This window comes from Megalops cyprinoides, chromosome 14, assembly GCF_013368585.1.
Source record: "Megalops cyprinoides isolate fMegCyp1 chromosome 14, fMegCyp1.pri, whole genome shotgun sequence".
NCBI lineage: Eukaryota > Metazoa > Chordata > Actinopteri > Elopiformes > Megalopidae > Megalops > Megalops cyprinoides.
This window is the reverse complement of record NC_050596.1, coordinates 17,849,396-18,099,263: the sequence shown is the minus strand read 5'-3', so window position 1 is coordinate 18,099,263 and position 249,868 is coordinate 17,849,396. Positions and strand designations below refer to the sequence as shown.

The following is a 249,868-nucleotide window of genomic DNA, read 5'->3' as shown; positions in this document are numbered from 1 at the left end:
ACTTCTCTGAACTGCATGATTACATGAATTGTTTGCCTAGCTAGCACTACACTTTCTTTTACAACTTCACATTTCAAGATCATAAACATCATATAAGTTTAAAGGTGGGAAATGAATGACAGGTATCTTGGAAAAGGAGGAGCAGCAATAGAAAAATGAGGCACGGCAGAATGAAAGTGAAGTGAGATAAAGCTAAAGATAGATTTGATCTGGGGCAGCATGGTTCAACAACCTTTCCCCAGAGATTATTGTCCACACTTTCTTACGAAACACTCCTGTCTGCCTCAGCTGCACATATTGATCCTGTGAGTGTGACAGCTTGTCAAAGGTCATTCTCTCAGGCCAGCACTGTAAAGGCTGAGCCTTCCTCCGGCTTGTTAACCTGTGAACCATGCCCTGCTCTTCACCGGTTTGCCACAGAGACACTTGAACCAAGGCCCACCTCCACTCATCAGAAAGGAAAAATTCCAGGTGAAACCCAACAGAACCAGGCCGGGTTTGCCGATGGATGGACATATTTTGCTCTGAGATCAGAGATCATAGAGACACAATTACAGAGTCAGCGCACCCCAGTGAGCTTGTCCTCTTCTCTTGAAGGGACATAAATAAAGACAGAGCTCCCTGCAGGGCTGTGTGTTGGACTTGGCTGTTGACAATGCCTCAGAAGTGGTCAGATCCAGTAAGAAATCCCTCCTGCCCTCAAGAAAAAGGACGATGTCTTTTAAAGGCAGCTAGTCAGACCAGAGGCTCCTCTCCGTCAGCCCGTGGATGGCAGTGGTTCAGACACCAGCCCAGGCCCTTTTAGCAGAAAGCCATTGATGTTGCGGAGTTATTAATTTGCCCTGTGAAATAAGAGGACACCAGGCCAAGACAGAGAGATGGGTGCCTTTCAAAAGATGCCAGCCGAGAGTCATCTTTCATCTGCCGACCATGGGGCAAGCTGACTGGGTCTTCACATGGGCACCAGGGCTGCCCACGGGCCTAACCAACAAAGGGTGTGCAGGAGGAGAGTGGGAGTGGAAGAGAGAGCGCATGGTCTGTTGATGTTCTCCTATTATTAGCTGGTAAACAACTCTGTTTTTAGTTGTATTTGTTTTCTGGAGAGGGGGCTGTGGTGGGGTCGGTGTTTGAGCCGCTGTTTGCAGCCCTCCAGGTGCTAACAGTCATTTCCTGCTGCTTCCTGCTCATGGACTGCCGCCTGTTGCCTCCAGAACCCTCACACGCACCCAAGGGGTCCGGTGGCAGGCCTGTTTACGCACAGGTTCAGTTTATTCCAGTTCGGTTTGGTTTCCCAGGTCGGCCGATCATTTCCCTCACACACCTCTTTGAGGAGCCTCCTTCACGTCCACGCCGGGAACCAGAGGAGGGCGACCCCCTTTGGCGGTTTGGCTCAGTCAACAGAAGCGAAGCCCGGTCACTGTCGGCGTTAATGACTCAAATGACCGCCACACTCCAGCCTAGCGGCGAGCCGGCAGCACAGGCCTGAGGCGGGCCCGAGCGGAAGCAGGAGGGGAAGGAAAATAATATCGAACAGAAGAAAAAACAGGAGCTAAAAGTGGCCCGAGCTAGCCGCCTGCTAAGAAAACAAAACGCTGCCCAGGGCCGAGCGCGCAGGCCCGGGCAGCGCGGAGAGCGCTCGCCGCAGCCCCGTCTCCCCACCTCCGTCACGCTGCCAAGCAGCTGTAATTGAGGCCTGTCGGCCGAGGCCCTGAATAACTCCACAAACACCACAGCAATGACAGCCCTCACAGCCTGCCCCCTCTCTCTCTCGCTCCCGCTCCCTAATCCCCCCCCTCACCCTCACCCTCTACCTCTGTTACTCTCTCTATCTTTCACATTTCCCCCTCCATCCCACCCTTTATCTTTCTTTCCCACCAGCCCTCTCTGTATCCCTCTCTCCATCCCTCTGCCCTAGTACTCAGTGAGACATATCTCAATGTAATTATTAAGTAGTATCTGACAGTATTCGTTGAGAGGTATTTCACTATTTATAAAACAGCGTCTAGGAAAATTCTGACTGAATGTCTGAATTTAATAAGCACTATTTGACTGTACCCTGTGGAAAGTGTATGACTGTATTCAGTGAGTTTCTTGCAATTTCATAAGCCTTACCTGCCTTTTATGTGCGGCATATAGAATGTGTCAATCAGAAAATGGTTCTGTTTATGGCTGTAATGGCCTAATGTTTGGTTTTAATGGCCTAATGCACTTGCTAACTTTACCTGCTAGCTGGTACCTCGCCTGGCCGACCTTTGGAACTTTGTCATGCAGTACTTCTAATATTGTTGACTCTGTATGTTTCTTTGCTTGTATTGTATTGTACCTCACTTGTAAGTAGCTTTGGATGAAATGAATAAATGTAAATGTAATGTAATTGTTTATACATTCAGCAGAGAGAAGAAAAATGTAGGGAACTGGACTGTGTATCAGCCTGAAAATTTGGACTGACACATGGAGTGGACAAACACACGCAGCAGGTGAAGTCTCACGTATGTCGCCTCAAAAAAAGTCATTCACTTTACATTCACTCACAAGCCTGTTCATCTATCTCGGGTTAGAGCTCTCCATGTCTTCTTTATTATGTCCTCTCCACGTCCTCATGTCCCTCTTCTTTCATCTCCTCCTGTAGAGACAATCCCAAGCCAAGAGGACTGCTGGAGGGGGAACTGTGAATATGCGTGACCAAATGCGACAGTGTCCCCCCTGTATAAACCCAGAATCTGCTCTGCTCAGATGGACATCAACCCACGTTCTGATCTGAATCGTGAATCACCGAATCACTGAATCACTGTCAGATCAGTCATAAAACAAAGAGATGGTGATGAAGCAAAAATCTGTGTACACTGTATTATGAGATACTGACATTAAGAGTAATGATTCTGTATTGCTGCTGGTTCCTTGCTGCAGCTGTAATGCTCTCTCTCCCTCTCTCACTCTCCCTCTCTCTCTCTCCTTCTCTCCCTTTCTCCCTCTCTCTCTCTCTCTCTCTCTCTCTCTCTCTCTCCATCTCCCTCCCTCTTTCTCTCCCTCTCACTGTTTCAGAAATCAGAGGCCTGTTTCTCCTCGCACCCGTGCCACAGCTGCGGTCACTGCGGTGATGTTTCACTGCTCAGAATGGATTCACCAGCTAAAATACTTTCTTATTATATTTTTATTTTACTACACCGCTTCTGGTCCTGCCAGCCGTGCACTGGATAACAGCCCGCTTCCTTTAAATAGGCCATGACAATACGATAAGACACTGCAAACAAATAATACATCAACATGGATGCCGCACAGCTGTTACAGGGACCCCTAGAAAACAAATCTGAGCATCTTCTAAATGAACCACAGGTAGAGAACAGGGAGAGAGAGGTGTGAATGAGTGAGTGAGTGAGCAACTGAATAAGTGAATGAATGAGTGTGTTAGAGCAATAGAGCACAAGTGACTGGATAAGTGAGAGAGAGTGAATGAGTGAGAGGGGGGTCAGGGGAGCAGATGACTGGGAGCGGACAGGGAGTGGCAGGGAGGGGATGGTGTGGTGTGGTGGAGAATCAGCCTGCTTCCATGGGAGTGCTCCCCACAGAGCTGAGAATACAGACAGGGGCCCTCATTTCAGCAGCCGACCAGAACAAATCCGCACGAACAAAGATCCTGCATGCTCCGTTGTACTGCAGTGATACACTGGCAGAAAGTCATCCTGCAGTCCCTGATTTGGTGACTGACCACTACCTCTAAATATGGTAAAAACAGGAGGAAGTACAGGGGGCCGGCCTTGGGGAGGCTCGAACAGGGAAGAACGGCGGATATGTCACACTTGCAGCAGGCGCCCACTACAGAACAGGAAGCTCTGGCCTCCACTGTCTATACTTTGCCATCTCTCTTCCTGTCTCTCCCTCCAACTTCCAGCCTTCAGTCCCAGCCCAGAGCAGGAGGATGGGGTGGGAGAATGACACAACTCGTGTTGACAAGTATAAAAAGTAGGGAGAGAGAGAGTGAGAGAGAGAGACAGAGAGAGCGAGAGAGAGAGAGGCCTGCGTCTTTCTGCTCCACTTGTTCCATCTGTTTGCGTTGTTGTCTCGTGATCCCTTGCGGGACGCCACACTCGCCCCGGCTGTGGTGTGCTGCTGTGGTGCTGCTGCGGTGCTGCTGCAGGCTTCAAAGGATGCAGGGCCTCGGCCACAGCCGTAATTAGAGGGTCCAAGGCCCGGAGCTGGGGACAGGCAAGTGGAAATTGTGTGCAAGTGCACTCTGCACCACAGAAACGGCAGAGGGAGGGAACGGAGGGAGCGGAGGGCAGAAGAATCAGAGATGAACCTCTGTCTCTTCCCTGTCTGTCTTTTTTCCTGATCTGCGTGGCGAGGGGCAAAGTCTCCACGATGGGTATTAGCGCGTTACACAGCTATCAGCTAGGCGTGATGACTGCAGCCCAGAGCTTGGAGCTCAATTACAGCATGGAGCCTGGAGAGTGAACTCCTACCACTGCCTCAATGCCTGACATCTTAGCAAGGCTGGGACTGGAGGAGGCGGAGAGACAGGTAAATACCTCTCCCTGCTGGCTTATGGTCCTCCCACTGCTTACCTGGTTCTTGTTGTGCATCATCATCTGCTTGCAAAAAAAAATACATGACCAAAGTCTAGAGATATGTTTCATACTGAGACTCATGGTTTGAGCGTCCAGACTGTGTCCAGACAAAACCAACAGTTCATCACATATTGAATCATTCAGAGCATCAATGTCCACACCTCTCTCGGGATAAGCTGAATGGTATTTTGATGGCACAATATTTTAAATATGTATTTCCCATTTGACCAAAGTGTCCCTCTATGAATTCAGTAAAGCTGTACCCACGCTAGCATCGAGGTGCATACATCTGTCCAGTGCCAAGCACAAGCTCCTGACTTGAATCCAGACCAAAAGTCTCCAAAAACCAAGTCTCTAGACCTGTACCTAGCTTGAAACCAGTCCCACACACTTGTGCCTACCTTGAGCCCAGGCCTACAGAACTGTCATGTGATAAACATGTTTATTTCTACAGGCAGCTGTAGAAGGACTGCAGTATCTTTGATGTATATATATATATATATATATATATATATATATATATATATATATATATATATATATATATATATATATATATATATATATATTATGCATGTGCAGCATTCTTAAACAACTCCAGGTAGGACCATCTTGGTAATAATACTCAATGCCATCCTGTTTTTACACTTCACTGGTATAGGTGGCACAACTTTCTTTGTATTACTTGAGGAATTTTTGAGTTTTTGAGTGCAATCAGACAGCAAGTCTACAACTCAGCCATTTTGTGAGCATATTAAGAAAAGAGGCATAAGTACAAGTGCAGTCTATTTTTGGGGCATGTCAGCGTGTTTAGCCCATCAAGCTTTGCTTGTATTTTGATGTCCCATCTTTATTCCTGTATATATTTTAGGAATGAGCATAAAAACAGGACATAGTTAAAAATGTGCCCTTGCTGTGAGAGGGGTGGAGCAGGGTGGAGGCCCATCTTTTTGTAATTATTTTGCATTGTTTAAGATAACCATTGGAAAGTTATATTCTGAGCTTTCATGTGCTCCACAATGTTCAGTCTGTAGTTATGAGTGGGCAAGAACTTCAAGGGGTCAGAGGGGAGATGTGGTGGGCAGGCCAATTATCAGTGTTATGATGACATGTGCTGGTCTCCATTTTGGCTCTGACAGTGTGTTGGGAAACAAAATATAAGATTTCACAACAAAGGAGAAACTAATTAGTAGATTAGTAGCTTGCATTTAATATGTATATTGCCAGGATTTTTTAATTCTCAATGGATACAATTACCATTTTTGGTTTGTCATATATTTTAGAATACATTTATATTTTAGATTTTTTGTTTTCAAGGATATCACACAACTGCAACTATTTGGAAATGGAAAACAAAGGAAAACCACACAAGTATTTTGAGGAAAAACTATAAATTAACTATTTATAAAGCAACCACAAAGCATTCATGATCATATATAACAGGAGCACCCAATTACTGATCATGCAAGTTCGCTATCTACTGTTGTAGCAAATTGTTGAAGCCTGCAGTTAACTTCCAAGCTGACATACAGAATGCTGAACTATCCCACTTGCAGTGACATGAGGGAATTCTGTCTGACACTTCTCCGGACAAAATGGGTAAATACAATCCCTTATGTCACTGCAACTGGTAGCGCCACATTGGACATTGACTGGGATTTATTTTTCTAGTAGTCCAAAATGTCAGTATCCCCTGTACTTATTTAACCCCCTGTTGCCTAACTGCTTGTATTTTAGCAAATATGATAGACGTTCTGTTCACTGATATGTAAATATCCGCAAAGAATTCAGATTTCATGAGTCTAGCTGTCTGTGTAGTTCATGCAGTGCACATCTCTTTTCAGTTTCACAACATAAACACCAGCAGAACATCAGCAATTTTAAGCATGTTACTAATGGTCATTGTTCCTATATTTTGCTTTTGTCAGTCTGTTGACAATAAAACAACTTACAATAAAATGTTTCCAATGGGTGTTTTCAAATGGTTCTTTTTTATTATTATGCAAAAGTTAAATAAGGCTGATATTCCCTGGTTTCCCACTGCTGACTGAGTATGCTTGTCCCCACTGAAAGTCTATGACCTTTTCTCTCCCTTGCTTTTAAGAGTGCTTACTTTTGCATTTGACCGTTTGTCTTGTATTCCCATTACATCTGTTCGCTGCACATGTATTCAGAAATTGTCAAAAGCAAAAGTAAAAACTTTTAAAAAGCAAAGGAGAGAAAAGGTATTAGAAACTCGTTCGGGACAGCCCTGTGTTGTTCTGAGGGATGAGGAAGAAAGGAAGCAGAATGAATGGGACTGATCAGTTGTAATGTGAAAAAGCTTTGCAGTTCCTGGGCATTGCCGAGCTCTCAAACCCATGCGCACATTTCCACATCCCAGGGACCACTTGAAACGAGCGGGAGAGCCAGCCTGGTACACCACTCCCTGCTGCAACAGAGCCTTTTGAAAAATATAGATCTATAAATTCATTACACATTTTTATATGTATTTATATAATGTGTGCATGCTGCTGCTTGTATTTTTAGCCCTGGGTTACACTGAAGTTCTGGGCAGTGGTGGGCCAGCTGTGTGAATGCACTCTGGTCCAGTTGAGACAAAGTATATTCTAGATAATCCTGGTCCATCTGAGACAGAGAATACTGTGAGGAATCCCAAGTCCAGCAGAAAGAAAGATGTCTGTGCAGTTCTTGGGTCAAGCTGAAAAAAGGAAATCTTGTGCAGTGTGGCAGGCGAACATGGCATGCTGGTCCATGTATAGCATGATGAGGGTCATGTGACAGTAGCCTGAGGTCATAATTCTGGAACACGGTTCTGAATGGATCCATTTAGGCTCACTCACACTGATTTACATCAGCCTTGTGGAGCCACTGACAAAGGTGTTAAAGTTTTTCTTGCCCACATTTTTACGATAGCATCATCACTAAATTCTGATCACTCCTGCACTGAGCATAGAAGTAAACTTCCGCTCAACAGGCAATCCAATCCTAAAGGTGTTTATAAGCACACTGAAGGAGCAACTGTTGTTGGACAACCTCACCACTAGAAGATGCTGTTTGACACACTGGACAGAATGAACTTGAATCTGAACCGCACAGGTGCTCCCTTATCAATCCCTGGGTTTTACAGGGGTTAGAGTGCCTCACCGAATGGCATACCTCACAGCTTCAATTATCAGATACACCAACCATGCTCTTGAGAACTGTCAGCCTGTCAAGGCTGTTTAGCATCAACAGATCAGACTAAGAAAGAGAAAACTCTTTGCTTCTTTTTCTGTTGCGGTACAGGGTCGACAAGGTGTACTTACAGCCGCATGAGCGATGGGTTCAGGGCGCTATGAGTACTGTTGCTACAATTCTCATAGTGTTTAATTAAGATATCACTGGCACACATTCCTTCCTATCTGCCTGGCGCCGCGCCCTCTCTCCTTTAACACCTCTAATAGCACAGGGCATAAATTCCTCATGTCTGCAGGGAAAGGTCTCCTCATGCTTGCTCACGAGTGGCTGTAAATGTTTTACAGTACCTGCTGTTCAAGGGTTAGAGAACATACCACAGAATCAGCACTCTCCCAGTCTCGGCTCTCTCGGGCCTCACTCATGGATTTCTGTGCATTCCCAAGACTTCAGAATGTTACTATAACATTATTATAACAGCCATGTAACAGTAACAACAATATTATAATGACTTATTACTGAGCTTATGGCTGTGTGGAATAGTTGTTAAGGGCCTGGTTTTGTTTTTAACCTGTTCTGAAATATTAAGTACCAGCTAGGTGGCAATTTCTAGCACAAAATGATTTGCTTTATTTCTCTTTAGAATTTGTCCAGAACCAACACAGGTGCCTCCAAAACCCTCAATATGTGCTATTGTTTTGTACACACTAGTCATGCTATTTGATATGAACATTTTCATGCCATTCAATACAACAGTTACATAGTGAACAACATACATGTATTGGCCTTCTAAATGATAGCAGTTAGCCAGATAAACAGTTAGCCGGTTATTACATGGTCAGCATTATAACCTAGAAAACTATCAACAATCATATGTATGGCTGACTAACTGCTAACTGACTCATCTTAAAGATACAAATATCATAAATATTTTAGATAGCAGTAAAATAATCCCAGCACGAATAATCCACTTCAGTAAAAGAATAACTATGATGATGTTATATGACTAAATATGAATTATTAACAGATAAGGCATTCAATATGCATGACAGCTGATTGGCTGCTGAGGAAGTGAAATGTCTATGTGATGTCTGTGATCAGTGGCACTTAGTTTGTGGACTATGTAACATCAGCAGTTTGCAGGTATGGCACAATCATGGGCATTTAAGATGCCACTGTAACCTATGTAAGTCGCTTTGGATAAAAGCGTCTGCCAAATGAATAAATGTAAATGTAAATGTAATTATTTAGCATAGAAAAAAATAAATAAAAAAGTTGTATTGGAGCAAACATCTGGTGTGCTTGTAAATAAAAAAATATGGTTTGATTATTAGATGGGGCATTGCTGTTTCTTCAGTAAATATCAAGGAATGTAAATGTTTAATCAATGTCATTAGTGTTAGTTCTATTCTGTGTTGTTTACCTTAGATGTTTCCTCGAATACAGCCTAGCAACTAGACACTCCTACAGCACAGTACCCTTTGATCATATGCAAATTCAGCGCTTCTGTGGACTTTGTCCATGAGACCAAAATATCTTTACAAGAACGCTACGGCTTTCTCGGGTTAAGCTGGTTCACGGTTAGGCGGACCAACAGAATGCTTGGGTGGATCCATACCCTCAGCTGTGACATCACTTCCTGGGCTGAGCCCTTCCTGTAGTTGTTGTGCAGCCCTTTCAATTGATGCTCTTATCTGCACTTTCTAACAGACAGGGGACCGGTTATCAGTGTGGCCCCCTGCTGTTGGGACCTCCATGCTGTCCCGCTGTTTAGACTGTAATGAGTCACAATACACAATGCAGGCCCGTCCAGGCCCAGGCAGAGTGAGTGGGCAGTGTGGAGTCAGTCTCTCTCACTCAGCTGGTGTAAAACAATGAAAAGAACCCAGCGGTTAATACCCACCATTGTATTTCACTCGCAAAGACCCACAAAACCCCCTCAGTCTCATTCTATGAAGGCGTCATCAGATTAATAATCAGATTAATAATCATAAAAATAACAAATACCACGAGTAAAAAAAGTACCAGCAGTGCCTTACAAGCATAATACAGAATTTCTACACAAATACGTCTGCATACATTATGGCACTGTCAGTGAATTCATAACTTCTGAGGGGGAATAAAATGATCTGTTATCTTGGGCTTCCAATCTCCCTTTCTCTATTATTATGATTGTGATTATGACCTCAGTCACATCAGAAATTCCTCAGTGGCGGCCAAACTCGGAAATTAATATAACTTACTGGAAATGTAGTAAGAATGACAAAACAGACTGGGAATCTCTTCACACATCGTTTCAGAAAAAAATTATATCAAGTCACCTCATCACATCCATAATTTCTAAACTTTAGGTAATTTCAAGTAATTTCATCAAAATTCTCACATGCATGCATATGCAATAGATTTATAGTAGACGTATATGCCTTTTTCGTGTTGTTCCGCTGTTTACATTTCTACTGTGTTCCAGGAGTCTCCGGATCTCCTTTTCCCAGGGTCAGTGAATAATTTTCCACTTTTTTCCAAATTGGCTCTGGGTTTTCTGAGTTTTCAACTCCTTCTGGAAAATTTACTATGCTCTCTGCTCAGGATTTTGTGACAATTTTCACTGTAAAAACACAATATAACATATAACACAACATAACATAAATCTGACATCCATGTCATTTTTCACAATCTCAATATAAATCTTCAAAGCATGGAGGAGTGGCTCTCCTAAAACATTCATCCATCAATATTTTATTACTTATAATATTTCTAATATTTCTTAAAAATTCTTTAAAATTTCCTTAAACAAGAGTGTGCATGTCATCTCATTCCTGTCTGCCTCCAGTTCCCACAATGCACTCTGAGGTTGGTCATCCCCCTCTACCCCTGAAGTGAAGGGTAAGGTAAAGTAAGGTAAGTAAGGTATAAACCAGCTTACCTTGAAAATGCCTGACTACATCTACTATATATCTGAAATATTTATACAGTAGAATTTAGTGACCACAAATGCAAATTGAGTGACAGTATAATTTGTAAGTGTAATTTATGAGCATCCACAGATGAAGAAGATGTATTGAAGCATTGCATTCTGGGCTTTGCATGAGGTTCAGATTTCTGGGAGGTCACAATGGTTACAAAAATTGTCTCTTGCTCTTAATTCTTAAAATAAACTAAAAGCTTTTCAAGTTGGACACCCATAAAAGGTCAGGAAAAACATAATATTATGATGTTTTACAGTGAGGGTGGCCCTTATCACTGGAAAACCTATGTGACTCCTCGTGTTCTTATACCTCATATCATCATCATTAGAGTAATTCCCCTTTATACCTCCCCTGAAACACTTCCACCAACCCCCCCACACCCCTCACTCCTAGTCACTTCCATGTCGCATATATGTAAATAAACTATCCCACAGTTTAGCTTCCTCACCCCATACCTTGATAATGTACGTTCCATGTCACTCACTCAAATATATAATTACAATATACTTTTTCTTTTGTTTGTTTGTATTGCAATATATACATTTGTATTGTTTTTCTATTGCATCATTTTTTTTTAAATGTGGTTGGTTGTGTGTGTGTGTGCACATGTCTGTGTGCATAAATATGTGAGTGTGTAAGTTTCTCCAGGGGCAGACATGTAGAGATTGCACTGCAGTGGCAGACGGAGGTTCACACCACCGTGTCAGTTCGCTCTCCTGCAGCTGTGTCTTTTTCCCATGTGATTTGCCCTGCACTCTGAAGTTTGATGTTTTTCCTGGCGGTGAGAGCCAGGCCCATGGCCGACACGACGAGGAAATGATAAAGGACAGCGGTCAGAAAGGCACTAGCTGTCAGAGTTGTTTAGAGAAATGTCGTGCACTTCCTCCGCTCTTTTTCCCTCCCCTCTCTCTGTCTTTGACCACGTTCTTTTTTCTGGAAGCCTCAGACGTTGCGCTGCAGGGGTGTAATGAGGCCTTTGGGTTGGTGAGCTTGTATTTTTGTTGTGCATTGCCCCCTGTTCCCGATAGCAGAAAGAGCCTGAGGCACTTTTACTGTTTCCTACAGCAGTCAGTGCAACTGGAGCAGCCACATATATGTGTGTGAGTGTGTATGGGGAGGCGGTGGGGGGTGGCTTATAGACAAAAGTCACTTTCATACCAGAAATGCAGGCAAAATGGCAGAAATGAAATGCTGGAATTTCCTACAGACCCGTTTAACTCTGGTGACATATTGTACGGTGCAAAATTGCTGGTATGGGTCTTTCTGCGTTGCACCAGGAAAAAGCTGTGATCTGGATGTGATACCTCATCCATCCACAAGTCACATTAGTAGAAATAATATTTCACTATAACAAGAAAATCTGACCCAACTGCAATGAATTTTAAGAGTTATTTGTGAAAAGGCACTGCATAACACGACAGGGAAGCAGAGTTTTGGCTTGACTTGGAGTCCAGTCCTCCAAGCATGCAAGCACATCAGCACAGCCACAGGACAATGCTGAGATCCCCCACCTTTGCACCTTCTGGAGCAGAAGAGGCCAGTTCTGGACAAGAGACAAGGATGGCAGAACCCTGGATCCAACAGGGGAGAGGGTCAAAGCCAGGTAGCAGGCCCTTGAACATTGGCTGGGACAGAGACCTGCAGGTGGGAGGAGAGGAGCAAAAGGCAGAAAGAGACCGGTGGAGGTGGGATTCGAAGACAGCTGATGCAACAGGAAAGAGAGGTTAGTAGGTGGTATATATCCAACATTTGCTGTTTTGGATTGGTTAGAGGAGAGTAAGCATGGATATAGGAATTTCCTGTCCTCCTGAACTTCATTTATTAAACCTGAGGGGAAATAATGGGGGGATAAAAGTTTATGTTTTGATCATATTCATATTTTGAAAATATCTGGTTTTAATTAAAGTAGCTGCTGTAGCAGAAATGTAACAAAGGGAAAGAGAAAGTTTTCTTCACCTTGCAGACCTTGTCTAGATTTACTGTACTATTTAATCTGACTGGTGTAGGTGTTGCATGTTTGTTGCCCAACAACACAGAAAGTTTAAAAATCCCAGCTGAGTGCCATCAGTTTTCTACCCCCATCTTTCTGGGCTTGCTGAAAGTTGGTGTAAAATTGCTAGGGAAAAAAATGTCAGAAAAATGTTTGCATTGGTTTTAGAATCCAAAGTGAAACAGGGAGGAGAATCACACACTGAGTGAACTCAATTGGGACAAAACTTGAGTACAACTACACATCTGACCAATCAAGGGCAGAGACATTTAAAGTAATACATCACTGATTGTGTTTTGCATTCATTTTCAGACAGCGCTGGATAAATGCTGGCCTCCTCCTGGAAGATGATGCTCCTCCTCTCACTATATGGTCTGGAGTTTCAGGAGCTCATCTGTCTGGAGGTCTGAGCTCCTTCCTCACCTGTGCAAAGGGCACCAGAGCGTTCTCCCCACTGCATGCACACCGGGTTCATGTTTTCATCGGCAGTGAGACTGCCCCCCTGCTCAGGGAAGCAGGGGTGGAGAGGGGGGAGGTGTGAGAGAGTGAACGGTGCCGTCCAAGCGCCAGGGTGACGCAGCCGGCCGCAAAAGAAGGCTTATAAAATGTGAATCATCTGGCACCCTGCTTTTAACCAAACCATGAAATGCTGGGAATGAGAGGGCACTTAATTTAGACTCCCTCTTTTTTCACTTTCCTGTGGCTGGCAAACCATGCATGGCAGACCAGAATTGGGGAGTGGGGGGGGAGAGAAGTGTATGGGCACTGCCCAGCCAGGGGGGCGGCACCATGCCAAAGACTCCACTCCTGTGCCCACCAGACATCTAAAAGGAGAAAGAAGTGGAGGAGAGGAGTCAGCTGATTGGAGGAGAGACACAGGAGCGTTCAGAGAGTATGGCAGCAGGTGACAGTTGCGTGACCTCACCGTGTGGCTGAGTTAGGGTCAAGGTCCTACCCTCTCCTGTCAGTCATCCCTGTGACCTGTGCCAGCAGGGGCACATCCACACTGCTGCTCACAGAAAATAACCCTAACCATTTAATCCTCTGTCGGCGATCATCAAGTCTAAACAGAAGGCAAATGATGCATCTTCAATGAGTTCTGTGCTGTATGGCAGTAAGTTATGATGCACCTGGGATGGTGAGTCGTACCAACCTGTGCGTGGTTATGCAGCATGATGTACTGAAGGAGCTGGCACATGGAAGCAGAGCTGTTAGTATGCAGTGGTTGTGTAATTAAGAGAGAGGGCTGGCTGAGAACATGACTGGCCATCCAGGTTCCACAGTAGTAGGAAAGGACAGGGTCTGGTTTTGATACAGCATCGGATATTCTGAAAGGTAGTCAAATTACCTGTCAATTTAGGTTTAATTTATGTAATTAGAAAAAGTCTTAACTTTCTGTAACAGTACAATAATATAATAGGATTTAATTGGCCATTAGGAAGTATCTTTTCCTTGGCCCTTTAAAGAAAATAAGGCAACATATTTAATTCATGGTAAATTTATGAACATAACAGAGAATTATCTACACACACATACAAGGGCCTAGTGATAAAAAGTGCACACATAATACCAGTACGTAAAACAATTTAAAAGATTTTCAAGAAATTTTTAAATGATCCTCAAAAAAATCTATTACACCGTCTCCTGGCAAAAATAGTCACTGTTTTGCTTGTTTCTTGTTTGCTTTTTTGCTTGTTTTTATCTTCAGCAAATTCTCCTGTTCCAAAGGACATTTGGTCAGAGTGGATGACGGCTGTCAGGATTCATTTAATTTTATTGCACGCAAGTAACTGATATAAGATGCCAACTGGCTCCTGATAATTGCCCGTGGTCTTCCCATCTTGTTTGACCAAATTCTACCATTTGAGATGGTCTTGGGAGTGCTTCCAAAAACACAGATAAGACAGAATGCAAGAATGCTTTGTAGCGCAGATCACTGAAACATTTCTAAAACTCAGCAGAATTATTATGACCCTGGTCTGAGGTTTCTTACACTTGTGGTATAATGCATGGGATTGGCCTGGTTTGGGGCAGTTTTTGTCCTCTCTTGAGAAGCTTCTATTTTAGTGGAGGACAGAAATTCTGAAAAGACCCAATGGATAAGGTGGGCTGGACTGACCCAGCAGAGCCTGGCATGGTCTGTCACAGACAGTATGAATGTGCCAAATGAATAAAATAATGTCTGGAGAAGGGGAGGAAACAGAAGCTGGGGGGTGGAGGGGGCATTGTGCTTCCTGTTGAACCCAGTCGCTTATTGTCTGAAAGTTAAACAGATTTAACCCTTAAACGGGAGCACATCCTGCAACGGGAACCTAAGCTTTCACCCCTTCGGCCGACTGTGGCTTCCAGCAGAGCTACCTATGCCTACCTCTGGACTCTTTTCAATGACCTCTGTAGGAGAAATGGACAAAAAAATAAGAAAGTGGGAGAAAAAGACAGAGCCTGGGGTTGACAGCAAGGGGAGAGAGGCAAAAGAAAAGACTTAAAGGAAGGTTGTGTAGGGGAGATATTAGAATGACAGGAAGAGGAGAAAGGGCAGTTACAGAGGGAGAGGGGAAAGTGAGATCCCTCTGTCACAGTGGACAGTGTTCGGAGAGATTCTCTGAGAGAGACTGTGTGCATTCTCAGCCACTGTCTAGGGTGAGCAAAGCCTAGAACACACAACTATACAGGGCATAGCTTTTTACGCTCTCCTCATAGCAGCCTGTATGAGGTTGATACGACGATTCAGAAATTCAGAATAGAATCGCATGTCGGCTCATCAGCAGCGGTTGCTGCTCTTGCAGGCACCTACCGTATGAGCTGTGAGTCACGTCTAGAACACACAGTGCAATTCTTGTAAATCGTGCAAGAATACTTGTAAAAACATAGCAGCGTCCTGAGGTTGTGACGCATGCTATGACTCCATGATTTCTGAACTTGTATGGCATATAAGTCCTGACTCCAACGTTTCTGCAATGGCCAACCTGTATCAGTGCAGCAGGTACACTCATAGTTTATTGGTTTACAATATTCTAAAACCATCTCCTAAGGCCTACGATGCTCTCAGGTAGAAGTAGAAGCAGTGGTCCCAGCTTTCTCAGTTTAAATGAGCATAACATTTTGCTGACATGTTGTTCCACAAGGAAACATGCAACACATCCCACCATTACACTTCATAAGTGAGCTTTAGCTGCACTGAATTGAAACCAAGGCAGTGACAATGTGAACATTTTCATAATACTATAAGGGATTAGTTGCCTTGAAATGAAATAAGTCTAATAAATTTTGCTTTTTAAAATACACCAAAAAATAAAAATTATTTGTTGTAAATTAAAAGACTTTAGCTCTCTTTATATATGACTCCAAATCTTCAGCTTCTTTCATTTATCCTGTTATCTTTTATGACTTGTGCTGTTAGGCTGTGGAGACTGAAGAGAGTTACAGAGGGCCTGTATGTTGCAATTTTGGATGTGTCTGTACAGAACATGCATCAGGGGTATAAATACTATCTCTGTCAACAGAGACCAGCAGCCAGGGGGTGTGAACGGAGCCCCTGTAGTGTTTAGAGGTGGAGGGCGATCCAGGGCCCATGGGCCGATCTCTGTGGTGAGAAAGGTGTTTACTCTGTGCTAGTCCATTCAGATTCCTCATGGCTGGGATGCAGGGTTTTGTGAGGATATGTACACGCATCTGTGTACGGCTTCACCTGGATCATAACGAGAGAGCTCCCCTCTCTCCTACACCCCCTTCCTTTCTCCTTCCCGCCACCTTAACACAGATGGTGTCGCAACATAAAGACATGTCAGTTCAATTTGGAGTTTGCTGCAATGGCTGCTGCATTCTTCGCGCACACAGAAACACGCATACGCACACTCTCGGGGTATAATTAGCGCTGTCCCTGCCATGCGGTTTGTGCTGCCCGAAGTGCAGTCGTGGGGAAACCACTTGAAAAGGCCCTCGGTATTAAAGGACAAGTCTTGGTTGGGAGGGATTCTGTCATGCAACGAGACTGTGTTTTTCACTTTTTTCCCTCCTTTTCAGAGAAAATCAGCTGCTGCTGTATTAGGGACAGCGACCACGCACTGCTCTAAGTTTAATGGCTCTGACCACTGGAATGTGCTCTGGGAGAAGGGGGGGGGCTGGCAAGGCCAAGGATCCAATTAAGAGTAAATTAAAGCAAGACACAGAGGGAGTTTTAAGGTGACTTTATTGATTACCACAAAATACTTGATGGCGTTTCCACAACATATATCTCAGAGGGCTGAGGCAAGAAACCATAGCATGGCCCAAAACACAGGTTGTTTACAACCAAATCAGTGCACACAGTTGTCTGATCAACAGGCTTGCAATGTGTACTAAATCTCCTCAAAAACACTTCCAGCATATAAGCATGCCAAGTTACTAATAAGGACAAAGTAGTTATTCTGTGTAAGTCAGTAAAAACACTGGCAAAAATAGGACTGCCATTAAAATCATGATATAAAAATGAACACCAGTTCACTCCAAACAATTTAGGTCACATTACCATACACAAACTGAACAAGCACTGTTCCGAAGCAGTGCTACCTTGTGTTTCTTACATTCTTTTGTGTAATTTGGCCGTATGCTTTTACACCTTATATTTCAAAGAGAATATGGTCATGTGTCAAATGCTGGAAAGAGTTAGAGAGAAAAAAAATTAGCTAGCTGTGTCAACCTTATTAACTAGACAGCTATGGTAAGTTGCAAACAAACTTTTTAATGCAGACATGAGAGGTTGCAGCAGAACAAGAATAGATGGAAGCTAGATGGAAGGTCTTCAGGCCTGTGTTGGGATTCCCAAGTAAAAAATATCAGGAAATGTATTTGTGTATTTGTTTCTATAGCTAGCCATATAAAGATTTTTTGGCTGTAAACTAATGTCTGTGATGAACTGTGTCTGCTATTGGATGAATCCAGATAACAGGGGAAAGCACACTAAGGTGTACTAGAGGGTTTGCAATCATGTAAAGCGAATGGAAAATTAAGATGAAAATGAAGTTGTTTAAATGAGGACAGACAGTGTAGAGGTAAATGTTTATAAGGAGAAATACCTCAGGTTAAATATGACTGATAAACCCTAAGACGTGTCTGACTCATGGTGCTGCATGGGTTTGTAGTATACCCAACAACCTGCATGTTACTGCTTGGCACATCTGCCATGTCAATGTAGTGCACTTACTAAGCAAACGCTCTTTGCCATTTACAGAGATTTATCGCCTTTTTGAAATTCATTTTTCATTATTGGTCAATTGGTCATTCCTTAACTTAAAAATGTTGAATATTATGTGTTGACAGTGGAACACATCCTGAGAAACCTAAAAAAAATCTCATATTTCAAGTTCAATTTTTTTGTTTGAAACTAAATAGCAAAGCCATTTTCACGTACGGTAATCATCGGAATGGGAAATTAATTTAAGATTTTAAGTGAATGGATGAACAAGTTTTTAAAAGACCAGGGTCGTTCAGTGTGTTTATGGAGTGTGTCACACACGGATGATGCACATGTGATTTGTGTGAACATACGGATATGTATATGTGAATTTATGTTTGTGTATTTGCATACATGTGCAGGTGCATGTGCATGTGTGCAGCTGAGCGTGTCCATGTAGGTGTGTGTGTGTGTGTGTGTTTGTGTGTGTGTGCACGCATGTGCACGTGTGCGCATGTGTGATCAGCCTCAAGTTCTCACTTGGGGTGTGGAATGTCTCAGCTGCTCTTCCCCTGGCTCTGCTGTGGAGCTGGGTTCAGGTGCTTGTGGGCAGGCTGGTATTTCAAGACAGCCTGTAGAATGTAGAGGCTGATCTCTCTTCCGAATGTGGCAGACACACACAAAGGCTGGGCTATAAACCCATCCTGTGATAGAAATCACGTCCTCTAATATTTTCCTTGCTTCTTATGTCTAAGTGTCTTTTTTTCCCTATGTATTGAATGGTTAGCTCATGCTAGCCAGGTCAGGTGATCTACCTCTATGGGTTGTTCAGCTGGTAAGGTATGATCAGTCCTTTTTCTCTTGCCCAGTGAAGGGTGGTTATTTGACAGCCATTCAACTAACATCTTCCATCTCTGACAGCTGGATCTCCCTATCCACAACCTGCTCCCAGCCCTCCTCAACAGATGAGAATGAGACAGAAGTGCATTAATCTGACAAGAGAGGAAAGGAGGCCATTATTACAGAGAATCCCAGAATAGAGCTCTTTTATTACAAGCCGGTCCGGTGGTGGTGGTGAGGTAATTACAGAGAAAGCTTCTCGCACATAAAAAAGGTTGCGTTGCCGAAACCAGGAACCTCAATAAAGGCTGGATTAGAAAATCCATCGCTTTTGCCCTTTTTTTTCATTTTTTTGTACATTTTTTTCTCTCGAATTTTGTTTTATGTTGGCTTGCAGCAGGCTGTTTGGTGGCTGGCTTCTCAACCCTGCGGTCGGAAAATACGTTCTCTTGTGGGAAACCCGGGATACCACTCCTGGACTTTACATCTGCTGAGAGAGAGATGGAGAGAAGGAGAGAGGGAGAGAAACTCGGAGGGAAAAAAAAAGCTGTTTATCTCCGGCTCAGATTTTCAGTTTCACGTCATTGCCCGTAAAAAGAAACAGAAAGTACAAAGCGGTCAGAGACAAGATGGAATGTGGCCACCTCTTCTTTGAAAAGCGTTAAAGATTAAAGTGGATATTCTGCTCTTGCCGACCTGGTAAATTCAACAGCTACGTGACGGGACACAAATGCGTAAAATAAAATCAGAATAAATGGCGCTTAGAAATTTCACATGGGCGCATCAAATGAACATCGCAGGCTCCTGAAAGCCTGAGGTCAGTCAGCGAGATTTCCTGAGAGGGGAAACGAGACGGATGGGCACCATGTAGGCTGAGGTGGGAAAGGAGGTGGCAGTTCCATGCATGGTGCCACCCCCCACCCCCCCACCCCCCCTTCCTTGATGCTGCGAAGTGTTAGTAATTAGTGCAGTGATATAGCATGGCGGTTGCCTCCTCAGGGTGATTACAGACGGTCAGCGCTCGAAGGGAAATGGGGGTTTGGGGACAGGAGTAATTCTCTGTGATTTGGGTGTCTCTGCATTTTTACGGGATGTGTGAGGTGGGTGTTGTTGTTTTGATGCCGACGCCGCGGTCGGAACGTCAGGCGCCCCTCGGCGAGTAAACAACGCGTCCCTCTGACGGGGTGGCTTTCTCGGAGACGTCCTGTTTTTCCGCTCCTGTCTGAGTCTTCCTCCGAATTTGCGGCGTCCGCGGCTTTCCCTGGGTACGGCCAGCCCAGCAGCCTCGCATACGCTTGCAGTGTGTCACCCTCCCTGAATGCACTGAGCGGCCTACACATCGACCCGGCTCCCGCAGCCCACATGTCCACATGCCCAACCCTAACCTAGACCCACACCCTGCTCTGCCAGCACAGGGGGGCATGTACAGGGCCCGGACGGGTTCATTACTCAACACCCCTTGCTTGGACATCCTTTTAGAACTTGACAGGTGTAACCCAGAAAGACTCACTTACATACAGTCCCAGTACTCTTCCTCCATCCATGGACTGAAAGAACGATTCTTATGGATTTCAAACTTACCAGAATATACATGAGCATATTTACATTTCTATTTTGTGGTGTCCTGTGTATGTGTGTGCGTATTGTTTATTTTCCCACAGGCCTGAGGGCCACTGAGAAGGCTGACCCACCGATGATAATGCTACTTTCACCTTCCCAGACCTCAGTAAACACACCGGCTACCTTTAGTGGGAAACGTTACTCAATGGTACTGGAATTTTCGTCGTTGAAAGATGTTTTTATCTATGGATGAAAAAAAAATAAAATGAAACATTCACCTTCAAAGCCAAGCGTGATATATTTTTAGGGGATAATTTTCCTAAAATGAAAGATAGAAAGGGGAGTCTTGTTCGCCAATGTTTGCCGTGGTCGGTTCTGTCCTCTGGTGAGACAGAACCAGACAACCCCCTCCCCATCCAGACCCCCCCCCACACCTTCCTCCCACTCCCCCTGCCCACTCTCGTCCCAGTGATGTCAGGCAGGGAGACCCAAGGGGTGCGCAGGGAGAGAGGGAGGCAGACGGAGAAACAGGCCCAGGAGAACGAGAGGAAGAGGCACGGCGAGGAGAGAGAAGAGGGCATGCAGGGGCGCAGGTATAAGGAGAGAGAAGGAGGGAAAGAGCGAGGGAGGGAGCAAGGGAGGGAGCGTACATCCTGTGCTAACTTTTGCCCTGACGGTGACAACCACACTCCTGGGCAGCTGCACACAGCCCACCCACCACAGGTCAATATTGACCCCGGGGGTAATTATAACGCGCAGTGTCACAGCCGCGCACACATTGCTGACCTTTGCAGCGCTTTTTCATTTCTGTATGCTTTTCCAATTTTTGCAGATATGATTCATCCTTTATATTTCTCCCTATTTGTTTGTGAGTTTACTTGTGTGGCTTTATTGGGGGGGAGGTGGGGGAGGGGGCACACCACAGGAAACAAACTCTAAAAATGAACTGAACACATGATGGATGTCTCTGCCTCTTATGTTGACACATTTCCTTTTAAAATGTTCTTCATAAACTATTATTTTTTGTATTAATATTTGTCTTATTATTATTACGGAAAAAATCTTAAAATACACCGAGAACATACAGTATTGTGCAACACTATAATATCCGAGCCGTTTCCCATCAAACAGAGGCCAGGTTAGAAAGCAGCACCAGGTGCGTGCGCTCTTTCACCTGGCCTGTGAATTTCCACACTTGTTCTCACAGGAAGGCAGTGTTCCGGGCAGCAGAGGGCGAGATGCAGTCTGTTCCTTCATGCCCTGTCAATCAGTAGGGGAAAAGTAGTTAAATTACTCTGTTAGCCATACATGTAATTACAGCTTGCCAAAATGTTACTAAATCTGCCTCCTCTGGGTTTCTGGTTTTGTTTTTTCCTCCCCTTTCGTCTTTTGAAGGAGCTCTAATTGGGGGAGGCAGTGTGTCAGGATTAGAGGCACTGAGCCTTAAACCCCAACACTCCCCCTTCCCACACACCCCCTCCAGTCCCTCCGAGCGCTGCTGCAGTCTGGGAGGAACGAGGAGAGCTGCGGACTCCCTGTCCCTCTGGGCCGTCTCTGCTCTGAGAGCGGGAGCACATGCAGCACGCTGTCAAACAGGTGTGTAGCCTTCAGGGCGCTGCGCTGTGATGCTGATGATCATGGGCTTGAATACTGGGTGAGCCACCACTGTTGTATTTCTCATTAACGTACTTCACCTATTATGTTTCAATCTAAATTTTAAATGTATTACAGGTGAAAAATCATCAGTTGCCTTTAGATAGGGGTGTCTTGTCAGCAAACCACATAATGTTTCAGCTTTTATAATGGAATAATTCAGAGGCGGTACCAGCCCCTCACTGCAGTTTATCCCCCTTTGCCGATCCTACGCCCACTTCCTGCAAGGCCCATAATTGGGCACCACGTCCACCACCTCATGACCTCACCTTGGCTCCTGAGTTTGTTTTTGTCCGCTGACACACACCAATGACACACAGCTTGGTTTTTCAGGGAGGGAGAGAGAAAAAAAAGAAGCTTACATGGATGTTTGAACGGGTCTGAGAGGGAGTATTAGGGTCAACGGTGTGGAGCGGCTTTCTGTGGTCAACCTCAGGTCGGGGTGGGCGTTACGTTAAACTCCCTGGCGCAAAACGCGGAAATAGCTTGGCAAAGGGGGGAGGGTGAGAGGTTGCTTTAACCCCCCCACCCCCACCCCCTGAGACCGAGGGATAACATTTACGCTTGATATTACCCTGGCTCTTATTGCCCAGTGCAGTGCTTGGGGGGGAAGGGGAGGTTTGCTGGGTTGCAATCAATCAGAAGCTTTCAGCACCTCCTCTCTCTTGTGTTCCGCACTCTGCAGCTGGGAAAGAGAGAGGCTGCCCTTCTTCCTCCTTCCAACACTCTGGTGCAGGAGCTGCTCTCACCGTGCAGGTGAAGATGATCGTTTTTGCGTCGCTCATCTGTAAAGCACCCCCATGAAGCATCTCCCTTGACTTCCATGCAGTTGATTGACATATATTGACGTCAATTAATCCATCAATGAAAATGCCAAATGTGGCATATGGCATAAAAGTGCTCACCACCAACACTTGTGTTCCAACCTCCACCTGCCCCACATCTGCCCCAAGGTTGCCTCAAATTGTCACTCTGCCCCCTTGATTGCTGCTGTACAGACAAGCTATGCTTTCCTTCGCGGAAACTGCACGGCAGGTTCTAGTTAGCGGTGGTAAGCAGTGTAAAGGTTACATGGTCTTTGTCAATCTTTTGTTTCTCCAGCTATATATCAGCATTCAGAAATGGAGACAAAGATGATGTAGCCTGGGTCAATCCAAATAAAGCACTTCCTCTCCTATATCCAAGAGAGCTAGTGTATGAGCATGGGAACTTTCTTCAGCAATACAAAATGCCTCTGTGTCCTCTCAGACAGGAGAGACAAACCCTCCATATGAGAGAGGATGCTTATCACCTTCTGTACATCCTCATTGTCTGAGATGGACACCTACCTTACATCCTAGCCAGAAAGGGTAAAAGACAGAGCTGGAAGAAGGAGGAAGAAGTAGATATGAATGGCCATTTCCAGTTTATCGAGAAGTAACAGGAACATTGCTCCAGGAAGTAACAATGTCCGGATAGACCAGTGCTCCATGAGCACGTGACTCGGAACATGATTCACAGGATTCTAGTCACATCAGCAGGCCCAGGCAGAATCCATTTGGATACATTTTCATTGAATGTAATCCATTCTCTGCAGCAAAAACGGTAACAAAAATGTTGTTTCTTGGCAAACAGTAACGATAATCCCCGGGGACTGGAGAATGTAGCTGTCCCTTTGACAAATAAACAGGAGAACAATCACAGAACATATTTTTATTTCCTAAACGTAAATATTTCTCTGACTATGTCCTCCACTGAGCCCTGGGGTTGACCCTGGAGAGAACTGTCCAAGCCAGGAGGATGGCCAGCAGAGCGAGAAGCACAATGCCGAACGCCAATGCGCATACACAACAAACGGGTGCACACACATAAGCAGACACACACACATCCATGCACACACACAAACACATGTATGTGTGTGAATAAACACACAAATACCCACACACACAGAACGAAGCGTTTCCACTGTGCTACGCTGCCCCCTCTGGCTAACCTAACACAAATTTACATATACACCATAACAGACAAAAGATTTATTCAACCTTAAGCGACAGCCCTGTCAGAAATAATAACTTGCATGTCTGTGAACAATCTTCTGACTACAATTTTAACAAAAGTCAAACGGTGTGTGCATCTCTGATTAAAACATACAGACTCACACTTCACACAAGAAGGTCACATGACCACACACACACAGACATACACATACACACACACACACAGCATGCACACTGCACCCATACATCACTGTTCCGGCTTCCAGCGCGTTCAAGTGGGTAATTACTGAGGACTCCGAGTTCAGTTCACCTGGGATTAAACACAAAGAGCACACCTTCACTTTCATAGTATGTGACAGCCATAGGTCTAAATCAGGGCAGGCACAGGGGCGTGACGTGGAATTTGGACGCTTGAGACGACTTGAGTAACAAAGAGATGGAAAATTCCTGGTTATCGGAGTAACTGCCACCAGGACAAAGGACACAGAGGAGGGCGAAAGGAAGGGGTTGGAAAAACAAGGAAGAGGTTGTAGAGTGCCTTGCACTAGTGTTCCACCAAGACTATGGGCTCAGAGTGTGTGTGCGTGTAGGAGTAGCAGTACCACTCACCGTCTCTGTTCATCATTGTTCACTTTGTAGTCCTGAAATTCTGCATCCTATTTGGCAAGCAAATCCCCTGTATTCAACATCTCTCTCTCTGTAATACCTGTAGGCTGCCAGCAGAGGACATACCGGCTCATTTGTACACGGTGCCACTGATCAACTGATCCGATCTATGCATGGTTACGCAGCCATTCACTGACCCATGTGCTTACTTTCACAGACATGCATGCACGCACCCACACACACATACAAAAAAAAGACATACACATGCACACAGAGCTGGCACCTGAAGCTCTGCAAAATTAGGAACATGTGTGTGACTCCACATAGATCCTTCTCTCACATGCACACGCTCTCGATGAACACATCCGCGCACAGACCCACGCGCTCTCGATGATCGCAGCCGCGCACAGACCCACACGCTCTGGCACACGCTCCAATGTCAGAGGAAGACATCCTGACCAGGCAGTGAGAAGAGTGGGCGTGGTCAGCCTGAGGTCTGGAGCAAGAATGGGAAGTATGCTGCTGCCGTGGTGCTGGTGGAACTGTGGGCATCTCGTTTCCGAACCGCCGCTGCCCAGACCACATCTCTCCATCTCTCTCATTCTCTCTGCTTCTCTCTCCTTAACCGTTTCAACTATAAAATGCTGCCTAAGTCCTGCTCCACCCAACACTTTAACTGCGTATATTAAAGAACACCCTCACTACAACCACACTACAGTACACACGACAACTACAGAGGCCATTTAACCCTCTTTCTCAAGCACCAGGAACAAACCATTATCCATTTTATTGATTCAATGTTCTCAGCAATTAAATGTGCCACTTTCCGAAAGAGCTGGAGACAGAGACAAGAAGAAGAGAAGTAATAAAGAGCCAGAAAAGATGATTGGTAGGAAAATGAAAAGAGAGAAATTCATCCTCAAGACTGTCTTTATCCCCTATGTCCTTGCTGCACTACAACAAAATGAGTTCAGTCCTGAGCGCCAGACAAGACAAAATAATTAGGTGCACTTCTCAATGTTATTTGCGGGTGCAATGTTATTTGGAGAACCTTTCTAAAGGCTGCGCTAAGTGCTGTCATTACAGTTTTTACGATATGCTTTGGATTCTGACAGCTACTGTAAAAGGGCAATGTAAATGTTACAAAACAATTTATGCACCCTACAGTTACATAAAACATCATGTCCCTCATAGACAGGCCAAAAAGACAAACAAACCAATAAATAAACAGGATTTTCACCATCAGACAGCTGAAACCCCCAGTTAGGCCAAAACACAGCGACTTGCACATGCAAAAGACATAGATGAAGGTTGAGTGTCCAGGTTTTCTTTTTTTTTTAATGAGGGGAGACAGTGAGATATAGAATCCTACTGCTGTGGTATTTATATGTGACCCATACTTTTGCCCCAGAGTGGGAGTGCTTCAGAATGTTCTAAAGGACATGAAATTGGACAGAGTCAATTGGTCTCTGAGTCCCAGAAAAGACATCCAAGCTGCACCTCTATTAATGTAATAAGACATAGTCTCCTGCTCCCCCAAACTCTACTTGGGCCACACTGCTGTAGTTAAAGGGAGTTTCTGCAGTCCTCTCTGTGCCCCTTTAGTTCAATATCACAGCATGTAATTGTTCACTGAGGTACTCCTTTTAGACTAACTGCTAGAGCAGCTAACCCGATAATGATATTCCTCTCTGTCCGTGTGTCCCCTTAGGTCATGGACGTAGAACAACCAAAAACAAAAGGTGTCAAAATTTATCTGACCTATTCAAACTTTTTTCCAAACTCAGATCTGTAACTTGCTTGTAAGCAAGTCCAATAATTGTGAGCAAAAAGAAACTCCAGTTGTTCTATAAGTTATCCACTAGAGGGCCTGCTTCCCTCACAAATTCCCTAAGGAAGGCAAAACCCATGAGAGGACAGCGGTAACGTGAGTTCGTCTTCTGTTGAATCGAGAACCTAACCCGTGTACAGAGCAGGATTCAGGGGAGTGAATCACAGACAAACTGTGTGTGTGTGCCTACTGAGACGTGGGAATGAAGTAAGTCTGAGAGAGCATCTTCTGCGATCGTTATTGACCCACTAAAATGATATAAGCCTAAATTCAGTTGATCAGTGACCTTGGTTATGCATCATGCTGCACAGCGTTGTAGCTCTTTTCTAGTGATGGGAAATTGAGTCTTCTTGAACTCTAAAACGATTAGAGCTCAGTGATAAAAGTCACTCGCTGATCTGAACTCATGATTCTGTTTTACTGCGAAAAGCAGGTTTTTTATTCATTTGTAAATGTGTTATTCAAAAATCAGTTCGACAACTTTAAACGATACACAATGACTAAGGATGTAAGTATACAACAGTAAAAGAGTAAATGCACAACATAAACTTTACATGATTCCAGTCTTCCTTCTCATCCCCCACACCCTTTCCAATGAACAAATGCACTGCAAGCATGCTTCACACTCCCATCACATATTCACATCATCCCAACGGTTCGTCCCATTCACCTCCGCACAGTAATGCCAGATATATTTCTCAGATACAAAAGTCCCTACGTGATGACGACATAAAAGCTATCGTTCTGCGTTTTATTTGTCTGAACATGCTTTCTGTATTTGTTTGCGATATTAAAGCTTTACAAAGCCAAATTTAATTTAAAAAATAACTTTGATTATGAAACTACAGCTGGCTCTTACTAAATGCGTCACTGACATTGCTCAATTGTCTGCCTTTGATGACGTGTTATACTTGTCATCTTCCCCAGCCCCAACGCTTTCATTTGTCTTTTGTTTCTCTTTCTGACATGACAGGATCACGTGCACTGTTGGATCGATGTAACTGAAGAATTTTCTGAAAGGTATGTGTATTTTTATATAGCCAGAATCATATTTGGGTAGTCTTTTTTGGGTGGCTGTGACGAACACAATAAGGTAAAATATAACCTTAATTGGCAACGGGATTAAAAGGCTGGATGGACCAACCTCTCTTGCTTAAGCGGATATGATGGTTGTCAGACGGATGCATTTTAAATTAGGCTATCGTTACTCTATCACAGCGCTGGTATTTTAAGCAAATCTCTCGTTCTGTGTCCGATTAGGTAACGTTAGGTATGTCGCTTGCTAGTTATAAATGTATGGGTTCTTGACCAAATGCGTTCACAGGTTGAGGTTACAAGAATTCGCTAGCTACTAGCTACAGCTGATTGCTACTGCTTCATATTGGTGTGGACAGCGCGTTTGTTACTACGCTAGTTTGTTTACATCGCAGGCAGTTGCAGCGATGTCTTGCGAGCTGGTTATCCAGGCTATCAAAGATACGCCATGGTCTTTGTTTAAAGCTAGCTGTATTTTGAATTAAACGGAGGTCGGTGATTTGAGATTGTCTGACCTTGCACTTAGGCGTGCAGTAGTTATTTATCACTATTACTAAAAATCGGATTCATAAAAACTTGATATTTCGATTTTCCTTTCAACGTAGATATGTTCTTGTCCAAACAAAGATCATCCGTTCTGGCCAATGTTGGCACATTGTTGGGGGAAACTCGGTATGTATTCATTCCGTGTGGAGAAAATGCGGGAAGATTTTGTATGGGAGGAAGAAAATTACAATGGGGGATATATTAAAATGCGAGGATTTGATGGACGTCATAATCGCAGAGTCGGGCGCTGATCTTTTGCCTTTTGTTCTGTAATAATGGGTTAAACAAATGTCTTGAGTATCCTACGCTACACAAATCATCGGTCGGCAAGGGAACTTAATGGGTCTGGAAATCTTAGATGTTTGAATGGATCCTCAATAACAGGTTGCCAGTGGTTCTCACCACTGTAATCAAAATCGGTGCACTCCCATCTTTTGTCTGCCAAAATGCTCAACAATTAACAGATTTTTAAAGTACTCCGAAAACTCACTGAGGCTTTTAAACGGGGTTTGCAACCTTTGTCCTTGGGGTTTACTAGAGTTTCGGTCCAGCTGAGCTCTCGTTAGGTTGATTGACGTAGTTGAATGCATGAAATGGCATCGCTCATGAAGTATCTGCTTTCGGTTCATTACAGATGAGGATTGTTTAAAATGTGTGTATTCCAATGCTACAGAATAGATGGCTACCACGGACGGTAACAAGCTGAAAAAAAGCAGATTTTGATTAAATGTAAATCACCTTTTAAAAATATTTAAGAAATATAATAACCTAACGTTTAATTGTCCGCTATAACGGTCATTCTTATCAAAATAATCTAACATTAAAAAATGGGTGAGGTCAGTTGATTTTATGTAATCGAGGGGAGTACTGCTTTAAAGCAGCGAGATGATCCGGTATTGCAGGCTTGTTATTGGCGTTCGGCAGCTGTCATGAGCCCGGTGCCAAACAAGAGCCCAAGTACTGACTCAGAGGCCTCTCCGGCTGTCACGTGTGGAACTGTGCTAATTTCATTTTAAACGGCTGATTGGAGTCCGTCTGCTGTGAATCAAACTGGGATGACTGAGGCGTTGCAGAAAGGCCTGCTTTCTGGGGCGGTTATCTGGGCCATAGGTCTGGGAGATAATGGGTTGGATGTGGTCATTTTGTCATGGTATGCTACCTGACCCACATTCCATCTTGATAGATTAAGAATAAAGTGACATGATAAGAACCAAGACTCACAGCACAGTGTAGCGCCATAGCAGTGTCTAAGTAGAGGAGTGTTTCATGTACTACACCAATTGAAAATTTGTTCATGGATGGGTTTAGAGGTTGATCAGATCAAAAGTTTGGGCAATAGAATACAAACAAGTTTAAGAACGCAGCACCAGGGTTGGATCTCTAGGAGTGTACTTTCTTACTGTGTTTTGTCCACAGTTTTACAGACCAGTCACTGTAAACAACGACAGAAGGCTTTTTAAAGGCACCATCTAACATGGTGGAGGCTAGTGCTGTGATGTCATGCACAGTAATATCAAGGGTTTCACTGGAGAGAGGGAATGAGATGCCGTGTGTAGTATCAGCAATGATTATCTTGGTGTATGTTGATGGTTCAGTCTTTTTTAACAATCAAACTGTCATTGGATTATATTTTCTCTGCTCTTCCAGTTGAAAGCTGTGAAGTGAAAGTATATTTTCACCCTTGCTGTAATCACCAGTGTGGTAAATCTCAGCATTTCAGACTCTCCGCCCTCACACTCATGTCTCTCATATGTTGTTGTTGTTGTGGTGACTGCCCAGGACGGGCCTCACCAGAAGTACAGGTCTGGCATCCTATGGGATCCTGCTCCTTTCAGGCTCCACATTGTCTCAAGGGTACAGCACACAAAGGACAATGAGTGTAGGTGTGAACGGGCAGCTGAGCAGCTTTTATATTCAAAGTGCTGAATTAAACCTCTCAAGTGCTGAAGCTGCAGGTTTTCTGTCCCCACAGTTGTCTGAGGAAAACAGAATGTGATTGAAATATTTTGCACATTCAGTGCAGGAAAAAGCCAAACTCATCTGATGTATGATGTATTGTATTGATGTATCATGGGTCATTTCTGTGGATTTTATCAAATGAATATCATTTCAGCACCTTGAATTTTTCTGTACACAACAGGAAATGTTATTGCAGTGGTGTTGGTGTGATGGCACACCCTATAAATAACATGCATAAAATGCATATATGCTGATTGAGATTACATGTGCGTGCATGTGTGAAAGCATGGTGTATCGATGCATTTGTTAGTTCTAAGTGCTATTGCAGGTACTGGTTTTTTTATGAAAAGTATGCAGTGCGATGTGGAAGGTTTTCTTAGAGGAATGCATTTTGAATCTGTCAGGTTTCAGGGAGAGTTAGAGCGAGAGGAAGGAGAGAAGGAGCGAGAATGTGCAGCGAGCCGTCGACACAGATCCACCCCGCTGCGCTGCGCGGCTGCAGGGAGATTAACTGCACTGCTGCATTCACACACTCACACAGATGAGGAGAGACTCGGGTGCGTTAGCAAATTTCAAAGCATCATTCATTCTGCGTTCGGTCCGTGCCGCCATTCTCACTTCAAAGTGAAAGTGAAAGGGTTGTCAAACTTGGTTCTTGCTTTGGTAAGATTTTCTTCTTATAATATGTATTTTTACTTATCTGCATTTTGTTGTCTTTACGATTGCATGCTTATGTAAGCAAGTGAATTGTGTTAAATTGAACAGGCCGACAAAGCGATACTGCAACTGGACAGAGAAAGAGAGAGAGAGGCTTTGGCTAAGGGGCAGAGGAGGCTTGGAGAGGGAAGGGGTTTGATTGGCTGTGACATTTCCAGGACATTCTCAGGCTCAGTTGTAAGTGTCTCTCTGAGTGGTATGGTGATCGGCCTCCTCCTGTGATGCCACGTACTCATAGGCGTTCAGCGCTTTCTGCTCATTGCAGTGAAGTTGCCGGCAGCAGGAACCAGATGCTACCGACAGCCTGGCTCTCTGCTGGATTTCTGTAACTGCTGCGCTGTGAAGATGTCCAGCTCTCCCTCATTTTGGTTATTGTCTTTATATTCTGTTCTGTCATATCTCATCTGTCCCATTCCTGCTCTTTTTTCAGCTTGCCTTTACATGGTTCTGTGTGTGTGTGTGTTGCAGGTAGCCAAGGGTGTGTGTGCAGGACAGCGTGTGACCCAGCGTCCAGCAGCCCAGGCTTTAACACACACCTCTGAGTCTCCCCTGGCCCCCACCAGGTGCTCCCGCCTGGCAGGACAGGATGTGAGGACATTTCGGCTCCCCCCCCGCCTCCTCCTCCTCCCCCACTCCGGGTCAGGGAACCAGCTGGGAGCCCTGTGTGCCGAGTGTGGGCAGGGAAATGTTTGAAGTCAAACCCATGAGTGTGGAGAAGAAGGAGCCCGTTTCCGGCCCCGGTGAGTCTCTCTTAGCTTCCACCCCGGCCACTCCAACCACCCGTCTCTTCGGTTTAACCTTCACTGCGGATGAAAGGCACTCACATTTACAGGAAAATAAGAGCATTTATGTAATTCGTAGATCACAGACAGATATAACCTCCATGTTGAGTGCATGGGGAGAGAGAGAGAGGGCAGCAGTTTAGGATCCTCAACCGTCCTCTCTTTGCCAGTGTCATAAGGAGCTTGTGCTGAGAATGGCTGGAGGCTCCCACAATATAGTCTCTGTCCCACTGAACCATATGAGCATCCATCTGGAATAATGCGCATCACGGAGTGCTCGAGCAGACAGCGTCTTTTCACTGCCCCCTCTGTAGACACACACACACACATACACACACATACACAGCTCTCTGCGATCCCTCAAGTTCTGTTAAGATGTGTCAGATTTTGACTCACTGAGTCGTGTGGATTTGTTGTCTTATGTAAGGATGAAGTTTTTTCCCTTGTTAAGCACAAGGACTTAAGAGCACAATGTCGAACTTGAAATGCATACATACGCGCGCACACACACACACACACACACACACAGTCATTGTCACACACTCACAGACACACACATCACAAAGACAAAATGTCATTGTATGCGGCAGTCCATTATGTAAGCTATGCCGTTGTGCTCTCACGTGGAATCTTTAGGTTCTTCACCAGTGGAATGCAGTAATCCTGTACTGTGCCTCTAGATGATAAACTGACTCTTCAGAGGATTTGTTTTTCTGTATCTGATATGCTCTGTCTCTTCGTCCCCAGATGAAGGCCGGAAGGAGTGCGGGTCGGGCCCGGCCCAGTTTGGGCTGTGCGGGACAGACTGCGAGTCCCTGTATCTTTACGACAGCCAGGACTGGGTGGTGTCCCCCAGCTGTTCCCCCGAGGAGCCCAGTGCCATCTCGCCCATGCTGGCAGAGGAGACCTTCCGCTACATGAGTGAGTCACGGGGGTAGAGACTGCATGGCTTTGTGTGAACATGTGTGCAGGGCAAAGAGCGGGCTTATTTCTGTGTAATTGCTGTAATTGATATTTGTTTAGTGGTGGCAGCACAGTGCCAATGACAAGCCACTTCATTAGGGGTTGGGCACCGGGAAAGATTGAGCGGAGCTGAAGTTAAAGGCTGGCTTCCAGCGTTGCTCCTCCTAGCCTCTGGGGTCTAAGGGGTCACAGGTGGTGCGGTTTGAGTGTGAGGTCAGAGGAACGCGCCTACCCCCCAAATTACAGAACAAGGGGACCAGGAAGGAGCTCTGCCCTTGGACAAAGGAGCCGGTTGTGCTGCACTGACACCACCACCATCTCATCAATGTCCGTTTGTCAGGGAGCCGGGGGGGGGAGGAGGAGGGAGGGGGAGAGGGGGAGCCTGGACCGCTTCCAAAATAACTACTGTAGCCTATTTATACTGCGGCTTATTTGGAAACTGTCAACAAACCAAAAATGAAAAGCAAGATTCCCTGTCCTTCTGGGTTTACATTAACCATGCTCATATTTTGACAGTGTGTCCACTCATATCTATTCATACATGAGCTGCACTGCCGTGCCCCTTGTCCATCTAACGAAGGCCGTTCGTTAAAGATCCCATTCACACTTTCCCGCTCCCTCCCTTCACGGGCACTCCTCCGATTGGCCACCGCAGGCTGGGTTGTGGCGCTGAATTATACAGGATATCGAATGCACAGAGGGTTGTGTGCGTGTGTTCTCCCTGTGTCTGCAGGTGTGCATCTGCAGTGCTATGTGCACGCAGCGTTTTGTGTTCATATGTTTGCACACAAAAGGTTATAGAGAAAAGGTTTGTGTGTGTGTGTGTGTGTGTGTGTCCATGCATGCACACCGGCGCAGTAGCTGGCAGGGGGTTGGTGCTCTCAGTCAGCCGGTCTGTAAGTGCCAGTGCAGCAGTAGAGGGCAGAGTGAGGACTAACGTCAGAGGGCAGGGAGCGACGGAGAGGGAGATTAGAGAGAGAGAGGGAGACGGGCAGAGGCGCAGAGGAACAGACGGAGGGTGGAAAATGCAGGACAAAAGAGCGCGGTCGTAGGAACAGCCATGCCGCTGTGCGGGGCCGCCTTCAGCAGCGGCGACGACGCGTGCGAGAGCTTCTCCGTGGAAGGTGAGCGGGCAGCGGGGGCTCGGAGCGCCGAAATCGAGCCGTTCCTCGCCGCGCGCGAGCGCGTTTGCCGGTGCGAGTGTGCAGGCCCGCGTGAGCGCGTCAGGGCGGCTGCAGAGAGCGCTGGAGCGACGGTGCCCCTGCAAGGTCATTCAGGGCGCTGAGGCAGCGGCGTGCGTTCAGGCACAGAGTACGGGCTGATCCGCGTGGGGGGGGCGGGGGAGAGGCATGCGGTCGCTGAGCTTTGGTGATGTCACGCAGAGCCGTCCGGCAGCCTCTGCGAGGAGACGTGCGTGCGGCTCTCTCCCGCCTGACAGACGGAGCCTCGTCCGTTTCCTAACTCCGGCTCGCTGCAGTAGCGGAGTGGGCTCGGTTCCCGCGCTCGCATTGTTGAGTCTCGCAGCGGAGTGTGAGGAACAATGGATCGCGTGCTCCACTTCTGCTTGATAAATTAAGACCACTGTGCTATAAATACCCACGTGGTTCAGGCAGAGTCAGGGAGAGCGCTGTGAGACTCCGACTTCACCGCTGTGACTCGCACCCCTCTATGTGTAGACCAAGCAGCCAGCCAGCAGGGTAGGGCAGCCAGAGACAGCTGGTTTCATCACGTTAAATATAGATATTCTAATATTGTACAGTATTACTGTGACAAATGCCGGGCCGAAACAAATCACTGTAGCCTTCGCAGACGAGGAGTCATCTCTCTTTTTTCTGTTTGCCAGCGTTAACAGGCGTTCCCGGGTGTCGGTTAGAAAAGCCTCGGGTGAAGTTTTGTGGTTGACGTGACTGATGAGTTGCCAGTCTGAAACAATTATCAAATTAAAATGCCGAAGTGATTCAGAGGCTTCACACATAACCGGAATGTAACATTGTCACACAGTTTTGGTTCCCTGAAAATAAGATTCAGCAAAACGGCCCATTCATCAGTGTATATTAATGTTATAATTTTTGTAACACTTGTCAGAGTATGTTCACGCAGTGCTAACTTGAGCTATGCACTATTTCAGAATTTGCATTTTAACACCACGTCCTGGTATGCGATAGAAGTGATATCAGGAATTAATTCAGATATTTGATGTTGATTTCTTTGACTACCCGCTGGATGCTTATACTCAGGAGAAAATGTAGCTTGATTTATGTGAATTTATTTATGTTTCTGATTTATATGTTTCTGAGTCAGCCTCTGCAGTCTCTGTCATTGGATCTGGTCACAAACGCAGTGCTTTTAAGAGAAAGGTCATGAAAACCAGAGCGTCTTCCGTTAGGTTATGTTAGCGCTTTCCTGTGGAGGGGACAGTAGGCAGCTTTCTGCCGGCGCAGACCGCAGTAAACAGCGGAGGGAGGGCGCTCTCGGCGGCTCGTTCGGCCGCGGCGGTCCGAGGCCGAGGTGCCGGGCACCGCTGTCCCAAAGGAGGAGCTGGCGCCGGATGAGTCTGGAGCTCCTGGGTATTTTTAGCTCTGGCTCTGATTCTGACGGGGGGGGGGGGGGGGGGGGGTAATGGGACAGGCTGCCAAGCCCTAGGTCATGGCACAGATTACTTGAAGGCCTGAGCTGAATAATCACGTAGGCTTCTCATTATAACTGTGCCTAATAGACGTTGCTAGCAACTTGAGCGACAGGGTGGAGCGAAAGCGGGTTGGGCAAAAATTCATAAAACAACATATTACTCAACTTATGGTGAAATATACCTTATGTAAGCTGCAGTATAGTAGCTGCGGTTTCTGTACTTTATGAAGTAGCCCTCTTTTTACCATGTTGCAACCAAGATCTTGACTCATTATGTGGATTGCAGGGCACTGAGTAGTCTTACACAGCTCTACACTGCATCTTTATGAACCATTTTGGGTTTCGTTGTCATTACCCTGCCAGTGACTGGTGCATTGAAGACCTTAGGTTCTGCGTTTTGATGGACTATTGATAGAACATGTCAAAACTATTGCGAGAGTGTGTCAGTTACGCAGGGCAAAGTGAACACATTCCTCTGTGAACAAATTGATCAATTTTAGCAATTAAACTGGCAGCCAAATCCATGTGACTAATGACATTCATTGCAGACCAGGAGTGGTGTGGACTGTTTCATGAGCTTTTGAAAAAATGACATAATCATTGTCATAATCACTATAGCAAAAATTAAAACCATCCACAAGAACAATGATTTGCGTGCCTATAGTCTTGGGCCCCTTATAAATAAAAATGATATCCATAGTCATTGTAGAAACGATGATGACAATGATTGTAAGTTTGCATCATACTGGGGCAAAGAGTGTGGTATCAGACAGGAGACTAATGAAGGGACTGTTCCTCTCCTTCATCCAGGTGCCCTCACTGAGAGAGGGGGCCACAGCTGCAGGGTGGGGTGAAATATCAGGTGGTAAAGCTTCCCAAAGCCACTGTCATTCACTCAAATTAAGATTTTCCTGCTTCCTTTCTCTCTCTCTCTCTCTCTCTCTCTCTCTGTCTCTCTCTCTCTCTCTCTCTTCCTCTCTCTCATTTCCCGCTGTCTTGCTTTCCTATAACTCTTTTATTTTCCCTTCTTCCTGATCTCTCTCTCTCTCCAGCCTTCCTTGCTTTGGAACCCTCCTCCTTCTCCCACCCTGGCTCCAACTGCCTCTCCCAAGGTAACGTGTGCCTGTCTGTTTCTCTCCCTTGTCTTTCTCTGCAATCACTATGAATCTGCCTTTGTCTGTCTCTCTCCCCCTCACCCTGTCTCTGTTAGCGTCTTGCTCGCTACCTCTAGAGCATGCTGGGAAACTCCAGCCCTCCAGTTGGCTCCGGCAGGTTTGTCTGTCACTCAGTGATGGAATGACCTGCCTTCCCCATTGGGAGTCTCTCACAGGGCAGGCTGTAGGCGCTGGAATGCTGGAGTTGACCTCCCCAGTTGTAGTGCAGGTGCCAGAGGAGAGCTACTCAGGCCTGCTTACACTGTAGTGATGAGCTGTTCGCCTGTAGTGTCCCAGAACGAAGAGTCCAGTGTGCGTTTGTGTGTGTGGATGTGTGTGTGTGTGTTACAAGCAGCTCTGTGCTGAGCATTTCTCTCTCTTCCTCTTGCAGTCCTTAGTGCCGACAGGGTGGAGCAGATGAGAAAGACCTACAATGACATCGACGTGGTGACACATCTGCTGGCTGAGGTAGGGACGGGGAGTTCAGCTCTATCTTAATGATCACGATTGAGGCGTGCGGTTGCATGCCACAGTTGTTTGCTCGGGGAATACTTGCAACGTTTGTTGATTGGATGCGGTTTTGTGTGAATGCAGAGGGACCGGGACCTGGAGTTGGCTGCACGGATAGGCCAGTCACTGCTGCAGAGAAACCACCTCCTGCAGGAGCGCAATGAGGCTGTGGAGGAGCAGCTGGCGGAGGCCCTGGACCAGGTGAGGAGGCTGCCTCACAGCACACACAGTAAAACACACACACACACACACACACACAGTACCAGCCAAAAAATTTGGACACACTTGATTAAGATAATGGGAAACTTGTACTCAAAGACGTTTTGATCTAAAGACTTATGCTTAAATGCTTGAAATTTGTTTCTTAGGCATCAACTTCACTATTTACATTTGTCTATGTATGAATTTCTTTCCAAAATTTTTTTTTTGCCTATTTTGAGGAATCTGAGATAATTTGTGTAACACATTTTTGTCAACTGCATAATTCTATCTGTGTTATTTCATAGTTTTGTGTTTTCATGTCTTTATTATTATTCTAAAATATGGAAAACAGTAAAAATAAAGAAAAACCCTTCTATGTGCAGGTCTGTCCAAACTTTTTACTGGTACTGTGTACACACACACACACACACTCACACACCTCTCTCCCCGGCCCAGGTGCACCAGCTCCAGCACGAGCTGGGGAAGAAGGACGAGCTCCTCCGCATGGTGGCCAGCGCCTCGGAGGAGAGCGAGACCGACTCCAGCTGCTCCACGCCGCTGCGCCACAGCCAGCCCCTGGGCGCCTCGCTCGCCCTCAGCCAGCTGGAGGCGCTGCAGAGCAAGCTGCAGGAGCTGGAGGAGGAGAACCTGGCGCTGCGCTCCGAGGTACGCCCCCCCGCATCGTCCTGCCTGTCACCCCCCAGACCGCGTCACCGCAGCGCAGCACGTCACCGCACTGCGGCGCGTCTCTGACCTCTCGCTGCTGTGCCCGCAGGCGAGTCACCTGAAGACGGAGACGATGACGTACGAGGAGAAGGAGCAGCAGCTGGTCAGCGACTGTGTGAAGGAGCTGCGTGAGTCATGCACGTGCTTTTCTCTTACTTTATGTTAGACTCGTAGACGTCCGAGCGGGTCTCAGTCACGTAGGGGTCAACAGCGGGGGGAGAAGGACTTCCGGGTGTCTCTTTGTCTCTTCAAACCCGACGTTATTAAATGGGCTTTGCCTTTGCGTTGATGCTGCTGGGGTCCCTCCCTGCCCCTAGGGGCGGGGGGGGCGTGTTTTTTTGGCAAGGGGTCGGTGCGCGCTTCTGACGCAGGGTCCTTCTGTCACAGGGGAGACTAACAGCCAGATGGTGAGTCTGACGGACGAGCTGGCGAAGAAGAACGAGGAGCTGCTGCGGCACCAGGAGGAGATGGCCCAGCTGCTGTCCCAGATCGTGGACCTGCAGCAGCGCGTGAAGGAGGTGGGAGCAGGGGAGGGCAGGAGCTCCGTTACATCACATTACATCACATAGCATTCATTTAGCAGATGTTCTTATCCAGAGTGACTTTCAGCACAAAAGAGCAGAAGTGTTCACATTGAATGAGCTACAGTGTCAGACCAGGTTAGAGACACTCCCAGACTAATGAGTGTGAGCATAACACTGCTCAAGCCTTAGCACAAGGTCACTTGTGCAACCTGACTGGACAGGGGAAGCCAAGTATACTACCATATATTAGTCACTAGATCACAGAATCCAAAACTGTTGAGTACATGTAAATTAAAATGCACGTAATACAAGTGGCAGGTGTTAGGGGGTGGGGTTTGAGGTGGAACCGAGGTGCAGTCTGAGGAGGTAGGTCTTCGGTCCGCGTTGAAATGGGGCGTGATTGCCCAGTTGTAGTGCAGCGTGGCTGAATCCCGCCACTCTGTTTGTGACATCCGTATGTGTGTGTGTGTGACTCTGTGCAGCTGGCCCTGGAGAAGGAGGAGCTGAGGATCCACCTGCAGGCCTCCAAAGACGCCCAGCGACAGCTCACTGCAGAGGTGCGTCTCCCCGTCTCCCGCCCTGTCTGAGCCCACTGTCCACTGCTGTACTAATGACAACGAGCTACTGTAGCTATAGCCTGGTGGGTTTGTGGCCCAAGACAGCATGAGTGCCTGGTCCACTGGTGGCGCAGGTGGGATGTAAGTCCGGTATGACTTAAAGCAAGTGGGTGAGTGTGTGGTCAGCTTCTGCAGCGCAGGGTCTGCCTTGGTGTGTGCAGAAACATAGATATTACAGAAACGCAGCATGACATATGCAGTGTACAGCCGTGTAAATGTGCCCGTGTCGATCGTGTGCCCCAGCTGAACGAGCTGCAGGACAGGAACACGGAGTGCGTGGGGATGCTGCAGGAGTCGCAGGAGGAGATCAGGGAGCTGCGCAACAAGAGCACGCCCTCTGCTGGCCTGCGCAGGCACCTGCCCTACGGCCTGTTTCCCATGGTGAGCGACTGACCCCCCCCTCCAATCCCATCCCTGTCCCTGTCCCTGTCCCTGTCCCTGTCTCCGTCCCTGTCCCCCATTCTGGCTCATCCCTCTGAGTGACCAGAGGCCATCTTTTTCCCAAGCAGCCATTGCTAATTGGCTAATAGGTTGAGCCCAAGCCTGCAGTTCAAGGTCTGAAATTTATTTTCATAGTAGGGGGCCTATACATTCAGTGCTATTTCCAGCCCCTGTATTGCTTATCTTTGCTGAGCAGCTACAGTGTTTAACTGCATATTGGGTTAACCTAATGAGCATGTGTGTGTGTGTGTGTGTCTCAGGACTCTCTGGCAGCTGAGATCGAGGGCACGATGAGGAGAGAGCTGAGCTTGGAGGAGGAGAGCGCCTACCAGGACCAAAGGTGAGATGTACCACCATAATACCCCCACTTTACACCACACTCTATACAACTGTACACAGCCAAACAGCACTCTCCCACTCTATACAGTACGCTATGTACAATGCTTTATACAACTGTACACACCCATATTACATTCCCTCCATACAATATTCTATGCAGCATTCTTTACAATTGTGCATGACCATGCAACACTCCCTCCACTCTATACAATGCTCTATACAGAATTCCCTATACAACTGTACACAGCCATAAACATGTCTACAGTCTACACAATACTTTATACAGCTTTACATTGTTATATACTTGCCCACATTGTACACAAAATCCACAACCGCCCCAATGCTCCAGACAGTCCCTACAGCACTCTCCTGGACACCCATCTATTACTAATGGCAATACCCCCCAGGACCTCTTCACCCCGCCGAATATGCTGCACCGCTGCAGAAACTGCGTTAGACCCTGCTTAACAAACACCCCTGCTTTTCCCAGGACTTCACAGAAGCGCGTGTTCCAGACGGTGCGCTCAATCAACGAGTCTGTGCGCGCCAACCCGTGCCCCCGCCCCATCCCCGGCTCCGCCCGCAGCAGCGTGGTGATGACTGCGCAGCCCTTCCAGTCCGGCCTGCCGTCTGCGCAGGCGCCCTGCGAGGAGGAGCCCGCCCAGACCGGCAGCAAGTGAGGCTTTACCCGCACGCCTTGTAGCCGCCGTGAAACGGACGGCTGTTTTGACGCTCCCGCGAACGGGGGCGTCTGCTAAGCAAACACAGGAAATGCCTGACGGCGCTCGTGTCCGTGTCCGACAGGGAGGAGGCGCGGCTGGGTCAGCCCGGCTCGCCGGGAGGAAGCGACCTCGTCTCGGCGCTGCACCGCCTCTCGCTGCGGCGGCAGAACTTCCTGTGCGAGCGGCAGTTCTTCCAGGCGGAGCGGGACAGGAAGCTGCAGGCGCTGAGCGGGGACGGGGCAGAGGGGGACGCCGAGGGCAGCGGCTACAGTTCGCCCGGCGGCAGCGTCTTCTCCTCCGTCTCCAACATGTCCGACCTCTCCTCCGCCAGCTGCTTCAAGACCTTCCTGCCGGAGAAGCTGCAGATCGTCAAGCCGCTGGAAGGTACGGCGCAGCGCTGTGTGGCGTGGCGGGGCACCGTGTCACACCTGCGTCAGTGCGGACAAAACAACACTACAGCACAGCATGGAACAGATACGATATGCAACACTGAGCTGCAGATGATGGTCAGCGCTTTCTGTGCTGATTTCTGATTGAATTTTATTGCTTTCACCAATCTTGGATCGAACAGTTCTGACATATGATTGGGTGAACCCTGACCTCTTGCCCCTGCTTGCAGGATCCCTGACGTTGCATCACTGGCAGCAGCTGGCCCAGCCCCACCTGGCCACCATCCTGGACCCCCACCCGGGCGTGGTCACCAAAGGGTTCCGCCCCCTGCCGCAAGACGCCGTGTACCACCTGGCCGACCTGGAGGAGGACGAGGAGGAAGGGCTTCTGAGGGAGAAGGGCGCGTGCGAAAGGGCGGGGGCGGAGGAGGAAGAGGAGGATGGGGGTATCACCTTCCAGGTGCAGTGCGCCTCCACCCCGGAGGAGAGGAAGGAGAGAAAGAGTGAGTGGAGACCTGTCCAGCCTCTGACACCGCCCCGCCACGCCTCTCCCACTCCGCCTACAGTTTCAGGCCCCCTTCATCCCCCCTCTGCCCCCCCTGCTTCTGCTGCACCCCTCCCGCCCAGCAGCCAAATCCTCAGCACACCAGCACCCTCTTCAGGTAGGCCACAGCGATGCAGGTACAGTGTAGTGTGATGATACAAGAGCATTTATGCTATGTTATGTGTACTGAAACAGTGATAAATTATGATACAAGTTGTAGCTTATGACACAAGTGTAGTCATACTACCATTCTTATAATGACTCATAATGAACTGAAATAGCTAGGCTGGACAGTAACAGAGTTCATTTAAAGATTGAGGATTCATATCTAGATTTTGGGTGTTACTGTGAGTGCATGCACAACAATAATCTGTGCAGGTGATCTGTACAATGGTAAACGTGACCCAGTAGGGTGTAAATACAATGTGTGTTTAAAGGGTTCATGCAGGTGTAATATTTGTGTGGACGTTTGGGTGCAGCATGTCTGCATGCAGTTTTACTGCGTAAGCAGTGTAAAATGTGTATAGAGGCGCTATGTATATGTGTCAGGGTGTGCTCCATGCATGTGGATGTATAATCACCTCTCTCTCCGTGTCTACAGCTCAGAACCCTGGGAAATGTCTGAGCTCCACGTTCTCTACATATACCTTCACTACCTGCCGAATACTACACCCCTGTGATGTCACCCAGGTCACGCCAAGGTATAGCTGTGAACTCACCCCAACCTCTCACCCCTTAGCAGAAAAGAAAGTCAGTAGTAAAGGAAAAAGATGGAGAACCTCTTCTGTTTATTTCATACTCTCTCATACTGTTTTATTCATACCAGTTGCCCTCTACATCATATTAACTTCATTACATGTAGTTTATTACAATGGGGATGAAAATTAATCTCCAGCTACATTTGTTCTTGGTTAGCAGTGTTGTCAAAGTAATTGCTGCCTCACCCTGTCTGTCAACATTTACACTGAGAATGTATATTTGCTTTTGGTATTCAAAGTCAGCACCACATACAGCCTTACTTTCATCTATATTGATTTATTATCAGCAATACAAATTACCGAAGTGATCAAGCTTAATTTAGTTTATTTTTTTGCATAGCTGAAGCTACATTCATTGATTTGTGATTGCATTACGTGAAGAAGCACTAAGCTGTAGGAATCCGTTGTAATACCTCCTCCCTCTCTCTCTCTCTCTCTGTTTCTCTCTTTCTCAGCTCTCTTTGCCGCCCGTCGGTGTCCGTGTCTGAGAACACGCCCAGCTCCTTGCGCACAGGCCCCAGTACGCCCGTCACGCCCTGTCGGCTCAGCCTGGGCGACTCCTTCCCGCCCCACCGCTCTGCTGCTCCTCGCGGGTTAGCCAGGCTGCTGCTGGAGAAGGGTATCTCTGCCCAGGTCTCCACCAAGAGCAACGCCCCGAAACCCGGCCGCCGTCTGCTCCCCAGCACCCCGCCCAACTCGCCCTCCTGCTCCCCCGCACCCTCGCCGGTGCCTTTCGAGACGCGCCCCGCGTCCTCGGACAATTTCCTGGCCTCTCGCCCCGCCGAGCTCTTCCTCCAGGAGGTGTACGGCCTGAAGCTGGGCCGAGGGCGGCCTGACCTGCCCAGTCCGACCCAGCCACCCCCGTCATCCCAGAAACAGAACCGGGTCAATGTTAACCTCGTGGAGAAGGTGTGCCAGCTGGGCTTCGCCAAGGCGCTACAGGGGGCGGAGACGGACGGGCTGCGGCGCCAGGATTCCGCCACCTTCCTGGCAACGGGCGGCGGGAGCCTCCTGGACGGCCTGCGCAGGAACCAGAGTCTCCCCGCCATGGTCGGGGGGAGGGGTCCGCCAGTCCGCAGCCCCTCCCACCCAGCCCCGACCCCGACCCCGGCCCGGACCCCAGCCCGCGGCCCTCATCCCACCTCTCTCACCCTCCCCATTCCATCCTGGGGAAACCTGAAGGACCCAAAAGCGGGCCGCACCCCCACCTCCCCCTCGCAAGTCCAGCACCCGCCACACAAGGTCTAAGGGCCATGGCTGGAGCGAGGCTGGAGGAGGGGGTGATGGGAAAATTCAACGCTCTGAGAATTGACTACTTTAAGAGCTGACCCTTTGAACACTCTCTCTTTGCCACACCCCCAGAAACTAGTGGAAGAAGTTGAGAAGTGTACTGAAAGTACTTGACAGAAGGGAAAGGAATCACTAAAATCTTTTATTTCTTTTAAGCACAATTATCAAAATGTAAATAATTTTACCAGGGGTTTCCATCAAAGTGCCAAGATCTTGGTAACATGTACAGAGGGGCTTTTACTGTCTACGTGAACTAACTCGCAGCAATTCAACCATCCTTCCTTAATCAGGAAATTTTGATTCTGTCTTCAGGATCTTGTTTTTTTTTTTCTTTGTTTTCTGTGAGACTCTGAGCGGTGAGCGATGAAGAAGGGAAAGAGAAAGTTGATGAAGGTAAGAGAAAGTCAGAAAAAGAGGGTTAGAGGGTAGTGTAGAGATGGTGGAGGTTTCGTCCAGGAGACAGTTTCCGTTGGAAGATGGGAAGAAGAGGATTGGAGGGAAGTGGAGAACGAGATGGAGGAACAGTGAATTTTTTATGGAGCTGACCAGTCTCGCGGGACAGAGAGACAGAGGGTGATGATTGTAGTACAGGCAGAGCTCCAGCACGCTTAGCTGTACTTAGCAGGTGTAGTGAGATAGCATGTAAAGCAGTGGGGTACTTTGTTCTGTAAATACCTGACAGCTTGTTGCTTTCCTGTGGAAAAAAAGGTCTGCTACCCACTGCTTACTGCATTATGTGAGGTTGGACCTCCAGTAAAGCATTTCAGTATTATTATAGTTTTCAGTGAAGCTGAGGTTAGTCATCGCTTCGCTGTCGTCAGGTGGCATCGGTTTGGATTGTGCAATAATAGTCCCGGACCTACAGGTGCTCTCAGCGAGGCCTCTGACATTTACACAGCTGGGTACCTGATCTCCCAGTGGCTGGCGTGGTGGGATGGGACTACCCTGAGGCCGTCTGTATGAGAGGTGGCTGCAGGCGTGCGGTGGTACAGCGGGAAGGGGTTTCAGGCTGAAGACAGAGCCCAGTGTTGTTCGTGTTTATGAACGTGTACTTGTGCATATTAAAACGAAGTGTGAATTTAGACACACCGTGCGCACGGAGAGCGGTAGGACAGGAGATGGGAGGCACACCGTGAGAAGAGTGAAGCTCCCTGGACTAGAATTAGACTCCATTTACCACTGCAGTCAGGTGGACCTGCGGTGCCCGCCCAAAGACAGCATGGCAGTCAGGTCCATTTTGTGCCCACATTGGTCCAAATCAGACTTGCAGTGCTGTAATTTGTTGTAGGACATGTATGGTTCTGTATTGGCCAGGATAGGCCAGGTTGGGTTGGAGGGGGTGGTGGCGGTTTGCTGCAGTGAGTGTGTTTCACTTCTGTGGTTGCTGATTTTTTTTTTGAGGCTTGAGTCAGGCAGCTTTGCATTACAGCTAGTTGGTAGCCCATCTAAGCAAAGATCTCACTGGGAGTAGAGACTAAGCTGATGTGATATATTTGAAATCAAAAAGGGAGAGAGTGATTGCCTGTGTGTGACCTCTGACCCTGGAGTGACCCCTATGTGAACCCATGTGTGATGAACGGGTGTTAAGTATCGCCTCTCCGTCCATTTTCTCTCTAACGGCACTTTTTTCCACTAATATCTTTGTTAGAACAGATTGTTCAGTATCTACATATAATATAAAACTAGATTAGCATTAAAGAGACCATTGTTTAGAGGTTGTAAGAAATAACATAGTGTTTCATTTATTGCTGAGAATTTTAATATATATGTATGGTTTTGTTTTTGTTCTATTGTACAAATTGATGGATAAGGGAAGATAAGATGAAATATTTTGAACCTATGTCAGTGAAAACCAAAACAGTCCCTTTGGAAATATGAATTTTGGAATATGCCATGCCATCTGTTATCAGAAAAAGAGCATGTGACTGGGCATTCTAAATTGATGGGCCAGAGGTGGCCGTTAAGAAAGGGATGTCAAACTCTGTTCCTGGAAAGCAAACTATATAATGAGACTTTTCATTATCTGTATTCTGTATTAATATAAGTCTATTTTCTCCTTAGGCTGCAGGGTTTTTTTGCAGTTCTGAAAATGATAAACCATAGCTGATTGTACCTGTGCCCTAGATCCAAGAAGAGTTTTCCTTACAATTTAGAAAATCCGTAGGTATAAATGTAAATGGCTGCTTAATTCGTTAGACCAGATAAGCCATGGAAACGAGTTGGAACAAAAACGCACAGGACTCCAAGAATTGAGTTTGATGCCCATGCGTTTGATAGAGGTGATCCCAGAGTAAGAGACACTCTGAGCAGAGAATGCAGTCCTGTCCGTTAGAACTGAGGTGATGAGTGCTAAAGTGGCAGACAGGACTGCCAGTCTCTCCAGCACATCACCCTGCAGAGAGCCACAGCACTCGCCACCTCTGAGCCAGACAGAGCGTGCGTGCTAAGCACAGGATACCCTTTTATTGGGACGTCACCAAAAGTTCATTTATCTCTTATCCAAATGTGGGCCGTGCTCGTGGGTGCTGTGCTCTCTGTCAGCAGGGACTCAGGGGTGATGGTGTGTCTTGTCACTCTTTGTGCTGGTGGAAGTGTTACAAAAAGACTGTTGTAAACCCCTCTGTGCCTACCCCCATCAGATATCAGTGTTAGTAATTCTGGTGTCCTTTTTTAAATAAAGCAAAGAAAAAAAAAGAACAACAGTTTTCAATGATTTACTTGGAAGAAAACAGCATTTGCAGTTGCTTATCTGTAGCTTGCCAAATCTGATTATAATCATCGTCTAGGTAAGCCAGCCATGGGGTCATTATGCTTTTAATGAATGTTTTAATGAGTATTTAGGGCAACAACAAAATTGTTTAAAATGTGATCAGTAGTATCTACAACATTTCTTTCTCTACTCGAGCACAATATTTTAACAATTAATTTGTCACACGAAACAAATTACAAAAGCAACTCAGAATCTGTACAAAGTAAATTGAAACTGATTCTTTGATTATTAGACAAACTTGCAGAGTACCTGTGTACTATTATGACCACTTACAAAGGCCATTCAACTCTTAAAGGAAGCCCATACATCATTTTCCTCTGAGCTAAGTATTTTTCAGTAATAATTCAGTATCTTTAAATTATTATTTTTAAGTTGAATGTCTTGTTTCTAAGTTACAGTGGCACTCCAGCATCAGTTTGTACAGTATGATTCACAAGTTTGATGAATGAATCAACTAAGGGTATTTTGTGCAAAGCAAAATTGTGTTAAACTCATCATTCCTTTGGAGTCAGAGTACTGCTCAAGTTTTTGTAAGTGAGGCCTCACATCATTTATCACTAGCATATTGAAAAACGTATCTGCATGCTTTTGCTAAAAACCTGCAGCACAGTATAACAAATAGCTACATAAAAAGCAAAAGAGGTGAGGCCATCTGTTGGTGTAGTCACCACACCGCATGTACCCGCTTCCACAGCACAGCTGAATAATTTAACCTTTAGCTTTGACTTTGATGAGGGACACCACAGAGCAAAGGTCATCCTTGTGGCCATTCCTTCACCCGATCTGAACCGTGCACTCCATGCCCGCGCCACAGTGCACACCTACACTTGCCACTCCAGTACATATATGTGTTTGTTGTTAAGTGATCCTGTCGCCGTTTTAACTTAACAAGGGGAATCGGCTCTAGGTAACAGAGAGGCCAGATGACCGACAGGTGTGGATTGCAGTAGGAGCAGTACTGCTCAGCTGAGATAAGGATAAGGAGGCGAGAGATAAAGAGCTTTAATGAAGGGTCAATGTCCTTGACCCCAGCTGTGTGTGAAGCCTATGTGCACACACACTGCACTTATTCACTCTCATAGAATCAGCCAGAGTTACGCAGTACTGACAGGCTGGGTTCACTGCTAATGTCAGTCACTGGATGGTGAAATAACATTATATAATTTCTGTTATTCATCATTCACAAGACAATGGGCAAAACTATTGTATTTTCATGAATGAAAAGTATATTGAAAATTATACTAGAAGAGTAATTATTTAGTGTAAAGTCAGTGTTCAGTTAACGTGACTGAGGACACTAATGAAACTTGATCATTTAAAGTATTTGTCTGAATTTAACATTGAAATTAGGGCCAGTGTTTAGCAGTACTGACGGGCCCAGAAAGGCTCAAATAGGACAGATCTTGATACTGTCAGAAAGCGAGCTGAACTGACCGAGGGCAAAGTCCAGGCCAACACCGACGCCGCTGCCCACCCCGAACGCGGGGAAGAGGGGCTCCACGAAGCTGCCCTGGAAGGTGTGCAGGGGCGCCATGTTGTCTGACACACTGTAGAAGGCCAGCGTCCCGGCCCTCCGGTCCAGGAAGACTCCCACGCGCGGGGTGTAGCCCACAGCAATGTCGTGCTTCTCATTGTGGTGCATGGCGCAGCAGCAGGTGTCTGATAGCTCCAGGCTCCAAGACAGCGCGTTGTAGCCTAGCCCCGCGCGGGCGTCCCCTCCTTTTCGCGCGATGGCCGAGTAGGCCACGCCCACCGAGGAGCCCCGCCCGCGCCACTCCACCTCCCAGTAGCAGCGGTCACCCGGCAGGGCGTCCCGGCACAGCACCTGGGTCCAGCTGTCGAACCGCTGTGGAAGGTCCGGGCAGGGCTGCGTGGTGCCCTGCAGGGTGGCCTTGGTGTTGCCCTCAGACAGGCAGAGGCGGCGATGTGCGGTGTCGGGGTCCAGGGTCAGCCTGCAGGCGTCTGGGCAGGAGGAGAAAGGAGAGAGTTTTCAGAGGATGCAGCCTCTCTGGTGGAAAGGCCCAATGGATCATGGGATGTGTATTTAGAGCCTGCCCACTTCTTTAATCCTCCCATATAAGCTTAGATTCCCGGGGCTCTTTGTCAGCGTGCAGACTTTTATTTCTTCATTATTCAGTCTAGCCCCGCACCTACCATCAGTGTAAGGGTGCGCACATGATTATTGGTCATGTAGCGATAAACTCACATTGTAAAAACTCTGCTCTGCTCTTGGGCGCTGGAGCTTGCAGGCTCTGGATGGGGATTTCTCTCACTGTGGAGGAGACGGAGAGAGAGAGATGTCAGAGGGAAAGAGAAACCGGGAAGGAAACTGAAAGGAAATGCAGGAAAGATGCTCACGTGCTGGGAATGCATGGGTCGGCAGGGCCTCAGACGGAGAGTCCAGGAAGAGACTGGGATTGGGCACCCCTTGGAATGGAGAGAGATACCATCAGCTGACCACATTGTGCTATAGCTATCATATGGCTACTCTCTCTCAACTTGTCTCTGTCTAGTATGTTTGCCTGCACTCTTGATTGTTTCTTTCAATAGGCAGGACTTATTTAGTCTTTAGAACATATTTACTCTGCTGTTGCAACATGCTATGATAAACCCTGGATCTATACCTTGTTCCACCAAGGCAGCTGTTGCAGCCATCCCTGCGCCAGCACCCCCTGCAGAGACACACAGCCTCTCTCAGTCTGTGTTTACCAATCACCACACACTTCAAAACACATTGTAACACAGTCTCAACACTACAATCTTCACGGTTCGCTACACACGACCGCACAATCTTCACACCCATTACAACCCAGTGTGCAGAAACACTGTCACAGAATGTAAAGTTTTTAGAGGGGGGCTGGAGTCAGGGCAGAACTGAGGAGGAACTGAACTTACATGTGTTGAGTCCTGCTGTATTGCCAATTTGTGTGGGCTGAGCCTGGAGGAAGAGGTTTCCTGCAACCACTACAAAAAGACAAACCATTTGAGAAAAAAACCCAAAAGAGCTGCAGTGCTGTGCACACAAATGAAAGCAAAATCCATGCAAATTTGTCCTACTGATAGTGATTGTAAACTGTTTGGAATGAAATTTTGTTTGCACTGAGGCTTTCCAACAGATTATTTTGACCAAGATCATCATCAATCTGGAGGCCATAGCACCAGCAGGTTGCTTTTAATGAGCAATCCTACCCCGTGTCTGCGTTTGGTTTCCCCTAAACAACACTTAACCCTCAAACCCAGCACTCACTTCCCTGAAGTCCCACAACGTCTCCTGCCACAGCATCAGCTGCAGGGGGGGTAGGGGAGGGGTTAGCTCTCCTCCGAGGTTCCATCTCACCCTGCTGGCTGGACACCACATCTCTTGCTGTGGAGGAAAACAAATCTATCAATGAGTGTGCGTGTGTGTGTGTGTGTGTGTGTGTATCAGTATGGATGCCTAAATGTCTGTGTCTGTCTATTTGTGTGTACTCATTTGCACGTCTCTCCGTCTGTGCGTGCATGTGTACATGTGTAGCTGTCTGTAAGTGTGTGTGTCTGTGTCTGTCTTCAAACTCACCTTGGACTCTCCTTCCCACGTCTCGAGTACCACCCGAGCCTCTTTCTGCTGAAGGACAGACGCATGAAGTGTTTTGACAGGTACACACCCGCATCCATAATGCACACTCACACGTCACTGAAGAACCTCACCTCGTGGCTCCTCCCTGCTCCTGACATCCTGGCTGCGCACACCGGACACTGCAACAAAGAGACACATTTTTTTTCTCTGCCTTTCAGTAGTTTCCATGCATTGTTCTGCATCTTAAGGCTCGGATGAAGTGAAATTTTGAAATAGACATGGACACACGTATGACCCCATTGCAGGAAACATGAAAACTTAAACAAATGCTTGTCAGTCAGACAAACCTTAAATTTTAATGGTCAATGTTTACTATGTATAGACTACAGGAGTGAACTGCATGCTGCTCTTGATAACTGGGTCATGTTATCTCAATTTCAAACATCGCTGTAACCAGGCACCAGGCCTGAGGAAAGTTACTAGTCTGATACACTGTTGATTTTGAAACACAGAAACACAGACACCCTGATATGCTAGTGATGGAGAAACACTTGATTCTCTGATACGCTAGGAATGCTGAAACAGTGATGCTCATTGTAGAGGTGATGACTAGTGTGTGATGAACATGGACATATTGAAGGTGCTTCAGACTGTCGCTGAATGCACTGGCAGAATGGTGGTGGCATAGGTGAGAGACCCACCTGGTCCTCGTCTTTCAGCGCTTCGGACCCCTACAGAGGGAGCTGCAGGTGCTACAAGACAGACAAAATCAGGCATGCACACATACATACACACAGAGACAGGGAGAAGCAGACTGAAACTAGTATTGCATGTAATCACAGCTTTTCGTTTTGACAATGAATGAGGCCCTCATTTTCTCAACAATGTGAGAAAGGGATTTAAACCTGTATTTCAATTGTTATCCTCCGGGTGTCACTGTAGGCACTCAATTATCAGTAGGGTTTAACTTTAAACGATCTGAATAGTCACCTGACTAAATATAAAATTAGAGACTAATTGTAACATTTAAAAAATCAGTTGGCCTAGGGGGAGATGAAAGGAAAGGAGCCATGGAAGGACTGTCAAGAATATCCACAACAAATGAAAAAGTGAAAACAGTATCTGCTCTCATTCATAATTTGACAGCATTCCTACCTACCTCTCCCATGATTTCCTTTAACCCACAATTACCCCTCATTTAGGCCTAGGAAAATTTTGAAAGCTTGGACAGAAAATGTTTAATCCCATTTGTACATCCTGACAGACTAGAATACTAGGCCCTTCAAAGGTTTTGCATTGGTCCTCTGTTCAAGCTCACCCTTTTGTTTATATCACAGCAACCACTGAAAATGCCTCAAAGCCTCTACTTGAAATCAAATACTACATATCTGCAGTTAAAAATGTCTATCATTATTATGATCAGTCCACAACACTGACCAACAGGTTACAAAAACTCCAGGGTATGGATGACAATGACTTTATAAACTTACAACAGCCTGTGACAGATTCAATACATTAAACACTGAATAGCAGCAAAACTTTGTTAATGTGACTGCTATCATGCACAACAGCACAAATGATGTCATTTCATCGACTTTCCAAATGAATTTTGTGCGTTAAAAAGCTAAAACAAATGAATGGGCCAGTTTTGACTTAATTTGTTGTTGTTGAAGTATTTATTATTTCAAAGCTGTGATGACATCCTGAGAATCTTGTTGCCAAAATGCCCCTGCACAACAGGTCTAAGATCTGAACATCACGGTCATTTGAGGTTAATTGTTGGTAATTAAGACATCAACTTAGATGTTTGGTGTGGAGCAATCAAATAATAGTTTGTCCCTTTAAAAAACTTGTATCTACCTCTTGGTATCAGAGGACTGAAGTGCATGCAAGAGAAAGTGGATAAAAACTGATGGCTCTAACTATGAATTTTAGATGAGTGTAGGACTTACCTGGGTCGCGTTTCTCTGCGGTCTTGGAGCCCAGTCCTGAAAATACTACAGCACATACATAAAATCAGCAGAGAGGAACCACAGCACAAATTTACAATGAAAGCATTAAAGGGTCAAGTTAGCAGCGCCCAATTGCTCTGTTACATCAACTTGTCATGGAACTTGCTGTATTTAAAATTCTGAGACACCAAGACAGAGAAAAAAGAAACTCACTTTTTAAGAACTCAAACTTGAACCTTGGGGCAGCATTCTTATTGGCTGCAAAAAGGAAGAAAGAAGGAGGCAAGTTGAACTCAGCTTGTGTATCACAGTTAACCTCACAGAAATGTAAGCCAAATAAGTGAGAGAAACTGTAGGGTGGTCTTACCTTTGTTGTCTACCAGGGTGAAAGCCACCAAGTCATTCACTGCAAGAAAGGAGCCATGCAGATTTTAAACAATGGACCTATGACTGATACTTTAGCAAACATGCTTAAGAGGGGTGCATTTGTGAGTTCCCAAACCCTGATCTGACAATGTCAGAATAGAGATGCGTAATGAAATTTCAGAGGAGGGTGTCTTTATTTGAATATGTCTGCAAAGAGGCAGTGATAGGTATCTGCAGGTGAGTGCATCAATAGCAAAGAGTGTTTGAAAGAGTGAGACAGTCTGTAGGACCACGAGTGGCTTACCTGTCTTGGTGGCCTGGCTCAGCTCCTGGTTGCAAAGGTCCTCCACTTTATCCCGCAGATCCAGCATGGCCGTGCGCACGGGTTCAAAGGAGGCATCGGGATTGGCTGTCACAGTGGGCAGCTCCCCCGCCTCCGGGGGGCTGCAGAGAGACTTGCAGTTCTGCAGGAGTGGAAACAGTGGCAGGCATAGGCGAGAAATATGGGAGAGAAAGGTGAGTCATGAGGGGCTTTATACATTATTTTTTCCACCTACAGAACGTCCAGATGGACATACTGATAGATTGCATGAATTGCATGTATGGACCTGAGTCAGGATGTATAACACAGAAGAATGTGTTGCTGGGACATATTATAGAGATTGTCCTGTATTTTAGAAAAGTGAGCTGTGCCTACTGTCCAGAAAGGCAATACCTGCAGAAAATGGATGTTATCCTCGCAAGTGATTAGATCCTTCATTTCTGAGTCCTTCCTTTTCAGCTCCCTAATTTCGGCCTCCAGTTTCTCCACAACCTCCTGGGCCTCCCTTAATTTTTCCTGCCCAATGGAGTCCATCACCTCCTCCACCAGCTCCTGCAGCCGCTCCACCGAGCGCTGCAGCTCGGTCAGAACGAGCTCAGTGTCGGCGTGCACCCTGTCTGCTGAGCGCTGGGGAAACAACAAACACCCTTGAAGTGAACTGACCCAGCTGATCAACCCAGCCCAACAGATAGCCAGTGAGGACATGTGCTGAGTAGTGAGGCTTACTTTACAAGGAAATGTTCATTTTAATTCATTTTCTCTCTATGCTTGAGGTGACTACTTTGAATCAGGATTGGATACTCCTGTATATTTGGACTGATTCCTTTAAAACAGGGCCTGGTATTTCTGGATGTTTGGAAATCAGGAACTTGTAAAGACATACCTTGAGTGACTCCACAACTTTCTTCATTTCCTTCAGCTCCTTCTCTCTTTCCTGCAGCTTCACCTGAGTCTCTGTCTGCACGTCACCCAATTCCTTCTGTAGTATGTCACACAGTCAAAAGCACAAAGAGAAAGAAGCCATGGCAGGTAAGACAGAGAGCAGGTAGCAGTTGGAAAGGAATGTAGATAAGCATGTTCTCTGTAGTGTTTTTCAGCCACCAGACCAGTTGTAGATACAGCCATCTCATCCTGTACACCCACACCTACTGCAAAAATAACCCCACATGATAATAGCAAGCAAATGAGCACTGAACAAACTTATTCTATATATAAATATCATCACCATAATTGTAAATCAATGTCCAGATTTGTGTGGGATTTGACAAGTGCAAATATCTGGGAGCAACTAGTACCTTCTGATTTTTTAAACACATTCCGCAAAGATGTTCGGCAAAGGTCCCGGGTTCTTACCTGCCGTTCAACCCGAACAGCCTGCGTGGAGGCGGTCTCGTGGTCCTTGTGCTGGTTGCTGGTGCATAGCCAGCAGATGAAGGCCTGGCAGCGGCGGCAGTAGAACTCCTGCAGGTACTTGTGCTGGGCGCAGATCTTCTGCGTCAGCTGCCCTGTGGGGCTGATGAGCTCGTGCCTCTTGAGCGCGGGCGCCTGGCAGTGGGGCTTCAGGTGGGTCTCACAGTAAGACGCCAGGCACACCAGGCAAGTCTTCACCGCAGGGTGCGGGTCTCCCTGGCACACGTCGCAGGGGACGAACGTGGAGGAGGAGGAGGAGCGGGGAGCCGAAGAGGAGCCGGAGGAGTTCTGAGCGGCACGGGGCCTGCGGATGCTCGTGATCGAGGCCCGAGAGGCTCCGCGCCGCAGCTGCTCCACTGCCTCCGCCAGCATGGTGTTCCTGGACAGCGAGGGTTTGGGGCAAAAGGTCTGCCGGCACTGGGGACAGCTGTAGATCCCGATGTGGTCATCCTTGCCCCAGTAGTCCTTGATGCACTCCATGCAGTAGCTGTGGCCACAGGGGATGGTGACCGGGTCATGGGGCAGGTCCAGACACACTGGGCAGTTAAACTGCTCCTCAGTCCAAAGCCTGGCGCTCATTCTAAACCCAAAATAGAAAGACACGGAGCAGAAATGAAGTGAAGAAACCGGTAGGCACAGGCGACACAAAGAATCATACAGAGAGACAAAATGTCACAGGGGGCAGGGAGCAATCCGCTCATCTGATGGGGACCGTCCTGCTCCCAGCTGAAAAGGAAGAGCTGCAGCGGGCGGAGCCAGAGTGACGGAGCAGGTTTGGGGGGAAGAACAGGAGTGGAAGTACGGGAGACATACGCTGAAGTTGCTCAGATTGGCAAAGCAACATTCTTCTTGCAAAGCTTTTGAGTATGACTCAGAAGTACATACAAGAACAAGGATACACAATAACTCACACACACTCACACATCATACACAAAAGCAATATATTGTAAGGTTTACAGTTCAGTGACAAAGGTCTCACCCTTGAGTCCTCACCTGGGGAGTGGTTCACACTTAATGTCAGAGAGCAATTGAGAGGAGTGTGGAGAGGTAGAAAGGTAGTGCTGGGTGGGATACTTTCAAAAACTGCCCTACATGCTTTGGCAATGCAAATGTCCTACTTGACATGTCAATAAAGCCATTTCAATTGTGAATTGTGACTGAGGACAGGGTGCAACAGAAAGCCTGTGTGTAGGCGAAACTGAGAAAAGATAGGTGTTAAGAGTGGAAGGATTTTTTGTGCGTCCGCCATTTCATTTCAATTCATTGTCCACTGTATTTGTAACCAGTCAATGTATTTCAAGTCACAGAGGTTATTGATTGACTTTGTGGATGGTCACTGTGACATCAAAAATCATGAACTTGTTGTGACAAAAATTAAATTCCAGACAGTAATTTCAATAATCAATAAAAGAGAGGTGCTTTGGATTTGCTCTGCTTGGACCAGCCCGGTTTACTGTATGTGATTTGAAACATATGCAATAAACCTAATTACATCAAACTCTGTGGTTTTTACTTGTTTTATTGAAGAAGTACTGAAAAGTGTGTAGGGAACCCTCAGCCCAACTGGCCCGGACTGAGGCTAGTTTTTCACCACATTACGTTCTTGTTATACGTAAATATTTTTCATAGTCTTCACTGTCATAAAAATGCAGGCCCCTTTACACATAAGACAACTCTACATCGCTAAAAAAAAAAACAGCACTACTCCATCAGATGATTGGTTTAGGACAGGGGTCGGCAACCTTTACTATATAAAGAGCAATTTTTGGCCAGAAACAAAAAAAATATCTGTCCGGACCTGCAATAAATATTTGAGCCTTTTAAATGCAGGTACCATAGCCTATTAGTCTAAATTAGCCTATCAACATTACTACATTACTAATAGGTCTAAATGAGCATTCATTCATGTTTTACCACAAGGTGGCTGCGGTAGGCTATTTATGACTATTTGGTACTTTAACTTTGCATTTCCATTACAATAATGCAATGTTTTGGTGCATTTATTAAATTATAGAACTACTACAGTAAGGAAAACAGTTGACACCTTTGTTGTTTTTATTGGGGGATGCTATTTCCAACAAAACACAAAACTGCAAACGCAGTGTGCTTGTTCTGGAAATGTCTTTCAACATTACATTTTTTGTTGTTTGCTAACTTCTCGCCGCAGATAAAACATTGCGGCAAAGCAGTAGTGCTGGTGAAAGCAAACGAATCTGTCCACGCACTATTAAATTCTCTGTTAAAGTCTTTTTTTTATACAAAGCTAGGATGCCGTTAGTGAGGGGCTAAAGTCTAGAGCCGCATGCGGCTTGGGAGGCGTCAGAGCGGTAGAAAAAACAACGTGCCTGCCTGCGCCGCGAGTGCTACTAGTGACGCTGCGGCCCCTTGACTTTAGGACATGCCCGAGCAAACACCGAAACATGCCCAACGGAGGCACGTAAAAACAGCCAATAGCCACAGTCCCTCTGTAAGCCCGCCTCCTGGCTATTTAAGCATTGAAAGAGGAAGTAAAAAGGGTAAGGCAGTGAACAGCGGTCAAGTTCAGCCCGGGGAAAGGGGGATATTCGTGTATATTTCAACTGTATTGTTTTATTTTAATCAAACTTTTATGTCCGAGTAAAGTCAACGCGATGTTTCCCAATAGAACTTGTTTATGAACACGAGTAAGTGACTATGGTATTTATTTCCGCAATTCTGAGAACTTCAACTACCCGGCGCCGGGGAGATAGCTTTAGCTGTCTAGGAACATTTGGCTTGAAGTTTGGTCTAACTTTTTTTCGGTGACCGTTTATTGTCGTTTTGACAGTGGCCTCTAGTAAAGTAATTAACTAGTTATCCAGCAAAGAAAATAGCTATCTGTGATCAGAAATGTCTCTATTCGAAAAGCGCAGGCTTAGCCAACGTTAGCTAGCATTCCGATGAAGCGCCGGGGCTGCCTACCACTTGTGTAGTAGCGTTCAGTCAAGAACGACCTGTTTGATTTTTCTCAGGAGATGTTAAAGAGGGTCGACTATTCAGTCCATTGTGGTCTCCTATGCAGCTGTTATGTGATATTAAATGTGTATTAGACAAGGTATTGGATGTAGATAATATTTTGACATAATCCCCTATTGATGTTGGTATAGTAAATACAGGGTTGTTTTGGTCGTGAAATGGTGGAGGTGGTACAGTTGTCATGCTTTTTGTTTATTATTCTGTAAGAACCCTTTTCTGCTTTTTGGTCAGTTGTATAAACAGAATCAATGCAGGTGTAACGGAGTCGCTCTGTAATTCACTATTAAGAGAGAGACGTAGAACATTTACAGTATTGCGCCGCTCTATAAATTGTGTGTATCCCTGCTGTAATGAATCCTATACAGTGAAATGAATGAGGGGCAGGTACCTGATCAGCTGTCAGTCACTATCAGTCGCATAATCAGCAGGTCTGTCCTGAGGGGTAGTGTTTATATATACCGGGGATCTTATGATCAGAGCTCTTAAGAGGTGCTTGTGTTATCACTACGTGAGATGTCCATCGTCATTGTGAATGTGCATGTCCTTGCTTACGCTGCTCCTCCAGGCCGTGGCACCAGGGAAATGGATGTCAACGTGCTGCACACGATCGACTCGGAGCTGGAGTCAGAAAACGTGGCAGCGCTAAAGTTTCTCTGCAGCGACATCGTCCCGCGGAAACAGCTGCAGAAGGTGCGGGACGGACGGGACCTCTTCTTGAAACTGGAGGAGCGGGGGCTGCTGGGAGACGACTGTCTCATAGTGGCGGAGCTCCTGATCACAATCCAGCGCTTTGACCTGCTGCGCCACCTGAGACTCACTCGTGTCGAGGCAGAGCGATCTCTCAGCAGCCGAAGAGGCTCTTATACCGGGATCTCGCCTTACCGGTGAGCAGAGACCCTTTTGTGTTGAATGGGTGATTAAATTGCACTGAGACGGATATTAATGCTTTTCTAACCCCTCAGTAAAATACTGTACAACCTGGCGGAAGATGTGACAGAGGACAATCTCCGCACCATTAAGCACCTACTACAATTACCCCGGGGCAAACTGGAGCCCAGCGTGGTGAGTACCCACCCACCTAAGCCACCCCTGAAAACCCACTAGGAGCAGAGACTGTCATACAGAACCAAAAATGTTAGTCGGTGCCATGCTGTGGAACAGGTTGGGAGGGGGAGGGGGAGGGGGAGTGGGGGGCAACCGAAAACAGGCAGTGTTATTAAGGAATTGAAAATACTACAGAAATGCACCTAACATGGCACTTAGCAGAACGGGGTAAGCTGTGTAATGTCACCTATTCTTGTCTGAGGCACTGATGATTTGGTATCTGCATGATTTGATCTCTGGTTGTAGCCTAACCTTTTTGTATGCACTTTCCTAATGTAAATGGTAACTGCTTTCAGTTGTGAATATGAATGTGAAATAAGCATTCAGATAATTGTCATAAAGCTCAGTAGAACCTGCAAGTAAATGTGGAAAAATCTACAGAGTGTAAATAGATGGCATGTAAATCAGGTTTTCTTTCCCTCTCAGTGTACCTTTTGTAAACAAATGAGTATCCCAAGCACTCTGTGCAGAAGAAAGCAAACGTAATCAGTGTAAAGTGAAACCTCATACCAGCCGTCTCACAGAACATTTATTAATTTTCACCTTTCCATTGAACATTACATGAGAAAGTTAGAGCTTCCGATGAATTGAAACACCACTAGATCCACACAGGTACAGTGAGTTGGAATTATCAGACAGTTAAGAAAAGACACTTAAGAAAGGTGCACACCTGCTTGAGCTTCTACGTAGACAATCCAGTGTATCCCATGTAGCCACTAACGCCTCCTAATCTATTAGAAAGGATGTGATCCAAGACATGTGGAATTAAAGACAAATCCTGTGTCATTTTCAGCACAGTTTTGACAGCTTTCACATTTTTTTTCCTGAGTGTTATATAAATTGCAGAAGTGCAGTCTGAGAATTGCTCTTGAGCAAGCACGTCGTAGAAGCCACAAAATCAGTGTTCCCTGAGTCCACAGTCTGCTTACTGCACACTTGGTGGTTATAATGTAGAAGGTGACACGTGACAGTGCTTTGTTCTGGAGTGTGATCGCACACGAGCTGTGCGTTTCGTGGGCTGTGCGTTGCAGAGCTTCCTGGACCTGCTGGTGGAGATGGAGAAGCAGGGGCTGCTGGGGGAGGACCACCTGGAGGAGTTGGAGCGAGTGCTTGACCATGTGGACAAGCGGCTGGCCGCGAGACTGCAGAGCTACGCAGCGCAGAGAGCAGGTGAGGGGAAAGGTGTGCTGAAATGCACGGTGCCCCCCTCCCAACCTCTCCCACTGTGACTCACTCTTATACCTGTTCCTTTCAGCAGGGGGCGGTATTGCACACCGTTTCCCAGACCAGGAATCCTCTGTAAACCCATTCATGGAAAGCAGCAGTTACATAAGCTCTCCCTCTGAAGAAACTGGAGCACACGTGGGTTCTATAATAACTAAGTAGAGTTTGTATTTATTTGATGTTCAGTTTATATTGGCTAAATAATACATTTGTTTATATATGGATGTTACTCTGTGGAATTTATTTTCATGACAGTACCCTATGGAATTTGTTTTGAAGGAACCCATTCATCTACACCAGCCCCAAAATCCATCTGTCCCAGAGTCCAGTGGCAGCTGTAAGTTTGGTTGACATCTGTTTGACCTTACCACTTCCCATGGTAAACTGAGCTGGCAGCTGCATGACAACACACAGACAATCTGTAACATTTACCTTCTTGGTGACCAGATGAATTCATTCTCAGATAGCCTATCTCTCTCACCTCTTCCTGACGTACACTCATTCTGTCATAGTTTCCCCAGGTGCACCTGTTCACTCTCACTTATCCGTGGATGCTGGGCCAGTACACTCATTTTCAATACCTGAGGTAAAACCTTATAAAGAATTGCAGTAATGACGATTTAGATACCTTTTACTTTATACAGCACCTGCAATATTAAAACAAATCTCAAAGAACTGTAGTAATATAGCATATCATTAATGCCGGTGTACAGGTACACATGTGAGTTACATGTGGCTACACATGTGGATACAGATGTTTAAAGAGGTTTTGTAATAGTCCAGCTTGTTCCGCTATATGAGTGTGCCCCTTGCTGATCTCTCAAAGCCACAGCATGTATATAGCATGGCGCGGCGGCCTTGCGGGCACTGTGTCATCATCAACAACCACCACTTTGGGGAGGCCAGGAAGAACAGGAACCTGAAAGTAACACTGGCAGACCGTGAGGGGACAGACATAGATGCACGTGAGGACCATCTCTATTGTATTCCCACCTTAGCGTTCAGGTTCTGGAGGTGTATTGTTTCTCTGCTACAGGTGCAACAGGCCTCTGACCCACCCTCCTTCTCCGTCTGTCCCTTTCTTCAGGGGCACTGACCAGTATCTTCTCCCGGCTGCACTTCACCGTGCACCAGCGAAATGACGTGACCGGGGTGGGGCTGCAGGAGGTGGCAAACGAGTTCGGGGCGATGGGGCACGGCGCGCTGGACGCCTTCGTGTGCTGCGTGCTCTCCCACGGCAAGAAGGGCGCCGTGTACGGCACGGATGGCGAGGCGGTCCCCATACGCGGCATCACCCTGCCCTTCACCAGCAGCCGCTGTCCCTCGCTGGCCAAGAAGCCCAAGCTCTTCTTCATCCAGGCGTGCCAGGCGCAGGAGGATGAGGAGGATGGGGGGGCGCCGCGCGTCCAGGGCGACGGAGAGGGGGGCTGGTACGACTCGGACGCCGGGCGCTGCGTGCCGGACACCATCCCCAACGACTCCGACTTCCTGCTGGGCATGGCCACGGTGGAGGACCACAAGTCCTTCCGCCACACCGTCGAGGGCTCCGCCTTCATCCAGGAGCTCTGCCGCCAGCTAGAGAGTGGCTGTCGGAGGTGAGGGGGCGGGGCGGCAAAGGGGCGGGGTTTATCGCCGTGTGTGAAATGCGATTGGCAGGAAGGTGATGTGCCTTTGCACAGATCTGCAGCAGCTCCTTGATTGTGAAAACCAGTGCAGTGAATGCTTTCTCTCTGTGGCAGGAACCAAGACATCCTGACGATCATGACCAATGTGAACCGAGAGGTGAGCGGGAGAAGCTTCGGGAGAAAAAGACAGATGCCGGAGCCCAGGTACACGCTGACCAAGAAGCTGATTCTGCCCCTGGACTGAGAGACACAAAGCCCCCATCATCGGCATCTCAGAGACACTCAACAGTGCCTAATCAACTCACCCAGAAGGGAAACCCATTTACTCATGACACGGTCAGCCATCTCATTTGTGTGCTTTCTGAAGGTCCAGGTGGATTTTACCATTCTTTGTCTGAAGTGCCACAAAGTCAACAGGAAATAAATTTTTATATTTAGTGGCACCCTTCTGGACTGTGTGAATCAGAGCAACAGTATTCCCTGGTACTGGCTTGCTCACTGCATTACTGACTTTGCAACAAGTTTTTTCATCGGTTACCAGCAACTGAGCTCTACCTGGTTTAGGTGTTTACGATGTCAGTATTCATGATTTTCATCCTTTTGTGTTTTTTAAGAAGAAATGAAGACATCATGGACTACCTTTTGAGTGTAGAAACATTGCACATTTCCTCATTGGACATCTGAAGAAGTACAATGTGCAAGTACATAATAAAGATGCTCTAAGTGGGGAAAAAAGGCTAAATATTGAGGTAAAGCACTTGTTTGGTGAATATGAACAAATCACCAGTATTTCCTAGCATGTTATGACATGTCATGTACGGGTATAGTATTCTCATTCTCTTGATTCTCTTTTTAGGTAGTGAACTACAGGGCTTTTACAAGCGATGTATTTTGTCCAATTGCTAAAGGCCGTGTTCAGACCTGCTCTGCGTTCTTTGATTCCGTAGTCTGTAAATCATTCGGTTTCTGTCCGGTGTTGTCACACCCTTGTTTTTTTAAAGCTGTTTCCCCCCAACTCTTCCTTAATGTTTAAGATGGCTGCATTCATCCTGCATGATCAAACTCCCATGCAGCTACGTGACAGCACTGTATCCTCACCAGGAGCTGTTGGGAAATAAAGACCCATTATGTTGCACTGATACAGAGCAGCTAATATTAGAGCTGTTGAATTTATATAGCTAAATAGAACTGCTGGGTAGTAATTAAAACATCCCCAGCGAAGTGTGCAATATCAGATATTTCGGGTAAGCTTGAAGAATGTAGATATTGCTGTAGGACTGTGTTCAAAGTGACATAAAAGACACGTTCGGTGATTTCAAATACAGATGTTTAATTACTTGCTGAAAATGCATATATAAAATTGAGAAAGTAAAAATATATTTTCAGTTCTTACATAATGCATGAGTGTTTTAATTTTTAAAAAATGTTTTGTAGTTAGAGATTCATTGTTTCTATTCTACTTTAAATAATGCTATATTAAAATATTTTGAAAATATTCTGAAATGTAAAACATCACTGATGTAAACAGGAGGAGACAGCTGGCGCTGTTTGAGGTCTGGAGTGTGGGGATGGTGCCTCTGTGTGGCACGTCAGGGGTGTCCCTTTAGGTCCTGTGCCATGATCTGCCCTTGGGCCCCTGGCGGCGGAAGCTTGGGTATCGGGAAGACGACCTTCTTCCGAAGCGAGTACACAGGCTGAGGCATCTGCTTCCTGAAGCCAGCTTTGTCCGACTTGCCTCCGACATCGCAGTTGACCTTCGTCAGGATGGAAAGCAGGTCGACCCCTCTGTCCGCACCGGAAATGCAGAGTAACACAGACTGGATCTGAGAGGGATGGATGGCACCTATACAAGCGGTGCATGTTCCGCGAATCCCTCATTCGCAGCTCAGAGCACATAACAGTGTACCCTTCATACTGTTTGTACACCCTGCTTGATCATGTTGAAGATGGTAGACTCTGATTAACTCTGATTAACACTCCATGGCCTCTGAAATGACTGCCTATGACTCCAAACCTTGAGTTCCGGAGGCAGTAATAAATAAATGCCCTAATTCAGTCTCCTCAGTGGGTTAAATACCGTTCACAGATGTGAATTTGACATGTCTTCTGTCTTTCATCTTTTTTTATCTTGACAATTATCTCTCAATGAAATGTGTTATTGAGGGGTGTTTTTATACCAATAAAAATGAGCCAAGTTTTTTTTTCAGCTTGTTTTCATTCATTTTGACCTATGAATACATTAGTAACACAATTCTTATTCACTTGTATATACACTGAGGTTAGTTTGAAATCAAGACACATACTGATTTGGACCCCATGATCAGGGCTGATTTAAATTATGCGGAGATGCAGCCGTTTACCATGGATAAGTCCTTTAAAAAAAGTAAACTGCTTCTGGAGAATCTGAGCTCCTACAGATTCAACCAGTGCATACCTTGAGCCTGCATTAATTTATGGGCTTTCTTCCATAACAGCTAAACCACAAAAGATCAAGAACTTAAGTGTAAGAGCCAATGATGTCAATAGGGACTGGACAAGCAGTGTTAGTTCTGAGAGGGGAATGTGGCATTCCTGGGCCCAAAAAAGTCATGTCCCATTTAGTATTATTGCAAAACTATTACATTAGACTTAAAAACATACTGATAATGTTCAATACATCATTCTGGTAATACATTATAAGACTAAGAAATGTTTTTTTTTTTACTTAAGCACACCACGATAATATCTTAGTGAGCTACATTTAGTGAATTGATAATTAAATAATAGCGAATTCTACCTATAATACAAGTTGAGGTTACAATGAAAACTTATGAACACAGACTGTCAGTTGGAGACGGAGGTTTATATGGAAAATGTCAATACCTGTATGAAAGGAAAAAGATACTAGGCTAATGCCAGATAATTCTTATTTCAAAGTAATGTTTCCTACCACTCCTGCAAGTTTCTTTTCCCTTTGGTCTTTCAGTGCTCAGGGGAACCAACCAATTATCGGCCACTTCCTCAAACTACATTACAGAGCTCCACAGAAAAAAAGTATTCGATCATTGAAAGAAGAGCAAAGTTCATTCAGTGTTAGAAATTTCATATGTATTACTTGAGTGGTCAAGTTTTTTGGCCCACGTGGCAGCCATAACAGTGGTGCCAAGTAGGCCAATGAGGACTCCTCTTTGCCAGTTTCCAGTATCGCTCAGGCATCAGGTCAGAGAGGGGGCCTGAAGCCATTCTAATGGCACAGCAACAACAGTTGTTCAACATCAAATTGCTAAAATCCTTTTTTTGTTTGTTTCTCGACGCTGCATTGAGCATTTATCCTTGACACTGGAACTGGACATTCCTTGCAATGATCTGATTCACTTATAATGTCCAAACCCTTGGGAAGATCTAGCTGTTTTTGAACTTTGAAAACAAAAAAACGTTTTACAACATTTTCGACTCTGGGAAGGACAAAAGGGACACAAACACTCCTTGTTTACATACCTGGGTACCAGCAGCTTCAGGTTCTCACACAAAGACTGAATGTACCAGGAGCCCTGCTTCCGATCTCTGAAGGACACAAACTCTGGCGTGGTGGCCATGCCCAGCAGGAAGTCGGCGCTCTCCGGGATGGAATCTCTGGGCAGGAACGCGTCGCTGGCGAGCTCAGTGCGGGCGGAGCCCGGGACGGGACTGTCGGACTCGACGAAGACGGCCCGCTGCTCCTTCTTGCCCTGGCACGCCTGGATGAAGAACAGCTTGGGCTTTCCCTTCAGCGATGCACACCTGTTTCCCGAGAAATGCTCTGTGATCTCTCTGAGGGGCACCTCGGCCCCGTCCACGCCGTACACCATCCCCTCCAGGCCGTGGCTCAGCACGCAGCAGACCAGGCAGTCCGTGGCGCTGTGGTCCTCTCTGCACAGGGCTTCCAGCAGGCAGAGCATGCTCTTCCTGCTGCAGTCTCGCTCCGTGCGTGTCTCAAAGCCCAGCCACTCAAAGACTTCCTTCAAGCTCTCTGAGAACGCACGGGATTATTACATTTATATCTTACAGCTATATCTTATAGCACTTATCGGTTCACCTTTCTGTCTGCATTGTCTTGCTTTCTCCCTGACAGCTCCCTTAGCACTTCGCGCCTACTACAAGGCCTCCTTTCATACTGTAGCTTGAATGTATTCCTTGTATTGTAAGTCGCTTCGGATAAAAGCGTCTGCTAAATGAATAAATGTAAATGTAAATGTAAATTTATAAACTGGCACACTTTGGAAGTTTAACCGCTCCGCTTAACTTCCTGTGAAGTGTTTGTTTGGCACTTACCCTCATCTAAGTGCGTTCCCTCTCGGTTGCCTAATGACTGTGACTTTGAGAAGTCGAAGTTGTTTATGATCAAACAGAATCCTCTCCTCTCACCTTTCATCTCATAAGCTTCTAGTTCCTGCATGACACAAAATATAAAGCAAATACGAATTAAAAACAGCAAAGATTGTGATCTTGTGCTTGTGTGTTTGTGTGTATGAGAGAGAGAGAGAGAGAGAGAGAGAGAGAGAGCGAGAGAGAGGCAGCAGGTGCAGGTCCAAAGAGATTCTTACTGGGTTTTCACCTAGAGGAGGCTCTGTAGCACTAAGGTTCTTTTCTTCATATGAGGAGGAGTATGCAACATGGAGGCTTTGCTCTGAAAGAAAAAAGAAAGATAAAAATGAGGCAAACAGGGCATTCTGTAGGGGCAGGAGAAGTAAAGAGGGGCTGGAAAGGAAAGGAATACTAGTACAGGGAGAGGGCACAGGTAGGGAACAGAGGGATAGAGCAGAGGGTAGAGGAAGGAGATATTGGGAAGAGGGGAATAGTGGCTATTAACCAACCTGAGGAGCAACTCATGTTTGTGTCCTCACTGCTGCTAAACTGGCTAAACCTGAGCGATAATCCCTCCAGACTGTTGTCCTGAGTTTCTGCAACACATCCAGTACTGCAGGTGAGAACGCTATACAGCAACAGACCATTACAGCTAAACACTGTGTTTACTGTATTACAGCGTAAGAGGGAAAAGACAAATGCAGAGAGAAAATTAGGTAACTCACCAAATAATCCAGCAGAGGAATGTTCAAAGAAGTTCACATTGTAGGGTCCCTGAGAGACATGAGAGTCCATCTTTACTTTGCTTATTTCAATTCATATGCACACATCAGTGATAGATCCAGGGCATGGAGGGTGTGGCTTTTCTGGAGCATGCTAGTTGTGTGTGTGTGTGTGTGTGTGTGTGTGTATGTGTGTGTCTATCTGTCCATCTTGGGGAGGTTCCAGAGGGACTAACCTGAACTTGGGAGCGTGGCAGTGATGTGAAGCAGGATGGGGGTAAGAGCACCTCACTGCTCGCGCACCTCAACGGCTCCCACAAGCTCCGAGCTGCGCCCTCTGGAAAACTTCCTGAGGAGCAGAGGTGAACAATCACAGAATGGATGAAAGAGAGTGCTAGGATTTGTTATTTGTTTTTTTCAACATCCATCTTAACATCTACATATGCATTTATACAGCTGGATATTTTACCGAGTCCATTCAGTTTAAGCACCTTGCCCAAGGGTACAACAGCCGAAACTGAACCCAAAACCTTGGGTTACTGGTCCAACTCGTTAGGCAGCACTCCACACTGCTGCCCAGTAAATCAGAAAAACACAGTCACCCCTACTCACCCTCTTTTGAAAAGTCTAATTATAGTTCAAATAAAAGAAATAAAAACAAGTTAAACACACCCATGGAAGCAGGTCTGGCATGTGAGAATGAAGCCTGCAGAAAAACACAGTGAAATGAAAGTCCAGTAATTGTCAAAGGATGGACAAATGAACAACAAATGAGCCGCTTTCTGCAAGGTTAAGAATAAATGTCTGAGAATCAGAAGAATCTCTCTAAATTGTCAGAGATCACTGCATTATCTGAGCTTTATATACAGTACTTTATTCAAAACAATAACCAAGGAGAGACAGACACAGTGCTGGGCTCTACCTGATCTCCAGTAGATACAGTTGGAATCTTCTCAGACAAATGCCTCCTCATGGTCACCCCTGCGGTCCCTGTCTCCTGGGTGACTGGCCCTGCTAACACTAACACAAACACATGAACAACAATACACATAAACGCATGCATATACATTCAATTACATTAGCTTAGTAGATACTCTTATCCAGAGTGACTTACATCGCTTACATGGTATCCATTTATACAGTTGCATAGTTACTGAGGCAACTGAGTAGCTTGTCCAGGGGTACAACAGCAGTACCCCACGTGGCAAGTAAACCAGCAACCTTTGGGGTACCTTACCAGTACACCTCACTATTGCCAAATCACAGATCACATGGTAGGCCAGATATTGCAGAATATACAAGTCTCTGTGATCTAGTAGAAGAAAGGCCTGTGTGACTGGACATTGATGAGGTTCACCAGGCTTTAGATATTCTTCTACCATCTGGGAGGAGGGATAAATTCTAGTGGTGACATAGAGGTGCAATGTCTTTGGCGACAGAGCCTTCACTGACACTCACCATTTTCTGTCTTATACCGGCTGATTCTTTTTTTTAAACTGGGACAGACTTTTCCAATGATATTCTCCAGTGTGTCCAGGTTAGTATCGCTCAGATGATCCTCCTTTTCCAACTCCCACAGAAGTTTCAGCATTGTCTGGAAAGAGAAAATGACCCCTGTGATTGGCTGTCATAGTAGATACCCTATAAGCTCAACGGGAAGCAGATTTGCAGAGGCCGGGCCATGCGAGAGAGCAGACAGAGCAATGCACAGCAGGGAAACTAAAGCAGAATATATGGCCTTTGCACAAGAATCCAGGCTAAGAGGATTGGTCTAGATTGGATGGAACAGGAGAGAGGTCTGGGCCCTGGTCAGGGTCAGGAAGTGCAGAGCTGGACAGTGCGGTTCTCATGTTTAGAGTGTGACATAATGTCTGCGGTCTCACCACGCTGTCCTCCAGCTTTCTGCGGGGCAATATGTCCTGAAGCAGGAACTTAATGCCCTTCAGGTCATCTTCCGTGATGTTCTCTGACAGGTCAAACAGCAGCTTTCTGCCAATATATCAGAATAAAACTGTATGACATGTATTATTACTAGGTTATATATCTGCATCCTAATTGTTTTGAGATTCTGTAACTCCTTGTTCCCCTGGTAGAACTCCTAGAGTTTTACCAAGTGGTCTTGCTTGTAAATACACGTGACATGTTTTTTGCTCCTTTTTTGAGTTTGACCATGAATTCAGTTCTCCGGGAAGCACAGACATACAGTACACTGTATGTCACGGTGATGTGCATGACAACCTAAATCAATACAATTCAAGTAACAAGGCAGAAAGAACTGAAATGAATTGTGGTTAATGTTTAATTGGTTCATCTTCACCCTCACCCCGAGGGTATTGCATTTGGCTCAGCATGTATATGTACATGTATGGGAGGTTTTACAAGCTTAATCATAGGCATTGCTCTCTGACCCCTGCACTTTGTGCCGATAAAGGAAAAATACACTGAAGCCGTTCTGCACACCCAACTGAAGGTAAAGTTGTTTCCTACACTCACCTGTAGGGGGAGACAACGCTTTTTGAAGGTGACTGAAGATCCAACCGCCGAAGTAAGCCGTTCTTTTTAGAGATGCAGAGCAGCTCCGCGAGAAGCTCGGGGCTCTCTGCGGTCAGGAGATCAGAGTCCGCCAGGAGAGAAAACAGGTCTTTAGCACTCACGCAGTTCAGGTCTTTGTCGATCAGGTCTGAGCAAAGAAACGCCAGCGCCTGCACTTCCTCCTTGTTCAGATTTTTCTCGACAAGCAACAACTTAAACTGGAACTCCATCACCTGCAGGCAGAGAGAGATGAAGTCTGTAAGATAAACGTTGGCCTATAGAGAAGACAAAAAGACACATTCACGATCAGGATTCAAGTTGGATTTTCTTTTTCTTAAATTGTAAATTTCTATTTACTCCTTAATTGGACATAATTTGTGGGGGTAACTTAAGGAGAAAAAAAAACATGGTGATCACGTCACACAACTTTCGGTTTCACTTTCGACCATAGGAACCATTATCAACAGGCCTATTTATTTAAATAGACAACATGAGAATACATAATTTAACACGCTATGTAAGGATCTTAGTTGCGCTCATCACCATTACGCCAAACACAAATAGAATAGCAAAGATTCACAAAGAATTCGTCGAAACCAATATTTTACGCTAACTATATCCCCGTAGACAGGCGTACATCACCTTCAGATTTCTGCTCGATTCAAAGATCTCTAAGTCTTTATGTTGACCATAACTCCACTATCGCGGTTAGTTGTGTTCCACCTGTTTCTGGACCCTTGACGAACGAGACCGACAGCGCAGCAACGCTCCCTGATGAAACCGTGTTTATCTGTTCTTCACTCCTTTCCACTTCCGGGAAAGACAGCCAAGGAGTCATGAACTTGCATGGTCGTAAAGTTGTCAGCGTGTGGATGTACTGTTTATCACAGATTGTCACATTTAAGTATGGTTTATTTTATTAATCTCAATTGTGGTGTAATTACTGTGAGTACCAAAAGCTGCCAGCATTCATCAAAAAATTCTATTTCTAATATTTTGTTATTATTCAGTGGCAAACATATAGACACCATTCCTCTTTTTGCCCCTTGAAGAAACCTAATCTCTGTCATTACTGCATACACAATCATACAATATAAATATACATTAAACAGAGTGACCAGCCATGTTGTGTTTGTACATTGACTGATTGTCATCTGTGGAGGATTTGATTTAGGATCTGCATAGTCAGGGGGTAATCCAGCATCAGGGGCTGGATGTTCAGATTCAGTGGTTCAGATATGAGAAGACCAAAATAGGTTCCTTACAGAGGAAATCACTTCAAGGGGCAGTAGGATATGTGACTACAGTTAACCAACATCACACAAATTTTCTGGACTTGTAAGCATCTGTTTTCCATATATTAAACAGGTTCCAGCGGATCCACTGAAATATTTTACTGTTAAGATGATTCATTCACACATTTTAACGGTACTGAGAAGAAATCAAAGCCAAAGGAGTTTTAGGCTGGAGTAAAAGCACTATTCTTCTGAATTCTATCTTAATGTGATCTAATAGCAGAGTTTGATTTCATCTGTCAAAACTGTCATTATTCATATGCTGAGTAGAACCCACCGACCACTGACACCACCCTGTTTTTGTTAATGCACAAGGTCCCTCACCAAATCCACATTTTTGTTTGCTAGTTTATGATGGACAAATAAACCTGTCATAGTTATACTTTTGTTACTCCTGCTTTGCATAAACCACTCAAAGAGTGTCTACTGGGGGCCCAGATTAATTGACTTAAACATATCAACAGGCTGACGGAGGTAGTTGTACTCTGTACTGGAAAGACATGGTGGAGCAGAAACTACAATTACAACCCAGATTCTATGCCATACACCTGACTCTAAGCCATAAACAGCACAGGAAACAAAGAATATGTTCTGCATTTTTTATTAAACACATAAAAAGTAGAAAAAGTGAGAAGGCTAGCCATGGCTAAAGAGCTACATGCTGGAGGTCCTCTTGATGTCCGTGGCTAGAGCGTTGCGTCCTAAGTGGTCAGATCTGACCCGGTGAACATGGATTCTGATCCAGTCCTGGGTGAACTCCTTCAGCTTGGCGATGTTGCTATGTGAACCTTTAACATAGGACTCTGCAGGAATACACAAAGATAAATATGATGACTCCCTGACGCCAGGATGGAAGGAAATCAAGAAATCTGTGCCTGTCGAGTGGACACCAATGTCCAAGTGTGTGACCAACACTGAAATTGCATCTAATCAACAGCATTATTCTACAACAGGCAATGCACAAATCAAAAACAGGCAACCACCAGACATGACTTTTAAGATTAGTTCCTTGATGATGTGTAGTCCCAAATACACTGCATAGATTTGAAACTGAATGTAAATACATTTTTCTACTAAAGTAATTACTTAATTACTTTGCACATTCAATGGTTTCATAAAAAAACTGACTTCTTGCTGAAAAAATGATTTCTAATAAATGTGATGTTGCTAATTATTTAATAAAGGAGCTGTTGTAAAAATTGAAATGATTTATAATCATGAAAGCTAATAAACTTTAATGGAATGAAAGGAGATACTTTTAACATCTGAAAATAAACACTAGAGAAACAAATTGTTTTTCTCATAGCTGAGAGTGAGAAAAGGGAAAAGGGTTGTCCTATGCTGTGCTGTGTGAACGGAGATGAGAGAGTGAGAGAATGGGAGCAAGAAAACACACAGACTAACGAACAGACAGTGCTGGAGAAAGTGGTACTGACTGTTAGTGATGAGCGAGTGCATTACAGCGACTGGGCTTTTGGGGCGAGTCAGCTGGCGCCGGCCCAGCCCGTGAGTCCGGGAGAGAACACAGTCTACATAGATGTCCCAGAAGAGCTGCGCCAGATCCCAGAAGAGAGCGCCGTGCTTCAGGTTGTCGGAGGACTTCAGGAAGATCATCAGGTCCCAAAAAGCCGGCACATTGTCTGCAATGCGTGGGGTGCGCAGCTCCAGCAAAAGGGCTGAGGAGGATTCCCAGCATTGTGGGTCAACCCGTTTCAGTGCCAGAGGGTCAACCTGACCTGGGCCCTGGCCTTGAAGGGGAACCACACACACACAGCCCAGTAGCAGGACCCCTGCCAGACGCACACTGAACCTAAACCCCTCCATCTGCAGGATAGTGACAGACTCAGGCTGATACTGTCGAACACACACACACACAGTGCAATGTACTGTCCACAATGCATTTAATTTGTTTACATATATACATATATTCACATTGTACTTTACTACAAATCTTTTAATCCTAACTAATCTTAACACTCCAGCTCCCCATCTGATTTTTCAAGTTTGTCACATACACGGTGAAGAACTCAGTCCTTTTTAGAAGTTGTAATAATTTGAAATGGTGTATTATTTATCCCAGTATTGGAATATTCTAGTAATGGAAGCACTAAATTACCACTAAATTATTTGAGTCCGTTCTCTTCCTATGCAGCTTGCTCAGGAAGACGCATTTTTCTGTAAATAATGTGTTGAATTAATTCTGGGTTATTGTAAGCGTTTGTCATGTGCTACTAGTGTTAAAAATAATTCCTGGAAATTAAACTTATTGATGCTGTTACAGAACATTCTTCGTATTGCTGTGTTTGCATCGAAGTATAATTAACGGTACATATTTTTATACATAAACTCCTTGGAATACAACTTCACCTAAATTGCAAAATATTTCTACAGACAGCTGAAGCAACTACATAATTTCAAAAGGAGTACAAGTGGTGCAAAATTAGCCTCCCTAAATAATTCTTAAACACGGAGAGTAGCCTACATTATAATCATAATGCATCCAAATATAATACTGAATCAGTTGTGCTCAGTATTATAAATCAACACATCAACACCCTGCAAACATTATTTGTGTTAATTATATCCTTTCAGAAATAATTGCATTTTTTTCCGTTGAGAAATTAAGAAATTGGAGTTTTTGCTGCAGCAAGACAACCATTAACGCAAATCTTACCTCGAGTTTTCGGGTGCTGGTGTCGCGTGCCGGTGATCGCGGTCGGCGTTGTGTGGTGCGCGGAGAAGGAGGCGGCTGTCAGGTTAACGACGCGGCATCTCCCATTGGCTGACGGCTCAGCCGCGCCGTGCTCCACGTGCCGCAATTACCTGGCAGCTTTGACACCACTCCGAACACATTACTAATAAACAACTAATAACTAATAAACAACTAATAAACGAATTAAGCCGTGCAAAACCGATTTTGTATTGTTTCCGATGGTATCTCTCCAATGACTTTCTCCATGCGTTTATTGTTCCTAGATTAGTTTTTGAGGCAACACGATAATTTACAGTAATTCGGTTGTTACGAATTAAACTTTTAACATATTTTTTTCCGAGTGAAATGTAAAGCTTTATTGTGCGTTTTAACTTGATCTAGTTTGTTACTTCTTAATATATGCAATTTGCATAGCATGTCCCCTCGGATAAGGTGGTAATTGACTTCGTATTTGCTGCAGTCAAAGTTTTCTTCTCTCTGTCCAAACAGTTTAGTTATTGACTTGACCTTAGGTTTTAATTTGCTAATCCATTATACTGCATGCGTTCAAACCGTCTAACTTCATCTTCTCAGTGCCTTGTAAAACATCAAGTAGTTCGCCTAATTGCTATTATTTACAGTTTTGTTTATGGAAATTGGGTATGGATTTGGTATGGACTCCATGGAAATTAAAGTACGACTGGCAGTACTACATAATGCAACAAACTCGTGATGCAGCCCTTGTGCAAATGTGCTTGTAAGTCTTGCAGTAGCACTGCTCTCATGGTATTTCTGTGGAAGGGGTAGGCAACACTAATTCTGATTTTTGTTCCATCCAAACTCTTATTCACGTAACTTGATTAATTATTTTGTTCAGTTAAGTCAGGTGATTATATGCTCAAGGTCCTGATAATGTCATCATTCACCTGGATTCATTTAGTGTAACTGAGTTATCCCCACTCCATCCCTATAGTTGGTTGAAATGACTTACTACAACCTGTTGCTGTGGTTCAAGTATGCACTACAAATAAGAGCCTTCACATGGAAGTTGTGGGCGACAGTGTAGCGTAGTGGTAAGGTGCAGGACTCATAACCCAAAGGATGCCAGTTCGATTCCCCACTGCTGGGGCACTGCTGCTGTACCCTTAGGCAAGGTACTTACCCGACAACTGCCTCAGTAAATATCCAGCTATATAAATGGACATGTAAAAATTGTAACATATGTAAGTTGCTCTGGATAAGAGTGTCTGCTAAATGGCAATAATGCAATGTAATAATGGAAGTTGTTGGAAGTGCAGGTTCTAGGATTTGGTGCAGAACAGACACACTGTACTGTATTTGCAACAGCTATGCACGCTGTGTGCTGAAGCTTTTAGTGAAATGCCACATGAGTCAGGGGCTCAGAGTTAATTGCAGCTTCAGGCAGAAGGCATGGTTAAGTGTGTGCTGCCCCACACACTGAGCTGTCAGCCCTCGAGTTATCCCTTTAATGGTTCATAAAGAGGAGAATGGTGACTGAAGTTCATTCTTTCACGTCAAAGATGTTTAAACTACGTAAAGCATCTCAGGTTTTCTGTTGGAAAGTGCAACCTCCTGCTCCTCCTCACGAAAGAGAGGAATATTTAAAAGGCAAATTATATTGCTAAAATGAATATGCACAGGAAGTAGACAATATATCATTCACAAAGATGTTGCAAACATGCCAATAAATAGCCCAATACTGAGATGTGTCATAAAATTTTGGCCAGCACCATTATAAAAGAAGTTCACATGCTAAACTTTACATTTACATGCAAAGTTTGCATTGCATACTATAGGGGGGTCATTGGGACATTGACTTTGAAGGAGACTTGTGTTGACCTGACTGACATCAGTATTGGTAAGGTAGAAGGATGAGAATCCTCACACTACCCATTTTCTCTGTACCAGTTAGGAGCCAAAACTGGGAAACAGTACCAGTCTATCACCATGGAGAGTATGCCTCCTCCCAGAAGCTCTGATCCTGTCTCTTTCCCAGCAACAGTGGTTGGGTTTTGGTTGGGTTCACTCCAACTCTGCCCTGCATCTAGTGTTTAGAACAGTGCTGTCCACTCATGGACTTGGAAGACTGAATAGCCTGAGGTTTCTGACAACAGTGATTCAACAAATTCCTATACAACCAGACCTGAACTGGGACAGAGACCCAAAAACCACAGATTTTCCATTAGATGCAATCTGTCAGGCAGAACTTCAATCTATGTGCTTACAGGAAAACAGGTTGGTCTGTGAAAAAAAAAAATGTAGGAATAGAGGTGGATATACACAGCTTTCTGGAATAAGAGACGAGTGAGAATTCAAAAATTCAGGAGGACGCATTCTTCTCTTCACCATGCGTTTTAGGCTCAGACAAGCAAAATACAAAACAGAGCAAGGTCCCAGAGTAAAATAGTTCAGTCGTTTATTTATCAATGTCTTCCATCTGATCATGAAGCAGTGCGGAAGGACACGCGATGGGAATTCACACAGTCGACACCAGGTGACTGCTGTCGCAGCACATGGAACACACAATCTATCAGCTTTGCTGTAGAGCCTGAAAAAGTCAACTTTTTCTACCACAGTGGAAAAGTTACATAAGAAAAGTCACCCTAGCTTTGTTAACAAGTGCAAAAACCATGTTTTCATCTCTGCTCCACACAGAAGTAAATGACTTTGTCTCTTCAGTTAGGACATATTAATTCCATTATGCTTTTTACATATTTTTTCAATGACATAAAATGACAGATGTGTGAGTGACCAAGCATATAAAAGATGTCCTAACCGGTAGAAGTTTTGTATTTTCATATTATAATTGTTTGTTAATACTATATTTATCAACCCATAAGTTGGCGCAATACCTTTCTTTGCATAGTAAATAAAAGTTAAATTGTACTGTTGACATGCACCTATCTCTCGTACCATATTCTTGCAGATTTGGGACTCCCTTGTAGAGTTGCAACCCCATTGTAGGTATAACTGTTCATGCAGCGTATCAGTAGAGCCTTAACTTGCTTCCTAGTAAGAATTCATGAGTACACAAGGCCAAGCCTGTATAGTGGGTGTTAATGAAGATCGTTACTGAGATCTGACATACAGGCCTAAGGTACTGGTGACTGCTATCCTACCTCCTGTGTCTAAAGTCGGTAGGTAGAATGCAGGGAGAGTGCTCTGTGTAAAATTATATCCATACATTTTCTTGGTTAATTCTTTGGCTTTGTGTCACTGCATTCTCAGACCCTGTGACATAACTCAAAGACTGTACCTAACACCATATTTGATCCTTGACCTCTGTACCTGACATTTGTCTCTGATCCTTCAATATCACTTGTACCCCTGGACATCTGACCTCTGAACCTCCACTCCACCAGCTGACCCCAATCTCCTTGTTTTCTGAAAGTAAAGTACATCTCGGTAGGTGTGACCATACTGTCGAACAACAGCAGGTTACACAGTTCATGGCTGTGTGAACCATCATTGCTTAGCCAAAACAATAATTGCTATTCATTATAATAGCCAAAAGCATCTGCTGTAGGCTACAACATGCTAAACAGTACAACCATGATTTTTCTTTGTCCAAAATAACAATTGCTTTTTGTTTTTCATTAACATAGTCAAAAACACCCGCTATACGACATGCTAAAAAATAAAGAGCTATTTATGTCGGTGTAAAATGATATGTCAAATTCATTAACTATTTGTCCATTGTTATGTACAGTCCTGTCTATATTTCTATATGGTCTGCGTGACAAGCAGTCAGGCCCCACCCTGTAACATCTCCAGGTGGGGGGATCTGAGGCCAAGGAGTGGAGATGTCGCTGTAGCGTTTTTTTTTCTGAGGCTTCCTCCTGCTTTTTGATACATCCATGTTTTTAAAATGGCTTTGTGCTCTCAGCTGTCACAGCCATGCAGGGTCTGTCAGCAAGGGCTCTTCATGCCAGGGGCAGTGCTCTGTACAGGAAGTCATGCCTGGTGAGAAGATGGTGTAGGTAAACCCCCCTCCAAACACATCTACACTGGGGCTTGTAAAAGGGACGTTCTGTTGCCGGAGAAAGCACGGTAAGGGTTTGGTGGAAATTCATGGAGCTGGTAAAGGGGAGAGAGGCATGGAGGCCGCCTTATATTTGGCTAAGATGGAAGTTGTTCATTTCGTTAAAATACCTTTTTTTCAAGTAAAACGAAGGCCAAAAACAGCAGCAGAAAGTTCAGTCCAGCTGTAGATTACTAATGAAACAAAAGACACTCCTCCCCTTGATAGCCTTCTTGATTCCTCCTTTAAATAGCACTGGCATTGGGATCGTACCTTCTCTTCTTCACATTTCTTGCCACCGCAGGTGAAATGAGGAAACAGAGGACACAGGAGTTAGTGCAAGTCAGAATTTCTGAAACCGTATACTGTACCACAGAGATGATGCCACCCATGCCCCCTGCACCCCAGCTGTGAGTACCTCTCCCCCTGAAGGGTACTAAAACACACCCCCCTCATCAGCTGGCTGAACTGCAGTGCTCAGTGATGAGGTCCACTCAGTAAGAGAGGGCTCTCATCCAGAAGCGACTTTCTAGAAACCAGTCCCTATCCCACTTTCTGGTAGTCTGTTATAATCTGGTTTCACCTCTTAAATGTATGATTTAATAATATCATTTAGCGCAACCTGCCTAAGTGTAGGAGTCTCAATGGCCCATAAATTAAGTGGAAATCCAAAATCACATCCTGGTTCCCAAAGACCATTATCCTAAACCTATTCTTCCTTACTCGCCCCCAATTGTATCACAGTTACAACACATTCATTAGGTCTGGGCTGGCTTGGGCAGGAGCAGCACTAACCCCTGTGCATGTGTACTTTCCAACAAGGAGGTGGAAGGGGCATTTCACTTTGATTAGTATGTTTACGCATATCCAGATGTAAAAAAAAAAAAAAAAAAAAACCGTATGGAGAAAATACTAAACCCCCGAGAGTGGAAAAAAACAACACAAAACAGGAAATGTAGTCCATAAAAGAAGGGCAACATTGCACATCAACACCAACAACAACAACACCAACAACAGGGATCTGGCACAACCTCCCCGTAATGTGGCCTGATGTGGGGCATCCAGCAGTCTGTCATGCACCTGTTCCAATAGTGGGCGAGCGAAAGAGAGAGACCACTATTGCTGTCGCCGTGTGTGGGGCATGCAGTGCAGCGCACTGTGTCTGTACCAGGTCTGTGAAGCAGGCAGCAATGGCAGCTGGCGGGAGGCTCCAGGAGTCCTGCTCTGAGCTAGGGCGGAGCTCGGCCATCCAGGTGGGCGTGGTGACCAGCCATGGCACAAAGGCTGCAGCCAACAAACTGGGCGTGGCTTCTCTCACCACTCCGCATAAACTCTCGTCCTCTAACAGTATCGGACTGAGAAAAAGATCATGGCAATGATAGCAGTAAGTAAGCCAACCCAGTATTGTTCCTCCAAGAGCGCGGCCCAGCCTTTGTGCAATGCACCGATCTGTGTCTATTTAGTCCCAGCTTGGTCCAGTCAACATGCAGAAGTTATCATTGGTGTGAATCATGATGCTATGCTGCGCTGGCCAACATGCTCTACTAACAGAAGTAGAATTTAACCTTTATAACAAGTTTGTAACTTTTCCCCCATTCATAAAAAGCCACGCAACAATGAGTCAAAGCATTTTTTCTTAAGGCTACACTGAGTTTATGATTCATGCACCAATTTGCTTTCATTCTGCATAAAGGCCATTTGGAAGCTACTTTAAGATTCCCTTCATGTTTAGATCTACTGTGTGCTACTGATGAGAGACGGAGAGTTTATGAACCCCAAAGTGGGTGGAGTGATCATCAGTCACTCCCTGAGTTGAACCAATCATAGCCTTTTGTGATTGGACAGCATTATTTTAATTGGTTCATACAAGTCTGTGACTGAAAGCAAATGGTTGTTCCACAGCTCCATTATGGGATTCATGAAGCTGCACTGTCCCATCACTTCTGTGCACTGCAATATTCTGCCAAACCAACACTGATGGAGGTTCAGTGTGTCAAACTGGCCATTGGCAACAGTGTTGTAAGAAAAAAACAGTAATTCAGGCTTAGATCTTTGCTCTTCGCTGACTCTTTGTAGCTGAGCATTGACATAACAGTGAATTGATATGAGGGAGCAGAAGGTGAAAAGCAAAGCTGCCACATACAGCTTCAGAGTCCTACAGTATGTCACCTCTTGTAGGCCAACACCACCCCTCTTTTAGCCACGTTCTGACCACAGGCCTTCCAACTGCCAATCCTTCTAGCTGTACAAAATTTTCTCCTCACATCTACTGTCCACCTTTGTCTCTACCTGTCCAAAGTTCTCTGCAAAATGTCCAGCTGAATTAAACACATTTCCTATAAGACCTTCAAGGTCTTATGCTCCAATGCAGAATTTTTTGCCAGGCCTTCAAAGCAGTTAGATTTAAAATTTAAAAAGAGCTTGTATTATGTTCTGAGATAAAAATCAGTTTCAGATTTTTAATAGTAACCTAACCCACTGTCAAACTGAGTATTTACCCACAATGCATTATATTCATATCCCATAAAACGTATTGTATGAGTATCAGGATTTTAGTCTAGTTGTCACCTTAAGACAACCTGCCCTCCTCCTACTAACTTGTAGTTACTCTGTTTAGCTTATGCAGGTTATTAATATTTCCCAACTTGATGAGGAAATTATTTAAAACACATGCACATCAAGCTTTGAGCTGGGCCAGCCCAGATATTTGAGGTTCTGCTACAGGTTCACAGCATTTCATTGGAAGCTTGCTAATGAAAAATGTTTCGTTTTCCTTCCCTCTCACTTCCTAATTTCTTTACATTCAACCAGCTGGCTCTCCCTGAACTCTCATTTCTCAGGTGTGTGGCCTCACCTGGCTTCCAGCCCTGCACTATCATTTCACTGTGTTTAAGTTCTATTCTGTCTGTATGTGGAGCGTGTGTGCTAGATCTGTGTTCTCTGTAAGTGCAGAGTGCGTGCAGATTGTGTTTTCTTTCCGTAGAGAATATGTAGGGTGTATAGTTTCTGTCTGTCTGTCTGTCAAGACGCTGTTCTCTGCAGCAGGAACTCAAATCCTGGTGTCTTTAAAGCAGGAGAGATGCCAGTCATGGATGCGAGGACATGCAGCGTGTTGCTTACTTAAAGCCCCATCCTGTCCCCCCCAGCACAATGGCAGCCACCAAGATGGCCCCCGCGATGGAGCCGATTATAAGATTGGTGGCACTAGGACCTGTGAAGGGTTATGGGGGAGAAAGACTGTGACACGCAGGTTCTCTTCACATGAAATATCATACACAAATACTTAATGTGAAAACAAAAGGATGGCAACTATAAAATGAATTATTTACTGCATTTTCATAGGTTGACCTCTGGGAATATTTGTAACTTCACAGGATATGTCTGACGCTACAAAAAAGCACTTTTCTCTGCCATGGGTCTGGTTTTAAACCTGAATGGATTTTTTAGGTTGCCTCTCACTGTGCAGGTATGTCTGTCCTTCACAGTGAAATGCCACCTGCTCATGGCACTGCTGCCCTACATGGGGGTAACCTGGCTGGGGTACTCATGTCCTTCGGTGAATGAAAGTGGTTGCCACACCTATGACACTCAGGATTTTGATGTGATACAGAATACTGGATTTGTACATCACAACAGAAAACACTGTATGTATCCACCTCAGAGGCAGAGAGGGGCGGAGCAGTGAGCGTGGCTGATGCAAATGTTTGTCCACACAGAGCTGAGGAACCGCCTCTACCAAAAATCCAGCAAGACGGGAGACAGACAGAGGGAACGGTGGGGGCAAAGGTTCCCACAGACAGGAAGGTCCGCCACACAGCACACCTCGGGATGAATAACCTTTGGCAGTGACCTTAGCTCGGACTTCCTGTCCTTGATTAGCTTGTCACAGTGTGTGCATTTGACAGCGTTCCCCATCATCTACACTACTTGTGACAGAGTGCCTGGTGATGAGCCCACCGACAGACAGATGGGGTCACCTCTGTTCAACACTCTGTCCCTGTTTTCGGTGGATATGCCCCACATGCCCCAGAAAGGAGAGGGTTAGACACTTCATCACAAGTAAGAAGAAGAAGAAGTAGTGAAACAGATTTATGAATCCATCAATTCATCACACGACACTGACACATCCAATCACATGACATTGATACGGTCACCACACGGGACAAGGCCACGGACACACAGGGCACAGGCTGGGTCGTGCGACCCCCCCCTCAACACTGAGGCATCACTACAAGAGGAAGAGCTGTGAAAGGGAGAAGATGCTTACTCTATTCCCCACCCTGTGCCTCCAAAAATCACCCCCAGGGCCAGAATGGTCCCTGCTACTGCCCCTATCAGCCTGTTAGTGGCCATGCTCACTGCACAGAAGGAAAAGGGTCATTCAGCACAGGACATCATCACCACCTTACAGATACGAATACTGTTGCTGTTTTATGGGATCTGTGTACTTGGTCCCACTGACAGCCGTCAATCATATTCCCCACCCTGAACCCCTCCCTCTTTACCCCACCCATCTAAAGCCCTTCTGAGGAATACATACTCCTTGCTGTCTTCCCCCCAATTCCTGTGAATCATCACTGGAAATCCATGTAAAAAAGAATGCATCATCATATTAATGTAGGCTAGAGAATTCATTCTGTTCCAGCTGTGTGAGCATAGCATAGTAAGTGTTATAGGCTGGAGCAGTATACTATGAGTGGATTGAACTGTGTCTGTAACATGCAGATGCCCGAGACTGCTGAGCTCCAAGAGGAAGCAGAACTTATCGGAGCTGCTGCAGGAATGAGCTGTCAGGACATGTAAATGTCATCTCACAGTGCAAATACACAAAGTTTCCTGCAATCCTGAACACTGCAACCTGCAAGATTGTTACTGATGGTTACTGATTCCTTTGCTGTGTCAGGGACACGTGTTAAACATCTGAAGAGCTAGTATTTAGGGCAATGTTATTGTGGGTCTAGACCCTACGAAGTGAATGTGAAACGAAAATGTGAGCAGCTCATAACAGGTGTGATTGGCTGTGTCTATGGATCTGAGCACAGGTTGAAACAAAGGTGACAAACCCTTGGGGCCTTCGTCCTCGCTGGGAGCAGGCTCCTTGGGAGGGTCAGGCATGCTACAGTCCGTCCCTGCCCAGGTAGCATCGCAGGTGCACGTTGCCTCATTATTGCACACCTAGCAAGGGGGAAGGGGAAGTAAAAAAAGAGAAGTAACTTTACATCATTGTCATTTAACAGACACTCTTCTCCAGAATTACATAGGTTACAATTCTTGCATGTGTACATGCTGGATACTAAGGCAATTGTGGGTTAAGAACCTTGCCTAAGGGTACAAAAGCAGCACCCCAGCAGGGAACTGAACCAGCAACCTTTTGATTACAAGCTCTGCTCCTTACCACAACACCACACTGCTGCCCAGTTTGCTAAGTGACCCCAACAGTAGGAAACATAGCCCAAATCTGTGCACACATCATGGGCAAGAACACAGGTTCATTCAGTGGGCAGGGTGCTTTTGCACCCAGGCGACGGGTGGGACACTTTGACTCACCCCATGGGCAGAGCACACCTGGCCGTTGGAGCCTCGGGGGCAGGCGCTCATGTTGAGGGACTGGATGGGCAGACACTTGCGGTCAAGGCACATCATGGACGGCCCACATGGCGTCCCGTCCTCCACGTAGCCCAGGTCAGTCTCGTCATCCAGGAGCACGTGCCCGCCGCTGCGGCCGGGAGAGAGGGGACGAGACAAGGGGGAAAGAGGAGGAGGGTGAGGGCAATAGGAGGAAGTGTGTGTCCGAATGGTCGTTTCTTACGTGTGTTTCTCTGCTCAGAAAGGCAAGCAGCAGCGTCCTCTTCCTCTCACCTGCAGTCCACCAGCCTGCCCTGGTGGTTGAAGGTGGTGGGTGTGATGTCACCTTTCATCAGACCGATGCGAGGGGTTCGTCCAACGTTGGTGCAAAGTAGATACCCGCAAAACACGTCACTGCAGAGCAAGAGAGACACAGAGACAGAGCGTATACTCCTCCCAAATGGACGACTGTCCATAATACAGAATGACAATTGAGTGATTTCTTTCAAACTTTCCTACGAGTGTACATTTGTGAGAACATGCGTTGTTTGTGTTTGCATGTTCGAGTGTGTGAAACTGTGATATTGAAGTAAGACCCAACATGGACGGGGGATGATGAACTGGGAGTTGTTTCGCCATGGGCTCCGTCTGGGAGGAAGTGGGTAGGTAAATCTGAAGAGGGATTGGCGGGACACTTCAGCTGGACTGGGAGGGTGGGGGTCAGCTGCTTACGTTGCTGTGGGGATACAGGTGCAGGGTGACTATGTGCTGCAGTCATCAAAGACAGACGTATGCTTATTAAGAGACTATTATAACTGCTTTTATTGGAAATAACTTGAGACTGGAGAGCTGCTTCAAAGCAGTGAGCGGTGATACGTCCCCCCCAAAGTCCAATCCAACACTGCTGAGGACCCTCCAGATAAATGGTGCACAATCACAAAGCTTCCTCTCTTTTGCTCTGTCTCCATCAACCTCTCAACAGTCACACCTCCTTAACGCTTGACCTTTTAAGTAATTGCATATACTGCAATTTCATAGCAATTTCAAATCAGTGGAGTGCTTGGCTTGAAAATGGCTCTGTACAAACTGATTACTTCAAATCTGATTCTACTTCCAGGAACTCCAGCTCAATGAAAACAAGGTAGACCAAGCCAGCTGGCCCTGCAGGAGAGGTTTTACTGTGGGTCTTGTGCTGTGTGGAAGGTGAGGTCATGTGACCATAGTTCTGTGTGGAGGGTGGGGTCATGGGGATTCCAGGCTCTACAGAAGGTGAGATCATGTGGATTCAGCGCTCTATAGAAGGTGAGGTCATGTGAACACTGTGCTGTGTGGAACATGGGGCTATAGGGATGTTATTAAGCAGGTGCATATTAGATCATAAACTCACTGCTTGCTGCACTGGATCCACTTGTCTCCATCCTTCCCACAGTTGCCCTTCTCTGTTCCCTCCGTGTTGAGCTTCTCATAGCAGAACTTCTCCGAGCCTCCAGCCTCTGCTCAGCAACAGGCAAGAAGGGCAGACAAAGGGAAATTTATATTATATTACATTACATTACATTAAATTACATTACATTCATTTAGCAGGCACTCTTATCCAGAGCGACTTCCAGCACAATAGAACATAGGTGTATCCATTCAAGTTGAATGAGCAATAGTGTCAGACCAGGCTAACAAAGCTCCCAGACCAGTGAGTGTGAGCATAACACTATTCAAGCCCTACCCTAAGTTAACTTATGCAAACTGACTAGACATGGGAAGCCAAGGATACATCCAAACATCAGTCACTAGATCACAGAATCCAAAAACACATCACGATATTACACGCAAAATTGACAGAAAATACTACGAGTAGCAGGTGTTGGGGGCAGGGATTGAGGTGGAACTGACATACAGTCTGAAGAGGTGGGTCTCCACTCTGCATCGGATCACCAATCTCCTCAGGTCCACGGGCTAGCATGTACCCTGATGACAGACTCTCACTACCACTGTAAGCTCTCCTGAAAGCACTGCTCTGGGTTAGCCCATCAGTCCCTGTCCCCTGTGGTACGGCTCTCCGGCAGGGGTCTACTCACTTGGGCCCCAGATGTATTTGCACTGGTTCTCTCTGGTCTTGCACTCGCCGCCATAGCAGCGTCCCTATAACAGCAACAGAACAAGCAATAAACTCAGTCACTTCCATTCACAGGCATGCTGACCTTCGACCTCAGTCTGACTCTATACTGTTCTGTACTCAATCATTTTGAACTGGATTCATGTGTGTTCATGTGTGCTCCTACAGTGTACATGCTCACCTGATTGAGGTTACAGGAATAGCCATCCTGCTTGTGCAGGTTGGGAGGGCACTAAAGAAAGCAAATACAAAAAACATATTAGTCTTAACATTCACAGGGCAAACCTCCAGAAGAGAGAGAGACAAAGAGAGAGAGAGGAAAATGACCTGGAGGACCTCTAACGTCTGACCCACCTGCCCCGAGTCGCCTGAGCATGTCTCCGAAATGTCACAGTCATTCACCGCATAGCGACAGCTGTAGCCTCGTGGGTAGAACTGAGAGAGAGGGAGAGTGAGGGAGAGATCACTCAGCCTGGTACTAATGATACATAGACTGTACTGGAACATAAAGCACCAATCAAAAGTTTGGACACACCGGATAAGGATAATGGGAAACATACATTCAGACATTTTGGTCTAAAGGCTTATGTTTAAATGCTTAAAATTGTTTTTTTAGACAAATAAAAATATTACAGTTGATGCCTATGTGTGAATTTCTTTCCAAAACAAAAATTTAGTTTTAAAAAATATTTTTGGCTACTTTGAAGAATCTAAAATATAAGGTAGTTTTAATTTATTTAACACTTTTTGGTTACTCCATAGTTCCATTTGTCCATTTGTATTATTTCATGGTTTTATTATCTTTACTATTATTCTAAAATTTGGAAAATAGTAAAGATAAAGAAAAACCCTCCTGTGAGTAGGTGTGTCCAAGCTATTGACTGGCACTGTATACTGATACAGTGTTAACTGTTGAACCGACAACTGCATACACAAACACACACACGTACACACGCGAACACTGACATAGCAGAAGAACTTTTACCAAGCAGGTACTGTTGCAGCAAGGTCCATGGCTGCAGTGAGCCCCGTTCGACAAAGAGCACTTCTTACAGCACTCCTTGTAGCACTCCTGAAACAAGCACACACACACATACACGGGTGTTAGAAGGTCTCTCAGCTCTCCAGCAGACCTTGTGTCAATTAGAAATCAGGACAGTATGATACAGCAGCTCACCACTTTGGCACCGCAGTCACACTCCTCCCCGACCTCCACGTACCCGTTCCCGCACTCCGTCACCTCGAACAGCTGTCAGCAAGAGACAAGCAATGCATTAACTGCAGTGTTCAGGAGCGGCGGCCAGTGTGCGCAGCTACTGCAAGCAGCGCAGAGACTCACCTTGGACGGTCTGTTAAAAAGACAAGACCCTCCGCCCTTCAGCAGGAACTCCTTGTAGTCAGAGATGCTGCACCGGGAGAACTTGCGTGGGTGTTGAACTCTAGGAGAGAGGGGCAAACACAGAGTGTTACAATGTGCAGCTACTCAGAGCTGAAATAGAGGGCAGTTACACACAGCAGTAACACAGGGCAATTACACAGAATAGTAACACAGCACAATTACACAGAACAGCAACACAGGGAAATTACACAGAATAGTAACACAGGGAAATTACATAGAATAGCAACACAGGGCAATTACATAGAAGTTATAAGACAGGATAATGAAACTTGGCATAAAAACAGAGGAGTTCTCAGGGCTTTACAGAATAAAGACCTCCTGCATGTAGGAAGAATAAATTCATAATGTTTCTGTTTACATTTCCCTACAGGGCTTGCTGCAGCAGTGCAACAGATGATCAGAATAACGTCATAACTACTTTCATGCAAATCAGGGTTATGGCCCTTCAGTAAAACAGCTGCCACTTACAGTTCAAGCCATACACACCCTGTTATTACTGCTGGGGGGGGGGGGCACATCTCCTGTTATCACAGTGGGGGGTCACTCATACAGCTGCAGCTCTCTCTCACATTCTCGCCACAAAGCAAACGGAGCTCCAACACACTCTGCCTCATCCTACCCTGCCTATTCAGCTGCAGTTTTAATATGTCCGTGTGTGAGTGTGTGTTTGTGTGTGCATGCACGCATGTGTGAGTGAGAGTGTGTGTGTGTGTGTGTGTGTGTGGGCATGCATGTGTATGAGAGAGAGAGCGTGGTTATGAATGAGCATGTGTGTGTGTGTGTGCACGTGCATGTGTTTGCATGCAGGAAAAAAGCATTACCCAGTGTCCTCCATAATGCACCCACTCCATGACGAATCCATACAGCTGCACTCCTCTGTTAGGAAGACAACAATCAAATAAACACATTTAGAAACAAATGCCCACATTCTCTACCACTACAGCCAAACACAGTGTATAAACACCTGCATGCTCATCGTCCCTATATATGAATGCATTACATGAATTTTACATCACAGAAAGATGTGTGTGCGTGCAGTTATTTCTGCCAGTGTTGTGCTGGGGGGGGGGGGGGGGGGGGGGGAGTTTCTAGTTCTTATAAGTACGAAGTAACCAAAGCTAGAGTGCTACAGACCCCTTCCACTACATTACTGAATTTGGTTTTCCAGAGAGCATGATACTCCCATGTTTTTTATTCAAACTGTTCCCTTTAAAAGAGCATAGCAATAGTATCTCTGAAAAATAACTGACAAAATAATACTCAAAATGTTTTATGCTGATTTCCTTACAAAAACACAGATAAAATGTTTTGTTGTATGCACCAAGCATGTCGCAAGGGTCATGGACTTAGTAAATGGTGAGAATGTAGAACTGAAAACTATACCGGGGGTTATGTTCAAATGCTTACAGACTAAAACAATAAATATTCAAGATCCAACTCAACATACATGTTAGATGGCAGCTGTATATAAATTACTTCACATTTTCACAGAAAAGCTTTGTGTTACTTATAAGTCTCTACAGGTGTGCCTTGATCAGAAACAAAGGTCTCCAGACATGAACAATGAACTATGTGCGCATAGGTGCGTATAGTAAAAAAGTAGTAATGCATAACTATGTACTGGTGTGTGCATGTGCAAATAGGTGTGCATATGTGAATATGTGTGTGCAGATATGCTCTTGTGTGTGTAGATGTGAGCAGGTCTTCATAGGTGTGTTCAGATGTGAGTGATTTGGTCCAATGTATATACTGTGTACCCTGTACTGCAGGTATGTTCAGGTGTGTGTAGATGTGGATCGGTGTGCATAGGTGTGCTCAGGTGAGTACTTCTCTTCGATGCCGGATCCCACTGGACGCCCAGGTTCTGCGCCAGGCTCTGCGAAACGGACGCCGCCATCGTCCATGTGGAGCCGTACTGTGCGGGGCAGAGGGAGATCGCGCGTAATTGACTGTTTCCGTGATAAACAGGCGTGTACGAAGCTGACAGAGCCTCACCTCATTCACCCCGACTCCGCGACTCACAGAGCAGACCCCCCCGAAGTATGCCACGCTGCTCCTGCGATAGTGGAACATCACATTGCTGCAAGAAAAAGCAGAGGACCACAGTTAGCCCCCTCACACGGCTCTGTTCCTTGGAAAGAGGCAAAACCTAAAACAAATACAGAACGTGGACGCCCACGTGGGTGTAGGTAGGATGTTGGCATGTAACACCTGAGTGTAGCCTGACAGGGGAGTGAAGGAAGCCGACAGAGCTGATAAGATTGGGACCTTACGAGAAGAGGTGCACCACGTCGGCGTGCTGCTTGATGCTGCGCTGGCGGTACTTGGAGAAGTCCCGCAGCATGTCCAGGGGATTCACGGTGATGGGGATGCGGTCCTTGTCCGTCCAGATCTCCACGGCAACCAGAACCACGCGCGTGTACAGCTGCTCCTTAAAAATCTTGCATCAAAGGGAACAGGAGGGAAGCGTCACACAAAGACAGAGAGAGGAGAGAGAACAGAGGCAGGAGACATGCACAGACAGAGAGATACACAGACAGAGGGGAGACAACACAGACAGAGAAATACACAGACAGAGGGGAGACAACACAGACAGGAGGCAAACACAGGAAAAGAGACACACAGAGAGAGGGTGGATAGTCAAACACAGGTCCCAGTTAACACAGTGGGGGCAGGGATGTACAGGGACCTGTTTTTGGACAGACGTGACAAATTCACATTGACAAGTGATCAGAAAAGAGGTCAGTACCGGCAAGGATAAACAGGGGTATGAGTCACTGCAGTAGGTACAGAGAGGGATGGCCACTGCTTTTGCCAGAGTAGTGACAAACAAAATCAGCACACTCCTGTATGGGGGTGCAGCTGGGGTGGTACACCCCTCACAGATGCGCAGACAGGACACAGAAGGGCTACTCACAGCATCCACCAGGTTGACTACCGACTTGGCAAAGTTCTTGGTGTGCTGCTTGGTCTTGTGTCGCTTATACTGCAGGGCCAAGAAAACACAGCAGAGGATCATTAGCACAGATGGTCCAGGAATCACCAGGATTCACCACAGTACTGCAGTGCTTCAAGATAATGACTAAGTGGAAAAAGTCACTCTCTCTTTTAGACACAGCTCCTCAAACCACAAAATACATTACATAAATATATACATACACATAACCATATACACATGCACAAACTCACTATATTTCATTGTAACTACAAAGTAAATTAGATGAGCCTTTCTCTTAAATCCCTGGTATTTTTGCTACAGATCCTGCTGAAAAACAGTTAATAATCAGCACAAAATGAAATGACATGAAATGTGATGCTTAATGTGAAGAAAGCAGTAGTAAGTATATTTGCCACATTTTCCCAGCACACATAGCTGTATAGCGCTCTCTAGTGGGAATTGCTGTCTCTACATCATCGGGCTGGGATGGAGAGCAGTATGGAGAGGACACAGCACCCTGTGTGTGTGGATGTAAAACTGAGCTGGATCACAGCTCATAAAAGGTTTTGTGTTTCAGGTTTCAGCAAACTATTATGACCACAATGTTGTCAGATGAGAAAGTGCGGTTTGTCCACATCTTCCTCTGAGTATTCTCAGTGTAGCTCCACTGATTCAGAAGCGCTCACCCACCATGCTGTGATCACTGACAATCATGATCTCCAAATACTTCATCTCTTCAAACACATTTCGTGGCATCTGTAAAGGGAGAAAGACAAAGATAGAAAATGTCAGAGAGGCATAACAGTGGAATAACGGAGTCTGCCAGTTTTGGAGGACAGTGTAGAAACATAATGTTTGAGAAAAGCACTTTTCAGTCTATGGAGAACAACATATTTGGATACAAAACTAAACAACAGGGACAGTTTTGGGTGAGGGTTTGTGGGGTATGTTCACTTATCAGGGACTGCAGTGACAAGCAAGGTTAATTTGGGGTCAGAGTCAGAGAGCATGGTTACTTAGAAGAGACAGAGGTAGAGAACACAGTCATTTTAAGGGGAATAATGGTGAAGAGAAAGGTCAGTCTGGGGGACAGCACTGGAGAACAGGGTCAGCTGAGGGGCTCAGTGTTGAGTCTGATACTCACAGCTCGTTTTTTCCTGCGCCGCAGCCATGACATGTTTGCCAGCCTAGAGAACATCTGCTCCTCCTCTGCTGCACACATATAAGGAAAGAAAGGACAGCGTGTACGAGTATCATAATAGACTAGCCCTCAATACACAGTGTGAAACAAGGTATCCTGGGACGTGAGTTCTGATCAAGACAGTGCAGAGATAAAGTAACTCGGAGGTAAGACACTAAGAGAATAAGAATGTGGGAGTGTGGGGGTTAGACGGTTAAGTGGTAAGGTACTGTGGGGGTACGACAATGGGATTGAGAGGGGGTAATACAGAATAGGGGTAAGTGTGTGGGGGGTAAGAGAGAAGAGAAAAGGAGTGAAAGACAGTGGGGGGTAGAATGGTGTGGATCTGCCAGACAGAAAACAGATCAGCATTTACCCAGGTCTTCCGTTTCGTCCGTCCACTGCAGAGAGGGTGTCCTCCGCAGGCTGTGGGGCCGTGCAGCCGAGTCCTGAGGGCCAGAGGTCACAGATCAATACAAAGGAGGCAGATGAGTGGGGTCAGCCAATGAGGATCAATTAAGACCTTTTCAAAGAGCATGATTTGTCTTAACGTAAGACAGAAAATCAATGAAAGCATATATACTGGAAGCATGCTTCCGGTAAACAGTGTGCTGTCAAATGCTCTTAATAAGTCTTGGTCCTGACATCCTTACACATTTAAAACATAAAACAAATGCAATGATTCACTTATTCATTTTTTATATTACTTTTCTTCATTCCATGTTGTATTCTTGGCTGATAAACCAACACGCCATACACTTCACTTCAGTGGCTACAAGTTGTTTTCTTGTTTTATTGCAGTACAGTATGTACAATAAATTGTTTCAAACAATGTTGATGTTAGTTGATGTTTCTGTTCTGATGTTTCTCTACTGCTATGAGCTGAAACAAAGACTAGAAATGTGTGGAATGCAATACATTTCCATTCTCTTAACAAGGGCTTTTCTTCTTAAAAATAAGAGTGATCAGACCTTCAGTCTGCATACATACTGTACATAATCTCAGCTACTGTTAAGCTCGCAGTTAACTCTGTTTCCTGTTTCAGGAAGTGCAGCGACAGAAGAAGACTTAGGCCAATTAATCAGACTGGTCAGTCATTTGGGAACCTCGAGAGGAAGTAATTAAGATACCATACATTGTGCTATGCCAGACCGATAAGGCTGGGGTCAGATTAAGGCGGCATACTGAGTCTGTGTGGGGTAACTGAGTATGAAAAGCCAGAGGGTAAATTAAAGCTGATACTAAATGTAATGACCTATAAAGACTGAACACATGGCTTAGGTATTCTATGAAAATGAAAAAAAATGTGCTCCAGTGCTAGTGCAATTAGACTTTATTATTAAATTATATGAAAAACTATGTAAGCATCTAGTACTGCTTCACTGAAATAAAAATGATAAGTGTTAATTATTTTTTCTGTTGTTATTCTCATCATCATTTTTACACACTGCAAATGTCATAAAGCCCTGTCACTGAGAGCTAGGAAGTGGAATGACGTTAACCCCAATCTGAACTCATGTGTTTGTAGCCCTGCTGCTCCTGGCTGGTCTAACGAGCAGATCGTTAGGTGTGTCACGGTCAAACAATGCATGACTACATCCATCCTCCTCCATGAGAGGAGACAAAGCTTAACCGTACGAGTACATATTACCATTCAATTATCATCCTAAACTCCACTATGACCATTTGGTAAAAAAAAGAATCTCGAAAAAAACTCGACAGGATACTCAGAAGCACTTACCATAGAGTGAGTCTGTTGCAAAGGCTCAATTAGGTACACATAGTGTCCATCATCGAACATCCCACTGTCAGAGCAAGAGAGGGATAAATCATGTGAGAAAGGGAGTGAGAGAGGATAGAGAGAGAGAGGTAGAGAGAGGAGGAAGAGAAACTGGGAGGGGAGAGATGGAGAAAGCACTGTGGGAAAAGCTACAAATCAGACATCAAATCCATCCACATCCTCTCTTCGCAATGACTGCAGGACATGCTGAGAAACTGCCATCACTCCCATGTCAGACTGAAATGATACAGATGAAGCACAGGGCATAAATATTGTGCTTGCAATGGGAGACACATGTACAGACCACATGTAACCTGACCCTAGAGAATACACAACCCTCAAGCCCCCTGCACTGAACACTAGCACAGGGCAATAGTGCTCGAGGAAATCTCCTTTTCTCTTCAGCACTGACTCCTGTCCATGTTCTTGTGGGCACACACTACACACACACACACACGCGCGCGCACACACACACATACACACACGCACACACACACACCAACACATTCACACCCACACCCATACACAAACACACACACACGCCCACAAACACACACACATACGCGCACACACACACACACACACACAGAAAGCAGTACTTACTGGAGTCCGTTGCAGGTGGACAGGGCCACATATGAGTCCTCATCCCCCCTGACCTGCCCATGGTAGTAGCAATGTTCCCCACCCTGCACATAGAGGGAGAGCTAGTGCTTAGAATCCACAAGCCACAGGACTAAGCAGCGTAGGAATGTGAACAACATGAATGTGTGTTGTTAAATAGATCTGACCTTCATTCCCTTTAACATCACTACACAACGGCCCCAACAGTCCCTTCACACGGTTCCCACAAAAAAAGGAGAGAATAACCTGAATGGTGCCGTTTACTATTCCAGAGTGTGAATTTTGTTTACTGCAGTATATATGCTCAAAAAAGCATGTAGATTGCACTGACTGCTATGTGTGCAGATTGTGTGTAAGTACTGTGTGCTGTGTGTTCAGTAAGTGATGTGTTTGTTGAAATGTGTGTGGACTGCTTTTTTTGTCTGTTTTCTACATAAATGTAGTGTTCACTGTGCTGTGCACATGTTGGGTATGTGATGTATCTATATTGTGCTTATTGCACATTTTGCATCCTGACTTTCTTACTGTGTTCTGTGTTAACTGCGTGTTAATTTTACTACACACTGCACTTTGTGGCTCTTGTAATTAATGAACACTGTAAATCAGTTATCAGCATTTGTACGTTGTGTTCACTCTGCACCGCAGGGCCAAAACACACCGGAGCCCCATGCCCCATGCTCCACGCTGACTCCAGGTGAACAGAGAAAGCTCTGGCTCTGACTCCCAGTACCCCCCTCATACTGCACTGCTGCTGCTGCAGAGGAAAGCTTTCTCCCGCGTCATGTGACCCGCGTCCCGGGAAGGGGCTGCAGGAGCAGGCTGAAGCGCTGCTGCGTCAGCGGCTCCCCCCCATCACTGCCCCCCCTTTCCTGAATCAGCAACTGCAGCGAGAGGCCAGAGCCCAGCCCTTCCCCCCCACCTCTCTCCGGCTCGCATCACGCAGCCAATTAACACTGCCTGCTGTCTTACCACTGGGTCTGTTACTGAAAACAATTACTCTCTGCCTCACAGACACCGGCAAGGACAAGCTAGCCATATGTTACATTGGTATAAAACACAGAACATTCTGTTATGTAGAGGTAAAGAGGTCACTGTCATTACTAAATAAAAAACAAGAGCCAAAGTCATAAGTCACTAGAACACGGTGATATAAAAGTTAAAATGCCTGTCATATTTGAAGTGATGTTGCTGTGTGAATGATGCAGTAATCCATTTCAGTGAATGCCATGTTCTAAAGAGTCCACTCTGAGACCACACCAGCCAGGACAGAGCTGCCTGGTCTCTGTGGTAGGGGACTGTGTGCCACTGCACATTAAGCTGTCCTGATGCTTTTTATGCAGTGGCTCCTCATTGGCTGGCTCCTGAAGATTCTGGACAGGTCAAGATGTTCCGCTCCCCCTGCTTTACCCTTGTAACTGCTCTTGGTGTTCATATACAATTCTGGTGTAGAGAGACTAAACTACGCAGTGCAGCATAAATTTCCTGAGGAACTCTTCTTTATTGTGCTGCAGACACTCAGGGACAGAGACCCTAGGAAAATGACAGAAAGATCTCCATCCAGGGAAGTGGGGCAAAAGCTCCCATTGGAATGACGAGCTTCTCGTTCTGGATAACATCACTGACATACTCTGGTTTATGCTCCAAGCACTTAACAAAACCGGCCAATCACAAAACAGGCCAATTGCCAGAGGACTCCGCCCATGACTCCACAGAGACAACCAAGCAACATGTAGGGACAGGAGGTCTTACCTTTGAAAGCACTGGTTTGCCTTCCTCATAGTGGATTTCCACATAATCAGAGGACAACAAGTCACTGGAAGAGAGAAATAAAAACAGACAAGCACCTCCTTTAAATATTGTGACATTTACTTGCGAGGGCCTGTGGTTTTCTGGCTGTCGGCCCAGCCCTAGTGTGACTCTAAGAGACTAGAGCCCCCCCACTGAACACACTTACAGCATTCGGCAACACCCAGGTTACACCTCACGAACACCATTCTGACCTTCTCACAACGCCCCCCAACACCATTCCCACCATCTCTAGCTCCTGCCTGGCCTGAGTGGGTAAGATGTGGGGAATGGGGGGTGGGGAGGCATGGGTGTTAGAGAGAGCACAGGGAGATGGAGAGCAAGAAGAAGACAGAAATAGAACCACTGCATCTCTCCTGTGAGATAAATCTCAATGAAGAGGGGAAGAAAAGGGAGAGGGAAGAGGTAGAGGCAGGATAAAAATAGAGCCGAGGCACACATGCGTTCGAGTGAAGGGGTGTGGACTCAAACGCCTGGCGGAGGGAGAAAGGAAGAATGCTTTAAGTCGTGTACATGCAACATTCGTATAAATCAGCTTTCACTTATGATATAAACACAAAATAGCTTGCCGCCAGCAAACAACGCCTCCGCCTCTCATAAAGTGCCGTGATGTGGTAGGCTGAAATGATGAATTCTTTCCTGCAGCCTCGTCCTCCGGGCTGCCCTCCAGAGAGCTCGCTGACTGACTCAGCGGTCCGTAAAAACGCCCTCCTCCCCCCAGTGCTGCCCCGCACTCTCCATTTGCTGGCTGGGAAGTGAGTTCTGGAAACAGCCCTTTCTGCTACTACTGCAAAGTTTTATATCTAACCGTATAGATCAAATTTACCGCACCCTTCTGCTGTAATCGTCCGGTACACAGGGTTCAATCCTGCCTTGATGAAACAGAAAGATACCCATTTGTGAAGACATACATCAGTGTGGAGGTTGGGGACGGTGTTGACGGTGTTGAACACTACATGTTTGAGCAGCAGGGCAGGGTCTCTGAGAGGTTTCAGAGAGAGGGACTATTTTTAGACAGACAGATGAGGCTGAGGGGGGAGAGAGTGATGTGTGTGTGTGTGTGTGTGTGCGTGTGTGTGTGTGTGTGTGTGTGTGTATGTTTGTGTATATGTGTGTATGTGTGTGTGTGTGTGTGTGTGTGTGTGCGTGCGCGCTTGTGTGTGTGTGGAAATGCATGCATGTGTATGAGAGAGAGAGTGTGTGTGTTTGTATGTGGAGATATTGCCCTTGTCTGACTGAGCTCACAAGAGACTAAATAACTCTTGCGCAATGGATCTTAGAGGGAGAGGACTTAGCACCACACGAGCAACTGCAGGAGGTTTTTGAGCCTGGACATGAACCAAATAAATACAAAATCCTTCCACTGGCACAAGCACACACAGCAAATGAAAATAATAGCTCTGTTCCATGTTACACTGAAACACTGGGACCTCAAGACAGGATCTTAAAGGTATGATACACACCAAGACTCACAGAAGGACAGGGACAGAGTGCGAGCACAGGGGCTCACAAAGCCTCAGAAATAAACTCACAGACTCACAGAGACATTGGTGTAGGATCTCTGTACAATTGCTGTCATTCAATTGATCATTTCAGGAGCACAGGATCTGAGCATAAAGTTTGACACTGAGAATAATGGAGAGAACTAAGACTGAAACACATTGAATGAGTAGAAATTAAACACATTGGTTCAAAGCATGAAGTTGGTCCTATTTTTTCACCCAGAAAACCATGTTTTGGTGTGAGTATTCATGACTCCTTTGCAATCTGATAAGGTCCTAGAGGCAAAATGTAGTGTTTAACTGTATGTAAACATTTATTAGCATCATCAGGACAGAGGCTAACAAGAAGAAAATCTGCAGGGCAGTGATGTTGTCCACACTGCAGGAAACATATGGTCTACTTCCCCATTGTCCTGTGCTCTGTGTTTGCCTGTGTGTGTGCATGTGCATGTGTGTGTGTGTCTGTGTGTGTATTGATACCTATACTGCTCTGATTTTCTTTCAGCTGTAGAGCCTCTATTACATTGTGATTAATGCTCAAATGCTTTGTCTGGGGTTATAGTGTCAAGTGAACTTGATCAGTGGCGCAAATCACAGTGTGTCCCTACAGGGGATCACTCATGCGCTCACTTTGTTTCCCTCTACGCAGGAGACTACAGCCCCTATGGCCCGCAAACCCACACGCACACGCACACACCCACACTCTTACACACACAAACTGCATGTGCACACACAAACATATGCATGCATGCACGCCTGCAAATTCAGTATATGAGGCAACAATCGTAATCTTCACCGCTTCCTGCACACTGGAGTGCAGAGCCATGTTCCTGTCATCCCAGGGCAACACTGCAAACACCTAGCCCCAGGCTGATGATTTTACAGAATATCACAGAAACACACAAAACACTTCCTCTCAGATCTCGTGGTATAACAGGAGGGGGGCAGAGAGTGTACAAGGTCTTCCCATGCTCCCCCTTGGCAACCCAATTAACTCACTCCTCACACGATTCTGAATTTCACAATTCCTATGATGTCATAGCTGATGATCAGCATTTCATAATCTCTACAATATGTGGATGTCGGCAGTGACAAGAGCCCTGCGGCATCTGAATTCTGAACATTTCGTTCCCTCACACTCCAGCAAATAAACACAGGAAACATGATGAATAGCGAGAATAGCAAGAGTGGACCAAGTTGCCCACTTTTCCTGCAAACATCAGTGAAGTCCTCACTGATAGCACAAAACCAGACTGGCTCTTCAATGCAGGCCTGTTCAGTCAGCATACTGCAGACTCTCTTAACCATAAGAATACCGTCAGGTTGTCTGCAAACATCTAGATCACAGAGTTTACACAAGACAAAGTCATACAGAACACCATCTACACAAACAGCAAGTTCGCCCAGAAATCCCTGTGTTGCTCTGACATTCAGAACACCCCATATACTGTACTGTACAAGTGTATACTGTTATTTTAACAGTAGTTTAATATTAATAACTTTGATTACAATTTAAATGTTTTCAGCACTCCCTATCTAATTTTGCAATCTGTGCAGTATATGATATTTGTCAGATATGACTGTGATCCTGGAAACCGCCCAATGAACAAAACTGATGAGAGACACTTTGCCAAATGATGAGAGAGCCTGGCATCCGACACTGCGCAGATCATTATCAGCTGGCTCTAGGGTGAGCAACAATACTCTTCCGCATGTAACAGACCTCTTGTTGAACCATACCTGCAAACTATATTCTAAACATCAAAGGCTCAAGAAAATCAATCAATCAATCAATCAACCAAAAAAAAGTTCAGAAACACATGCTAATATGCATAAATTCTGGTTGTAAGTTTGGCTTTTGCAGCAGGGGGAGAGGTAATGGAGGTGGTACTTACTTGTTTAATGTCAGGTCCAATGTGAATGTGGAGCCAAACGCCTCCAGCTGGAAGCTGACTTGGGCAAGGTGGATCACCTGAAGGAGAAAGGAAAGGCTGAACAGAATCCTGCTCTCCACAATACACTCCTCATCTCTGGAGACCAAAGTGGCAGTTTGATTCATAAGAATTAATCTGCAGGAGGTAGATGAAAATGATGGGTTTTCTTTTAACATGTTTTAACACAGCACACATCAATTGGTTATTTTATCATATGGCCAGAAAATACATGGCCATTGTGCAGCAATGCCTTTGTCTTTATTCTGTATGACGATGTAAACTTTTTCTCTCTACAAAACCACTGCAACCCATAGTTAACTTTTTCTTTCTAATCCAAACTCCCCCTAAAACGTTTTCCCTTGTTAGATACAACACAACACTGTGAAATTGGAGTACAAAATAGTGACATCATATTACCATTGCTGTATTGTTCTGAGAGCCGGCATATTTGCCCGGAATGACTTTCTAAGTTTCTTTTGATATACTTCCCACTGTACTCAGCAATTCAAGTTGCTAATCAGTACAAGACCACACCGAGGATTTTAACTGGTAAACTTCTAGTTACACGTCGTCACCAAACATCTCCACCAATTGTCCCAACTCAGTTATGCCGCTCCACACATTCATCTGCCTCTAAACAAATTTGCTTTTTTTCTTTTTACTTTGAGATAGAAATAAATAGTAGACAACATATTAATATAGCTACATGATGCCTTATGCCTGTTTTGTGCTTGGGTCTAGTAAAGAGGGAGTTTAGGGTGCAGGAAAGACAGTGGAGGGTATTTAGCAGAAAACAGAAAGCTACTGGGTTTAGGTATGTGTCTCCACAGGCCATGCAGTGCAGACCACCTGGCATACAGTACATTGCACCATTATAACAGTAACAGAGAGCTCGTGAGGACAGAAGGGGGTGCAGTGTCTATTTCACAGCTGAGTCCTTCTCTTACAGCTTCACTGTATTGACTCAGACCACCAAAACTTGCACACGCACACACAGGCACTCGCTCTAAGTGAATCTACTGCGCTCGCAGTAGTACCGCTAACTCACTTGGCTCTCTGTGAGCTGGTTCCGTGTCCGAGTGTCCAGGTCATGGTAGGTGCTCTCTGAATCTTCGTTAAGGTAGTAGATGAGCCGAGAGGGATAAGTGATTTGGTGCTCAACCGCGTGGTGCGTCGTGTTGTCGCTGTCCGGTGCTGAAGCTGCATCGAGCCCCAGTGCCGCCGCCGACACTGCCTCTCTGATAGCCTCATTCTTTACTGCCGAGAACAAGACAGGAAATACCCCCGTCCAGAGTGTTACTGACCACAGTTCCTTCACGAAAATATTATAGTGAATTGCAGATGAATGCATAAAACTGTACCAACAAATGCAGTGCCTGTTACCGCATAACACGAATGTGAATTGCGCATACCCCTCCGTGCCATATTAGCAAACAGCAGTGTTTGAGGTGTAACGGAGCTGCAATAGTCACACACACACACACACACACACACACACACACACACACACACACACACACATACACATACGCGCGTATATATGACATACATAATACGACAATTACATCTGAATGGGCCTGCATACATTATTGTAAAAAAATGGATGAATGACATTGACGGCAAACCGCTCTTAACTTAACAAAGGAAATCAAACGGGCTCTTATTAGCTTATTAAACTGACTCCTTTATGTCTTGTATTATATAGTGTTATTATATGGTGGAATTTTCTACCTATAGCCTATGTATTGGTACAATAATTTTTTAAAATGCACAGATATACAATCAATTATTTACTGCACACAGGACCCGTTCTGGACTCTCCGTACACTACTCCTAGGTTTATATTCATCTGTTTGATCAGGATCAGTTTGCAGTGTTATCAATCCGATCCCGGGATTTAATACAAGGTAATCTGGTATCAATACTCACGTTTAGACCTGCTGTCGAAGCACCGACATTTTGAATATGTAAACATTACCAAGCAAAAGCACACAGACTGTCCAACTTATTAAAATTATTCACTGTAAGAACAAAAGATTCTGAAGTGTTCGGTTGAAGAACCCCTGCATAAAATAATAAAGAGAAGACAGATGTTTTCTCACAAAATACAGCGATACAAAATAAGTAACAGCAACAACAAGACACCTCAATTTCTCAGTCAATGCATGACACAACTGCACGAACGAACTTGGAGATGTTGGTTAGGCTATCAAAGAGACCGATTTAATATGATACAAACCAGTTGATGCTAAACCGGGTGGATTCAGGCAGGACAAAAGGATGCTTGCGAGCAGATTTGGAAGAAATATCAGATGCATGATTCATATTTGTAGGTTATAAAAAAGCTTGATGTTAAGACGTCAGCGCAGTGGAGAGGCCCATTGTTGTGGGGAAGCTGCTGTTGATATGAAAATCTTCATGAAGCCTGCGGGAGTGGGGACTCCTGCAGCAGCGGGCGGAGGGAGGACGGAAGGCGGGGCCCCGCCATACGAGATCAACGAGTCAGCTGCAAATGTCTGCTGCTACAGCCCGCTACAATGCTGTACTGCTCGCTTTGCCACACTACCCACAACCCCTCCGCCCTGTCTCTCTCACAACCGCCCCCCCCCCCCTCCCACCACTCACACCTTCACCACCGACGGCTGTAGTCATGTGCAATGGGAGTCGGTCCCCCAAAGAACGTGAGACGCGTCCTCTCCACCGCCATCACTTTAGGTCCCCTGTCATTCGACTTATGTCATCGCTGCGCTAACAAAGTTGCATATATGCCTATAGGAGTGCAAGCATTTGAGGATGAAGCAATATCACCTTTTCCCAGAGAACAAGATGTGTGTGTTTGTTGGGGTGTGCTTATGAGGATGTTTGGACATGTAAGCATATCTCTAAGCTGTTGGGTTCCAGCTGTCCTTTAGATAGTAATAGGAGTTACACTAGGGTTTTTTTTCGTTCATGTTTGAGCATCTTTTAATGTCATGCGGCTTTATTATAGGCTACACGTTCAATAGTGTCATTTAGATTATCAGGAGGTCATAAAGGTAAGGGATATAATTAGGTATATTTTAGTACACTACATGCTCAAATATACTACAAATGGTGCGCTTTATAGCCTACCTGAGGGTGGGAGCCACCTTTAGTGGACCACAGTGCTTATTGCAGGTGTGTGTATTGGTTAATATTAGGTGATATCACATGGATTTTTGTTATGTTCAATATGTAAACACAAATTAATTGAACTGAATTAAATAGAATAATTGCAAGGATGGATATGATTGTTATACATTTTATGGAATGTTTTTGTGGAATATTTTTTCCAATTAGGGGCACAACAGCACTCCACCTCATTCCTGTGCCATGCAATCCTGCATAATAGTCACTTATGAGTTCTATGTGGGTCAATCTGAAAATGGCTCTGCGAGTATTGCTTTAGGGTGCCGATATAGAACTCGCATGAAATGGCTTTTGGTGAAAAAATATAGGTGTCTTGAGAGTCCAGGTTGCAGCAATATACGTACATAACACGAGTATATTGTATATAAATGTGCCCATTTATATATCACTTTATCATCATTTGTTGAAAGACATCAGATTTAAATGTTTTACAACATACAAGTTGCTTAAGAAAAAGATTCATGGTTTTGTGGAACGTCTCAATGACAGAGATAGTATTCGTATCTAATGAGAGTGACTTCTTCTTTACTTCTCACCTGATCAAAACACACATCGCCACGTAGGTGGGAGCAGGAATGAATGCATCAGCCCTTTCATACAGGGGTAGCACCATGGCTGAGTCTCTGATGAGTTAGACATGCTCCGCTCATCATCAGGAAACTGTTACTGATTAATATGCATGAGGGATTTGATTTGCTCCAAAAATAGCACAGCATATTAGGCCAGGGACTAGGAGGTTTTGTAGGTCTGGAATGTGAGAGGCTCAGAAATGTGGGTTAATTTGAGAGGATGCAGTCAGAGATTAAATGAAAACGAGAATGTATGCACACCCGGAGATATCTACAGGTGCTGAATAGCCTACTAAATTTACTTGCAACAGAAATGAAAGTACCTGCACAATGTTATAATGCTTCCAAGCAAGTGCTGTACTAACAGTCAGGACACGTTTTGACCAGAGAGGTCTTCATCAGGTTAGCACAGTTTAACATAAAGACTTGTATATATAAAACACATCAACGTGACTGTTGGCATCGATTAGTGAAAATACAATCCTTCACTGACAGTCATTCTCCAAATGAGAACCTTGACATGTTTTCACACAAATGAACTGTATTACAGGATCTGTCTGTCCTGTCTATCCTTACCTGTACTGTGAATACACCAGAGAGAATGAATCTCAGATGCCACCAAGAAGAAACATAGAGACATCAAGACTGTGAAATATAAGTGCCACATATAATATACAATACTAACTGTGCAATAGGCAATTGCTGTTACTGTTAGATAACAATAATCCCAATTAGCATTAAGATGATAACACATTTAGACTTGACAGGAGTGAAATATAGATTAACCGGAAGCCAGAATAAAGATATCTGTCAAAATGAACTGGACTGGACTGGAACTGGATGTTCGGAGTAGGTCAGAGGACTTAATAAAGAGTGACACTAAATCATTTATTTAACATATTTAACACATTCTATTAATTACTTTAGCCTGGTCTGGACTATAATCTACAGTGCCCTCCATAAGTACTGGGGAAAAAGGTCACATACTTAGCTGTATGCTCAAGAAATTTGGGCATTCAAAAAGTTGAATATGAGACAGAACCCCTCCCCCCCGCATTTCCTATGTTCGTAAGTATCGAGACAGATGAACACAAAGCTGTGAGGGTCTAGAGTTGGTTGTGGTGTTTTGAAATTACTTTTGGAGTCTTGGAGTCTTTACAAACTCGAGCCTGTTTGTAAAAACCAAAATACCAGAGAAATATCTATGACAGAAAAGAAGGCCACTTTGAGGATGAGAGGAAAGTAAACTGCCGTCAGAGAAACTGGTAAGACTCTTGGTATTGCCATATAAACAATCTGGAAAAAAAAAAAATGCCTGACCTACAAGGCGGTTGTTCGCTATGCAGGAGGAAAATGAATCAAAAACACATTGCATGCTTTTCACAGGAGTTCATTGACCAAATGTAAATACGATTGCGAGTACATTTCACTTGTTTAAAAGGAGACTGAAGGCAGAAAACCCATCAAGAAACAACTAAAAGAGGCTGCAGTTAAACTTTGGCAAAGCATCCCAAGTGAGAAACCCAAGACTGGTGAGGTCAATGAGATGGAGGCTTGATGCAGTTATTCCAAGCAAAGGATCTGTAACTAAAAGACTTTTACCTCTTCCTTTATTTAATTGTCTCAAAACTTATAGCCTCCTAAATCAAGGGGGACAGCCCACAAAATGTTTTTAATTATAAGAAAGATTGATTTTATGCTTTATGTAAAAATACCTAGAAATACTGAAAGGCAGCCTTCGGAACCCAGTACTATTGCGAGTACCCAGGTTAATTTGCTTCATTTTTATTTCAATTTCTTGTTTATACAATGGAAAACACCAATATGAGGTATTTATTTTTAGTGGATTCTTAAATTCAACCTGTGTGGTGTATTACAATACCAATAACCAGAACAAGCTGGAACAAATGTGCATGTAGTTAATTCCTCTGCAATTTCAGGGAAAATGTTCCATTTGGGTCATAACTATTTTACTGTGATTAATGTTGCCACTAATGTTAACATGTTGTTCATAGATCCATTTATTAAGCTGTGGTGATCTGACAAAGGCCTCTGTGGTTAAAACTTTGTCCAACTTCACTATTAAATGAACTTCTCACTTGGAAGCATTACAAAAGAATGTGGGTACACCAATTTCTACTGCAGGATACACTCACATTCTTTCAACTGTGCACCTGACACCATGTATGAGCATTGCTTACCGGTATCAATACGCTAGGATGCAATCACTGCACACACAGCAATCTGTGTTTAGCACGAGAGGACATCACTAAACATATGGAAACTGTTGTTGATATCATTACTGAGCCCCCCACATGTGGAGGACGTAGTCATAGAGCTAAGTGACAGTGGATCATGCCATCCTACAGAATGCTCAGCCACAAGGATGAGCTTCATTGACAGGGGCGTTATATTTCTACAGGTACGAACACATAAGACACCAGTAATAGTTTTCATGAATAGCTTTAATTCACAGACAGTTAATTTAATACACAAACCTTAGAGACAAAATATTCCTTATAAACTTAAAAAATAGCATGATTGCTTGTAAACAAAAAAAACAAAATGGAAAAAAAAACTGCAGTATAAACTATTTTTCTTCTCTGGAGTCTGTGCAAAATGTTACAGCTTTTAACTACAGCCCTCACGGGACTGTGCGACAGTGACTCCATAGCACCCTGGAGGGGCACGGTACAGAGCAGCGCAGCAGCATGCCTGCGATTCCCCATAGGAGAAGGTGGGAACAGCTTATCCTCTAGTCTGTAGCCATGACTTTATGTCTTCCCCCTCTTTCTCAAAATGCGAGTCATTAGAGGTGAAGCAGGGTGTCTGCTGGAAGTCCGTGTCAAGGTGCTACAGCCCTGTTTCTCCATTACTGGGGATTTGGAGGGGGACCTGACCGAGCCCTTAGCTCTGGCATACGTCTTCCTCACCTTTTCTTTCTGTGGGGGGTCCTCAGGTTGGGGAGGTGACCTGGTCTTTGTTCTTGCAAGAAAGTCCGGGGAGAGTTCCTTCCTGTGGTCTGACAATCTGGGCGACCGGGATTTTCTGGTACTGTAGAGCTTCACGGGGAAGTTTGACCTGGCTTGCCCCTTCTTGGGCATCAGCCTGGTGCGCACCTTCCTGGATCTGTACGGGGAAGCGGGCCCTTTCGCTGGTCCCAGAGGCTTCTCCTTCAAGCACTCAGTCTGCAGGCCCTGTCTGCCCTGGGCTTGGCCCCGGCTGCCCTGTGTCTGCACTGTCCTGTCAGGCTCAGCAGCTAGTACCCTGGTAGTGCTGTCGGCGTGAGAGGGCGAGGAGGTGAGGGTGCCGAGCAGGAAGCGGCTGCTGCTGGACAGAGAGGAGCGGCTGAAGAGCGCCCTCCTGCTTGACACGGAGGATCCGGACTCGGAGGCGTTGCTGCTCTCCAAACACGAGCCCGACGTGGAGCTGCCGAAATCCACCACGCTGCTACTGCTGCCGCCCCGGCCCTTTGAAGAGCTCCAGGCGTCCTTCTGCTCCACAAACTGCTTCTCCATGTTTATGTCAGGGCTGAGGCTGCGGAACAGCTGACGGACGTAGGGGAACGGCTTCGGCTTGCCTACAGCCACTCCCTTGGGCGGGGCCTTCAGGATTCTGTTAGTCAAGGGATCGTAGTACTTCAAGGGAGTTTTCTTGTACTTGAATTTCGATGCACTCTCGCCGTCGCTGTACTTTGGTTTTCTTCCAACTCTTCTGATCGGTTTCGAGAAGCCCTGTCCCGAGTCTGGGGAGGCGAGGACGTAAACCACAGTTTTGGCTTGCAAGGGACTCGCGATTTTGGTGTAGGAATCTGGCAATTTCAGTGCACACAGCCTGGTCTTCATGTCAGGCGTCTTAGTGAGATCGTGTTGTTGCTCCAGGTCATCCAGGGATGTGCTGGCCTTGTCTAGGACTCTATTCCTGACCATAGGGCTGTTCAGAGGGTTGGTCTGTGTGCTGTGGCTGACCTTCACCACCTGACAGCGCGACGCCAGTCTCCAGGTCCTGCGGCCAGCTCTCCTCTCTAAATCCCTATCGCAAAGAGTATCGTCCTCAGGGCGATCCATGACAGGCAGAAGACCCGCCTGGTCCCACTGCTCTTTCTCCACTTGATCCTCCTGGCCCTTCACTTCTTTACTCCTCATTCCATACGTAGCCAGGGACTCGCTCTCAAAGTAGCAGCGGAAGCGACCTTCCCTGAAGTCACGCACCATTGATTCGATCTTCAGGTCATCTTCATACATGACCTGCGACCACGTCTTTCCGATAAAAGACTGAGGTATGTGTGGCAGCGCGGGGAGCACCTCCTCAATCTTGCGCTTGTCCGCTTTCACATTGTCAGCCTTCTTACCCTCTGCTGCCTCTGCCTGGAGCTGGAGGTTGAGTGCTGTGTCCAGCTGAGTTCTGTATATCTGGTCCTCCACGTTTACGTGCGCTTCCGTGAGACAGCCAAGGTCTTTCACCTCTGCCTTTGCAGTCTCCAGTGCTGTCCTTACTGGCGTGTCCCATTCCTCACTCATTTCATCATCAGAGAAATCAGGATCGGTAATGGAGTGCAGACTCAAATGGAAGCTCTCCTCATCCACCTTCTTCCTCTTCGGACTACGGCCATAGCAATACTTCTCAATCACCTCTTCTATCACGCTCGACATTTTGTTGGAGTTTCTGCTGGAGGGACTACGGTCCCTGAGAGTGCTCTGCGGAGGAGCTTTTGCCGGAATCCACACAGTGGGGCTCTTTACCTCTGGTTCTATTGGCGTCTCGTCCCCAGAAGTAACACCCTTTGAAGCTGGTGAAGTTTTAAGGGGAGAGCGGGACTTTGTTCCAGGTCGGTCAGTCTTCCTGTGAGCTTTTCGATGGAGCTGAACCTGTGGGCTACTGGGCTGGCCAGGAGGAGGGGCCTGAGGGCTACCGGACTTGCTGGGGGGTGGGGCCTGCGAGCTACAGGGTTCAGCAAGGAGCGGGGCTGCAGACACGGGCGAGGCCAGAGCACAGCCGTTACTAGTCCTGTGCAGGAAGTCTTGTGTGGGGGAGCCTTTATCCACGGAAGGGGGGTCCACACTACTGGCCACTCTGGCCTTTCCAGATGAGTTGCTTTTTTCAGCTTGCGGTGGAGTGGTTCTTCTTGCCTGTGGGTCCACCGGCGGAGGAGAGCGCACATCCTCCACAATGACCAAGTGGCAGGATTCCTCATCAGAGCTGGGCATCTCCTCGCGGGTGCCAACTGTCTCCCTGTCATCCTCTGGGGCGCAGTAGATCTCCGAGAGCTCCTCTCTCGGCACCAGTGGGCTGCTCAGTGAAGGCAGGTCGGCATGGGTCGGCCTGCAGACACAGAAGTATTCAGCGCACAGGTGAGAGTCACAGAGTTACTGAATTATCTTTTGAAAATACTTGCAAACACTTTTAATCTTTAACATTTTGAATTATACATTTTACAGCTTTGGCCAGTTTGTTTTTTGCTGAAGGCAGGGAAAGGGCTTGCTTGTTTTGATTTCAATCTTCCCAGTTTTCACATATTTCCAGTCTGAGACAAAGACTAAATTAAAACACTACTGGGTCATGGTTAATGAACAAATCTGAAACCGGTGCCACCTCAAAATGTTTTCATAACTTGTTAAACTATATGTTTAGCAGTACTTTCTACATTCAGTAAAAGATTGTTGTTTCTACAAAAACCCTGAGTCACACAATCTTTTGGATGAAAGCCACAATTTAAAGCTTTACAAAAGAGAGGAATTGAACATTCTTTCAACATGCACGTATCCTCATCTGAAACAAGACAAATGAGTGTGAGTGAGGCTCCTGTTTCAAAGCTGCATTTGTCCCACTCAGCCTGCTCTCTTACTTATAATGTTTAATTCATATCACGTTAGTTACTCCCCAGTGTCTGGCTGTTGAGAGCCAGGACAGTACATTAAGGTTTTTAGCCTTTAACAATCCAGTACAGCTACTTGAATAATGCTACAATAACCTATACATATTACTTAGTATTTACTATGACATAAAAGTTGGAGAAGAAATACAAATAACACAAAAATAAAAATATACACTGATGAGACAGCAAAGGTGTGCGCACATGCTTGTGTTGTACAGATGATAGGGCCTGGAATGGGGAAGAATGGTTTAAGTGGTTTTGGGAGATTATTGCAAGGCAAGGTATCATTAAGATGGTTTTATGAAACAAAAGGACACTGGATGGTATGTAGGCACATTATTTTAAATATTTATAAATTGTGTATGAGAGGCTACCAAAATGTTAACTTGCTCTGGAGGAACGCAAGAATAGATTCCCAAGCAGTTTCATATTCACATGTTTTGTTGTAAATCTATGCAGAATTGATGTTTTCTGTTATAAAGTTCAGACATTGAGTTTAAGGAGCATATTTCCTGCACATCCAGTTCAGTAATGATACTGAGATGGAAATGCAATAATAACAGGGTGTTAGAGTGTTAGCACCGCAGCAGAGCACAGCAGAGTTTGGGAGCGATGTCAGGGAAAGCTGGATCGCTGATAATGCAGGGAGAATGGGAGACCCTCACCTTGTGTCATTATAGAGGTGCGGATGGTGCTGAATGACATCCTGCAGGAACCTCTCCATTAAGCTGCTGGACGCAGCCTGCGTTCGAGCGTTGCTCACAACTTCTCGATGCCTAGTGCTCGTGATGTGCTGCAAATAGCGAAGAGTCAGCAAAAGCGGTCAGCACTCATTGCATGCACTTCATCCATTTACAGGAACGAAACATTAAAGGATGTCAGGAGGCTTCTTTCCAAAAGCGCCTGTCCAGGACTACTCAAATTTGACTGCGCTAATAAAGCCATTTTCACCTAAGTGAAGCTGCACGTGAGGTGGGTAGGTGAAGATACGCAACTCCAGGTACAGTTAGCTGCAAAGTCCTGAATGTGATGCATAGCCCTGAACCGCAGGTGCAGTTTTTTTTTTTTTTTTTTTTTTATACTAACAATGCTGCACTGCTTCCAAGTTGATTACCAGGAGTAGGCAGGAAGGGTGGAAAAAATTGGCATCTGTTATCTTTCCAGAGAAAACTGCACCTTAAAATAATGTAATGGAAATACTGGAGTAATAGAGTATTTAAAAATATGTCTGCTAGGGTGAATGCAGACCAGGCATAATAAATAAATGAATAAATAAATCAATAGCAGGCAGCTTGTGAAACAGATGAGAGGTGAATAAAGTTATGTAATTGTAATGTAATGGGAGGTTACCTGCTCCACACTGGTGTACAGCACCTGGCAACAGCTGCAGAATCCCTGTCTGGGAGGGGCACTGGAGGGACCAGGAACAGCCTGCTCCATCACACCATTCCTGAGTCCAGAGGCACCACATTGTTACCGCAACATTACCCTCACGCTACTGACAGACCACTTCTCATACCCCCAACCTATCAGATATTCAGCATGTGACCAAAGTGTATATTAGGGCCCAGGACTCACCCATTAGTCTGCTCCAGCTTTCTAGTCTGCCCCTGGCTGCGTTCTGCCACTGTTGGCATATCATAAGAGACAACTTTATGTTTCAAAATAAGGGCAACGACATTTTAACTTATGTACTTTGAGAGGAATTGCAGTGTTCTGTTCACTCGACGTGACCCTTACCTTGAGCAATGGGGGTGGAGTGCTCTTCAGCTGGCATGGTTTTATTGTTCGTCTGAGAAATACGGAAGGATGCCATCAGTTACGTACTGCAACATAAGACGAGGTTCCTGTTTACCAGTTCATTGTGTCATTACAGCATGTCATTATAACACAGAGAGGGGTATTAAAGGAGCAAATGATTAAAGTGCATTGCAATAACAAAAGATGCTAGACAAGGTATGGTATCGATGATCACTAGGAATGTTTCATGTCAATATCTGAAATTCCACCCCGGGGGAAAATGAATTTGGACTGTCCATGCAACACAACAACAAACAAGTATATTTTTAAATCTTTCTCCACTGACCAGTAAAGAATGCTGAAGCATTGCAAGATACTAACGTGCCACACAGCGGCCTGTACAGCAAATTGACAGATGAGTCTGGGTCGCGTCTGACACGGGCTGGCCAATCACATTGCACCAAAGTATCCGCTTTTTCTTGCCATCACCAACAAAACCTTTGCGGAATCTCTGTTCAGCCAAGTATTCCCATCTGAAAAAAAAAACAAAAACAAAATGCATGATGGTCATCACGGGAAGCGTGGATAACAGAATCATCTCACATTCTCCCGTTTACATTTCTACGGAAAACACCATCTATTAAAACTCTGTAGATGCTTACTTTAACAGGCCCACAACAGGCTACCACACTGAGCAGAGCTGATTAAGTGATACGTTGGGTGGCCGTACACCCAAGACTGACTACTCTCTGTGAAACAGCTTAGAAAATATTCTGTTCATCCTGATTTCAAATAATCTACCATATATTTTCAAGAAACACATTACCAGTAAGCAAAAATTGTTATCATGTGATGATCACCGGCGGTATACTGTAATTACACAATATCATCGTCGGTACGTGGTTAACTTGTGGGCTAACGTTGTTATTCTGTTAACAAATTCATGTGCTGACAAAGTAAGTTACAGTAACGTTAGTTGGATGAATTGAATAGGTAGTCAGACATTCAATACTGAGTGGTGGTTTCCAAAGAAGAGTAACAGCTGGTTAGTTAAAGAGCTAACTAGCTAAGTACGGCTAAAAACAGAAAACGTTAGCGGCTGTGCAGTCCGCATTTTTCGAAACTCGTGCAACACTTAATATTTGAAGTCAGTTCTATTGAACGTCAGAATTCATTAACATTAGCGTTGATACTACCTATCTACATTTGTTCCCGTCAGCTATCTAATCGCCGTGTTTTCACACAAACATATTTTGATGGTGACTAGCTAGCTAGCAATATCCAAGGAGATTAAAAACGCTCATAGGAACCGAGCTAGCCAGCTATAGCCGAGGCAAACTGAATGCTGATTGGCTGTCATGTATTTGAATTCAGGCCTAGTAGCACAAATCTAGCTATTAAACACATAGCTGGACTAGGTGGCTAACTAGCAAACTCACGTTAAAACAAGTAACCCTTGCCTTCTCAGAGTTACATCACATGTGTTTACCGTTATTTCTAGCAGTCACTGCAGCAGTGTCTAATTAAAAATACTCTAGGAGGAGAGCCTGGCAGGGTTAGCTCGCTTAGCTATCTTTCAGGCCCGACGACCGCTGTCGCTATGTGGGCTGGCCTCCTAAACAGTCAAACAACACGAATCGCCCTGCAAGTTGGCTCATTGAATGCTATGCAAATACAAGCGATCTGGAATAAACCAACTCACCCTAGAATGCTGATTTCTCTTGGTTATAAATGTTATTCCATACAAACCCTCACGGCACACGTATTGAAGTTTGCCAATCTCTTCCTGCAGTGACGGCGCAGCGCAACGGCGAGACGCACCCACTTCAAGACGACAGATATTAAAGGGGTCGCAAGAATATTTCTGTCGGCATAACACTTTATTTCACAAGTAAGCCTACCATGGGGGAATGCGATTACAAAGAATTTCATAGACTGTCAGCCTCATTTGTTGTTAGTTGTTAGGAGTGTTTACATATCCTAATAAAAAGCACGTGGAAGCGTATTAATAAAGGGAAGTTCAAATTAAATAAAATTCCATCGGTCTTTTTAAGGCACTCCTTTAAACTTTGTTTTGCTCCTTGTTGATACTGCTCGGACACAGAGAGGAGGGGACAGATGCTGCCTACATCGGCTAAAAGCAACTTAGGTAACACACGTACAAGAGCGCTCTGCGGTTGCGATCATAGAACCACGTATTTGAACTTCACTGGAGATCCAGGTATGTTGTCGAAAATGAAGAATGTGGCTTAAGGATCGATGAAAGCTATTGTTTTCAAGAGGTAAACGCTAAATCAAACCTTACATAAAGTTGTTGGATTGAGGTAGTTTTATTTTGACAAGTAAGAATGGGCGCAAGGGGTTTATGGTGTGTGTTACCCCAGAACACAGTGGTACAATGTTACCAGATTGACACCTGGACAAAGACCACTTGTCAGTGTGTTATATAGTGTACATTCAGCCTTTCTGGACACAGGCAGGGGGTGATAAGAATGTGTATACATCACATTTGCTCTAAGCTGTGGTTGAAAAGTTTTCATGTGTGGGTTGAGAAGGTTTGGAGAAGTCAGGTTGCCTCGGTAGGAATGGGAAAACAGGAAACAGTCATGATTTAGCAAAAGTGACAGTGTGCTGGTGTGTGCATGCAGTGCATTTGTGCCCTTCACATCTCATTTCCACACATACTCCCCGCTGGCTCTGTAGCCAACACTCTGTTCCAAGGGCAGGAACACAATGTGGTGACTCAGTCTCGGACTGTACTGGAGCAATCTACGGCTGTATAATCCGTATTTACAAGGACTGCACTCATGAAAAACGATCCTCTGGACATTTTAAACATTCAGAATAAATTCAGGTAATTGCTCAGCAGTTCTTGAACTGAAGTATATTTTTGTTTTTGCTTGTCTCACAGGATCTCTGTTATCGGAACGGCCAGATTTGCACAGTGATGGAAGAATTTGAGAATTACTCCTATGAGTACTTGGAGTATGGTGACTTTGAAGAAGTGGAACAAGGATATGTCCAGCGTGAAGCTTTGCACATCATTTCAGTGGTCATCTACAGCATCTCCTTTGTGCTGGGTCTCATTGGAAACGGCATTGTCATCTGGGTGATGGCATTTAAAAGCAAGCGGACAGTGAACAGTGTGTGGCTGCAAAACCTGGCCATGGCTGACTTTCTGTTCGTGCTCTTTTTGCCCTTCTCCATCGATTACGTGCTTCGGGACTTCCACTGGAAGTTTGGCCTGGCTATGTGCAAATTAAACTCCTTTGTGTCAATGGTCAACATGTATGCCAGCGTGTTCTTTCTGACGGTGCTCAGTTTGGACCGCTACTTTTCACTGGTACACATAAGCAGGGCTCAGAGGCTGCGCACTGTCCAAAGAGCCTGGGGAGTGTGCGGGGGTGTGTGGGGCTTGGCCGCTGCAATCAGCTTCCCCGCCCTGATATTGCGCGACACCATTCAGCTGCACAACAGGGTGGTGTGCTTCAACAACTTCTACGCCGAGGACAGGCACACGGCAGCCCTGCGGCACATTGCCATGGTGACGGTGCGCGCGCTGGTGGGGTTCCTTCTCCCCTTCTGCGCCATCAGCGTAAGCAGTATACTGCTAGCAGTCCAGGTGCACCGCTCAGACTCTGCACGTCTGTCCAGCTTCTCCAGGACCATATCAGCGCTCATTTTGGCCTTCTTCTTATGCTGGGCACCCTTTCACATCTTCAGCCTTATGGAACTGTCAATGCACTCCACACTATACCTACATGTGGTGCTACAGACAGGGTTCCCTCTGGCCACCAGCCTAGCTTTTTTCAACAGCTGCATCAACCCCTTGCTCTACGTGCTGCTGGGAAAGAAGGTCCGCCGTATGCTCAAACGATCGTGTCTGGACATCACCAAAAGCTCGCTGCAGGAAATCAGCCAGTCCATCTCTGCCACGGAGTCCGTGTCAGCACCAGTCAGCTGCACTGCCGAGGAGCCCACTGCACTGTCCGCTGTATGACTGAGCCCAGGTTCTGTGAACAACATCACATGGATGTCTTCTCCTGTAATCAGTACATTTGACTTTCTTCTTCAAAAAACATTTTGCTATTTTGTTTCATAAAGTCCCTGTTTAATTGTCTCTGTGTAATAATAATTTTATTTTAGACTAATACACTGTAAGTTATAATAATTAATTAATTAATTAATAATTATTGCATTCATTATTGAATACATCTATCCACCTGCTATATTTTTAAGAAGGAAATCTACTTTGTATACTGTCTGTCTAAAAAGTTAACTTACATAACTTTGAATACGTGCAAATACAGATTGCATAACAATTTAAAATCACCAATGAAAATAACTAATAAAAATAATGGAAAATCAAACATTAATAACAGACAAAACAAAATCTATGGTTTGTTGAATCATACTTTCCAAAATCAAGTGTATATCTAGATTAATATTATAATGATGACATTTGTATATTTAATACATAATAAATTATATATATATATATATATATATATATATATATATATATATATATATATATATATATATATATATATATATAAAACCATAATGTAAGGTATTTTTAAAATTATTAACTATTTAAAGACTATTTTAAGGGTGGATTGAGAGTCCTTAACTGGGACTATAGACATTTGACTAAATAACTGTATTAATTAAATGGTACATTTATTACATCTAGCAAGATTTGTTCAGTTAAAATGTGATTTTAAATCAAAGCTCTCAAACCTCCATAAACAAATTCTGCAAGATGAAATACCTTCAGAATATTTCCCTGTACAAATGTAAATTTTGAAAAAACATAATAATAAAAATCAACAGAAAACTCTTTACAAATCTTAATGATGTAATAAAATGCCTAGGTAATTAATGGACTTTGCCATATGAAGTATGAAGTATATGAAGTACAGTATGTAAACCTATAACACCTTTAATGTACCTCATATGGAGCAATTTAAAGTATTTTATTTCTAACAAATCAACAAATTCAAACAAGTCTTCCTGGTTTAAATGCAAAGGAAAGTTTACCTTTCACACCAAAAATGAAACATAAAATGATTCCATGAGGCATAAAGTAAAAAGGTATTTATATTCTACCATACCTTTTCTTAATTAGCTTGCCCCTGTCCATTAAATAAGCAAATATGTCTGGAATTATAAAACTATATCTAGAATTTAACTTTAATCCTAAAATACAAGAAATTGACTTAATCAGTGATTTCTGTCAATGATTGCCTTCAAATAAATATTCCCCACACAGAGAGACCGTGAGTCATTTATTTCACTCTCGCACATGTACAAATCAGTTTTTGGAGGTTCATGCTTGGCTGTCTTTAATCTTACCTTGTTTTAATGTAAATTATATCATATGGAATATTGACCATATATGGTGCTGCTCGGGAAATTCCCCATTCACATATGCAAGTGGTGCAGTAATGCACCATTCTTTAAAGTCTTTTCAAAAACTTCAATTGTCTAAGTATAGTATCGGAAACTAATCTGTTAGTGTCTCCCGCTATACATAAAATGATCTGCTTAAATCCTTGTGAGATGCCCTTTGTAACTTTTAAAATTGTTTTATCCTTTAATAATTTTTATCCTTACTTCTATATCTGTTTTTACCAACCCTCGTAATTTCATGTATAGATATTTTTGGTTCTTGTTCTCATCTGATGCAAGTCCCCTCTCTACCTTAGTTTCTATAATCCTATATGAGTCATTTACATACATAAAGTGTGCCTTTTTGAACTTTTGAGAGAAAAATAAAAGTCAGAGTGGCTGTTGTTTTATCTCTAAACTTTAATTTTTTGTCAATTTACAAGAAGTAGATGTTATTTTCATGGGAAACTCTACAACACTACAACTGTTGCTGTCTTTAGCAGAATTAAGATCATACTGCAGAAATCACTGACATAAAGACCTGGTACTATGATTTGGTACTTTGACCAATAACCCTATTAACAAATACTCAAGCTTCTGTGACAGCCACCTACAGACATCTGCCCAACAGTGTCACAGACTTTGTTTTATATTAGCTGTTGAAGTAAACTGTAAAAGAATCACTCTTCATGTGATATTTTTTAAAAAATTCAGGGAATGGAACATACCTATTTTAGCCACAAAAATATGTCTAGCTTCCAACTGACGCTAAAGAGAGTGTATTCCTACACAGAATGCTATTAAAAGGGTAAGTCAGTGTACCATGGTAAATTACACATCTTTGTGTCATTTTGTCTAACCATAAACAGTCAGTAATATCCTGTGGTTTCAAATACTCTGTATTAAAAACCAAAAGGTAATAAACAATGTGCTGAATTTAGCACAGGCCCTGACAAACTTCTTAGAAACTAGCAGAGTTTGACTTCATATGATTCATAACTAACACTTCTGCTGCTCCTGTAAAAACCATAACCTTACTCTTAATGCATTTTATTAGCTGAAGAAATTAAATTGTTATGACATCTCCAGTTTTCCCGGTTGTCTCTGAACTGATTTTTTTTTGTCTGAATTCAAGAATGAATTGTTTTATCTATTTAGTGGCTTCTAACTGGACAATTGATCAAAACAAACTCAGATTAATTGCACTTTATGGTCACTTCTTTAATTCATGCTGTCCAATGTGCTGGCATTGTATCTCTGATTTACAAACTCTGGACAGACTAGTCATTTAATTACCTTACACTTCACCAAAGAAGCTAGTATTTGAAGATAACGACATCAGTGTGTATTCTTCCTGAAGACATGTGTTGTTTATAAGAGTTTTCTGCCATTTCCTGTTATTTTAAATGGGCACACAGACAGGAATGAGAAGAATCAGATGTTCCACATGGAGTGGGCCGGAGGGGGGTTCACACAAGCCCGTAGCCATTTAACATCAGTATACTTTAAACTCAACATGTTGGAGCTTATTTCCGTTCTTACCAGTCCATAGGAAAAAAACTTCAAATTAAACGGAACATTTTGAAAGTCTACCATCCAGATTGTAGGAATATTGCAGTTTATTTTTGCCGGTGCACTCTTCACCCACCAACAGTTAGCAATGGGCTGTTGGTTCTGAAGGTCTATCAGGATGTTGGGTGCAAAAAGCCATGAACTGTGACATTTCCACATAAACAGGAAACTCACTACAGTACACCTTAATTATTCTCAGAGAGGCCAGTGACAGGGTCTGTCTACTGCTGTGGGACATGGCAAACCTCAGTATATAAGAAGCATGCAAAGTCTGTTATGCAACTACTGATATCAGTAGTTGACAAAGCACACTGGAAGTGTTTATTATTGCACTAATGCAGTTAGATTTTATTGAAGTTAGCTACGTGGACTGCAGATCTCTTTTCCAGCTGGTCTGTCCTAACCTTGTCATCCTCCATCACACACTGGTCAGAAAGTTTGACCACATGGAGAACACTAGTGCTATTATGTTGTATTGCATGAAGCAAAGGGCAAAAAAAGAGAAATGACTTTGCTGAAAAGCAGTGAAAATTTAACTGCAGCAGCCAAACACAGGAAAGACTTCAGGGGTTAAGTCATGCGAGCTGCAGAAGCACAGCAGGGAAACTGTCCACCCGGCAGACATATATCAGTAGTCCAAAACAAAAGGAGACACATTTTTAAATCTTTTTGCTGTTCTGTTCTCCTTTGGGCCTCACTGCTCTCTAGCAGATAAACTTCAGCTATTTACATAATGGTGGGGAGATGTTGCAAGAGCAATGAATTCCTAGTCACAGAGGCCCTGCTCTATCTGGAACCCATGGTTGTTTTCATCTGTTGCAGCTGTTAACCAATGATACTGACTACCAAACATTTGCTTGCTACAGCTATGTTTCTTTACAGGCTAGACTAATTCTCCCACTTACCAAACAGATCAGATTTTCTCTTAGGATTTAGCTTTGATTGCCATAATAGGATCAAGAAGAAAAAAAAATCACCTTTTTGTTAAATTCTTAAAAACATGATACTCACCCTACTAGTGTCCCATTAAGACATGTCTCTGTCCACAAGCTAGCAATTTATACCGAATAGTCCTAAGCTAATAAAATGTATGACTGCCATACAAAAGTTTGATGGCTTACCTTAAAATAATTATATAAGATGATCAGGTTTACATCTGTTTTACTTGATTTGCATACTTAACTCTGTCAGTGATGTTAGAGGTACCACATTGTAGAGTCCACAGGTAATGTTTGACAGTCCTGCTTGCTAGTAGTGTAAAACTCACACTACCAAGAAAAAATAACTTGAAAGCTGTTCTCACTGATCCTTCATGATTTTTCATGAGATACACTACTCTAATTAAAGTGATATGACATATTTGCTCCATTTGAAACAATCTCATCTTCCACTGAACATCTCTGGGTTACTTCCTTATTAACTTTGCTGAAACTAATCAATAAAATGTATAGAAGGAGAGAGTATGGATGTAACCCTCCATTGCATTCTTTTGTTACTACCTTCAGTAACTTGTTTCTATCATGCCATCTTTGACATGCTGGCATGTTGAATTCAGGTCCTCTTATCAAATATAAGATCATCTCATATCCTTTACCTCTCAGCCCACTAAACCAAACTGTTTCCTGCAGTTTTGAGAAATTCACTTGTCTGAGCAAATATTTAGTGGATATGTAAGAACTAAAGAGAAGGGAAGCTTATTGAAGAGCAACAAAACAGATGGGAAATAAGCAAATTAATCAATTTAAGTAATTAAATATGCCCTTGGATCAGTTGTTAAAAACAACACAGACTCATGTCTGATAAAACTCACAAAGAACACACTAATGTCAATATATGATGAGTGCAGTTCAACAAGCAATTGTCACTCGGTGGTTTGCTTGGGATTTACGGCTGTTTATAGATTATAGAATAACACGCCATTTGCATAGTCTAGAGAACCTAGATATGTTTGTATTTGTAATATATGTTAACATTTCTTTGTCATACATAAAGAATAAAGTAAAGTTTACATTTTACAATCTGTGGTTCTTGATGTAATATTTGCATAATTCATACTCTTAAAATAATTGAAATATTTCTAACTTTTGGATTGTGATTTGTTTTTCAAAATAACAAGATGCAAACTTTAAAATAAGGCCAGATGTCCGAGCAGGTTTTTCTTAAAATACCTCATACCGCAAGCTTTAACGTTGTCATTTGCTAACTAGCATCTTGTTAATTAAAGGGACAAGAAAGACGATGGAGTCTTATAGTTATAATTTGGGACTATGATAACTATACGCATGCGTCCACACACAGCCTTAACAAATCTCTCCAGAAGGAAAATTCACAAAAAGCTACATTTAATGTAACATATTTTCATCCATTTATTAAGAGAATTCCACATTTCCAAATATTTGTTCCCCCATCTATTCCCATGTGACCCTTCCCCCCGTTTTTTTCTCCATCCAGGCTACGTAAAATAATTCACCATTAAAAACTACGGCTAAACGAACGATAAAGTAAATCACCTTCACCTGATCTCATACTACTGAGTATTTTTCCCAATCTGGCAACGTTTATCAACACATTTCTAAAATCATTATTCGTTCAGTTCCTGTTTTCACAGGAAGTGGAAAATCAACCCAGGGTGAAAGGTGAAACTGCATGAAATTATTATTTAGCTATATGAATGTTTATAATGCAAAAACAATTATAGTGTATATGTTACCAAGCTTAATTTAAAATGAAATTATCCAAAGTTACAAAACAATGATTGTTTACTAATCGGACATTTCCGTCATTCCAACCGGTAATTGTCGAAGTCGCCATTAGTCTCTGTGGTAGAAGTGCCGCTGTTCTGGTCCAGAAGGCCAAATAGCGAACGAGGTAAGAATGCCAGCTGTTTATATTTGACGTTGTTTTACCAAGTGCGTACCTGTTCACATTTATATTTCTGTATCATGAGTTGAGAATGTTCATATTTTGTACATTTGCCTAGCTTTCTTGTAAAACTGGAGAATAAGTACGGTATTCTCTGTGTGCCCTTGACCGGCTAGCGAGCTAGCCTGCCTTTAGCTAGCTAGGTGCATGTAAGGACAGCACTAATGTAGAAAGTTGTACTGCACAGCGAAATTTAGAGGAGGTAATTTAGCTTTGGAAAAGTGTACATGTTAAACAAGTAATGTTAAGTAACATGCTGTGGGCTGTCAAAATCGCTGACAGCTAGTTCTCTGAGAATGTTCAGATAGGACTGCTTATTGCTACCCTACCACATCACCAGCAGCTACAGCAATGCAAGTTTAGCTACAGTGAGCTAACCACATAGCAAGTCTGGCGTTTTGAAACATACCTTCATTTTCACTATATTTACATGCTGTATGCAAATGGTTAAATTATCTTAGCTGCCTTGGTACCTGGGTGTCTAGCTAACAGTACTTGCACGCCTTCTTTAAGCTATGAATGTGGTTTGTGGTTGGTAGTTGGCAACATAATCGTCTTATTACTTAAAACAAGATGACGCTTATTTAAGTGGTGTCAGGTGCAGTGTCAATAAGCAGAAAGAAAAGGTCATATCTGAATAGCTGTTGGTATACTTAGCCTGTATATATTGTCTAGGAACCCCCAAAGTCTATATCTCAGTACTGTGTGAGAATGGGGTATGCCCTTGTAACCCATAACTGGGTAGATGGCAGTCCTGCTATCACAGTGTGGAATGAGAAGTGTTGTCTGTTTACGCGGTATGTTCTTTTATGCAGAGTCAATGTCAATGAGTCAATCTTATCATTGTGTTTACACTATGTAGATGCAGAATTGTGCTATTGAGCTGTATGAGCATTGTGTTGATGTCTTATCTTTCAGCATCATGCTGCGTTTGCCAACCCTTAGCCGAGCGCTGGTTGGGGTGGCCCATTGCAAGGGCTGCCTGGCTGCTAAAAACAATGGTAATGACCATTTATAAGTATTCGACCACACATTATGTTACTTGTCTTTCTAGAGTAATGTGTTATTCCTCCCACACCCTTCTGTCCTTGAGCTGAATGATAATCTATGCATGGGCACAGACATAAATTCCTATGGCCATGCTGCCTGGTCCCATCAGGGAACAGGTACTGGCACCTAACCAGGAAAGGGTATAGTCTCAGTGTGGGTCAGAGCAAGTGATTGTATGGGAATGCACGTGGTTAGTGTAAAATAGAATGCCCTCATTAGTACGTGCACAGAACAAAATTCCTACAAATTCTGCTTGTCACAGTTCAGTCAAGGCATAGCCAGAGGTTTGGTGCAGCTGCTATAAGCCTTGAGGTGTGTTCTGTGTCTCCAGTTCGCACTGCAGCCACAGCTGCCAGTAACATGGTGGAGGTGTTTGTGGATGGGAAGCCCGTAATGGTGGAGCCAGGAACGACAGTGCTGCAGGTAACCTCACTTCTGCATGGATCTTACTCACCCTTTCACTGTAGTCCATTGTGTAACCAAAAATGATTCTGCTGACAAGCTTTGGATCAGTGTTTTGTGTGAATGGAATTTCAGGTTTTGTTGGAGTTTATTGTCAATAAGGGTTAGGCACTTTATATTAAAAGATAGAAGAGTTTTGAGCATTGTGACTGTGTTCTTCTGTACACAGGCATGTGAAAAGATGGGAGTGCAGATACCACGCTTCTGTTACCACGAACGCCTGTCTGTGGCAGGGAACTGCCGCATGTGTCTTGTGGAGATCGAGAGAGCACCAAAGGTATGTGATGTTTCTGGTGCAAGGGTACAAATTCGGCCAGCTTGGACAAAAAGCTCATGGCTCAAGAATGCATCAACACTGTTTATTAAAATGCATTCCGCTCAGACTTACTTCTGTCCTTTGATTGTTTTAAATCAGTGTTTAAAAATGTTTGACTTCCCCCTGTGAGTGATGAAATTATGGGATGTATTCCTTTAACAGCCTGTGGCTGCATGTGCCATGCCTGTCATGAAGGGGTGGAACATTCTGACCAACTCAGAGAAGACCAGGAAAGCCAGGTCAGAGCAGCTGCCTCTCATTCCTGAATTTGCTGTGGCTCTCTTCAAGAAACTGAACATTCATTTTTCAAGAGGCTCAATGAAAGCATTTTGAAAGAATTAGAAAATTACTCCTGTTTGCTGCCGTCTTGGTCTTAACGGTGCTTGTCTGTCCTGCCAGGGAGGGCGTGATGGAGTTCCTGCTGGCAAATCACCCTCTGGACTGCCCAATCTGTGACCAAGGAGGAGAGTGTGACCTGCAGGTAAATATGTGGGAAAGTGCATAGGAGACTGTTGGGGGTAGGGACAGTCTGGCCACTGTGTAACAGCGGTGAGGATAGCAGTTACAGACAGTGAGGCTCCAGTAGGGTTTTCCTGGAGTCTGAGGAGAGGCTGGGAGGTGTGTGCCTGGATAAGGGGGTGGTTGAAGGCAGTTGACTGCTGGGTCTGGATGTTTATAATCCCAAAAGGCATGCCAAAAGACATTCCACAGATATTTTGTTTATTGAAAGGACATGCTGCTTGGAATTCAGTATTATTAAATTGGTTTGTCTTATTACTAAGCCACAGATTGTTACCAGTTTACAGGATGAAGTGTAGAAGAAGCTGTTACAGTATTAAATTACCAAAAATGTGTTGATATTAAAATGAACTCAAAACACTGGGAATCCAAACAGTGATAATGAATAGGAGTCAACAGGTCTAATTTACTGAGTGCACAAATATTAGGACGCTTAAGTGTTTTTCATCTCTACTTTATATGTTTTATAAACACTGGCCACTACACAGCAGTCTGTTATATGCTGATTGTTCCATGATTTCTGAAACAGGGCCAGTACACTTGGCAATTTTACATGACATTTCCAGTTTCTGTAAATTTTCCAGTCGACATGTTCTGTTTATAAACACAAAGAAAACCAACAGCACTAGGAATTTTAGGAAAAGTAAGGGTGGAAGTGCATCAAATGTAATGGATAAATGACTTCAAAGAGTGACAGGGTACAATTGTAGGAGGTTAATCAAATTCTGCATGGAGTGTATGTGTAGTCAAATGAAACATTTTTTTCTTGTGGTCTTGAATTGGACACGGAACAAGCAGCAGACCGAATAATCAGTGTGATGCATTCAGAAAGCGGATGTGCAGTGCCATGACTATATTGTGATAAATGACAACAAAAATGTCTATGTGGGGGTGTTTGCTAAGGTCACTGCTAAGATATTTGAAAGCCTGACATTTGTGTCTCCAAAGTCTGTTTGTACAGCTGCAGGTAATTAGATGGAGACGACCTAGAGGGTACTTTATCAAGCTCGTACGCTCGATAACTAAGGCATGTCAGTAACCAGCCACATGTGGTTTTCACTTTGGCAGGCCAGGCATTCCAGTTGCAAACCACGCGGTGAAGGCAGAGGAAGCCCATAAACACTGGCCCCAGATAAACCTTGTTGTTCAGTTGCTTATGGCTGAAGTGAGGGTTACATAAAGAAATTTGATCCTAGTCCAGCACGTATGGGTTAGGTAGGATAGTTAGGTACGATGCCTTGTGTTTGATAGGTAAGCCCTGTCATGGTGACAGGCCATAGTAGACGGCCTTGTTTAGGTTCACATCTGGGTCATTCTCATATCTAATGTTGCTGTTTGTGTCACACAGGACCAGTCGATGATGTTTGGTACTGACAGGAGCCGCTTCACCGAGGGGAAGAGGGCTGTGGAGGACAAGAACATCGGCCCGCTCATCAAGACCATCATGACCCGCTGCATCCAGTGTACCCGCTGCATCCGGTGAGCGGAGCCAGCGACCGCGACCCGCTGCACGCGCCCACGCTGCTATTGGCGTACATACTCCCATATTCAAAACTAGATTTCAAAGGATACCAAGCGCATCCGTTTGGAGTATCACTGAAATTGATGGATGAATGATCACAGCTCTTTCTCAGGGCATTAACTGATTTGTTCTGCTCACCGTAGCTTTGCCAGCGAGATTGCAGGTGTGGAGGACTTGGGCACCACCGGCAGGGGCAATGACATGCAAGTGGGCACCTACGTGGAAAAGATGTTCATGTCTGAGATGTCCGGAAACGTGATCGACGTCTGTCCTGTTGGAGCATTGACCTCCAAGCCCTATGCCTTCACCTCCCGCCCATGGGAGACCAGGTACTCACAACCTGACACACATAGCAACAGCAGAGCACACAGACAGACCACTGCTTCGCTGCCACACCACACTGCATATGTGCTCAGTAGTGCTGCACTGGCATGCAGTTACACTGGGCTCCACGGTACTGCAAAGCTACATCACACAGCACTGCCTTGTACATGTTGGGCCTGATTTACTAAAGGCTTGCAGGCATTTTAATATATGCGAAAGCGCCATCATGAGCAGGAAGTCATCAAGGTTAATGTGCAAATCTGGTGCTCTGAGTTTTGCACACCTTAAATGTAGAAAATGTATGAATTGTGGTTCTTTGCTGCTTCATATGAATGAATATGTAATTGTAGTCCTTCTTTTAGGAACCTGCAAAATAGTGAGTGGAGAGAATGCTAATACTGTTGATGATTGTGCAGTAACTAGGGCCCTTTGTTATTCCTGACCATATGATCTGTGGGGATTTAACCCTGTGTTTCAGTTGTAGTCTTCCAGGTGTCACTGTAGGAATTTAGTTATCTGTAATATTTAAACAGTTGGCATAGTCACCTGAATAACTGTTGAGTTAGTGGCTAATTGTGACATTTAGAAAAGCAGTCATTTGGTCTAAAGGGTGAAGGAAAGGAAAGGCTTTGGAAGCAATATCAAGAATGTCCCCAACATCTTTGACTGAAAGAGTGCACACCTCTGCACACAGAGGGATTTAATGTATTTTACTCAACTTGCAATTTATCAGTAAATCACACGCAAAAGACAACAATAGACCAGTATTTAAAATCACAAAAAAGCACAAATCTGCGGCTGAGGGGAAATGATCTGGTTGGATGTGAGGTAGACCTGGAGTTGACCTGTTTGTTTTTTGTTCAGGAATGTGTGTATATATTGTCCCTTGTAAATGTTAATGAGGAGGCACGTGTTTCTACAGGAAGACAGAGTCCGTCGACGTGCTGGATGCCGTTGGCAGCAACATTGTGGTGAGCACCAGGGGCGGAGAGGTGATGAGGATCCTCCCGCGCCTCAACGAGGATGTCAACGAGGAGTGGATCTCCGACAAGACCCGGTGAGCTCAGTCTGTCTGCCTGTGCCCACAGTAACTTTGTCTGTCTGTCTGACTTAAAACTGAACGCTTCCATCGTCTGTAGGTTTGCGTATGATGGGCTAAAGAGGCAGCGGCTCACTCAGCCTATGGTGAAGAATACCTCTGGACAGCTGGTGCCCACTTCATGGGAGGACGTCTTGACACAAGTCGCTGGAGCAGTACGTTTCTCACTGGCTGGGGTCCGACCTCTCAGTAAAGCTAATGCACCCTCATGACTAATGTTTAGCAGATAATTGCTGTAGTTTACTTTAAGCGTGCCTGAGGTTCATGCAGTATACGTAGAGTCATATTGTAGACATGCAGTGGGACAGTAAAGTATTTCTACCAGTTCCTGTTGCTCTCAGTTGGTGCAGCATCATTTTTGCAAATTTAAGGTCACAATTATGTGATGGTCTGATCCTTAACTTTATTCTCTGTGCTGTTTCTCAAGTTGAACACTTCAGCAGACGTTGTGGCATTATGTGGGTGTCAGGGTGTGTGTAGGTGCAACACTGTTGCAGGAAGGTGCTCATTAGAGTGTTTGCCATTGTAGCTGCAGGGAGCTCAGGGGCAGGATTTGGCAGCCATTGCGGGGGGTCTAGTGGATGCAGAGGCTCTGGTTGCTCTGAAGGACCTTTTGAACCGCCTGAACAGTGACAACCTGTGCACCGAGGAAATCTTCCCCATGACTGGGGCGGGGTAAGACTGGGTCTGCTGGGTGAAAGGGATGGAGGTTGATGAAATGGTGAAGGAGTTGGGTCATAGGGGTGGAAATGTATGAGATGGGGGGGGATGCTAGACGGGGAGGGTCTGGGTGAGGCTGGGCAGGGCAGCAGTAGGGCTGCACTGACGTGGGCTTCTGTCTCCAGTTCTGACCTGCGCTCCAACTACCTGCTGAACTCCCGCATCACTGGCATCGAGGAGGCCGACCTGCTGCTTCTGGTCGGCACCAACCCCCGCTATGAGGCACCACTGTTCAATGTGCGAATCAGGAAGAGGTAGGTGTAGCCACAAGGGAACTCACCGAGTCAGAGTAATGCTGAATTTATATTTAGATTTATATGGGTGTGTATATACCCATGGGTATAATGTGTATATATTTACAAATGTGATAATTATATGTAGATGTGGTATGGCACAAAGCAGTAATGCAGCCTATTCCCATGTACTTTTCTTTGTCTCTGGCAGCTGGCTCCACAATGAGCTACAAGTGGCATTGGTTGGGCGGAAAGTGGACCTGAGCTACACCTATGATCACCTTGGGGAATCTACACAAGTGCTGCAGGAGATTGCAGCAGGGACGCACCCCTTCTGCCAGGTAGCGTGATGTCTGTCATTGACTAGAATTTTACCCATAATGCTCTTTGAGCTTAGTAAAGGAGAATGTGTCTCCCTGTCCACCCAACCTGTCCCCAGGTTCTGGCACAGGCGAAACGCCCGGTGGTGGTAATGGGCAGTGCGTGTCTACAGCGAGAGGACGGGGCTGCGTTGCACTCCGCAGTGTCCACCATTGCTCTGAATGCCCGCGCCAGCAGTGGGGTGGAGGACGGCTGGAAAGTGCTCAACGTTCTTCATAGGTAATAAGTCTTAAACTGGATGTGTTTCTCTAAGGAGGGAGCACATGTCATATCGGTATCAAAGAGAACACATGTTAAAGTGAGTGTACCTTCTTCAAGGTGTAATTACCTGAACACCTCCATGATGCATCTCGGTGCAGCCAGTCACAGGTGATACATTATGCTATGCCTCTCTGTCTGTTGTATGCCCATATCATAGGGTGGCCAGTCAGGTGGCAGCACTGGACCTTGGCTACAAGCCTGGTGTGGAAGCCATCAGAAAGAACCCTCCAAAGGTTCTCTTCCTGCTTGGGGCAGATGCGGGATGTATCACCCGACAGGACCTTCCAAAGGGCAGCCTCATCATCTATCAGGGTCAGTGATGTTCCTGAAAAGAGTATATCTTACCCCCACTTCCTTGAACTTGTTAGAATGTGGTTCAGCCAGGGAGTATCAGTCAGTCTTTTGAAATCTAGTTCTGTGAAGCACGTTTCAGCAAGTTGTGGAACATGGGAAGCCGTATTTGATGGCAAATGCACTTGCCTGTGCTGTTGCTCCTAGGACATCACGGGGATGTGGGGGCACCCATGGCTGACATCATTATCCCCGGAGCTGCATACACAGAGAAGTGTGGCACCTATGTGAACACGGAGGGGCGTGCCCAGCAGACCAGGGTGGCGGTGACTGCGCCAGGCATGGCCAGAGAGGATTGGAAGATCATTAGAGCTATCTCTGAGGTACACTACTACCACACTCCTCTGCCAGTAGGGCACAGAGCATAGCTTAATGAGGTATGTGTGTGTGGTCGGTGTTCACTGACATAGGTGTGTTCACAGCTGGCAGGTGTGACACTGCCCTACGACACCCTAGATGAGGTGCGTGACAGACTGGCTGAGGTGTCACCCAACCTGGTGCGCTATGATGACGTGGAAGAGGCCAACTACTTCAAGCAGGCAAATGAGCTGTCAAAGGTCAGAATGTGACACCTAGAGCCCCTTGAATGCTACTAATGAACCTCTTGGGTGCAGAGGCAGAATTGCTTTTACACCCCTCAAGTTTGCAAACCCCACAGTATTATCAGAGTTGCTGCAGTGAGTGAATCTCTAATATTCTGAACATACAGTCAAATAGGTGGCAGCACATTTTTGTAATGGGGTGATGTCACCATGGTCATTGATGTTACATTGACTGAATAGGTTTAAAGTTAATATGTTATTTAGTTAAATGAAATTAGATATGTCGGTCACTTGAAGGGGAGCCAGGCCTTTAATTGTTGCCCACTGTGTCTGATCCACATGCTTTAATTTGTTTCCCACTGTGTTGCTTAGCCTTACTTAAACATGCGCTTTCTCACCCTCTCTCTTGGACAGGCTGTGAATCAGGCACTTCTAGCTGAGCCTCTGGTTCCTCCACAACTCGCAGTGAGAGATTTCTACATGACAGGTGGGACCCTGCTCTGCAGACACACAGCCTGGCCCTGATGGTCTCTTGATTCAGTGTGTTTTCCGACTCACACTCTCTCTTCCATCCTCTCAGATCCCATCAGCAGAGCCTCCCAGACTATGGCCAAGTGTGTGAAGGCCGTGACGGAAGGAGCGCAAGCAGTGGAGGAGCCGTCCATCTGCTGAAACCCTGTCCGTATTCTCAGACACCCGTCAGTGTCCCACACACCTTCTCTTTTCACAGACTTGTGCAGAAGCTTGCAGAACCTGCAAATGCAGCGTGCTGTTTATCACCTGCCAGACTCATTCAAACCTTGCATCACCTTGAACAGTACAGTTCAACTGTGTGAATTCTCTGCATATATCTGAGCGCTCTACTGAGAATAAAGGTCTACTGGTTTAAAGATGCAACTTCCATGTTGAGTTTTGGGGGAGCAGCGTTGATGTAGAAACATTTAAATGTAATAATAAATAAAAACCTCTTATTGTAAGTTACTTTTTCATTTTCTTGACAACATTGGTATTAAGGGGTTTTGTTTTAACCAAGGGCGTAACTTTGGGTTGAACATTCGGGGGTTGAGGTCTGGATGAATATGATTATTTGGGGGGGGTTGGGCTGTATTGGCCGGTTTTTATTATTGGGGGGGTTACAACCCCCCCCCCAGTAATTTACGCCCATGATTTTAACCACAATGAACCCCTTTCATATGTCTGTATTTGCTGTGGTATGTTGACAAGAAAATTTCAGTGTTTGTTATTTGAGGTTATGGAAGCCTGAAAGAACAGCATGTATTATACTATTGATTTTTGAAACTTCTAAACATCAGCTTCTTTTTGTTTAGGACTGCAACAGTGTCTGTACATTACTGTATTAAAAGCTTAACATTTTGTCTAGTTGATAAGGAAATAATATGTTTAAGGTATTTACCAAAGCTCCAAAATACCTTAGCCATAATATATACATTAAGTTATATTAAATAACTAACAACCATGGTGAATATTTCTGAGCCGCTCCACCCCACACCATGTGAATGGGGTTAACACTCCAGGCAGTTTAAATGTTAAGTATATATTGTGTCAGGTGAGACGTGAAAGAAAGAAGGCGTTTGAGTGGGAGTTGGGTATAATGGCAATTATCGTTAGAGTAGGAAACAGCTGATCTGAAGAGAAGTGGTGGGTAGAGAAAAGATTTTCTCGTAAATCCTCGCTGCAGCGACGGTGAAATGGAAAAGCAAGGGTTTGCTAAATTATTATTACGAATCCTAGCATCATTTCATCATCAAGTGGAGCTCCCACTGGAAACTTAGATGACTGGCTGTATCAGACTGTTAGGAGATTTTAACAGATCTGGGTACATATACGGTAAACAAAGGCTTTGCTGCTTTCTTTGCTGTAATACTTTAAGGAACAGAATATAGATACCCAGTTGAATACTAGTACGTATCGAAATGCTCCCCCTTGAACACTTAATACGTTTTTAATAAATACTGAAACTTCCTACAGTCACAAATCCGCAAGGACAAGAAGATGGGGGAGAAGAGCGACCTGTTAGTAGGGACAAGTGAGAAAGTTTCTGCCGCTAGTTGTCCGAAACAAAGGGATAAATATTTTAGATTACCTTACTGTGACACACACTCAATGCCATATAAAATAAACTTGGTTGATTTTTAAACGGAATCTCCAGTCCCCGGTATGATATTAAGTTAAATTTCCAATATGGTAGGAGAGGTTGTTGTTGAACAGTCAGTTGTTGTCATGTCCCCGCAGTGCCGGTAGTGGTGCTGTACGAAGAGTATGCTGATGTCTGAACTAAAAACCCCAGCAGCTCTTTCCTGCTAAATTTTGTTGGAGATAAACTACATTTAGATGCATCAAGGATTCTAACTAAATTATATCCCGATAGAAAAACTGTACTTTAGGGGGGAAATACCGAATATCAATGCATAAATAGCCTGCTTGATTATAATAAGCATTTGCAGACTCTATCTGGAGTGTATACCGTGTACAGCGCATACCAATCGAAGGTAAGCGGATCTATCTGAAAGCCTTGGGCTCGAGTGGAAGAGGAACCCGGGGTATTGTGGAAGACAAGGCCGTCGTTGCAGCTACCCGAGGCCGGGGGATTACAAGGTGGGACAGGCCGCTGAAAACGTTTAATATTTTAACGTTTGCTTCAATTTCTTTGTGGATATTTTGCTTTGCTACTTTGTAAGTTGTAAATGGACATTTAATATTACCTTGGTAAAGTTAGTAGAACATTCTTCTGGGTGAGCAAATATGTTTTCCTTGTTTTGTTTTGAAGGCCTATTTAAACAGGCCTTTAAGCGCCTCCCTTTGTTTGAAATGATATTGTAAATATTTAGTTAAGTCGTTATCTGCCCCACCGTATACATATTTTATCACTGTCGTTTTTGCCCCCATCTATTTATTCGTGGTATTGCACGCTTATTTTAATGGTTAATTCGCATGCATTTTATTTCCGTTTCCTGAGCGATCGTCGCTTTAGGTGTATTTAGCTGGCTAGCTTGTGAGCAAGCTAGCTCAAACTTGTTTTAGCGAACTGCCTTGCTCTTTGCCTTATGATGTTGTCAAATTATATCTATTGTTCATTACGTATGCATTTGGCTCGCAAGTCTACCAGCTAGCTAACGTAAGCAAAAAGATCATCTTGCGTTTCAAACTTGGCTGGCTAGTTGTAGCTAGCTAGCTGCGTTAAGTTGGCTTGGGTAAACTACCTACATTTCCAAAACTGTTTCCGCGAGCTAGCTAGCTATGGCTATATTGATTTGATTAGCTGTGTGTATTCACTGGTAATGTTCGCGAGACTTTGTAGTTATCTTATGAGGTTCACTCCCAGCAGACTGCAACTTAGCTAGCCTGCGTTATCGTGTAAGCACGAAGAATTCGTTTCGCTAGCTAGCTAGGTAACGTTACCCAGCTAGCTGTGCTTTTAAATTGAAGCAAGCTGTAACGGCTCAAAACGTTTTGCATTGTTTTTTTTTTTTGCATGATACACATTTATTATCAAAGTGTTAGCGTGTATTTTTTGTAGTTAGCCTGTTGGAGTAAGCTAGATTACTGTAGCTAAGTTCACTTTAAGTTTATTTTGGACGCTAGCGAAGTATTTAGCTAGCAATTATATATTTTATTAATAATAATGGGAAGTGTTGTTACTATAGCAATAATTATTATAGTAGTAATAAAGTAATAGTAGTTGTTATTATGGTAATGCATCAACGTTGTTGTTGTTGTCATTGTTGTTATTGTTAGTATTGTTATTATGTTAGTAGTCTAGCCAGCCAGTGTTGATGACAGAAGCATTTCATGACACGAAGTGCAAAAATTAAAAAATGGCAAGGCCCGTTTTGCTATTGAACCTCCTTTTAGAAAGGGTAGAGTTGCATGTGGACTGTATCCCATATTGAGAGCAATGTCCACTTGGAACTATTGTTCCTTCTCCACGGGAAACCTCAGGGCTTCACTACATGACCCACTGGTGATATATTGACCTCTCCCATGTCTTCTCATGTCAGCTGATGTTCTCAAGGACAAGAGTCACGTGATGTATGAAGGCAAACACATACACTTCTCGGAGGTGGACAACAAGCCGTTGTGCTCATATAGCCCCAAGCTGTGCAAGCAGCGCAGACTCAACGGCTATGCCTTCTGTATCCGCCACGTCCTGGAGGACAAGACAGCCCCCTTCAAGCAATGTGAATATGTGGCCAAGTACAACAGCCAGCGATGCACCAATCCCATCCCCAAGTCTGAGGACCGCAGGTGTGTGTACGTGCGCATGCATGTGTGCACGCATGTGCATGTGTATATTTATATTATATAGAGTCTGCAGCTTCAGACCCTGACTGATCATGTCACCTTTGAACCCACCGGTCTCCTCTCAAAGTGTTTATTTCCTTATACCCCCCTAAATGTACCTGTGTCCCCTTAAAGTACCTCCCCTCATGCCTGCCCTGAATGCAGCTCACTTTCAAGTCCTCAGGGGCTGTGTAATAGATCTTGCTGCAATATGCATGCGACTGTGTAAAAGGTGTGCATTTGTCCCACAGATACTGTAACAGCCACCTGCAGGTACTCGGCTTCATCCCGAAGAAGGAGAGGAAGAAGAAGCACGATGCTCTGGAGGAGATCCGATCGCGGCCTCACCTGGAGTCTGTGGCCCTCAACATCACGGTGCCCTCGCTGGCCCTGAAGACGCCCAACGGGCTGGACGAGCCGCTGCCCTCCCCTCCCCACGCCGGCCTGCTGGCCCTCTCAGAGGTGGAGCTGCTGGACCCCTTTGCCTTCCAAGAGGACGAGGTAGACGGGGAGGAGGGCGTGCCGAGAAAGGGCTCCGCGGTCAGGAAGAAGCTGCAGAGTCGGCTGGTGCTCAACCAGAGGCTGCGGCTATGCGAAGCCGACGCCCTCAAGGCCTCGCCAGAGCACTTTAGCCCGCCTCCTGTCCCCAGCCAGCACCCCTCCTCCTCCTCCCCCACGCGCTCGCACCTCCCACCTCAGCCGCCAGTAATCCTCCCACAGACGCAGCACTCCTACCTGACCCCCTCCTGCCTCCCAGGACTTCAGCAGGGATCCTTATGCAAGCCAGCACCACCTCAGCCCGGCGTCCCGCCGCCCCAAGGACTGCCCCCCAGGACAACTCACAGCCCGGTCCAGAGCGCCGGTGTTCCCCTCAGCAGGAAAGCCCCGCCCACGGCTCCGCCCCGCTCCGCCGGCGCCGGGGACAGCGTGCGGCGGCACTCGGTGACCATGCGCGCGGCCACCTTCGCGCCGCCCCCGGCCTGCTTGGCGCGGCTGCAGCATCTGGTGCAGCTCTGCTCGAAGCGACAGGAGCAACACGGAGAGCTCTTCCCTCATCTAGGTATCTCAGCATGCTGCATTTCCCTGTCATCATTCACAATCCACTTTATGTGTGTGGAATTATGAGGCCAGTCAATTTTAAAGGTATGAAAGAAACCTAATGTCTGAACGGAAGGTGATATTATGCAGAGCAAAGATGTGTCTCATGTGTCTGTTGGTCAGACAGGAGCAAATATGCTTGTTAACCAGCGACAGGAAACATTGTGTAGGCCCAGTGTGTGGCAAAGAGACCGCCTTAGTCCAGTGCAGACAGCATGACAGAATGTTTGGCCAGGTGTGTGCTAATGATGTGCCTTATAGGTTTGGACTGGTCTGAAGACAGTGCAGAAGATGAAGAGGATGTTGAGGGAATCCCACCATATCAGTATGGGTGGAGACTGCAGGAGAGATACTCGCAGGACAAGTAAGACACACTGCACTACAGAAGATTACATTTTCATATCATATTAAAGTGTTATCACTTTAAATGTGAACATGTAATATGTGATTATTATTATGAAAATTATGAAAATGAATATGTACAGTTTAAATGATTCCAACCTGAATCAGACTTATGTACAAACAGACGTTGTTAGACTGTGAGCAGAGGAGAGTTGAATCCTTTGACCCTTTAATGAACCTTACGGTATATGAAGCTCGGCTCTTTTGTCATGACCCACAGCTCAGACGAGGAGGCAGACTCCTCGCGCAGCACCAGGCTGGCGCGGCTGTGCACTTACCTGCAGCAGAAATACAAGCACCTGTGCCGGCAAGAGAGGGCAGCGATGCACCACAAGAGATACCGCTATGCCTTTCGCAAAGCCCTGCTGCACGCGGCCAGCAAGGACCCTGACAGCGCTGGCCAGCTGATCCAGGAGCTGCACAGAGCCTCTCAGACAGCCTCCAGGTACGCCTGCACGTAGCTCTATACAGCCATCCAAACTGTCCGCATATCTGCCAACAGGTGCATTGCTCTTCCTTTCAGCAGTTGCCTAATGGTCGTCGTATGCAGTAACAGAAAGAAACTGTATTTGCAGCAGCTGTGCAATGTGGTTTTGAAACTGAGTGTGTCTCCTCAGAGCACAGCCAGCAGTGCTGCCGGACACGGAGCCGGGACTGTGCACAGGACACACAAAAGGCCAGGCCTGCAACAGGCGTGCACTGCCCTTCACCCGACATTGCTTCCAGCGTATCCTTCCGCCTGCTCCATGGCACCAGAGTGGCTCCACTCTCTCACCCTAAGACTGTGTAGATGCAGCTTGTCTGCTGACTCAGGTTGCTGTGTTTGAGAATTTGTAACTGTATAATGCATATGAAGAAGAAAATATTCTAACTGGTGTGTTAGGAGAGCTCAACTAAACATTTAGGATTACTTACTCTGTTTATATTGTGTGAGGTGCGTAATGTTTGTGATTTATACAGAAAGCCAGCACGTTCTTTTTTAATAGACCTTCAGGCAAGGCTGAAGTTCATTAAAAACAGTAAAATGATGTGATGCATCTGGTTGACTTGTGATGTCAAGAGTAGTTATGTATTAGGGAAAAGCCTCCTAACTCCCCTTGGTTCTGATTCATCAAAAAATCAGAATGTGCAACAGATACCTTTGTCCATAGTCAATTTAATCATTTAAAAAGATTCTGTATCATGCCATTTGCCTCTGCCTACCATGTTCCTGAACACTGACAGAAATTCCATCCCTTCTGGGAATGTAGGTGGAGGTGTGGCTATACAGTTTGGCCTCCCCATTATTCAGAGTAAAGCAGTGACAGTAAAGTAGTTTGTATCCACTAGTGTGTGCACCTGCGTGGCGCCGTGTAGCTCTGCACCGGACTGTTTCCTTTATGGCTTGCTGCAGACATCCTGCTGAACCGCTCCCAGCAGCTCTTCACCAGCTGCACAGCCAAGTTCGCCGACGGCCAGCAGTGCTCCATCCCCGTGTTCGACATCACACATCAGACACCCCTCTGTGAGGAGCATGCCAAAAAGATGGTGAGCTTGCTTCTCCTTCGGTGCTCAGCGTCCGAAATTCACAGGCCCAGATGCTGACGAAGACTGTCAACCACCAATGAACAATAGTTTGGACAATTGTTTCACAACAGTGCTACTCTGATGCAGATTCACCGATCTATATGTTATGTGGATCTGTTGTCACAGCAGGGCTTGATGAATGAGATGATTTAATGACCAGTGATTCTGCCTGTTACGAGAATCTTTTGTCACATGTACTTTGTGTTGTGTGGTAATTCCTTAATAGTTTATGGCCTGTTTCCCATCATAATAAAGTGCCAGGAATGCATGTTCCCTGTTGTACTTCTGCATTTGTTGGAGTAGATGGCCTGTATTCTGTGCTGTGGTCTTTTGTACTGTGTGTTGTGTGGTGGTGGTTGCGGAAGGTGCAGTGTCTGCAGTACCTTGCATGGTAATGTGGGGTCTCTTGCAGGATAATTTCCTCCGTGGGGACAGTAACCGCAGGGTGCAGCACCAGCAGCAGCGCAAGCCGCGGAAAAAGACCAAACCCCCCGCGCTCACCAAGAAACACAAGAAGAAGCGGAGGAGAGGACCGCGGCGACCGCAGAAACCCATCCCCCCCGCGCTGCCCCAGGGGAACCTGGGAATGCCCTCTAGCCTATCACTGCCCACACAGGCAGCCAGCATCAGGTCAGCCCCTGTTGTTCATTCCCGTCTGTGATGAATGTGTCTTACATGGCCTGCCACTGCGGCCCTGCAGGCTCCTTCTGTAGAGAACCATCCACTCACGGTGTCTCTTCCTGGTATGGCAGGAGTCCTTCTACCCCAGACCTGAGTACAGATGAGCTTCCTGATGACATCACCAATGACATCACAGACATTCCAAATGACCTGGAGCTGAACCAGGAGGATTTCTCGGACGTGTTGCCCAGGCTTCCAGACGACCTCCAGGATTTTGATCTGTTTGAAGGTACAGTCTCAGATACTTAATGCAGCACAATATGCCCGTTGCTAGGATAGCCCTGTCCAGTCCAAGACTTAGCAAGATGCTTCTGAAAATGACATTTTGATGTGGTTACAGGATTTTAGACTATGAGCAGGTCTTGCTGTAGAGGGGAAAGTGTGGGTCTTAATTGCGTAGATGCACAAATGATTTATGATTGAACAGTAGAACTTAGTTAAGGTTTAATTTTGTTCTGGAAAAAAAAACTTGCTCAAATATGAATCTGGGATGAGTTTCATAATGGCTTCTGTGCCCCTCATAAATTAAGCATCTCCCTGCTGTTCAGCATGGGAACGTAGATGAGTGTGCTGGTACTGTCGCCATGTGAAACAAGGTGTGTCTGTGTCTGCAGGTAAGAACGGGGAGCTGCTGCCCACCACAGAGGAGGCGGAGGAGCTGGTGCGCGCCCTGCAGGCCATGGGCTCCTACCCGGAGTCTCTGGTGTGCCTGAGCTCCATCGGGGAGCTGGCACAGTCCGACGGGGTGGACCACCGCGCCATGGCCGTGTTCTCCGGCTCCGGGGTTCAGGGCGGGGCCATGGGAGACCTGCTGAACGGGCGCATCCCCGCCGAGAACTTCTCCAGCCTGGAGCTGGACGACAACCTGCTGCACAGCGCAGGAGGGCACTTCCCCTCGGCGCCGTCGCCCCAGCCCCCCGCCGTGGCCCCCACTGCCTCCTCCAACAGCCTGCTCGCTCAGAGCCCGCTCACAGAGCCGGCGTTTTCGCGGACCCACCCCTCCCACCTCTTAGCCAAGCCGGAGGCGCCCCACTCCTCGCCTCACGGCAGCCACTACAGCAGCGAACACGTGCCATCGCCCTACAGCGACCACATATCCTCGCCCCACCCCACCTCCTTCCAGACAGACTCCCCCCTCCTGCTGGAGGTACCCCTCAGCGGGGTCCCGGGTCCCCCGCGCTCCCCTTGGAATAACCTTCCCCTCCCCCTGACGGACCCCGCGCAGTTCGGCAACCTCATGGGCCCGGAGGGCCACTTGCTCTCCACCTCTCTGTCCACACCCCCCTCCGCCACGCACTCGTTGACCCTCCAGCCCACGGCGGCCCTGTCGGCGCTGCCCCCGAGCGGGCTGACGGGCCTGACCGCGCCCCCGGCCTCCACCTCCTCCCCGTCCTCCTCTCCACACGACCTCCTGACCTCCAGCCAGCCCAAGCAGCAGCTCCCCCAGTTCAGCGCTGCCTTCGGCCACCAGCTGGCCTCGCACAGCGGCATCCCCAAGGATGTCCAGCCCAGCCACAGCTCCACGGCGCCCCCCACTGGCTTCTCCATCGCCGGTGCCACCGCTGCCAGTGCCAACAGTGCAATGCCCCCTTTCAGCACGCAGTAACCGCGGGGAGCCCCGCCGTGGCGTGGGCCATGGGGCGAGCAGCGCCGGCGGCGGAGTCACGCCAGGAAGCTGCTTCAGCCCGCGCCCTCTGTGATCAGGTTTTGCACAGCTGAAGTAGTTCTGCACTGCAATTTAACGAATGATAGCTTCTGCCATCTGTCAGGGTACAGGTGAAGCCCGGCCTCCTAGCTGTCCACAGGTCTCATTTATACATAGGTGGTGGGCATCAAGCATGTGTAGTCGAGTGTGTGTGTGTCAGAATGCAGAGGGGAGGGATCGAAGAACAAAGTAGGGCCTCCTCCGGGGGGGGAAGGGTTATTCCTATCAAAGCGACAGGATCAGTGCTACGTCGTTCAGTGAAAAAGGCCTCAGCACCATTCGCTGCGTTTCCAGCTCCTGTCTGTCTCAAAGCCGTCGCCGTGTCTCGCTGCATCCGTGTAACGATTTTGTGTGTCCCTCGTACGCAGTTTCATTCGCCATTGAAACAGACATCAGTGTGAACCTCGACGTGTCTCTGTGGCCCAATTATGACTCTGCAGGTGCTGTTGCACCCCGATACCTTATCATGGAAGAGGGTAGCTGCCTCCGAGATGAAATGAACACGGAGACTTTGCCAAACCACTTTTAAAACGACTGTTTTATATTGTAACTATTTAATATTTTATCGATTGAATCAAATTCTCAAAGATGATGGTGCGTATCTGACAGCAACTGCGGACTCCTTGTGGGCTGCACATTAGACACTCGCAGGTGAATCTGGTTACTCTAAGCAATAAACTGTCACTGGCATATTCTCTGGGCATAGTATTTTAACATATAGTATTGATCTCTACTTTTGTGTATTTTTTATTCCATTTGACATTTTAAAGTGGACAAGAAATGCACTGGACCTGTAACTTAAAAGAAAATCATTTCAAATCTAGACTTCTCTATTGGATTGAAGAGTGGTTTCAGACTGTTAAAGTAGACACATACACCTTGTTAGGTCAGGGAAATTGTCCTGGGTTGAAAACATGAGCAGCTTGCGATACTTCTAAGGAGTGCCTAAAGAGGTTAACATGAAGCCCCTCAGTGAGAATAGCCAAATGCAGGGGGTTCAAAAGTGTCCAATCTTCTCAGTGGTGCTCTCTGGTCTCTGCACATATAGTGGCCTTTAAGGGGACATACAGAGAAAGTGGCATGGGTGTCTAAGCAGTGATAGCTGAATTCCTTTCACTTCATTAATCTCAGAATGTCAGATTTGTCCAAAACGAACTCTCTCTTATTATGGTGTCAGTAAAAGTCAAGGATAGGGCAGAAAACAGTCAGTATGAAAGGGTAAGCACAGGGGAATGGGTGTATATACTCAAATAAAATGAGCCCCCTTGACTCACTCCCATGGTCACCCTGATGTGTGGTAGTGTGACACTCAGAACCAATGCCCTCTGGGTTGCTGGAAGTGCACTGTGGTTTGTGGTGTAGTGGATGTCTCCTCTTCACCCTCTGTTCAGGGGTGAGGTCAATATACACACGACATGAGGTGCAGTTCACAGCCGAAAGTGCTTCGCCACTCAGCTATGGACTATATCTCCCATCAGCACCAGTGCAGAAAGTTCCTCAACAATTGCCTATTCCCAGGTAGCATAGCCATCTATTTTGCCATGAAGGTTAGTTATGCAGTGTAGCTGGGATGCCCATGTCCAACTTGAACTTTGTGCTCCCTTAATTGGTAAAAGCTTAAAACATTTCGGGAAAAGGAAAATATTACCTTGCATAACTCTTCCCTGTCTGTTTTTAATACTCATTTAGATTTAACGCCGTAAAACATGGGTTTTTGGTAGTAGTTTTTAGAGGCTGAAAGATCACTTCGAATGTTATAAGTATATAATTATAGAGTAGCAGTCTCGACATTGGGTTTTTTATTGGTGAGTTAAAATGAGTGGTAATGGATTGAAAATGAAGTAAAACAAAAATACTGAACATTTTTCTTTCATCTGCAAACAGTACACAGTGGAGCCAGTGTTTTTCTGTGGAATATCTTTTAGTAGTTTTAATAGCTATCAAATTTTCTTCTAATAGTTTAGTTCTCTTTACGGGTTAAATGGTGTCTCACATTTTGTTCAGCGGCGTTGTTATAATGGCTCTTATTGTGTCTGATGGCTTAATGTACTTTTGATAGCTATTAAACTCCATTGGACAATTGCTGCTGAAAGACTGTGATGGCAGGGGACAGTGGGATGGGATTAGGGGCCAGCCAAGCGCAGCACCTCCACAATAGTGTACAGTGCTACTGTGTACAACTGCCCTTCAGGTGACCTCAGTTGACTGATGCGGAGTAGATCATGTCCCCCCAAGCACTGATCCAGGTTCAGCTAACCCCAACCGTTGTGTGCTAAAAAGCTGAAAATGGACCATTGTCGGTGCTTGGAAACGCCCCACGTACACCAGACTGGACTGTTGCAGGGCAGCTTCAGCTTGCCTTTGTTAGGCCCTGCTCTTGAGCCTTGACCTTTGTTAGGACATGCCCCTGACACATACTGTTATTCATTAGGACACACCCCTACGGCATACGGTTATTCATTAAGACACACCCCTAATTGAAATCCACCCTTGTTAGCACACCTCTTGCAGACTTCATCCTTTAGTAGGACACACCCCTCACTAATCATTACCATTCAGGACATAACCCTAGTTGATCATTGCCCTGTCTTGGCTCTACTCCTCACTGAAAGGGGAGAAAAATGGTCAACCCCTTTTTCTGATGCCATGAAACCAACTGAGTCACATGGAAAAAAGTAAAGATTTTGGTCCCATTTTTGCCTTGGTTTTACCACAGCATGGTCTTTCCCAGTAGTACAAAAGATAATTAACATCTGCAAGCTAGGCAACACTGCTGCATTGGCACCATGAAATCCCCAAGCTCCCTGGACTAAATCATTTAACAGGGCTCTGTAGGCACTTGTTTCTGTGTGAAATCTGAGAAGTGGCAGACAAATTCCTATACTCATTGAATGTACTGTATCACTGTTTTTAAAGATAGGATGAGCTAATAATAATCTAGTCACCTTTTGTTATTGGTCCTTGTTTAATTTGTTTAAGGTATTTTTTGTATACAAAGGTTTACATTTTTATGTATATTTTCTTGTGTACAAATTATGTAATATCTGTATAAACACTCTATGTAATATCTGTATATAGTGTGACAAAATTGATCTTTGTTTTTGGATGTATAAATAAAACTTGCTGTGAAGTATTCACTGGCTTTGACCCAGAACTGCTTTTTTCAGTAATATCGTTACCTCTAAAAATGGCTAAAAATGACTGCAGTTCTGTTGATCAAGCCTTGCTCATATACCGTGGAAGCTGTGTGTTTGTTTAGGATAGGAATGAAGTTGTAAAGGAAAGTTAAATATAATGATGATTGCACAAATATAAATATTGCAGAGGGTGTAAGCTGTTGGTGAGACCCTGGAGCCATAATTCAGACTAATTTTATGTGAAAATTACAATACCTGCTGTCTACACAAGGTGGCAGCACGAGACTAAATTACAGCTGTGTTTTTATACTGGATTCACTTGGTAGATTAAGTGCATATTAGCCATGTGTTAAGAATTTTTACAAGACTTGTCAAGTATTGAACAACCTTAACTCCCACCCTCAAAGTACTGTGGAGTCTACTGTGGTAGAAACTGTTGGGGTCCATGCCAGCAAAATTTAGATGGCTTTGCTGTTTTTGATGTAATTAATTGGCCAATTGTATTATGGACTCAGCATTTGGAATGTATTGTTTTGCCAAAAATAACTTAACTCAATTAGCTGGTGCCATTGCACTGAAATGTCTGGTGTATTAAGTCCGTTTTCTTTGGATTAAAATGCAGCCTAAATCAGTCACTTGATTATGATGGATTAAAATGTGTTTTTGACTTCCATTTGTGCCCCCATTACATGTGACATTTTGAGTCTTTTTTTTATTATTTCTATTTCTTTTTCATTTCTTTGGTAGGGGAGCAGGAGTTGCAAGATGATGAGCCGTAAATAGATTCGATGGCACCTTCACGGATCTGTTGCCTAATGGCGGTAAGTCGTTTGACCGCAGATGTGAAATCCCCAGATCCATGACATCGGCGCACCTCAAAAGGTTGACCTTTTTCAGATCTCCCAGCAAGCCATAAATGCATGTGTTAATCAATGACTAATCCAGCTGCAGGGTGTTTTATGCCCTTAAACTGTCACCAGGGCTAACATCTCCATTGATGCACTGTGTGCAGGCAGGATGGGCCTTATGTGCTGCGCTGCTCATACAAAATACGATGATGAAAAAGGTGATACTGTTAAGTAGCGTATATGCCCTTGGAGTAAGCAGGGTATTCAGCCGCTGTGATGAAATCTGCATGAACATAAGATAATGCTCACAGCTACAACAGCACGTTGAGATTCTGCAGGTTGCCATTGCGTGAATCATTCCGCCCAGTTCCCAACTCCTCATCTTTCAACCTTTGACTACAGTCCCGACCATGACAATGGAATCTGAATGACAAATTAGACTCGTACCAACCTTTGCTTTTTAACATGTACACCAGCATGTCCCTGGTGTGCCTTCAGAGCACAGTGTACGCTGGTGTCTGTTCAAACAGAACTGAGTCAGTGTCATTGAACGGTTAAATGAACTGATCTGGGTTTGACGTCACTAAACAGATACACTGTGCTGTGAAAGAAATGCCTTGTTTGGTGTGTCTGTGAAAGTGAAAAAACAGTTGCTTCAGCAGACATCTAGCTGTATAGGAAACGTAAGCTCTGCAAATCACCCTGGGCGAGTGTGTCTGTCACATGGCAAACACCTTTCAGGTCATTAGTAAACCAGACTATTGATCATAGGATTAACCATTTTATCGATTAGGTACTGTCGTAATAAGCTAAACACGTCAAACTGCCACTCCGCCTTTGTATAAGGGCAAAATATAAAAAAATAGTTTCATTAACCCATTTCTTTGAAAGTGAAAGTAACTGGTTTATTTAACAGCTACAGTACTCTTTCATTGCAACCATGCATACGTGCTTGAAAAATGTACAATGGGAGTATATGAGATGTGCCTTTCACATGTCCAGTTAAAACTCAATAGGGATGTGATTCTCTCCCTCACTTGCTCTCTCTCACTCTTCTCACACTCACACACTCTCATACACACACACACACACACACACTTCCTAAAAAAAGAAAAGTCATGGGGGCTACATAAAATTTGCATTAGATTTTTATTTTTCTTAATCACTTGAAAGCTTACAAGAAGTTCAATACCTTGGTGTTTTTAATGACATAAGCAAGGATTATATACAGGCCTATAAACTGTCAGCAATGTTACAGAAAAGGAAATTTACACTTTTGTAATAATCTGTGATAAGTATCCCATCATTAATAATAGACATAATTATAGAGATCCAGATTTTATTCTCTGTACTACAATACTTGCTCTTTACAGATATAAAAATATTGGATTTTCTTTATTGATTAATTCCCTATAATATACCTGTGCTGAAGAATGCATCCTGATGACCTCACTTTATTGCCATAATTGCAAAGGTACAGTAGCAATCATAAGAAATGACAAGAAATGCTGGCCTCAAGTACCATTTATTCTCTTTAAATACTAAAGAAATGCTTACAAAGTGCAACACAGATTAAGAATCGAACTGGACTGTCTCCACAAGGTGCAAATTACAATACAAAAAAAGACCAAGGGGGAAAAAATAAAACATGGCACTTTTTAAACTTGGGAGCAGAGGATGATGGGAACAGAATCAGAGAGGGGACATGTGGACAGATTGGCATACCTCCACTAAATGGGGCACAACCAAGGTAGAGTGAAATGGAAACCTTTTCAAAGTGAGCTGTGTGTATGCGAGTGCGTTTGTGTGGAGGGGTAGTTGGGTGTGTTAGAAAACAGACTTGAAACATTAAATACATGAGACAAGAAATTCCCCACTTTCTTCCAATAGTGTTGTGTTGCAGTGAGTGTTTATAGGAAACTACAAAAAAGGGAAAGACTTAAGTCCCAGACTTTAGTTTCTTCCTGACGGGGTGATGACTCTAACAGCGATGGTTTTGGCAACCCACCTCAGGAAAACAGTATCCGATGGTGTACAAGCTGGTATTTTAGGCCCCAAATGATAAATCTAACATGTCATTCCTAATGTTATAGGTGAAGTTAAAACCTGACATTATCAATCCTGTCTGAGCAAACAAGCTTTGCGCACAGCTAATATAGGCCTTCTGACAGCTGTTAAAATCCTTAAACGTTATTAACCCAAAGTAGAAAGAAAAAAGTGATGCGCATCTTTTACTTGGTACAAGGCACTGAAGAGGCCTGTGAGTATGATGTCTTTTAGCTTCATTCTAACCAATTTAAATCTGGAAAAAAAAAAATCAAGTAAACTGATCATCCGTGATGGTGTGATATTAAAGATTGCCAGTGTGCCAAACTGTTCTGATTGAAACATTATTGCTACCTACACTGCTCTCTCCATAGCTGCAAGGTCTATGTCAATTACAAAACAAGGCTAAAAATGACTAGGACAAAAAAGACTAATGTTCTGCTCAAATCATTTGACGCTGCAACTTCACTCTTTTGCAGCGATGCTAAGGCCAACAGCACTACTCTCTAGGAGATTTAATCATTTCCACCCCTGCAGTATGCTACAACACATACCACACACATCATTTCAGAAGGTTGCACTGCATAAACATTCGTCTGAAATGACAGCAACCAGAGAGCTCCTAAGGGCTACCAGCTCTCGCGCTACGTCTACATCTTCAAGCAGCCACAGCTAGTGGTGTAAGAAGTTTGTATATGTACCAGCGTATGTGCTTATTTCTTACTTGAAGATAGTCTGTACTTCCTCAAATTCCATATCACAAATTGTGCTGTTTAAATCATTCAAACTTGCATGACCTACACTTTGAAACTAACTGTCTAGCAAATATCATGCTTTTTCTACGGCTACTTCATGTCTAGCAAAAAGCAATCCTCGAGCTTCTGCAGTTTGTACCACTTGATGTGACTGTGGTGCCCAGGAAGACTTGTGTCTGGTATGGGTGAAACATTGGATGGAACTGAGATCACTGCAGTTTGAGAACTCTGTACCCTGAAGCGGGCACTCTGAACTGTATCGACTCTCTACACAGGCTTCCGTTTATACTAACTGCAACTTGCTTTGCCCTCAAAAAATTTTTTGGCCATTTGCATTATCACACTAAACGTTTCTCCTTAACTGCAGTGACCGGTGAGCACAATGGGGGGAAAAAGAACACCTGCATGACCTCCTAACTCCTAAGAGCATTCTGGGTAGACTGACTAAGCGCCTTTGACAGTGCTCAGTTTCCTGGCCTGCTGGACAGAGGAATGGGATGTGACTGACAGCAATGCCATAAAATACAAAAACGAAGGGCGGGGGGGGGGGGGGGGGCTGTTACACATACCATACTTGAGTACAGTGCTTTGTTTTCTGGAGTTTGTCACATCAGTGTTTCTACACTGGAGAATCAGGTTTAGGTCAGGTTCCATCAGCAGGAGGAAATTATTCAGAGTCCAGGACTGAGTGTAATCTGGCACTGTTTGCTCTAACTGCGCAGAAACAGGCCCCCATGACAGCGACATGGAGGGTGATGTCCATGGAGTAGCACTGGGCAAAACCAAGGTACCGAAAGTAACGATCAATACACATGGAATCAGGGCCTCAGTTTTCATTGAATGGTAAAACCTTTGAGTTTTTATTAAAAATGAAAGAAAACTAAAGGTCAAAATATTCAAAAAAAAAAAATGTACATGTAATAAAGGCAAGGCAATTCTTAGTTATGGCCATTGGAGTGACTTTATCTTTAAATATTCACCTTTACTAAGAGTATCTACAGAAGCACTTGGCCGTTTGTACACAGTGATTCCTTTACGCACACTCCTGTATTTCACTAGATCTGTAAAAAGGACCGTATTTACACATTTGTACACCCACCCTACAGTGTTCATCTCCCAGAGGACCCATCCACTTAAAGCAGGATACCTGAGGTTTCAAAAGAATGCTTCAATCTCCTTAGCGTGGTTCCCGAATACACACTTCAGGATTTCAAGGGAAACGCACACAAAAGAGCAGACACGCATACACAGACACACGCACCCGCCCACCCTCCTAGCGCACACACACCTAACCCGTTCCCGACACTTCCAAAAGTCTTCAGGTATTTCTTTGCCTTTCTAAGTAAGCCACACTAGATTTTGAACACATGATCTCTCGGGGGTGAAAACTCTCGAAAGTGAGAACCACTCGGGAGATACTGAGATTCAAGCCCCCCTTTAACCTACTGTCTCGGAGCGATGCGGATCTCACAGGAGCGCAGCGCCAGAGCCGCCTCCTGATTGGTCAGCTGCAGCAGCTGCGCATCCGGCTCTCCTGCCTCTAATATGTGCACTACGACCAATCAATAAAAAAAAAAAAGAAAATAGAGAGTGAAACAGAAGCTTGAACAGTTTGCTTTAAGCGGCGGATGGAGGGAGGCCCTCCCGGGAGATCGTCGGAGGGGGGCGGCGACGTGATGGCTGAGGGGCCGGGGACGCCCCCCCGGCCCGCTCTCACTGCGAGGGGGACGCCTGGGTCAGAGAGAACCTGCGGGAGGACGAGAGCGTGGTGAGGGAGACACACCCAGCCTGCATCTGTACCCATGGCCCTGGCCTCCAGGACACTGCCTTCTGACACAGGCAAAGCCGAGGGAAAAGACCCACTACAAACATTTCAGCACTGCACTAAAATCTCCTCTAAATTTGGCCCTCTGAAGCATGTCTTAGGGGTCTGTATGTGAGGGGAGGATGAATTTGTCTGAGTATTACACCCGTGCAAAAGCAACTATCTAATCAAATAAAATGTATTCTTACTGACATTTTAACAGACTGATGCAAAGTCGGAATTGTTTAAACATAATGTGTTTGCTTGGTGGCAGTATCGATCAGACAGGGATCAGGAACAGGCAGCTCTTCTGCGCTCATTTCTCTCACAGTAAAAAGGGAAGCCCTTAGGATCAGCAGCTTGCGTGGGGAAAATGGGCACAGCGTCCAAATTGAAAACCAGACCATGAGAGATTAGACATCGCTGTTCACTCAAATGCACAACGGGGGAATTTATTTCAGGAATGATCTGAGAGCACTCCATTACGGTAATTGCAGAGGGTAAAACTGCAGTCGCTCAAACCTGACCAATCCCGTCCGCTGTCTGAGGTTGGGGAAAGGCTGTCTCCATCGAGACTGGCAGATAATGCCTGCCGCAATAAGCAGAGTGAGGTCCACTGCAGCCCCTTTCAGGCAGCCCCTTGCAGGCAGCCCAGGCTGTATGTTGGACTTACCTCTGAAGTCTCTGAATCAGCTCAGACACCATTGAATCCGAGATCCCGGGACACGTCTCCTCCGCCAGGAAGATGGCCTCCCTTAGCTCCTCCAGGGCCTCAGGCTTGCCACTGCTGGCTTCACTCTTCTCCTTCAGCTACGGATGGATGGGAGGGGAAACCAGGTAAGTCTTAGATCGGTAAAAGCGCGCCATTTTGGCTCATGATTGGACGAGACCCACAGCCAATGCAGAAAAGCTAAAATAGCCGGACCAGCTCGCAGATACCGCTCAATGCAGCTGGGCCCTGAGAGGGGAAAGAAAGGGGAACGTGGAGCAGATAATCTCCTTATGTGGGCATGCCAGCCGCTGTGCGGGTCCTACACACTCCGTGTCCCCGTTCCTCACTCCCTACCCCCCCTGCAAAAAGGTGGTGCCTAGGCATACGAGGAATCAAAGCCATGAGAATGATTCACATTCGGGGTTATGCATCCACCATTTACGCCAGAGCAGCGGGAGGGATGGATGCAAGCAGTGGCATCAATCTGCTCCGTCGAAGCCTGCTCTCCTCCCATTAAAACAGGGAGGGCCTCTTCAGCACACAGGACCACAAAAACACACATGAATACCTATGCTGATTGTTACACGTATTTTTAAATGACTAAAAATAGAACTAAAAATCAGGTGATTCACCATTGCCAACAACGAGCAGCAAAAACAATTAGCGTAAATTAAAAATACAAGTAACAGTCTTACCTCGGCAAACAAAGGAGAAATAATTGTGGACAAGCTCTGCGACAATGGCCTCTTTGGAATGTCTTGTGCCTGCCAGGACAAATGGAAAAGAGTGTGAGGACATGTCAGCCATGTTCATTAGAGCACCCCAGGCCATACAGCCCAGCCATTCTACGCAATTACCCTTAATCGTGGGGGGTTTAATATATTTGAAACAGAGCACAGGTATACCCCGCATGTATTCATTAAAAGCAAATTTGCGCATAGTCTTCCACATCCTCTGGACGCTACACGGAGTTCTGTGCGTTTGAAGAAGGGATGACGGCGGATGTCTGGTTCTCAGCGTTACGCCCGACACGCCACGGCCGCGGAGAGAGGACGGCTCGCTGTGTGCGCTCAGCTGCGGCTACCGCTTTTCAAACCACTTCCTGGAAAAAAAAAGCTGCTCTGCGCTAAAGAAAGCAGGGAGGCTGCTGAGATGAGCAGGTGCTAAAGGAGGAGCGCGAGCGCGTTCAGGAGACACGCCACACCGAGCGCGCCGCGGCGTGTGCAGCGGGGAGCGCGCCGCGGGGTAGCCCACGGCCCTCCGGTTTTCCACCTCTTTGTTCTCACGCAGAGAACGCGCTGCATTATTCACCTGCTGAACCGATGGCCTTATCCACAATAACTCCAGTCGCTCTCTTCGCGAACACAGTATAATCCACATGTAAAGGCAAATGCACAGGGGTGGTTTATGTTACTTATCTCGAGGGTAAAGCGGGGGGGGAGCCGTTCGCAAGATTCAGATCTGCACACTTCGTGCTTACCAGCCCAATTCCCTAACCGCTACGCCTGCTGTGTCCTGCTCCCCCCGCTGAGGAGAACGAGGGGGAGTCATTTCGTGTGCCACCACCTGTGAGCGGGGCTGTGGCGGCCCGGCCTGACCTCGCCCAGCTGTTCGGCTGAATCCGAGCCCTGCCCTGCCCTGCACAGTGCGCAGTCCCTCCATCTTGGGCCTAATCCGAGAGCCAGCGCCGCCACAGAGGAGACAGCACAACAACCGCAGGATTACAGACCAATTAAACAAACTAAATATAGACTGATGCAGATTTCGATATAATGCTTTTTAACTCGGCACCACGGGGGGCTCGTTGCTGCTATCTGCAGACAGAAGGACTTGCCTGAGTGCATGAGTCAGTTAAAGAGAAAGTGCTATGGCATACAGACACTCTTACAGTCCCAGGTCTCACCTCGTTCCTCTGCAGCTCGTCGGGCTGGGCCGCTCCGTTCTGAAGCTTTTTGGGGTCCTTCTCCCTGATCGTGTTGAAGATCCAGTCGTCATTCCCCGAGTCGTTGCCCCCCGAGGCCTGGCCGTCTTGCTCCCTGGTGGCGTGTTGTGAGAAAATGGGCTCTGAAGTGGCTTGACATGGAAACTCCCACAAACCCAATGCAGGGCTACAAGTGTGCTGCATACATTCAGCATGATCCTCCTCCCCCAGAACTGACAGTAAGGATGCCCTCATCCCCTACAAACGCCATTTTTTCTCATAAATGGGGTGCTAAACCTATGCCACATCAAGGAGGAAAATACTACACTCACCATACAAAGAGAACCACAAAGGTTTCAAAAGTACATTTTATAAGTTCATTCTCACACAGAGTGAACATGCTTCCACACTCACACTGTCAAGATTACAAGTGGGTTGGACGTTTACCCCCAGACCCCACAGAGCTGTTCTCTGATAATGCATCCTACGCACCTGTCTTTATTATTGCACACTGCTAAACCGTTTATGCTACCAAAACAGAAGACAGAAACGTATGACCCTCTGACCAACACATTTTTATAATTATAGTGATAGAGAACGTTCTAAAACACACTGTGGCCTGTCATTCCCTCTGTGGGGAATGTGTTGGGCAGATAAAGTGAGCTACTGAATGGGACTCACGAATCGGATTCCTCTGAGCTGGACTCGTCCCGGGACTGCTCCGCCTTCCACCTCTTGTACTTGTCGATCAGCTCCGTCAGGTAGGACGTCTTCTTGGCGTACCGGACGACCAGCTTGTGCTTCAGCAGCTCCTTGGCGGTCGGCCTCTGAGGAAGGAGGGGGGCGGGGAGACCGTTGAGACCGCAGGGAACCTGAATGCGGCTTTTCAGTTCGTTCAAATGCACCCTTCGCTCTGATCGCCGTTCACCCGGGATCTCCCACAAATCCCGCCGGCACCTTCTTACGGCAGCAAACTCTGTGCTTGTTTTTATTCCTCCAGTGTGTTAATTACAGGATTTGAGAGTGCGGTGAGAACTAGGCCAGGACCAGAGGAATGCGGATGCCGTGTGATGGAGGGCCAGGCTTTCCACACCACTCTGCGTGATGCTTAGACTACGGCCCACAAACAGGATGTCTGAGTGTGTTCTGTTTTTTTTTTATATGCTGAGAACGTTAAAACATCCACATTACACTCTGAGTCTCATGACAAAATCCCATAAAAGCTGCACATATCAGCCACAGGTGAAAAGAGGATGTTGCGAGGCAGAAGTCGGACAATCAGATAAGTCAAATGGAAAAAAAGAAATAGGAGAGGAAATAAGTTGCAATACTAGATGAGAGATGTGAGCAGCTTGAGAAGAATGTGGTGCTGTACTCAGAGGAGTGGACCATAGTCCCGGGGTGCCAGAAACCCTTCCTTTTCACTCCACCTGAACGTGTCAATTTGTGAATTATTAGGCTACAGTAAAGCAGGTGGGCACGTGATTAGGGCACTCAACATTTCAGCAGAGAGAAAGAGAAGGAGTAGGAGAGAGGGAGAGAGAGAGCACAGCTAGCACTGCTCTGTAGCACAACTAAGACCGCCTCCTCCGGCTGTATTCCACATGGAGAACAGCAATCAGAACAGGAGAGAACGGGAGCGGCGGTGTTCCCCACTTACGAAGCTGGGCTCTTTGTTCAAGCAGGCTTCCACAAACTCTTTGAGGGGTTTGCTGTAGTTGCCCTCCAGCGTGGGGGGGTTGTTTTTCGGGATAAGGAAGAGGACCTTCATAGGGTGAAGTTCTGAGTGTGGCGGCTCCCCTTTGGCCAGCTCTATTGCCGTTATTCCTAATGACCAGATATCAGCCTATTGTACAGCAAACGAAAGAGAGGGACATAGCAGGTAGAATTTATTTAATACACATATCACAGCACATAAGCTTACAAATACACAATACAATATCTGACAACTATAAGTGTAGCTTGAGGCCAGATTCGTTCCGTCAGATCAGAAACTATTTGGTAGTAAGTACGTTGGCTATGTATCTGCATGTGCCTCACAGCATGATAAAATGTTTGTGATGCAATATTTTATTACAAAATATAACATGACTTGCATATTCAGACCATCATAACCCATGTTCACTCTGGTTTCATGAGCTTCTACTTCCTTCTGGAACTTACATTATGCATTGCATAGTGTTATGCATTATGTTTAAAGTTCACTTTTGGTTAAGCAGATGTCGTGTCAGTCACAAAACTAACACACAAATGTCAGACTGACTTGGGGAAGTTTTTGTAGGGAAGTGTTTTGTTTATGTTCCTTCACCAACGGTTTACGCTGTGATGCAAGACAGGTCGCCAGCCCTGCCGGTGTATTAGGAAACATAAACCCCCAGCTAAAAAAGCACTGTCACTGCACAGCTCCACAATGACTCGTCTGTAAGTGCTACGAAAAAGCCACACCTTCGTGGGTAACTAGCTAACTCCTTTACTTGTCTTGGCCACTCGCACAAAACCTCAACATCCTGCAACACAAGCTGCAGCGGTGTGAGGCGGTGAAAACCCACCTGCACGAGGCCTCGTGATCTTTTCACCACAGCCAGGCTGAGCAGCACCAAACGGCAGAAACCAGACGGGACGGCAACACTCAAAAGGGCAGGTTTTGTTATGGACAGCACCCACAGCCAGCCGTTTAATTATTGATGAGGAGAAGCTTATGTGGGCCCTTCTATTTTTAATTCACCCTCAGCTTTATAAAAAAAATTGAGTAACCTCTGAATCTTTTCTGGAGTAAGTGGGCATTACACCAGAGTCCAGCATTCCATTATTTCAGATGCTGAAGCCGGCTGAAGAGATGTGAAATTAATGGAAAGCATTTCTAAAGCCTGTTATCTCACCATGTCAGAACCCAAATATTCCTGCACATATATTAACCATAACAAAAAACTTAACATCTTTTCTTTCATATCAAAAAATAAGGGACTGTTATTAATTTAGCTGCTTGGTGTAACCTGGACCATTCTCCAATAAAAAAGTATCCTGTGCAGCTGTTAAGATCCGATATTTTAGGGAGAGACGACTGCAAACCAATACTCCACTCAGAGAAATAAACTACTCCCAAGGATCATATTACAAAGGAAAGATGTAGTTTTATAAAGGTAATGCGGTAATACAGTCAGATGAATTCAGATGTATGTCAAAGTGATCAGGGCTTTTGTGTTGACATTAACTCTGAGGTAGGTGTGTTTATCTAGACGTTGTGTGGATATGAATGAGGATATTATCCTGTACACAATGTGGCACACACCTCCCATAAATAAATAATGCAGCAAAGAAAGGCCTTTGCATTTCCATAATCATGTGAGAACGCAGACAGCTTCTTAATAGCATGCTGTGCTTGCACAGGTTGAGCACAGCTAGCTGTTAAGCCTTGGTGAGCTTCCAAGATCAGGCATACTGGTGGAAACTCAACAGCCCAAGGTACAGACCCGGCACACGGTGTTGTGACTAAGGGGACACGGAGCTACACATGGGAGTGTCTCTAACAGCAAAGTCATGCGCCTCAGCTCCACAGGAAGTCGAGGGGACACAGGACATGCAGCATAATCCCCCCGGAATGTGTCAGCGCTCGATGCTGCTCGCAGGGAGGGCGGCGAAGCACGTCTGCGGCCGGGTTTGTGCGGCCAAGGTTTGCTTCAGCAGGGATGAGCTGTTTGGCGCTAACAAGCGCTAAAAATGGACCGTGCCCATTTATAAGTGGCTGATTTGCCATTCCACCTGCAAGTCGCAAGCTGCGACCGGGGCAGCCTGCAGAGACTCTGACTCAAGGAAACGCTTCGGTCCGTTGTCTCTGGTGTGATCCGGCGGAGGCAGCGTGTGATGTTCATTTGACAGCGTTTGGTGACTCGTGTCGCGGCTGTAGCTAACGGATCAGACGGCACTTGCGTCATAGCACTGAGCTCACGGGAGGTCAGCGTGCTTTCTGCAGCCAGGCAGCGTCGCACACTCCAACTGCAGCGGCATGAAAATGTTATGGAAACGTCTGCATAATGCCATCGCTCGAGGCCGTTAAACCTCTGCCAGCATCGAACTGTGAAAATCCAAAAGCCGCATTTGCATGACTTGCGCTGCAAAACGGAATCCGGGCAACTGAAGGTGAGGGAATGGAAATGCTGCTAAATCAGGGGTCATATTGAGGTAAACCTACTGCAATATCCGAGACATCCACGTACAGATGCTGAGCAGGAATCAACAGAAATAGGCCTTAATGTTACTTTCATTAGTTTCAAGGGGATAATCCTACATCGTCCAGACTGAAAACTAAGTTAAAGCAAAATAAACCATGAAAAAAACACTCAAAAGCTACTACACGTTACACCTCAAGACAGTGCAATGATAATCAAATGATAATCAATGGGGATGTCCATTGCCCTTGGTTTAACTCCCTGTTTAACTGTATTAATTGCAAAACATGGCTGTCCTGTATTGTATGTTTTAGACAATGACAGGCCATGTTATGCGTGAACAGTGAGATGGCGTTCGCGCGCTCACCTTTGAGTCGTATGCAGACTGCTTTATTACTTCAGGGGCCATCCAGAAAGGGGTGCCCACGAACGTGTTCCTCTTGATCTGCGTGTCCGTCAGCTGGCCGGCCACGCCGAAGTCCGCCAGCTTCACGTCCCCCTGCTCCGACAGCAGGACGTTGGCGGCTGCGGGGAAACCCGGCGGCAGACAGCGGTCAGGGGGTTCGGCCGTCCCCGCAGTAAACATCGCGGGAGGGCAACACTGACGTATACAGCAATAAGACTAACACTCAAAGCCCGGAGAAAAGAGTGGGGGTGGGACAGGTGGGCCGTTTCTGAGGCGTCTTTGTATGCTTACTGCAAGACCGCATACTCGAAAGTTTTAGTGTTAACAATAAATGTGGAAATATAATGACTACTTATGTTATTGTCATGGATTCAATTATGTGACTTCAGCCCCCATGATACTGCTGTGGCTAATGATGAGGCACAAAAACTGCCGTCAGAGTCCACATGCTAGCCTGCAGGCCAATCAGAGGCACACAGCTGTTGGAAACAGACAGTGGTGCATTCTGGGTAAGGCAATCATGAACACTACCATGGGTACCCTTGTTGTCATGCAAATGGGAGTAAATCTGAATGCAATCTAAAACCACACTTTAAACATTCAGCTAAAATATGGAGAACTGCCATTGAGATCCACTGTAAGTGAACCTCAACAATGTAGTTTTTTGGCAACCCATCACTTCAAAAACTAACATACAGAATAAAACAACATTTAATTTCCTTGGAGTATTAAATAAAGTTCATACAAACAACCTGCCAGCAGACTGTAGATACAGTGGGGACTGTTCACCAAAACGTCTGAGACTGATACTGAGATAGGAAAGGTAACTGTTGCTTCAAATGTATAAAGATGGAAACTGACATGCCTAAAGAACAGGTTGACGTGATGCTTCACTGAAAAAATGATCACCGGTTCTAGAAAATATGGCCTAAGGCTAAACAGCCTCATTTCAGTTTATCTGTAACACTGAATGACAAATTATAAATTCAGCAATTACTGAAACTAATGGAAAATACAAACAATTAATAATACCCAGTTAAGGACAAAGGGCAATTACCTTTAATATCTCTATGGATTTTCTTTTCTGAGTGCAGGTATTCTAGGCCCTTGAGTATTTCTCGGAGTATGGTGGCGATCTGCGTCTCATCCAAAGCCCCTGGCTCCAGCTGAAACAGAGACAGTGCTCAGATCCGCATCTGTGTCAGTCTCAGGGAAAGATGCACCACTCACACCTTATTCAGAATGAAAGGATGTGCCCTTTAGGCTAAGGATCTCTAAGCAACATAACTGCACAGCTATTAAGGGTTCAAATAACAAAGACATCTATTCTGTATGAGTCCATGTATGGAATCACTCACCAAATCCAGCGCTGATCCCCCACCTAAATATTCCATAATGATCCATAACTTTGTGCCCTGCAACAGAGGGAAAAAGATGTATTAGCATGGAGTACCTGGGGAGAAGAGGATGGTAATTTGGTACATTATGAGCTCCAGACCAGTAATTAATGCTTTTAGGACTTGCACAAGTGAAAAGGAATGTATTGAAACTGAAAATAAAGTGAAACTGAAACTGAACACAGTATTAATGACACTGCTACTAAGCGAATATGGAATAAAAATAGTCTGAAAATAAATCATATGCTGAGTGCTGACCCAGCCAGCAAATATGCGTAGAAGCCAGCAACCCAAACATGCTTGAACATGCTATAAAATGTGATTGACTGATTCAAAACCTGCCTGGTGAAATGAATCAGAGACTTCAGATGTTCTGAGCACTAGATTCTAGACTTGTGGGTGATGGGTGGGTGTGTGGGTCTCTGCTGTTATAACTTTGTCCAAAGAAATTTACCTCAATTGCTTTCAGTGAAATCCAGCTTCATAAATGGGGTATCAGCTGGCATAAGAACAGGACATATACAATATATAGAAAGTTGCCATCTGCTAAAAAGATGAGCAATGTAATCATTTTACTGTAAGATTATAATAGTTCACCACTTGAACTCACAAGATATCATGTCACAATGTATCTAATATAATTTTCCATTCCATATAAATCCATTTACCTCATATTCTGCAGGCACAAAACTCTCTGAGGATGTGATTGTGTTTTGAACAAACAGGGCTTTATATGAAACAGTTTTCAGTCAAGGAACGTTAAACCTTTTATTTAGTGTGGATGTGCCTGTTGTTACTTCATCCAAATTCCCACCATTTATATGTACAATAAAAACTGATTCTTAAGCCAAGCTCTTCAGTAATCCCCTCCCCAGTGAGTCCACAGGAGCCAATCAAGGACATCTGCTCCTCATGTGTCAGCCAATTAAACAGCAGACAATTAGGTCGCTTAAGGCATCTGAGCCAATAAACACAAACAAGAAGTATGGGATGATATGCCTTTCAATAATGCATTAGTCAGGATGAAGAACTTGATGAGGGGGACGCTGTGAAGCCGCGAGATGAAGAGAGGATTTAAGGTTCAGACAGAGAGGCACAAAGCCATTAAAATCACGCAGAGGCGGGGTTTTCCCCGGGTGCAAAGGAAGAGGGGGAGACCAGGATGACAGCAGTAGACACACGAGCCTTCCCTCTCCTAGGACAGCCATGAGACAGAGCCTCTCAGGAACCAGTGCAGTGTTAACAAGGAGGCAGAAACACACACACACACACACACACACACACCCCTACCGCTGTCCACGCACCCCTGCAGTGGCCGTGTCCCTCATGTGACACATGACACTGAGGTGTACGGAGGAAAATAAATGGCCCATTCACGGAACTGTACAGGACAGCCTTTTTACCAAGGATCTCAAGGGGAAGAGGCAAATAAACCCAAACTGAATAAAGTGATTTCCATTAGAGAGAGAGAGAGAGAGAGAGAGAGAGAGAGAGAGAGAGAGCTCCAGATATTCCCACACCCTCTCCACACAGGCGTTGGAGTATAAGGGGAGGGCAACGTTCTGCACAAAACATGCTGCTCGCGGAGACCGCTGCTCCTCTGTGGAAATGGAAAGCAAACCAGAGAGGCGCATGGCACTGCCGGGTATACTGCCGCACAGCCTTAGGGCAGCCTCAGAGAGAGGATACAATGCAGACTCGCTGTTTCACGGGTCCCTAATCACGGTCACTAATCACTACTGCCCACGTCTCTCCACATTCACTACCGTGCCACTTTGCTTCAGAAACATTCCTTCAGAAAAGAGCCCTGGGCTGCTGCCCAAAAAACGTTATATGTAGCATACTACTCCATCCTATATCCCACTGAAGCGTGATGTTGACGACTCAGAGGAAACTAAGCTCAGCTAGTAAACTGGGCTACTTAATTCAGGTAAGGACTAATAAAATGAAAGATTTAATGAAGTAATTAAGCGCTTGAGTGGAATAAAGACCTTTACCCAAGCTCCATGATAGCAGTTGACAAAATGCATACGATCCGATTTGAAATACATGTTCATATCCCTGCTGCAACTGCTGTTGGGTTATAATGCACAGCCTACCGAACTCACGCCTCAGTGGCCTTGAATTCCAAATGGCTGTGTGGCCCTGCGTGCTCTGATGATTTGCTGTTCCCCTTTTAGATGGGTAATCATCTAGGCCAGCGTGTGGGTGAGTGCATATGGCCACGGGCCACGCGGCTTCCTCGCGCTCTCACCGGTCTCTGCGTCCGGGCTGCTGTCGGGAGCTCTGATCTCACAGCAACACGCTGAACCCTCTATGCCCCGTGACAACATGGCAGCCCCACTTCATTTAAGTTTTCTGTGCGTTTCCATTGCTGTAAGTTGGTAACCCTACCTAAATGCACCACACGGGGAGCGTTCATCTCACCGATGGCGACAAAGCGAAATCTGGCCCGAATCCTGCATTCTCATCCCCCCTCCCGTTGTGTAAGGGTTTTAGTCAAAGTCACAAAGGTTTTGTGCCTGGGAGGAGGATTGTCATGTCTTAATCTGTGCAATTTATTTTACCTCCATTTCATTATACAGGAACAACTGTCCCGCATCCCTGGGTTTCAGATGGCGGGCAAAACTTCACCACATTGTTCCACAGATTATAATTACCAGCAACGGGCAAGCAGAAAGAACAATAATGAGAGCATGAATGAAAAAAATAACTTGAGCATGAACATTGTGTAAGTTTTGATTAACTGCACAAATTTGAATATTTGGTCTGAAAAGCTCCTCCAAAGCTACACGCAAATATTCCAATTAAAAAAGTTGGTTTTCATTTGTCTGGTTTCATATCGCAGCAGTTGCTGTAGCTGTACTAATGTATTCTACTGTTATTGTGCTTTGTCTTTTTTGTGTTGCATCCCTCTCATGATGTGCAAAGGGCCGTTGCTGCTGAGGTTAACCCTGCGGCCTGTGTTCCTAATTCTGGCTTACGCATTGGTACGCAGTGCTCTCCTCAGCACAGCCTTGTGGCGATACACACCCGCTCCACACACCCGTGATTGTCACCAGGCTGATAAACAACCGAAGCGTTACCCTGTGCCGCTGTCAGGAGCCCGCCGGTGGGACGCTTTTATGAGCTCGCTTGCTTTTCTTTATGGGGTGCTGGAAAAAGGCACCGCGCCCGTTTGAGGTGCCGGCCGAGCAGAAGGGCAGACGCTACGCGGGGCCTGGTAGTCCGGAGCGCTGGGATAGGAGGGCCCAGAGTGCAGGAGCCCCGGCTGGGGCCGTCACCCTGGGTCTGAGCACGTCCCCTGCCCTGCAGTAGCACTGCACCCCACGGAAGGCAGGACGCACATTCCACTGGCAGCGGTCAACAAGCACAATCATCAACACAGTGCCTGAAGGAGCAGGGCCCACAACCCAATGGTTACCAGTCTGATTCCCAGGTGGGCCACCACTGTTGTACCTTTGAGCAAAGTACTTAATCTAAATTGTGCCAATATATATTCAGCTACACAAATGAACAACACGTTAAAAGACTGTAGGCAACGTTACATCACTCTGGACAAATGCATCTGCCAAGCAATCGTAGCGTAATACAAGACCGCATCCAACTCCAAGACAAGAAAGCAGCACTGAAGCTTTAATCACTATCTTTATGAAACTGATGCTTTAGTAACAGGAGGCTCTAAAATGTTCCATCCACGCTGTTCCATTAGGTAGAATATCTGAGCAAACCGCAGGGCAGTCTGCTGTGAGGTTGAACTACCATTATATGAAGCATGTGATCTTGGGGAACCATCTGAGAACCAATTATGTTTGAAGCGAGCTGGAGGAAGACGTGTTCGCAAGGTCAGAATATGAAGGCGGTGTAATTTTATCTTAGCAACATCTCAGGTTTAATAATGACCTTCTCAAATGCTCAGTGTCCTCACAAGGTTATACCATGTATTCAAATGTTCAGTACTAAAATTAAAGGATCCACATCATATATGTAGATGATTATGCTTACCATGACAGCATTTTAAATAACTGGACAAATGTATGGAGAATATATATATTTGTTTGTCATTACAGCATCATAAATGGATGCATTAGGGATCAAAGAGAATCACAAAATCAGTTTCTTCTTAAAATGTTCACATTCTTTAATAATATGAAGAACATGCCTTCAACGGCACATGCCTTCAACCATTTCTATATTACATAACAAACACAGCTCTAATATTGTTCACTCACACTGAGGATTCATCAAAACTAACATACTTTGTCTAAACTGATGCAATTCCTAACCAGTAACGCAGATCACCGTGACTGTGTTGAGTCTAAACTGGTAAATTAAACTGAAGATAAAAAGCAAATGGCCCAGTGCTGGGCATTGGGCCCGCTTCAGGACGTCTCCTCCACTCTTAAGAGTACACACTGCTTTTATAGCATCCTTGTCCCACTAGCCCATATGAATGATTTATTGACCCACATACAGTAACCTGTCTAAGTGCAAAAGTTAGCTAGGAACACACACAAAAAGCCGCAATTGGGGCGTCTGAGTAGCTCAGTGGTCATAGCGTGCGCTTTGAATGTAAGCGGCCTGGGTTTGGTCCCAACCGTGTCATCAGCCAATGACGACAGTGAGTGTCTCATCGTCATCTCATCGCAGGTCCATCAGGCACCCACGGTCTGCCTGCATAAGGAGGTGTCTTCCTCTGACTCATGTCCGTGCGAGCTTGGCAAGGGGGCTGGTGACTTCTGTTATGGTGTGAAGAGAAGCACGGGCTGGCATGACATGTTAACAGAGGAGAGAATGTGTTTGTCTGCACCCTTCCGGATTGTTACCAGTGGTTGCAGCAATGAGTGGCAGTCTAATGAAATATTTGGGAGCTAAGGGGGTTTAAAAAAAAAAACAAAAGAAAAAAATTGGGCATTCCAAGTGCAAAAAGGCCACAGCTACTTTCAAAAGCGCTACCTTTACTGTCTGTAACAGTCTTCAGGCTATAGGACTCATCCCAAGTGCAGTAAAGACACAAGCACTGACTTCATATGTGAAAGCAACAGCCTAACAGGAGTGTGACACTCACTGAAAAAGAAGTGCGATATTCAACTGAAACCATAACATCCACCTGACAGTTAAGAAATCACACCCACTTTGCACTTTCTTGGTGTAAACACTGTCACCTGATCAATCCACAGACACTGGTTCTCTCATAACACCAGGGATTGGACAAACACCAGATAATATGATTATAATGTCAAAAATGCCACAATGGCCATCACTATGAGAACAGACAGTGTTATTCAAGGGTGTGACGAGAAGTGACTGTCTGAACAGATACAATTAGGTTGACGACCTTATACTGCAGAGTGGGGGACCGCAAATATCAAACAATATCCTCAAGCTGCAACGCGTTCAAACATATAAACTTATCTCAGGGTGTAAAAAGATGTAGAAACTTCCCTATGAATGTGTTGCTCTTGAGATGAAACAGCAACACTAGTGTTTCAGAAAAAGAAGAGCCGTTTGATAGGAGCCGTGGTGGGAAGACTTTCTGAAGTTCCGACATTCTTCACATAACCTTGCTAACTCATAACCTACATTTAAAAGATTTCACATGAAGTCTCATGGTGTGGAAACTGTTACTGTCTTCTCAGAGGCGAGAGAAGAAAAACAGAGAGCTGACCGGCTCTGCCTGAGGCCATCCCTTTTTACAGCAGCAGCCATCATAAATGAGCAAGCTCAACAGCCCCGCGGCTCATTTTTACTGCACAGACAACTCATTTTATGATGTAAAATTGCTTTCATAGCCAAAAATAAAGTGTATTTAAAACAAATCGCTGATAAATTTGCAAAAAGTTGCTTGGGGAACACATCCTCATATTCTTTGATCGTGCCCCCTGCCTTCATCCCCGTGAGACTAAAGCAATTCTTTCACTTTGATATAAAAATTAGAAACTAAAATGGGACATCAAAGAACTAAATTTTGTTCTATAAGCAGCAGGGAAAAGAGACACAGCTTCATTGAGTGTGTTGACACGCACCCACGGCTGTGCAACAGACAAAGTTTGGAATGAGCAGGTCATTCTTATCTGCTGCACTCACAGATAACAGAATTAAAATGGATTTGAGCACACGACTTCAGGAATATAATCAAGCAAGTCATTATTTCAAAATGGGCCAAATTCACAAACTGGGAGTCTCGAGAGTAACTTTCAATGGCCTCTTCTACTCCATGTGAGGAATAGTAGAAGCACTCCAAGGCAGTAGTCACATTAAAGTGACCAGTAAAAGGCATCCATTCCAGTAAGTGTGGTGGAAGTGGTCTCCTGGGCGTGGCGACACTCACCTTCAGATAAGATCCGTAGTACTTGGTTACAAAGGGGCTGTCACACTGGCTCAGAACTGTGATTTCTTGCTGAATGTCTTCGATTTCGTCTTCTGCTTCTTCGAGGTCGATTATTTTAATAGCCACAACTTGTTGAGTCCGATTGTCAATGCCTTTAAAGACTTCTCCGAAGGAGCCTTTTCCGATCTTTTCCAGCTTGGTAAAGAGTTCCTCTGGGTCTGCTTTTAGGTTCTGTGTAGGAAGAAGGGGAAAGATTAATAGAAGCAAGGGACAGTAAGATTAAACGTTGTGTGGTGTGAAAATTCAGGAACTGCACTAAAATGGCATTTCAAACATCACAAGTTCGTACACAGTCAGAAAGTAATACACACATACTGGCTGTGAACTAACCAAAAAACAATACAGCCCTGATTTAAGTAAATAATTTCCAAGAGACTGGCCTTTCCCCTTCACTTATGATCTAGCGACAAAGGCTATGTGGCAAACTACAGTAACTCAAGGCCCTGGAAGACGGATGCATAATATCTGTATTAATCCACACTGCACTGTGGCTCATTTCCCTAACAACCTTCCTGTAACCAACGTGTGGAACCAGAATGAGCCAATACTGATGCTGACCCACTCTCCTCCCCAAAGCAAGGGAACGTGGGGAAGAGGATGATGTCTCAATCTGTCATAGTGCACAGAACGTGGTTAGAAAAAAAGGAAATCATAACACCGCCTCAAGGTTCAACGAGATTAAACATACAAGCCAGATGAGGCCAGGCTGCCCCCTTTCCTGCTTCCATTTTAGAATGCTTCCTTAATGGTGCCAATAGAAAAAAAAGGTGTCTAAGGGTGGCTAAGAAGTCAAAAAGGTTCAAACAAGTTAGATAAGCCCATATTGCAGGATTGAACTAAACCAACTAAACCAGAAGATTTTCTTTATTTACAAAATGATGCGATAAAACACAATGAAACACTGTCAAAATCCTCCTTTATACTGTAAAATATATAACCTTTAATGGAATGAAGATTAATACAGCAATGCTGTACACAATTTAATACCTGGCATTGGCTTCAACCAAGTCTCTATTTTCAAGTGATCATTTAAATTACTGAAATTGTAAAAATTTAAAACCAAGCAAATGATTTCAGTATTTCTGCAAAAGGTACCATCCCATCAAAAAAGGAACTTATAACATGGATAACTCCTCTTATTAAGAGGACTTAAGATGCCTTAATAGCTTAACTGTAATTCTTAGCTTAATTATCTGAACCCCAAACCCTAGGAGTGCAGAACTAATTTGTTGACCTGCTCAGTCGGAGTACAGCTCTCACTCCGCTCCGTGTAACCAAAACCACAAATTCCCCCCAAAAACTCTCAGCTCCAGAAGAAAACTGCATTAAGTTTCATTTGTGTGAAACCTGACTGTGAAGGCCAACCTCCATTGTAATTCCTCTCGATTATGCTTGCAAAGGACAGTGAGATGTGGGGCTCTTTCAACTGGAGCCGGAAGATGGAGGAAAGTACAAGACTGTGGTCTGGTGTTTACAAAGTCAATATACAACCCTGTCCTGGATTCCTGGATGCCAGAACCATTACCTTTTTACTCTAAGAAAGAGGCCTAACCATCTACTCTGTGGCCAGGCAACCCTCTTCCTGGGTCAACACCTCGATTTCTAATATGAGCACCTTGTGCAAGCGGAGATCACCATTAGTTTAGCCATGCAATTGATCCACTCATGTAATTAAGTTTTTAAATGGATCACAAAAAATAGGATCAGCCCCGATCAAGGCATCTAGAAGCAGAGAGAGTATTATGCAAAGTTACAAAGTCAAGCCATTAAATATTGGGCAAGCATGACATAGCAAAAAGTGGCTGTATTTTTTTAGCCAGAATAGAGATCTTACAGTACCCATGTCTACCACAAACATCAGATATGTAACCAAGAAATAGTTCAATTCACAAAGAACTGCCCTGTTCTGAAGCACAGACTACATCACACGATTCTTCTGCGGAGTTCAAGCATAGGAGAGCAATTTTATTCTCTTGCACAAGTCTAAAGGCCAGATGCTCTGTGAGAGACTGCTGGAGGTTGTGCAACAAAGCAAACATCTTTAGGTGTGTTGCTTGTAACTGTGACTTCATAGTTTATAATGCAAAACACAGGAAAGGTAAACAATGTTTTTTTTAGCCTGCTTTACTGTAAAACGGTGGGTCTAAACTGCATGCATGCGGAACGCTTTCAGCAGACCTGTCTCAGCATCGTTTCTCTGCTTCTATATATGTCCACTCCAAACGTGGCCTCGCTTTGATGATGTGTCATTTCCTGTGTTTGCTTCAGGGGGTCAATGACAGGGTGTGAGCACAGCCTGCCAGTCACTCAGTCTCCTGTGTTCATCACAGGCTAGAGATCACACTGGCCCGGCACCGGCGACCCTCAAAGTTTCTCCACATACGAGCTCAGTGGGGCTGAGACAGAGAGGCACAAGACGTCCGTTAGCCTTAGCGCCGTTCAGGCGGGCGGCTATCACTCTGAGCCAAAGACACAGAAAACCAGGGCCAAAGGGTTTGCTTCGGGCAACAGGGAATCGAGCACAGGCACCAGTGTAGGAAAAGCTTTGTTTCCACCCCCCCCCCCCCCCCTTTGCTATCTGTATGCCATTTTAACGCAGCCAAGTGCAGCAGTCTGCATGTCATTTGGGTGAGCTTCACCTGTTGCTTAAGAGCAGTTGATCTTGGAACATCTCTAGAGTTGAAGTTTTAGGGCACCATGTACATCTATCTGCACCACATTTGAGGATAAATGAGGGACGGCCCTCACCAGACTTGCTCATTTGCTCCCCAGCGTTTGACAGAGGAAGAAACGCTGTTGCTTGCACTTGGTTGTTCCTGTTTTGGGGAGACAGGAACAAAAAATAGCACAGCCAAACAATGCTGATTATAGGCAGATCCAGCATACAGCGTGAGAGATGACTGTTTATTTTCAAAAGTGCACTGTCTGTGATCCATACAGAACTACTTTGCTAACAGTAAGAACACTTTAAGAAGCATTCCAGCAAGCATGAGACAAAAAAATATCGTAATTTTGAATTTCGCAAAATCGGAAAATGATGAAATGTTTCCTGGCCTAAGCGTGAGAACACATAGTTTGAAATCAAAGTACCACGTGACTGATTAAAATTGACTATAATGGAATTTACATTTTTTCCCCAAAACTTGTCAGTGGAATTTTTATCTTTTCATTTTTACTTTACTGATTCTGTCTATTAGTTCTTAGCAGCACTATGAAAAAACTTTACAAAATGATCCATTTGGTCATCCTATTGGTTACTATGTCCCAGTTGTGATGATACGTACCGACAGTCCACAGCTAAATGGAATTTTTGTTTTACTTTTACTTACTTTTTTATTTTTACTTTCAATTTGCGTTGACAAATATACCTACATGCAATATACTGTATATATGTATTTTTTTAATCAGCATTATTTCTTGGGAGACTATCACTTCAAAATAATATTTCTTGTGAGCTTTTTAGCATATCGCTATTTGAATGTATCTCATGCCTGTTTTCAACCATTATATTTTGTGCTGAACATTCCTCCTTCTAGACATTCCTAAGGATGGAGCCTGAATGAGGCCCACATACTGTCGGCCCAGTTTGATTTGCCAAGGAAACACCTCCAGCTCACTTCGGACACTGCTGACCTGCAGGTGACATGGGTCTGAGGACATTCACAATACAAGACATGTGATATGGGGTGGGTGGGCTTTGTGTATTCCTGTGCTGTGTCACTTTGTTGAAGAAGTGGAGCTGGCTGCATAATATCAGGCACTTTCACCTGATGCTGCCTGTATATTCTGTAGATGCTGAAGCAGATGTTCCAGTCTGCAGGGAAATTTTAAACTACAATACATTATTTGCTTTTTGACTAACAAAAGCTTATATTTTTACACATTATCCACTCTAACAACTACCATTTGGGTTAAACACCTTGCTGAAGTACACAACTGTCCCACACTCCCAATGCCTCTAACAACAGAGTGGCCATGTTTAAGACGTGGAAGAAGGAGGTCCTAAACACTCTCTCAGAAGTGACTTCCACATGATTGCATTCCCTGTGGTTTCAGTCTCACTATTGCCACAATATGAAATTCTGCTCCAAGCCCTGCAGGCAGTCTGTGTCTCTTCAGTTTAATTGGCCCCATCAGGACTGCAATAATGCACAGAAATTCCTCTGCTGCAGGAGGCAGTGCCAGGTTGTGACCTTTCAGAACATCATTATGTGCACAACAACATTATAGCCCTGAAAGCAGAAGCAGCTTCCTGGAGAAACCTTCTGCCCGGCACAAACAGGTATCCTACCCACTCCTATATAAACAAGCTGTTCCTGATTTCTATAGGTAATTCTCAGAATAGATTTAAGTGCATCTGTGAATGGGTTACATCAGATGTGGACAAACGTCAGAAACTGTGTTTCGTTGGGACTTTCTTGTCCAGCTAAACAGAAGAAATTCGGAACAGCTCAAACAAATGGCAAATACAAAAAACATACACAATGTCCAACAAAAGTATGGAAAAGAAATATTGCAAACAATTTTCAAACACAACCCACAATGAGGATTTGCTCCACTTGATTAGCTCCCAGGCTATCGTAGTACATTTGCACACAGCAGGCGAATACCTTGACTCCTTGGAGAGCGTCCATCAAGCAATAGACCTTCACCTGTCAATACAACGTTGGCCTGTTCTGTCTATTAAAAATCTTTGACATCACTTGACAAATGGAAAAAAACAAGTCCACTTTCCACAGATAAAAGCCCCCTGAGTGCACTTCCCCCCTGCCCCACATTGTACGGCCGGATGTTCTTCTGGCTCCCCATTCCAATTCACTTCCATTACCACAGCAACTGGCTGCCTGGAGCGTGGCCTCTTCTGCTTTTTAATATGCAGCTGCATCATTAGCATAATAAAATTACCATGAAAAAAAGAACTCATACTCAGATGATCAAAAAAAAAAAAAGCTCTTTACGTACAGATGGAGGATTTGGTTTCACAGGTAGAAGTGTTAATAAAGTGATTTCCACAAATTTTGATTTTTGTAAAGAGAGCATATGAATGCTTTGACAGAGAGTGTTGAATTTATGAGTATGAGCAATACCATATCTAAGAACTGATATTTGACATTGTTTCTGACCTTGCAAACCCAGTTCCTAAGAGGAAAGCTGCAGTTCACTGGTGCCTGAACAGAAGCAACAGAACTGAGATTAGAACTACCTTCAAAACATTTTCCTTCTATGCCACATCTTCAAATTAGCTAAGAAGTAGTAGCACTAGGGAGTAGAGTCATTACGGCTTGTTTAGACTGAGAAAATAATTATATTGTTAACTGAGAGTCACCCAAACAACTGTGACAATTTCAAAGCACATGCATGAAGCACATATATGATGTGACACACGTAACAGGCTCCTCTTTGCTGAGCAGGAATCAACACACTGATCCCAATCTGAAGCTGGCTACAGTAACAGGGAAATCATACTGCAGATTGGAACACATGTAAATCTGTTAACCAGACCGTGTCCATATCAAAAGACGCGAAAGGGCAACTCAGGCTGCATGACAATGGAGGATGTTGTGTTATTATAGGACACTTTAGACTGGCTGCATTTAGACTGGAAAGAGTGCTTAGAGCCTGGACAGAGTTCTCTGCTACTCAGAGCTGGAGGACGAGGGATAGACTAAGAGGGGAGAGGATGGAATGATAATCACCCCTGTCTGGGATAATACCGCACACCATCATCTCCCCAAAAATGCCGCCAATCCTCTCATACAACAGGGAGGGGTCTGGAGCACAATGGCTTCCCCTGCTAGCGCACGCGCTCCTTCGGCTCAGACCACTCCTTTGCAAACCGTGCACCTCTCTGACGCAGCACTGCTGGCTAAAGCAGAGATTTGCTTCTGAGCATAGGTCCTGGTATGACCTGAAATACCAACGCTCCAGTTACAAAAAACACATAGGCTAATATCATTTGCATGTCAAACACAGAGAAATTCCACCCATCACTTTTTACAAGCAACTGAATTAAGTGGTGAGACTATCATATTGATGGACAGATATTGTAGCGGCGGCCTTATAACACAGTGATGTGGAGGCATTTTTAATGTTAATTTAAAACCAGGTTCACATGACTGTAAACTGATGTTAAATTCAAACAGCTTGCAAGGCCTACTGTAACGGCTCAGAACCTAAAAGTCAACTTTTTAAAACATCACAGTGGTCACAGCGGAGTATGATTGGAAATAGTGGCTTGACTGTGTGCTGGAGGGCTTCCAGGAAAGGTCACCTTCCTCCAGACGGCTGCACAAGCTCCATCTAAGAAGCAATGATATTTTTGTATCTGCAAACCTAATGACAAATGCAGACCCTTTAAATTCAGCAGAGAGAGCTTACTATATGTCTGAAGGGACTGGGTAAAGCTTTACATGTGTGCATAACCTCCCCAAATTCTCCCATGTTACCCCTCTGCTTAAATCCCTCCGCTGGCTTCCTGTCGCTGCCAGGATCAGATTCAAGACCCTGACCCTCGCCTTCTCTGCAATCAACAGGACAGCCCCTACCTACCTCCAAGAACTCATCCAGCCCTACACACCAGCCCGACCCCTGCGCTCAGCAGCAACTGGACGCCTCGCTCCTTGCAGAGGCAGGAGGTACTCGTTCTGCTAGACATCGGCGTTTCACCTACATCGCTCCCCGGTGGTGGAACGAACTCCCTGTCCTGCTACGGACAGCTCCTTCACCCCATTCCTTCAGACGGGGCCTGAAGACGCACCTCTTCAGACTCTACCTGGACTGACCTGGCACAAATCTGATAGTACTGTGTCCTCAAACAGACCTTGCTCTCAGCTGAGAACTGTCTCATTGTGGAACTGTACACATCCTGTCCCCGTACCGTCGCTATACTTACTGTATGCACTTTTGTACGTCGCTTTGGATAAAAGCGTCTGCTAAATAAATAAATGTAAATGTAAATAAGGACTGTGAAATTGGTTCCCAAGGAAAATGTTTCTGAAATTTTAAATTAATATATTCATTCTGGATGGCCATGCATATATCCGGGCACATCAAGTGCTTTAATGTAACACCGTGATTATGAGTGCATGTTGTGTGAATCAAAAATTACAGTATCCTTGAGAGTTTAAGTGCAGCTGTTGAGCTAAAAGAGGCATGTGTGAACAAACCCCAAAAATACCCATGACAAAGAGAAATGCATACAGCAAAAAAAAAAAAAAAAAAAATCTGACAAGTCTCTTTTCCTGTTGTGGCAGGAACAAGAATATATATCCTTCATCTGTGAGAACTGAAAATGAAATCATGCAGGGTTCATATCACAGCTTGTCTACAATCATAAGGTAAAAAGTGAGTTATGGTAAGGTAAAAGCTTCATTGTGAAAACTGTTTAGAGCGATGTCCCTATGGTAGGGGAAGGCATCCCCTTAAACACGTATTTCGTCCCATTATCAACCATACAGTGAAAACAAACCCTGTTACTGTGCTAACATACATTATTCTCCTTGCCGTATAATACCATCAGAGACCTGCCATCCTGATGCAAATCTACATAAACAAGGCATCAGTTGAACTGTTATTCTGAACAGAAAAAATGCAGAAAAACCTTGCTCAAACAGATTCGTTCTGGGTTATTTTTCTACAATACTCCTGCATTTCTAAAAAGCAGGATTCTAAAAAGCTGCTTTTCTTTTTTCCTGATACATTTGTAACACTGTGCTTTCATTGTTGGCAGCAATTTTCAGCATCTCTGAGGGGGATTGTGCAAGGCGGCCAGAGGAGAGAGGGTAAAAAGCAGACTGATCCCTGACACAGAGGCCATCCAGGTGAAAAGGGGCTCTCTGACGGCATGGCGAGTCAGACCTTCACGGCCACAATGGGAAAAACAACAAGGTTGCTGCGGCCATTGAGTCCACAGGCTGGGAACGCAGCCGCTGTTTCCACAGTCAGCAGTTTGTCGTGACTGCTAAAGCCTCCTGTAACTCCTTCTGAAAGCACACGTCTGATTGGCTCCCAGCTAAAGCACGCCGGTGGTGAGGACCACGGCAGTCTCTGGCCTAAGGGCTGGGGCTCACCGGTGTCTCCACCTGCCTCAAATGCCCCCCAAACCGAAGTTGGCCTGAAACCTTCCGTCTGTAATATCTGTTATCACTGCTGTCAGTAGAATTGCACGTCTCCCACTTACAGAACGACAGCGGCTTTCTTCTCTTTCTCGTCCTTCTCGGCGAACGCCGCTGAGAGGGGAGCGCAGCTGCGGCTGTGAGTCACCCTCCGAAGCTCCTGTCGCCCGAAAGGAGCGCCGCAATCGTGTGAAGCCGGGCAGGTGGCCCAGCCAGGCGACGGCCACCCAGGCCCGCAGCCAGCCGGATCTGCACTCACCACCTCCTCTGTGGAGGAGTGAGTCAGTCTGCGGACAAGATACTACGCTGCCAGCCAAGATCCTGCTGTACAAATCTGCACTGCTGTGTGAAGTCGCCCAGGCAGCCAAGGGCAGCAGTATTAGGCATACAGGTTGGCATCACGCTCCCAGTTGATTCTGCCTACCTGGGCAGATGCAAAAGTTTTAATTCTACACCATACTGAAACATTTACATCCACTTTGAATTCCCTTAAACGACTCACATTAATTTGTGCCCTACTAATTGGAATATTTTGTCTGCTAGCATGCAGCAGAGGAACATCCTGAGATGACATGGCCAGAATGTTGTGATTTGGCACAGAGCGCTTGTATTGCAGTACTGTATGTACTGTCATGTTTAATCCCTCCCTGCAGACATATAAGCACAGCCAAATCTCAGGCTGAGTTAGGGACAGCAATCACTTAGCGTCCTTGGTTTGGGCCACTGGGGGAGGTAGTTTGGGGCAAACCTTTTAACAAGCAATCAAGAATGCCCCTGTAGCTGGCAGCAGAAACCATTTCTGGCCTGGTTTTTTTGGCCAGAGGTTAAACCTTGACAGGAATTTCAGCGTTTCCCCTGCAAATAAGGGCTAAACAGGCACTGCTCAAATGCTCTGAACACCTTACTGGACTTTTCACCCTCTAGTACAACATCATTACTGTCAGGGGAATAATTTTCTTGCAAAGTGAGTGGGCCACACAAACTTTTTCAGGGGTGCCTCCCCCTTTCAAATTGCAATTCACATTCTGACTTTAATCTAACTAAGAATATGTAAACTCTCTTGTGTTACAACCCCATCACCTGATTCAAATTATGAGGTTCTGACCTGACAATCTTTGACTGTCATTCATTAGCAACAGGTCTCACGACAGAATTCAAGTTATTATGTAAGTCTGCAAGAGCTTTCCTTCATATGTATTCATGTTAGGATGATTTCAGGTACCCTCTGTTACCGGCCATATCTCAGGACTGCGACAAAGCTGTGCTTTAAACCGACAAATGAAGAGAAACCCATTCTACAGAAGTCTCACATTCTTGTGAACAGCATCTGCCTGGACATGCCTCTACCATCCAGGTTGTAAAGGAGCTTCACTACTTAATGGGCTTGACAGTTAAATGTCCACTCTCTGAAGAGAAGATGACCAGGTGACCCAGTTTTTTGCAGTGGCCCAGCCACAACTCGACAGCTCTTTGCTAAGGAGGTCCAGCTCACTAGAGATTTAAGCCTGTTCAAATCAAAACTGACCTGACAACAGGAGATTACAGTCAACAAGGCTGTGAATGTCCAACAGTTCCTACTCCAGCTGTCTTTCCACTATAGACTAGTATCAATAGACCAGTTCAAACAAAACAGCTTAAGAGACCAATTCCTTTATGTTATGAGACAAAATATCTCCTCATAAGATTAACACAGACGTCAAGAGTAAATCTGGCAAAGTAGTTTTTTGTAGTTATGTACTGTAAGCCCCATAAGCCATCCAAACAGAAATATGTTTGGAATTTAGGCTACACATTATGCTGTACAAATCCATATTATTGAAAATATCTTATTGAAATTATTAAAAAGAGTAGGTGGTCCCCACTTTTTGAACAAAGGGTTTTCCTGGAAACCCAGCTGGAAATGGAACCTTCTTGAAATGAATTCTATTTCTATTCATTCACAGACACAAGGTTACAAGTGGGCACTGGATTACTGAAGACAGGCTGGGAATATACATTTTCACAAAAATGCCACATTTAAAAGACTGAATCAAATATTCATAAATATTTGCATAAATATTAGTTTATTGAAACTAACCGACATATACAAAATACAGTAAAAATATTCAATGCCGTGAACTGCACTAGTTGACAGGGGATGACAGGATACAAGATGCAAATTATGATACAATAAGTAGATCAAATCTTCAGATTCCCCCCACACGATTTCTTGATGTACAGCCAAATTCCGCTATTAATAAACAAACATTTTTATAACTTTCAATTTCAAAATGGCAGCACAATCAGTCCAGAACATTTTCTCTGTTCTTTTTTGTAGCTGGGCTCAGGACTCACATCAGTGCTGACTGGAGTGCAGCTTTACTCCACGCTGTAGGCTCATATATGATAAACTTTCACTTGGTCATTTGCCCTGTTGTTATGGTAACATTTCTATCTCTAAAAGCAAATGCTAGCTGGAAAGCTACAACAGCTCTGAATAAAGCAGCTACCTCCATTGAGTTTTTCATTTTTTTTCACAACGTAAACAGCTGGTTGCTTCTTTACAGCTAGAAAATTTGTTTGCTGACATTTTTGTTGGATACCAATGCCTCGGTACACACAAGAGAGATTATTATTAGGAACAGATTAAGAAAAAAACAATGCCTTTCCTTTACTGAATAACCAATAGATTGATCTAGAATATACAGGCCTTGATTTGAGTGATGGTTCTGGATCAAATAAACCAACAAAACTCAGCCTGTTCTACAATTATACTTGAGGTGTTCGACTTCAGGCCACAGTCCGTCTCTCACAGCCTTGGGATTTCTTGCCCAGTGCAGAACGGCACGTTTACAGGAGGGACTGCAATAGCTGTTCTTTATCCAAGCTCATGGCTGCTGTGAAAGAATGTTCCTCAGCCACCCTTAATGGTTGTGGATTATAATGGAGGCCTGAACTCATTCTCTTCTCATAACAGCTGCAAGGTTGCTTCCCAGTAGCGCTGGCTCTCCATCAACAGTGGTACCTACGTCATTCCATTTTTACTGCCGTGCCCCCCACCCCCCGGCACTCACACACTCGGTCCCACAGGCTCTACATTTATAGACTCATATTTCAGCTGGGGTTTATAGGTGGATGCACAGCAGATTCATTCCAATAATGAAAACCTCTAACCTGTAAGAAATGCTGAACAAAGACCACTGTTCGAAATGGATAATTATGACACTTGCAGTTACCATGAGCAATTGCAAATGACCACAAATAGAAGACAGAAAGAAACACAGGTCTCTGTGACATCAGGAACACAGAGAGGGGTTGATGGGGACTGGCTATTGAATTTTGAAAATGTTAGGAATATTTTATGAAATCAGTCTAAAATTTTCACACACAAAATGGATATAAAATGTCAAAGAAATCTTGCAGTTAGAATAAAATGCATTAAGAATGAATACAAATTGACACAAACTGGAAGTCTTTCTGACAACATTGCGCAGAATATATTCTCTCCATACAATTGCTTTTTCCTGAAAAATGTTTCATGATGGTTCTTTATGATGTAAACAGCAATATAATATAATCAGATAGCTTAGCTGCATGTCCTGACTTGGAATAAATCACTACTTTGATATGCAATGCAAAATCTGTTCAAACTTCAATTACTTAAAAAAGTCAATTTCCAAAAAGCCACAATCTACAAACTGTGCTGTAAACAAAGACAGATTTATGTGCCATAAAAAACGTAGAGGTCAAATAAATTACTAAATACTATTAAAGAGTGCACAGTTAAATGGAACTGTAGAAATAAAACATATACAGGAGAAGCATCACTGTGTCTGTCTGTAAACCCTAAAAGGTGCAACGCTCTTTTAGCTTTGATGACGAGAGTTACCAGTCTGCTGCAGTATCACCCCAACAGCAAAGCCTAACTCCCGTAGCGCATCAGGTGCTTCGCGAATGATGCTAACTGCTCCTGAGCGCGCAGAGCTGCCAGCCCATTTCCAGCGTGTCAGGATTTTCTGGCTGAATCACAACCACTGACCAGTTTCATGACCCAAGCCAGCAAGAAGGGTGATAGACAACAGACGAGAAACAACCGTTCAGCAACATTTCAGCAGTTGTTCCTCTCAAGAGGCTGTTTAAGACTGGAATAAAACACACAGTAGCAGCAAAATGCAGACACCTACAAAAAGCAAGCACTGTGCACAAGTGGAAGATGGGGAAATTTACTGAGCTGTGGAGAGAAACTGAGTGTTTATTTTATAATACTGGGAACATGGAAACTGGTTGGAAACAGAAGTCTGTCTTTATAGTAATGGTAGCTTGGTGAGTTTTCATCAAAGTTTTGTACCCTTACACCTCTGAGTGAGCTAGCAAGAGTATAGTAAGCTTGGCTACTAATAGGCTTAGTAATATTAGCAGCCTTATGCTGATCTGGTGACATTTAGACTCCACGATTCCAAAACTTGTCTTGTGCCAAAAAAGGGACATTCAGCTAACCATACCTATGAAATACTTAACATGTGAATAGGAAAATGTGCCTGTTAGAATCTCCCCCTGACAAATGCCTGAGCCAAACTTCAAAAATGAGTGCCGCATCTCTCAAATGCAGCATGCAGAGAAAGCAGATGATGCAACTGGGACACCATCCAACACAATTTCACAGAAATAACCTTAAGACCAGTTCTGTCATTGCTGGACACAAGTCTCTGCGTCAAACCGATGATAAAAACCACAGAAATGTGGTACACATAATCTTCTACTGCCGTTTTGCAGCGAAGACAGCGTTAAGGCAGGGTAACTGTCTGAGGAAGTTCATGACGGCGCAACAACACTCCTTTCGTATGTTTTAAGATGTTGTGCCTTTTTATAGCTTTATGGTTTACGCAAGCGTGCCAACTGGCTTCTGTAACTGCGAAGACACAGGCTGCAGTTAACAGTGAAATGTAACATGTTGCCAGAATGCCACACAGATAATAACAAGATTCTGTTACAGTAATGCTGACAAACATATACTTAAATTGATCAAAATTAAAACCAAAGTTTTGTTTTCAAAAGACGTATGAACGAACCAGAAAGCTATCATTTCTTGGGCGGAAAACAACGGTGTGATGTTTCATAAGAGTTGCTGTTGTGTCGTCGCATCCTGCCTGGCCAATTCGCACCTCTCCTCTTAAGCAAGCTGACGGAGTGTAGTACAGTAACATTAGGCTGCTCCTCTCTGCTGAGTCTGAACGGTGTTTTGAAAAGTTAACCATACAGCAGTCAACTGTGATTCCTCATTAAATTAAATGCAAATGAATTAAGAGAACATGATGCCATATTGTTAGTACTGCATCCGAATCTGCACCCCAAATACGTAAACGATCACCGCGTTTTTGTAAATTAAAAACTGGATTTTCCCGCTACCGTTTGTTATCATAAAGCTAGGCAACGTTGACAAAAACACAAATTCTTGTCTATTTACGTCGCAATCTGGACCTAGTCAAGAAGCTCGCTACACAGAGTATGTAGGCTGTATGTTCGTGGAACTGTGTGGGGTTTTACGAGAGTAGTTACTTTTCTTGCTAGTTACAACACCTTTTCCAACAAAGGTGACTCTCATTTTCCCCAGAACATGACAGAGGAAGAACCGGTTAGCTAGCTAACTAGCTAGCTAATCAGCTGTGATCTTGCATACAGGCCGCATGCTTCGCCGCCACCTTCTCCCTGACTAGCAACATCTCACGTATGTACGGCTGTGTACATCTTTAAGCATTGAGGTAGCTAACGTGTAATTACCATTTAGCTAATTACCTATACGTCCCATGTTAGCTAACTAAATACTGTTACCTCTGCAAACAAGGCATTAGCTAAAGTGACTGCATGTTGATAACTAAGGCTAGCTACTACTAACTTCATAGCTAAAGTTTTCTAACTGTATAATAAAATCAGCTAGTCTAGTGAACTAGCTGGCTAGCTCACATGCAACTACCCTGCTATTCTGAAAAGCACTGGGGCATGGGAATGAAAAAGGCGAGATACCTTACCTGCATCCCTGGCAGGCCACCCTGAACCGGGGAGCGAGCCATGGCGTCACGCAAGTTGAATCAGGAAAATCAAGCAACCAGTAGGGACCAAATTTCTGAGATGTGGATCTTGAAAACTACGACGTTACTACGATATCCAGTCTTCTTGCTTTCCGGAGCGATTCTGAATCCAGTCCAGACAAAAACAGATTTCCCACCAGAAACAACGAATTATTGCTAGCTTGTTTGCTAGCTAGCATGCTACAGCAATCAAATAAAATCACAATCGCCAGCCCGAGTTCGGTACCCTCTAAAGCGTTTCGTCAGAACACAGAGGGTCTTTTCGTTTTGGATTAGCTGTCTTATAAGAGTTAGATTTAAGTTATATGCACTGCAATGCAAAAACTATTAGAGTCTACCTGGCTACAGTGAAAATCAATATATAGTAAAACAGCTAAGTAGCTAGCTAGTGTTAAAACGTATGCACTACAGGTGAAGTATCCCTCCTAGGCATTCTAGTTAGCTAGCTAGCTAACTGCTACCTACAGTAGCCAGCCAGATATGTATTCAGCAACCAAGTGGATGCAAGCTTCTACTGGGTGGCTTAGCTACCTACTCTTGCTAATAACTAATGCCACTCTTCCGCTGATTGCTCTCCCTCGCATACAGGGCACATTTGTTTCAAGATCCCTCAACGCCAATCCGGTGCACTACCTGTACTCTGACCCACCAGCCACAGCGCAAAACATGAGAGGTCTTCAACTGTAACTTAGCAGTTATATTGTTAGCTAACGTTACTATCCACCTCACTCTGCTTCCGTCCCCGCCGCCATCTTGTTAGCGCTGTCACTCTGACATCAGGGCGGATCCGAACGCCCAATGACACTTCCAGTACTACAGGGGGCGCAAGACTCTGCATCCGCGGTTCAGCTACCGGTCCCGGTTACGACTCAGTTTACCGATAAATATTTGCGTGATTCCAGCAATGCCAGGAGATTATCGGTCTTAAATTAATGTGTGATGGGAAATTTAAATAAAGGCAAAGTCTGCGATCAAAGAATGTGTTATGTTATTTCGACGTTATAGTTATTGAGATTTGCAGATTTAGTAAAGCTATTTTTTCGTCTCTAGATTGACAGCCATAATTTTTAAAATATTAACGCACAGAAAGAAAAATCCTAATTACACGTCCTCAGTAAAATGCAGCCGCTCTGTTAGTCATGTTCCCGAAATGCAAATACATATATTAATATAAAAACAAACAAACAAAAAAGACTAATGGCAAAGAGACTAACGTTAAAGTTTTTTTCTCGACATTGCATGCTTTATTTATTAGCAGCTATTGTTAAGAAAGACAATTTGTTATAACCAAGGTAGCCTGAGTCAGGGTTCGAATTACGGGGGGGATTGTAAATATTGCAAAGTATGGTCCACTTCAGGGGTGTCTGAAATTGTTTCAAAAATTTCAAAAATGCAGGCATTTTCACAAGGAAACCTAGTGAAACAGAGCAAGCTTACACATGACCTAACGGCAGTAAGACATTCAGAGCCAGAAGTATATTTGGCAGGTGAAGGTGATTCTCCCAAAGTCTTCTTAAATACATCTGCAGCTATTTCAACAGCAAACATAAATATCGTTAAATGTCTACTTCTAAAACACAACAGTCTAAAACAGTAGTCAGTCCTGATATGAATGTGTCACAATGAATACTACAATTTCAACCAATCCATCAAACGGGTGTGGATCAGAGGCCACAGTTTACATTAGTCATAATCCCCACACTCTGCTCTCTTGTGCAAGAACACAATGATCTTGCAAGATCCAAATCAGCCACATCACAAATAACAGTCTAAATACCTGGTATTAACCTGGTACCAGCTCAATGATAACTTTCCCTCTGAGCTGTAGGCCTAACACATGATCAATGCCCAGACATACACCAGTGTGGTTGATAATGACAACCTCACCCAGCTGCATCATGCCTGCGTCTTCTGGGTTATGTCTCTGTTCACTCATTTCACTCACAGTCTTGAATGACAGTTTCATTGCAGCATTTGATTAAAATACAGGCACTGGGCTATCTTGTGCCGTTTGGATCTGCAATTTATCTGGCCAAGCTCATGTTTTTAAAGTCTGAATGTTATGCCCTGTCCACCTATGGAGAAAGCTCACAATGCAATTTAAGTATCTCCCTAGTTTGTTTTGTAAACCAACAATTCTGCTGTATAAATATGTTTTACACAGGAGACCCAGTGCAGTTTCACTAACAATATATACTCTTTCACAATGCTACTAAATATTCATGGTATTTAAATAGTTTTCAACTGTTTAACTAGGCCTACCATTACAATAAAATATTAATATTGTAATTTTAATTTTCAGATGAAGGGACATAGACAGTAGGCCTATAACATTCAGGATTCCTTAGTTTATCCTTTTGTCAAATGAAACAAAAGAGGTAGCAGGTCGAAAAAGTAGCCTTAAATTATTTTCAAAATCTTAGAAATTCACATTGAGCGACATGTTGTTTTAATTAATAGTTTATTAAATGTTAATAGCGCCATCTTGTGGCAACTGACTGATAATTTTGGGATAAAAGGTGAACGCAATCTCCTCTAAACAATAAGAGTGGCTTTGCTGAGAAGCGAAACACGTTAATCAGGCTCACAATCCCAAGTAAATTATCTGTGTTTATTTAGAAATTAAACCGATCTGTTCTTCACTTACTGTCTCATCGATGAGTAGGAGCTAAACAAACTCGTATGTTGCTCACGAAAAGATTGGACAAAACAGGAACATGACATGTTGATTCTACATTCAGTCGCAGATGAGAGGGATCAACCGCATATCTCACAAATCACTGCTAATCATCTAATGCAATAAGGAGCAACATGCATTTCTTGTTCTTCACATTTCATAACTAAGGTAATAACTAGGCAGACACAGAAGTGTGCAGAGAAATGAGCAAATTTTAATTAAAAGGTAAGCATTAGGAAAGCTTTCAATTTAAATACAGACAGTGACTTTATATTAAATAAAAATTAAAAACCCCTTTACTTCCCAAATATAAAATGATTTCAATAAAAATGAAACAAACATCAAAAATGGTAAAAGCTTCATATTACAACCACCTCTTCCACAGTACACACTGTTACTGGTTCTACACCCCATTGCTTTGGCAAGAAGGATGAATATCATCTTTACAGTGTATGAACCGAACACAGCAAGACACCTCCCAAAAAGACAAAATATTGCACTCCTTTTTTATGTACAAGGATGAACACAGGATACAGCTGTGCAATGACCGTAAATGTTTTCTCTAAAATGTCCTCAGTCTAAGACATTGAAATATACAGAGCAGAAGGCTAAAGTGGTCGTAGGATAATCTCTTTAAAATAAGACGCATTTGTGTAGGAATTTAACAGTCTTCACGCAGAGAGATGAATATGCCAATATATACTGTGCAACAAATATTACTCACTGAAAGCTCACAGAGTGGACTCCAGAGCAGACATTTATCACACACCCGAATACTGTACATACAAAATTATTGACAAGAGTTAAGAACCTGTAAATAAAAACAGACACACAAACAAAGAAAAAGTATCTATCAGATAGATCCAGGGAAATAATTAAATGCACAAGGGGTTCTTTTTTTGCTTAAGAATCCCCATTGGGACGTCTCCACAGGAAACATTACATTCGACACCCAGATACAGTCCAGGACGGAGAAGGTATGGATCATATTTCACCATTAAACGCCTCTAAATTGCTGGAGAAGGTATGGGTCATATTTTGACATTGAACACCTCTGAATCAGTTTGCTTTTGCTTGTGCAATCCCTTTACCCCCATCTCTTCCTGGGCAAATACGTGCACATCCACCAAAGAGGGAGCTCTATGTGTGCTGTTATTGGATGGGGAAAAAAACATCTGCATTGTGGCCCTGCCAATCACGTTATTACTGAGTCAAGCGTTTTCTCCACCACTAGCAGGTAAGTGACCTCACGTCAGTAGTGATGCAGATCTGTGTGTGTGTGTGTGTGTGTGTGTGTTTGCCTCACACTACAGAGGAGGAGCTGGGGATTCCCTGGATGGTGGTGCTGGTGGGCGTGCCACTGATGGCGTTGAAGATGTGCAGAGAGTCTGGCAATGCGTTCTTCATGCCATCCTCTACCGGGATTATCTGAAGAGGAGAGAAGTTAAGGGTTAAGGCACAGCTTCTCTCGCACAACTCACACTTATTAAGATGAGCATAGATCTCAAAGTGTTATTACCATCCGATCTGCCCATGTCAGCATGAGGAGAAAAAGGCAAAACATGAGTTATTTTCAAAATACTGAATGAACCTACTGCTCAATATGACCTTGGAACTCACAGTATGGGACAGTATCATTAGGACCACCAAATTATTGCTCATAACTATGCATTAGCTTTATTATCTCATTATTCTATTTGTGTTCCTATTTCAAAATATAATAAAAATAATATTAAAATGACATTTTAAATGAACTTTCCCAAAAGCAAAGATAGCATTATCATCAGTTCTGAGGAGAATTCTGCCCTACCGGCTCATGCATAATGGCAGACAGCTCTCTGGCCAGGTCCCTGTAATTCGCCTTCATCTCATCATGGTACTCCTGCTGGTCCTCTTTAATCAGTCGCTCATTGATGTTCAAGCCTTGGCCACAGGCATCCACAAATTGCCTGAACACACCCAAAGGCAGCATATCTCAGTGACAGCCATGACCTTTCACAAATAAAGACAGGCAAACAGGAGCTACTCTTTTGTATGTATCGGCATGGCGCTCACCTGAAGACCTCTTTCAGCTGCTTCACCTTGTTGTCAGGGTATTTCTTGGCATTGGCATCATCCAGGAAAGCCCTTGCATAAGCAAGCGGACCAGCATTTACCTGAAGCAGAGACGAAGGGCAAGTCACTTCACTGATGTCTGTCACTGAATGGAACAACAGTTTCAAATTGCTGTATGTAACCATGTCACTTGGACACACATTTTGACAATAAAAAAAATCACCACATAAGTTTGAAATCACTTTAGTCTTCCTCTGAATCTGAGAGAAGGCTGAGTGAATACAGCCACAGTGAGATGTGTAGAGCATTACATGGACACTCCACTCATGAGGCACACTTTTGGGAAGGTGGTGTTGACATTTTTGAGTGACTCTTTGAGAATTTCTGCGCATGTGTGTCTACAAGAGTTTGTGTGTGTGTGTGCGTGTGTGTGTGTGTGTGTGAGAGAGAGAGAGAGAGAGAGAGAGAGAGAGAGAGAGAGAGAAAGAATTTCTGTGGATGCACTGTACCCGTTTGTGTCTGTGAGAGCTTTTGTGCGCGTGTGTGTGTGTGTGAGAGACAGTGGCTGCATATGCGGAGGTGTGACAGTATACCTGGACGCTGATGCTGCCCTGCAGTTTGAGTTGCAGGCGGATCATGTCCACCTCGCTGGCAGAGCAGAGCTGCCGCAGCTCTGCCACCTTCTTGCTCATCTCGTCGATGGCCACCTCAATGGGGTTCAGGTCTGTGTGGTGCTGGTACATCACAGCGATGCGCTTCTTCACATAAGGGAAACAGTGTGTCGCTGAAAGGGAGATGGAGAGACATGAACCTGTGCTGTTGCCTGGATCCCACAATTACAGTTTTATTATCTCAAAACACAGCAGATCTGTTTCACATTTTCAATAAATAAGCCCACACAAATATTGAAGTGTGGAATCTGTAGGTGTTTCAATAAAAAAAAACAATTTAGGCAGTGTTGTGGGAAATGCTGACAAGCCTTCTGAAGTCCTAAATTAATCTGACAATAATATCAAACTTTGGGACATTCTAAAAGACCAAATTTAGTATTATGTATTGTTGTACCATGTATTGCGGCATTGTAAGTTTATTATTATGAGTGCTGGTGAGGAAATCATATATCTTGTTACTTAAAATCCCTATGTCTCTGTATGGATGGCCCTGTGTTGTCTGGCAAAGAGACACCCACTGGTCAGGATGGTCCTGCGTTTGCACTGCTCCTCCACCCCGCCCTGCTTCTTGCCCGACACGGTAAACGGCATCTCGAACACAAAGCGACGGATGTTATGGCTCCTCTCGAAGTCCGTCTTCCTGTCCACCAGCTCTCTTTCCTCCAGGAACGGGGTCACGTGGGTCACTTGGATGTAGGCATATTTGGAGTCCAGATCTTTTGGGTTTATCTGCACATAATTGTTTTTTTTTGTTTAAGTGGTTGCAACACCAGAAAGCAAGGAGAACTTCACACTCAGAGCCCTGCAATCAACTTCACTTCCAAACTTAATGCCTACATTCACAAAGCCTCTTTTCTACATACAAAACAGTAAAAATGTAATTAGAATATAAACACTTATAAACAGGAAGCATGAGAACAGAAGACAAGAGAATCACTGTTCAACTCAATTTGCAGCCCTTAAAATGATGGCCAGTAAACTAACACATGGGTCATTCAGTAATATACAACCTTTAGGATATTTCTTAGAAAGATGTTATATACAATTCTCTAGCTGGGGTAATAATATGAAATATGAAAATTTCCCCACTAAATTAAATTGTTTGAAATTGCATAGAATGAAGGTTTAAGCGTCATTTGTCCTGTCAGTGAAACACTGCAGACCTGCACTTCCATGGCACTTTCTCAGAATAGCTTTACATGCTTTGGGGTTCAAATGTCTTCTTTCATCATTACTCCTGTCAATGAAACAATACAGACCCGGACGTCCACAGTAGTCTCTCAGAATAACTTTAAATGCTTTGAGGTTTAAATGTCTGCTTTTATCTGTGTTTTGTATTCTTATCTTGTAATAACACACCATCAGTGACATTATCATTAGATACACACAGATAATTCACACGCTTGCTGATACTGACAGATACTGTCACGAAAATAGAATAAGATAACATAGGAATGCCAGGACAAATAGTATCTCTGGTGTTCCTGCTTTACAATAACCAGTAGTTTTAACAATGCAATTAGAAAATTAGCACAGAGAGAAGAAACTCCAGGGCAGTGTGTGTCTGAACTTATACCTCCCAAAACGTTCCCACAAAACAGCATTAAAACAAACTGATTTTTGAGGGTAGCCGATCAAAGATTTTTAAAAATCTGACGTTACAGTAGAGGTAGGCTCTTCTGAAGGTGACAAAATAGGGTTCTATCCAAATGAGGGAATATGTCAGTCAAAAGCAGAAGCTTTTCTGCTGGAGCTTAATGCACACCATCAATGGCTAAAAATTGGACTTGGAGATGCATATCTTGTGTCTGCCTCTTTATCAGCACTCTTCATCTGTTTTGTCAATAGAAATGATTCGATGCAGCTTAGCTTGGTTATTTTATTTATTTTTTCAATTTATGTTTTTGCATTTTCAACCCCTTTTTGGCGACTGCCAGTTGTACATTAGGCTTGGCTCATTACCATATCCCCCGTCTCGCACTATAAGTCCCACAGTGCAGCAGGAAGTGCACTCATGGAACTCATCCCTTCAAAAAAGAATTGGCTGGGTCAGGCAACACTAGCTACTGTAAATTAACTTTAGATAAATATAAAGTGTTTAAAACTAGAAATTGTCACATGCCATATATGTGTTAGCCTGGGAGTGATAAGATTAGAAACCAAAAGGGTTATCAGTGTCGAAAGATGTTTATTTTAAGCAAGAACACTAATGCCTTATCAGGGGTTCTCTGCTCAAAGGAAAGTAAAATACCAAAGAGAAACTGACACTCTCTATCTTGCTCACTTTTGATTTCATATCTGGAGCAGTTACCATGTTAACAGGACCTCTGGCGTCAGACCATGCCCTCGTACCCACCTAAAATAATAAATATTTACCGGGACTTGACATTGATTGCATAATATTGAAGGCAAATGTTTTAAACTTTTTTGAGTCTATAATGTCCTAATTTATTTGCATCAACAGTGACAGTGCCAGACTTTAAAATACTTATCAATACACCAGGTACAGATGCAATCCATGATATAAGTTAATGCCAAAACTACATGCAGGGATCAAAGAGTGTTAGACTGAGGCCATGAAACACCCTTACCTTCCCAGAGTCCTGGATCATCTTCACGTTCTCCGGGCCAAACTTATCAGAGTAGAGCTTGAGCAGCCGCTGGGAAATCTCGGAAAGGGGGGTGAATTTGGGCTCTTTGTAGATATATTCTTTCCCGTCCTCATCCTCAAAGAAGCCCTGAGAGGCCAGAAACACAACTTTCAGTTATGCACTTTCAACTTCACCCTCTCTGCCATGTGTACTAGAATTGACATGTGTACTGGATACTAACAGATTTCAGTATCTGAATGAAATGTCTAAAAGTAACTTGGAAATGACATTGTATGGACAACAGTGGAGGTATAAAAATGGGCACAGCTGGTTGAGGTTATTAAATCACTGAAAATGTGTAACCGACTGTGCTCTACAACACTCTGTGGAACCTCCACCCCACACTATCCAAGCCCAGAATGTGCAGCTCTGCATTTATCAGAGGGGGGCCCCGCATGAGTGACAGTGTGTTTATGTATGTATGTATGCATGTGTGTGTCTATGCAAAGCAGGAATTTCTCTATAGCCTCAGCCAAATGAAATGAAACCAAGGCATGTGACCATATTTAAACATAACCCTGACTCTGTTGTGACAACTGGCAAAGAATGATGTTGTGGCACACAGCTCAACGAAGACTTTAAGAGGGGATCAACTCAGAAGACAGAATCTAAGAAGAGGAGGAAAAGGCAAAAGTGTTCTCTTGATTAGACAGGAATATTGGTCCCTTTTTATTGCTGTTTTTCAACAAGAGTAACAGGTTAAATCACCTAACCACCTATTCTCCGCACACCACCTCTCTAAACAAATTGTATGTATACTTATATAAAACTCAAAATCGCTCAATATCGTGGTGCATCATGAATGATGAAATTTATGTCACGAACATTTATCAATATCTAAAATCCAAATTCATTATTATAAACAAATTTAAAGAGAGCAATTTTGATTTTGAGTGTAAACACAATAACCTTGAGGCAGGATAAGCTTGGAATGTCTGTATGCCTGCCTTATCTTTGAACCAAGTGGTGTGCTTCATTTCATGCGTTTCATATTTTCACACATGAACAAGCACACACACTTGTGTCTATGGCTTGATGCTCTAAATCTAGCTAGAATCAATACCAGGAGCTACTTTATCAAATATATCACCATCTCACTACAGTATAAAATAACAGTACTGATAATGAGTTTTTTAGTGTGACAAATTAGCCACGAGAGGGAGCCTGTGCAGAAATTACATCAAAGGGGCAAGGGTCTGTAATGTCGACTTGCGCTTGTTTGAACTGGGAAAGAGGCATATTTATCTCAATGTAGTAGCAGCATGGCTTGGCTTGTGAGCTGTAAAAAGTCCTCGCTTATTTTACTGAAATGTGCAATTTAAGAATGTTACCCTACATTAGATGTTCTGGGGAAAAGCGCATAAAAATAACAACATGAACACAAAATAACGGACTAAAAACTTTCCACAAGAAGCTGGACAGGCACATCTCTAAAACCATGAGGAAGGACTGAGGATACAGCTTGCTTTCCAATGACAGGATTTTCATGAATCCATTTCAAGCATGTTACAACAAAGCCTTGACAAACTGATGTAGCTCTATCATCATGATTTTTTTCACCAGCAAGCATGTAAAGTCCCCATAACAGTGCTGTATGGTTGTATCAACATCACAGTGCAACCACAATGTTGTAACAACCTCATGCCTTAGCTGGGACATTTATTCCAGCTACATCAGTGCTGACAAATCGCAATGGAAGCATGTACCTTCCACATGAACCTTTAATGCCAAGGCCATTGGCCACCATGAGCCAGAACAGCACGGAGACATCACTACGATGCTGAAATGGATGAGCCACAGAATGTGGATGTGATGGATTAAGGATCTTTAACTCTGACTACACTGACAGGAGCACATCAAAAATCAGAAGCTCTAATGCAGTGCATCTACTGCATTACGGGCTGTTCTTGAGTTCATTTACCTCTGTTTCAGTGTCAGAAACCTGGTACTGCTACAGGGTTGTAAGACAATCAGAAACAAAAGGACAGTTATTCCTACTCTAGCAGGAGAGAAGTCATGTTGAGACTGAAATACCATAGAAGTAATAGACAGAAACCGTAGCATGACCAAACGGACTACAAAGAAGCTAGTTTTAGATACTTTAACACACAACAGCAGAAGAAGAAACAAAGGACAATGACAACTAAAATATGCTCAAGTGCCAATGAGAGAGCAATATACGTGAAGGCAAATTGACAACACTTTTTTGATTGTAGCAAGCAAACCCGAATGCTGTTTTTTTCAGCCACAGGACCTGTGTTTTTACTTCCATACTTTTTTACATTTACTGTTGGAAAGCTGCAGGGACAACCGATAATACTGAGGTGAACTTTCAGCGGGACTCTGTGGCTGAAAAAACACAGTGGTTTCGAAGCACAGTACCACATCACACTGAAAGCTTTAAGCTGCTGAGGACAGCCTATTGCAAAACTTACCGCTGCCTTTAAGGAAGAAAAAAAAAGCAGAAAGATTCAATTAAAATGTATAATAGGAGGACAGGTTAAGGGGTTCATGCCTTTAAAAACAAAATGGGTTATTGCAACATTCATAGGTATGCCCTTCATTTGGACAAAAAAATTAGAAGCAAAACTGCAGTCGCTGGTAAACTTGCCTCCTCTTTGAAAAATGCTTACCTAAGACTCTGGGTATAACTTAACAATAGCAAAAGGAGGCAGTTATATACTGAGTCTACACTATACTACCTTAGAGCCAGCTCTCAGAACAGAACATTCAGATGAAATTATAATGAACAGGGTTGAAACGTCAAAGCGATCAGTCTGGCTTATGGACTATCCTCTCTCTGGCAGAATCGCTGGCCCCTCAGCCCAATCCACGCACCAAGCACCCATGCCTCACCTGGCCAAAGAACGCCACTCTGAAGTAGGTACCCAGCAGCCTCTTTCCAGTGTGCATGACCTCTGTCACCTTGCTGTAGGCACGATGCAGTGTGTCGTACAGGTGTGCCAGTTTCTGCACAACACAAACGATGAGACACTATCACTATCACCACTAAACCACCATAAAAGCGTATGCAGCCACACTATTTGGGGCTCAGGCTAGCATTTAGTCTCTTAGTCAGAGCCAGGCCTTCCTGTGACCTGCAGGCTGAAATGCAAGGTTTTCCCTCACTTGAGGAAAATCAGTACAGCATGTATGAATGCACACAGGTGTGGTGCGGTACCTCAAAGTCTCTGCGCTTTTCGTAGATGGGGATAATGAGTTTGTAGATGTCAGAGATGAGCTCGTAGCGCTCAGCCTTCCACAGTCCGTCCGCACACTCCTCTAGCAGCTCCATGAGTACATCCTGTGGCGGGTTAACAGTGACATTTCCCACAAGGGGCATTTTTCACTATACAGATATGCAACATACTGCAACCACAATACATGAAATACATGAAATACATGGCAAACATAGTAAATGCGCTTTCGTTTAAAAATGATCTGGTTAAAACTCTAAGTTATAAACACATCATATAGGGAAGTTCAGGACTGACCCCTTTCATGCATGTCTGTTGCATGAAAGTGAGACTCAGCAACTCATACTGATTATAGAGATGCAAAAGATAACTGGAATATATGCCTAGCTGGTCCAACTCAAACTTAAAATCATCACTCGTAACCATGTGTGCAGAATTTAATACATACCATAATCAGGAGGCTCCTATTATTTTTAAATGTAGAGGTTGCTCATCACCTGCCATTACTGTACTATCCGTTTTATATAATTTTACAGGTGGACATTAAGTTTTTACAGGTTTCAGCATGAAAAAGAATAGTGAGAGAGTATATCACCCACACTCACTCCCAGTCCAGGAGGCCATTACAGAGTTCAGGGTCAGTGAGCCATCAGCGCAGGCCTGACAGCAGCAGATCAGCACTCCTCCCTCACCTCATTAAAGTGGACGTCCTGCATGCCTACATCCTCCATCATGGACACCTCCTCGTCAATGTTGGGCGTGACCACTCGAAACGCTGAGCAGCCCTGCTTGAACATGCCTGTGACACAGGGAAAAGGGCAGAGCGATGGCACATCTAAAACTACAACGTCACACTTTCACTGCCTGAAATAACCAAAACAGAAAAAGCTGCTTTTAATATCACTGTCAAACAGATGACAAAAATAAAATGGCACACTGCAACTGCAGTTTGCACATGTGCCCAACACATTGAAAATTTTATACTGCAGTGTATTTTGGGAAATGTATCTGTGTACATGTAAAGAGCTAATTAATTAACGGAAGCAATTAAGCTAGAGGTAACTGCAGTGAAAACCGGTGAATGCACTAGTCACCAGGAAATGAGTTGCACACCTCTGATGTACACTGGAAATGTACCAGATTGTTTTATGGATTCATATCTACTGAGGAATCCGTTGAGTCAGTTTCAATTGGAATGACAGAGAGTAGGAATATGTTCAGTGAATAGAGAGACGCCACTGAAAGGATTTCAGCTGCAGTGACACTTGTCCCATGCGTCTGAAACTACCTTTTCTTCTCAGGTATTCTGCTACCAGTGCTGCCACATGCACGTAGCACATCGCTGCCTAAAGAGAACAGAAACAGTCAGGTTAATCAATGAAGCTGACCATACAGTACACTTCAGATATCAGAACGCTACTCCTTTTATCATTGTGTTTTTAGATTTCGGGTTTAATCCTGTCTGCCCCTGGCCTGGCCGGGACTCACCTCAGACAAGTCCCCGTTCTTGACGTGGATGCGGGCCATGCTGTCCAGCCAGGTCTTGCGCAGCTCCGGGGTGCTGGCGTAGGACTTGGCCAGGCTGTACTGCAGGTCCACCAGCATCTCCGGGTCCCTCTCGTGCTCCTTCATCTGCGCCGTGGCCATCAGCACCGTGCGGATCCTCTTGGTCAGGTCCTTCACGTCTGATGGGAAGGCTGTATTCTGGGGTCAGCAAGGGGAATCGACGTGCGGAGTGACCGCCGTGTACAATGCACAGAGGTACATGCATTACCTCACCGCTTTTTCATACAACAGGGATTTCTATTTATGATGAGAACATGCCTCCTGCAATAATCATCACAATGACTTCTTCACAAATAAACCACAAAGTTGAGTCCGGACTCAACTGCTGACACCGCAGGGTAGTGGCTGACCTTGATGGTCTTGTCGCTGTTGGCACAGTTGTTGATGATGGACAGAGACTGCTGGAAGCGTGTTCCTCCGATTCCAATGACATCTGCGATTAGCTGACTGACTGCAATCACCACCTGGAGGGGGGAGGAGGGGAGAGGCAGAGGATCCAACGCTGCACTACCAAACTCTTGTTCACATCTGTGGCCATTTTTACACAGCAGGTCACTGAGCATGTAGAACTATCCCATGGGTATGGGTGGCCGTGTTGCATAGCGGTAAGGAGGAGGACTTGTAACCGAAAGCTTGCCGGTTCAATTCCCTGCTGGGGCACTGCTGTTGTACCCTTGGGCAAGGTACTCAACCCAGAATATGCCTCAGTGAATATCCAGCTAAATGGGTAACCTATGTGAAAAACTGTAACCTATGTAAGTCACTCTGGATAAGAACACCTGCTAAATTCCAATAATGTAATGGAATGTGAGCGCAGCCGTGTCATAACAGCCACAGTGTCACTTCAGCGACACACAGCCCTCGCTCACCTGCAGGTGTGTGCGGACAAAGGACTTGCGCCCGGTGTAGTCGAAGTTGCTCTTCATGAGGAAGTAGAGCAGGTGGGCGGCGTCGTTGCGGATGGAGCTCAGCTTGGAGTTGCAGCACTTCAGGATCTCGTAGCAGAAGGAGGCGCACATGTCGGCGCGACCCTCGAAGAAGGTGCAGGGGAACTGGCGGGAAAAGAGAGAGTGACATGACGAGGGGCTTGTGTTAACAGGCACATACGGTTGTTCTCTGTAAGATAATCAGCAGCTTACAGTACCTTTCCCGTTTAACATGTATATCAAATTACAGCCCTATCTGGAAAGTGAATATCAGGTGAAGCTGCTGTATGTGCCAAGTGCACAGCAAACTGATGGCTCTTAAAAGGCAGATTTAGAGATACCTGTGTTGCCGATAAAACCCATTTCCTGGGTTATTTTTTCCTCATATAGTAATCTGAAGCGGATATTCCAGTCAATGAACACCTGTCAAAGTTTGAAAGATGTTTAAAACTGATTAAAACTGTGAAACAGCCCTTTCTTACCTTGTAAATGAAGGTACGCAGAGAGGTAAAGACCTGCTTGAGGGCAGTCTCAGACTGGTTGATCTGAAGGAAGCAGAGGTGGACCTCAAACACCTTCTTCATCAGGGGGTTATGGCCATGGTCAGCGCACAGCTGATTCTGGGGAGACAGGATGTGCTGTGAGGCCAATCTAAAGGCAGGTTTGTGAGCTCACTCATTGCACAGCAAACTGTCATTTAGAAGAAGCCCTTACTCAGACTTTATATTTAAAATTTTCTAACCACTGTACAAATCACACTCTTCTCTTTAAAAAGGATTCAATCCTCAAGTTTTACTTCACTACTCCAATACTGGTTAATCATGTTTTGCATGACATCACATTAAAGCAACTTACATAGGATATAATTTTTACATTATCCATTTATACAGCTGGATATGAGGCAATGCCCACATTTTCTGTGTAACCTTTCTGTAATTTTGAGAGCCACCAGCTCTTAAGCTTTCTTTGTGTACTGCAGAGTGAGGCCAGGCGGAGGTGTGCAGCATACCCTGAATCCCGTGATGAAAATGCTGAGGGTGTCCAGCACAGTCAGGCACACCTCGGTGGCGATGTTGCCCTCCAGGAGAGACTGGTTCAGCACGTCAGCCTCAGAGTGGGTGTAGGCTGCAGAAACACAGCAGCACTTTGGGCCTTCACCGCTCAACCCACTCAACATTTCAGAAAACAGGCACATAACCTCATGGATTTGATGAGTAATGTTCTGAGAATTCATCGAGTTATAAAATGCAAGACCAGTCATCATCATCAGTATTATGCCAAAAGCATTAAAAAAATGAGATTGTATGAGTACATGAAAATTATATTTCACCTTTCAGAGATGAGCACAATCAAATGCAGGGTTGTCAGAGACAGTAATGAAATGGGGACAGAGGGACCAGACAAAACAGTTTGGAAAGGCACATTCCCAGCTTTCACGGCATGCTCTTAACATGACGGAATTAAGTATTGAAGAGCTTATAATGGTTTGCAAGCTGACTGTCAACCTGGTACATTCTTACCATTGTCTACAGATATTCCAAGAACACTTGAAATCTTTCTTACACTGAAAACACAAAGAGAGTCACTTCATTAACTGAGATATGTCTGTTACAGATGTGCCCAAAATGGAAAAAGTTCCTAGTCATTGCTGAAATACAAATGGATAGAGAACCTGGTGTCATTGACAGCCATATCTAACCTAAGGGCTGAGCTGTTATGGACGTTGAAATACACATACCTTCCAGCAACACACAAAGACGTCTCTGCTGTATTAACCTGTTTAAACACGCGTGCCCTACAAATGATGCTGGGTAGAGGGTGGTCGGTCTGGGCTGGTGAGCACATATGAGATGAGGATGATGATGATGAGGAGGAGGAGGAGGGCGACTAGTGAGGGAGGAGCAGAGAGAACTCTGGGAGCAGACCGCACTTACTGTGGTTAAAAGTGTAAGAGTTATCCAGGCTGCTGAGCTGCTGTAAGCGGGCATGCATCATTCCCGCCCTGTTACGGGACACAGGCAGAGTCTGAGACTTCCGCTCATGTGCTACGGGTCCCGCCCCTTCCTGGTTCCTGATGAGGAAACAGGACATAGAGCACTGTTAGAGGCGTGGCCAAACGGCAGCCAGGCCGGGGTTAGTAAGCAGAGTAGCGTGTACACACAGAACACATCAACTGTATCCACAATGACAGGAAAGGAAGAATGAACACGCAGCTTAAAAAGAACATAAAGACACTCAGTGAGTATAGTCTTGGACTGCGGACATCATGAGAAAATGGTGTCAATACCACTCCCCCCCAACTTTTGGTATTTTGGTGTTAAGTTGTTACAGTCTTCCTCAAGCTTGGATACACCAATGCGGGGTTATGGAGGCCATGCAGTGGTTCAGAGATGTTTGTTTGACATGCAGATACTACAGCCAACCAGAACTTGTTAGTAGCAGCCCAAGCTCAGGCACACGACAATGGGAAAGTCACACTAACTTCAGTTAAGTAGTTGGATATGTGTGGTAAAGGGTTTCAGAAAAACCACTCATGACAGAGAAACAACAGCATGCTTTGTTCAGCAAAGGAACAGGAACACCAACTGCAAAAAAACAATTTACTTAAGAAGAAAAGTCATCTCATTTTAAAATTACTCATCTTAAACGAATGTACACAATTTATTTGGCATTGTCTTACAATACTAGTTTCTGTTTTTCAAATTATTATATTTCTTATAATCTTACTGCATCTTATAATTATGAACTTCATACAGTCTTGATTTCAGATGGAGGCTCTTGTCCTGTTAAGCTAAGAAAATGATTTTTTTGCAGTGCTGGTAGTCTTACCCAAGCAGGAGAGGGCAGGAGCCATGTGTTTTGACTATATAAAACTTGCCAGCATTTAAGTGCAAAAAAACAGAGAGTGAAGGAGGGTTAAAGAAGAGCGATGACCCAGAACCCACCGTGCACCAGTGCCAGCACCAGTGTGTGTGTGTGCGTGTGTGTGCATGTACGTGTATGTGTATACATGTGTGTGAATGTATGTGTCTTTTAGGTGGATATGTTGAAGAGGTGCAGTACCATTATGCACAACCCACAAGGCAACAAACCAAACCATATAATGTTAATAACACGGATGCTCAATTAAGAAATGCAGTTTTAAATCATTTTGGACCTGTCAATGAAATATGTCAGAGATGTAGCCTTTTAAAATGCAAACAGTCATATTGGATATTAATTTAATAAAGCTAGACTCACACCCCTCTAGCTGGAATAAACACATTACTAAAAATTTTGATGAACAAAGAAATCAGAAAACAAGTATCCCCAGAACAACAGAAGAGGCATGTTCATTCTGGCAGTTTGAAAGAGGAAATGCATAACATTAAATAAAAGACTTCTTTTCAAAAAATGTAATGCGAACAAAAGGGTTATTTTAATTCAGAATTGTACTGAAAATGGTAATTTATCTGGTATTGATTTCCTGTTTTTATTACTGTGTTTACATTACTATGTGTTTATATCTTTACTATTTCTACTATTTCTGTAGTGTAGAAAGCATTGAGATGAAAACATTACCTGGCAAAGTATCGCTTCCCCATGTATCTGAACTGATGGAGACACACCCTGCAGTGAGAGAAACAAGAGATCAAGTTCCTCTCAAGCACAGAGATGTACATTATGACTTCTGAGCTAAAACCCAGGTAATGTGCTTGATTCTATTAAGCATACATAGCAACAATAGTATCACTATAGTTACAGCTAGAATGTTAAATGTAAATGTCTGTCCTGTATGTTAATAGCACCTTCAGTCTGTGTGTTGGATTAAACTCTCACACTGTCCTCAGGCCATGACTCACATGTGAGAAGGTGCATGGTGTCTGGGGGTCAACACTTACTCTATGAGTATGAAGAAGTCCATCAGTTCAGCTGAGCTGGCCTTGTTCCAGTAAGTGAACAGAGCATCTGGAGGAGAGGGAGGGCGAGTGATTTAATCCAAGAAAAGCCCTAACACAAGGGACTGAGAGTGGCAAAGTAAATGAGGATAAGTGAGGAAATAAACCCCATGCGTGACATCCGACTGTATATGTCGAGCATTATACAGCAAATGCATATAGCCTGGTCCATTGGCTATGCTCCAAATACCCTACTTCCATACTACAAACACTCATATTGAGCACAGAAGCTGGTAGTTGGCCTGTTAAGTAGTCCAAAATGAGTGTGTACAGGCATATATGTTATCATGTTTTGGAATGTTTCTCATCGATACTCAAGAAGATTACACTGCATTTGGAATGACATGGCAGAAAAAGAGACAAGAATTCATTAGCAAATGTGCATGTATGATTTGGTATTCCACATGACATGCTTATCCCATAATAGCTTCCCATGAGCTCCTTTCCCAATCACTTTCCAGCAGAATAATCCTGTACAACTGAAATACTCAACAAATCAGCTTTAAAAACACTCTCCAATGAAATACATTCATCACTTCAGTACATTCTTCAAACTATTATGTGCCTTAGAAGCAGCCACTGGTCCTTCTATGCGGTACACACAAGCTGGCCAGCAGACAGCAGGGACAGGCGAGGTGAAGGTTCGGCGGCGGCCGTACCCTCGGACATGCTCTTGAGCACGTGCAGGAAGCACATGAGCAGGCTCTTGATCTCGGCCTGGTCCAGTTTGTCACAGCGCAGGATCGTGCTTCCCAGAGCTGAGGCGGGCTGGTTCTGATGGGGAGAGGGGACTGTCAGAGATTTGAGCAAACAGAGAGACAGACACCCCCGCCACAGCACTCACACACACCTGGAGCTGCTCCCCTCCCTTCCTCCCACGTTACTTGCACACATGGTCCATTCCACTCTCCAGACACCTAACTGTCAGGCTCTTTCATTCTAATTTTTAACAGAATAGCACGTTTAGTTATCTACCTGCAGTGTAACAAGTAATCCTGGATCTGAGTAAACCTAAAGCCTTACATATTTCTTATAATATGTATGAAGCAGCCTGTCCAAGCTATTGAAGATCAAATATTTACTTTTCTAAGGTTTGAAACAAAAAAAAAAAAACAAATACTAAAACATTAAAAAATGTGATAAACACCTCACATTTATGGCAACCTTCACTTGGAGAGAAGGCAGTGCTCTCAACCAAGAATTCCCCTACCGTTTGCTAACACCACAGGGACACTATGGCATCTCCAAGTGCCTACACTAATGGAGTCAGCACATGGTAACTCCTGCAGGACAGAGCTGAAATCTCAGCTCTAGGTGTGGCTGCAAATTCTCCTCAAGACAGCGAACCCAGGACACAGAAATCCAAAATGTGGTGAGCTAGCAGGTTAGTGCAGTGCAGGATGAACCGTGGTAAACATATTATCTTTGAGCCATTTCACCCATCTTACATTAGGACTTTAGCGCAGTCTCAAAGGATGTAAAACAAACACTGAAGATGGAAGACAAATAACACTGACATTTAGTGTGCAAAACTGAAATCCAATAATCAGATTTTGTCATCGTTCTTCAAATGAACAAAGCAGATCGACCAAGTGTCACTTTGCCATCTCAGTTCATCACTCTCTGGTCCCAGTCACAAACCAATTAGCAAAGGATCAGTGTCTGAAATACTGCAGTCTCATTTCTTCATTAAATCACACACATTATAACACAGAGGCAACAGAAGGTAACCAACAGACAAAAACACAGCAGTGGGTTATGGGGGGGTTCCTAAGAAGCAAACATTGGAGGTTCCATTTCCTCTGTAAAATACAGCACTTTGTGGTCCAATGACATCCTTACAATTAGTTTAATTACTACTCCTGGCGTAAAATGATAGAATTGAAAGTAAGTTCCTCCAGGAACCCCCCTGGAAAAAGCAGCTGTGAGCACTGCAGGAGAGGGGGGAAGCTCCAGTCATGAGCACACTAACAGCTGCTAACAGGAACACAGAGCGGTCCATGAAGCCAGGACTCTGGTTCATGCGAGATCAGAGGAGTGCCGGTCAACAGCAGGACCCGCAGAAAGAGAGAGGGGGCCTCGGCAAACCACACGCACTCACTCCCAGCGGGGACACTCCCAAAAGGACGGGGTGAGAGCGGGGACAAAAAGCGTCTTGTACTTGGAGCGCAAAGCCGGCATGCGCGACATTCTCCTGCAGGGCGGGGACTGTGAGCAGGGAAAAGTCCATGGTGTATCGCTTGGCGCGGGTGGAGACCACGGTGTCCTCGGACTCAGGAAGGACGCGCAGCACGGTGGCGGAGTGTCGCCGGGTGAACTTTTCCCTCTGACCACCGGGGGGCGTGGAGGCCAGGGTTCAAGGGTACAAGGCAAAGTTAGAGGGGGGGCCGTGCGGCTGTGGCGGGCATCCTGGTGCCAGAAGTGCAAACATACTGCCTCCTCAGGCTCACGAAAGGTCACACACGTTCATTTCTAAGACATTCTGTTCTTTAAAGACCTGTACCTCAAACAGGTGGTTCCTAACTGATACATCACACATTTTTAATCAACAATTGATTTAGTCAACAAGTCTACATTGTAATTTTGCACTGTATACTGTATACCACGCAGCACTACCATCCTTTGGAACCTAAATGGCTTTGTAACACATTTGGCTTTTCTCTGATGATGCGATAAGAACCTCCCCTCTCTTAATGTTGTTTGCACTCTGCATTATGCAGTGATGAGCCCTGCTGTGGATGTGTTTCTCTGCCTGTGGATGCGCTCTAATGCAGTGCAGGGACAGAGGCTGGCTGGGTCAGCACCAGCAGAGCGACCAGCCCTACAGCAGTGGGGTCAGTGGGAGCACAGGGGGCCCACTGGACACTACCTTGTCCAGGGAGTTGGTCTTGTCACTGCTCTTCTCGGGAAGGCTGTTTCCGGAGTCGGTGCTGATGAGGGAGCCCCGCGAGTCAGCGTGGCGCACGGCGTTGATGTTGGGGGTTGAGGAGGCGTGAGGCGATGCTAAAAACAGAGACAGCAGAGGGCTGTGACGCTCTCACATGTAACATGGCTACTCACATCTTCCTCTGGTAACTGACTTCTTTGATCTAGAGGTATTCAGCTTTGTGTCCAGCGGTTGTTTACCTGTGCCAGAGATGACTCCAAACACATCCTTGTGCAGGCTGTTGTCCATGCTATTTCCTGGCTTCTGTGGTGTCACCATGGAGTTACCCAAGAAAGGGTCATCTCTCCCATTCTGAAACCCAAACAGCAGTAGAAGTCATCACAGCAAGAGGGTTCAGATGAGCACAACTGTAATTTAACATCCGGCCGCTAGGTGTCAGCCTTACATTGTTTGAATGGTTGATGGTGAAAGGTGAGACTTCTTTCACATTGAGCCTTTGCACGTTCTCTTGCAGCAAACCAAAGAGAGGCAGGTAGAGGGTGGCAAGCCTGGCCTGTTGGCTCTGCAAATTATACATGAACAGCATTAATCCAACACAGAGAACATTAACTCATATAACACTCATGTCAGAGCCTAGGCTTACAGAGGTTTCCGCTGAATTGTCGTGGAGCACTAATGAAGCCTGACACTGAGCTCATTACCTTGGAGGTATATCTGTCGTCGAAGGTGTGCTTCACCATCAGGTTCTTAAGGACCTGAATGGCGATCTGCCGGATCTCTCTGAACTCCTGCAGGGCGCTGCCCACCTCCCTGAGCAGCAGTCCCACCAGGAAGTGGTTTTTACAGAAGTCATCTGTCAGCGAGTAGTCCAGCTGCAGGTCTGAGAGGAGAAACGTGGATCAGGAGAAATAAGGAAGGAGGTCAACACGACCACAACGACCGCAAACCAGGAACAAGCTTACATTGTTGGAATGGCTGACTGCAAAATGTGTGGAGTTCAGGTCTAAGTAAGAGGTTCCTGTCTAGACCGTGTGGGAACTGTCACACGACCACTTTTGACTTCCCACATCAATTCCACACTCTTAAAGAGTACCATACATCTCACAGGATATATTGTTTTAACTTCATGTCAGGTTGTAACATTTACCCATGCACTACCTGCTTCCTACCTGCTTATCAAGTGTTTCCAAACAAGTAATACTTCAAGCAGTAACAAATTTATTTAATATGTCATAATACAACCTGGCTCTTAAAATAAAATGTAACCTTAAAACAAAAGCATTACTTTGAAATGAGTAAGGGAAATTTACTCTCTGGTCAATTACCATGTTAATTATAATTAAAAAAACCCCCCACTAATTCTGAGGAATGAATGCAGTCGCACACTGCCTGCCCTGTCCATCTGAAACTGAACACCCTCTTTTCATGTCTTCTGCTGCGTTACTCATCACACGTATAAGCTCTTACAGAGGGGTTCTCACAGTTATTTCTGTGCTCTGCGTTTAGGACACAGCAGGACCTCACTGCCACCTTACACCCTCCTAGACTGCACACTGAACCAAAAACCAAGACACATCACCTCAAAATAGACTTCAGCTACACAACGTTTGACACGACAACAAATAATGTAACACAGTTTCTCTTGTTTTAACTGAGAAATTATTATGGAACGTGAATAACCACACACATGCGTTGTCATATATCACTCAGTACTGATTCACAGTAACGAACAGGATCATGTGAAAATCAACATCATTGCTAAAACCGAAGGAAAATGGCAGCAGTGAACGATGTGACCACAGCAGTGTAAAATATACAAAGCCAATAACCGAAACTGGCCTTTGAGAGCGGCCAAGCAGCATGTGAGCCGGTTGATTCTGCGAGCTGAATGATTTTTGCCAAGGAAAAGTAAATCAATAAACAGAAGTATCAGATCTCACACAATGGTCAGAGAGAAGAAATTCAACCACAACAAATGACCCAACATGGTCTACCGAAATGAGACTCATCAACATTCACTTGAGTGTTCACCTACTATGGGAAATACTTTGTTACAGTCAAGGCCCATAAAATTCCTTTCCATTAAAACTGCCAGTCCTATGCACTCCTCTGGATAACAAAGGATAACAACTGATCATGAATAAGGCTGTGGCATTCATCCATCTGGCCTTTCAACATAAAGATTGGCAAAAAGAATGTAAACTTCATTAAAGCATCATTACCTCAATGCTTTTCTTGAAAGATAACCTGATTTCCTTCACTGAAATTAATCAGTACCACTGCTACAATATGTAAAGCAGCTGGCCCAGACGGCCCAGACTGCCCAGACCCAGTCCGGGCTTCAGTTTGGCCTGGAGTGTATAGGGAGGAGGGAGGAGAGAGTTCAGCGTGAAGCCTGTCTGCCTATCTGTCTGACCAACTTGCATGCGCATGCACGCGTATCATAGGCATGTGAATTTTCAAACTGACCATTCCATCTGGCTTCACCAGTGACTCTGCATTACACTCTATATTGAGAGACAAAAACAATAATTCACAATGAATAGTGGAAACTTAAATACTCTGCAGTCAAAGGAAGGAGAGCTGGACAAGTGTGACTGATAATATAAAACACAGCACGTCATGACTGGTCCCATTAGCACTTTCAGGGTTACAAGATTTTTATCAAGCACTCGAGGTCACACTGACAGCTTCAAATAGCAAGGCTTAATATGCGGATTTTCTTAACCACTTCAGAGAGGAAGAAAATAGAAGTGTGCAAATCAGACTATGAGAAACTGAAGAGATGTTTAAAAAGGTCTATATATTCAGAGCCCAAACAACAAGTCATTTTGGATTAGAGGATTACACTTTAAATCCTATGCATATTATAATCCATGAATGCAGTGGGTTTTAAATATTATAAAAGGTAAAGTATCTGCACTTCATGCTGCTCTGTGAAGGGTGTAATACTACAGACATCCTAATACTGTCCCTCCTTTTAAAAGTCATCCATGTTTACACTAGTAGAGTACTGGAGTACAGTTTGGGGTAAGGAAGATTGACAGTATGTGATACAGTTTAATCAGTTTCACTCCCCTGATACAAGTGTCTGATCTCACTGCTCAACTGCCACTTGGCTGCTCTCTAAGGCCAGCTTCAGTTATTGCCTTTGTATGTTTTATATTGCTGTGGTCACATCACTCACTGCTGATGTTTCCCTAGGTTTTGGCAATGAAGTTTATTTTCAAAGGATCCTGGTCATTATTGTGAATCAATACTGATCAACCTGTTCAGCAATACCTACATATTAATTGTACTCCTACGAAACACTGCTGTTGTGTAACTGGCCCTCTCATATATGTAGTTGAGATATCAGAAGACCTGAAAAGGGTAAGAGGGCGAGGACTTTTACCTTGAAACCTCTGTATTCTTCCCTTTCCAAAAGGCATCGGCAGGTTGAGAGGAATGTAGTGCTCGTGGTTACACACCACGCGCAGGAACTCGAATTTAAACTCGTACAGAGTCTGAAAAAGAGAGCCCAAGTTACTGCAGGGTGGGCGAAACACAGGGACAGCTCAACAGACCATATGTAAACACTACCTCTACATCTCCTGCGCGGAGTGCAAACACACTGCCTGAATGTAACATCCATGCTTGTACACACTACCTTGGAGTCCCCAGGCACAAAGCAGTTGATGTAATTGTTAATCTGCTTGAAGACAAAGCCTCTGTCCATGAAGGTGAAACAGCGCTGTGGAACATGAGCATCGCACCATTGTGAAAAACATGCTGCACAAGCGTTTTAACAGACACAGGGTATAAAGTAATAATAATACGCTATGCAGAACAATTCTTGGTTACATTAACAACTGCGAGAGTGGGTTCTGATGAGTGCATTCTGATTGTATTCAAGGGATGGAATTCCCTGATTGTCATTATCTAATAGTTCAGATTTCCTTATACATGCTAACTTACATACAAGAGTTTTTATTCTTCTAGCACTTGGAAAGTGAGTTTTCATGAATTCTGGATGGACAGAACTATCATGTGCTTTCAGTTAGTGACTCATATCAACCCATCTTTGCACTCCAAAGGAAAAATACTAGGAGCCATTCAAATCACAGTGTTTATGATAAAAACATGACAGTTCCACCAATTCTGGGGTTCATGAAACCTCACTCTCCTCACATTACTTATGCTATCCATTTATAAAAGTGTCTCTTCACTGAAGCACATCACGTTAAGCACCTTTGTCAAGGGTGTTCCAGCAGTCCTCCAAACAGGATTCAAACCTGCAAGCTGGTTTCTATAGCTACTACACTATACTATTCCCTGTACATTTTCAGTTTACATTTAAGGTTATTTCACGAGTGGGTCAGACCAGACACCCCACTAGTACAGAACTCACCTTGATGAAGACAGCCAGGCTGTGGTTGGCGTTCCTGGCAGCATCCAGGTTGTCCTTGTACTTCTGTGTGATGTGGGGCATCAGCATGTTCACCAGGGTCTCCACCGTGTGATGGAAGGAGGCGGAGAAGCGCTGGTTCCTGGACAGCTGAGAGACACGCCCCAAGGTTCAGAGGGCGAGGGAGAGGAGGAGGGAGTGGGAGAGGGAGGAAGAGAGAGAGCTGCTTCTGACTGACTTCACAGGTTCAACGTAGTGTCAGATGCTGAAAGCTGCCATTGGCACAATCACAAATGCACCCTTATTTACCTGAAAAAGACATTCCCCATTTGCTACTCCTGTTTGTGTTTCCTAGCATGTTACTGAGGGAGAGAGATGGGTTTCTACAGTAGCTCTCTGATTATACACCACCATGCCAATGCTGAATAAACACAGGATTGTACTGGGTGATTAGTGTTGTCTGAGGTTAGGAATGGGAGAGTACTTTATAATTTGGGGGAAATGTGTACAAAGATTGTGGCTGCCTGGACGCTCAGGGATCATCAATACCAAAGTTGTCAACACAACACTAAATGCTAAAAAGTATTCTTCTGGGATACATGGCAGAGGCGGAGCCAACTTAGCCACACAAGGACACTTGAACACGGCACTCACCTTGACCTTGCCGCTTTCAATCAAGTACTGGGCCATGGACTTCACAAGGGCTTCAAAGAAATACCAGGAGTACTAAAAATCAAAACAATGGGTGAATATGCAAATGTACAAAATAATACTACCATAAATATGATTTTAACATTGCACTTTTCCCTTTCTGAAAACTGAAATTTGTGTCTCCCGTTAAGCTATAACATGTGGAAGCATCTTGGTCCTTGGAGAACCACAACTCTGCATATTTTCCAGGTCTTTTAAAATTTTGAAATACTGTGTGCCTCGAGCACTTCCATTCATTTGGCCTAGCAATTGATCCCTTTATTTGAGAGTGGAAACATAAATCTGAAGAGTATAACAGAGTTCTTAAGCTCCTTTGAAATACAAATAAAAATGTATTTTATTCTGTTTTCACAGAGCAGTTTCTCTCCTGTTAAGGCCCCATTTCATTATTTTTGACTAAACAAAAGTAAAACTGTTGCATTATATTACAATTACAAATGGGAGCATCTCCCTGTCATCTCCTCTTGAGTTATGCTGTGAATTATGTCAAAAAAATCTACTCATCGAGTTAATGAATAGTTGGAAATATTGTATACGTCAACCCCATTGTGAACATACAGGATAAAATCATTATGTAACAGCACCCCACTGAAAACCCGACGATGCTGGGTGAGGGCTACCTTGAGCAGCTTGTTGCTGGTGAGGAAGTCTGTGGAAGGCTTGAGGATGGCAGTCATTGCTTTGGCCAGCTCCTCGTGCACCGTCTTCAAGCTGGTGGCTGTGTACGGCTCCGTTTTAAACACATACTGAGGAGACAGGGAAGAAAGCGTGCACACTGTGTTTGACTGAATGCTCGAGAGCACTGAGGCTTTACTGGAGCAGAGGCAGAGGGTAAAAATGCTCACCTTCATGTAAGACCGCAGGCAGTGCTCTAACCCCTCCTCATGGCACTGGGAGACTATGTGAATCATGACTCTGAGAAGACAAAGGAGCCACAGAGGTCAGGGGTCAGACAGAGTTGTAGGGCTCTGGTCACATAAAGCATGCCTATGCATGGTTGAAGTGAGCTTTGCTATGCCCCATGGACATACTAAAGCAACATTATGGGACTGCTAACTCTTACTCACACTCTGGTATTGGTTTAGCAAACAGTGCATATGATTTGCAACATGGTCAATTTCCAAAAAAAGCAAAATGGTTAGTCACCAATTTGACTTGTGCATTATGTCCTGGTAAGACAACTAATTGCAGGCTATATGTCAGGCTGAATGGCCACTGCTGTATTCAATCTAGATTCAGAAATGCTAAAAAGGGTTTGGTACATAAAAATAAAAACATCAGTTGAGAGGACCCATTATTCAGTGTAATCTGAAGTGGTACCTTTAAAATTACAGGAAACTTCCATTAATTAATAAAAAAAAATTTTTTTAGATTTCTTCAGCTATATGGGTTCCTGACCTGGCGTAAGGAAGATCATGTTAAATTTCTGATTTTTTTTTTTTTTTTAGTCAGGAAGCAATTTGTGCCTTTCCAGATTCCACCAAATAACCTTGGGGGAAGCCCATACTGTCCTGACAAAAAGACGTGACGTCTTGCCTGGTGACGTTGACTGCCACGTCCTCGTGGGTGGCACCGGTGAGCACGCGGAATAGCTGGTTGAGGACAGTAGGCAGGAAGTTGATCATCACATGACTCTCCATGGCGTGGAGGCTCTGCAGAGGAGAGACAAACAGTTTATTGAACTGTATGTTCCCACAGTGTTGATATATAGTGACAGCCAGCGGGCTATTGCAGCTCAACATAGATTAAAAACATTCCGAACATCCCCTATAGTATTAAGATGGGATAAGCACCAGCGCCTCAAAACTTTCAAAGCATTTTCTGCGCAGAGTACACATTTCACCCCCTTCTCTCTCCCTCAATATCCTCTTTTCAGATGGTATTTCTGATAAAATACTTAGTGGCGAGTCCCACCCAGGAGAACAAAAACACAGTAAATATATGCTCAACAGGATATGAGAGTCTCCACAGGAATAACAGGACACACCTGTAAAAGGCAGGCAATGGGGGAGATGCCTGATTGCTCAGTTCCTGCAGTAATGTAAAGAGGGCTATCGGTGCATCAGCAGACATGCAGCGATAACCCGAGAGTCGGCTGAGTCATTTGGCAAACGTCCAGTGAGCATCTCTGGCATGTCTGAACCTGCACGTGACCCTCGGGCCCATTGTTGGGCCGGACATGCGTGTTTACTCTTCAGCTCCCGAGAGGCTCAAGCGTTGCAGCCCTCTATGTGTGGTTGCCACTGCCAGGGACAATGGCGAATGCCAGCGTGCTGTGAGAGGCCTGTTTGGTCTGTGCTGCAGGGGGGCCGGAGTAAACACCCGGGTTTTATGGCATCCTGGAGTATGGGAATGGCAGTGTGGCAGTGACGTGGGAGACAGTGGCGGGGTGGTGGAACTTGGGGGGTGAAAAGGGATCAGTGCCCATCGAGCAATGAGGCAGTCACAGGCAGGGTGAGTACCGAAACAGGTGACATCATCAATCTCTGTCACTATTGCAGGGCATCAGACACTGCCACTGTCACCATTACGGTCCCCTTCTCATTCTGAGCCACCCTCACCGTTACGGTCACCTTCCCATTCTGAGCCACCGTCACCATTACGGTCCCCTTCTCATTCTGAGCCACTGTCACCATTACGGTCCCCTTCTCATTCTGAGCCACTGTCACTGCCTCGGCTTTACCTTCAGGTACTTGACCAGCTCCCCTCCTGATGGCAGGCCCGCGCACTGCAGGCTCTGACAGTGGTGGAAGAAATTGTGCAAATGTTGATCCTGTGGAAGAAAAGAAAGCACAGAGCCATGATTCCGTGTCTTCTACAAAGCACTGATAGAGTTGGGAATACTGTAAGTTTCAGTGTTATTTCGTACAAAAGGAAATTAAAGACAAAAACACAATGCACAGAGCAACAAAGCAAGAAAGAAGTACTAAGAGACACAAAAAATTAAAAGCAGCCTTTTACTGTTAATTTGATACCTTCAATAAGACTGCTGCCGACTGTAGCCTTATTGTTTGCCATTTAAATTGCATAGTCTTACCTACCCTTACTGAATTATGTGTTCATTACAGATACAGTCATCAGCTGACCAGCTCCACAAACATTACTGACCTGAGTGTAGATAGTGGAGACAAGGTGTGTGGACACCTTGAACAAAGGCTTGCCGCCATCGACCCATTTGATTTCAGGCCCAGAGTGCTGCCGTTCACAACAGACACAATATCAAGCAGTAAGTGTCACATCTTAACCAGCAGGAGTAGGACAAAATAGCATAAAGTGGCTGATCTGAATTTAATGATCTGATCACATGAGAGGTAGTCATTCATTTATTGCAATGAATGTAAGTGCCAACAACAACTGCATCAATGCAAACAAATCAAAATACAGTGAATGCCAACATCAATAATCACACAGTAAACAAGAGAAACTGCAAACTGCCACACATTTGTACACACACACACACACACACACACACACACAAACTGACTGCATGTAATTACATGTACAAACTCACGTTACAACTTCTAATTTAAAAAAAAAATTGAAGGAGACTAAACAAAGGCTTGGGCCTCAACAATATGGCCCCTACACCCCAAACCCATCAGAGATGGACGTTACCTTGACGACACCTTCCTGAGAGCTGAGGTAGCCTGCAGGCAGGTTGGCAGCCACAGGGATGTGCTGCTCGTTCAAGATGACCCTGCCATCCTTCAGCAAGGGGAGCCAGGCATAGCCCACTGCAGGCAAGGGAGAGCAGACCTTGTCAACTCACCGCAGGACAGAAGACACAGGCATAGACCCACAGGGCCACAAGCCACCTAAAGTACCAGTTAAAAGTCTTGCAACACCTACTCAGCGAAGGGTTTTTCTTTATTTTTATTATTTTCCACATTTTAGAATAACAGTAATGACATGAAAACTATGAAATAATAAATAAATAAATAAAATGGAATTATGCAGTGACCAAAAAACTGTTCAACAAATCAAAACTTAGGTTCTTCAAAGTAGCCATTTTTTTAAAATCAAATATTTTGGAAAGAAATTCATAGGTATCAACTTCACTATTTATATCTGGCTGACAAACAAATTTCAAGCATTTAAGCATACGTCTGTAGATCAAAATGTCTTTGAATGCATGTTTCCTATTATATTAATCAGGTGTGTCTAAACTTTTGACTGGTACCTTCATATTCACACATTCATTTCAGTAAAACAGAAGGACACAGGACAGGACATCTGTTCTATTGTGCTGGAAGTCGTTCTGGATAAGAGCGTCTGCTAAATGCATATAATGCAATCTGCTATTTTGAGTCAGTGAGGCCCACCTTGTGTCTCCACCAGGTCCCTCTTCTTGGTACTGGCCTTGCTGTTGCTATCGCAGCTGATGTGGAAGAAGGTGAATAGCAGGTGATGTTTCTCGCTGATCTGGGTGGGAAGCTCAATCTTGAACTGAGAGATGAGAACAAAAATAGTCCCATTCAGTTAACAACAAAGCCCTTGTGTATAATCTTACCATCCATCATCCACAGGGGAGATCCCCTGACACAAACTGTGATCTGAACATTGCGATTGTCTCTTTCACTGTAACTGGGGCTAGATATGGAAATACTGTCAAACACGGGCGAACTTCCTGTTAGTATTAAACTGTAGACTGGGGAAACAATGCGGGCTAATTGTTTCGACAATAAGGAACAAAGATTAACCCGCATCCTCATTTCAGGACCCTGTTTGCTTACAGTACGCATATTCCTGAGCCAGCATGAGTACTGGACAATGGAGACTGTAACCCACACCCTGTTCACAGTGAAGCAGGGCCAAATCAAACACTACGCTGAATCCGTCCTCTGCTTACCTCATCATAGAACTCTGGGTTCTGATGGTGATGTAGCACTGCAGCAAATGCGCTCTTGACAAACAAAGGTCCCCCCGGTCTACCATAGATACACTGCAAAGTCAGAACAAGGGACAATTAAATGGCACCAATTGCTGGTGAATTACAAAATGAACCCCAGGGAAAGTATTTTGTTGGACAGTTAAAGCATTTATAATTCAGCCCAGTAAGGGCCATTGGCTTGGTGTGTGCTTGGTGCATCCAATGGAAAAGGTTCCCAGCGGATTCTCACCATAAAACTTAGACCAAATTTCAAATTCAAATGACAACTATATACTTTAATGACAACTGAAAGGCAAACTACTGATCAGTGTTCTGAGGCGAGTCCTGCAGATGGTGATAAGGGGCAAGCGACAGGGGCATACCCTGAGCGGCTGAGCCTCCTCCTCATCGGTGTCCTTGAACTCGATGCAGACAGCTATGTTCCTCGCCTAAGGAGAGACAGAGGGAGAGGGAAAAACTACATATAGCTGACCCACTTAGAGGAACGGTTCTGCTACACTCATTTGCTGCTGGCAGGCAAGAGCACTTTTAGGTCTTTTCCTTCCATTGATTCCTTTAACTTTCTTTAGTTAATTTTTGAGTGTGACCTCACTGACACAGGCATTCCACTTTGCTGTGTAACATCAAATCTCAGTTTTTCATTTCATCTGGAAGCTATTTAAAATACTTCGATGTACTTTAAACCTGGGTCACTCTTCATAAAATACTATTCGTCCTTAGTTTTCTTCCTTAGTCTTAGTGTCTTTTTTGTACGTTTACATACTGATATTAACAATTAGATAGTATGGCTTATAACTCAACAAGGAAACAAAAAAATCTAAGAAGAAAAATCTTGCCGATACACAGGACTGCCTCTGTTGAGCTCTCTTTCACTTAGACGTCCTTGATTAGACTAAACACATACACACATACACAGTACATGGTCCAAATTATTTATCACTCTACAGCAGCCAGGGTGTTTTCCTAATGTGCTGCACACCATGCAGTTTCGGCTATGGCCCTTACCTTGGCAAAAGACTTTTGGCTGTCGTACTTGAGGTGCTTGGGGTATACGTAGAGGTGGTTGTTGTAGGTGGTAAAAGGCTGGGAGCACTTAGCTATGCAGGGAACAAACTCCTCCAACTCAAACAATACGCTGGTCTTCCCATTGTTCTCGAACTGCCTCACGGGAATGTAGGAGGAGGTGACGCAGTCTGCAACGCAGAGAGGGACAGAAACACAAGGCACCACAATGAGATCATGAGATCACTCTCCTGAGGTAGGAGGAGCCTTAATGTTTCCAGCATGTGCTGAACTAGGAGATCATACTTGTCAAGTCTGGAGCAACGCTGTCGATGGTCACATCCAGGTTTCCTAAGATGACAGGAAGCTTGGCCATCTTTTCTGGCCTGAGGAAGAAAGGTAAGTGAGAACCAATTCCAGCCTCTCTCATCTTAGACGATATGTGAAACAGACTGTTGGGCTGGGAACTCTGCCATGGACGGAGTGAGTAGTGAAAACATATTTGTGTAGGCAAAGGGAAGCCTTAGGGCAAACATGTGGTGGATGCAATCCCTAATCCAAAACACCCCAGAACATATCTCCCTGAAGGCTTGATTGTTGACTTTTGATTATCTGCTTCACAATCCAAAGTGGGAAAGTGATAAACATATTATAGATATAGCTAATAATAATAATGACACTTAATAAAGAACTATATCTCCTATATTGATGCTCCATTGATGCAGGTGTTTCCTGCAAAGGGAAGAGGGAAACAAAAGTGACCCATGAGGAAGGTCCAAAGTTTAAAGGTATTCACCACACATACTAACTTTCTGAAATCCGCCAGGAGTTTGAACATGTCTTCATTTGACAGCTTGCTGCTGTCCTGCCTGTAGATTGCCGAGAAGCGGGCGGCCTTGTCCAGGTTCCCCGATGCGTCTTTGAACACAGGCCTTGCAACAGAGAAACGAAACAAGATTTCTGTTGATGCCAACAAAGCTTCACACATCCCGCATTCAACTTCCTGCTCGGAACAAAGCTTTCCTAATGTTCTGCCGGGCCTTTCGGGCTTAATTGTTTGACAAGAGTTAGAGCGGTTTTCCACTCTCTCAGATTTCCTGCTGCAGCTCCTCAGCAAAATGTGGATGAAAAGCATGTCGAAAGACAAATGGCATCCTGTGACACATCTACCCTCTTCCAGAGCATGAAGGACACAGAGTTGTTTCCACAGCTCTCCGCAGAGCAGTAACTAGCTGTGAAATGAAAATCATCTTCAAATTTCAGGCCATTTACTGTGTAATGGAAAGGGTTTTCCTTTCGGCAGGGGAAAACAAGCACAGAACATTTAAATGTAATCTGAATGGTCCTACCACTGGAATGGATTTCTGAGATATGGTCAGAATGAAAGTCACACTTACAATCATACCTCTTACACACCTGTAGGGACCCTTAAAAATACACTGTGGTGAAATGTGCCAGCTCTGCCCCGCCTGTTAATTCATTAAAGCAGAGTGCTTCACTGGGGAGCCGCATCCTGAGTGTTCTGCTTTTGCTCAGGTCTGAAGTACTTGAATGGAGCTGTTGATTGGATGAGCGGCTGAATCCCCCTGACATTCCAGCAACCAATTGTCAAGCTGCTAGTCACAAGGTATGTCTAAAACCCACAAGACTGTGTATATCCAGGAATGGGAGGGAACTTCCTGCAAGATAATCTGAGTGGCTCATTCAGGTGCACAGTAAAAACCATAAAAATGTTCTGAACCCACATTTTGACAGGATCCTTCACATTGTAAACTGGCTGCCTCTCCAAGAATTTTCCTCCTATGATGCTTCTGTGAAGTAACTGCTTCATCATATGGAAAATATGGTGAGGGGCCAGATATGAGTCTTACCTGGCTGCCCAGGCAAAAGGCATCCTGTACTGGCCCAATCGGCTGCAGGCCAGTTTGGCATTTTTCAACACCTTCTGTGCAGCCTGATGGATAATGGCAACAAGGATGTAAATCCGGAGTGTTTTTTTGAGAGGAAAGAGGTACAGATTAGTTTAGCATATCCAACTGAAATGCCCTGCTTTGCCAATATTTCTAAACAGCACATTGAAATTCATATTACATATTACTTCTTAATAAGCAGTACTTTTTCCAATATAGTTTTGCATACAGTTACAAAAGTACAAGAATATGGCTAATACCCAGAAAAAGTTTATTGTTTATTGGCAATTGCGTGGACTTCTGAAACACACAGAAACCTCACATATAATTACTGGGTCACTCATGATCGCACCTTGGTGGCGTCTGAGTTCTTCATGTAAGGTTCGGCACAGTGCGTGATTCCCCCCTGCAAGACCTTCTCAATGCGGGCCACGAGGAATATGTCCGGGTGGGGACAGGTCACTGAGAACACCCCCTGAGAGCAGGATAAACAGGAAAGAGAGTATGAGACACAGTGTCCGCTGATCTCACTGAAGTAGTCACAAAATGAACACTCTAATCTCCCCTGTCTACAGGAGAGTGACACTGGAAGCTTCTCGCATTGAGACCCAGATACAATCAACAATAGGATTAGTTCGTCCCCATCGAACAATCGCGCCACAAATCCGCCAACATGCAGAATCACATTACATCTGGACACCTGCACTTTATCTCAGATTAAAAGGAATTTTCTACCGTGAAGATGTGGAAGAACACATGTCCCACGGAGAAGACAAAGGTATGAAATGTATTCACTAAAACCCCTGAATGTTCATATTATGTCTGTTCACTGACATATACTGTACACATCCAACCTACCACATGAAGTTGAAATAATATGGACAGGCAAGGGTTCGCAAGTAACTACGAGCCCAGGGATTAATGTCCACTGTATGGTGCTGGTGAAATGACTGAGGTGTCAGAGATGTTCTAATGTGGACACTCTATAGGCCAACCTGTCTGGGATACTGCAGCATGCACTCTGGCAGCCCGTTGACCAGCCTCTGCCCCCCAGACAGGGTGTCTCCGCCCCCGTTCATGTGCTGGCTGTTGGGACTGGACACCATCTGCCGGACAGAGGCGTGGTTAAGATCCACGTGGAAGTCAGACGAGATCTTCCTGCCGTTTTGGATGTCAAAAAGTGACAAGGTGACATAAAATGGCTCCACCTAAAAAAAAAAACAGTAAGAAGAATCACCATGAAGCTTGGCACATTTTCTAGACATAGTGTGATATGTTTACAGTGTTAGAAATGAACACAGGTTTAAACCAAGCATAAATACCACACATCAGTCACCCTATAGGAGGGAGGGGAGTTGGACTGACCTAGGACACGACGCTGGCCTGCAGTGTTTGTGTGTGTGTGTGTGTGTGTGTGTGTGTGTGTGTGTGACAGCAAGTATTGATTTTACATGGAGAGATATCAAGTCTGCAGTTGTAACACCAAAAGCTATGAAACCTGGCAACGTGTGAAACAAATTACTACTGCTGAACGCAACATGCCTTGAGGGCAACCTAGGTATCAGGTAAAGGTGACACCTACATTGGTAGTTGGTCCCTCCTCATTTTCGGCCACACAGCTTTGGAGGTTGAAGGACAAGTCATTGCAGTTCACCAAAATGCGCTTGCCAAACTTCTCTTCAAATGGCTTAATGTCCAGCTCCATTCCTGAGAAGTCCAGTTTCTGAGGTAGTACAAAAACAAAGAGAGTCATGGCTCTCATCCAAGCGTAAGTGAAGGCAGGGCAATTCATTTGGATTTAAATGGGGTTAAAGGGCATTAAAGGCTAAACACATCTGTACTGTTACTTTGGTAAAAAGACGGCAATAAGAGCTTTTAATTGACTGTGCTCTAGCACTTGATTATCACGCAGTCAGGTTGATTTATTGACCTGTGTGTCTGGGTCCAGCGTGAACAGCTTCAGCCTGGTCTCACTCCTCATTCTGGATTCGATGTCCCTTGCGCTCTGACAGAGAATGGAACCAAGACCAGAGTCAGCAGTTATATTCCATTTAATCAAGACACACTGCACGCAAGATGTTTCCAAGGGAGTTTTCAGTTTTTCCAAGTCCTGCAGAAGAGTGCTGAAATGTTATCTGGGTCTGCATTCTGGCTCTGGCTAGGGATTCCTTTCAGAGCAGGAAAGTGCACATAAGTGTGTCAGAGGCACAGCATGGAGCAGAAGTGTCTGTCACAATAGGTTGTCACACCTGCCTCCCCCCCATCCCATCTCCCAGGGGGCAGTCACCTCACTGCTAAGAGAGGGGACAGGGGGGTGGGGGTGAGGTGGTGGAAGTCTGGCGGACGTCAAGGTACGCAGGGGGGGTGACAGAGCCACTGACACATTGCGGCCTGGCGGTGGGGCAACAGCACAGCGAGTCATTAAGCTGCCTGTCAAATTAGTGGGCCGCAAACTAACGCTGTCACAAGACTGCCACGTCCCCTGTCCTGACAGACACGCATGGGCGCGTCTCTGTGTGACAGACAGACGGACAGGCTTTTCACAGCACAGCACATTTCCACTGGAAAGCTGCTCTGTGTTACTGATGGTCTGGCCCATAGCACACACTGAGTGAAATCACATGGAGTCATTCTCTCTCAAATAAGCTGACTTATAGGATCTTCTTCCAGACAGATTTTGAGTCTCCATTTACTTCATGTTTTGGAAGGCAAAACCAGTTAGGAACTTTATACGAAATTATTAGGAAGACAGAAGACAAGCCTCATTTTTTTTCAGAATTTAAAACTGAAGCCCTAATGAGTCTGACACACAAGCACGCAGAGCACGCTTTATGATACTAAACTGAAGTTTCTAAATGAGGATCGTGTGTATGAGGACTTGTGTAAACATGTCATCCTACGCTGAGAGGGCAAGTTCACTTTGCACTTCAGATTCTAAGGCGTATTCTAAAATAACACACAGCAGCTTGATCAGGAGATACAGTTCCAGGGCATAAGCAATGCAGAGTTTGTGTACAACTCCCAGAGGATTTCAGGGCTTAAATAACTTATACTTTGCTTGAGCAGGGGACAGGTAACAGTGCATAGTCTGTTCGTTTGCAGAAACAGGACCTACCTGAAAACTGTCTAAACTCCCAGAGGAACAGTCTCCTTTTCCCAGCTCATCATCTGTAATGAGAGAATTTCTTAAGACTCTTAAGTATATTGCACACATGCCAGAGCATTGCCCTATTTCCTCTACTAATCTAAACAGAGCATTCCAACTGTAGTTAAAGATATACTATTTACCATCTTTTTCTGTGCTCAGGGATATGGGCATTTCTTATAGGCCACATGGAAAAGCCAAGACAATTTAATTCTGCAGACTGATCACACTCCTACAAGTTGTTTTAATGCTGGACAGATTTTACAATGAAAGAAAACAGATCACAAAGGAATTTCTGCATGATATAAAATCACAGAGTCCCACAAGTGGGTTGTTATTACAGTACCTTCTTCAACAATGAATAGAAGTGCTTGTCAGATTAGACAGCAGACACACTGGCTCTTGGCTGAGAGCTCAGATCAGAGAGTAGGGGAAAATGTCTGGGTGGTCTGCAGTACCTCCGCAGCCAGACAGGGGGGTGATGAGGGGGGCTGTGAAAGACTAGAATTTGTGGCCAGTTTCCTAAATGGATTGCTGTCCTGATTAAGCGCTGTCTGATGCCACACTGACTGACAGACAGTCTCCGGAGTGCTAATGATGTGCTATCCTGTTAGACACGTCCGCAGCCAAACTGTCTTTCACCCAAACGGCCACATTAATAATGGCGCATCTTTGATCTACAGCTGTGAGGCTCTTTCAGCTGTCTGTGATTAAATACACTATACCTCTGTGTTGAACACTGAAGCATGGAGATTTTGGCATTCATTTTGTTATGTTAAAGTTTAATATGAGTCACAAAGCATAGACAAAAGGACAATAAGATCATTTAAAAGTCTAAATTTTTAAACTTAATGTTCCTGTGGATACAGGTTTTACTGTCTGCTGGGAGCTTTTCTTTTGCTGCTCACTTCTGTCCAGCCCCTGTGCGGTGGACACCTGAATGAATATTAAATTACAAAGTAAATGGAGCAGTGCACTTTCAGATCACTCTAATTCCTGCTTTCAGAGGGCAGAAGGTACTCTCTCGCCAGTGTCTACTGTTGCGGTGCCAGCAGCTCTTTCCATTACAGTATCTGGCCTTTATAGAGTATGCTCTTTACCTTCCAAATATCTCTTTCTTGCTGTATGCAATTGTGGCTAAGTTTGTCTAACATTAGCACACACACACACGTGTGCACACACACACAAACACAAACGCACTCATGCACGCACGCATGCACGCACATACTCACAAGAACATGCATACATATGCATGCTCGCACGTACCATCGTGCAGGTCCCCGTTCCTCTTCTCCTGCATGGCCATCTCGAAGCTGCTGTGGAGGATCTTGTTGAGGGTGCTGATCCACTCCTCCATCTCCACCTCGCTGTCCGCAGCCAGCAGGTACGTGCTCTTATCCTGCATCTTCAGCTCAAAGGCAAAACGACGCACCTTGTTGTTCTGCAGCCAATCAGAGCAGAGGAAGCAAAAACCCATAAAAAAACCTTGCTATGTATTTAAAATTCTGTATTAACTTTTTATAAGGCGTGTTTGGCAGGGAGAACTTTGGCAGGGAGTGATGGATCAAATGTCTGCATGGACACTGCATCTATAGTATGATGGTACAGCACATACTGTATTTTTGGCATGTAAAATGAGGAAAGCTTTGGGAGGGTAATGTTGCCGTTTAATTTCTTTTTGGAATTACAGGATACCTTTCAAGATCTGAAAACAAAATTGCAAAAGGTGAACAGCGCCGGTCCAGCGCCGGTGTTCTAAATCATCCTCCAAGGTTAACATTCAAAAAATGTCAACTCACCACAGAACAACAGTTTTTTGCAACTTCAGCCACTAGATAAACGGTGTTTGCCTGGGTGTTTTCTGTGGTTTTGGTCTAACTGAGGGGAAAAGGCCACCCATGTACATTAGTAAGTTTTTCTTTTCCCATGTGGCATTTAATGAAAAGATAAGCATCAGGACACAACACCTTCACATTTTGGTAGTGAAATGAGCAGGCAGTGACCCTAGCATGCCTGTGCCACTAATATATGTGGTATATGAGCCTTGGATAATACATTAAATTCCTGAATAAAAAAAAAATTCTGCTAGAAAAAACCGGAACACGTCCATGCCCTGAGCCACAGAGGAAACAGCAGGCCAAGGAGAGTGTGAAATGGGTTCCATGACGATAACAAAGAGAGAGAAGCAGCCAGCACTGAGGCACAGCATCATTAAAAGGATTGGGCTTAGATGAGCCAGCAGAGCAGAAGGCTAAAGTAGCAGAGCTGCACAGCCATAACTCTGCAGATGCTTCTGCCCTGAGGGGGGGTTCTCACTGCTGTTGACAACATCTTCCAAATATTTCCAATATTTCCAAAACACACAATCAGCCTTGTCTGACTGCACACACGACACTGTGCCTTTGACAGGCAGACAATCGCCACATATACTGATGCTCTTTGAGAGGGAGAGTAGCTCCATTCTTGTGTAAACCGACTCCTCTCTGTTACACATATTACCAACTACGAGGGAGAAAACGTCAGGCAACATTAAAAATGTCTAATTCATCATATCACAAGGGTAATTACAGCTGAGTGTTTTGTTTCAACCGCAGAGGAGACGATTACAATAACATGAGGGAGAGGAATTTTCATAATCCATGAAATCCATGCACCCAGCGCAGAGATCATTGCAGGAGGTGCTTCGCTGCCTCGAGAGGAAGCCAGATGGCTCCTCTCATCATGCGATCTCCAGCACCGGGGGACTGTCAATCAAAACTAAAATTAAACAGACATAAGAGCTTTCCGGTCACGTATGCACCTCCCCCTCTGACTCAGGCGGCACTTAGCGGGATGAGGCTGCTCATCACACTCTTCTGAGGAGCAGCACGTTTCTGAGGCCTCCAGCCATTGTGCTACGTGTGCTTTAACACAGCAAGGCAGCCAGGTATCCTCCCATACGGTCGTCACATTCCAGGCGACACCTACAGTAAACCTGCAGCTGACCTGTACATGTTCACCTGCCAGTGAATTACAGATGAAAATGACCTAGGAGGCTAAGTATGCTGTGCATTGATGCACTGGCTGATGTGCATTATCCTGTTTTCACTAATCAAACAAATAAACCCTGTTGACAAATGAGCCACTGAAACATTGAGGTTTACGTATCGGGATTTTATGCTCCAGCAGCTGCAGGAGGTGTGTAAATTATTCTGCTGGCCTGCGTCCACCTCGGACACCAGCCCCACGCTCTCCGCTGGCGCTGTTAAAGACCCAACTGCACAAATGAAGAAAATATGCTGACCTTGTGTTCTGCACACACAGCCCTGCTTGGGTAAAATTCATAGCTTGCGCTCCAGGATAAAAAGGGAGAAATACTGGATGCTTTCTCTTCCTTCTTCAAGGCAACCTGGGACCAAGGATGTGGTCAGGCGAAATGGCAAACAGTTCCCCTCTGGAGCTGTTGACAAATTAATTGGGTTTCCTGGGGCACCAGACCCCTCATAACTGAGAAGTGTTTTGGAAGAAGGGAACTTGAGGTTTCCAGCTGGCCAGGAAGATGTCATCCAAAGTGGGTGTGGGCATGCTGTAAGGCAGATGGGGGAGAGCTTTGGGAGGAACAGAACGTGTCGGAGGAACTGTAGTTTTGGAAGAAAATGAGGTGCAAGAATTCTGGAGGCCCCTGTGTCGTCACTCCATTTGTCATAGATTCCACAGTAAATCAACTGCAGATCCACTTCCAGGCTGGCTGTTGTGGTTTATAATTGGAGTCACACTATCTTGCCAACAAATCGTATATCTTCAGCTGCATGGGACAGAGACAGGCCACGCGTAATGAGCCCAGAGGAGGGCTGACAGTGAGGAAATGCCATGATGCGAGGCAAACTGGGTCATCCAAAGTCCTTCAGAGAAAGCTGGGAAAGCGGACCTGTGCAGATCGTCCCAAAACTAAAGTGGGACAACAGAAAATTACAGTACATATAGTGTATTCTTTTCCAGCCAGAAGAACTGAAGAGTGGGAGATAGGAAAAGACAGGAGAACAGGAGCTCATTCTGTGTGTGTAATACCAACTGATATGCAGCAAAGCAGATGTGAGTTTAAGGTCTGCAGTCACTTTGTTTTCAGCAGTAAGGAATAAACAGTAAATGATCACCAGAAAAAAGCAAAGTTAATGCTCATATGTCAATCGTTGTGTCAATAGTGTGAAGTGAATCACAACTGCACTTATAGAGGTTCCAGACTGTTGACATCCCACACATATCTGACCACTAGTCATGACTTCATGTGTGTTATGATTTGGATCAGAGATAACGAAAAATATTTATTGGCATGACAGGGCACCTAATAAGCATAATGCTGGTATTGATGCATTAATTGATGGCATCTGTACTTGCAGCACTGTAAATCTTACAATATTCTACATCCTATACTAAGTATATATGGTTGTAAAACTGCACCCAAGGATTTGTGTACAAAAACTGTCAGTTGGTGTCATATGGAGGGCTGTCAGAAATGCTACAACAGCTGTTAAAGTCTAGTCACAGATCACTTTGCAAAGTATTTGAAAGAAATCACCTGAACAACCCCCATACAGGAGTCAAGGAATATTGTTCCTTTGGGCTCTTTGGAGATCTTCTCATCCTTGTAGAAATTCAGGTTGTAGGAGCCATCTCCCAGCTGGGTGAGGTGGAAATATCTCCTCTTGAAGGACTGGGCAGCAGAATAAAATGGAAAAACAATCAACAAATTCTTTCCCTTTTACAAAATAAGGAAGAGAGAAACTGGGTCAGGATAAGGGACACTGTCGGGGGGGCAGGCTGACACAATACGGAGTTGGTTAAACAACGTGTCCTCTCTGTGTGGAACTTGGGCATAAACTGAAGTGAAAATGCTGACAAGTAACTGCCACAGAAGCCTGTCCACACCTCAGTAGTGACCGACACAGCATAGGCACAGGTGAGGAGCAACTAATGAGAGGACCAATTAAGGCACAGCCAAGGTGCTTATGCTCTATGAGAAAGCGTTACCATCATATTTATCGCTGTATTTATACCCCTTAAGGCACAGCAAGGTGCTTGTGATGTATGACATATCATCATCATCATCATATTATCATTGTCATCTTCATCATCACAGCTGCTGAAGGGTTTCCTGATGTGGGAGTGGTAGGGGAATGCTAGGTCTCTTACCCTCATGGTCACACTGATGGCACTGTTCATGTTGCCTTTGTAGAGCCAGCCCTGTTTGGTGACCCCTCCCTTCTGTGAGCCCAAAGACGCTGTGTCCTGGAAAAGCACAAAACAGTCCATAATAAGTCTGTCCACCCACCTACGTACATATGCATGCATGTGTGAACACACACGCACACACACAAACAACACACACTTGACAAGACCCCAAACATTCCATCCCCACAATGCGAGATGGTGAGGCAGGGCTGTATCCCTAACCAAAGTCTGATGGAACACTTGGCGTGCAAGGGTGGACAGGCCAACAGAATGAAGTCTCAACCTGAGACACAGGAAGCAGCAATTCCAAATCAACCTGGCCAGATAAGCATGCCCCACCCAAATACATATTATTCAGATCAATCCAGGTTTCTGCACTTTCAGTGTAAAAGTTAAACAGAAATTCAGCACTAGACATTCAATCAGCCAATAACATTTTTACCACATATGAATAAGCAGAAGTCCACACTCTGCATTCCATTGGAGTTGCATAATGGACTGCTTAAATATGTACCTCCGAGGGGAAAGGTGGATGGGCTGCAGTTGTTTTTTATCATAATTCTTTTTTTCTGTTCATTGAGATGTTTTCATGATTAAACAGCTGCAGAGTGCACTTTTATTGATTTCTGTTGACAGACAGCAGAGGTAACTTACAGCATCATAAATGGATTTTCAAGATGGAGATTATTACATGAGTCCACTCCCAAACAGTGAAAGGTTTTTGGGGCATTTGTGAAGTGTATAATATTTTTAGCGTATCCTATACCCAACCGCATCATGTCTGGATACTTTCATAGCCCTGCCTCCCCTCATCACTCCTTCCTCAGCAAAAACTAGTCCCTGGAGATCCGCTCAACTTATGCATGTTTGTCTTCAGTGAACCATAACACTCCCCACCCTGTTTCCAGGCAACAGCAAGATCAATGGCTCCCCAAATTCCAGTGTTTTCTCAACTATTTGCAGAGTTAATCTGCAATGGGGCACCCCTTTTCGAACAGCTGTTGTGGGTTTTAATTTCCTGCAAGTAGTTTTCACGGATCTTAAATCTTAAACATAACAGTGCAAATCACAGCTTATCAACTACACTTTGTTAATGTACACATAGGCCACATAGTACAATAATGTCTTCTAAATGCACAGGAAGAGATGGATGTGTTTCTGGTTGAGAGAATTAAGGTTTATTAGGAAGAAAGGCTGCTCTCATCTGCCTTCAGCTTGATCAAAGTCACTCTTCAGTGTAAGGGCACAGTTTCTTTGGTGTGTCTCCAGTGCACATTCATTTTGAGTAAATCAAGTGCACTGAAAGGAGGTGTGGGAGGTCTTTCCTGGGTAGACCTCTCAGCAAGTGGTCTGGCAAAGAACTCATCAGGGCCGTGGATGGAACTTTGCACTGTCCATGGGGCTCCACAGGTTGGACAGGGCCAAGCCTAGCCTGTGTGAGAGGGCCCCAGCGTCCTGTGTGAGAGGGCCCCAGCGTCCTGTGTGAGAGGGCCCCAGCAGGCTGTGTGAGACCTCAGGGCACAGTGTGAGAGGGCCCTATCGGGCTGTGTGAGAGGGCCCCAGCAGGCTGTGTGAGACCTCAGGGCACAGTGTGAGAGGGCCCTATCGGGCTGTGTGAGAGGGCCCTAGCAGGCTGTGTGAGACCTCAGGGCACAGTGTGAGAGGGCCCTAGCAGGCTGTGTGAGACCTCAGGGCACAGTGTGAGAGGGCCCTAGCAGGCTGTGTGAGACCTCAGGGCACAGTGTGAGAGCGCCCTAGCAGGCTGTGTGAGAGGGCCCCAGCGTACACACTTCCTAGCCTGCATTATCTCCAGCTGCAGCTGCGTAGCAGCGTGTGGAGCACAGCATCTCCACAGTCTCTCTGCACCAGCCTGACTCCACGACCGAGTTTACAGCAGTCGATCCCATGACCTCCCCAGCACACCATCCTGGATGGCCTTTCCAAGGGCAATAAAGCCTCAATCAGGCGGTTAACAGACTGCGTGTCCATATCCAGTTGAGCAATCCCCATGCAACTAATTAGCCAGTCCTGCTAGACTGTCTAGCACAAATAAACAGTAAGTGCCAGCCCTTGGGCTTCAGATGTACTTTGATGCCTTGACCACTACTGTGAGGTCAGGTGATACATGAGAAACAGAACCCCTGCCCCACTCAGGAAAGGCCGGGGATAGTGATGAATTTGCACCGCATACTCCACAGTTTATCGATTCATTTCTTCAGATTCATCTCTGATACCAGAGCACTTCAACTATCTGAATTACAACTATAACAGCAAAGCAAAATCAGTCCCCACTCAGAAGTAACTGACACTGGGTAGATTGTTAGACTTCAGACATACTGTAGTGGCAGTCAGAAAAGTGGAAGAAATCCTGTTGGGAAACAAGATACTTCTGGCCCGGTTCTGCCGTTTCTTGGAAAGCAGTCTAGCAAGGCCTGTAGAATGGCAGCTTCATTAATACAGTCAGTGAGTGGATTATCATTTATTCAGTGTCCCAGACATATTTACAGAGGAATGGTAGTAAACTGAAACACAGCTGCTTTATGAGTCAAATGAAGAGAAGGTCGAGCAAAATTAGGGCAGGGGTTGCGCCTGCAATCCAACCGTTACAATAAAGGATGACTGAATTACAACCTTATTCATAATCTAAACATCAAATAAAAGTTTAGCTTCCACCTTACAAAAAGGTCAGCAAACATTTTATTGAAACATGATTCGCTGGTTGGTCAAATCACCATATGTCAAAAACAAACTCACTCAAGCCTTTATTTAGCAAGTGTCAGTTAACTGGTAGTGATACGTAAATATTACAACATGGACACTCCAGTGAGGGAATATAAGCACAAACCACTTTAAAAAGTGTGTTGATTCAACTTTACTCTTAAATCTGTGAAAAGGGACTTATGATGAAGAGTGTTGCACATGTTTACTTTAGACACTCCTCTGATGTCAAAAGGCTGAAAGGACCAAGGGAATTTTTTATTTTTATTATGCAGGACTGACTCTGTCATGGGCAAACTTCCTATCCAATAACCAAATCTCTCCCCACAAAAACCTGCAAAAGCAGCTCAGTCAAAGCATTTATCATCGAGAACCTTTCCCCCCAAACCCCCAGCATGAGGGATCTGTCAGTGACTTGCTTGTGTGGAATGCAGGCAGGAGGCTGGGGGGTTACTTTGCGACGCGCTCACCTCGTCTTTGTCAACATCTTCATCCACCTCAAACACATGGGCCGCCAGCTTGTCCGGCCGGGAAACCTTACTGCAAAACAAGAGTGAGGATTTATCACAGAATGTTTCAGTGAAGAAAGTCGAACTGATCCCAAGACATCTTTAAAGGTTTAGTGTGATGGTGAGCTGATACATCTTACAGGAAGGCCAATAGCACTCTCTTGTTTAGATGTGTGTGGTACATAGCACCTCACTCCCACAGCTTGCTTTACAGCACTTGTACCTTTTCACAGATCATGTTTGCAGCCGTGTACACCTCTTTCAAAATTATGGCTCTTACAGAAAAAGGCCTTTGAAAGCCTGTTCTTGTAAAACCAGTAAAAAGCAAGCTGGTTTGTGCCTTCTTGTTGGTGTGCCAGAACAGGAATCTTTTTCGAAATGCAATTTCTACGTTTTCCTTCAGCAGACTATCAATGAGACAGACACAGATGAAAAGCAAGTAAAGTAACTCAGGTGCAAATATCAGCATGAAGGGCCACTCTTTTTCCAGAAGACCAAAACAAATCACTAAAATCAAGGGCAGGTCTCAAAGGTCAATGGTTAATCACTTCATGTAACTGATCTCCTCCATTGTGAAATTGAACATCTGGAGAGCATTCATCAGCGTTGAAGGTGGGACTGTTGACACAAGGACAGTGCTGAGAATCATGGGGCTTTCCCAAAGTACTGTCATTACACTACGCTCAATCATCACACTTCCAGGAATAGCCCAGACTAGTAAGAAAGGAGGCAGGACTCGATTGTTGTTGTGGCTCAAGGCAGAAACGCATTTCCTTATTTGGTCACCATGTTAACATCTCTCTGAAAGTTGACAGGTAAAATGGTAGCAGTCAAAAGCAAAGTGACATAAGATCAGTGTTTCTGGCACCTAGACTGCATTGTATACATGCACAGACAAGTCATACAGCATTATCTCTCCTAGAGATAGAACAAAATCACACCCCTCTTCACACTTTATTATTACTGGATTATCAGACACACAACAATAACACTATTAAGAGCAAAAGGCTTACTTTGGAAGCTGTCGGAAGTCTCCCGAGTAATCCTCATACTTGTAATTAACAACGTGCCAGTCGGAGTTGTAAGTCTTGATGCACTGCAAAGAAACAGCAGATTGATGCTCTTTGTACAAGTCCTGAGCAAACAGATGTTCCACATTTACACTCAGGAAAGTCTGGATTAGCCTCACTCCAGGGAGATGAAAGATGAATCTACATTTTACACATGTGTGGAAAAAGCGTGCACGCGCATGTGCACGGACACACACATGCACAGACACATACAGACATACCATACACACATGCAGATGCTCCTGCATGCGCACACACTCACAGGCACACACAGAATTTTGCTTATTTTATTTTAAATACATTTCAAATGGCCATTTACTAAGTATTCCTGGAGGATTCATGTCTCATTCAAAGTGTATGATTAAGAACAGAAAGAAACTTTCAGATAGAAATCCTTATTCAGCACTTCCTTCATTTGCCCTTCCAATCAGATTACAGAATATACAGGAAGAGGAAGGGGGATCAAAGCGAATCTTCATCTTTAATGGTTACAGTGGTTGCCAGAAATTAAAACTCCCTGTGGATTTGAATAAAAGTCAATAGTGAAGCACAAATCCTCTGGGAGATATCATTTTCAAATTCAGTGAGTTTAAAATTGCAATTTATGGGGATAAAATGAAATAGCATGTTGCAGTGCCCTGCATATACGTCTAATGTTTGTATAAATACCTCTAACACACTAAGATTAATCCATATACAAAGTTCTCCTATTTTATTGTCTGCACTGAAGACCATTACTAGTCCTTCACATTTTCAGTTAGGATCTGAGCAGGTAATTACCACTAAATAGATAGTATAAGGCCCAAACATTACTGTGCTCTTGAGATAACTTATTCTATGAGACAAAGTCCATATTTTGTTTTGGCTGGATCTGGTCTTTCCGGGGCCCAGATAACATCACATTTATTTCTGTGCATTTTGGATGTGAATGTGAGGGGGGTACTTCCACATGTCATTATGAGCTGTCCTAGCTGTTTGAAGCAGCAGAAAGGAAAAGTTAACTTGACAGAAAAACCCCTTCAGGAGAGCTACACATTGGCAAAAGCTAGTTTCTAGCATTGACAGCTGCAGAGAAGTGCCCTTCTCCTTGTCATGGACTGTAATGTCATGGACTTTATTGTGGCCATAGACACTCCAATCTGTCCTCAACACATGCTTTCAGCTGATCAGTATAAGTTCAGTGCAGGAGCCCTTTCTGTGTCATGACATAGAAATGCATTCCCATAGCAGAAAAAGACCACTATGCTGTGGAAAATATATAGACAGTTAGAATGTGCAGTGTGGATCTGCCATTTCTACAGGGAATCCAAAATGAAGAACAGACTAGAACACTGACCATTCTATTGCTGTTGTGCTATCGCTCCCTCAGTTTTTGTCAACTGGCAGAGGCATGATGGGAAGTGATACTCCTGTCAGATGAACGTTACGGAAACTCTTGCCTACCTGGGGCCTCTAGTTAGTCTGACGGCAGCATATGGTGGCCTTAACTTTGAATAATGCAATTAAACAAATGCTGCATTTTTCATTTCTTTTTTAATAATGCAAGTTTGGAAGACAGTGAAATGAAAAAAATGTGTTGTGCAAGAAATGAAAGAAAAATGCTTCACTTTAAAAAAAAGTTTAGGAATATATCGAATGCAGTTAGTCTGAATAGCCCCCTGACAGATTTACCTCATCAAAAGACATATTTAAACACAGATGGTGGTAGAGCCACAATGCACCCCAGTCTAAACCAATCACATATCGGCTTTAACTCTGAGTCATATTCTTAAAATGGCACAGAATCCATATTAAAAATAATAATGTAAATGATAGGTCTGAAATGAAACATCATTTTTCTGTAAGCTAAAAGCTGTATTTAATGTAGCAAACACCTGTTATGCCTGGTTTCGCAATAGTAGAAATGCAGACGTTACATTATGTACTGTGGGCACTGGGCACAGACTGCAGTCACCGTACCCAATATACTGCTAATGAATTTCAAAGAGCTGAACTGCAAAAGACATTGTAGCTTGAGGCTCACATTGTTCTAGTCTGGGATTTAACAATGAAATCTGGGCTAGACTTTTCTAGTGGGGATTGTGAAGGGAGTCATTTTAAGGATGTAATTCTATTGCTTATATCTGGGGGACTCCATAAACGTGGACACATTTAAAGAACATGAAAATGCACATACTTACCTGGATGGCCTCCAATAATGACCTAATACTCTGTAAGGAACTGTAAGTCCTCATCTTTAATTTTCAGAAAAACAAGAAAGGCCTCTCACCACAAAGCATGGCACGGTTATAACAGCAGCTCAGCCTGGCCAGTTTCCCACTACAAGAACAGAAATCTTCAGAGTCCCCACTATGCGGCTGCCAGGCCAGAGGAACTGTGTGAGCAATGGCATTCTGCTCTAAATCTAAGCACTCTGCACTGGCTGGTTCACTGGCATAAAATGGTGTTCACTCAGTTTTTAGGAGGAGCACTCAGGTCTCAGTAAAACCCACAAACTTCGCATGTGGACCATTCATAACAGAGAAGTCTGCTTTGGTCCTGGTGAGAAAGGAAGGGACATACTTCTTGGACGAAGAGACTATGTGCCTCCTTCTCTGCGTTCTCAGGCACGGAAGGGTAGAGCGTCCTTCCTTGGCGTCGAAGCGTAGATATCTGTAGGGAAGACGACTGAAATCAACATCACAGCACAGTGACTGGCTCCACATTGTTATGGGTCACACGCAAAACTTTATTTCCACTTACCACACCCTGCACAGGAACTCACTCTCTGATCAACACAGCACAATATTTGTTTTATCTGTAATCTGTCCAAGGTTAGCTTGGTTTGAAACCACCGCGCAGGAATGACAATATGCTTTGTTAGATACATCATATTCTTAAAGGACGGGAGACAGATCTTGTTATTCGTGGAATGAGCTCAGCTGTGTGTTCAGTTCTGTGCACCAGCTACAGTCTTGCAGGAAACAAAAACTACATCTACTGTACAACGAGAGCTTCAAAAGCATCTTTCACACATCACAAAGTCTAGTGGAACCTTCCACCTGGCCAGATCTCATTTGAGGACAGAGGCAGTTGAAAACAGAATTAAGGCCTTACATAAGACACACCATTAAACAAGAACCAGTCCTGTCCAGTAATTATCTGAAGGCTGTGTATGCTCAGCTGGCCGTGATTTCACAGAGTGCTCCTCAAAATATTATTCCGTTCGTGCGAATCAACTTCGATCCTCAGGGGTTGGGGAGGCCAGCGGGTGAGACAGGACGCTCCTCCGCATCTTTCAGCACACCCAGGTTCTGGCAACCCGCCACCCGGCACAGGGGGCTGCACACCAGCTGGACACACTGTTTCTGAGAGGACTTAGAAACTCTCACCATGGTCTCTCATGAAATGCGTTGGCTTTACTTGGAAAGATAGCAGAAACAGGTGAGAAGGTGGGTTGATGAGTGACAGAATATATAGTCCTTGAGAGTGACTTTACAATACTGACGCAACTTAAGTGCAATCTTAGGCCACTGTAGATGGCTAAGTGCAACTATGAGTATCATCGATCCTCACTGGTCAGATCATTTGAAGTCTCTCTTCCCATTTCATCAGATGATTCAATGCCTGTTTTGCTTTCCCATTTCTGACCACAGAAAAAAACAGGCAAGGTAAAACACATGCTAAAATACACATACTAAAATGAGGTGGCGTTTGCCTCCTGAGCAAGCCTGAGGATGAGGATTCATTCATGTGTTCAACACCTTCACTCAGCTATAAACAACAGCTGACTCCCAGTCAACGGTCATCTTTTATCTCCATTAGCGCCTGTGTTCATTCATTTCCACTCAACTGGCCCTCATCAAGGTCCCACCAGACACAGCTCCCTAGCCTATCACGCATACATTGTCACCAGAGTCTCATATTCACTACATAGCATTCTAAACTGTATCTCCCTGGGGCATTGACATCAGGGAATTTGAGCATGGTATGATAAGTTATGGTAAAAAAATCCTCCTGTAACGTCTTTATGGTGATTACAGGCATTAATTAAATATGTGAATTTTTAAGGAAATGTGTCCTGTCTTGATGTGAAATATCTTGGTATGTGATTGCCTATTAACTTAGGTAAGTCTTTGTATACAAACTCTGCACATTGTGTACAAATTCTACTCAAAATGTTGTGTTTTGTGCATACAAGTTCCTGATCTACATGTAAGGATAGGTCATAAACATTAAAGAAAATGGATCAGGAAAAGGAATTAAGAGCCAAGAGGAAATTAAGGTCCAGTCAAACATATTCAAAACTCTTTTCCAGCCCCTCATAATTAACATGCTGTTTTTAGTAAGGTTGTAAGAAGTAGGCCAGAGGAGGGCTTCCTTCTGAGACTCACAGGAAAGATTCAAAAAAGATGAACAGCCCCCTAGACAGTTCCAGGGGTCTAGAGCAGAAGTGAATTTACCGCTCTTGTTGGTCAAACGCCCTAGAGTAATTCCTCAGTAAATGACTTCTTACTGATGGGGGAAGGAGACTTGCTTGGGTGTAAGTCAATATTTGTTGATGTGAGGAGGACGGCTCGCAGCTGCCATGGGCTCTGCTGTTGACGTCTCAATCGAGCCCTTATTTCTCGTGAGCTTTCTCATGCTAAAACAGCAGAACCTTCGCGGTCCACCACATCCCACGAGGAAAAAGGAAAAACATCACCCCAGCTTTCCGAATCGTTACACAGCAGCTCTGTGGCTTACCTCCGAACGACAGGGAAATGGACTAAACAGCAACAATGATAACATCACAAAAACCCACACTTGACTAATGTCCTTTTAGTACAAAAATAGACCAAAAACATTTCTGAGGCTTTGTCATTAGTTGTAATGCCAAGTGTATTCAGTTCCAGCTCTGCAAGTAAAGCATGAAGCTTGGAGAGATGAAGCTGAGGCAGCTATAAAAGCTTTAAAGCTTGTGCCTGGTGGCACTGTACTTAAATGAGGTACACTGAACAATTAAAAGGCTTAATGAATTACCCCTTGCTCTTCAGTCCAAGTTGTTGGAACCATCGTTTCTGAAAATGCTGGGCTGAAACTGAATTAAACACGAAACTCACAAAATCAGGAAAATCAAAACACACCAAAAAGCACAACACTTTTCACACAGTAAATGACCTTCTTAATAGCCACTGAGGCCAGTGCACAAGAAGGAGGAGTTCAACGGCACATCTTTAGCAAATTACGACCTCTACAACAGGCTCTGTGACAAAGCAATGAGGCTTAAACCATGTCACCGCTGGAAAGAAGTTACTCCTCTCAGACGTCTCTTATTCCAGTCTGAGTGTCTACCAGAAATCTGAAAATTCCAGAATGTTCCATGAGGATTCATTGTGTAGAAACTGATGAGGATTCCATTGTGCCCTTGGAGGCCCTTGGAAATGTATCTGACACAGCTGCAGGCAGTGGTCTGGAGGAGCTGCTACTTAAAAGTACCCCCACCACTGCTGCTTAATTACAGTCATTCTTGTCATTTTGGTCTTCTTCACTGTAGACCAATGGTCATGACTCATGATAAGATATACAGGACAATGTTTATATTAAATTTTCATTGACCACAAAAGCACCAAATGACCATTAACCACACTTGAACTGATCCACACCAATCAAACGACAATGGCTTTAACCTAGGAGTTGATCATCGTAATTCAGCAGACAGTTTTCACCAGTCATATTCCCACTCGCCAGCCCTTATGAACCAGGAGAAATCCAGAAGTCATCATGGTGGACATACTAATGACAGACAGGCTCTTTAAACACGCTAACAGGAATAAGTCATAACGGCAGGAGCTACAGAGGGCAGTTGGTTCCAAGGATCACTTTAAGGGATTGAAACTCAACTGCATCCATTCCCCCTGTGCTACTGAAGGCCTCTGGAGCTCCCTGCCCAGGCCTTGCCAGCGATAAACACAATCAGGAGCTGCTATTTGGGAACCTGGAATTCTCGCCTTCCTCTGCCCTGGCCCAGCCTTCCTGCTGGAAGATGGTAATCTCCATAATCTATGGAATAGAAACAAACAGGCTTGTAGGCCGGAGGGAGGCAGGATGTGGGGTGCAAGAAAGGCAGAGAGAGAGAAAGAGAGAGAGAGAGTAAGCTGCCACTAAGAGCTGGAACAATTGAATAAAGGCTCTGACATATGATTGCATCTGTTGGAACGCAACCGCAAAGGACAACTGAATTCCACCCATTCTGACAAAGTGCTGACACTATAGAGATTCATAGATTCAATATTATGATGAGGACAATCAAAAGCCCATTATCAATTTGAAAATAACTGATATTTAGAGTTTTTATATTACATACTACATTTTAACTCGCAACATAACCACAACAGTCACTATTTTAAATCCTACAACAATAAGAATATGACAGTGGCTAAAACGAAATAATTCATGCTTAATAACCTTAAACAAGAAAAACAAGATACACTAAATTAAACAATCAGCAAAGCCTTAAAAGTTTAAAGGACATGAATTTTTCAACACACTTGCTTGGAAGATATTTTGTGGCATAATCGTTCAGTCAGTGCCTGTCTTTAACAACTGGCTCAGAATGAACGGCAGACAGAATGATGTACAGTGGGTTATATCCCTAGAGGAATGGGTTTTGTATGTAACTGACAGGCAGATATGAGTGAGAGTTGAGGAACATATCTGGGAAAAAATGGACTTCTATATCACCTCAGAAGCACTGGCTACATTTCTGGTTGGCGACTTAGGATCTAATCACTGAGATGGATGTTATATCAAGGAATTCATGTCTAAAGTAATGTTATTTCTACAATCATAAAATGCTGAACTAGTCCATATAAAAACTCTCTGTTCCAGAGCCATGTAACCTATTGTAAAGGAGGATCTGTCCTAAACTAAAACAGGAAAGACTGCCCCAAGTCATCCCGGGGCAGATTCCCCAACATGTTGCTTTGACAAAAACACAGAGGATACGTTTCTGGCTCACCTTAGGCCCTTTGCTCGGTGATGGAACCCAGATGGCAATACAGTAAACACTGTTTAACATTTTATTTTTCCCAAACAGTTAAAACCTCTGTTCATAGATATGTCATTTGATAACAACCTCCAGCACGGGCTGTTGGATGCCAATAGGGCTGAGTACAAGACAGGAACCTGACAGCAGTCACACAGCTGAAGCTCTGCCAGCTCTGGGATCGACACACCCAGCTGGGGAAAGCCTATGGAGTTATATGGAGTTCTAAACTGGATTTATTGTGCAGCCTTAGTAAGCGGCTGTAAGCATATGATCGCACTACAGGAACAGCAAAGCTGCTGTGTAGCTCATAACTCACCATTTAAAAGCCCAGAAACACAACAGGATAAAAGAGAGGGCCCACAGAAAGGCTCATGGCTATTTAGGGGGAAGCAGATGCTGGGCACGGTCACAGTGACTTCTGTGATTTGGGGATATCGTGGACACACCTGTCGTTCGCAGACACAAGACGGCACTTGTAATCGGGACTCGAGCGTCATGGCAATTTTGTCACAGCAGAACCCTGTAAGTCCCACTGAAGAACAGAGGGATGGGTCAGAGACTGGCCTGCTTCACTGTGGTCCCCAGCTGCCCGTCTGCCTGCCTGCCTGTCTGTCTGTCTGTCTGTCTTAATCCACTGACCAACAGTGACACAGTAACAGAGGTGGACTGCCAACACACAGCAGCAACACAACAGATAGCTTTGACTGTGCTTAGCACACACCAACACAATGAGAGAAATATCAATATGATAAAAAAAGACCAAAGATAATATTGTAATACAGTTTGATAACTTTCCCGACAGCCACACAAATAGAGAAACAATGAAATAGGGTTAAAAAAGAGGAGTGAATATCTGATCTACACAAAAGTCTAAATCGGCAATCTTGAATACTTTGAGGACATTAACGTTAGATCATTCACTTCAGTCAGACTCTTTCAGCCCTCTCCACACCATTTTACTTCAGTCATTACGTCATCCGCATCCATTTTTAAGAGCCACAGGTGGGATGCAGTCTGCTCCTTTGTAACAAGATCGCCACCATCACGCAGGCTTCAGGTGTTTAGTACATTTTTAACAAATTTGTGCTGAAAAACATTATCCACAAATAATGACTCATTTCACCTATGACCCATGACCCATTCTGTATTACATTTGCATCTTCAAATGAACATCTGGCAGAATGCATTGGTAGTTCTGTTGTTTGAGACAATACAAGGTCTGCACCTCAGGCAACTCATGCCGCTACTGTACAGCTGAAGTTATACCACTTGAGTCCGAGGAATGAGCAAAAGAGCACTAAGACATGCAATCTGAATCAGACACTGCACTGAACATTTCATTCAGGAGTATCTCAGTAAATCTGTGAGAAAATTGATTATTACAATTAACGTCCCAAAATCAAACTCTTAAATGTTTATTTGGCCACACAATGCTTCAAAGATCGTGAGACGGTGTACAAAGGTCAGGCTGGCTGGCAGATGTCTCATTTCTTTCTCTCTAAGTGTTCTCACTTCCTGTGGCGTTTGGCAGACAAGTTTCCAGTGTTATAATTTCAAATATGAGACGCTCTCTCTTGCACCATGCCAGTGGGAATCTCATAACCTATACTCACAAGCCTGCTGGGAAAATCAACCTAAAAGCCACGTGACCTCTGAGCTTTCACAGCTTACAAATTTATTTTCCTCTTGAAATACAACAACACGATCATATAACTTCCCATGACTTGCCCAATCCCAGAGTTTTCAACTCATTCTGAATTCTACAGTGACACCAGGTGTTGACAGAAATTAATTATTGATCACTATTGATCAATATTGATTATTGATCATTATTGATTGTTCAATGGAACCTCCACCTGGGCAGGGACTCAGGAGGTGGTGTTGATGTGGTGATGGAACGGCACGGGACTCACCTGGAAGTCCTCCAGGGGAAACTGCAGCATGTCCCGCAGCACATCGCTGAGGATTTGTGTCTTCCTCTGAACCAGCACGTTCTCATAGTCCAGCGGCTCAATCACCTTCGGCTTTACCTGTGCAACACATGACAACATCCAATCAGAACACTGGATTACACATTACAGGGATTGGGAAAGACATGTGCCACATCACAGAAGTCAAATTCTATTCCCTATGTGTGGTCAATACAATCCTTGAATGCTCCTGATGTGAAACACAGACATCAAGGTGTAGCAGCTACACAGTTGGTGTTCCAGGGTTCATTGTAATGCTATTGAACCTTTACAGACCCTTTGCAGTGAACAGTATTGATTTACAGCTTTGACATTCTTTTTACTGAAGGCGATAAACAGACACAACCATAAGGTTTCTCTCCTTATTTATCCATACATGAAATTTTTGTATATAAAATTTAGTTTTACATTTTGAGACCTCAGTTTCCTGTTTGAATAACCTTGAATAATCCTCTGAGAGCCTGTTCTCAGTGGGCTAATCTCTGACTGTTGCCCTGAACTAACACAAAACTGGTACCACAAGACAAATCACTTCCTATGTATGCCAACACACCACAGTTAATACTAATGAATAATACTGTATTGCATTACACACCCCCAAGTCTGGTACGTTATACTGGCAGAATCTCAAGTACTTTTTAAATCGTCCCTTATCTTTCATTTAGTTATCTTGCAAATTGGGCAATGCAGATAAAAAGTTGCATTGAAGTTGGATTAAAATAGCTTAAAAATAGCTGCACTGAGATATGAGTGGATTGTGAAAATCTCTAAATGTTCACACGCAGCACTGGCTTATATGGTACCACGGTAACTGAGTGTTGCTTAAGTTTCACAGTATGAATGGAAACTATTCCATATGTGGAAAGGGAAGTCCCCAGTCCCTGTTGGAAAAGGGAAGTGTTAGATTCAGGGTTTGGAGAAGGGATGCGGCTTCAGGATCTTCCATTGCTCAGCAGTCTACTTTGACCAAGTACAGCATTAAACCACATGGTGAGTACAACCCCACTGGGCCATGTCGGAGCACTATACAGTATCACGACCTCTGTGACACTGAACATTTGTGGGTGACCTCACAGCGACCTGCCCCTAACAAAGTGTAAAGCTGTTGTAATGACCCCTTAACCCTTTCCTGGTAATGTTATTACTGTTAAAAGGCTTTTACAGAGATCAGCAGTAAGGATTTACTGCAAACTCTGCAGCTGGGCCGGAAACGGGAGAAAACCAAAACTGCAGATTTCACAGTGAAACGGGCTCCACGCAAACCTCTCCACAGCACTGAATCATGGGCACACCACAGCCTAGACACTATAGGTGAATGAGGGCCTATTGCAGTATAAGAGGGGTGCCTTCTGCAAGCTGACCGGGTGCACTCTGAGTGTCTGAGATGCAGCTTTACTGAGCGTGAGGGGAGGAGAAACTGGCCGGTGTGCAGGGCTCTCTGGCAGGGAAATCAGACAGAGCAGCTGTACCAGTCACTGCGGCCTGAGCACACATACCCCATCTGTTAACCACACCATGAGCGTTTGTGTAGGCTGCCGTTAGCCCCTGAGAATACCCGAGACTGCATAGAGCAGGACCAGGATGACTTCATTTTAGGCTCAGGGCACACACACGCACACACACACACGCACGTACGCACACACACACACACACACACACACACACACACACACACACACACACACACACACACACACACACACACACATCACCACTGAGTCATGGAGGAGCAGCGTACCAGGCCGTACCAGCTTCTACACTCCACTGAATTCCACACCCAACACATACTGGGGAATCATCAAGATTTATCCCGCCCAATTAACACAAAGATTGTAAAAGCACCACATTAAAACCACTGAAAGTCATTTGCATTCACCCTTATAAGGCCACACCTTCAAACAAGACTCAAAATCTCTAAAAAAGAAGACTGAATCCTTTGATAATACATGATGAAAACACAGGAATAGATCTCACAACAAGCTAAGGACAGAGAGAACAATGGTGCTCAGTGCCAGGGCCGCTGTCAGCAGGGTAGCTGCTCCTGTGTACTATACAATGAAGACTATCTGCAATGGGCATGAGCCACAGCATGGAGCCCCTCCCTCAGGACCTCACACAAACATAAGATACTGCACTACTCACACTGCCACTATTATCTGCAAACTGCTCAAAAAAAAAAGAAAAAACAAAAACAACAAAAAACATTCGGGACATTTGTGGAAACAGTGTAATCACATTTCCTGTAGGAAGGCTGACTACTGCGCTGAATTATTTGTCATTTTTACAGTCTACCAAGGCCTTCTCTCTGACGGATTAGTCAGTTATATCAATAGATACATCAGTAGATATTTGTAGACACCTCACAATATAATGTGCTTAACAGGAGTTTTATAAATGTGTTATAAGTTCTGTGAAAATGGATCTCAACAAAACTGTCTTGCTGGAGGCACATAATGAGCACACACCAAAGGCCATGGCATGAAACAGTTCTAAATGCTTGATATGTCCACTCAAAACCTGTCTCTGCCGTACAACACTTAATATGCTGGCAGATAATGGATGCATTATAACTGAAGTACAGTGCAGCACAATACAATATAAGGCAACTGATTTTTTCAATAGCAGCAGCCCACAAGAAGAGAGGGTAGGATATTTTTTCCTTTGCTCTTCTCTAACACACAGATAATGTTTTCTTACAATGTTGTGATTTGATCTCACAGCTATGTTCCACAGGAATGCTAACAGACACAGGCAGTGACAAGGTAGAAATGAGTAAGATGGCCAAATGACTTTTTTCAATCAGATACAACACTGGGCCCACAATATACCATACTGACAAAGCCAGAGTTTTAATGACAAATTAAGTAAATGAACTGGGTAATGAGGTATAATTGAAGCCCATTTCCCATACCCTGCCTGCTTCCAGCGTGTGTGTTTTGTACTATGACCCAGAGAAAGACAGTGAAAGGCAGAGAGGTAAAGAGAGAGACAGAGAAAGAGAGAATGAGCCTGTGAAAGAGATAGAAAAAGAGTGAAATATAGAGAAAGACAGACTAAGAGTGAGTGAGTGAGCGAGTAAGTGAGACAAACTGTGAGGCATGAGGTGAGCCAGGCATTAATGCAGAGTTACAGCACCCACATGCCTATTACACCTAGGGCTAATAACTCATGACTGACCCCATAGGGGAAGCTTTGGACATCGATCCATTTTCATTTGCAGTAAATGAACATGCTAATAAAGCAGTGCTTTTCCACAGAGGCCTTGGAGCCAAATCATTCTTCCTCCTACGTTACGGTACATATCGTCTGACATCAATGAGTGTTCCAACCTGACAGTTACTAGCCTGGTTCACCAGACCGTGGTGTGCTCAAATATTTTCCAGATGAGACCGCACACACACACACACACACACACACACACAATTTGTGCCCACATGAACACCCACATGGACACAAATACATACATACACAGCCACACAAGCACACACACAGCAAGGAGTCATGAGCCATTACCCATAGCACACACAAAGAGACAATGGAAGGAATGAAAACAGATCCCTGCACTCTCCAAACTTGGTCAGACAGGACAGGTGAGTCAGGATGATTAGAGACCGCTAAAAGGTAACAGTCCAGGTGCACAGGGCTCTTGCGCACACCCCCCCTATACTTATCTACTTGACTGACATTACTATGATCACAAACCATAGCTCTTAGCCTACGTGCGGCCCCATTGCCAAACACAGGCAGGCAGTGGAAGGTGGAGCGTGACCTTCAGTGAACTTAATACAGTGCACTGGCACCGTAAATCAATTGCTTTCCATTTACAAGCTGGCAGAGAGCGCGCAGTGTCTGAACTCATCCTTGTTCATTTGCGTCTATGGTGGTAGAGCTTCAATTAGCACAGCATGTGAGTGTGAACAGGGACACTCTCTCACCCAGAATTCCTCTGAAGTGCCTCCAGCTCGGCATCCCATGAATGACAGAGTTCCTCCTTCTGGTCACCAGGCATGAGCCAGACAAATCCTTCACAAGAACAGGCCATTACAGTGCCCTGCCAATCACTCTGAGTTTCCATACATTTAACACATTGCTTATCAACTGACGGAGAACAAGTCTCCAGATATGGCCTCCATGTGGTTGTAAACAGTCTTACAGCAGCCACCAAGATTCAAAGTTGGTGTGCAGCAATGAAATTATCAGCCAAACATCTGATTGCTCCAAAGACGAAACCACAGGGATCAGCAGATCTATGTGACAGACTACAAAGGAGGACAGATCAGTGGAGAACTCTGCCCCAAACACACTGGAGCTCATACCTGTACTCACACCAAGCTGAAGGAAAACAAAGCCACCAATCTTAAAATACTCTCCTGCAAACCCTATTAGAGACATAACCCCATCACCATGGTGATAACATGTTTAATCATTTGCAGTTACTGAGGTTTTGTTACCCTACTTTCTTGATTTCCAGCAATATTACCCCATCACCGCTGTACGGTAGAGCTCATGCTCTCCCCCTTACTGTAATCTCCTCTTCTATCGCCTTCACTCCTCTAGCCATCCACTTGCAAACTGATGTCTTCCATATGTGAACGTCAGCAGGCAGACCAAAGAAACCACGACGTAAGCACCCAGATGAAAGCACTGACTGGAGACTCGCTTATCCCCCCCACCACCTTCTGACTGCACTTGTCTCTATCGCTATAGCAAAGCTTTTGTGGAACAATGCCCTCTTACATCACTCACAAGCCATTGGCCACGGAGATAGCTATTACGACAGCGATTTAAGTGCTTGCCAACAAAAATAACTCTTTGGATATTGGAGCCTGACGCCCATTGCAGAGAGAGAAGTTTGATGACGTTGATCTCCAAGTTCACCGCTACCTCCTAAGACACTCGTATTTCTTGAGATGGTGAGGTAATGCTGTTGCCTCAGACTGGGGTCCCTCACAGACTTCAGAACAGGACTTTATGTAGAAGCAAAAACTGGCTTTATTTCCAGAGCCCCCAGCAGCTCCAGCCAATGAGGGCCTACAGTAACATCAGTGTGGGGGGACCAATGCAAATATTACACATCAGTACAGCATGCCTCAAATGATCTGCTTGTTGAATTTAGCTAATGAGGAATTAGCTGAACACATAAACTCATCAAAGGAAAACTGGAAGAAAGCATTGTCTTGATACAGAGTGTTTAAAAAAGCAGATTATATCCGAGCTTCAGCCACTTCTCTACAACCCACTGGCAGCTGCTGTCTTGTGAGTGGCTGTTCCCAGCTAACAGTTCCCAACACCTGCAATGGCGACTCAGACTGAAATTTTTACTATGACTTTCATGTGAAGTTGATGAAACTTGATTTTACTTACATATCTACAAACTTCCTTTTAGGGACATAATGATTTTGTTAGACAGACATTCCAGATATATTACTGTCCCTCCCTCCTGACAGGTAACAAATTCAACCTGGTCAGAGTTTTACTCCCTTCCATTAAGAGTGACTTTTAACTGAGGAGAATGGGTTTTACCAAAACAATTAACTCTCCAGAATGCAGTGTAATGCCAAGCTTTTCTCTGCATTCCCACTCATCAGACCGTCAAAGCTTACGGTTCCTCTTCGCTCATGTAAACAAAGAACTTTTGAAACTGGAACCTGTTGTATTATGTGGAGTAGCCACGGCCAAATAAAAGACAAAAAGGGAAGACTGGTTTTTCTCATTGAAAACTGAGCCAGAGGGATAGGTCTGACAGCTGAGGCCAAATTTCAAACACCTGCCCCACAGCACTCACAACAAACATTTCCTCACAAATCTTCAGAATGTCTAAGAACATAGTTTAAGCTAGTTTAAACACCCACTCCTGTGGGAGTGAATGAATATCAACTGCTTTAATGTTTTAGCTCCCTCTTCAAAATATCTGTTATAAATACAAGAGTAACAATGAGACAAGACTAGAAAAATGAGTTTGAGTAAAAGCAGTAATTTCATCCCCTAAAAATTGCTTGCTTCCTCCTCAGCAATCACCAGACACACAAAAGCCCCAGTGTCTAGCGTCAGATTATGATCTATAATAACCTGGTACCAGACACTGAGGCTAGATCTGTGCGTGACTTACCGCCACCTGAGGTGCTGAGTCCACCTCAGCCTCAGACAGGGCCAGGCTCCTGTACTGCTGAGGGGACTCAATCACAAGCTCCTTCTTGGGAGTTTTATTAGCCCTTCCTTGCATTGTCAGCTGCTGCAGAGAGATCCCTTCACAATATCCCACAGATCTGATTCCCGGCTGCCCCTACAGCCAGCATATCCCGAAGAGCGGAGCCCAACTCCTGATCCAGGCAGCAAAACTTTGCGGCTTTCACCAGAGCCAGTTTCCTTCACTCTGCCCCGGCCACTCAATCACAGCGCCTCAGCCCCGCTCGCCCGCTAGGAGGGGATGGCCCCTCCCACACTCCGCCGGGCTGCCTGGGGGGAGTTACAATGCTCATTCACACACCGCCACAGCCCCTCCCACGGCACTTCTGCCCGGGCTGTCATTCGACTCCTCACCGTCCACCTGCGAGATAACAACAGCGTCTGGACCAGCGCAGACAAAGGGGGAACATTCCTGGGCTCAGAGCAAAAGAGCGCCCAGATTATTAACTGCGGGGAAAGAGGAGGCAGCTCCTCTGCTGCGCTGCTCCCAGCGAAGACAAGGCAGAATGGAGAGCAGGAAAGTGTGCTTGACTCAGGTGCTGCACAGCGAGTTGAGCTCTGCAGCAGAGCCGGCTATGACTCACTGTCAGTGTGTGTCAGTGTGGCGGGACAGACTTCACACCCCACGATCGAGCTCCCTTGCTGAATGGGACTGCGATGTTCAATGAGGCAGAGAGGTCTGCACCATCCGACAGCTGCAAAAGTCAGAAGGAAACTAGACACCGCCTCCACAACCTGATACTACCGCAGCACTGAGTTTGCACTGTGACACTCTGATGAAAGCAGCTATTCAGGTTCATGGGATGGAAACTCCAAGTTTTGAGGCTACAGACAACAGCACCCACACTTTGCTCAGAAGATACGATACTTCTGTTACAAATCTGACACAATAGTGAAGCTGAGACCTACAATCTGATATAATAAAATCTATAAAATGAAACAAAAGCTGCCTTAGGCAGTTGTGTTAAATCAGGGAAGATTTCTCATGAAAGGAGGGATTTCTCAGGATTTGCATTTTGCATAATGAAATGCATTTGCATCTGGTTCCTTGTCAAAACATGTCATTGAATTCCATTTGCTGTATACTAAAAGCTTGACAAAGACTATGAAGCAACTATGGTCAACTATTGATTGCACGTTTTGCCCTGCGCAATTAGCTTCAACTCACGTGTACTTGCACTATCTAAGGTGAACAGAGTACAGCAGCACCCACAAAAAAATCAAAAGGTTTATGCTTGGGGTTCAACACAAATAAATTCATAATGCATGAATAAAGACCAACCAGGAAGAGGCACACTCTCAAGCCATCACAACTGCCAAACCAGTCACCACAAATTCTATTTCTGTAGTGAGACTTTGAGAGGCATCTTTACTAATTCTGTCCAATTTAAGCAGACCTCTAAACAACCTTTTTCAATTTTTTTTCCTCTGTACTCACACAACTGCATGCAGATGACTGAACAGACAAGTGACTGAGCCTCAGAGATATGTGTCTCCTTCCTCTAGTTCGCCCCCCCCACAGCAGGGGATCGTTACACATGGTTAGCCCCGTCTACACCCCACACACCCCTACTGCGACTTACACACAGACCTCACACTGGCACAGAGGAGGCCAATTACACAGGGGCAGTTTATTGCACATTAAAGGGAGAGCATGGCAGGCCACAATTTTGCTGTAGGAAACTTCCCATCATTACCTAATGGATTTTATCTTTTTTTTATCTTTTATCTTGTCATTATAAACATCTTTAAGGAAAGTCTTAGACACACCCTGGACTGGAAGAATTATGTCAGTTGTGATAAAATGGAACATTACTGGAAAGCTAGGTTTAAATTTTATGGTCACGATGGTTATCATGAAAACATTCCAGTCAACCCAAATTATGAACAGAGAGGCAGCTAAATGGTAACAAGCCAAGGTCACTGCAAAGAATAAAAAAGTAGCAAGTATGTTGCCGTGAGTGTGGAATTTTGTGTTCCCGTCGTCTCCAAGCCTGGACAGGGGGGGAATTAAGAGTGTCTCCTCTCTCAGTGAACACATTGCTGTTGCTCCATCCGCCAGAGGGGCATTCCATCGTGACATGACCCACTCGACCCACCTCAGAGGTGGGAAAGGCTGAAGCATTCCTCCTTGGGGCGCAATGGGAGGATGTTACATTTTCATGGCTGTGTCTGTGTTAGGAGGAGGGTCTCGGCTACAAACACAGCTGTTCCTTTACCACTCACACCTGCCTCCACAGGCCTCCTGACAGAAAAGAAAGACACACACACACACACACACACACACACACACACACACACACACACACACACACACACACACACACATAGTGTTCTTTTTCTCAATAGCCCTCAGAAACCCCAGCAGAAGGGTGTGCTCTTCTCCATTTCTTATTTTGGGCATTAGGGGGAGGTACCATGTACTGTGACACGTTCCACAACAGCATGTGTTATCAATTCTGAAGATCTTCTTGACGGAATTTTCAGTCAGGTACTAAATAAATGGCTTGTTCAACACTTGTTAGTCCTGACAGTTACTTCCAGTCTGATAAGATGGTAACACGGCATCTGTTCAGTCACATTTTGGTCTCCTTGGCTCATGCTGAGTCGATGTGTCTTCTGCGATTTGTAGCACTGTTAATTACTTAGGGGCCGCTTCAAAGTGCTTCTTGATTTCCAGCTTGTGGCATGTTTTGACATCTTGGTTGACATCATCTGAGTCAATGATGAAGTGATAGATGTGTAACCCTGGCAATACTTTTTAAATTATCAAAAATATCTCTGAGGGCAACATATTTCTTCATATCCATTAAAATAAATATTTTCAAATGAATGACTTCTCTGCACTTATACTTGAGAACCTGTATGTGGTCAAATAAATTGCAGTCAATGTGATATTTTACATTATTTCCATAATATTCCTAAATGTCAGTCAGAACGGGAGCAGGAGGTCCAAGAGATGAAGGCTATTCCAAAATACCAAACATCAAAAACCCTCTGGGGAGTTGAGAAACATTTAATTTCCTACAACGAAAACAGGAAGAGCTGTGTTCTTTAACCGATTCTACACTTTCATTAGTTCAGCACAAAGACTCAGTTTTTTCCACTTACACTTTAACTGCAGGTAGCCTGTCTAATTTTAAATAATGTTAGCGTTGCACATGATCACCACTGCGGCACAATTTTCATTCCATCTTTTCGTGCGCAGAAGGTTTGGGGAGAGAAAACCAACCTGAATGTCGGGTCAGGATGCACACATCCTGGTGATAAATGAGACACACCACCCCACAACTCCACCCCAAACACGCATCTTCCACACGGACTGCTTAAGTTCCCATGCTAGAAATCATGTGCTACAGTGGCAAAAGGGCAACAGGAATTCTCTAGGAAGCACTTAAGCGGGGATAACGTGCGCATACCTAAAGTATGAATCGGTCCCCTTACACCTCATTTCCCAGCAGTGTAATGGCAATAGCATGTTGTACATAACTGTACAGCAGGCAGAGATACATGCTAAATATCTTCAATAATTTCTCACAACCCAAATTACCTTAACCACTGCTAAAAGATCACCAAAAGAGGGAAGTGCATAAAAGTTACCAGTGAGACCATTTCTATTTCTACCACAGAGGCAAATAATGAAACTCAAATGTGTATTTGTCATATTTTTGTTAGCTTTCACAGTCTGTAGGTCCTATAACCTGAGGCAGTAGAATATGACAAATATTTATTTGAAAGAATTTCCTTACAAAAAGGCTCAGGCTCAGCACACAAACAGACCCATTAAACACAAATGATACCAACGGATTCATGGTCTTTCCGACACCGGAAAACTTCTGAAGTAAAATTTACATTAGACATTTCATTCTTATCTGTTTTGCAGTAAATTCTTGGGTCAAAGAGCCATTCTGGCTTCATTAAGGGTAGGAAGCTAGCCTGCAGAAAGACATATTGTGGTAATGACTTCAAAGAGACTTACTGTGGTAATCACTTCTCTGTCGTGCTGCTTCATTTTAGAAGTGCCACATGATAAGCAACCACTGAATAAAGATGTTGTGTGAACTTGGTGTTTTCCCTGTCAGAAAACGCAGTGAACATTATAGTTCCTGTATTCTGCTTTCCTCAGGACTCTATGACTTCAGTGCATCTGTTTCAGACTGTTTGCAGAGAAGCAGGATTGAATCTTGTGGTTTTCCCCTTCACACCCATACCTGAAAGAGTTATTTTGTCTGACAGCACAGCGTTGCTGATATAATGCGGTGGTCTATAATGTCTATAAGATCTATAGAAAGAGATGTATTAGAAATGGGGTACTGCTCTTGAAAAGTTTTTTTTCATTTCAGTGCTCAACCACTTCTTCTTTTATCATGTTACACCTCGTTACAGATAGCTGCATCCTCTGCACCAATCCCATGTTCCTAAAATCGTTACTATCAATGCCCCTTATCACATTTCAAATAGTCAGTAGTCTGTTCATAAATAAATGTTAGTCAGTAGTCTGCTCTTAAATAAATGTTTGTTCTGACTTTTTCCTAACCAAATCGTAATAGACAAGGTACCCACATTGCAATTTCTGACGGTGTACTTCTGACGGTGTACTTCCTCATTTCAAAGCATTATTCGGCAGCAGTAATTGCCTCGGGTTTTGCTCTGAAATGCAAATGATGCTTAAGAATGCCCGGTATGTGAAAACTTCACTCATTGCATTGTTAGTCCACACTAACCACAAATTGGATGGGCTGCTCAATGACGATTCTACAACCAGGTCAATTGTCTGAGACCACTGGGATTTCTGTCAAAATAGATTTGAGTTACTCAAAGCCTCAAAGCCCAGATGTGCTCATGCAATTATCTGTGAATGCAGTGAACTCTCGCTTTCATATTGTATCTATCTATTATACATATATAGGAGCATGACGCAGTGCAGTGCTGTATCTCTTCATACAAAAGGACTGCTTTTCCCAGATTTGAAAACACTGCTCCACACTCCACATGTCCCTATGATTGCGTAGAACAAAAATTTAGGAAAGGAACAAAAATGGACTCATATACATGAGTTACAGCAGCAAATGCATGCCCTTTGCTTTAACAGACACTACACATGCATCCAGGTACTATTTATCCTTCATGAGAGGGCTAATATGTTTCAGGCAGCTGGGTGGTCTGGTTTGAAGTACTTCAAGTTCCCTCCAACCTTACCTGCTCTTGCCATGCTTAAACTTACTAAAAAGCAGCTCAAAATGGGTATGAAATGGTCCTGATGGGAGCTGTTGTGCCAGTGCCTTACAGAGTTATAACGTCATGCAAACCCATGGGAAAGTCACCCCCGTACTCTCAGAGTGTTCGCATACTGGCCAGCCTGCGCACGCCTCTGGCCAACAGTTCTCTTACTACATGACGTCCTGCAGCGCGCATGCCAGGACGCAGTATGGAGCTGCGTGTTTCACAGATGGCCCGGGCCCAGCCGGCCCGCTGCCCACACAGCCTCTCCCAGGGTCAGGAGGACCAGGGAATCAGCGTTACGTAACAGGGCCCTGATGTAATGGTTTGGAGCTGTTGTTTTCCTAAGTCCTACGCCCCTGTAGCAGAGAGGGTGTAACCTGGAATGCAACAAAAACACATGTCCCCTTTTCAGCACACCCTTCCAAGAACATGAGCTCAGGGGGCGGTCTGCTCCTGGCCACGCCCCCCTGGGAGTTCAGCAAAGCCAGGTGAGACAGTGCGACCCTGGACAGACAGGCCAGGGATGAGGCCCAAGACATGGTCCCCGTTAGCCCTGCTGGTATGAGAGGGGCACGAGTGGGTTGGGCAATGAGGCCAGATATATTGGTGGGGACCTGCAACTGAAAGTCACATGACTACACGCTGGCACAGTAGAGCCATACACAGATGAAAAGGACAGTGATATAGGGACTTCAGAGGACCTTAAAACTGAATCAGATGGCTTCTAGTATTCCCAGTAGGGTGGGAATTTTCAAATTATAATATTTTCTCCAGGCTTTCTATGTCCAAAGGCACAAGACCATAAAACAGAGCTGGAAAACAAACAGCTGTCACTGTCTTGTTTCACTCCTGTAAAGGCTGGTACTTGTATAAATCCGCAGGGCATCTGTCAAAACCTTAAACACGTTTCAGATGACACTCAGGTTTATTTTCTGCAGCGATTAACACTGACATCCAAGAAAAGTTTCTCAATAGTATACTTTCCAGACTCTCACTTTTCTGTCCCGAGGTGCAAAGCTAACAATCTTGACGGCACAATCCATCCCTGAAAATCCTGTCAATGGAATTTGACCCTGCTGTCACCGTCTTTGTTAAACACTGTATTAACCTTTATAATGGATCTTCTACAATCAGCAGCCCGCAAAACTACAAGGTGATACAGCTGATTTTAACACTGAAGCTCCAGGAATCAAGATATTATCTCACACCCCCAATCTGTAAACGAGGGACCACGAAAAAGCACCTAAGGGTTATCTCTGGAGCTCACCCCATCCGCACAGCTGCTCCTGTTGATGGAATTACAGCACAGCCAGGACCAGAATATCATGCAGTGGAATCCATCACAAAAACAGCAGTCCTATTCTTTTATTTTGTTGCCAAGTGTATGAAAGTGTAGGCTGCTTGTTTTCTCCCTTCATGAAAGGAAGAGCCCATTGCTTCCCCTGTGGAAGTTCTGGAGAAACCCCAGCCAGTGTGTATAAACCGAACAGTATCTGGGAAGGCTGTCAGAGCTTATACTCAGAAGGAGAGAAAAGGAGACAGAGGGAGAGACAGAGAGATCATCACAAACTCCTGATTGTATATGGGCTTAGCCCTGATTCAGAAGGAATACTACTGCAAAAGAACAGACACCATAATAACAAATGTGGTCATGCTGTCTAAATCCCAGAGTTCTACTGGTCAATTTGAGAAACAGCAAGAGGGTCAGAGACCTCACCACTCTTGCATATTAACTGTGTATTGTTGACTTCTCTTTTTCAATCACTGTGCTTATCTAGGAGTTTACCTAGATTACCTAGTTTTCAGTGAGTGTCACCCACCAGATTTCACATATTAGATTCAACAGTCGTTGTAAATACTGCTGGAAAAGCATTTCATCTTCTTTCTATAGCGAAGGCCATTTTCAAACTGTAAAATTTCACAAGTATGTTTATTAGGAACATATTGGTGACTCATATTAGGAGGCTCCAGAAATTAAGTCAAAAGACAATGAGGTCATTCCCTTTAAAGCAGCAATGGCCTGTGTTTGGTACCATAAATCTGTTTATTATGTAGAATAGCTCCACTGCTGATCTATGCATGTTGGGGAAAGACGTGGTCGACTATGCTGTCCTGTCCTTTTTCCACACATGGCTCTCATTGAAAAAGCAGCTGAGTCACTGAGCAAGCAGGACCTCTCCACATCTAATGGAGAGCAAATAAGGCTTTGTTATACAAAGGGCCTAAGGCTAAATATTTCATACATCAAAATCACATCAGACTGCAGCCCATAACTTACAAAACATGGTTTAACCTATCCCCTTGACTACTTTGCTTTCACTTCTCTGTTCTTCCTTAGGAGACAGTCCTTTACTGAGATTAAAATGGTATGGACTATTTGCAAATGGTATAAACCTGAGGAGAGAGGATTAACACCAAATGAAAGCAATCAGTCGTTTACTTGTGTCTGCTGGCATTATCCTTGAGACTAACAAACCAGGCAATCTCAGCAAGAAGCTACACATCTAAGGATGTGAACTAAGGAAATATGGTTATTTAAAAACGACAAGCCAATACATTATATTACATTATTGGCATTTAGCAGATGCTCTTATCCAGAGTGACTTACATAGGTTACAATTTTACATGTCACCCATTTATACAGCTGGATATTAAGCAATTCTGGGCTAAGTACTTGGTCCAGGGGTAAAGCAACAATGCCCTAGCAAGGATTCAAACCAACCTGCTCCTTGCCACTATGCTACATTGTGATTAAAGGGAGATCCTCAAAAAGATCTACGTCCACAAAAATATTTTGCCCTACAAGCATCTAAATGCAGGCCAGTCTTTGCCTGCGAAAGACATCTTTCCCTGCAGAATGAAGCTCTCCTTCAGGAATGAGTGACTGTCATGTCCCCTTCAGGGGCGCAAAGGGCCCAGTGTCCCAGAGGAAGGAAAAGGGGGGCGCTGGTGTCACTGGATCAAATACAAAAACAGAGAGATGGCCTTTCCAAACAAAGCCTCTCTAATGAACTGCACACCAGCTTCCCCCAGCCAGTCGCATGTGTGGAGACCTGCCTGCACTGGAACCCTTGACCTCTCTCCCCACTCCCATAAACTAGAGCGTCACATATTGGCAGAAAAGTCTTTATTGGCTGACATTCATCACTTTCAGCACCAATCTTTTCCCTTTGTTAACAGGAAGAAAATGAGATGCTGTTCAGCTCAGAGGATTTGAAAGGAGTACGGTTCCTATTTAGTGGAATATAAGAGCTTAGCACCTCTGCAGCACCGTGGCACTGTGGTCTCAGTCCTGTCCTTATGACCTATATTCTCACACTCCACCATAAAGGTCAACCAAGGGCAGTCAATGTGTTCTCTTCAGCTCCTTTGAAGGAAAATCTCATACTGACACCATAAGGGAGTTATTTATGCTTATCCACCTGTTACTTGTCAATTTGCTTCACGTGCACACTGTTTAGTTTAAACGTAGACTTATGTTTCAGCTGTTGAGTTCTAGTTCTGCAGCACTCATTCTTCCCAAATTTCCACCACTATCAAGTGACCAAATACATAACATGTGCAATAGATTCCTGTGCATACAGTTTGGAAAGGAATTTGAAAAGGAACATATACAGATGTTTTAGATGTAAAAAGAGCACTTCAGATGTAAAAAGACTCATTCATAAGAGACTATCTATTTTAGACTGTGAAATGACTGAACAAACCTGCCACTCCCTCTTCGTGTACCCTCTGAGCTGTCGCAACACATTTGCTAGGCCACCTCTCCAATTACGTGAATATTGTCATCGCTTTATCAACAACAAATACCTCACCTGCCTTAGAAGCAGTGTAAACCAAAAGCATGAAAACACTCCAAGAACTCCAGAAAACTCGCCAAAACTCCCCAAGAACTAAAGACACAGCTGAATGCATTTCCAGGAGAGCAGTATTGGGGTAACTCCCCAATGAGTGCATGTCTGACACCTCGCACACACAAACCATTTCAGCACATAACACATTCAGTGGTGAAGGACTGCCTTTGACTTCAACGCCCTGATGCAGAACCCCTCCGTTTCTCTTCGCGAGGGTATAGCCCACAGGAATGTGAGCAGAACAACAGGATTAGCATATATCCTCTAAATGTTCAGACACAGCTCATGTCAATAATTAAGAAACAAACTGAAGCTCTTTACAAAACCACTTGGAGGCAAAGTGCATGTGTGTTTTTAATCCAGCAGAGAATGCACAATCCAATTTGAACTCTGAAAGCCACAACAATTTGAAAATACCTTGGGTTATAGTGAGCGTTTTTTGCAGATGTGTGCATGAAACCGAAGCAGTCAGGTGAACTGTTTAACCTTAAATCTTTGAATTATTCATCCATTCCACTAATCGCCCTTTTATTTCCAGGGAAAAAAGTGATACGTAGTGTGCTGCTCAAGGAGAACAAACCCTTGAATAAGGACTTCGGAACCACACATCCAATAAAAAAGGGTCTAAGCAATAAAATGTTGAAACTTCCACATGCTGGCCATTTTAAAGAACTGCTTAAGAGCGTCAGTACAATAAGGTCTTCAATTGCAGAGCCAGACTAAAGAGCACTGGCAAACTGGCTTACTGCCACTCAACATGCCTCGGATTTTGACTTTTGAAATACACAAGGATGCTGCACAATGTCAAGGAGGAGCAGGGGGAGCCTATTCTGCAACAACACACTCAAAAAGACACACCCCACTCACATGCAGCCACTCTCTCTCTCTCTCTCTCATACATACCCACACACGCACGTACACACGCACGCGCACAGTCTGTCCTTCTAGCACAATCACGATCTCTCCCTCTCATACTTGTGAGTGTAAGCATTACCAGTGCGGTAGTCAGCCATGCCCAGGACTCTCTCTGCGCGGCGGGCTGTTCCTCTTGTCCCGGCCCGCTCGCCTCTGCCACACTCTTACACACATAGGCACAGTTGCTGTGGATGACCGCACGGAGCCCCTCGAACAGAACCACACTGGTTACGCAGCCCATCCCGCTAAGTGATGCCCGCACGAGCTACACTCTCGGCCCCCTGCAGGACAGCCAGCAGATGACCCAGTTTCCCCGCCTCACCCCGGCACAGGCTCTGGCCATCCTGGGACCCAGCACCCCACGCCCCACCAGCCCGGCCCCACAGGCAGGTGGATTGGGAATCAGCTGCAAAGAGGCTGCTGAAGGCTCTCCAGGAGAGATGGAGAGGCAGGCTGAGCGCTGTTGCTGCAGGGCAGATCAGGTCCCGTCCGACCAGGACGAAGGATGCTGGCCGCTAATGCTCCTGCTGCTGCTCCTTCAGCTAAAGCTCTGCTTCATCATTCTGCCAGCTTCTGTCTGCTGCTGCTGATGCTGTTACTGAGTCTCCCTCTCTCTCCCTCCCTCTCTCTCCTCTGCATGCTCCCTCCCTCCCTCCCTGTCTTCCTCATTCCCACACTGCCCTTCTCCTTCCTAATGAAAATGCATCTTCTTGTTTTATAGCCCAACCCATCACAGCAGGTGAGTATAAAGGCACACATATATTCACATATAAATACACATTTAGATAAAAGGGGATAGCATAATCATGTGAAGGGAATTTTAAAGAAGAGGTCTTCACAAAGCAGAGGCACCTGCTGGCAGAGTCTCCACTGGAAGGACACTAGGAAAAGCCCCTGACCAGTTCAAAACTCCTGCAAAAAGCAATATAACTGAATACTAATTTACTTCAGGTAAACATTAAATTCCTCCTTTGCTTGGACACACTCCTAAACCTCCTTAAGTAAGCCCTCCACATTTATTAGTTTGGAGGGTTGGAGGGAATCCAAATTCAACACATATTAAGAAATGAGAGTGTTTGATGTTTGTCAATTGAAACTAAATTATCGCTCAGAGTAAAAAACGAGTAGACCTTCGGTATGCATTAAATAGTACTAACAATAACAGTACTCTTATTTGCTTGGCAAGATGAAGGTTTAAGCATGTGGGAAAATTGGCTCTTTGCCTATCTGTTGAAAAACAGTAATTATTATTCCTGTTTTTTCCTTGGCAACATAATGCTGTCGGAGTCCAAATGATTAAATATAATTACTGTAAAAGTAATAACCAGTTTATAACAGTACACTTAAATGTTAATATAAAAACAGCTTTCTAAGTCTATCAAATCCACTACTTTATCCATCTCTTTAATCCACCTCTTTTGTCCATCAGCACGTTTATTTTGAACTTCAGAAATACTGTCATGAGTCAGAACTTCAATGCTAATATTCTTTGACTTTTTGCTCTTAGCAATCTCTGTTTACATAACGTTCAAAGGGAGTGCGGCTGTTTAGCCTTCCCTACTCAGACATCAAACAGTGTGTATTTCAACATAAAAGATTACACACAAGTCGGATCCAAGAAACACTAGGCTCATGGTGGAACAGAAACCATAACAATTTGCAGGACATAAAAATCGCCATCTCTATGCTACATAAAGTGCACAGTGCACTGTCCATAAGGTACACACATTTTCCATAAATAGCCTGCATTTTTACTAATGACAAATAAGATGCAGAATATTAATTAATAATTCAAAGGAATCATTTAATAAAGATGATGCATCTGGTAAATTTGATGGCGATACGGATGGGACATAGCTCAATTAGTGCATTATATAAAATACTGACTTTTAGTAATGGCATTAGTAATGCCACTGCTCTATTCAATGGGAGACAATGGAGAGTGATCCCTCATGCCCTCTCTACAGGAGAGAAAGGCTGACGGCCAAAGCGACTGTGGATGGTACTCTCTCTGAGGAAGGAAACAGGAGGCGGTGCATCTTTATTTATTTCTCTGCTTTAGAGGGTCCATGTTTCCTGCAGCTGCACGCCATTCACTCCAGTCCTCTAAGACAATACAGCCACAAAAATATCCATCACAAAAACCAGCATGTCACCTGAGTTACTACACAAACATATATGATACATAGGCGCTCGTGTGCGGCTGTAAGGGCCTGCAAACCCATTGGGAGTTGGAATATATTGTTCTATCTGGAACAATACATTGTTTGTGCTTCCATTAAGGTTAATTTAGCTTAAATGATGTAAGAGTTGTGATCAGTAAAATCAGACTCCACTCTTATACCACAGTCAAATAACAATAAACCCAAGCCAATGGTCAAATGTTCTCATATGAAGTCTATAGCTGGGCAACAAAATCTTCACTTTTTTTAAAAAATAATCTTGCTGTGAGATAGGGAATACTATTGTGAATGCTTTAAAGTAGTCACTTCCTCACTCCCAGTGTGGGGGAAAAGCCACACTCTCACTCCCAGTATGGGGGAAACAATCATATCTTCACTCCCAGTATGTGGGGAAAAAGCACATCTTCACTCCCAGCGTGGAGAGAAAACCCCACATCCTCACTCCCAGTGTGGGGGAACCCACACTCTCACTCCCACTACAAGGGAAAAGCAGCAGGCTGAGACCCAAAGGTCTTTGTGACCTGCACACTGATTATATCCTGAGAGAGGGGCTTTGTTTCATTAATGACAAAAAACACCTCCCAGTCCAATGAATATAATCACCCTCCTTCAGGCCCCCTTTCAAAAGGGAAGAATACATCATTTACCTACAAGTATTACTTGTATTAACAGTACTTCTGTAAGTAAAAGGCTAGGTAATTATGGTTCCAAGAATAAAATCATAAAAAATTTGAGACTGTTTTGATTTTCTATCACTCATATGTAGCATCATAAATGTCTTTCCTGCCAGTAATATCAAATCAATCAATCGCTCAAATTTTATTAGTTATGGTTCACGTTTACAACCATATTGTCACAAAATGCTGTACATGTAGCATAATGCAATTTCCAAGAGAATCAAAAAAAAACAAAAAAAAACAAAACAGCAAACCCATACCAATTGAGAAAAAAACTGTAAAATGATTCCCTGATTCCGGGAAAAGGAAGTTGAGAGACTCCTGGAAAATAATGGAAAAGATGACATTGGCATAACACATAAAAGCCGTCAGTTCAACACAACAATTCCATTCCACAGCCCATGAGGTGGTCAGGGAATCAAGTGTTGACCTCGGGTAGGTTATGAACGGTGACCTTCTTTCTGAGAAGGTCCAGGCATCAGTCCAGGCAACGTTTTCCTTTTGGCTGTGAACTTAATTGAGAATATGAATTATTTTTATAGTGGTCTTGTGTGTAATGCATGTTCTCCTAGTACAAATTGACTCTATGTATTTGTATTTAGATCTGTACATATTCCTGAAATTCTCTGTATATGTCAGGCTTCTCTGCTTGCTATGTTGCAAAACCATTTTTGTAAGGATATCAGTTAAGTACAATGCTCCAAAGTGTTTAACCATCAGCTGTACAAAATCAATGGTGACTGACTGCCCGATCGTTAGCAGCACTGCACTAGGAGTTAAATGACCAGTCAATCAAAAATAGTGAGCTGACGTCATAATGCAGCTGAAGTTTTGTGGAGCTCCTCCCCCATTACAATGCTGCTGATAATGTAAGACTGATGATCCACAATGCCAGGAATGCAGATCCCTATACATGTGCATGCAATCAAATAACAGGTTTAAAAAATTCTTTCTTTAAAAAGTCCTGTAATCTCATGCATTTACACGTCTTAGGTGAGACTTTCTCACCTTTGGCAGCCATGTGAAAATTATTGCAACAGCTTCACACACAAATACTACATTTAGAGAATGTATTTATTGAAGCTATACAACCTCTTGTCCCACAAACCCTTTGGATAGCAGACCTGTACATGAACAGTCAAGAGATGGAGCCCTCCCTTTAATATATATGTAGTAAGGAGCATTAAATCACCAGAACTGATGTCATTTAAAGGGCTCCTTTAAAGCATGAGGGGGCCTACGTGAAGCAGAAGGGCCTCCTCCAAGAGTTAGATGAGTCATCCCTGTTTATGATATCACTGTTTCAGCACATAATGACAGTAATCTCCCATGGTAAGGTGATGACTCCAGCTCTGATGATTCCAGCTGAATCCAGAGGTGGCAGCTGGTACAGGAGCAGATAGAGGGGTGCAGAGTTCAGTTAAGCTCACTGATCTGTGATACAGAGAAAGGGATCCATTCTCCCCCATTTCCCTGCTCTCCCCTTTAATTCAGCTCTTCAGGCCCTCCCCCTCACATGACCCAATGATAGAGACCACCTGACTCCAGGATAAAGATTCTTATCCCCCTACTCATGACTCAATCTGTCTAACATAGTACCACAACAAAGGCCTTCTATTTAAACATGACTGCAAGGAAGGTGTGATGCATGAAAAGGCCGCTTTTCTCAACACGAAACAGAGAACACATTACACTAAAACAAAAGTGTCTGAGTTTCCAAGAGAAGAAACTGAAAAACATTTCCTGAGAAAGGCCCGGACAAACGATCCCAACAGCCTGGAGCACAGACACAAGTCTGTGAAGTCTGTGAAGTCAAAGCGGCTGTGTCTCAGCCTTCCCTTATCTGTCAGAGAGGCAGGCGGTGGCGTTCAAAGCACTGCAGCGGAACAGGGGGCTTATCGACACGCAGAAGCACGCCGGGAGCCCCAATGGGCGTGAGCGGGTCTCTGGGGCACTCGCTCGGGGGGGTCCCTGCGGGGCAACCCGGCCTTATCTCCAAACCCTGAGTCAAGCCTCAGAGGACGCATCTGCACCTCTCATCCGAATGCGCTTGTCAAACTTCTGGGAAACGCAGGGGAGACAAAACATCTCTGACAAAACTCCCGACTGTTTACGAACTGCCATCAGGGAAAACAGGGCCTGCCTTCCAAGTGGAGAACTGCACTGTGATTAAGTCGGTTTTCCTTTTTGTTGTGATTACGGATAGAGATTAAGGCATGCCATAAATGCACCACATCACTTCAGAAGGCAGCATGAAGGCAGTCTCACCCA

At 44.6% G+C, this 249,868-nt stretch overlaps 11 protein-coding genes across 27 annotated transcripts; 5 read left to right on the top strand and 6 right to left on the bottom strand.

The window, feature by feature from the left end:
• The first annotated feature begins 27,262 nt into the window (after positions 1–27,262).
• On the top strand, positions 27,263–44,778 carry LOC118788920 (trafficking kinesin-binding protein 2-like). Of its 3 annotated transcripts, XM_036545128.1 has the most exons (17): positions 27,263–27,336; positions 31,042–31,313; positions 32,103–32,276; positions 35,999–36,058; positions 36,492–36,568; positions 36,695–36,811; positions 37,268–37,477; positions 37,587–37,665; positions 37,925–38,055; positions 38,544–38,618; positions 38,922–39,059; positions 39,380–39,459; positions 39,949–40,134; positions 40,263–40,564; positions 40,800–41,231; positions 41,715–41,814; positions 42,327–44,778. In XM_036545128.1, the coding sequence occupies exons 2-17, from the start codon at positions 31,259–31,261 to the stop codon at positions 43,117–43,119; spliced, it is 3,009 nt and encodes a 1,002-aa protein (XP_036401021.1). In that variant the 5' UTR covers positions 27,263–27,336; positions 31,042–31,258; the 3' UTR covers positions 43,120–44,778. The 3 variants fall into 3 exon arrangements, with proteins under 3 accessions (XP_036401021.1, XP_036401022.1, XP_036401023.1); XM_036545129.1 differs by lacking the exon at positions 35,999–36,058; XM_036545130.1 differs by lacking the exons at positions 27,263–27,336; positions 31,042–31,313; positions 32,103–32,276 and adding an exon at positions 33,278–33,442.
• Positions 44,779–47,229: 2,451 nt separating this feature from the next.
• trim25l (tripartite motif containing 25, like) lies at positions 47,230–54,224 on the bottom strand. Its single transcript, XM_036545849.1, has 16 exons — positions 53,481–54,224; positions 53,011–53,106; positions 52,521–52,754; positions 52,110–52,269; positions 51,807–51,845; positions 51,653–51,697; positions 51,440–51,484; positions 50,189–50,239; positions 49,619–49,666; positions 49,488–49,535; positions 49,179–49,295; positions 48,827–48,895; positions 48,556–48,603; positions 48,290–48,358; positions 48,138–48,203; positions 47,230–47,893 (listed from the first exon to the last, which is right to left on the bottom strand). Exons 1-16 carry the CDS (start codon positions 54,114–54,116, stop codon positions 47,319–47,321), a joined length of 2,346 nt encoding a protein of 781 aa, XP_036401742.1. The 5' UTR covers positions 54,117–54,224; the 3' UTR covers positions 47,230–47,318.
• Positions 54,225–56,069: 1,845 nt separating this feature from the next.
• LOC118788991 (caspase-8-like) lies at positions 56,070–61,019 on the top strand. Of its 3 annotated transcripts, none has more exons than XM_036545248.1 (10): positions 56,070–56,200; positions 57,097–57,415; positions 57,494–57,593; positions 58,667–58,805; positions 58,894–58,997; positions 59,139–59,196; positions 59,372–59,445; positions 59,686–59,824; positions 59,947–60,454; positions 60,599–61,019. In XM_036545248.1, the coding sequence occupies exons 1-10, from the start codon at positions 56,191–56,193 to the stop codon at positions 60,726–60,728; spliced, it is 1,581 nt and encodes a 526-aa protein (XP_036401141.1). In that variant the 5' UTR covers positions 56,070–56,190; the 3' UTR covers positions 60,729–61,019. The 3 variants fall into 3 exon arrangements, with proteins under 3 accessions (XP_036401141.1, XP_036401142.1, XP_036401140.1); XM_036545249.1 differs by having other exon boundaries at positions 58,891–58,997; positions 59,381–59,445; XM_036545247.1 differs by having other exon boundaries at positions 58,891–58,997.
• Positions 61,020–61,929: 910 nt separating this feature from the next.
• casp10 (caspase 10, apoptosis-related cysteine peptidase) lies at positions 61,930–68,840 on the bottom strand. Its single transcript, XM_036545616.1, has 13 exons — positions 68,704–68,840; positions 68,023–68,294; positions 67,413–67,518; positions 66,988–67,123; positions 66,452–66,549; positions 66,202–66,235; positions 65,766–65,878; positions 65,533–65,581; positions 65,317–65,403; positions 65,047–65,129; positions 64,775–64,892; positions 63,962–64,472; positions 61,930–62,269 (listed from the first exon to the last, which is right to left on the bottom strand). The coding sequence occupies exons 2-13, from the start codon at positions 68,289–68,291 to the stop codon at positions 62,074–62,076; spliced, it is 1,800 nt and encodes a 599-aa protein (XP_036401509.1). The 5' UTR covers positions 68,292–68,294; positions 68,704–68,840; the 3' UTR covers positions 61,930–62,073.
• Positions 68,841–74,484: 5,644 nt separating this feature from the next.
• On the bottom strand, positions 74,485–99,501 carry adam23a (ADAM metallopeptidase domain 23a). 5 transcript variants are annotated; one of them, XM_036545214.1, is made up of 27 exons: positions 99,165–99,501; positions 97,974–98,182; positions 96,887–96,963; positions 93,433–93,496; positions 91,666–91,748; positions 91,024–91,087; positions 89,659–89,731; positions 89,247–89,314; positions 88,793–88,858; positions 88,082–88,150; positions 87,438–87,604; positions 87,160–87,244; positions 86,992–87,079; positions 85,986–86,040; positions 85,105–85,204; positions 84,943–85,014; positions 84,751–84,837; positions 84,120–84,200; positions 83,947–83,997; positions 83,728–83,791; positions 83,043–83,148; positions 81,950–82,069; positions 81,638–81,806; positions 81,154–81,265; positions 79,211–79,301; positions 77,259–77,445; positions 74,485–76,381 (listed from the first exon to the last, which is right to left on the bottom strand). In XM_036545214.1, exons 1-27 carry the CDS (start codon positions 99,241–99,243, stop codon positions 76,229–76,231), a joined length of 2,640 nt encoding a protein of 879 aa, XP_036401107.1. In that variant the 5' UTR covers positions 99,244–99,501; the 3' UTR covers positions 74,485–76,228. The 5 variants fall into 5 exon arrangements, with proteins under 5 accessions (XP_036401107.1, XP_036401110.1, XP_036401109.1 ...); XM_036545217.1 differs by lacking the exons at positions 77,259–77,445; positions 79,211–79,301 and adding an exon at positions 80,358–80,448 and having other exon boundaries at positions 76,265–76,381; XM_036545216.1 differs by lacking the exon at positions 77,259–77,445 and having other exon boundaries at positions 76,265–76,381.
• Positions 99,502–103,246: 3,745 nt separating this feature from the next.
• Positions 103,247–110,058, bottom strand: zdbf2 (zinc finger, DBF-type containing 2). 4 transcript variants are annotated; one of them, XM_036544690.1, is made up of 7 exons: positions 109,980–110,058; positions 108,624–108,810; positions 108,278–108,363; positions 108,116–108,164; positions 107,888–107,987; positions 107,203–107,330; positions 103,247–105,984 (listed from the first exon to the last, which is right to left on the bottom strand). In XM_036544690.1, the coding sequence occupies exons 3-7, from the start codon at positions 108,351–108,353 to the stop codon at positions 103,437–103,439; spliced, it is 2,901 nt and encodes a 966-aa protein (XP_036400583.1). In that variant the 5' UTR covers positions 108,354–108,363; positions 108,624–108,810; positions 109,980–110,058; the 3' UTR covers positions 103,247–103,436. The 4 variants fall into 4 exon arrangements, with proteins under 4 accessions (XP_036400583.1, XP_036400582.1, XP_036400585.1 ...); XM_036544689.1 differs by having other exon boundaries at positions 108,659–108,810; XM_036544692.1 differs by having other exon boundaries at positions 108,278–108,329; positions 108,659–108,810.
• Positions 110,059–110,220: 162 nt separating this feature from the next.
• LOC118789437 (G-protein coupled receptor 1-like) lies at positions 110,221–112,373 on the top strand. Of its 2 annotated transcripts, none has more exons than XM_036545858.1 (2): positions 110,221–110,498; positions 111,189–112,373. In XM_036545858.1, exon 2 carries the CDS (start codon positions 111,225–111,227, stop codon positions 112,275–112,277), a length of 1,053 nt encoding a protein of 350 aa, XP_036401751.1. In that variant the 5' UTR covers positions 110,221–110,498; positions 111,189–111,224; the 3' UTR covers positions 112,278–112,373. The 2 variants fall into 2 exon arrangements, with proteins under 2 accessions (XP_036401751.1, XP_036401752.1); XM_036545859.1 differs by having other exon boundaries at positions 110,490–110,559.
• Positions 112,374–118,039: 5,666 nt separating this feature from the next.
• LOC118788908 (NADH-ubiquinone oxidoreductase 75 kDa subunit, mitochondrial-like) lies at positions 118,040–126,922 on the top strand. Its single transcript, XM_036545108.1, has 19 exons — positions 118,040–118,111; positions 119,084–119,166; positions 119,547–119,638; positions 119,847–119,954; positions 120,156–120,232; positions 120,393–120,474; positions 121,861–121,991; positions 122,178–122,363; positions 123,281–123,415; positions 123,498–123,612; positions 123,987–124,132; positions 124,303–124,431; positions 124,622–124,751; positions 124,850–125,010; positions 125,210–125,364; positions 125,551–125,726; positions 125,826–125,960; positions 126,360–126,432; positions 126,526–126,922. The coding sequence occupies exons 2-19, from the start codon at positions 119,088–119,090 to the stop codon at positions 126,615–126,617; spliced, it is 2,202 nt and encodes a 733-aa protein (XP_036401001.1). The 5' UTR covers positions 118,040–118,111; positions 119,084–119,087; the 3' UTR covers positions 126,618–126,922.
• Positions 126,923–128,235: 1,313 nt separating this feature from the next.
• Positions 128,236–136,924, top strand: LOC118789394 (INO80 complex subunit D-like). Its single transcript, XM_036545798.1, has 10 exons — positions 128,236–128,561; positions 129,965–130,211; positions 130,499–131,307; positions 131,607–131,709; positions 131,968–132,192; positions 132,365–132,474; positions 133,141–133,274; positions 133,726–133,943; positions 134,066–134,223; positions 134,609–136,924. Exons 2-10 carry the CDS (start codon positions 129,994–129,996, stop codon positions 135,598–135,600), a joined length of 2,967 nt encoding a protein of 988 aa, XP_036401691.1. The 5' UTR covers positions 128,236–128,561; positions 129,965–129,993; the 3' UTR covers positions 135,601–136,924.
• A 6,085-nt stretch (positions 136,925–143,009) lies between these two features.
• Positions 143,010–174,217, bottom strand: LOC118788881 (serine/threonine-protein kinase 24-like). Of its 2 annotated transcripts, XM_036545062.1 has the most exons (12): positions 174,095–174,217; positions 173,402–173,564; positions 159,223–159,453; positions 152,853–152,909; positions 152,552–152,660; positions 151,456–151,613; positions 148,583–148,768; positions 147,604–147,749; positions 146,905–147,037; positions 145,697–145,765; positions 144,963–145,099; positions 143,010–144,232 (listed from the first exon to the last, which is right to left on the bottom strand). In XM_036545062.1, the coding sequence occupies exons 2-12, from the start codon at positions 173,441–173,443 to the stop codon at positions 144,199–144,201; spliced, it is 1,302 nt and encodes a 433-aa protein (XP_036400955.1). In that variant the 5' UTR covers positions 173,444–173,564; positions 174,095–174,217; the 3' UTR covers positions 143,010–144,198. The 2 variants fall into 2 exon arrangements, with proteins under 2 accessions (XP_036400955.1, XP_036400954.1); XM_036545061.1 differs by having other exon boundaries at positions 173,402–174,217.
• Positions 174,218–176,380: 2,163 nt separating this feature from the next.
• LOC118789496 (dedicator of cytokinesis protein 9-like) lies at positions 176,381–234,933 on the bottom strand. 4 transcript variants are annotated; one of them, XM_036545951.1, is made up of 55 exons: positions 234,669–234,933; positions 228,503–228,619; positions 222,143–222,232; positions 219,524–219,606; positions 218,472–218,541; positions 215,245–215,340; positions 214,631–214,765; positions 211,342–211,516; positions 210,046–210,098; positions 208,861–208,935; positions 208,513–208,653; positions 207,926–208,138; positions 207,283–207,405; positions 206,892–206,974; positions 205,830–205,952; positions 205,327–205,406; positions 205,024–205,211; positions 204,381–204,446; positions 203,977–204,069; positions 203,450–203,573; positions 202,743–202,861; positions 202,236–202,322; positions 201,811–201,900; positions 200,664–200,779; positions 199,973–200,042; positions 199,748–199,873; positions 199,071–199,142; positions 198,420–198,566; positions 197,679–197,762; positions 197,424–197,535; positions 194,731–194,909; positions 194,475–194,591; positions 194,269–194,380; positions 194,012–194,145; positions 191,802–191,916; positions 191,086–191,152; positions 190,766–190,813; positions 189,139–189,206; positions 188,214–188,329; positions 187,687–187,824; positions 187,148–187,330; positions 186,629–186,742; positions 186,201–186,416; positions 186,001–186,058; positions 185,405–185,511; positions 184,697–184,819; positions 184,372–184,485; positions 183,951–183,956; positions 183,437–183,466; positions 181,456–181,602; positions 179,383–179,593; positions 178,787–178,977; positions 178,194–178,294; positions 177,949–178,087; positions 176,381–177,566 (listed from the first exon to the last, which is right to left on the bottom strand). In XM_036545951.1, exons 1-55 carry the CDS (start codon positions 234,780–234,782, stop codon positions 177,441–177,443), a joined length of 6,225 nt encoding a protein of 2,074 aa, XP_036401844.1. In that variant the 5' UTR covers positions 234,783–234,933; the 3' UTR covers positions 176,381–177,440. The 4 variants fall into 4 exon arrangements, with proteins under 4 accessions (XP_036401844.1, XP_036401841.1, XP_036401842.1 ...); XM_036545948.1 differs by lacking the exons at positions 183,437–183,466; positions 183,951–183,956 and having other exon boundaries at positions 176,382–177,566; positions 189,139–189,275; XM_036545949.1 differs by lacking the exons at positions 183,437–183,466; positions 183,951–183,956 and having other exon boundaries at positions 176,382–177,566.
• Positions 234,934–249,868: the final 14,935 nt, after the last annotated feature.

Excerpts from the sequence above, each read along its gene's own strand:
- LOC118788920 (XM_036545128.1), top strand. The coding sequence starts at position 31,259 with ATGTTTGAAGTCAAACCCATGAGTGTGGAGAAGAAGGAGCCCGTTTCC. Across the intron at positions 39,460-39,948 it reads AGCGCCTACCAGGACCAAAG|GACTTCACAGAAGCGCGTGT; the intron begins GTGAGATGTACC and ends TGCTTTTCCCAG. Across the intron at positions 40,565-40,799 it reads GATCGTCAAGCCGCTGGAAG|GATCCCTGACGTTGCATCAC; the intron begins GTACGGCGCAGC and ends CCCTGCTTGCAG.
- trim25l (XM_036545849.1), bottom strand. The coding sequence starts at position 54,116 with ATGAGCGCCAGGCTTTGGACTGAGGAGCAGTTTAACTGCCCAGTGTGT. Across the intron at positions 50,240-51,439 it reads CGCAGAGAAACGCGACCCAG|CACCTGCAGCTCCCTCTGTA; the intron begins GTAAGTCCTACA and ends TCTGTCTTGTAG. Across the intron at positions 49,667-50,188 it reads CGCTGAAAGACGAGGACCAG|TGTCCGGTGTGCGCAGCCAG; the intron begins GTGGGTCTCTCA and ends TCTTTGTTGCAG.
- LOC118788991 (XM_036545247.1), top strand. Across the intron at positions 59,197-59,371 it reads CCCAGAGTCCAGTGGCAGCT|TTTCCCCAGGTGCACCTGTT; the intron begins GTAAGTTTGGTT and ends ATTCTGTCATAG. Across the intron at positions 59,825-59,946 it reads GGGGACAGACATAGATGCAC|GGGCACTGACCAGTATCTTC; the intron begins GTGAGGACCATC and ends CCCTTTCTTCAG.
- casp10 (XM_036545616.1), bottom strand. The coding sequence starts at position 68,291 with ATGGAGTTCCAGTTTAAGTTGTTGCTTGTCGAGAAAAATCTGAACAAG. Across the intron at positions 66,550-66,987 it reads CCGGTATAAGACAGAAAATG|TGTTAGCAGGGCCAGTCACC; the intron begins GTGAGTGTCAGT and ends TGTTTGTGTTAG. Across the intron at positions 64,473-64,774 it reads GGGAACGCACTTAGATGAGG|AGAGCTTGAAGGAAGTCTTT; the intron begins GTAAGTGCCAAA and ends GTGCGTTCTCAG.
- adam23a (XM_036545214.1), bottom strand. The coding sequence starts at position 99,243 with ATGCATCTGATATTTCTTCCAAATCTGCTCGCAAGCATCCTTTTGTCC. Across the intron at positions 93,497-96,886 it reads TTGGACCTGACATTAAACAA|TGACTTGTTGTCCTCTGATT; the intron begins GTAAGTACCACC and ends TCTCTCTTCCAG. Across the intron at positions 85,015-85,104 it reads TTTTTAACAGACCGTCCAAG|CTGTTCGAGGTGACGGAGTG; the intron begins GTGAGTCTCTGC and ends TCTTGCTGACAG.
- zdbf2 (XM_036544690.1), bottom strand. The coding sequence starts at position 108,353 with ATGGCATCCTTCCGTATTTCTCAGACGAACAATAAAACCATGCCAGCT. Across the intron at positions 107,331-107,887 it reads TGTACACCAGTGTGGAGCAG|CACATCACGAGCACTAGGCA; the intron begins GTAACCTCCCAT and ends CGCTATTTGCAG. Across the intron at positions 105,985-107,202 it reads CACCTCTATAATGACACAAG|GCCGACCCATGCCGACCTGC; the intron begins GTGAGGGTCTCC and ends CTGTGTCTGCAG.
- LOC118789437 (XM_036545858.1), top strand. The coding sequence starts at position 111,225 with ATGGAAGAATTTGAGAATTACTCCTATGAGTACTTGGAGTATGGTGAC.
- LOC118788908 (XM_036545108.1), top strand. The coding sequence starts at position 119,088 with ATGCTGCGTTTGCCAACCCTTAGCCGAGCGCTGGTTGGGGTGGCCCAT. Across the intron at positions 122,364-123,280 it reads TCCCGCCCATGGGAGACCAG|GAAGACAGAGTCCGTCGACG; the intron begins GTACTCACAACC and ends GTGTTTCTACAG. Across the intron at positions 124,133-124,302 it reads TTCCCCATGACTGGGGCGGG|TTCTGACCTGCGCTCCAACT; the intron begins GTAAGACTGGGT and ends TTCTGTCTCCAG.
- LOC118789394 (XM_036545798.1), top strand. The coding sequence starts at position 129,994 with ATGTATGAAGGCAAACACATACACTTCTCGGAGGTGGACAACAAGCCG. Across the intron at positions 131,710-131,967 it reads GAGAGATACTCGCAGGACAA|CTCAGACGAGGAGGCAGACT; the intron begins GTAAGACACACT and ends CATGACCCACAG. Across the intron at positions 133,275-133,725 it reads AGGAGCATGCCAAAAAGATG|GATAATTTCCTCCGTGGGGA; the intron begins GTGAGCTTGCTT and ends GGTCTCTTGCAG.
- LOC118788881 (XM_036545061.1), bottom strand. The coding sequence starts at position 173,443 with ATGGCTCGCTCCCCGGTTCAGGGTGGCCTGCCAGGGATGCAG. Across the intron at positions 145,100-145,696 it reads TTTCTCCTTTGTTTGCCGAG|CTGAAGGAGAAGAGTGAAGC; the intron begins GTAAGACTGTTA and ends ATCCATCCGTAG. Across the intron at positions 144,233-144,962 it reads CTGATTCAGAGACTTCAGAG|GTTCTCTCTGACCCAGGCGT; the intron begins GTAAGTCCAACA and ends GTCCTCCCGCAG.
- LOC118789496 (XM_036545948.1), bottom strand. The coding sequence starts at position 234,782 with ATGCAAGGAAGGGCTAATAAAACTCCCAAGAAGGAGCTTGTGATTGAG. Across the intron at positions 206,975-207,282 it reads AGAACTCAGACGCCACCAAG|GCTGCACAGAAGGTGTTGAA; the intron begins GTGCGATCATGA and ends ATTATCCATCAG. Across the intron at positions 194,146-194,268 it reads TGGAGTCATCTCTGGCACAG|CATCGCCTCACGCCTCCTCA; the intron begins GTAAACAACCGC and ends CTCTGTTTTTAG.